This window comes from Meriones unguiculatus, chromosome 5, assembly GCF_030254825.1.
Source record: "Meriones unguiculatus strain TT.TT164.6M chromosome 5, Bangor_MerUng_6.1, whole genome shotgun sequence".
Taxonomy (NCBI): domain Eukaryota; kingdom Metazoa; phylum Chordata; class Mammalia; order Rodentia; family Muridae; genus Meriones; species Meriones unguiculatus.
In genome coordinates, this window is record NC_083353.1 from 108,595,910 (window position 1) to 108,840,504 (window position 244,595).

Sequence of the window (244,595 nt, forward strand, 5' to 3'; positions counted from 1 at the left end):
GGAAATCAGTGTGGAGGTCCCTCAAAAACTGAACTTGAAGCTACTCTGTGCCCTGGCTACATAATTCCAGAGTATAGTTGCTGAAACCCACTTGGGTCCTGGAACCCTGACTAGGGATATGGAGGTAAAGATGAAAGGACGGGCACGCAGACAGAAAAGCTGGAATCCAGGGAGAGTGTGGGTCTAATAGAGTGCTACCTACTACCTCTGTAACCAGAACCTCAGCCTGCTAATTACACCCAGCTCAGGTGGAGGCATTAGCTAGTGTCGGCACCAAGTCTCTGCAGGCCAGTATCCTACCAGATGAAGCTGCGCTGGCTAGTCTTCGTCAGTGGAAGTTGGACCCAGGAAGAAGAGTTTGCCATCCCTCTGAGCCTCACCCAAAGAAGAAGGCCTTTCCTCTTTCCCATGGGTTCCAGGCTTTGACCTTGTCATGGCTGTGCCCATGTCATGTCTATGATACATTCACTCAGAATGTCAGTCACTGAGGACTTCCTGCGCTCTCCCCATATAATAAACCCAAGGGAATGAAAGTCAGCACCCAACACATATTCCTGCACACTCAAGTTTATTGTAGCTCAATTCACAGTAGCCAAGTCATGGAAGAATCTTAGGTGCCGTCAAATAGATGGAAAAAAGGCGCTATTTCCACCCACCAGAGTTTTATTCATGTATAAAGAAGGACAGGTGCCTGGAGAGATCACTAAAGTGCCTGTCCTCAGGAGGATCTAAGTTTGGATCCCTCTGTGTAGCCCTGGCTGTCCTTGAACTCACTATGTACCCAAGGCTGGCCTCAAACTTACAGAGGTCTACCTGCCTCTGCCTCCCACATTAGTGGGAAGAGGAATGAAAGATGGAATGAGAGGAGAGGAAGAGAAAGGAGAAAAGAGAGGGGACACTAACATACTTGGTCCCATTTTAATCTTATTTTCAAGCTAAAAATGACTCTTAGTTGTGTATGTGTGTGCCCTTGCTTTGTAAATCAGTAGAAAACTAAAAATGAGTGGAAACTGTGCAAAATGATTTGTTTTGTCCTGTTTATTGTTTGTTTTGGTTTTGAGACAGTTTTTCGGTGTAGCCCTGGACTATCCTGGAACTTGCTCTGTAGACCATACTGATCTCAAACTGAGACATGAGCCCGCCTCTCTGCCTCTGAGTGCTGGGATTATGTGCACCACCATACCCAGCAAATGTAAATTTTCCATGGGCAATGTATTTACTATTTCTATTGCGGTGATAAAGTGACATAACTAAAAGCAGCTTGGGGAGGAAAGGGTTCATTTGGCTTTTGCATCCTGATTGTAGCTGATCACTGAGGGAAGTCAGGCAGGAACTGAAGCAAAGGCAGAGCTGGAATGCTGCTTTCTAGCTTGCTCCCCTAGGCTTGCTCAACTTGCTTTTTCACACAGCTACCAGCCCAGCAGGGGCAACTCCCACAGTGTCCTGGACCCTCCCATATCAATCATTAATCAAGACTATACCCTTACAGGCCAATCTGGTGAGGACATTTTTTCAGTTGAGAGTCCTTCTTCCCAAATGACTTGAGTTGGCAAAAAAAAAATAACCAGCACAGACAACTTCCAAATACATACTTTTATGTTCTTATTGGCAAAATTAAAACAAAGCAGTGGTTCTTAACTTTCCTGGTGCTGTGACCCTTTAATACAGTTTCTCACATTATGGTGACCCCCCAACCATAAATTTATTATTATTGTTATTATTTCTTTTCAAGACAGGGTTTCTCTGTGTAGCCTTGGCTGTTCTGGACTTGCTCTGTTGACCAGGCTAGCCTCAAACTCACAGGGATACCCCTGCCTCTGCCTCCCCAAGTGCTGGGATCACAGGAGTGCGCCACCACACCCGGCTCATAAAATTATTTTTGTTACTACTTCAAGACTATAATTTTGCTACTGTTATGAATCATAATGCAAATATTTTTGGAGCTTGAGGTATGCCAAGAGGGTAATAACCCATAGTTTGAGAACCGCTGGAATAGAGGGCCACAGGATAATTCACGTAAACAGGCCTCTTCACACTCTTCTTTCCTGAACCCTTTTAACACTGTGGGACACTGTGCATGTGTATACTGTCATCATCGTCATTGTCAGTATTTTCCCATGCGTCAAAATAAACATACTCCAGGAGCAAGTCACATATTTTAAATGATATTTATTGTTGCTCGTCGTTCAAGCTGGCACAGTTGCTGTGCTGGGGACAGGGAAGGCGTGCAAGGCCGGGGCTCTGCCACGGAGTGGCACCTATACCACCGCATGGCAACTTGCTTTTCATGTTTCTGCTACTCAGGCTTTGTTCCTTCTTGTTTTCTTTGTCGGCTTTTCTTTCTTTTTTTCCCCCCCTCAGATGACCTCTCAGTGTTTGCCAGGCTGTCCTCAGACTTGCAATCCTACTGTGTTCCTCAGACTTTCAGTCCTCCTAACTAGCTGGAGTAATTTTAGTTTTCTTTTCTTTTGGGTTTTTCCAGACAGGATTTCTTTGTGTGGCCCTGGCTGTCCTAGAACTCACATTGTTCACCAGGCTGTCCTTGAATTTACAGGTTCACCTGCCTCTGCCTCCCAAGTGCTGAGATTAAAGGCTGATGCCACCAAGCCCAGCTTGATTTTAGTTTTCTATACACTCATTGTTTTTATTTATTTATTTATTTATTGTTTCAAGGCAGGGTTTTCCTGTGCAGCCTTGGCTCTTGGCTGTCCTGGACATGCTTTGTAAACCAGGCTGGCCTTCTGAATCAGAGATCCTACTGCCTCTGCCTCGTGAGTGCTGGGATTACAGGCATTCACCAACCACCATGGCCCAGCTACCCTCATTGTTTTCTGAGAGTGCTCTTTCTATATAGAAGCACAGATACACTGATGAGTCACACGCACATAAGGATAGCAAAAGGCCATAGCTCACAGTCTTTAGTAACATTTTCCCCAGTTCTTCGGAAGGGAGTAAGAAGTTCTCTGGAGAATACACTGTTCCCCAGATTCTGCTGGTAGCCAGGGTCACTGAGTGTTTGTAAAGGCCACTGGAGACCTGTAAGAGTCAAGAGAGGCAATTTATCCCTGCAGGGTACACAAATGACCTGCAAATGAGTTTGCTGCAAGGACGCACCTGAGTTTAGGAAAAAAAAAAAAAAAAAAAAGAAGGAGAAAGAGCTGGAATAACAAGCCAGTTGTCTGATGATTCCAAACAGAGAAAGAGGGGAGGCAAAACCACTGTTAACATGTTTAGCTATAGCATGATAGAGCTTAAAGAAGGGGTTTATTTTATCTTGTGCATTTGAGTGTTTTGCAGCAAGTATATTTGTGTGCTATGTGTGCGTGCCTGGTGCCCACAGAGGCCAGAAAAGGCCATTGAATCCTTTGGAACTAGACTTACACACAGATGGTTGTGCTCTACTACATGGGTGTTGGGAACTGAACTCAGGTCCTCTGCAAGATGGCAAGTTCTCTTAACTCCTAGGCCATCTCTTTACTCGATAGTCCTAGCCCCTCTCTGGAACACAGACACATTAGACTATGATACAGCACTCTAGAAAAATATACAATTGATCACTCCTTTCAAAAGTCAGCAGAGTTACAGCCGGGCGCGGTAGCTCAGGCCTGTAATCTCAGCACTTGGGGAGGCAGAGGCAGGCAGATATCTGAGTTTGAGGCCAGCCTGTTCTACAAAGAGGGTCCAGGAGAGCCAAGGCTACACAAAGAAACCCTGTCTCAAAACGCCAAACTAAAACAAAAACAAAGCAAGCAAAACCGCTGTTAGCAGTGTGCAGTGGGACACTTCTGTAACCCCAGCATTTGAGAGTTAAGAGGCAGGAGGCTCAAGATGTTATGGTCATCCTCATACACCTAGTAAGTTGGAGGCCAGCCTGGACTACACGAAACTTGTCTCAAAGAAAGACAAACACACACCTTACCTGCTCAGAAGGCTTTCACGGGTCACGAAAGTCACAGAATTAGTACTTGTCAGCTGACCACATCTACCTCCTGGCAGCATGGCTGAAAGAACTCTGTGATGTGGGTGCTGCCGACCTGAAGTCCCCGTGCTCCTGCTGAGGAAGCGGAAGCAGGGGCATCGTGAGTTCGAGGCCAACTTGAGCTACATTCACTAGACCCTGTGGAAAAAAAGAAGGGAGGAAATGAAGTGGGGACACAGGATGAGGAGGAGGAGCCCCAACTTCTCAAGCATGGAGTATGCCAACTGCTTAACCCCCGGTACTGACGTTTCATTTACCTGTTAGGGTTTAAAGGGAGAAACAGCCACAGGAAATGTATGTAATGGGCTGTTACAGAGATTTGTCCTTACACAACAGAGGGACCAGAGGGAAGCAGGCGTGGATGTTGTTTTCTGAGTTTGGCGGAGGGGTGTGTAGAAGGCGGGCCTCCTACACCAAGTGACTCACTCCCCTGCCCTGCGTTTCCAAGGAGTGGGTGTGGAAGGGGGGGGTACCAGCAGCCAAAACCATACCGCTTCAGGCCGCAGGCAATAAGGAATTCAAGTGCCCATCCTCCAAATCTTGCCCAATCTCTGCAACCCCATCCCCAACAGGGGTTCTGGGTGCTGTGGTTCAGGAAGTGCTCTGTAGAAAGCAGCCTTGGTGGTGACTTTGCAACATCCAGGGTGCTTCCATGTAGGGATGGCCTGTGGGCAGCCGGCAAGTGGGAAGGCTACTGAGTCCTTAGTGCAGGCATTCTATGAGCTTCCAGGGAGAGTTAGTTGGTTTTGTCCACAGAAGGCAGCAGTTCATTTGGCTTGGTTGGTTTTTCCTCCCCTCGGTGTGTGTACGTGTGTGCCCCTATATGTATGTGTGTCACCCACTGACCATCTCTCCAGCCCCAGTTAAGTGCTCAGCAGTTAAGAGCACTGGCTCCTTTTCCTGGGGTCCAGGGTTTAATCCCCAACACCCATATGAGAGCTCACAACTGTCTGTAACTCCAGTTCCAGGGGATATGAACCCTCCCACCTACTCTAAGTAGAGATGCAATTCTTTTTTAAGTGCTTGGATTCAACTAATTTTCACTCTAAAAACTAACTTTGGGTGGGCATGATAGTAATCTCAGCACTTGGGAGGTAGAGGCAGGCTAATCTCTGTGAGTTCAAGGACAGGATGGCCTACAAAGTGAGTCCATGACAGCCAAAGCTACACAGAGAAACCCTGTCTCAAAAAACAAAAACAAAACAAACAAACAAACAAACAAAAAATTACCTTTGACTTTCTTCCTCTCTGTGGTTTTTCAGAAAACTCCAAGGTAAACATTATCAAAAGCAGCATTATAAAGATCTAAAACTAGGAGCTGGAGAGATGACTCAGTGGTTAAGAACACTGATTACTCTTCAAGAGCACTGGGGTTCAATTCCCAACACCCACTGTCTGTAACTTCAAGATCTGAAACCCTCACAAAGACATACATGCAGGCAAAACACCAATGCACATACAATAAGAACAATAAAATTTTAAAACAAACAAATAAGATTACAGGTGTGTACCTGTAATCCCAGTTCTCAGGGAGAAAGAGGCAGAGGCAGATGGATCCTTGTTGTGAGTTAGAGGTCACCCTGGTCTACAAAGCAAGACAAGGACAGCAAAAGATCTAAAATAGTCACCACTTTTCCAGAATTAAATATTGCCAGGTCTCAAACCCAGGACAAAAGGCTAACTGAGGTGATGCCTATTTAACATATCAAATCAGACCACTAGGTTCTCCTAGCATCCCTCAATCCCTTCCTGATACAGGGTGTGATGCCTATTTAACATATCAAATCAAAACAGGCCACCAGGTTCTCCCAGCATCTCTCAGTCTCTTCCTGTTACAGGGAATGGCTGGCATACTACTCTCTTTCCCCTAAACTTTAGCCCAGGCCTGGCTGTTCATCTCCAGCCATTTTGGTTACCTTTCATCTACCCTTTACTCTCCTGGCTTTTCCCTCTCCCCTCCCCCCACTCCTCACACTCAAAGGCCTAGGGTCATGTTCACTCTGGACCCTTCCAGATACCTCTGGTTAATGCTCTCCCTCATATATACAATAACCCTTCTCCACCATACCAAGAAGCAGTCATGCTCTTCTTTTTTTTTTTTTCTTTCCTTTTTTCAAATGTGACTTTTTTTTTTTCTTTCTTCAAGACAGGCCACTTTTAACTTGTATGAAACAGTTTAAAATATATATATGTATATATGTATATATATTTCATACATATATATTTCATATATATATATATGTATATATAACAAGCCAGGAGTGGTGGCGCATAGCTGTAATCCCAGCACTCAGGGAGGCAGAGGCAGGCAGATCTCTATGAGTTTGAGGTCAGCCTGGTCTACAAAGCTAGTCCAGGACAGCCATACAAGGCTACACAGTGAAACCCTGTTTCAAAAAACAAACAAACAAACAAACAAACAATATATATAATATATATTTATATTTATATAATGTATGTTATATATATTTACATTATATATATATATATATACACACACACACACACACACACACACACACACCAGGATATACTGCTATACTGCTGACTAAATGTTAAGTTCTAAAAAGGAGAAAGAATGTCTCCTGGCAAAAGCATCGAGTAAACAACCTTTGTGGTTCAAGCTTGTGATCATTAAGACTAGAGTTTGCAGGTGGTGGTTGTGATTGTGATGGGACAGGGGCAGGGCAGGGGAAGAGGTGCGGGGGTCGGACACTGGGGCAAGACTTGAATTAATCCCAGCAGTCTGGAGGCAGAGGCAAGCAGAGTTGAAGATCAACCTAGTCTACCTAAAAGAGTTCCAGGCCAAGCCTGGGCAATATTGCACTTTTAAAAACTGAAAAGTAAGCCATGCTTGGTGGCCTTTAATCCCAGCACTGGGGAGGCAGAGACAAGTTGATCTCTGAGAGTCAAGGCCAGCCTGGTCTATGAAGTGAGACCAGGACAGCCGGGGCTCTGTTACAGAGAAACCCTGTCTCCAAAAACCAAAAAAAAAAAAAAAAAAAAAGAGTTCCAGGCTAGCCAAGGCTACACAGAGAAACCCTGTCTGGAAAAACCAAAACAACAACAAAACTTAACACTATAGTCTAAGGGGCCAGAAGATCATGGGCTATTGATGTAGAGATAGACAGGATCTCAAAAGGTCAAGGACTAAGGGCTGAGCTCAGTGGTAAAGCATCTGTCTTTCATGGGTATAGTTCCTTGTTCCATTATCAGTACCAAAGGAATAGACTAAGTTATATCCAATGCTTAGCGCCCTGCCAGCTCTCACTCGGAGTCCTAGAGTGTACCTCCTGGCCTGCTTCTGTCCTGCGTCCCTCTTTCCTAGAGGAGTAAGGCTCAAGAACCATTAGCCAGCTGTGGCCTCTCAATCATCTGTCTCGTACCCCTGCCAGGGTCTAGTGCTTAGCCAGGAACGTCAGGCTAATCAAGGATTCCAAGGTCAGTGTCCTTTCCAGCTATCCAGCGCTGCTGCTGACTGTAACAGAAGCTGCAGGGGGGATGGGAAAGAGACATACAACAGTAATTCCACTCAGGAGGAGACAGGAGAATAGGAGGTACAGAGGAAGACCCAGATCCACACCAAACAAAAGCAGGGACCAAAGCTGGGTGTCAGTCCTAACTCTTTGCAGGCCCTGAAGGAGAAGCAGGACAAGGGCATCTTCTGCTGCTTAGTGAGTTTGAGGCCAACCTGGGGGCTGCTGAAGTCTTTAAAAGATAAACCCAAACAATAGAAGCTGCAGTAGGGCTGGTCACCCTGCTCTTGCAGAGGGCACAGAGTTTGAGCCCCAGAACCCACGTCAGATGGCTGACACTGCCTGTAGCTCCAGCTCCAAAGGATCGAACTCCTCTGGCCTCCTTGGGCACTGGTACATGCATATGCCAGACACATGTGCACATAATTTAAAAATAATGTTTTTAAAGGAAGCTGCAGTAAAATGGAACCAAGCTTTTGTTATATCATGGTTTTTGTTTTGTTTTGTTTATTTGTTGTTTTTTTTTTTGAGACGGGGGTTTCTCTGTGTAGCCTTAGGCTGTCCTGGAACTTCCTCTGTAGAGCAGGGTTGGCCTTGAACTCATAGATCCGCCTACTTTTGTTTCTCTAGAGCTGGAATACAGGCATGATCCACCATGCCAGGCTGTCCCATTCTTGAGGGTAGCTAGACTCACCATCTGTGCTATATCATCAGGCCTGACTATATGTTTGTTTTTTCTTAAACATACATAGCTATGAAAAACTTTATAAATCAGGCACAATGAAGATTAACAATTGGGCTTAGTGTGTAAGACCTGGAGTCTCACTGCTCAGGATCGCGCCCTTTCCAGGAACTCTCATAGACCACAACTGGATGCAAAAGCAACAGGTTTTATTCCAATTGCAATGGGGTTGCCCCTCCAAAAGCAGGAGACGTCCCCGAATATACAAAGCACAGGGTTTTTATCCCTGAAAATCAGACCACTTTTGCTCTATAGTTTACAGCTGGTTGTTTCTCAGAACAGTTCACCCCCACCCTTCGAGAGCTCTCTGCACCTGGCTTCAATTCAAATAATCACAGTTGTTTTTCTCATTCCCGGGTGGTCCCTCAGGTGATGGAGGCACACTCCTACCATTCTGGAAGCAGAAGCAGGCAGATCTCAAATCAGATCTCTGAGTTCAAGGCCAACCTGTCTTAGAGAGTGAGCTCCAGGACAGCCAGGGCTACACAGAGAAACCATGTCTTGTCTCAAAAAGCAAAAACAAGAGAAAAAGATCCTGTCTCAAAATAATGTATAGCAATATAAATTATATGAAGGTGGTCCCTCTCGAATATGGTACTATCTTTTTTGTTGTTACTTGAAACACAGAGATCCACCTGCCCTGGCCTCTGCAGTGCTGGGATTAAAGTCGTGTGCCTCCACGCCTGGCTATTTGTTACTATCTTGTGATCAAATACCTGTTAAGAAGGAGAGAAAGGGTTGGGGGCTGGAGAGGTTCAGAGGTTAAGAGGTTAAGAGCACTGACTGCTCTGCCAGAGAACCTGGGTTCAAATCTCAGCAACCACATGGTGACCCACCAAGGTCTGTTTAACGCCAGTTCCAAGGGACCTGACGCCTTCACACAGACACACGTGCAGGCAAGACAACAATGCACATAAAATAAAAATGAGTGAACCATTTAAAAGGAAAGGCTTATTTTGGCTCGGTTTCAGGCTGCAGCCTGTCATTCTGGGCATGCTGTGAGAGTGGCTGTCAGCCTTGGCAGCAGGTGTATGAGGCTGGTGGTTACACTAAGTCTGCGACCCAGAATCGCAGAGATGAATGCTGGTACTCGGCTCCTTTTCTCCTCCGTCACTTTCAAAAATTAAAAAACTCTTTCATGTGTATGGTGTTTTGCCTGTGTGTCTGTGTAGCCTCCGCCGTCATCATTTATCACACCTGGGGCCCCAGCCCATGGGATGGTCCTATTGACATTCATAGCGTGGTTTTCCTTCCTCTGCTAAGACTGTGGGAAACCGTGGGGAGCAGAAGATACTCTGGGCCCGGCTGTGTCAAGATCCAATACCGTAGACCCACGGGGAACTGGCAAAGCCTTTACCATGTGGGTCAGGCTGGGAATTGGAAAAGCCTTCCTTTAGTCCGAGTGGGAATGTTGGCAGTCTGTGCAAAATCTAGCAATGATAGTTCTCCTAAAACTGTTCCTACTGAGACTAGCTAACCCTGACCCTTGTGCTGTATATAATAACCTCCATGAGGTTTCAGGGTTGCTACAGAGCTAGGTACGGCTCCATCAGTATGCACAACCCACGAGAGCCCAGCTTTTCTGTGTCCACATGTGTCTGTCATTTCCGTAGAATCTGCCCTTTTCTTTTTCCATTGAGCACCCACTCAGGTCCAGGTGCCAAGCTTCGCAGGACATGGTAAGGAGACAATCTTAAGCATGCTCAGTGGTGGAATATATTGCCTTTAAATCTTTATTTGTGTGTGTGTGTGTGTGTGTGTGTGTGTGTGTGTGTGTGGTGTGTGTGTGTGGTGGTAGAGGCCAGAAGAGAGAGTTGCCCCTTACTCTGACCCTGCCTGCCAGCTGGCAGACAGTTTTGAGCCACTTGACCTGGGTGCTGGGAATCAAATGCAGGCAGGTTCTCTTGAAGAAGAGCAGGTTTTTTGTTTTTGTTTTTTTCCTCCGAGACTGTATTTCTCTGTGAGGCCTTGGCTGTCTTGGAGTAGCTTTGCAGACCAAGCTGGCCTTAAATTCACAAAGATCTGCCTGCCTCTGCCTCCCTGAGTGCTGGGCTCACAGGTATATGCTATCAAGCCCTGCTCAGAAGGTATTTTTAAGCATAAAGAAATCTCTCCAGCCCCGGCCCCTTGTTTGTTTTTGACTGGGTTTCTTTTTGTAGCCCAGGCTGGCCTAGAACTCAATATGTAGAACAACTAGCCTTGAACTTGCTGCAATCCTCTTTGTCTCAGCATCCTGAGTAATGGAATTACAAGTGTTCACACCATTATATCCAGCTTAAAATACCTGCCTTTACTGTACTTACTAATAGGGAGTTAGAATTCACAGCAAATATGCTGGACAAAGGGATGACTTAGGACATTTAGTGGAAAGGGGAAGGATGTAAGAGGTCACCATTACTAAGAACAAGGCAGAATATAAAACAGGTTACGTCTAGAACATTCCATCTTTGGACCATAGCTTGTCACAGGTGACTGAGACTACATAAAGCAAAAATCAGGGATTAAGTGAGGAGACCAATGTACTTAGTGACATGGGTGGACACAGCACCCTGTTGCAGGGCTACGTGGATAACTCAGGAGGCCCAGGGAAAGCCAGGGATGGCAGCACACAAGCGTCATCCCCACACTCAGAAGGCAGGGTGATTTCTAGGCCAAGGGCAACCTGGGTACACAGTCAGGACACTATCTCAAAAAAAAGAAGGCAGCACAGCGAAACTCTGTCTGGAAAAAACAAAAAACCAAACCAAACCTCAACCAAAACCAAAAAGCAAAAGGAACAAGGAGGGCTGTGGGCATGCCTTTTCATTGCTGCTACGGAGGAAAAATGGGGGTTAGGCAAGGCACAGCTTGAAGACTGGCTGATTGGAGTCCTTTCTGGAGGCTCTGGGGCTGTCTGACATGATTAGGGACAGGGAACATAATAGACCGTAGTATAGGAGCCCCGATAACGGAGGTGGCTGGGCTCTGTGGAATTAATCAGTGGCAACAAGAGGAACTGAGTGGCATCTAGCCAGGGCATAAAACTGGGTCAAGGCAGCATACAGCCACACACAAACTGTGTCATAGGAAGCAGTATTCTGGAGAAATTGATGTAAATGGAGAAGAATTTTATTAGTTTTCTGATCCTAAAACTTTAGTAACTTTTGTGACGTGTATGTTTGGTGTGTGTGTGTGTGTGTGTGTGTGTGTGTGTGTGTGTGTACGGGTGTGTATGTGCCTGCGTAGCAGTAGAAGGCAACTTTCAGGAGTTGGTTCTCTCCTTCCACATTTTTGGGGCAAGGTCTCTCATTTCTGACATGGTGCATTGCCCAGGCCATTCCGTCTTTGCTTCCCATCCTCATACAGGATACAGATGTGAATCACTACGCTTGGCCACCTGGCTCTTAAAATGTTGATTCTGGGGCTGAGACTCGTAACATCAGAGTCGTGTGGCAAGTGCTTTTACTCACCAAACCATCTGGATAAGCCAGCCTAAAACTGTGACCCCTTCACCCCCCATTTATTATGTTCAAACTTTGCTTTTTATTTTAAATTACATCTATTTGTTATGTACCTGTTTTTCTTTCTTTCTTTCTTTCTTTTTCTTTCTTTTTTAAAGACAGGGCCTCACTGTGTAGCCCTGGCTAACCACCTGGAACTCACAGAACTCCACCTAAGTAAAATAGTCACTAACCATTTTTTCTTTTCTTTTGAGACAGTGTTTTACCATGTAATTGTCTGTCCTGGAACTCAGATTGTATGTTGGACTATTTGTTTTTTTCTATGCCCACTCTAGCTCCCACATAATGAGACAGAGATTTGTTTTTTTTCTATGCCCACTCTACCCCCCACATAAAGAGACGGAGACCCTGTACGTTTATTAATAAGCTTCAAGCACCATAACTGGGCAGATATTGATCTATTCTAACTTGGGCTATCTAGCTAGCTAGCCTGGGCTATTTCCCAGCCATGTGCCCAGTTACCTGTCCTCTAGTCTAGCCCTGGCCTCCTCTTCTCCATCCTTGTCCCCATGGGAATTCCTCCACGGTGACATCTTCTTCAAGGTATATCGACCTTCTCCTTTCTCCCTTTCTCTCCCTCCTCCCACTTCTCTCTCCCTCTGTCTGGGACACCCTACCTCTATCCCCTTCTGTCTCCTCTGCCCAGTCATAGGCTCTTCAGCTTTTTATTAACCAATCAGACATAATAGAGTAATCCTTACACAACTTTACACAGGAGATTCCTCCATAGCAATGAGAACACCAGAAAAGGGGGTGGGGAGAAGCCAGGTGTGGTTGTGCACACCTTTAATCCCTGAGGTCTTGCCTCAAGAGGCAGAGGCAGGTAGATCTCTGTGAGTTGTAGCACTAGTAAGTTCCAGGACAGCCTAGAGAGTTCCTAATCCAAAACAAAAATAGACAACATAAGAGTTTTACTACGTAATTATTTTTTTTTTCCTGTTATTTTCTACTCTCTTGAGACAGGGCTTCTGACATGTAGACTAGATTGGCCTGGAATTCTGTGGTCCAGGCCTGCCTTGAACTGACAGTAATACTCCTACTACAGGCTGGATTATGGGCAGACACGGCTGAAATTTTTTCTTTGCTGGGGATTGAGCTCAAGGTGATGTGTCTCCTTAGCACTGAGTCAGGTGAGTCAAGAGGACTTGCTCTAAGTTCAAGGCTACCTTGGACTACTGAGTGAGTTTAGGCTCCATCTTAGAGAAATGTGACTTTGTTTTCAGTGGGGTTGGGTACTCTTAACCACCAAGTCATTTCTCCTTCATCCTGCCCAGGCCCCAACAGCTTGGGTTATCTTACTGCTCATCTGCCACCAGAGTTCCTGACTCAAAGGAGAAATGTGACATTTGGATAGAGCCTCTTATATTAATTGCTGGATTTTTCAAATGGCTTTCTTTTTCCTTCTCAAATGGGAGGGGGAGATAGGGAAGCAGAGGTTTGAGATCAGGCCAGAAGCAGTTTCACAATAGGTTGGAGAAGGCAGTGGTTAAAAACACAGACTCCTACCTCCATCCTAAAATAAACCAACACATAATATAGGTTCCTCCCACCAAAAACACAGACCCCAACTAGAGGTGATGAGTAATTGTGATTCCTGTCTTTTACAGGTGGCTGAGACAGGAGGATGGCCAAGTTTGAGGCTAGGTTGGGCTGCACCTTCCAAGCTAGTCTGGGCTACAGAATTAGAACCTGTTTCAAAAAGTTGAAAGTGGGTGTGTGGGGTGCTGGAGTTAAGAGTGCTTGCTGCTTGTGGAGAGGACCCAAGTTCAGTGCCTAGAACCGACATAGGCAACAGGCAACTGTCTTTTTAACTCCAGCTCCTGAGGATCCCACACCATTTTTTGGCCTTCACAGGTACCCACACTCACACTGACACACATACATTATAAAAATAAATCTTAGAAGAAAATGAAGGGGGTACAGTGGAGATGGCTCAGGGGGTAAAGGGCACTTGCTGCCAACTGCCAAGGCTGACCATGTAAGTTCAGTGTCAATGTCTGGGATCCACATTGTGGAGAGAGAGAATCCAGTCCTGAAATTTGTCCTCTGGTTCCCACACATACATAATGATGCAACAAACAGGCCAAATAACAAACACTGATAACAATACTAAATCAGAAGGATTGCTTAAGAGTTGGAGGGCAGTCTGGGATACAGTCAGACAGGTGAGAGAGCCTGAAAATGAAATCTCTTGCAGTGAAAGTCTGAAAACCTAAATTCATTCCCCTGGAACTCACATAAAGGCAAATTAAAAAAAAATAATAATCAGCTCGTGAAAAGTTGCTCTCTGGCCTCCACAAGGATGGACGGAACTTGCACTTTTCTCCACCAATAGTAATAAACTTTAAAAATAAAAACCACCCAAGGAGCAGGGTGAGATGCCTCAGCAGCACAGGCCTGCCAAGCCCAGTTTGATCGGACCCCACAGAGCGGAAGGAGAGGACAGACTACTCAGGAAAGTCCTCTATCTCCCTTATCAGTGGTGTGATACATTCCTAACTCCCCACAAACTTATTTTAACGCCCAATCACTCGGGGGGGGGGCACCAGAGGTAGGGGGGGGCATAGTTTGGCAAAACTCCTGCCAAGTACAAGATTCCGAGTTTAATGCTCAATATACAAACAAGAATATCTAACTTTTGTAGGATCCGTTTTTTTATCATTTGGCCTCTTTTTTTTTTTTTTTTTTTTTTTTTTTCTGGACAGTTTTTCTTCCGAGAGTGAGTAGTTTTCTTTTTTTTTTTTTTCTGGTGTCAGTCTGGTGTGTTGTTTTTATAAACTTTTCCTTCATCGTTACAGTTCACTTATAACCTGAGACTGTTCCGAACGGCCCTGTAACTTCTCCAGTGTTGATCTGGAGGCGGCGGCGCGCGACCACGCAGCCTCGGCCTCCTCCGCGGAGAGATTACCGGCGCGTGTCCCCACGCCCGCCTGGGCGGCTCAGGAGGTTTTAAAAATAATCTGCAGCTTAGCCCGGATCCTGACATCTCACAAGCGGTCCTCCCAAATTCTTACGCATCAAGAAGATCTGTCCCGGCACTTCAGGGAAGTGCTGACGGTCGGAAACCTAAAACCCTGACAACGGGGGCTCCGAGCAACTTCGGACGGGTCCCTCCGGGCGGCCTCTCCGAGACGCCCTTAGGCGGTCTTTCTTCTTACGTAAGACACGGCTCTAGCTCTGCGCTCGCACGCGGCTGCCGGACCCTTTGGGCTCCCGTTCCGGGGTGAGGAGACGCGCGTGCAGCGCTCGGCGCCCTCCCGGAGCCCACAGGTCCTGAGGCTCCCCAAGGACCCCCTCCACTCGGCCGACCTCTGCAACCCGACCCTTCCCCCCATTCCATCGCCTCCCCTCCCCCAGCTTGGCCAGCCCGAGTTGTGCGCCTGCGCCGTCCCTGTCCTCTCCCCCGAGTCGGAGGCGGGTCCAAACCCCCCTGGTCCCGCCCCTCGCCTGGCTGGCCAATCCTGGGTTCCGTTCTGGGCTCGTCAGAATGGCGCTCTGGCGGCCCGGTGCCCGGATGTCCGCTGCCTGAGGCTCCGCCCCGCCACCGTCTTGCATCCTTCCGGCTCCGTCGTGGAAGGAGGACTGCGCCTCGTCTTCCTGAAGGTGGGGTTCGGGGAAGGCCAGCCCGCGGTCACGCCGGCTGTGGGGAGGGAAAGTGGGCTCCCCGGGCTAGTGTTTCCGGGTGCTCGGGGCGTGGGTCGAGCGGGGATCGGACCGGGGGCCAGGAGGGCTTCCGGGAGCGCCGTGGGCGCTCGGCAGGCGGGAGTTGAGGACCAGGCCGGCCGCGCGGCTGAGTGGCCCCGCGGAGGCCTCCCCGCGAGCGCGGCTGTGGGGGTTTCCATGGTGACAGTAAACAAGCCTCAACTGCCTCAGCTACAACTGCCAAGTCCCCGGGGTTCCACCCTCCTCTAGGTGCTCTGAGGGCCAGCGAGGTTCCGGATGTGAGTGGGAGCGTGGAGACAAGGAGCCCGAGGTGAGGGCCGCCAACCGGGTGGGCTGCCGACCGGGCCCGTCGGGCGCTGGGCCGCGGGCGTGGGGCTCCGGGCCGAGAGGGGACGGGGCCCGCGTCGGGGCCGCACACCCGGGGCCGTGCGGAGGCCGCTCTCGGAGCCGGGGACCGCGTGGCTCCGGTTTGGGGGCCGGAGTCGGAGTGCGTTTCGGACGGGGGACGGGCCGCGTGGCCGCGGTTGGCGGGGCTGGGGGGGGCGGCGGCGGCGGGGGCCGTGGGGCCGGGGCCCACGCCGGGAGAGAAGGCGCGACTCCGGCGGAGGGCCGAGCCCGCCGGCCCGCTCGCACGCGGCCCCCCCACGCCGCGCCGCCGGGTATTGGGGTAGGGCTGGGGCCGGGCTGGAGCGTCTCGGCCGCGGCGGGCCCCGGGCAGGCCGGGCCGCACGGTGCAGTTTTTTTTTTTTCCTCTGAGCGGGTAGAGCGGCGGCTCACGTGGCTGGAGGCGCCGGGAGTTTCCCCCAGGCGGGGAGGGGCGACTCCGCCCTCCGCCCACGCCCGGCCCGAGCCGAGCGCCTCGCTTCCTCCTCGTGGCGGCCCGAGGGTCCCGAGCGCCCGTCTGCCTGTTTCCGGTCCCCCGGAGGGTCCCGCGTTTGCGTTTCGGGGCGTGAGGAATCCGTGCCTCGCGAGGTTGGTGGGCCGTCGTCTCCGGTTCCGTGCACTTTGGGGTGTGTTTGTGGATCTCGGCGGTTCCGGGGAGAAGTTGGGCCTGGGCCTGCTCGGCCTTGCCTCGCGCGCGCTCCTGAGCGCCCCCGAGATGGCCGGCCGCTGGCTCCGGCCTTCCTGCCCGCACCCGTGAGGCCGCCCCACGTGCCCCAAGGCAACCACGGAGTGCCGTTCGCGGCTTTCCCTGGCCCGGGCAGCGCGGGCACAGACCAAAGGGCCTCCTTCCTGCCCACCACACCTACGTGGGGGCTGTAGCTCGCCGCTGGCGCGGCTGATTGGGCGAGCTCTCGGCGCGGGAGGCCGCCATGTGGCTGTGCCAGATCAGTCTCCCGAGCCCGGGCAGAGTTTGCCTTTGACTACCGGAATTGATATACTGAGTTTGTTTTTTTTTTGTTTTTTGTTTTTTTGGTCGGTCTTACTCAAGTTTATTTATTGGCGTTGGTGTTGGAGGTAAGAGGAGAACTTGAAGATTCCCCCCCCCCAGCAGTGAGTCCCCGGGATTGAACTGAGATCATTATGCTTGGCGGTGCGAATCACTATCACGGAGCTCTTTCTCAAACCGGGGAGTTTTTCTTAAATAGTTGAAACTCTTACTGGTCAAGTCGTAGATTGAAATAGTTAACTAGGTCAGTCCGATTTAACTTTGCTTTGTGCTGCCCAGTGGAGGTCAAAGAAAAACGTGGTGTCAGTTCTTCCATCGCGCGCTCAGAGCTTGAGCGGTCGTCTCTCGGTCTGGCAACAAGAGTCTTAGCCGCTCAACAATCTCGAAGTGCTATTTTTGTTTTTTATTTGAGACGGGGTTTTTCTGTGTAACTTTGGTTGTCCCCCGCGCCCAGCTTCTAAGTATGTAAGAGCTGTGCTTATTATGCCTGTGGGTGGTGGTGTACTCCTTTAATCTCAGCACTCAGGCAGAAGAATCTTGATTTCTACAACAGCCTGGTCTACTGTCTCGAAAACCAAAACAACTCCCCCACAGAGTTTTGTGGTAAAAATAGAAATATCTTAGATTTTTCGGGTAGAAAAAAGTGTCGGTAATCCCAGCACTCAAAAAGTGCCTGTAATCCCAGCACTCAACTTTTGTGAGTTCAAGGCCAGCTTGGTCTACAAAATGAGTCCAGGACAGCCAAGGAAGGCAACACAGAGAAACAAAAAAAAAGAAATACAGAAAAGTGGTGTTCTTAGTACTAATTTCTAGACAATACTTGTTTAATTTTTCATCAGTTACACTTTATTCATTCTTAGGCAATACTCTTTTCATTTTGTTTTTACTTTGAATGTTGAGACATTTGTAGATTACTCTGTCTCTGGTTGTCCTGGAACTATGTAGATCAGGCTAGTCTAGGAACTTAATTGACTACTCTGCTGCTTAAGACAATTTTTTAAAAAGACTGCTGTCCTTCAGGTGTGCCTGAGATTTCATTTTCCTGCCTTTTTTCTATCTCCCCAATGTTGCTATTACAAGCAAATGCCACCATCTTACAAATTGAAAAATCCCATTTTACTAGTTTTTTTTGAGGCTTCAAAAATCAGGCAGCCACTGAAGATGACCTTGAATTCAGATCACAGAGCTCCAGTAGATTGCTTGGATTACAGGAACACCATGCCCCATTAATAGGTACTGGGCATGCTAGGCAGGCACTCTGCAGAGCCCTGTAGGTTTTGTTTTTGTTTTTGTTTCTTTTCAGTAGCTTTCAATTTTTTTTTCCTTGTGTTTGTGGGTATATCTCTGTAGGTAAAGGTCAAGGCAAGGCTGGGTTATATAGTGAATTGAAGGAAAGACTTGGTATCCTGACTAAAATTAAACAAATACAAAAATGATTACTTTTTGTTTCTTACTAATAAGCCTTGGCTGACTTGAAATTCACTGAATAGATCAGGCTGACCTCACACTCTTATCTACCTGGTTGTGCCTCCAGAGTGCTTGGATTGCTGGTATTAAAAGGTATGCACCCCAGGCACTGCTAATCATGAGATCTGCCTGCCTCTGCCTCCTAAGTGCTAAGAGTAAAGGCGTGGGCCACTATGCTCTGCTTATAAAATGTTATTCCCTCAGTCTTCAGACTCCTATTCTGCTGATCCTTTCCTCTTTCCACCTTTTGTTTTGCAGGTGTTCCTGTATATTTTTGACCCAATGAGTTAAGGTTGCTTGCAAAGTCCTGAGTGAGGGACCAAAACACCATTTTATTTCATATTTAGTCTCCATTAATGTATGTGTTGAGTTATAATGGTTAATTTTTTTTTTTTAAGACAGGGTGTTAGTATGTAGCTTTGGCTGTCCTGAAACTGGGAAATCACCTACGTTTGCCTTCTGAATGCTGGAATTTAGAGTAATGGTCAACTTCTTAAGGGATTTCTCCAGCTTGGTCAGGATGTTTGACTGCTTTGTATGTTCCTGGGTTTGAACTTTCTGAATTTTGCCTTGCCTCGCTAACTGAAATTGTCTTGTGAAAATAATTTTACTCTGAAAATGGAAAATCAGTTTTAATTGCTTAAAGATAAAGTATCAAAGACTTTATAGTAACTATACTGTATATATATCCTTGGGTTAGTGAGGTTGTGAGGGGCACAGGGACTGGAGTTTGGGGTTAGTCTAGGCTACGTGAGTGTCTCTTGAGTCAGTCTTTTAAGAAAGCCTGGTGTGGTGGTCCAAACCATTAATTCCTGTACTTGGGAGACAGAGGCCAGAGAATCTCTTGAGTTTGAAAGCAGGGGAAATGGAGAAGAAATGGCTTAACAGAAATTGTCTTCTGGTGGCTAGAAGTTTAAGATGAAGGTGAAACCAGGGTTGTTAAGTCCTAGACAAGACAAATGAAAATTGAGAACTCAGAAGGAAAAAGACAAATGGTGACGAGAAGAGAGAGGGGATGCAAGATTTTCCTAGTTTAACGTTATTTGAGCTGGGCAGACCTCCCAGTACTCAGGCAGAAGCAGGCAGCCTTGTTTACACAGGACAGCCAAAGCTACACAGAGAAACTGTCTCTCAAAAAAAAAAAATCCTCAATTTGATTCTGTGTTGTCAGGGTGCTAAAACAAAACTTAGGTTTAACATTAAGACTTTGGCACTTAAAATGGAGAAAACTGACTTGGAAAGAGCATGTCTTCCAAATCTGAGCAGTGATCCAGTCAGTATTGAGGCAGGGGCAAGAGGATAGCTGCAAGTTCTAGACTAGCCAGGCTCTACAGTAAAACCTTGTTTTATTTGCAGGTATGGTGGTGGGCAGTAATCTCAGCACTAGGGAGGCAGAAGAAGACAGATTCCTAAGTTCTAGCACAGCCAGGCTACAGAGAGAAAAAACCCTGTTTCATAAAAATAAAGCTCCCATCTTTTTTTTCCCCCAAAGCATATTTCCAGAAACTTTACCAGTTTCCCAGATTTCTGCTGTCCTTGGTATTAACTCATTAATTCAAAATTCAAGTGGAGATAGGAGTAGCTTGCCTATAAACCCAACACTCATAGCCTGATATAAGAAGGAAAATTAAGGGACTGGAAGGTGAATCCCCTTAAAGCATTTGTTCTCCAGAACCTGGTTTGGATTCTCAATACCTTTGTTGTGGTTTTGTTTGTTTGTTTTGAGACAGGGTTTCTCTGAGTAGCCTTGGCTATCCTGAACTCAATTTGTAGGCCTGGCTGGCCTTGAACCCACAGCAATCTGCTGCTGTTCTGAGCTCTGGGATTAAAGTTGTAAGCCATCACAAAAGTCTATCTACGTTGTATTTTACAACCACTTTTTTCAAGGAGATTGCATGCTCCTGACTTCCACATGTAACATGCAGTGCACATATCTGTAAGTAAAATACTCAGACTAAAGTCTGAAATAAAGGGGGCTGGAGAGATGGCGCATGTTTAAGACCCCCCCCACCCCCGCAAGACAGGGTTGTCCTGGATTCACTTTTGTAGACTAGGCTGGCCTTGAACTTCCAGAGATCTGTCTCCCTTAGTGATCACAGGTGTGTACCGCCCTGCCCAGCTAATACTTGTTTAAAACTTTGGAAAGAGGGAATTTAACAGGGCTGGTGATACAGAAGTCTACCTTCTTTTCAGTTTTCTTTACCAGTCTACACAACAGACATTTCCCCCCTACTATGGGGAGAGGTACCAGTTAATTAAAAAAAGAAAAAGCAATTTTCCACTCAGTTGACAAAATCAAATAGCAATACTTTTTCATAAATGTAATGAACTTCATAATTTTACATTTGTCTTGTTTTCATTGTTACTATAGAGACCTTAATTCTTGAGACATAGAATAACAATCAGTAGGCCAACTGTGGTATGCATACCCATAGTATCATCATTGGGGATGGAAACTGGAGGATGTTTCTCCAGGTAAGCATTAGCTACATAAAAAGTTTGATGCTGCATGAGCAATCAGTGATGTTAGTGTAATTAATGATTGTGTTTTACAATTTGGTTACTTTTAACATAAGCCTAATAGATAAGAATCACATACTAGTGAAAAATCACATATTTGCGAAATGAACATTAAAGAAGACGGATACAGTAAGTAAATACAGACTTCCATAGTTGAAAGATGGAAAGTGGCTTTCTCATTTTGTGTTTGCTGTGGCTTACCCTTTGGCAAATACAAACAGTGCTGGAGTAACACTATGTTTATGTTAGTAGGTTGGCCATTACCATTTCTAAGAGTAGTATATTGGACTAGCACACTAGTACACATTAGTATGAGATTTCTCGTTGTAAATCCATGCCTGAGAAATTAAGTATATAATTTGTATATGTTGGTGCAAGTCTTAACATCTTAAGATTAGTATTACAATTTTTAGATGAGTTCATGACAGGAAGAAATGATTTAAGAGTTGCTGAATTGAACTAAAAATAGCTAGTTTAGGAAGTGAGTTTTCTCAGTGATTGAACACTTGCCTAGAATGTGCAAGGCTTTGGATGTAATCGTACTGCATTGCCTAGCACCAGAAAATAAAGCTAAAAAGACGACTATTGTGGTTATATGCCTGTAGTCCCCAGCATTTGGGAGGCCGACCCAGGAGGACTGCTACAACGCTGAGGCAAGCCTAGACTACTCATGGGGAGAACCAGCCCCAAACAAAAGTTAGACACACTCTGCTACCTGGAAAGTTTGAGGACAATCTGGACTCTGTATTCCAGATTGGCCTCAAAAATTTTTTTCCTTTTAAAGAAAACTTGATTAAAAAATTTTTTGAGGCCATGAAATCTAGTTTCTTTTAAAACCAAAAGACATCCATAAGGTTGTGTTTACATACTATGGCATCCTGGGCTCATCCAGAGCTCCTGTAGATACGAACAGCAGAATCTGTATTCTAAATTCTTTATGCATTTAATAAATACTAACGATGATAAAAGAGGTAATCACAAACATTGGTGAAAAGTATATAAGTATATCCTGCCAAGAACAGAGAGGTCTGTTAAAATATATAAAAATCTGAAAAATTGTCTAGGGAAAAAGACCATGAAGAGTTTTAAGCCATATTGGAGAAATTATTTGTATGTGGAGTTGTACCACTTCTATCTTCCAATTTTTGGGTAAGCGTTACCTTTTTGACATGTCACCACTAGCCTTGATTTCAACAGTTGTGTCTGCCTTCCTAGTGCTGGGATTAATGGCCTTTGCCACCATGTCCCCCTCCTCAGTGTAACTCTTTAGGACTCTGAGCTAATTTATCACCACTCAACATTTATTTATGCATTTCTTAGGTGATTTTCTGTTTGACATCTGAGTCATCCCAGGAGGGCAGAACTATACCAGTGGTTCCCATTATGTAAACTGTTGGCAACATTGCCTGCATTTATTTTTGTTTATGAGACAGGGTCTCGCTAATACATAGTCCTGGCTGACTAGGAACTTGAAACGTAACCAAACTGGCCTCCAACTTGCTGGGATTAAAATACATGACGACACCATTTTTTCAAAAAAGTTTTAACCTGGTTTCGTGTAGCAGGCTGACCTCCACTCAGCTGTGTGATAGAGGATGACCCATAGCTCTTGATCTCAGTGCTTCTACTTTGCAAGTGTAAGCTAGAATTACTACTAGCTAGTGCCTACATTTTATACATATACAATAGTTCTTAGTGAATGGGACACTTAAACTTGTATTATATGTCACTATTTCCCATTCTTTAGTTCTCATAGCTGTTTTACTTCCCATCTTGTCTCCAGTGTGATTTCTTCCTTTTTGTTCATTGCATTGTGACATTCTCTAGCTCAGGCTGGTTTTGAACCTAGTGTGCTTTGACATTATACAGACAGGCATGGCACAATCACCACGCTGGGTTTTATTTGGTCTTGGGTGGGGTGGAACCTAGCATTTGAGTCTTCTTAGGCCTGCTTACTCTACCACTTGAACCAAGGTACACAAATTAAACTTGAGGATTTATAAGCAAAGATTTAGGGTTGGCAAGCATTCTTTTTTTGTTTGTTTGTTTTTGTTTTTGGAACAGAACTGGATTTGCTTTATAGACCAGGCTAGTCTTAAACTCAGCAATACTGTCTCTCAGCTCTGGATCTTAGGCATGCACTATCATACCCAGATGGTAGCATTCTCATAATAGACTTTCAAACATAGAAAGAAAAATTTAATAGAATGAAGAGTCATTTGCCTTTCATTTAGCTCTAACATTACCAGTGGTGAACACTGTAGATAATTTCCAAACTTCAGTGTCTTACCATATTGCCTAACATAATGGCACACCCCACTCTGTCCCATCACTCTGGGAGGCAGAGGCAGACGAGTATCTGAGTTCCAGGCCAGTTTGGTCTAAAGTCAGTCCAGAACAGCCAAGGCTGCGTAGAAACCCTGCCTGGGGTGGAGGTGGAGTGGTTACTTACTGGTGGCTGAGTTCAATTTCCAGCAGCCAAATGGTGGCTTTTAACCTTCAATAATGAGATCTGGTGCCCTCTTCTGGCATGCAGGTGAACACTATACATTATAAATAAGTAAGTCTTTAAAAACCAACTCCAAGCCCTGCCAGGGCAGCCCAAGGCTATTAGGAGAAACACAAAAGAAAAGAAAACCAATTCCTTATTAATCTTCTTTCTGATGTAGCAATGTATGAAATGTTTGTCAGTGCCCATAGAGGCCAAAGAGCTGCTGCCAGACTTGTGTTTAGGAAGCAGACTCCACCAGCCTACTGGAAGAACAGGAAGAAGGGTTTCTTTGTGCACTTTCTTTGGAGGGGTCTTGTCTGCTTTTTGAGACCGAGTCTCCTGACTGAGTCTGTATAAAAATCCATTTTCCCAAGCTTCCCAAATGTTGGGCTAATATGTTTATATATGCACCATCATCTATGGCTCCAGCTCCTTTATTTAGGATGAACATCCTACAGATACGTACAAATAAAAATTCGATCAGTGTGCATTTGTATTAAGAGTCAAAACTGGAGGGTGGCGGAATTAGCCGAAGTTGGTCTGTTGCTTGCTTGGAGTTAATGTACCAACCAGCATGTCCATAAAACTGGATATCTTGGGTTCAAATTGTAGTCCCAGCATTTGAGAGGCTGGGGTAGAAGGATTGCAAAAAGCTCAGCAAAATCAGGAATTTCAAGTTAAGCTTAAATTCCATGTTGAATTGGAGATCAGTCTCCTCTACATGGTACCCTGTCTCAAAAACATCCAATATGCCCCATACAACCTGTCTTTGATTAATTTTTAAGTCTTTTGATGGTTAAGTGCTCCCTTGTCTTTATTGGTTGTTACAAAAAGATTAGCTCATTGTATTCTGTGCCTTTTTTTTTTTGTCCTAAGTTATTTCTGTAAAACTTTTTAAGAAAAGTTAACTCAGGTTATCATGTGTGGTGGCTAATGCCTGTGATCCCAGTACTGTGAGAGGCAGAGGCAGCCAGATCACAGTTCGAGGCCACCCAGGTCTACAAAGTAGAGCACAGCCAAGGCTACACAGAGAAACTGTCTTGAAAAAATAAAAATAAAAAGCCTAATTTGCAGCGGTTGACAGCCAGCTTCAGTCAATAATGGCCCATCTTATTTCATGGTTCTCTCTTCAGTCTTCTCAAGAAATAACCTTAGTATTTGTGAAGGCGTTCCTGCCCTCAATTGGGGGGGGTGTCTCTCCAGGGGTACTTAAGTCAGAGGACAACTTAAATCCTTTCTCACTATGGGTCTTGTGGATGGAACTCATTGGAGGTGTCAGGCTGGATGGCTAGTGCCTCTTCCTACCTCACTGGGCCATCAAAACATAGGCCCTTGAAGTAATCCAGTCACTGCTCATTCTAATTGCTTTGAGTTAAAATACGTTTTGTGGTTGCCTGTTGGGTATAGATTTTAGGAATTGATATAAGACTTAACTTCGTTTTTTTTTGAGAGAGGCTTTCTTTGAATTACTGGCTGTCCTGGAATCACTGTAGATCAGGCTGGCCTGGACTGTCTCTGCTGGGATTAAAGGCGATCGCCACCAGCACCTGGCTCTAAGGTTTATTTTTATACTTTCAAAAGGTGGTGCACTAATTTAGATTCAGGAGTTAAGCACTCCTTCCATCATAGGTGGGCACTGGGGAACCAAACCTAGGTTGTTAGTCTCAGCCTCTAGTGGGCAAGGGCCGATTTTGAGTCATTTCCTTCAGCCTCGGAAATTATGTCGGGGACAGGGTTCTCTTTAGTCTTGTCTGGGGGAACTCACTCGGTGGCCAAGACAGTCTTAAGAGATACCACTTGCTTGCTGCCTCTGAATGCTGGGATTAAAGGTATGCGCCACCACACCCGGCAAGAATTTATTTGAAAAACGTTTCGAGACAAGGCTGGAAATCACTTTGTGCACTAGAGTAGCATTGATTTCAGACCCTCAGCCCCCTGAGTGCTGGGATTAAAGGCATGCGCCACCACGTCTGACAGAGTTGGCTTTTAAAGTTACGTTTCAGCATGGAAAATACCCATGAGGCCATAGTCACACCAAGAAAACCTTTTGTTTTGTTTCTGTAGTATCCCAGTAGGAGGCAACTTTGTTTTATTTGACTGAGCCTTTAACACTTCAGTTAAGTTCCCTCTTCCCTGTAGTGAGTAGTTTGGACTTTGCGCAGGTTGTTCCTTCGCTCTTTACGGAGAACTAAGCGAGAAGTCTCCCCCTCTCCTTCCCCCACTTCCGGCGCCGACCAATCGCACTGTTTGCGGGCCACACCTGCAAGCAGCCTTTTCCTATTGGTGACATATTGGCGGGCCCGGCAGGGCACTTCCTCCTCTGCACCCCGTGACCCGAGTCCGACTGCCGCTGTAGATCACGCGGTGGCTGCTTCCCGCACTCCGGACCCGAACGTCCATCTTCGGCGTGGTGAGGCCCGTTCGGTGCTTGAGTCCCAAGTTCTCGACCGCGTACTCGACCCAGACACCTAGAAGTTTCCCGATTCGAGCCTTTTCACTTTTTAGCCTGCGCGAATTCTTACTTCAGCCCTCTTCCCCACCCTCAGACTTCCCCTCCCCCACCCCGAGACTCCGGGGCCTCCCATCCCCCCGCCCCCGCCCGGAAGCTCCCGCCCGAGCCCGCGCAGGCCCCGGGGCGGATCTTCCTGCCCGGCCGGCGCTCTCTACGCGACGCGGTCGACTCCTGGGTGCAGGCCGCCGAGCAGCGTCACCTTGCCCTCGGCCTTGCTTCCCGCCAAAACGCTTGTTTTCAGGGGACCAGCTACGGCAGAAAGCGCTTGCTCCCTGGTCATTTGAACTTCCATTTCAGGTTGAGAACAAAAAGAAGATGCACCTGGACTTTCCCCGGAGCCCTCTGCGTTTTTAAGGCGTCGGGTGGAGTTGGTTCGTAAGCCGCGTTCCTTACTGAAAATAGAAGTCACTTCTGCCTTCCCGTGGTAAGTTTTAGAGCAGAAAAGGCAGCAGTTGCTACTTGAAGCCGCGCGGCCATCGTGGTCTTGATTGAGTAGAACTTTCTGAGTAAGAAAATCTGCCTGGACGCGCTCCCGGCGTTCCGGAGGTTAGAACTCATTTACAAAATGGAGGCAGGGCGAGGGCGGGCTCTCAGTGAAAACTCCGGCGACTTCCTGGAACACAAAGATGTGTAGAGGAGGGTGCAGCAAGGCTCCCACCAAGCGGGCCCTGAACAAAAGAACTGGGTGGGTGGTGTTTGAGCGGCCCTGTTTGTTTCGCAGATAAACTTAACCAGTTCAGGATTCAAAGGGCGCACCTCATTTATCTTACCTGGATCTACCTGAAGGCAGTGAAAATCCAGTCTAACCAGTATCACCGAATGGGTAGTTGCTAGAAAAGCAAGAGGCTCAACCTGGGTTATTTACTTATTTTAGAATTTAAGAGCGCATTTTCATTAGTTATCAAGTTGTGGGATTACATTTTAAAAGCGAATGTAGGGCTCATCGGGCTACAGTATTACAAGCCAGGCACCCGGGAATGGTGCAAATAATTCCGGTAGTGTGTGCTGCAATTTCAGCCAAATCTCTGGGTGCAGGAACAGTACTTTAAAAGAGACCAAGCTTTCCATCTGGTCTTTTTCCTGGGCATGTCTCCACAGTTCACATGTTCACAGGTCTTGTGCCAGTGGGTAAATGTAGGTCTAGCTGCCAGCTGCTTGCGCTATGGTGTCTCCAGGGAGGCCTCGGGTATTGTCTACCAAACTGGCAGTAGAAGACTGGAGTAAAAGGGTGGAAGAAGGTCCAGTGATTAGGATTTCATGGGTAGGAGTATGGATGAGACTTCTTGATCTGTTTTCAGGGTGTTGGAAACAGCCCCTTTTAAAAAGGATTCTAACGAAGTAATAACCCCTCATTATTACGTAAGTGCAGAAGGTACAGGACAAGCAAATGTAATTACCTCTATTAAAAACAACAGGCAAGATACATTTTCTAGATGAATGCAGCATAATTTATCAAATATTTTATGTCATAGAGATTTATTTAGCGAATGTCCTCATAGTTGGGCAAAACTTTGTCACATGGATATTGGTTATGGTTATATCAATGAAAAACAGTCTTATGGATGTCTCTGTACTATCTCCAGAGTAAATTCTCAAACTCTGTCCAATCCAAAAAGCTTTTCTGGTGCTTAATGCCTGTGAAAGGGTTGCGGTCAGAAAAAGTGCCACCCCAGCTCCCTCCCCTTTTCCTCTCATTTAAACGTCTACCACTACCTTTATATGGAAAGTTTATAATTAGTTCTCTGCTAGGCAAATTTTTTTTTTTGTTAATGTTCTTCCCATGAAAAGGTAAAGTGTAAATAATATGGAAACTTTTTAAGTATGTTGGTCCAGGGACCCTGTAATAAACATCTTTCTGGGCTTTTAGAGTAGCTTGCTCTGAGACGGGAGCTCCTGTCTGTTAAAATAATGCATGGATTCTGAGGCGATGAGATCAATCTTGAGTTTTGTGTTTTGTTTTTTAAAGGAAAACTTGTTATCTTCCATAAGTGTTTGCTACAGAAGGCATCTGTGGTGGTTCCTTAAGGTAAGCTATTAAGATAAGTCACTGTAAGTCATTGATTTGTTAGGGAAAGTTTTCTTTGGAGGCTAAAACTTTGTCATTAGTTTTAAGTGCCTAGTAAATTTATTAGAAAGTTTTAGTGTTAAGATTTATGGAGAAAAAGTTTTCTGAGTAAATAGTGAACAATTGGGTGCAGACAGACATGTTTTCTCTTTGTTGCCAAAACTACTTCTAAACTCAAAGTTATGTGCTTGCCTGTTTCTTTGTGTTTCTTGCATGTCTTTAGCTTTGGCTAAGCTGCCACACTCTGATTGAGGTGTTGACCCCAAGCAGCCAGTTAATCCCCTGCTAATCTTTGGCCTGCTGTGGTTTGTGCCCAGTCTGCTAAGGATGAGGAAACACTGGACAACAAAACTGTCCTAAGTAGGGTCCCGATGTGGTATTGAAGACACCTTTTAAAACTGCAATGAAGGGTGCTATGAAAGTGGAGGTTCAAGGTTGTGAAGGATAAGATGTTTTAGAAAGGAATTGGAGCTTAGACCTGGAGGATTATCACGATTTAGCTAGACAAGGTTGGACAGAGGATATTTGGAGGGAGAATTAATTACTGTGTCTGTCAAATCCTCTAGGGAAAGGTGGTGAAATTATAGGCACCAAGGAGAAAAAGCGTAGCTAAGTAAGAATGTAGCTCTCCAATGTCTGTAGGACCTGAGAATTCCAGTCTTTGTTAAGTCTTTGTTCTAATAACCAAAGGGAAATAGGGCTTAGAAGTAGGGCATAGACATAATTGGGTTGCAGTAGTGCTTACAAAACTTAAAAGATAAGTGATACAGGTTAGCAGGGAATAGGTTCTTAGAGTTAAGAGAAACTATAGGGGATATGGGCAACTGTCTGAGGAATGCTGTTAGAAAAGTTTGAACAAGGCCAAAGTATAGGCCTGTAACGACTAAGTTTATGGTCAGCCTTCGACCATATTTAGACAGTGTCTGGAGAATTTGTATAGTATGTATAGTGGTTATTTGCCTATCATGTGGAAGACATTTTATTATGGAAAGTTACCCATTTAGCTTTTTATATTTTACTATTCTAAAAAAAGACTGACTCCTTAACAGTAGCTAAGGGATGTTTTTGTAAGATTATCTGAGTACTTGATCTAATAATAGGTTTCAGGTATGATGAACCATACTGTAATGACCACTTGGGAGTCTTAGGAAGAGACAGGTCCAGGTTAGCGTGAGATGGATATAAAGATCCTAGAAAACCTGTCTTAATAAGAATAGGATTTTAGGATGAAGGCTGGGGTCCTGTGTGAAAATGGGGTACTCTAGTTGGTTCTGAGGATTTCTGAGAAATCTTTGTAAAGATCAGTCTCTTTGTAGAGCTTTGTAGGCTCAGGTAGAACAAAGGTATAGAAGTAGTGAATGTGCTATGTTCATGGTACAGAGCTTTGTGTATGGCAGTTGAAGCCTTGGAACTGTAGGTTGGAAGGTCTTTGAAGATTGAGCACAGCCATGTGTGACTATGGGGAGCTGATTGGAACACCTAACAAGGATTTCCAGGAAGGATTGGTTAAATTCTGAGCAGACAACAGATGAAGATAGGACATTTATTTGTTCTCTTGGAGAGATGCTCACCCTAATAAGAACATGTTATTTCAGTGTGGTGGTTAGTAGAAGAGACAATAGAGGGAGGGACCTAATTTCTACATAAAAGGGAAAATCAGTAAGTAGCTTGGGGCAAGGCTGTCCAGAGAAGGCCTTATGGTTGGTTAGTACTATTCAGATTTAGAGCAAAGAGACAGTGCTCAGTGGCCATAAGGACTTTTTTTTCTCTAAGTTGGTTTCTCAAGCAGATCTTAAGTAATTTGTTAAGAGAGACAGGTCCTTGTCAGGGCGTTTCTGATCCTTTGGAACTAGAGAAGAGCCTTAAGTGTTGCCTGGGTGCCTGGCATGGTGGCACACACCTGTAATGCTAGCACTGAGGGAGGCTGAGGCAGGCACATCTCTGAGTTTGAGGCCATCCTGGTCTACAAAGTGAGTCCAGGACAGGCAAGGTTACACAGAGAAACCCTGCCTCGACCTAAAAGAATTTCCTAGGCACCTGAAGGGCTATATACCAAGAGCAGACAGTTTGTAGATGGTGCTTGTCCGTACCTGCTTCCCTTTTTTATTTTGAAACAACAGGGCAGTATAGATAAGCAGAAGCTTGTCTTGTCTCTTTCCAATTTGTCATTACAGGTATTATTTCTAGACCTGAATCCTTTTAGGAGGCAGGTCATCTCACATGAACTTTCTAACCTTGAGTTTGGGGTCTTCCTGTGCTGGTCTCTAGAGTGTTATTTTAGACATTGCTACAGGTTCAGAATTCGTATTTAGTAGCATTGAGGCCTGCCCTCTAGTGGGTGAAGACTAGGTTTGCAAACAGGGTACTACTGGTCAGCCTTAAAAAAATAGACTTTCAAAATATTTGAACAAGTCTAGTCTAAAGGCACCTTTCTCCTCTGTTTGGGTATAGCTGAACTATTCAGCACAGCCAAGAGTCAGTTCAGTAGAATCAGTTGAGCTTTGCAGTAAAGAACTGTATGTAGATTATTCATTGGAAGAGGCTAAAAAGGTAGAGGGAGTTATGTGGAATGAAGACAAGGAAGCTGAGGCTGAAGAATCAGTCCAGGCTATTGGAGAAGGGGAGGATATAAGGTGAGATTTTCACAGTGAGATTTTTCACCAAGATATTTGTAAGGTTTTTGGGGGGCGGGGTCTTTGATGGGCCTTGGGAGTTACTGGAAAATCATTGTGAGGTGGAGTTGAAGAGAAAATAGATGGAGGGAGAGTGGACTAAATATGGGACCGGAACATAGTCTTCTATAAAATGTAATCAGACTTGAGTTCCTCTGTCCTGGCTTTGAAAATGGAGCTACACAAATCCCTACTTGACCCTGGGATCATAAACCCATTACTCCTAACAGGCACATATATACCCTGATTATTAGTGAGCAAAGAAGATTGCTAGAACTTCATTATAGCATCACTACACTGAGGTTAGTTATAGTGTTGGTGGAGAGACTAGGTAAGGCTTAGGGTGGTAACCAGTAGGTGTCTGCAACATTAATTCAATTCATGCTGGTGTTTGTTTATATATAATTATGCATAAGGACTAAACATGCTATTCCACACTCAGCTCTCCCTTAGAGTTTGCCCTATCTTTATTTTATCTTCAGGCCATAGGCAAGGTAACTTTTTAAAAGCTATTTAATAATATTTAAAGGGAGTTGGTGTATCCAGTAAATTTCACAATTTAAAGTTCCATTAGTACCATTATACTGTTGTGGGGACAGGATGGCATTTTTGTCACCTGATCTGGTGTGGATGGCAGGTAAGTGGAAATTTTTAATTTTAAAAAACTAAATTATTTTAAAGCTAATGATACAATAGGTAGAAATGATGTCATGGTTTCTTGACTCATACAGTTGATTATATGTGAGTATAAATTTTTTTTCTTTAAAAAGATTTTTTTGAGAGGTTGCTGTAGTCTAGGTTGGTTTTGACTAGGTAACCAGAGCCGACCATAAACTGTAGAGATTCTTTGTCTTCTAAATGTTGGTTTCAAGTGTTTGCTACGTTGAGTTGCCTGGCTCATTCATTGTCTAATCTACGCTATCTATATATCTATCATCTATCTAATCTATATGTTTTAAGACATGGTTATTATGTAACCCTGTCTGGCCTGGAAGTTGTTTTGTAGAGATCCACTTGGCTCTTGTTTCTTGAGTGCTAGCATTAAAGGTGTGTACTTCTATCCTGGGCCTCACTCTTCTGTCTTTAAAAAAATGTATTTACAAGTGAAATGTGTACATGGAGGGCAGGCAAAGAATCAAGGCTCTCTAATGTGTCAGGTATTAGTGGTTGAAAAGGTTTGGTGGGAACGTGTTTACACTCTAACTTGCTATGCCCTAGTTTAAGTTTTGAGAGCGCCTCATACAGGCCTCTAACTTGTTAATAATCAAAGAAGACCTGGAACTACTACTTACTGTTTGATATCTACCTGCCAAATATATTCATACTATTCTTAAATATCCCTTTGTGGGTCTTGTTTTAACTTTTTGTGGTAGGTCTTGGTTTTGATGTTGACTCAAAGCTGGCACACACTAGATAAGACTCTTCTTGCATAGCTAAGACCCACCCTGGCCCTTTGTTTGTTATATAGTGTTTCTTTTCTTTTTTCTTTTTGATAGCAAATTTTTTCTTAGACAGGAATTTCTCCATTGCACTGGCTGTCCTGGACTCACTCTTTAGACCAGCCTGGTCTTGAACTCAAAAAGATCTGCCTGCCTGTGCCTCCCTGAGTACTGAGATTAAAGGTGTGCACCATTATGCCAAGCTTTCTCTTAGATTTTTAAAAGTGAAGTATTGCTCAGGTTCAACTCACAGAACAGTACATGTTTGAATGGAGTATGCTTATCATGGCTGACAGCTAGCTGTTTCTAATGTTTTATTTTCATTCATCCTTAGCTTTCATTTGTGGAATGCGAAAAAGTTTCTAATGAATATCCTTACTATGCATATTAAATGAAAATTGTATAAAGTAGGTTTTATTTTTTCTTTTCTTTCAGCTACAAAAAATTGCCCAAGCTTGTGACATCAGCCCTGTCAAGTGTTCATGATGCTGGGCCCTGAGGGAGGTGAAGGCTATGTGGTCAAACTCCGAGGCCTACCCTGGTCCTGCTCAATTGAGGACGTACAAAACTTCCTCTCCGACTGCACAATTCATGATGGGGTCGCAGGTGTTCATTTCATTTATACTAGAGAAGGCAGGCAGAGTGGTGAGGCTTTTGTTGAACTTGAGTCAGAAGATGATGTAAAATTGGCTCTGAAAAAAGACAGGGAAAGCATGGGACACCGGTATATTGAGGTGTTCAAGTCACACAGAACCGAGATGGATTGGGTGTTGAAGCACAGTGGTCCAAACAGCGCCGACAGTGCCAATGATGGCTTTGTGAGGCTCCGGGGACTCCCATTTGGATGCACAAAGGAAGAAATCGTTCAGTTCTTCTCAGGGTTGGAAATTGTGCCAAACGGGATCACATTACCTGTGGACCCGGAGGGCAAGATTACAGGGGAGGCCTTCGTTCAGTTTGCCTCACAAGAGTTAGCTGAGAAAGCTCTAGGGAAGCACAAGGAGAGAATAGGGCACAGGTATATTGAAGTGTTCAAGAGCAGTCAGGAGGAAGTTAGGTCATACTCAGATCCACCTCTGAAGTTTATGTCTGTGCAGAGGCCTGGGCCCTATGACCGGCCTGGCACAGCCCGGAGGTACATTGGCATTGTGAAACAGGCAGGCCTGGATAGGATGAGGTCTGGTGCCTATAGTGCAGGCTATGGGGGCTATGAAGAATACAGTGGCCTCAGTGATGGCTATGGCTTCACCACTGACCTGTTTGGGAGAGACCTCAGCTACTGTCTCTCAGGAATGTATGACCACAGATACGGAGACAGCGAGTTCACAGTGCAGAGCACCACCGGCCACTGCGTCCACATGAGAGGGCTGCCCTACAAAGCAACAGAGAATGACATCTACAACTTCTTCTCTCCACTCAACCCTGTGAGAGTTCATATTGAGATTGGCCCTGATGGAAGAGTGACGGGAGAAGCTGATGTTGAGTTTGCCACCCATGAAGAAGCAGTGGCAGCTATGTCGAAGGACAGGGCCAACATGCAGCACAGATACATAGAACTCTTCCTGAATTCAACAACAGGGGCTAGCAACGGGGCTTATAGCAGCCAGGTGATGCAGGGCATGGGAGTGTCAGCTGCCCAGGCAACTTACAGTGGCCTGGAGAGTCAGTCAGTGAGTGGCTGTTATGGGGCCGGCTACAGCGGTCAGAACAGCATGGGTGGATATGATTAGTATTGTAGGAACATTTGAGTTGTTTCAATCAAAAATTTCACAGGCAGCCAATAAAGCAGTCAAGAGCAGTTTATAACTCTAGAGGAAGCTGGGGGACCCACTTTGCACCATGAGTTTGTGAAATCTGGATTAAAAAATTACCTCTTCAGTGTTTCTCATGCAAACTTTTCTTCTAGCATGTAATATTGAGTAAACTAAAACTATTTTCTTCCGCTTTTCTCAATTAACATTTTTGGTAGTATACTTAAGAGTGATGTTATCTGAGTTAAGTAGTTTTAAGTATGTTGAGTGGATCTTTAAGCACACCACAGTGGACACACTGGGGACATGTACTTTTCTGGAGAACTCAAAGGTGCTAGATCCCTGATGCAAAGAAGCATTCTCATGTTCTTCATTCTAGTTTATATTTTCATTTAAAATCTTTAGGTTAAGTTTAAGCTTTTTAAAAGTTAGTTTTGAGAATTGAGACACAATACTAATACTGTAGGAATTGGTGAGGCCTTGACTTAAAGCTTTCTTTGTACTGTGATTTCCTTTTGGGTGTATTTTGCTAAGTGAAACTTGTTAAATTTTTGTTAACTAAATTTTTTTCTTAAAATAAAGACTTTTTCACAATGACTGGCACAGCTTATCTACTCAGCGAAAGGCAGCAAATTTGGGTGGTTGAGAAGGAGTTGTAAACACTTATGTTCCAGAGGGGATTTGAAAACAGTGGTAGCTGGATGGGTTGTCTCAGGCCTGTAATCCTAGTGCTTGGGAAGCTGAAAATTAGCCATCTTGGACCATGTAGGGAGTTCCAGGCCAGGCAGCAAGACACTGTCTTAAAATAAGTGTTATGTGCTTATTTAGAGACAATAATTAGAAACAGTGCAGTGTGTATGAGGAAGCACATAGTCCCTGCCTCCTGTGATTACATAACATATATAATTGAAAAAAATTAAACCTTTCGTGGTTTCTTTCTTGACTGCATGTGTTTAAGTGCGCTATGTGAATTCTGGTGTATTGTGACTAGAAGAGATCATTGGCTTTTCCAGGAATTGGAGTGCTTTGTAGTTTACTTTGAAACCCCACCTAAGTCCTCTCAAAGAGTGATAAGGGGCTCTTAAAAATTGAGCTATCTCACTCTTGCTGGAGTCTCAACACTGTAAATACCTCCATATATTGGGGAGTAGATGATAAGAAGTGACAAAGGCTACTGGTTTGAGGGTTGATTTAGGTTCTATTGTCTCCCAACAAACCACCTACAGAGGAATAGACCTTTGGTATTTAGCAGGTTTGAAGCCACTGAACCATGTCTCCTGGTCATATTTTAGAAGTCCTACTCTGGTTTTGTTGATAGAAAAGAGATAGTTCTTCAACCTAGAAACCACGAATTGTGAGGAAACCTGGAAGTCTTAATGTTTCTGTATTGCCTGGCCACAGCAGGCAAAATAGCCTCAGTATCATAAAAGTATTGGAGTGGCCCTGGTCTAATTCCCAACAAGGCAAGAGTAAGGACGTTCACCAGTGGTCTCAGGTGTGACAGAAGTTCTTTAACCATGTATTAATGGGAGTGGGTCCCTAGGTTTCCAATTCTGTGTAGCTTAAGAGCTGCAGTGAAAAATCACTATCGTAGGAGCCCAATGTCTTCCACTCCAAGAAAAATCGGGAAACATTTGTTTATGAATGAACGAGGTTAAGAGGCAGAAATTTATATATTAAAAAAAAAAAAACACTCCAGCAAAACCTAGATTATGTTGGGTGTAGTAAGGCTTATACCTCCAGAGTCGGAGGTAAGCCAGCAGGTACCCAGGCTAGCCAAGACTCCATTTTGAAATCAGGTTTGTATTCCTGATCACTGGTATAAATGGTGTCTTATTAGGTTTGGGCGTCTCACCCCGCCAAAGATGGGGCTCTGTGTAGCCTTGGCTGGCCTGGAACTCATAAGATCCACCTGCCTCCCAAGGCTGGCATTAAAGGCATGCACCACTACTGCCTGGCAAAGTATTGTATTGAAGCTATGCACCTTGTAGACATTTGAAAGCGTGTGGATTCCCCTTTTAAATGTGTGTGTGTGTGGTGTGTGTGTTTTAAACTTGGTTTTGTCTGTATGTACACATATGCCATGTGCCTGTCTGGTCCCTGAGGAGGTGGTTGAAGCCTCCTGTGGATGCTTGGAATCAAACTGGTCCTTTTCAAGAAGTAGTTTTAAAACACTGAGCCAGCTCTAGTTCCTGAGTTTATATTTCTGTTTGTGGGCTCATGCATGTCAGGCTGTAAGAAGTTGCTTCTACTGAGCTGAACTTGGTTTGGCAACAAGTGCCTGTGCCTCAACAGTCTTGCCAAAACAAAGTGTTCAAAATGTGGACACAAAACACCTTTCTCCAAGGCTTTTAGTATTTCTTAAAAAGTCTTGGCCCATGTTTTTAGAATTTTCACTAAGATTTTTTTTTTTTTCCACCCCAGAGCTAGGAAGAATAAAATGGTTAGGGCTATGTGGCAGAAAGAAGAGGGTAGGAGGTAAGAAAAGGGTGCGACAAAGACAGTGCTGGTAAGATACAAACAGAAGTAATGTCTACAATTCCCAATTCTAATGTCCATTTGCTGAAGATTTTAGAGCTTTAAGATGGTGTAGCCAACTCATCAGGCATTCAGGATCACTTGAGATGCGTTCACATCTTTTACGCATGACACAAGGTTGATTTGCTGACTAGATTTTAGGGAGGAAGCCAGCCAGCACTATACCCATGACCTGCTTAGAAGCTATATCAGGAAAGTTAAGTCTATTCTGTGTTTTGGAGAGTACCCTTACAGACTCTTGTCTTTTTAGAGAATCTTGTAAAGCTGACATCTTGTTTGTAAATCTGTTCACACAGCCAAGGTGATTCATTGGCCACAGTTGTGTTAAAAAGAGCTCAGTAATTGCATCATTACAGGACCTGAACAACAAAACCTAAAATGTTCACTGTTTGATGCAATGTGTCAGGTCAGAGCACAATGGATGCTTTTTCCAAGGTATAGGTAAAATCATTGCAGGTTGTGCTGGGAATATATACCTGTTACAGGTTTGTTTAGCATGTATAAGGCCCTGTGATTAATCCTAGTACGGGGGGGGATGCTGATCTTAAAACTCAAGATTATGCTAGCATATTTTGAGTTTTGGAGAAAGATTTAAAAAATATTTTTAATTTTTCTACTTGAGAAAACATGACTGCCAATCAGGCACGGTGGCACATGCCTGTAATCCCAGCACTGTAATGCCCAGTAGAGGCAAATGGATCTCTGAGTCCAGGATAGCCAAGACTGTACAGAAACCTTGTCCCTGAAAAACAAAACAAACATGAATGCCTTCTAGTTACTACTAGGCTTAAGATGGTTTTCTTTTTTAAGTGTGATTTTTTTTTTTAAAGAGTTTATTATATATACAATGTTCTGCCTACATGTGACAGAGGGCACCAGATCTCACTATAGATGGTTGTGAACCACCATGTGGTTGCTGGGAATCAAACTATGAAGAGGAAGCAGTGCTCTTAACCTCTGAACCATTTCTCCAGGCCCCTACAATGGTTTTCTAAGTGTCAGCAATTCCCAATAGGTTCATAGTGGTTTGATGTTTTTAACTTTGTAGCCCATGCTAATCTCAAACTCTTTGGCTTGAATTTGAACTTCTGATCCTTGTGCTTCCATCTCCCAAGTGTTGCAGTTACAGGCCTGTCCCACCACAGCCAGTTTACATTACTTAGAAAATATTTTGTGTGCAGTTTGCATGTGAGTTTAGGTGTATGTGTGCCATGATGTATAAATGGAGATGAAAGGACAACTCATGTTGATTCTGGCTTTTGACCTTGTTGCTTCTTGTTCTGATAAAGCTATCTGGCTCTTGATCTTCCAGCCCTTCTTCTGTCTCCACCTTTCATCTCTGTAGATGGGTTCCTAAGATCAAACTCAGGTTTTTAGGCTTGTAGGCCAGGACTTTTTACCACTGACCCATTTCTCCAGATCTATTTAACAAAGCTTATGCCTTATCTGTGGTCAGTGTTTTTGTTGTTCGTTTAGTTGTAGTTTTTCAAGATAGGGTTTTATTATGTATCCCTGGTTCTGCTGGAACCTGGTCTGTAGACCAGGCTGGCATCAAACTCAGAACCACCTGCCTTTGCCTCCCAATTTCTGGGATTTGTGCTACATCTGGTTAAATGAGTTTTTCATTTGAAAAATTGGCTTGGCTCTTAGGAGCATCTTTCAATAATACCTTTTATTTTGGACCCATGTTACAGCTCTAGCCCAGGCAATCCTGGACCCCAGATCAGTTTTTTCTCAGCTATCATTCCTGTCCATTTGCTTTTTTAAAATTCTCTTTTAATTGGGAAAATCTTTAAAGATTTATTATTTATTCAGTATTCTGTGGGCATGTATTCCCTGCAAGCCAGAAGAGGGCACCAGATCTCATAGATGGTAGTGAGCCCCCATGTAGTTGCAGGGAGAACAGCCACTGTTCTTAACCTCTGAGCCATCTCTCCAACCCTGTAATTGGAAAAGTCTTGTTTCAGATTAGTTATTTTCCTTGGATTCAAAACCAGCTAAAGCTACATGAGACCCTGACTTAAGAAAACAAAACAAACAAGATGTATGAAAATCTTCCTCACACTATACAAAACATGAATGTTACAGAGACATCTCAGAATGTAAATTTCTGACCCATTATCTAGAAACTAAGTTAAAGGTTTGATAAGTCAGATGATCACCTCTTTGTACCTGAGAGAGTTGGCTTCTTAGCTTGGGACCAGAATTATGGCTAAGGAGAAGCTGCAACTAAGAACTCTCCTCTGACCGGATCAAAAATCTCAAGCGTTGGGCTGGAGCGATGGCTCAGAGATTAAGAGCACTGGCTGCTTTTGCCTTTGCAAGAGTTAATTCCCAGCAACCACATGGGCCTCATAGGCATCTGTAATGAGAACTGGTGCCCTCTTCTGGCCATTCAGGCAGACAGAATACTGCATAAACAATAAATCTTGAAAAATTTTTAAGAGTTGGGTCTGCCTCTACTAGGTTGTGTGAGAGATAACTGCTACATAAAATATCTACTCACCTCAGACAGGGAGCTTTAGCACAGACCAAGGTCTTTGCCAAAGTCCCTTGGTGAACCATGTTTTCTTCTCACATTTACAGGTGGGTTCTACTCAGGAATAAGGAGAACTCAAATGCAGGTCACCCCAACTTGGGTAATGACTCCATAAAAGCTGCCACTGGGAATCCCTGCATGACTTGCAGGCGGGTGGAGACCTTAGCCGGCCAGTCTCCATCAGCAGTTGTCTTAGCTGGTCTATGTCCTTGGGGAAGGCCTAATTTCAGCTTTTCCATACATGTACAGCTGAGCTTGTTTACTTCCTCTGGGCCTGCCGCCTCCTGGTAGGAGCATGTGTGGCCTCAAGATCAGAGAACAACACGAGGCCATCAATTTTCCTTACACCATTTGGTCCTGGGATCAAACTCGTGCGAGAGTTGGTGATGGTCTTAATCTGTGGAGCCCTTTCTCCTGTCACATCTTGTGTGTGTTCGTGTGTTCATGTATGTACAGAAGATTGTCAGGTTAGTGTCTTTGGATAACTCTTAACCTTATATTTTGGGACAGGATCTTTCACAATTTGGAGCTCAGCAGTTTAGTTATGCTGACCAGCCAGTGAGTTCTTAAGGATCCACCTACTCAATCCCACCTTCATCCCTAGAGTTACAGGTATGCATTGCTCTGCCTGCCTTTTAAGTAAGAGCTGGTGATCAGAACTCCGTTCTTTATCAAATGAGCCATTTCCCCCAGCCTCTTGAGTTTGAGAGTATCATACTTTGTAGGTTTTGCTAATCTGAAATTCACTAGGCCAGGCTAACCTCAAACTTCCTGTGATTCTCTTGCAATTACTGAAATGATAGATGCTTTCTGATCACACTTGTATTATTCATTTATTGTATATTAGGTATTATGCTTTTAAGTACCATGCTAGGGGAGCACCTGCATAGCATTATCAAAGGGTTGGACTGTATCTCAGTGTATCTCTAGCATGTACAAGGCCCTGGGTTTCAAACCCAGAACAGTAAAACCGGGTGTAGTGGTACTTGACTGAAATGTCAGTAGTCTCGGGATAGAGGATCAGGAATTCAAGGCCAAGCTAGGCTACATATATAGTTCAAAGCCAGTCTAGGTTACATGAGAACTTGGCTAAAGAAAACACAACAACAAAAAACAATCTTCAGCATCACAAGTAGGGATGCAGGGATAGCTGTTGGTCTGTCCCTGGAACAATCATAAATTTCAGAAGCAACATGGATTTTCAGAAACTGCTCAGGAACAGAACTTGCTGGGTTTTAGGTCCTGTGCTTGTGAACATGTGAGAGCTTTTGTATCTCGAGCTATCCAGTAGTTCTCAACTTTTTTAATGCTGCAGTTCTTTAGTACAATTTACCATGTTGTGGTATCATGTGGTGACCCCCAACCATAAAATTACTTTCTTTGCTGCTTCACAACTAATTTTGTTATGAATTCTAAATGTTTTCTGATGATCTTAGGTGGCTCCTGTGAAAGGGTCAGGTTGGGGGGTTGGGTGTTGAGACCCACAGGTTAAGCTATTGAGCTAGTAGAACCCCCATCTCCTAAGCTGTTCAGAAATTGAGTTAATGTGAAGAGGATGGAAAGGGGGTGGAGTTGTGAAGTTGCCTCCTGCCAGGGGCAATAGTCCAGTTAGAGCTTCCAGTGGCCTCACATTGGGAAGAGAGGCAGTTGTCAACCTGAACAGCTCAGAGGAGGAAAAGCTTTTCCATAGAGATTTTGCTGCCTGAGGCCCACTGGACCTTGTACATCTCCGGAGCTAACAAGCTCATTCTATGCCTTGTCCCTATTGCAAAGCGAGAGTCCCATATGTTTGCTCATATACTGCCAACTTCTGTGCTGCAGAACAGGCTTGTGATTTGGTACTGTGTACTGACTTACAGTGATGAGAGCCATATATGGTAAGACACTGAGGTCTTGCACCTCTGGTTACTAATGGGAGTGGGGGCCATGGAATCTAAATTTTAAGAAACATTTTAAGGTTGGGTATATTGCTCAGTTGGAAAAACATGTTCCTAGCATTCAAGACTCCTTGGGTTTGAGCCTCAGCACCACTTAAACCAATGTGATAGCTCACAGTTAAAATCCCTGTGCTTCTGGTTTGAAGGCAAGAGGAACAGAGCTTCAAGGTAGTCTTGCACTTCATAGAAAGTTGAAGGTTATCCTGGGCCACATGCAGTGTTTGGTAGCCTGAAAGCTACCAAATTCTCCCTGTGAGAATTCTCTGCTATCACAAAGTGATCCTGCATCTCAGGTCAAAGGTATACTAGGCAAGAGCACAGCTGAGCTTCATATGCCTTGACTTGTGAGACAAATCTCAGTTGAGGTCTGTTGGCTGGAGACTTGCTAGTCATCTTGCTTTGTCTGACCAGGCCTCCATCAGGGTGGAAGAGCACCACAGAGCGCCCGCCTCAAGGGGGCGCTGATGTGAAACCACTGTAGCGCTGGGATCTCAGCTGCATTGCAGTCACACTTCCTGCATTACAGCCCAGGTCATTTTGTCCCCTGGACATTTGTATGCTTGGTGCCCCTCTTATCCAGCACAATGGTGTAGCAAATTTTTCTTGCTTTTCACCTTTGGGGTGAAATTCGGTGCCTCATGGGTCTGTTTCTGGGCTTCTCCTGCTAGCTAGCTGCCCAATTTCTGCTCCAGACACCCAGCTGCCCAATTTCTGCTCCAGACACCCAGCATTCTGCCTTAGCCAAGAAGTGGGCTGGTACCTTCGCTATCAAGAGGTCCCCATCTTAGGGACCCCCTGAGTTCTGGCTTTTGCCACTCAACCCTTATTACTGTCTTGTGATTGGTGGATGCACTCACATTCCAGGACATTGGAGGTTTCCCATGTACTGGTATGAGGGCCTTACAAGATTTTACCAGGTCAGTGAAGTCTCAGTGTGATGGGGTTTCAGAGTGGCTAAGCTACTGAGGATCATTCTAGGTTACATCATGTAGAGGCGATTTGTGTCATCAGAACTTCTAGGGTCTCTAGGCACAAAGTGAAAATTCTAGTCTTTGGATAAAACATTTTGGTATCTTTTATAGTGGTTTCATTCCCGTGGGTCTTGTTGGACTGGGAGCCATGGGAAAACATTTGGGCACACAATTAAGAGGTTCTCAAAGCAGGATCTTCCTGAAAGTGGGCTTCCAGATAAAAAGCTATAGGGGGCAGATACTCCTGCATCCCTGCATTCTCACCACATCTATGGGGTTGGGGAGGGATAGTCACAAGATCATAGAAAGGAGCAGCAAGACCAGTTTAATATAAAATAAGCTTTGGACACCATTATCTCTGAAGACTTAACATTATGCTCTAGAGAGGCCATCCTGAAGAGGAAAGTCTCCAGAGGGGAAGAAGAGCAGGAGGCTGGCAAGAGCTGCCTCCAGCTTGGTCCTGTGTTCAGTTCAGCAGGTACTGGCAGAGGCTGTAGAGAGTTGGGTTGGTTCTTCAGTGACCTATTCCCTCTGTTATCCCATCCCTCTCCATTCCTGCATCCCACCAAATGCCCAGCTCACCTGGAGTGATGAGTGGAGTGGCTTTCCCAGGTAAGGAACTAGAGAAAGGAAGCACTCAGATGGACATCAAGCTCTTCTGTTGTCTCCTCAGTACTTCTATGTCCCTCCCCTACAAGGGTATACCTTACATTTATGTACTTGAGCTTTTGAGACAGGCTCTTATGTAGTAGCTCAGGCTAGTCTTGAATTAGGTATATAACCAAAGATGATGACCTGCAAATCTTCCTACCTCTACCAAGTGCTGGGATTACAGGGTGTGCACTGCCATGCCCATGCTTTCATTCTCCTCTTCCATAGTAACTTACATGAAAGGACAGGGTTTCCTATGATTTGGGGCCCTTGAGAGTTTATTATCTTCAAACATCCTACTTTGAGCCCAATGCATAGGCAGGCTGTAGTGGTTCTGTTGGTCCTAAAATGTCACCATATAGCTATGCTCAGCCAAAGGTATATACAACTGGGTCACTGTCTTACCTGGGCTTATGCCTGCGCCTACATTTGCACTTGCCACCTGGGAGAGGAAGAACATAGTCAGGTCCATCCTGAGACTGAGCCTTTCTCTCCCCACTTTGCCAGTCCCACTACTCACTCAGTGCTAGGGCAATTCCAGCGATGCACAGGAGCCCTCCAAAGATCATTCCACCCAGTTGCAGGCTCTCCCAGTCTGGGGCCAGGGTCAAAGAGGAGATAAACACAGTGCCTCAGAGTACCGTCATATATTCATTCAAAAAGTATTTATGGGTTTGGGGTGTGGCTTTGTGGGAGGCCTTTACAAGCACCCACTTGCGCTATAAATGAATGCTTGCCCACATGGCACTTACATCCCAGGCAGTGAAAAAGAGACCAAGTGGTTTAATAGGTACATCATATAATAGTATCTCATGGGGACACAAGCGCCATGAGAGAAAAAAGAACCTAGGGAAAGGACAAGGTTCACTGGGCTCAGCTCCATGCCCCAGGGCACCCTCTTTCATCATTGCATTGAGCTCTTACAAGGAACAGGTTTGGTGTCCCACCCCACTTGGTACTGGGTTAAGTAGACAAAGGTCTTAAGTAGGGGTGATGGTTGGCATGAGCACTTACCATAATAGAAGGGACTGTCTTTATCTGGAGTAAGTGAAAAATTAAGTAAGTAAATACCAGAACTAGGAGACAGGACATGGGGGGGGGGGGGGCTCTTAGAAGGGAAATGCAGCCAGGTGGCACTTGCAGGGTGCAGTGGTGGGTACTCACCAATTAGGTCATTGGCTTCTGAGACAGGCAGACCTGGGTGGGAGGAGAAGAAGTAGGTGTTTATCATATTGGTGTCTAAAAAGCTAGCTCTCTAGAGCAGTCTGGGAAGTGACTCTACCAGATCCCTTATTCATATTTTCACCAATCCCAAGCAGGCCTTGGCTTTTGCAATTCATTCTGAGACCCATTACTTCCCTTACTATTGTCTTGCTATTCTTTCTTGTGCTCGGAACAGGATGGTTGATTTATTTTTTAACCTTGCCAGAGAAGCTTTGGACAGAGCAAAACCCTTTGCCTCTAACCCTTTTTCTTTTAAAAACAAAAAACCCAAAAAACTTATTTCTGCCGATTCTAGTGCAGCATGCATGGGAAAAGCACGGGAAGTGGGGAGGAGCAACCCAGTGTCCTTGCATCCTGCCTTGCCTTGTCCCTAAGCATAGATAGACTGGCTGGAGCCAGTCTGTGTTGGGAGCCTGTGTTGGGAGCAGGCGTTGTTCCTGTGGGCAGTAGCAGGCAGGCAGGCATAGGTTAAGCAATTGTGAAAGGCAGAGCAGAGGAGAGAAAGATTTGTTGTGGACGGGCATGTGAGAGGGGTTCCGACATGTCTAAATGTTAGCAGAAGAGCCCTCCCCGAATGGGCCACCAAATGTTAGTATTTATATAAAAATAATGCCAGCATACAACCGATCTTATATGAAAGGTTTATTTAGGGGAAGGGAAGCAGAAGAGAGTTAGGTCCTGAGTGAGCCATGAGGGCAGAGAGACAGGCCCACACACACACACACACACACAAACAGAGAGAGAGAGAGAAAGAGGAAGCCAGAGATGGGGACACCCTGACAGAGAAAGAGGAAAGATACCAAAACAGCGAGGGTAAGAGCAAGAGAGCTGCTCTTTGTCTCTTAAACAGTCTACCTTGGTATGCCCTGTCCATTTTTCACAGTCTACTGACTCAATAGCCATTAAGCATTTTTTTCAGTGCCCTCATTCCACCTGTACTAGTGTTTCACGAAGCTGACAGTTTAAATGTAAACACATTTATTGGGCAGCACTCCTTCTCTGGGGAGAGGCTGTCTGGTCTCAGGAGAACTTACCTGCTAGCACCAGGAGAAAGGCACAGCTTATTCCCGCCATGTCAGGACACAGGGCAAGGCTGCAGGCTGCTGGATGAGATGCAGAGGAGAGGTGGGTGGGGTTGGGTCTGTGACCTGTGATCTGCCACAGCTCACCCCATTAGTAAGAGGCAGAACTGGGGTGAGAATTAGAGGTGGAATTCCATGTAGGGAAGTGCTTACCATAAGAAAATGACTACTTTCCACCTTCATATCTACAGATGGCACTAGTGCCTGGGTATGTGGATTGGTTAATTCTAGTTAAGTGTTTGGAACAGAGGGCTCTGTGAAGAGCTTTATAAAGACACTCTCTTTCATAGCAAAAGGGAATTGAAGATAAAAACCAATATTCAAAGCGAGGTGTCTATTCTAAGTCATGGTAGAAGCTAGGCTTTCCCAACCAGATCTTCAGGCCCTGGCTATTTTACTTGGAAACATGTGGGCCTAGGGTAGCCATGCCCACACAGGTAATCTCAGAACCCAGCCCCAGGGCTGGAGGGTGCAGTTCCAAGCCTCCTCTTTTGGAGCCAGGACTCTGCTCCAAAGAACTAAGATCCACTCAGAGCAGAGGGACCTCCTGGAGATGTCTGCTGGTGTGTGAGACATAGCCCCTTTCTCCTGTGAGTACATCCTACCCAGGGCCCCATTTACACATTGTATGTGACAACCCTTGTCCATCCTTTCTTGCTGCATAATGGTAGCTATGGGCAAATGGCAAGGGTTCAGTTCAGTTCTGAGGCTGTTGTTACTATCTACTGTACTTAGCTCTGGCTGGCCCTGAACTCAGAGATCTACCTGCCTCTGTCTTCCAAGTGTTGGAATGAAAGGTGTGTGCCACCACTGCCCGGATGAGCTATGATAGGTCAATCCTAAAAAATACGCCTAGCACTGAAAGCCTGCTATAATACAAACCACATGGGCCTTTTGCCCTAGGATGGAACACTGGATGAAAAACTCCTGGTCATGGGGGTTTATAGTCTAGCCAGTCTCTGAAGCTGTTTTTGTTTGTTTTGTTTTGGCCAGTCACCAGTTTCTCCTACTCCCTCCCTCAAACCCACAGCTCCTGGGTTATGCCTCACTCTCATTTCACATGTACTTCTGCTAAAGGTTGGCTTTTGCTTCCTCTAGTCCCAAACTCTGCACAGTCATAAAGTCAGAATCCTCCAGGCCCAGAGAGGTCATCTCTGTTCTCACAACCCCCAAATAGTTGCTCACTTCTTAGAGTCCTGGTGTCAGCACCCAGCACCCCTTCCTCAGATGGTCTCTCAGCCACCCCTTCCAAGTGGCACACTGACGCCCCAGCAAGTATCTACTCACCCTGGAGATCACTTGAGCAAGGTGAGTGGTGCAGTGTTCAGAGAGCAAGTCCGAGGACAGCCTGGGTGGGTTCCGCTCTTTAAACCCAGGGGCCCCGCCCCGGGCCACACATCAGCTGTCTGGAGGGAACTGGTCCTACCTCTTATGCTTCTTAACCAGCCCTCCCCAACTGCTCTTAAGGACACAGCTCACTTACCACACCCAGGGTAGAGCCAGTGCTGGGTCTCAGACTACTTAGAGCTAAGGAATGAGTGAAAGAAGGGAGAACTATGACCACTGGGTTTCAGTCCCTGTCCCAGAGGAAAGGGGCCTTCCTTAGTCTACCTAGGTCTTAAAAGAAAGCTGCCAGGGTTGGTAAGAAGGCTCAGCAGGTAGAGGTGCTTGCTACCAAGATTGAGCAACCCAGGCTTGAGCCTCAGAATCTACCGGGTAGAAAGAAAGCTGACTCTCACAGAGGCAACAGAGGCACACAACTAACAAATACAATAACTTGTGCCAACAGTGGGGGTTCAGGATATATGAGGTACCTTGGGGACAGTGAAGTAGATAATAGAGACGGACAGCATTATTATTTTTATTGGAACCCGGTGTTCATGCAGAGAAAGGGCTGGGTCTGATAGGGATCCTTTAGTTAGACCCTGGTACTTTGTGACTCAAGGACCCTACTTGAAACTATAATAAGAAACTTTGCTGGCCCAGGTGGATTCTGCCTGCCTTACAAAGAGGGAGGGATATGCCAGGCAGGGGACAGCCTGATCTGTTCACTGCTAGCCAGATTCATCCTACCATGTGCCTTTGGATGGTACTAGGCCTCTCTGCTCTTTTCCAAGGGAGGGAGACTTGTCCCTGTCCAGGAGGTCATTGCAGAAGAGTTGATGGTATCTGTCTTGGGTAGATGGAGGAGGGCTGTTAAAGGGCTTAACAGTTATTTTCCTTTAAATTTTGCAAATGTGTGCTGTCTGCATGGTTATATGTACCATATGTGTGCCTAGAGCACAACAGAAGGCAGAAGAGAGTGTTGTATCCCCTGGAACTTGAGTTGCAGACAGTTGCAAGCAGGCATATGGGTGCTGGGACTCTAACCCAGGTCCTCTGGAAGAGCAGCCAATGCTCTTAACTGCTGAGCCATCTCTCTAGTCACCCTTCCCCGAGTACCTTTTTTTTTTTTTTTTTTTAAATAGAACACTTCACAAATTTACATTTCAGCCTTGTTTAGGGCTGTGTTTTCAACTTTAGTATATGTGCTTGCTGATACAAACAAAAAAAAATTCATGTATGTGTGTATCCAGTATATGCGTTGTGTGCATGTACCTGGACAACAGATTGATGCCTGGTGTGTATCTCTATTACTTTTTACCTCTTTTTTTTTTTTTTTTTTTTTTTAAGACACTGTTTCTCTGTATAGTCCTGAACTCTCTATGTAGACCAGGCTGGCCTCGAACTTAGAAAGATCCATCTGCCTCTGCATTCCAAGTGCTGGGATTGAAGCTTTACACCATCATCTTTTGTTTATTCTTTGACAGTTTCTTAGGTATATACAATGTATCTTGATCATATCCATCCAAACTCTACCCTCATGCTTCTCTTCTTCCCTGTCCTCTTCCTCTTCTCTCTTGAGTTATTACTGTCTGCTGGATCGTTGACTGATTTTGTTGGCTTGATCTTGTGCAGGTAAGCATGCTGCAGTAAGTTCATGAATGCAGCAGCCATGTCAAGTCCAAAAGACCACATTTCACCAGCCTCTACCCGCCAGTTCTTATGTTCTTTCCACCCCTCCTCCTCAACAGTCTCTAAACCTGTGGTTGTTGATACAGAAGTCTCATTTAAGGCCAAGCTCTCAGCCAAGTATGGTGTCACATGCTCGTTATCCCAGCACTCGGGAGGGAGAGGCAGGAGGATCTCTATGAGTTCTAGGCCAACCTGGCTTACATAGAGAGCTCCAGGACACCCAGTAAGACCCTATCTCAACAATACAGCCTAACACAAAAACAAAACAACCAAATAAATTAAAAAAATAAAAAGATGAGCAGTCCAGCCTCGCTTATTCTCAGAACTTGACCAGTCACGAGCCTGCATTAACTGCTGACCACTGCAGAGAAGCTTTTCTGGCCAAGGCTGAGGAAAGTAGTGATCTAAGGGAATATACAGATAGTTAGAATGTGGTTCCAAAACCACAACCATCTAAGCAAAGCAACAGTAGTACGTTCCCGGAGCCTGTAACCTCTTGAGCCAGCACTTTTGACCAGGTTTACAGCACCAGGTCTGAATTCCCTCCTGTGGAGCAGGACTTCAATTCAACCCAAAGGCACTTGGTTACCCCAGGAACAAACGTCCTAACGCTATTGCATCAATGGGCACATCTTGCCAGGTTGGCTTATAGTGGAAGGGGTGGCTATAGGGATGCCACCATGGCTTTTCTCTCCCAGCAACCTGCGTAGGTACCTTCTGTCATTATGGAAGCTAGTTAGCAGAAGGAAGGCTTTTGTTTGTTTGCTTGCTTGGTTTTGAGTATCCCAGTGCCTCTCTTATTCAATGTCACCAGGGAAGAACTGATTTGCCAAAGAACTTTCCAGTAAGTGAGACTTGTTTCTAAAGACCATATAGTTTTATGGGGTTGGCACAGTTTTGTAAAATGTATTGTACATGCCTCCAGAGTCCTCACTTGAGTCCAAAAGCTCAAGAGGCTCTGAACTCCTTCATACCACAAACCAAACCTTCATCATCTCTTCATCACAGCATCCACCAGCGCCTGACCAGGACAGATACCTAGTCAAGGTGTGTAGATAGGAATGGATAATAACACATAGGTTGAGCAGAGGTCATAGCACAGTTAGTTGGATGGTGGCCTCATAGCTGTTTTCATACAGTTGTCAACTTGAAAATTGTGGGAATTCATGAAATCTAAATTTCCAGCTTCTCCTGACAGAAGCAGCTTCAGAAACTTTGGCTCACAGTTGCAAGTTATACAGTTTGTGGTGTGGGAAGCCATTCAGCTGAGCTGCCTCAGGCCGCCAGAGCAGGACTGTAGGAGACAACCTGTTCAGATAGTTTCAGAGGTTGGTCCATTCTCATCATGGTGAGGAGCATGACATCATGCAGGCAGACATGGTGCTGGCAATGTAGCTGAGAGTTCTACATCCTGATTTGCAGATAGCAGAGGGAAAGATTGCCTAGGCCTGGTGTGGGCTTTATTTTTCAAAGGAAGTCTTTAGGTCAGTTCCAGGTTGATTTCTCTTTGTCGTGCAGAGTGTGTGGTGTCTTCTGCACTGGGGTCCTACCGCTTGGTTCTGCTGGACCAAGAGCTAACAATAGCCTGTGTTGTTTGGGGGCCCTCGGGCTTCCCTGGTCTGTAACTCATTGGGAGGAAACCCGTGCCTGATACTGAGATTTTCATTTTATAACCCATGTTTTTAAAGGCAATCATCTTCCACCCATGTAGGATATCAGTTCAAATTCCTTCCGTTTTTCTTTTTGTTTGTTTCAAGACAGGGTTTATCTGCATAGCCTTGGCTCTCCTGGACTTGTTTTGTATACCAGGCTGGCCTCCAACTCACAGAGATCCGCCTGCCTCTGTCTCCCTCCCCCCCACCCCCATCCTCGGATTAAAGGCATGCACCACCACGCCCGACTTTATTCTGTTTTTTAAATTATGTTTTTAAAATGTATTAGAAGGTAGTGGGCTTTCATAGAGATGTTTATACACCTTTAGTTTTATTTTACCCACCCTTCCCCTTACCTCCCCACTTCCTGCCCCATTTTAGTGCAAACCTTTAACTGCCAATATTCTTGCCCATACCTTCATATCACATATGTTCTGTCTCCTTAAGAACCCTCACCTCACCCTCCCATGGACTCTTCCTAGCTTTCTGGCCTCCACAGACGCTCCCTATGAAGCATATAAGGCTAGAAACTATGATCCATAGCTATGAAAGCTATGATCCATATATGAAGGAGAACACACCTGACAATTTTTTTTTCTTGGTCTGCCACTTTGGTTTAGGTTTCTATTGCTATGATAAAGACCACGAAAAATGTCCAGGGGTGACATCACCACCAGCTAGGCCCTCCCACATTGACTATTAATCAAGAAAATTTCTTGATTTGTCTAGAAGTCAATATTATGGAGGCATTTTCTCCATTTCTTCTCAGATACGGAGATATTTTCTCAATTATTCCCTCTTCCTAGATATGTCTAGGTTTGTGCCAAAAAAAAAAAAAAAAACAACCAACAAGCATACTTGCATTAACTCAATTAGTATAATATTTTCCATCTGCATCCATTTCCCTGAAAATTTCATTTTTCCTTAAAGCTGAGTAAAATTCCATTTTGTGTATGTCCCCATTTTCATTATCTGTTCATCAGGTGATGACCTTCTAAGCTGCTTCTGTTTTCTAGCTTTTGTGAACAGAGCAACAATGAACATGTAGATGCAGGTTTCTCTGTAGATGCAGGGTCCTTTGGCTGTGATCTGAGGAATGGTGTAACAGAACATATGGTGGTTTTATTTTTAGCTTTTTGAGAAAGCTCCACACTGACTTCCATAGTGGCTGTGCTGACTTAGACCTCCCTCCCACCCTACGAATAGTGAATAACATTTTCTCTTTCCACATCATTGCCCGTATTTGCTGGCATTTGTTTTGAAGATCTATTTATTTGAAGATTTTTTTCTTTTTTATTACTTAAGCTTGATTTGTCTCTTGTATGTATGTGTACACATGGGTGACCATAGAGGTCAGAAGATTGTATTAGATCCTCTGGAACTAGAGGTATGGATGTTACAGATGTGAGCCACCATATGGGTGCTGGGAACTGAACCTGGGTCTTCTACAAGGGCAGCAAGCGCTCTTAACTGCTGAGACATCTCTCTAGCCAGTCATTCGTTTTCTTGGTGATAGCCATTCTGACTGGGGTAAAATGGAATCTTTAAGTAGTCTGTTAAAATAATTAATTAATTAGTCTCTGTTTGTTTTTTTTGTTTTGTTTGTTTTGTTTGTTTGTTTGTTTGTTTTGAGACAGGGTTTCTCTGTGTAGCCCTGGCTATCCTGGAACTCATTCTGTAGACTAGGCTGCCCTCGAACTCAGAGATCCACCTGCCTCTGCCTCTGCCTCCTAAGTGCTGGGATTACAGCAAGCCTTGACCCCCTTTATCAGTCCTTTGTTGCTGTGATGAGACATAGTGACAAGGCAGTTTGGACTTACAGTTTCAGAGAGACAAAGTCTGTCACTACCACCTCAGGGAAACAACGGCAGCAGGCAGGGACAGCTGAGCATTCCCATCTGTAACAGAAAGGGCCAGTGTGAAATGGCACAAGTCTTAATCTCTCAGCGCCAACCTCCAGGGACATCCTCTAAGGACGCTGCACCTCCTAAGCCGCCCCAATCAGTGCCACCAGCCAGGACAAGAATTCAAATATCTCTATCATTCAAACCACCACATCCACTTAGCCATCTCACCATTTCCTTAAAAAAGAGATTGTATTATTTTTATGTGTGAGTGTACGAGTTCATGTACACCATGAACTTCACCCGTGTGAAGGTGTCCAAGAAGGTCAGAGGACATTGGATTCCTAGAGCTGAAATTATAGGTGGTTGTAAGCTACCCGGTGTAGGTTCTGGACTAGATCCTATGGAAGAGCAATAACAACTCTTTACTACTGAGCTCCAGTCCCACTCTCAGTACTTCTTTTGTTTGTTTGTTTTTTTTTTTTCGAGACAGGTATTCTCTTTGTAGCCCTGGCTGTCTTGGAACTTACTTTGTAGACTAGCCTGGCCTTGAACTCAGAGATCTACCTTTCTCTTCCTCCTAAGTGCTGGGATCAAAGGTGTGTGCCACCAAGCCTGGCTAGCATTAGATTTAACCTAAAAGATACATTAACCTAGGAGCTGGCCATAGCATAGAACATAGAAGACAAGACTGCTGGCCACTGAAGTGTACGGCCTATCGTGGGCGCCTCTGAGTGGGGTCACACAGTGTTCAAGCATGATACATATCAAAGAGGAGGCGGCTTCTCACCTTTGTGCTTCTAATCCCTGCTTCTGTTCAGTTCCCACTAGTCCTCTGCCTTGAATGGGGGCAGGGTTCCTTTCTATTTATTAATGATCTTGGCAGTGGAAATGAGAATGGGTCCTTGAAGAGGGCAGAGGTTTTGCAGAAGTGCTAGGGCATAGATCCAAGGTCCTCTCCTGGACACCTTCTAACCAAAAGTGTTCCTACCTGCAGATAACTGTCTGCTTGGTTATTACCTGCCATAGCCTGGGGGACAGGACTCATCTGAGGAGAAGGAATTTGGGGCTGAGCCTCTACTTGGCTGCCACGGAACAATATAACCTTGAGAGGATCTTTTTCAGCTGTGAGCAACAGCACAAGTCTGGGAGGTGAAGGCAGGAGGTCTGGAGTTTGAGGTCCTTTTCTATATAGCAAACTTGAAACCAGTGTGGGCTACATGAAACAAAACAAAACAAAAAAAGAGCCGGGGGACCCTTCTTCTCTGAACAGTTTCTCTTTGGGGTTGCTTTCAGCTACTTCTCCCGGGCTGCAGATCTGCCGCATGTATTAGAGCTAGTAGCATGGTCACCTGCTGTTATCAGATGCTGTCTTGGTGAACATTCAGGTTGGGTTTCATGGTGGCTCCTGTTTTCTGGATGCACAAACAGGCAGAAAGAAGATCTGTCGGTTGCAGGTTGCACGGATGTGCCCAGTAGCTATCGTAGCCTGGGTGTGGTTCCAGAGTATGTGATGTTGGTGGTGTTTTTAATCCCAAGGTAAAGGAACTTTCTTCCTATCCTGGCTTAGGAGGTGTTCGTTCTGTAACTACCTCTTGAGGGCTGACCATGGATGGTCTGTGAGTGTTTGGTTATCAGTAGAAAGCGGGGAGCATGTATTTGAGGGATGTCACAGAGGAAAGACAATCCCTTTCTCCTAGGTGAACAGAGGGAGGACGGGAGGTGCCCACCTTCCAAAGACTCTTCAGGTTGTCTCAAAGGGATGAACCCCTCCTCGTGCCCTCCTGCTCACTTATATATGGCTGTCCATGCACACGCCATGCACACGCCTGAGAGCGAGGCCTCTGACTCTGCGCTCCTGCCTGCCTCTGTGAGGGGACGAGGTGATCAGAGCCTTATCAGGCTATACAGGGCCCATCTCTATGGGATCCAGGGAGAATTTCTTTCAAGGAGAGACATTGGTTTTCATTCTGTGTATATGTGTATACATGTGTTGAAGAGGATGCATGCATGTGTGTGTGTGTGTGTGTGTGTGTGTGTGTGTACACAAGAAGATAACCTTGGCTTTCAGTTCACAGGCCCTAGCCACCTTGTTTTTCAGACAGTCTCTCATTGACCTGGAACTTGCTGAGTACTCCTGGCTGGCTGGGCAGTGAGCCTCAGAGATCTTCACGGGCATCATAATGCCATTAGGCCACACCAAGATTTTTTTTTATTTTTATTTTTTTTTTATGTGGGTGCTGGGAATCAATCAGGTCCTTGTGCTTGCACAATCACCTTTCCAACAGAACCCTCGCCCCCGTCCCTGGATTGCATTTGAAGAATCTTTGGGCAATGTTAAAAGAGTGAGAATGAGGGCATTTGGGAGGAACCCCTGAAGGGATCGGCAGAACTGCTATAGAATGGAGTTCCATGACTTCCTTCTCTTCAAAAGAGACAACTCCGAAGTGTTTTCTTCCTACCCCAGGCCACCTCTCAGGGCAATGTCTGACTGTCACATGACTTCTCAGCTCTGGGCATATCTTTCATTTCCTACCAGCACTTCACAGTCTACACCCGCTAAAACAAACATTTCCCAAAATGAATGCTTGGCTTTCCCTTTGAGCCCACTCTCTGTCACGTACACAGTGGTAAAATGGGAAACCTGAGCGTCATCTTACATCTTCGCTGTCCCTGAATTCCTGAAAAAAAAAAAAAATTTTTTTTTTTTTTTTTGAGACAGGGTCTCACTATGTAACTCTGACTAGCCTGAAGCTCACTGTGTAGACCAGGCTTTGAGCTCACAAAGGTCCTTCTGCTGCTGCCTCACAAATGCTGGGGTTAAAGGCATGTGCCACCATATCCATCTCACTGAGCAGCAAGAGGGCCACTGCCTCTGTAAGCCATCCCCTTCTTGCTCTGCTAGTTGCACAGAGTACACTGTGTGGCTTCTGAGAGCCCGCAATGCTGGACTCACAGCTCTTTCCTGTGCTCCCAGAAGCCTTTGGGTACTCCATGCTTTCTAGTGTGAGCTTCATCTTTTTTTTTTTTAAGACTTATTTTATTCACATGGGTGTTGTACCTGCATGTATGTGTATTACATGCATGCAGTGCCTGTTGAGGCCAGAAGAGGGTGTCAGATCTCCTGGAACTGTAATGCCAGACAACTGTGATGCCTTGTGCAAGCTAGGTCTGGAACCCAGGTCTTCCAGAAGAGCAAACAGTGTTCCGAATTGTTGAGCCATCTCCCCAGGTGTCATGAGTGTCAGTGACCCTCCTTCTTCAGCTGTTTACAGGCCCATGTCACCTAACCCAGCCTTGAGAGCTTTCTTTATGTGCTGTGTGTGTGTGTGTGTTTGTGTGTATCTTTGTGTCCCTGCCTGTGTCCATGTCCTTCCATACACCCATACACTCACATTTGGAGGCCAGAGGAAATGGGGGTATCTGCACTCTTACTTTCTGGCTTACTTCCTTGACATAGGTTCTCTCACCACGTCTGGCGCACAAAGGTTTTGGCTAGGCTGGCTGGCTTGCAAACCCCAGCAGTCCTTTGCCCATCCCTCCCCCACTGAGATTGGCAAGCTTAAGGAACAGCACAAACCTCTCTGAATAATGCGCTTGGCAGTCTGAGGCCCTTACTTGCATGTATTGTGAACACACAGTCCCCTCTAAACAATGTCCCTCCCAACCTGCTAGTGACCTAGGACCTCCCATGTGCACCAAGCTGCACATACACTCCACTCTAACAATGGGTTAGGTTTCTACCCTTCACAGCAACCATCAAGCTTAGATGCTAATCGGTCATATTCTAGTTATGACTATACAAAGGTAGGACGGATGATTTGGCTTGAACTAGCTTGGGGTGCATGTGCAAACTGTTTTCTTGAGTAAACTTTTAGGGTAAAAAGAGCCTATTTACCATCTTCTGTCTGTTCACAGTTGGGCATGCATGTGATTAAAATCCAATGCCTTATGGAAAGGTGCAAGTGCAATGCAGAGTGGCTGCACAATTTAATCTGTCAATCAAAATGGAGAACCACCAAACTCCTCTTTTTCTTGAGCCCTGTAAAAAGAAGCCGCAAACAATAGCCACACCCCTTGACTTGTGTGGTCGTCCGTCACTCTTGACAGTATCTGACTGTTCTATTGCTTTGCTCTTGAATAAAGGATTCTTGCTACTTTGGAATTGGTGTGAGCCCTTATTTTAATACTTTGAATCAGAGGCCAAGAACCTGGAAACACCCGGATCCAGATCCCAACCACAGGTAACACCAGCCCCCAGGGTTTACAGGCATTCATCCGTGCCCAGGTGCTTCACATGGGCGCTAGGGATTCAAATTCAGGTCCTCAGTTGGCATATCTGGTGCTCTCACCGACTGAGCTGTCCTTCTGTGTGTATGCATTGATCTAGGGTGACTTCCAAAAATGTTTTCCCTTTTCAAGTAACAAGGTCTGAAGTGTCCCAAGTTGTCTATAACTCCATATGTATCTGGGGATGACCTGGAACCTTGCATACTCTTCTAGAATACTGGGATTACAGACTGAGTGTCACCATACTGGGTATATGTAATACAGGGAACTGGATTCTGGAATTCACTCATCTGTAGTAACTGAACTACATTTCCAGTTGAACAATTTTCCTAGCCCAGGCTTTTTAATCCCAGCTTTCAGGAGGCAGAGGCAGGTGGATCTCTGAGTTTGAGGCCAGCCTGATTGACATAGTGAGTGCCAGGACAACCAGGGTTATATGGAGAGATCCTGTCTCAAACTAAACCAAACCAAACCAAACCAAAAACCAAAGCCAAACCAAAACAAACAAACAAACAAACAAAAACCCTTCAAAGAAAAGAAAGGAAAACAAAGGAAAAGAAAAGAAAAGAAAAAAGAAAAGAAAAGAAAAGGTTGTAGAGATGGCTCAGTAGTTAAGAGCACTGGCTGCTCTTCCAGAGGTCCTGAGTTCAATTTCCAGCAACCACATGGTGGCTCACAACCATCTGCAATGGAATCTGATTTCCTCTTCTGGTGCATGAAAGCAGAGTGTTCACATACATAAAATAAATTAATAAATCTTAAAAAAAGGAAAGGAAAAAAGGGATTTTTTGGGGAGGGTGGGCAAGTGCTGTTTCCTGCAGGAACTTCCTGATACCCATATCCATTCAAAATTGTGTATTTGCTCTTTTTTGAAAAAACAAGACAAAAGAAAACAAGATACCATTCTGCCTGATTTTATGGTGCTATTTAAAGTTTTTGTTCTGCTTGTTTGAAACAGGGTCTCACATAGCTCGGGCTGGCTTAGCTGTTTAGCCTAGGATGGCCTATTTAACCTAAGATGACTCTGAACTTTTGATCTGCCTGTCTCCACCTCCAAAGTGCTGAGATTACAAGCTTGTACCATAACTTATGGGAGTGTGCTCTTTACTTCTACAGTGTGAGTCCTGGAAATTGAACTCAGGTTCAGTTAGGATTGGTGGCAAGTACTTTAACCTGCTGAACCATCTCTAATTTAATTTATCTTTTTGAGCCAGGATCTTGCTAATATCCCTGGGTGTCTTTGTCCCTTATGTATTTATTTATCTATTTATTTATTTATTAACTTTTTATTTATTTTTTGTGAGTTTCACACCATGCACCCTAGTTCCACTCACCTCTCCAATCCCTCATACCCACCCTCTACCATTGCAACCTCCCCCGCAAAGGAAAATGAAGAAACAAAGAAAAATTAAATACCACAAAACAAAGCACAGAAAACAGCCTCATCCAGCGCTCAGAGCAGGCAGATCTCTACGAGTTCGAGGCCAGCCTGATCTACAGAGCTAGTTCCAGGACATCCAGGGCTACGCAGAGAGACCCTGTCTTGAAAAACAACAACCAAGAGAAAAAAGCAAAATAAAATGTCTTGTCATGGAAGCTGTAGTGTGTCACAGCGTGTCCCGCGGTATGCTGCTCTGCCCACACGTACTCGCTTGCAAATGTCCATTCCAGCGAATCGTTGGTCTGGTTTGAGGACCTGGCTTTTGCCAGCCCTCCGACATCCACACCAGCAGGAGGCAGGGTCAGCTCTCCTGCTCTCCTGCCCTCCAGGCGGGCTCACTTGCACCCCTGTCACCAGGGCCAGCTCCACTGTGCTGCCAAGTCGAGGCACAGGGGGTAGGAGGGCCACTCTCCCAAGTGCTTGCTGCAGCTGCTGAGGGGCTGGGTCAGCTCTCCCACTCACGCTCTCGGGACTGGCTCACCGTGTCCCCTCCACCAGGGCCAACTCTACTGTGCTGCCCAGGCAAGGTGCAGGCAGGGTTCACTCTCCTGGGGCTTACGAGGGGCAGGACCAGCTCACCTGTTCTGAGGTGGTGGAGGGCATCACCCCCATGTTCAAGCCTCCCCATGTCAGAAGAGTGGTGGGGCCAGATCACTCCCTCTTGTGACCCTGGGGCCAGCTCTCCCGACTGCCTCAGGCGGTGAGGGGTGAGGGGGTGGAGGGCATCATCGCTACACCTGTGCCACCTCACAGCAGACCAGTGGCGTGGTGGGGTCAGCTCCCCCACACACATGCCCTCTGGCCGGCTCCCCTGCTCCCCCGCCACCAGGGCCAGCTCCCTCCACTGTGCTGCCTGGGCGGATGTGTAGGGTGAGCTCTCCAGAGCACTGGGGCCAGTGAGGGGCAGGGCCAGTTGTGTACAGCCCTTGGGCCTCTACATGGTCCCAGGTGGCTTCTCAGACCAGGGCTGTCCCCACGGTCTCTAGTGGTAATATGAGCTATGGACATTGACACCAACTGCTGCTGATTGGCCCTCAGAGGCAGCAGGGGCTGGGATTTCTCCACGGCCTCCGGTCACTCCTCTCCACCCTCGTGTCTCCAGTTCTGTCTCTCTTCATAATGCTCAAACTGTTGCACTTCTCGTTGTCTCCCATCTGTCCCCCACACATTTGCTCCCACTGCAGAGGGGCCATGTGGTGGATGGGCCTCTGGGTGACCTCCTCCGGTCATGTATTGTGGCCTGGTGGCAAGTGGGCCTCTAGGTGTCCACACCCAACCCGTGTGGCACGGCAGTGGGCAGATTTATGAATGTCTACCCCCTCCAGCGCCGCCTCGCACGGTGGTTGAAGGTCCTCTGTGTGTCTACGGCCCGCCCCTGCCCTGTGGCAGCAGGCAGGTCTCTGGGCTTCTTTCCCCGCCCCAGGTGTTCCCAATTTATTTTTAATGTGACATAAAAATGGTTTTATTGAGGTACGATTTTTAGCTGGGTGTGGTTGCACATGCCTGTAATGCCAGTACTGGGAAGGCTGAGGCAAGAGTGCAAGGTCAAGGCCTGATCTGTAGAGTAAGCACCAGACTAGTAGACAGGACATAGCAGGCACCAGGCTAGTACACAGGACATAGCAGGTGCCAGGCTAGTGCACAGGACATAGCAAACAACACCTTCCCAGAGAGGTCTGATTCTCTTACCATGACATTCACTCATGTAACGTGTACAGTCCAGCCTGGCGTGGTGCCATGTATCTATCCTTGGGTGACTGCAGCAGAGGGATTGCTACAGGTCTGAGGCCAGCCTGGACTCCACAGTGAGTTCTAGGTCAGCCCGGACAACCCAGTGAGACCCTGTTTCAGAAAAAAATAAGTCAGACTGGGGGGGGGGGGTGCAGCTTGGCTGGTAGAAGGCTCTTCCATGCAGGAAACTCTAAGGGATGGGAACTTTTCCAGGACTCTCATGCTGGGAAGGTGCCAGCCGCAGGGGAAGCTTCTCTTCCTGCAAAGATTTCACACAGTTCTGTTTGTCAGACCACCTTGCGGAATGAGACAAGCCCAGACAACCGTGAGTCAGTGGTGGGTGGACTGCTCAGGACTGCTTTGGTGTGAAAACATTCCAGGTCCAGGCCCTCTAAGCTGTAATCGCACTTTACAACTGCAGAGACAGACTAGAGCGGGTCACTGAATCTTTGTCCCTTTCCCCAGTGTATCCTTATTAATTGAAGCTCCCCTTGTCCATTCTTTTTTTTTTTTTTTTTTTATTGACAGTGTTTCTCTGTGTAGCCTTGGCTGTCCTAGAACAGCTCTGTAGACCATGCTGGCCTTGAACTAGAGACCTATCTGCCTCTGCCTCTGCCTCTAAAGGCCTGTGCCATTGCTGCCCAGTTGAATTTGGCTGTTTTAATTGGCTTTTTAAGGATGGGTGGCCAAACTTGGCTTTTTGGGGTACAAGCTGTGACCCAAATTTCTAAGAAGTGGTGCAGAGCTGTAATCCAATGCTCAAGAGACAGAGGCAGGTAGATCAGAAAGAAATTCAAGGCTATCTTGAAAACTGCACAGTGAGGTTGAGGCCAGCCTGGGCTACACATGACCTAGTCTCAAAAAATAAAAAGAGGAGAAAGAAAGAAAGTCATGGCTTTTTGAGTTAGAAAGGAAGCAGGCTGACTCAGCAAGGGAAGTCTCTGTGTGAGGGAGCAGGTATGGGGACAGAGGGTTGAGGGGGAGGATTTCTTTGTAATGAGAAAGGATGGGTTTAGGCAGATATTGGTCCAGGGTGGAAAGAGAAAAGAAAAAGCTGTTGCAGCTTTGCCAGGGAGGGTGTGTCAGCCACTGCCCTGAGGGAGGGCCTTCTTGGGGGTGCATAAGTACATTGCTCATTTAAAGGGGATAGCTGTTCCTCCTGACTCCTTAACAAGCCCTGCTTTTTTCGCTCAGCTTCAGACTATTCTTTTGAGGTTGTAATGATCTTGGGCCTTGCCTGGCCAAGGGAAACCCTGGCTGTTTTTATCAAAAGGAGTTATCAGTCACTGACCAAGCCATTTGCAAAAGGGGGTCACTGATGAATGACCATGGTATTTCAAGTTCTAAGAGAGGGCCATTATGATACTTCCTCCTTCCTCAAAATTAGTATGTTGCCAGGGATACCAGGACTGAACGTGAGGGAGGGAATCCATTTTCAACGGTCTCCAAGCCTGCTGATGTCTGACTAGCTAACAACTGCCCTGCTGGTGGTTAGATAAGGCACCGACCGACCGACTCGCCTGGAAAGCCGCTCAGGGCGGCAGGGGCATGTGAACCTCAGAAGCCAGGGCTGGGTGCAGATGGGTGGAGGGGAACAACTCGAGGCCACATCAGGTGGGAGCTGACGCTCCAGAGACAATGGTGAGTTTCTGCCTGTCACTCCCTTGACACATCAAGTGTCAGGTGACAGATCCATGGGTGTTAGGTAACCCTCTTCTTGGGGGTCCAAATGAGGAGGCTGCTCTCTTCACTGGCCTGGTGTGCTTGGCCTGTTTTTATCTGATAATGGGCCCGTATATTCCAAAGCACTCTGCTGCGTGTGGGTGGTACCTCTTGCAGATGTAAGATATTTTTCAGCCTGTGCCTCAAGGTTGGCACTAGGAAGGTTGAGGTTTCAGTCTGTACAACAAGATGCAGGATGGTTGGGCCTCCTCGTTTTGCACTCGGGAATGGGATCACACGTGGCTTGTAAAGCAGGCTGATGTGCATAAGCACTGTCCCCCCCTTCTCCCCCAGAAGGGACCAACAGGGCACAGCTGGTCTCCACTCTCCTTCTCTGCTTTCTTTTCTTCCTCTATTTTCTTTAGTTTTCTTCTGCTGCTGGGAATTAATCCCAGAGAGTCTTGAGCATGCCAAGTATGTACTTTATCAGTGAGCTAGTCCTGGTGGCTCATGCCTACAAGGCCAGGGCCAGCATGGACTGCATAATGAGTTCCGGGCCAGCTTGTGCTCCCATGTAAAATCCTGTCTCACACACACACACACACACACACACACACACACACACACACACACACACAGAGGGAGAGAGAGGTGGCAATGAATGAACGTCTATAGTTCTCTGTTCATTTTCTGTTGGTTACATTTTGTTTATTCATTTTGTGTGTGCAGTGTAATAGACACAAGGTCAGAGGGCATTTGTAGGAGCTGGTTCTCTCCTTCTACCATGTGTTTGTTTTGGGGATCGAATTCAGGTCATAAGACTTGGTGGTAGGTACCTTTACCCACTGAGTCACCTTGCCAGCTCTTCAGTTTCTTAGTTTCTGTTTTGGGTTTTTGTTTTGTTTTTGTAGTTTTTTTTTGTTTGTTTGTTTTTCGAGACAGGGTATCTTTGTGTGGCATTGGCTGTCCCGGACTCACTTTGTAGACCAGGCTGACCTCAAATTCAGAGATCCACCTGCCTCTGCTTCCGGAGTGCTGGGATTAAAGGTGTGAGCTGCCACCCTTGGCTCAGTTTCGGAGTTTCGGGAAGCTTGTCAGTTAAATTATTAATTACTCATTAACTTGTAGCCACCTGAAATCTGGACACAAGCACAATCAGAGCTTGACTTTAAGTTTTTGTTCCTTCCCCAATGGTAGCTCATTAAAAAATCAAAACCAAAACTCAACGATATTTTGGAGTCATTTGTTCTTGTGCCTTAAAATAAAAAATAAAGGGAGCAGTGTTAGGCTCCCTAATTAGACCATCAAAGTGAACCGCTGGCTGCCCAAAGCCATGCTTACCAAACTAAAAAGACCTACTGAAGATGTTGAAATTTAGCAAGCTGTGTGTGTGTGTGTGTGTGTGTGTGTGTGTGTGTATGTGAATCCAGTTTTGTAGCAGTGAGGCCCACTGGGCTCAGCTGTAATGTAGGAGCACTTGGGAGGTAGAGGCAGGAGGGTCAGACTGAAGGTCATCCTCCTGCATAATGGTGGAGATGGGTCATCCTTCTGCTGTGGCTCTTGAGTGCTGGGATTACAGGTACGTTCCTGGCTTAACTTTTTTTTTTTTTTTTTTTGTCTGTTTTTGTTTCTCTGAGACGGGATCACAGGGGGCTTCCAAGCCATCCTTGAACTTGCTGTGTAGCTGAAGTTGACCTTGAACTCCTGATCTTGCCACCTTTACTCCAAATGCTGGGATTACTTCCTGTGTGTACTACTATACCTGGCACCTTTCTTCCTCTTTCTCCTCCTCTTCTGTGTGTGTGTGCTCATGTGCATGCACGTGCAGAGGCATGCGCATGCACATTTGTGTCTGTGTTTGTGTGTCTGAGCACATGAGTGCAGGCGCGCTTGGAGGCCAGGGGCATTAGGTCCTTTGGAGCTGATCCTTACAAGCAGCTAGCTGAGAGGCACTACTGTGGGTGCTGGAAATTGAACTTGGGTCTCTACAAGAGTACTGTGTGCTTGTGACCCCAGAGCCATCTCTCTAGCCCCATCACCTTCTCATCTGAGACCATCTTTCCCTGGACCTGCAGCTTGCCATTCTGATTGACCAGTATGCATCAGGACCAACCTGCACTTCTCCCCAGTGCTCCAGTGCTGATGGTACAAGCTTTTACATGGGTGGTGGGATTAGAACTTAGGGCTTGGTGTTTCTACAGCAAACACTTTACCCACTGACCTATCTTTTTCTTTAGAAAAATAAAATCAAATAAAAAAGATTTTATAATTTTTCATATATGTGTTATTTTTTTTGAGAGATGGTCACTATGATTCTGGTTTTTTTTTAATTTAAAATTAAAAAAAATTTTTTTGAGACAGGGTTTCTGTGTGTAGCCTTGGCTGTCCTGGAACTCACTCTGTAGACCAGGCTGGCCTCAAACTCACAGAGACCTGCCTGACTCTGCCTCCAGAGTGCTGGGATTAAAGATGTGCACCACCACCGCCCAGATTCCTTTGCAAGTTTTATTGATGGATTAGGAAGCTTTCTTTTGGCCTATCATTTATTATTACTAATATAATGTAAAATGATTGAATGTTGTCAGCTAGGGAAAAACCTGCCAAATATGTTAGAAATAGAAGAAGCAAGATTCCAGGGTACTTCATGTATGTCTGTGCAGTAGCTGATCTAAATTAAATATACTTTGAGTAGGTGATGTTCATTAAGAATATTGTTTACATCAATCCCTTAATGGCCTTAGAAGAGTCCTGGGGTTTGAGGCTGGTCCAGCCTGCAGTGAGGACTAGGCTTGGGCTTAGGACCTATCCCTGCTTTGCTCTCTCTGGCTGCAATAAACTCTGTTTTAGGCATCCCCATCAGAATCCATCTCGGAAGTCAGAGGAGACAAAGCAGAGACCTGGAGGCAGAACTGAGGCAGGGGGATATGGAGGAACACTGCTTACTGGCTCTGGTTTGGTTAGCTTGCTTTCTTATAAAACCTAGGCCCATCTGCCATCGTGGGGCTGGATCACTAACAGTAGGCACATTTATTGTTAATCTAGAAAGTGCCACACAGACTTGCCTACAGGCCAGTCCAATGAAGGCAATTCACCAGTTGACATTCCTCTTTCTAACTGACTCTAACCTGTGTCACTTTGACCTAACAAACCAGCCACCCCAGTACCTGAGTTGGGGAAAGGACATCTGAGTGGTCGGGTCCATAGTTTGGGGAGTGGCCAGAGTGTGGGAAAGTCATATCTGCTGGGATGCCAGGGGAAATGGCCTGGATTGGAGGCCTTGGCATCTAGAATATGGGGAGGGGGGAGGTAAAACATGGGGGACTAGCAGTGAAGGCTCTGGGCATGGTGGGGGCAGGGATTGGGAAGGGAATTGGGTCATGAGGTTGGGAGGTGGCTTTGTGGAGAGACTCTTGGTGAGTGGTGAGCAAGTCTGGAGAGGGGCCGTAATGGGAGCTACTGCTTACTGGACTCTGACCCAGAAGCTCATGGCACAGAAAACCAAGGTCCTGGAGTTGAGTAGGGAGAAAGACTGACTTTATGTAGTGACTGAAGAACGGAGCGGAGGGGGCTTCGCACACAGGCCACCTCCTCCTTTCCAGGAGTTGAGGAGGCTCCAGATACGGGGCAGAAATAACGAAGGAGGGAAACGGGCTCAGAGAGGAGGAGAATATGAGTGTCTTTTCCGGGAGCAGGCCGGTATCTTCTAGGAGCTGGATGCCATCTCTTTGCCTTTCATGGGCTGGTGTTTTTAGTTATGGTGGCTGGTGGGTATCTTCAGCCTTAAAGCCTGGGGAGAGAGAAAGATTAGGCAAATGCATCGCAGTTCGTGACTAGCAGTTCTTACAGAGCCGAATGGAATCTGAAGAAAAGGTTAAGGCAGGGCTTAGCAGGTAAAGGCACTTGCCTTCAAGCCTGATGACCCGAGTTTGGTCCCTGGAGGAAAGGGACTCCCGTGAGTCCTCCAGGCTCCACATGTGCATCACGGTGGTGGATATGGGAACACACAGATATATTTTGCTTGTTTGTAGAGCTTCTATTTTACTATTTGATGTTTATGGGTGTTTGGCCTGCATGTATGTCTTCTATTGTGCTTGGTGCCCACAGGGCCCAGAAGAGGGGTGTCAGACCCCTAGGATCTGGAGTTAGGGGTGGTTGTAAGCTGCCAGGTGGGTGCTTGGATTTAGACCCAGGTCCTCGGGAATAGCAGCCAGTGTTCTTAACCTCTGAACCATCTCTCCAGCCTCTGGTATTTTTTTTTTTAAGATTATTTTATTATGTATACAATGTTCTGCCTGCATGTACACCTGAACGCCAGAAGAGGGCACCAGATCACATTATAGATGGTTGTGAGCCAACATATGGTTGCTGGGAATTGAACTCAGGACCTCTGGAAGAGCAAGCAGTACCCTTAACCTCTGAGTCATCTCTCCAGCCCCCTCTGGTATGTTTTACTTTATTTTATTTTTAAAGGAATGTTAAGAGCACTTGCTGTTCTTCTGGAGGTCCCGACTTCAGCTTCTAGCACCCACACCTGGCTACTTGTAACTACAACTCCAGGGGATCTGAACCCTCCTCTGGCCTCTGTTAGCAACTGAACCCATGTGCACATACCCCCACATGGACACACACGTAGTGTGAAAAAAAAAAAAAAAGATAAGAGCAGCAAAGAGACAGACTGCATAAACAAAGAGGTTGAGCCCTCTCATCTTGTCCCCACACTCACTGGACGTCTTCAGGCTCACTGAAGAGTAGGCGTTGGCCACACGTGATGGCATATGCCTTCGATCCCAGCACTCTGCTCTACATAGGAGTTCCAGGCCAGCCAGGGCAACCCTGTCTTTAAAAAGCAGAAAAACAGGGACTGGTTCAGTAGTTAAGAGCACTGGCTGTTCTTCCAGAAGATCCGGGTTCAATTCCCACCACCCACATGGCAGCTCACCACTGTCTATAACTCCAGTTCCAGGGCTTCTGACACCCTTACGCAGACATACTTGCAAGCAAAACATCAATGCAACAACAACAACAATAATAATAATAAATAAAATAAAATAATAATAATAATAATAAATTAACAAAACAAAACCAAACGGCCAACTTCCCAAACAATGAAAGAATCACTGTATTCCACAAAAGTGGCCTTCAAGACCTCGAGAAGTAATTTAGGTATCCATTATCATAACACACAGCAGAGGTACTCTATTCTGCCAAGCATGTGACTTACAAAATAACCGATCTTTAAGCCAGCTAGGAGCTAGTGAGCCTGGAGGGTGCATTTAAGTTTGTCTTTAATAGCAGGAAAGGAGAGAGATTGGCGTTAAAAGGCTGTGATTCTGCTCTGACCTGCCGCCTCACATCTGAGTCGATTCTGGGTCCTTACTAAAAGCAGTTCATGGAACGAGATTCCCCAACCCTTAGTAACGGAACTTGGGTGTTGTCTAGCTATGTAAAGTGGCCAAGGTCTGAACATCAGGGCTTGGGTGTGGAGGAGGGTCAGAGCATAGGTGTGTGTGGTGGTAGTGGTTGGGCAAACTCAGAGTTTAAACCACAGAAACTTGAGCAGTATAAAAATGTTCCTATTTAGGACTCTTTTCAAAAAAAAAAAAAAAAAGGACAAAGAAACAGACACAAAACAACTAAAACAATGTACAATGTAAATGTGCATTAAAAGAATTTCCCACTGACTAGAGGATAGTCATGACATTTCTCAGGCTAGGAACTTATTTAGCTATGAAGCAAATGGAGTGTCTCCCTGTGCACTTACGAACTGAATGGATTTGAACGCTGTGTATCTATGAGGGTTAATGTAGGTAGCAGAGCACGGCTGGAAAGCAGCATGCTAATGTACCATCTATATGGAGTTTAAGATTGTCTATAGTAAAACCAAATGAAGACACTTTTTTTTTTTTTTTTTTTTTTTTAAACAGGAGAAAAAAAAAACCACAATGCAATGCAGATGAGTGCAGACTGGAAACAATCCGTTTTGTTTGTTTGTTTGTTTGTTTTTAAGATAAGAGATTTTCATTCCATACTTCTCTGGCACAATTCACAAGGATGAACAGATTATATCATATGATAGTAACTGGGGATTTTTAAATTGACATTTAGCTCAAAACAAGCTATGTCTGGCCCATATTTTTTAATAATAAAAATAAGGAGATGCATGTACCATAAAAGACCTGGGTTTGGAGAGAAGGCTCAGCAGTTAAGGAAACTGGCTGCTTTTCCGGGGTGGTGGGGGTGGTGATGGTGGTGGTGTTTAATCCCACTAGCACATGGCAGCTCACAGCCATCTGTGACTCCAATTCTGGGGAAGCCGATGTTCCCTTATGGAGTCTATGGCCACATATATATTCAAATGGGCAACCCTACCCCTAACCCTACTCTGCAATCAGTATGCAGGGATGCTCAGGAGAACACACACACAATCAAATTAAGTGGCACAAAACCAAACTATCAATAACAGTGAAATGTGCAAAATGTTTTTTTTTTTTCTGTGCCTTGTTTGGTTTCCTAATATATCCAAATATGTACAAGCAATCAATTAAGGTATCATCCACAGTTTTTAAAGCGAGTGCACCGTTGAGACTGGGGTTGCCTCTAACTGTAAGAGCTGGAGCGGGTGATGATGGGAGTGGAGTGATAGGGATGTGATTCCTCCAGGTACCCGTGCCAGCGGTTCTGTCTGCTGCGCTGCGGCCTCTGCCTGACTGCAGGTTAGGATGGATGAGAAACAGTGCCAACGCACTGTTGGCACAGTTAGGATCCTTCTGACTCGCTGTACCCTTTGAAGAAGCAACAGCATGACTAATCTGAGCAAAGCAGGGGCGGTTGGTGGGGTGGCGCAGCTGCTTGGGAAGCGGGGGCACTGGTGTGTGGAGATTTGCTCTCCACACTGGCAGAACCCTTGGTCTGGGAGGCCTGCGTGTTAAGAGGAGTAGAGTGTTTGTTGGTGGGGGTGGAGGATGACTATTGGCTGTGGCAGGGCAGGTTGGATCCACGGAGAAGGGCCGAGGGGACCAGAGAGAGCTGGTCACGTGGGGAGGAGTGAGGAGGGCTCTGGGGAAGCCCCGGAGTCACCTCTCTGCTTCACATCTTCCAATGTCTCTTGATGCATTTAATTAGCTGCAGGTATCATAGGGCTCAGAAATCCTGTGCTCCTTCATGGGACAGAACTTGAAATGTGGACAGGCAGACTTCCAGAGGCTCATCTGGCTTCAGAGCCCCAACTCTGTGCAGCGGAGCAGGTGCTGTTAATCTTCTGTCTCATGCGTGGGAGCAGAGAGATGCAGAGAGGCAGCGTCCCCTGTCGCTGTGTGGTCAAGACAGAACTGTATGTGAGTAGTCAGTTCCAGAAGCTGGTAATAGCTTTTGTGGAGGAAGTCTGAATGAGGCCCAGGTGAACGAGGCAAGTGGGGTTCATAAAAATGCAGGAATTTCTCCCTGTGAGGGTCACACGGGGTTACACCTACTACGGCCCCCCTCCCCAGTCATTCCTGTTGCACCCCTACCATGCGTCAGCACCTGCTGAAAGTACTTATGCGGCGCCACCCCATGGGAACACTGTCCAGGGCTGTCCAGGAGGGCTGGAACAGGTCCTGCAGGCTGGCAGAAGCCTTCAGACAAGCCAAGGAAGGGCCTTTAGCTCTCCCTCCTCTTCGCCTTCCCAGACAAGGACTCCTGGAGCTCGGCTAGCCTTGAGCTCTTTTTACCTTAAACTGAACTTGAACTCCTGATTCATCTACTTCTGTCTCCCAAGTGTTGGAACTGTAGGTGTGTGCCACTAAGCCAGGCCCCTTTTCTTCTTTTGAGACAGGAGCTCTCTGTGTAGATTTGGCTGGCCTCGAAATCATAGAGATCCACTCGCTCCTGTCTCCCAAGTGCTAATCAAAGGTGTGAATTACCACACCTGGCAAGCCCAATTCTTAAAAAAAAAAAATAAAAAAAAATCTAGTTTTCTTTTTTAGTGCTGGAAACCAGTTGTGGGCCGGGGCACACAGGGTAGGCAAGTGCTTTACCAGGTCCACAGCTGTTTTCTTCTGAATACTATTAAAGTGATGCAAACTGTGTCTCCTGTAACAGAGAAGAGGTAAAGTGACGGACACCTGTGTCTCCTATAATGGAGGAGAAGCAAGAGCGATTGCAAGGAGAGAGTAGAGCCTGTAGAGCCTTGGCTCAGAGTCTGGGAAAATGTAAGCTGGACTCAGACGCAGGGGTCAGCCTTGTTCAGTCTGGGGAAGGTCCTACAAGCCCATCTGTACCAACCTGTCACCAGAGCCCTTTTCTTCCTGGAGCCACCTCTTCAGATAGGGGTGAGGATGGGCTGGAGACGCATGGGAAAAGCTGGTGCGGCTCTCCCTGCTGGAATCTCACTTCGGGCTTATAGTCCCAAAGTCCTGGGTCTCTTTCCGCCTTTGTGTCTGGGATGTCCGCTTCTCTTTGTGTGTCTCTGTTTCTGTCTCTGCCTTTCTCTCCTGCCTCTCCAGTTTCCATCTTCACCAACCTCTTTGTGTTACCCAGGTTTGTTGGCGCCTGCCTGCCTTTGTTTTTCTGAAATTGTTGACTCCACTTGCCCTCATCTCTAAGCTAGTTTTAGCATCACTTCATCTCTGGCCACACACAATTTTGCCATGTACCAAGCTGGAGATGAGTGCTGGACCACCCTATGTCAGCCGGGCCTGGACTCTGAAGACAGTGGTGCCACCTCTGGTGACCAGAAGGGGGCAGTTGAAGGACGGACTCAGCTTCATTCCCACCTCTGCTGGCACTCTGACCAGCTGAAACACTCAGCTCAGGGGGGAGTAAATTTAGTGCTTACAGATTTGTCCAAGCCCTCAGGAGGTACCCTCTTCTCATTTCCCCGCCCCTCTCCTAGCACTTGAACTATTTTAGTTGCTATTTTGTCTAATGTCAGGAGTAGCCTGTTGCTTTGAGAGACAGGGTCTGTGTAACTCTGGATGGGCTGAATCTCATTGTATAGTCCAGGTTGGCCTCAAAGACAGTCATGGCATTCCTCCTGCCTCAGCCTCCTGAGTACTGGGGTTGTAAGTATGTTTCCCTCACTCCCAGCCTTAGATGCACTCTGCTGTAAAGGTTTATTAGGTTAGTGGTACACCGACTAGGAAGGCTCTTAGGCTTTGTTTTCCTTTACTCTGAAGTGGAGCTGTCAGAATAATCATAGAAGACCTCCTTGTACAGGCTCTAGCCCAGCATTTTGTACACAGAGAGTTTGGCACACACTCCACACTGTCAATGCAGCATCCTTGCATTTCCCATGCATTTTTTCCCCCTCTCTCCCCGCCCACTGGCTGCTGCTGCCCCTTGCCTGAAGACTGGCATGGGCTCAGTTTTCCCAAAGGACTGGACAGGACCACTTACAGCATGATCTAACTGAAGTCTTTAGTGGGGAAGCCACGGTTTTTGCACTGCCCAGGTGCCTCAGCCATTAAACTTAACTGAATACAAGATATCTTGTTATCTATTAATTGAATCATGATATATATATATATATATATATATATATATATGTATGTATTAAGAAATGTGAGGGATGGAAAGATGGCTCAGCAGTTAGGAGCCCTTGTTGCTCTTTCAGAAGTCCCGAGTTCAATTTCCAGCACCCACACAGTGGCTCACAACTGTCTGTTAATCCAGTTTCAGGGGATTTGATGCCCTTTTCTGACTTCTACGGGTCATGCACACATGTGGTGCACATACATACACACATGCAGGCAAAACACTCATACACATAAAATAAGTCTTTTTAAAAAAAGAAACAAATAGTGGGCCCAGATGTAGCTCAAGGGTAGAGACTTTGTGTCTTAGGGTTTTTATTGCTGCAGCAAAGCACCACGACCATAAAGCAAGCTGGGAAGGAAAGGGTTTATTTGACTTACACTTCCATATTTCTGTTCATCATCAAAGGAAGTCAGAACAGGAACTCAAACAGGGCTGGAAACTGGAGGTAGGAACTGATGCAGAGGTCATGAAGGGGTGCTGCTTACTGGCTTGCTCCCCATGGCTTGCTCAGCCTGCTTTCTTTCTCTTTAAAAAAAGGCTTATATATTTTTGTGAATATGAGTGCTCTATCTGCATGGACAGCTGCATGCCAGAAGAGGGATGATCCCATTACAGATGTTTGTGAGCCATCATGTGGTTGCTGGGAATTGAACTCAGGACTTCTGGAAGAGCAGACAATGCCCTTAACCTCTGAGTCATCCCCAGCACCTGGCCTGCTTTCTTACAGACCCCTGGACCACCAGCCCAGGGGTAGCATCACCCACAGTGGGCTGGACCTTTTCCCCATTAATCACTAATTAGAAGATGCCCCACAGCTGGATCTTATGGAGGTATATTCTCAATTGAGGTTCCCTCTTTTCATATAACTCCATCTTGTGTCAACATAAGACTAGCCAGCACACCTTGCCTAGTGCATACTGTATCATAGGTTCCAACCCAAGTGGTGTTTAAAAAAAAATGAATATGTATATGTATAATCTTTATATTCCATTCCTGGAAAAGTACTGTATTTATTTAGTCACTGTATATGCACGTATATAACTTTGCTGATAGTTTAATATGTACATATTTGCATATCTAATTTTTCACTTATAATTAATTTAAGGACTAGTTTGTATTTTTCTTTGTTTTAAAAAATATTTTTGTAGGACTGGAGAGATGTCTCAGAGGTTAAGAGCACCGTCTGCTCTTCCAGATGGTCCCGAGTTCAATTCCCAACACCCACATGGTGGCTCACAACCATCTATAGTGAGATATGGTGCCCTCTTCTGGCGTGCAGGTGTACATGCAGGCAGAACACTGTATACATAATATATAAATCTTAAAAAATATTTTTGTAAACACTACATTTTTCTATGCATATATTTGAATATATATAGATATATAATATACACATACATACATATGTCTTAATTACTGTTGTGTTGTGAAAAGGCACCATGACCAAGGCATATAAAAGAAAGAACTTAACTGGGGGCTTGCTTATGGTTTCAGAGGGTGAGTCTGTGACCCTCATGGCAGGGAGCATGGCAGCAAGCAGGCAGGCATGGTGCTGGAGCAGTATCTGAAAGCTTGCATCTTATATGAAAGATGGAGGCAGAGAGAAAGGAAGAGACTGGGCCTGGGGTAGGCTTTTGAAACCTCAAAGCCCACCCCCTAGTGACATCTCCTCCAACAAGGCCCCACCTCCTAATCCTTTCTAAAACAGTCCACTAACTGGGAATCAAACATTCAGATATATGAGCCTTTGGCAGGGGGGCATTCTCATACAAACCACTAATGTTTGTGTGTGTATGTCTGTGTGTGTGTGTCTTTCTGTGTGTCTGTCTGTATAATGCTAGTGATTGAACCCAGAACTTTCTACACATTAGGCAAGTTTTTTTTTTAATCAAATGAGCTACCTTCATAAGCTTTTAAGTTTTTTAATTTATTCTTTGACAGTTTATTTACTTATTCTTTGATAGCCAGCATGATGGCTCTGTGGGTTAAAGCACTTAACTCTAAGCCTGAGGACATGAGTTCAATCCCCAGGACGGAGAACTGGTGGAAGGAGAGAACTGATTTTTGCAAGCTGTTCTCTGACCTCACTCACATGCCAACTACATATAAATAAAATGTAATAAGAAATTTAAAAAGAACATTTTGTAGATGTACAATGCATCTTAATCATCTCCATCCCCACTTCCTCCCGTCATGCCCAGTATATCTCCCTTTCAGCTTTCCAGCTTCTTTTTTATTTTCTAAGTAGTCTAATTAGGGTATGGTTCCTGGTGGGTCACCCATGCCCCAGTGAAAGGCCACACACCTAAGAGTGTATGTGCAACACGAACTCGATTTATCGGGTTAAACACACACACACACACACACACACCAAAACCCTAAAGCCCAAAGGAAGGGGGCAGGGGTGTACAGATCTGGGAGGAGTTTGGGGAAGGGAGTGAAAATGATCAAAATGCATGATACAAAATCCCAAGGAACGAGTAACAAATAATTTTAAAATGAAATGGTTCCTTGAAATACTACACTCAAAGGTCCTAACAGATGCAGGTTTCAGATTTCTGGGCAGCCCTGTGACGTGCAGAGAACTGGTCAGGGCCAGGCTTTGAGCCCAATAACTGGTGGGCAGTGTCCCATCTTGCCCAAGCCCTGCTCTCTAGGCCCGTCTATATGTCTTGATGCATGCTCTAGACTCTAGGTCCGTCCCTGGGACACAACATTTACCGTATTCTGTAATGGAAGTTTTGACGTCCTTAAAAAACTCAGCTATATTATGTAAACATGTTTTTTTTTGTTTGTTTGTTTGTTTTAATCCCAGGTGTGGGATGTGGTGCTGCTTTAGACTGTCTGCTGCAGCAGGGGGCTGAGAGGGCTGTGATAGTTGCCAGTTGCAGATAGTTTAATTGTGAGGACTGTGAAGAAGGAATAAATGTGAGAGCGGGGGTGGGGTGGGGTGTGGGGAAAGAGACAGGGGTAGGGGACGGGACGGGATGGGGTGGGGTGGGGTTGTGTAGGGTGGGGAGGGTGCAGTGCTCCGAGAAAGAAGGCGGCTACTGATGCTCCCCCCCCACTTGCTCCTGATTGCTGTTGATGCAGTTTGATGAGAATTTGGAGATATCCTGAAATGAAGATTGTACTTGCCCCAAGGAACCCAACGACTCTAACAAGCAGGAAGTAGCTAAAGAGAACTATGTCCCCTCTCCCCACTAACTTTTTCTTCTCCTACCTAGTGTTGGGGTGATGGAAGGGATTGGAATGGAAGAGGGAGAAGGATATTAGAAACCCCAATGAAATAAAACAGATTTTGAAAAATGCATGCCTGCAGTCTTCTGTCATTTTGAGGTGTTTATTTTTTTTTTTTAGTAGAAAATCTGTCTTTTTTTTTTTTTTTTTTTTTGGTCTCATTGGTGGTTTAGCTATTAACTGCCCCCAATAAGAATTCCCTAGAAGAAAATCTTCAGGCATGGTGGTGGTACACGCCTGTAATCTCAGCACTAGGGAGGCAGAGGCAGGTGGATCACTGTGAATTCAAGGTCAGCCTGGTCTACAAAGTGAGTCCAGGACGGCCAAGGTTACACAAAGAAACCCTGTCTCGAAAAACCAACCCAAAACAAAACTTCAGGCTCCTGAATACTTGGGATTACAGATATGTATTATATTTTTGTTGCTGTTGTTATTTTGTTTTTTCTTTTTCTTTTTTACATTTTGTAGAGACTGTGTCTTTGGGGATATAGACGCTCAGGAGTAGTCAGCAGAGGGTACATCCTGGGCTAACAATACATCATGGGCAGACAGGCAAGCAGCATGTTTGAAGTATTTGACTTTGGGGGGTACCAAATCTACTTTGTTTCCACACCAGAGGCCTCAGCCCCTCTCCTCCCTGGCTGGATCAGTCCTGCGCATGCCTAGTCGCCAAGAGCTTCACTCCGGCGCCTCCCAAAGGCACTGAGGGTCTTGTGGATGCCTTGTTCCTATGGTGTGGTGAACACAGCCACAGCTGTGCCACTTTGCCACAGGAAGCCGCCTTGCTCAGAGAGAGCCCCAAGGACTCCTTAGTGGCAGGTGAGGCGGGATTATGTAAAACAGAGCCGAGTCTCCGCTCACCACCTTGAGAGTCCTGGGCCGGGTCTGCGTGCGCAAAGGAATGATTCCTTAAGATCATATATTCAGGTCATGAGCCAGGTTCGCTGTTATTTTAACACACAGTATCCATAGATGAAAGCAGCGTTGGCTATGCCAGCGACCTTTGCGGCACATGCTGCTAATTGTGAAACTGTCTTGGGGAGAGGCTCTTCCATTAGACTCTGGGGGGAGGGATCCTTCCCCTTCCTGGGTCCCGCCTTTCGCCTGAACCCAGTGACATTACAACATTCTCAGGTCCTCATCCTCCCCCACGGGGCTCCCTGAGCCTCCCCTCCTGAACACGGCAGCCTGGGCTCATCCCTGAGCCTTTCTCCTTTTTTAATCTTTTCATCCTTCTAAAATGAAGTTACGGAGGCCAAGGATTTAAATTCTATCTGTGCAGACTCTCCAACCCTCGGCCGCCGGCCTGTTATTGGGGACACAGGGCTCAAGTAGCCAAGTTCTTCGTGGCTTGGTGGCTTACAGCCATTTTAGCCGAACAAGTTCAAAATAAGTGAAGATCGCGGCTCTAGGGCAGTGCTGGGAGCCAGCACTCACGTTTCACTCTCCCATAGGCCCACCATAGGCCCAGTCTAGACCGCTGTTTTTTTCCCTTCAATCTAGTGCCATACACGCACTGAGATGACCATCTGTTGGAGATACAGTTTTTGGCTCTGTAGCTTAGGGTGGCTCTTTAGCCCGAGGCAGAACTCGGTGGTTGAGCACTTGCCTGGCATGCTTTAAGCCTGGGTTCCATCTACAGAACCAGGAAAAAAAAAAATGATGAGAGGGTCTGTGGGCAAGTGTGCCACGTGACGGAGTGGCCTGGTTAAATGCATCCAGGAAGCAGCCACTGAAGAAGGAAAGCAAGCAGTGATGCCCTTCTGGGGTTTGCTGCAGAACTATTTCATAACGGTGTCCTCAGAGAGCAAAACCAGGAGGACACTGGCACAGCCTGGGGCCCTCCAGTCACCCTGCAGAGCGTAAGAATTCTAGGACACTCTTATTAATACCCCATCCTATTAATACTCCGTACTTATTGCATATACAAAGTTAACCTTTGGAATTCACTGTCACATTTTAGAGCGTTCTTCCAGCCTGTGGGCCAGATAAACGGGTCAGCGGGTCAGCTCTTTAATAGTAAGCATGTCAGAGATTGTGGAGCTAATTAAATGCAAACAGTACCCCTGTTGCCTGTTATTTCTGGGGCTTCGTTTGTGTGGGATTGCCAAATTACAGCAGTAAGACAAAGAACAAGTGTCTGGGGCTTTTGACTGTCCAGGGAGCAACAAAATGGCATAGAACGGTGGTCCTCAACCTTCTGAATACTACATCCCTTTCATACAGTTCCTTGTGTCTCGGTGACCTCTAACTACAAAATTAGCCTGCTGCTACGTCATAGCTGTAATTTTGCTACTGTTGTGAATCATGATAGCTGATATACAGGATTCTCTGATATGCAACCGGTGTGAAAAGGTCATTCGACCCCCCAAAAGGGTTGCCACCCACAGGTTGAGAACCCCCAGCTTAGAGCATGCTTTTCCCCTTCCCTCAACTTTAGTCTCCGGGTCATAAGGAAGGCATCAAAGTGCTAAATAGCTAGATCCTGCTAAGTTGCCCAGGCTGGCCTTGAACTTCCTCTGTAGCCTACAGGCCCTGAGGTTTCAATCCTCCTGCCCCCCCCACCCATCTCCTATATAGCTGAGATTACAGGTGTATGCCACTAGGCCTTGCTAATTCATTATGGATGTGGGGAAGGAAGACACAAAAGCTTTAATAAGTAAGTAATCAATATATGCACCAGGGCGCTGTCCCAAGAGTTCCTTGTTGGCATAGACGGGCCCCATGGCTGAATCATAAGCAGCGGAGCAGACAGACAGAGAGACTAGTAAAGGGCATGCGGAGCCAGCCAAGGTATTCAAGGATGTGACACGGATGCAGGAACACAGCAAAGGTAAGGAAGAATGATTATATAGAACGATAAGCACGGAGCTTAGGGATGGGCCAGAGGGCTGTGCTCATCCCTAACGTGGTGGGTAGCTTGCCGCATCGAATTGTAGGTTTGTGTACGAAGGTTACATCAGAAATGCGCCTGGCTGCATGTGTTAATTGAGTACTTATTTATTAAAGTGTTTGTGCCTTTCCTTCGTTAATAATTAACTTATTAGCCAGGCCCCGTAATCTCAGCTATCCAGGAAACTGAGGCAGGATGATTAAAACTTCAAGGCCTGTAGGCTACGGAGTAAGTTCAAGGCCAGCCTGGGCAATTTAGCAGAATTGTCTCAAAATAAAAAGAAAAGAAAAAAAAAATTACTGGGAGCAGCTGGACATGGCGGTGCCTGTCTTTAACCTCAGTGCTTCGGAGCTGGAATCAAGAGGAAGCCTTTTGAGTTCAAGGCCAGTCTGGTCTACATAGAGACTCCAGGACAGCCAGGAGTATATAGAGAGACCCTGTCTCAAACAACAACAAAAATAAAAATGCTGGTAGTGAAGGTCAGCAAAAAAGCCCTTTCTCACCATGTGCAAGGGCCCTGGGTTCCCTAGTCTCTCTCCTCCCCCTCCTACACACATCTTTTCTTGGGTAACTCTGAGGTAGCCCAGGGTGGCCTTGGGGTCACCATGTAGCCAAAAAAAAAAAAAAAAATGACCTTGAACTCCTGGTCCTCCCATCTACTCCTAGCAGGGATTGGGATCACAAGTGTGTGCTCCTGTGTCTGATTTATGTGGAGAGCAGACTCAAGGCTTTGTGCGTGCCGGGCGAACACTGTACCAGCTGGCCGACACCTTCAGCCGACAAAACCTACCTGAGCCAGCAACATGCCCCCATGTCACAGTGCCTCCAACAAAGGAGAGGTAAGTCAGAGCGCTTATTGTAGATGCCAGCAGGAGGACAATAAAAAAGCGAGGCCCGAGGAGCCGCCACTGTTGCAAATCAGGTGTGCACGTGGAGGGGAAATGGTGGCAGAGGAGTCCTGCCCGCCTCCTCAGAGATGGGAAATCTCAGCTGAGAAATAGTTTCCTCAGGGTGGACGGGGGAAGGAGTCAGTTTCCGTGACCAAGGCTTTGGAAAGCATTTAGCATCTCAAACCTTGTGACATGTACATCCGTGATATGGAATGTTTACCACAAGCCTGTTTCCTCACTGCCGGCCTGTGTCTGACCCCTCTGGAGTGATTCCCAGCGGGGGTGGGGGGTGGGGGGTGGGGGGTGGGGGGAGTTAAGATAGCGTTATAGAAGCCTGTATTGGATAGCCCTTCCTTAAGGGACTCCTTCTCCCTCCCAACAAATCCTCTCAGCTCTGTTTTCTGGGGTTCTGTAAGCCTCTTGGAGTCCTCTCATGGGTTTACAACTGTCACTATCCTAAGCTCTTTAAATCCCCAACCCATCATGTCACTGGGCGCTGGGGGCAATAGACGCATGAAAGCAACCCCCATTTGTTTGCATACTTTTTATACTATTTATTTGGGTTTCTTATACTTCTTCTCCCTTCTCCATCCCAATCCCTTCCAACTGAAATACCAGGTAGGAGAGAAAGGAGGTTAGTGGGGAGATGGGGCACCGTTCTCTTAGGTTACTTCTTGCTGGTTAGGGTGCCTGGGTTCCTTAGGGCAAGTCCAACCTTCATTTCAGGGCATCTCCAACATCTTCTCATCCAGCTGCATCAACAGCCAGGAGCAGCAGTGGGGAACAGCAGCAACCTCCTTCTTTCTCAGAACTCTCCTCTCTCTGGGCCCCGGCATTTGTTCTCTCTCCAGAGTCCTCAGATTTAAACGTACTGCAGGTGGCAAAGAGCCCCTCTCAGCGTCCGAATGAGGCAAATACTTTGCTGCTGTGGACAGCCTGAATCAGTCCCACATCCTACACCTGGGATCCAAACAAAAGCATGTTTACATCCACAACTACCATTATCAGTGCTCCCAGGTGTAAGAGAAGCCAGGCTCACAGCCGGCCCGGTTGTAACCTAAGCCCTGTTACGTGAGTGCTGAAGGTTCAGCTGTGAAATGCTAGATCCTCAGGAGCCCAAGCTGGTGCCGAGGGAGGGTTTCTGGAGAGTTGCCATCCTTCAGTTTACATGGGAAGGATGGCAGCAACACACAACAGGGTAGATGCACTCATAAGCAGGGACTGAAAGTGGGCAGGCAAAAGCAGCCTGTTTGTTTATTGAGACAAGGTCTCACACCGTTGCCCAGGATAGCCTGATGCTCACTGCTGTACCCTGGCTGCTATAACACTTGTGATGATGCTCCTGGGATTAGAGGCATGAGTCACTATGCCTGGTTCAAAATGATGTATTATTATTGTGTGTGCGCGTTCATATGTTTATGAGTGCACATGTGTGTGGGTGTGCACTTGTGTGATATGTGTCAGGCAGCCTTGAGCATGTAGCTGTGGTAAAAACAGCAAGAGAGACCCTGCCTCAAAAACAAGGTGGAAGGAAAGAACTGACTTTTAAAAGTTGTCCTCTGGACCCTGTGCCGTGCATGCTGTGGCCTGTTTGTGTCCAGATCAGCCATGTCCAACTCACACATATTTTCTTTTTCTCTCTCATTTATTCTAAAACCCCCACACACATACATGTGTGCATGCACATTCACACACACACACACACACACACACTCACACACAACAGCAACAAGATTTGCTTTAGAGCATGAGTAACCCTGATCCCGTGGCTCTTACCTAAGGGTGCACGAATCAATTACTGAAAAGGAACAGAAGCCTAGAAATAGGCCCTGCTTTGCACATTCAGTTGATCTGAACGTAAGTACAAGGCGGGCCAGGAAGGAATGGCTTTTCAGTGGGTGATGCTGGGACATCCTTGCAGGGTGTTATCTGTGCCTTGCTTCACACACCCAACATCCACAAGCCCGTCTCAGTGTGGAATGCTCAGTGTGGCGCTCCGCTCATACTCACCGGGAGCTGGGCAACAAGCGGGTGATGGTCTGGAGCCATTCCTTGTAGGGCACAGGCTGGGCATCTACTCCCAAGTCAGGTTTTGGGGCTGCAAGGGTCTGGAGAGGGAAGGGGACACATGAACACTACCTGGGTTTTAGGAGACCAGTGGCCTGGGTCACTAGAGGGAGCCTGTGCCCCTCTTAGGCTGAGCTGAAATTTTCAAGAGTATTTTTGATTATGCGTCTTTGTGTGTGTGTATGCATGTGACTGTGCTGCTTTTGGAGGCCAGAGACATCAGATGTCCTAGAGCTGATGTTACAGGCATGTGTGAGCCATGGCTGTGGGAAGCACCTTCCTCCCACCTTGAGGTATGGTAGGTGGGTGCCCTTCCTGTCCCGCTACCCCAATTGTACTTTTGTTTGTAAGTCTTCAATGAATTTCCTTCTGGCCAGGGTGGGCCCGACAACGGGAATGTACACAGGCTTGCTCAGGAACCATGTGTTCAAAGGCAGTTAAGAGACAACGTAGGCCTTTTCGGTGTCGTGGATGCTTCGTTGGTGATAGCTTTCTTTTAAAGCTTATTGGTTTATTGGTTTAAAGCTTATTGGTAAATGGGTTTATTCATTTGAGTTTATGTGGGTGTTTTGCCTACATGTGTGCATGTATGCTCTGTGCATGGTTGGTGTCCATGGAGGTCAGAGTTCGGGATGGGTGTGAGCCATTGTGTGGCTGAGCCATCTCTTCAGCCCCTGAGTCATCTGTCTTAAGGACTCAGTGTGTTCTACAGGGTTCAGAGCATGTGTGTCTGAGAGATGTTTTCACCAGGTAAAGGCACTTGCCACCAAGCCCAATGACTTAAGTTCAGTTCCCAGGACCTGCAAGATAAAAGGGGAGATCACACATTTGGTCTCTTATTTGCTGAATGAACCTGGACTCAATTCCTGATCTCAGAAGCCTCAGGGTGACACATATAGCTTTATCCTCAGATACCTGAGAGAATGAGGTGGGAGGATGACTCAGACCAAGATCTTTATGACCTGCGTGAGCAGTATATCAAGGCCACCCCTCTCATCCTTTAAAATTTATATTCCATTTATTTAATTCATGTGTTTGAGTGTCTGCGTGTGTGTGTGTGCACACGTGTGTGCCTGATGCCTGGAGAGATGAGAAGAGATGTTGGATCCCCTGGATCTGGAGTTAAGGATGGTTGTGAACCACAACGTGTATTCTGGGAACTGAACCTGAGTCCTCTGCAAGAGCAACAAGTACTCTTAATTGCGGACTCATCTCTTCAGTCCCAGGGGACAGCTTTTGAGAGTCAGATCTCCCCTTCCATCTTGTGGGTCCTGCCTGGGGGAGGGGGCACACTCAGGTCCTTAGCCTTGGGAGCAAGTGCCTTTACCTGATGAGCCATCTCACTAGCCTGAAACCTCTTTTTTTTTTCCAATTTATTTATTTATTTTTATTAATTATAATTTATTCACTTTGTATCTCAGCTGTAGCCCCCTCGTTCATCCCCTCCCAATCCCACCCTCTCTCCCTCTTCTTCTCCCATGCTCCTCCCCAGACCACTGATAGGGGAGGTCCTCCTCCCCTTCCATCTGACCCTAGTCTATCAAGGCTCATCAGGACTGGCTGCATTGTTCTCCTCTGTGGACTGGTAAGGCTACTCCCCCCTCAGGAGGAAGTGATCAAAGAGCCTGCCACTGAGTTCATGTCAGAGACATCCCCTGTTCCCCTTACTGGGGAACCCTCTTGGACACTGAGCTGCCATGGGCTACATCTGTGCAGGAGTTCTAGGTTATCTCCGTGCATGGTCCTTGTTTGGTGTATCAGTCTCAGAAAAGACCCCTGTGCCCAGATATTTTGGTTCTGTTGCTCTCCTTGTGGAGCTCCTGTCCCCTCCAGGTTTTCCTGTCTCCCCCTTCTTTCATAAGATTGCCTGCACTCTGTCCAAAGTTTGGCTATGAGTCTCAGCATCTGCTTTGATACCCTGCTGGGTAGAGTCAGAGGCTACATATGCTGGAGAGGATGTGGAGAAAGGGGAACCCTCCTCCATTGCTGGTGGGAATGTAAACTTGTACAACCACTTTGGAAATCAGTCTGGTGCTTTCTCAGACAATTAGGAATAGTGCTACCTCAAGATCCAGCTATACCACTCCTGGGCATATATCTAAAAGATGCTCAAGTATACAACAAGGACATTTGCTCAACCTCTAACTCTTAAAAAATAAAAACAATGTAAGCAATAGAGATACTCCTTTAAAAGTGACTTGCTGACTACCCGCTGTGTGTACCTACTGTGTGCCAGGCCTTGTTCCAGATGCCTGGCAGTGGCCATGAACCTCACATTCCAGATAGCTGTGCCACCCAATCACCTCTCGAGAGAATTCAGAGAAAACACGCCAATTCAGAGACAGTACACAAAATGTGCACACAGCCCAGCCTGGCTCCCGCTGGCTGCTGCTTCATCGTTATTCTCTTCTCCTCTACAGTGCATCTCCCATGACAACAAACATAAACACGTTCTCATAAAGGAGGGAACCTGTGGATCTTTGAACTTATTGGGAAGAGCTTGACCCTTCTGGAATAAAGTTAGAGCACTGCCTGGGGAAGGCAGGGCCTCTGAGTGCATAATCACAGGGGGTCAAATCAGCCGTGAAATTAACAAGGAATTAATCTGACTTCCTTCCATTCAGATCTCCGTGGCTGGGCTTTACACTGCCTGCGCTAAATGTCTCCCAGGAGATTACCCAGTGTCTTTTAAGGGAAGCGTCCCTTCTTGGAGTCACTGTTTTCAATGCTAAGCACAATGCAAGATTCTGCTGCTGACCCCGCCCTCATAGCCCTCTGTCATGGAGGGAGAGGTATACTCTCTCCTCCAGATCAAGAACACAGATCAGCTCTTCTACAAAGCACAGCCTGGCTCCCTCCACCTGTCCTATTGCCTGAACTCCTGTGGAAGGAGCCTGATGTTCTGCCCTGCCCCCACCCACCCTTGTGCCCAGCCTCAGCCTGGGACTGGATAGCAGGCATGACTCCTACTTCACGTCTAAACAGAACCCTCAGGCTTCCACCTTCCCAAGTAAGCGCCTGAACAACCTCACCCATATCTAACAGTACCAGAAGAGGAGGAAGCAACCCAACTTGTCCAAACAGCCATGAAGCTCACTTCCATCGGTTAGGTTAGTCTCTGTAAGTCTCCAGATGTACTGATTAACTTCCTCCTGCCAGAGGGTGATAGAGTTGGTAGGGTCTGAGCCTCCCAGCCTGATATCCCAGCACCTTTTCCAGGCCAAGCCTCTACTGCATCACCCCCAGATCATGGTCCTTCCCCTGAGACTCCCAAAGGTCTTATCCTCCTGCCTCTGCACCTTGGGGCTTTTTCTTTCTTTCTTTCTTTCTTTCTTTCTTTCTTTCTTTCTTTCTTTCTTTCTTTCTTTCTTTCTTTCTTTCTTTCCTTCCTTCCTTCCTTCCTTCCTTCCTTCCTTCCTTCCTCTCTCTCTTTCTCCCTTCCATCCTTTTTTTTTGAGAGAGGGTTTTTCTGTGTAGTCCTGGCTGTCCTGTAGACTACCCCCAGCTTGGGCTTGTGCTTTCTAATTGCTGTTATGGAAGCACAATATGCTTCTCATCCTTTAAGCAGAGGTGGAAAGAGCCTTGTACTCAATTCAGCCAAAGTGTGCTCATTCCTGCAGGCCACACCCAGGGCCCTTGGGGCTTGTGGGAAAAGGAGATCAATGGGTGACAACACCATGTCTCTTTACACTCTGCACGGAGGAGGGAGAGGCCATTTAGATCTAGTCATGTCTCTTTGGCCAAAGCAACATTATCATGGTCTTCCGTGTGGGTACAGTGTAGATTCTGGTCGGGGAGAGGCTGCTAGGGGAACGGCAGGAACCCGGAGCCTACTGTGTGGTTCACAGTGCGTCATTCTCAGATGGAACCACCCCATTATGCAGGCTTAGATGGGGACCAGGTGAGCATCCATCCATTCCACCGGGATAGAACCGCAGTGATCTGGGCGTGTTGAAGTTCCGAGGGCGGGCAGAGGGACACAGGCTGGAAGGCAGAGAGCTCAGCAGACAGTGAGACTAGTTGAGAGGGCGGGTACCCACAGGAGAGGTGACCAAAGGGGAGGGGTGACCAGAGAGGGAGTGAAGTACCCCCAGGAGGGAGGGTGAGACAGTGTCTCTGGTGGATCAGTCTCACCTTCTGGCCCCACAGCAGCCTCTCTGGAATGCCCACCTTTAGCCTCCCTGAGCTTAGGGTTAGAGAGAAATCGCTCTTGGTGGTAGGACCCATTCTCCATATTCTTGTTTCTCCTCCATGATCCAGGGCTCCCTGAAGGTAGCCCAGCTGACCACATGAGGGAGACAGAACCAGCTTCCCAAAGCCAGAGGCTTTCTTCACAGCGCTTCCTGGACCCACCTGCTTTACTGAATGAATGTCAGCCTTTCCCCAGGCTCCAAATCAGGATACCCAGGTAGGACCAGGCCCATCCTCAACCCAGACATGGTGCCTAGACCCTCAAGCTCATAGGCAGGGGAAGTAAGGTTCACACATGTGCTCCTTCTGGGGACATCACAGAGCTATAGCTCTGGGGCCTCTCTTGGGTCCATCAAGAAGGTGTGGTGCCAGAACAGCAGCAGGACAGGGCTGCAACAGTACCAAGCAGGTCCTTGTAGCACAGCTTGGGGTTCATCCCATGGCCCCAGTGACATCAGTTCCTGACACTAAGAAAAGGAAGAAGCATGCTGGGCCCTCAGGGCATCACAGGGGATGGCAAACACTTTGCACTGAGCAGTGGACTCAGAGCCGAAGGTCTGAAGTTCAAGCCCTGCCTCTGGTATTCGCGACTCTCTATTCCTATAGACCTGACTCATCTGAGCTTCTGTAAAATTGGGGTGGACCATCTTCATCACACAGCAAGAAGGCTCTTCCTGCCCCCCTGATTCCCTGCAAATGGGAAATTGGGTCCTGACTCATGTTCCACACTCATGTTTCAGGAAGGAGCATGTAGCGCTCCACAGATACCACAGGCAGCAGTCCTGAAGGGATGGACTTGTCCCTCTGTGGCCTGAGGACCCCAGCATTTTCCTACACAAACCCCCGGAGGACAGTGAAGGAGCAAGAGTGCTAAGGAGTCATGCTAAGAGTGCTAAGAAACATTCTGCTGACCCTTCCTGATCCTGGTGAGATCAGGAAAGCATACCCTCTGGACCTCCCTGTGGGGGAGGGTTGGGAAGCATCAAGAGACCACAGTGCGCCAAGCTTCTGCATACAGCATTGTGTGCAAAGATTTGGACTTCAATGTCTCAGAGTTAGGAAGTAAACATCAGGCTGGGTGTGGTAGCTGGGGCAAGAGAGTCATGAGTTTAAGACCAGGCTGAGCTGCACTGTGAGACTCTGCCTCAAAGCACCACAAAATCAGCGGCCCCTCCCCGCCAACATAGTAACAAGCAAAGGTATAAAATAGACACCCTCCCCCCATCTCTCACACACACATACATGAGCACATGCATGAACATGCACACACACACAAAGACACATACACACACACTACTGATGTTAAGGAAGTAAATCATGTCTTTGGGGAAAGACAAAGCAACCAGTTCTTAAGCCCTCGGACAAACTGGCCCCTGAGAGCAAGCAGGACACTTCCATTCACACGTTTTTATGCTTCCTGGAGATTTTATGATCTGGGAACATAGTCCAGGACTCCATGTCAAGTATCACGGAGGCCCAGGAGGTGCTTTGATGTTACAACCTGCACAGCTTTGACACGACTTAGGTGACAGGGAATGAAGAAATGACAGACACAGGTAAATTAAGCTGGGACCAGTCAGCTGTGTGCTCAGAGGGAAACACACCAGCAGCCTGCACTGGAAATTCAGCACATTGTTATTTACAGCCGGATGTAGAGGCAAGTGTGCCACGGTAGGGGAGCAGTCTCAGGCTGTGGCCATCTTGGAGAAGGGCCCTAGGATTGGTGCTTCCTGCACACATTGTCAACATCCGGCTTGGACCTGCGGAAGACCTTGCCGTGCCCACGGGTCTGAGCATTGGGAGTCCTTTGACATGGCTGCGTTCGTGTCAACAGCATCCACTCAGGACTTGGTCTGATCCCCAGACTTTAAAGTATACATCTATGCTTGGCTCCATACCACATCTAACCCTCTCTGCTTTCACCTGAATATGTGCAAACTGCATCGCTAGCACAGGAGCGTCTGTTCCTTAAAAGGAGGAACTTGAATAGGTGCAGAAGCCCCGCTGCCTAGCCACCTGCCCTTTGACCAGGCATGAGGCCCTCCCTGAAGGCGACAGGTGGGAATGTACCTCCTTCTTGAGGTTGTTTTTTTTTTTTTTTTGTTTAATTTGCTTTTGCCTACTCTGGGCTTCCTGTGTGAGTGAACACAAATGGTGCCCTACATATCCGCACTTCTGCAATATGTTCTCTGCTTAATATAATCTGGGAAGAACTTTCTATCTTAGTACATATAGGGCACCCTCATTCCCAGGGAGATGTACACTGATCACTTATTTGCACTTTTCCATGTTGACAGGCATGGGGGTTATTTTATCTTGGACATCTGTACTGTGATGACAGTCAGTGCTAAAAGGAGCGCGTGCATGCCTCTGTGTAGGAGGAGGGGACTTTTGGTCTAGGGTTCGCACATTTTGGCTTTAGTTGCTGCGCTCCATTGTTCTCCCAAAATACTGTACTGACTCTGCTCTCATCAGTGTTTACCAACTGACATGAGAAGATGGGCTTTGTATGTTGCTCCTGCCCGTGTTTTAATGGCTCTGGTGTTTGTAATTCGTCTCCGAGTCACCTGTTCTCCCCGCTGAGCTGCTGATCTTCCTCACCGATGTGTCAGGGTGCTTGTCTGTCCTGTGCCCATGTGGTCTCCGGACTAACATCTTTTTAAAAGTTAACTATTTGTTTTTATCGCATTGGTGTTTTGCCTGCACGTATGTCTGTGTAAGAGTGTCAGATTTTGGAGTTATAGACAGTTGTGAGCTGCCATATGGGTGCTGGGAGTTAAACCCAGGTCCTCTGGAAGGGCATTCAGTGCTCCTAACCACTGAGCCATCTCTCCAGCACCACTTTTTGTTGTTGTTGTTGTTGTTTGTTTGTTTTTCGAGACAGGGTTTCTCTGTGTAGCCTTGGCTGCCCTGGACTCACTTTGTAGACCAGGTTGGCCTTGAACTCACAGAAATCTGCCAGCCTCTGCCTCCCAGAGCGCTGGGATTACAGGCCTCACCCTGCCAACCCTGCTTATTTTAAAGTTAAATTTTGAAGTTAGCATGCAAAGCAATGAGTTTCAAAGTGATGCGGCACTTCCATCCATATATCACTATACTTAAATTTTTTTTTTTTTTACTTTTTAAATTTTATTTTTGTAGGTGTTTTGCCTGCGTGCATATCTATTCACCACATGTGTGCCTGGTGCCTACAGAGGTGGAAGAGGGCATGAGAGCCCCTGGGACTGGAGTTGCCATGTGAGTGCGGGGACTTGAGCCCAGGTCCTCTGGATTGCTGAACCGGCCCTCCAGCCCGCTCTACTCTTTCTGTCCCCAACCACCTGCTCCGCTTCTTGATTTTCCCCTTCCTTCTCCCACCAAATAGTGCCTTGCCCCGTGACGTCACACCACATTCTATTGCTCCCCTTTCCTCCCTCCCATTCCTCTCCTCTCTTTGCGTCTCCTTTTTAATTTCACCACACAGCTGGATGAAATCCCGTTGGGCTTGTGGATCACATTTCCCAATCTGTTCAGCGGCTGCTGGGTCTCTACCCAGCATGCCTTAGTTGCTGTGGCTAGCGCAGCAGGGAACCTGGCTGTATAACTGCTGTGTGTCCCTGTGGTATGTTGACTTGTGTTCTCCAGGTGCACACCCAGGAGAGGTGCAGCTCATGATGTGGCCTTGGTTCCAGTTTTCGAGTTTTCTGAGGCACATCCATCCACGTGATGGTTAGAGTTTCCCACTTGATAGATTCTAGACTCACCTCAAAGAGGGGGCTCTGGGCATATCTGTGGAGATTATCTTGATGCACTGATGTTGGAAGACCCATCTTAATTTAAAAACAATTATTCATTTTTAAGGGTGTGTGTGTGTGTGTGTGTGTGTGTGTAGGCAGTAACCACAGAGGACAGAAGAGGGCGTCAGATCCTCTCAAGCTGGAGTTACTGATGGTTATGGGCTGCCATATAGGTGCTGGGAATCAGACCTGAGTCCTCTGCAAGAGCAGCCAGTTTTCTTAACCACTGAGCCATTTCTCTAGCCCAACCCTATCTTAATTTTTTAATTACACCCGTGCCTGCGTGTGTGTGTGTGTGTGTGTGTGTGTGTGTGTGTGTTTGGGTGCCTTGGAGCTCATGTGGAAATCAGAAGACAACTTTCTGGAGTCAGTTCTCTCCCTGGATCCCAGGGGTCAGTCTCTGGTGATGAGCTGTGTGAATCAAGGGCAAGACCATTCCCTGGGCAGTGGAGAACGGGAACTTCTCCACTCCATGTCTCTTCTTCCGACCCCAGACATAATGTGACTGGCTGCTTCTAGCGTGACTATCTTGACTTCCTGTGACGGCTTTACTGTGCCATGAGCTAAGGCAAAGCCTCCCTCCCTGAAGCTGTTTTTGTTTTTTGAGTATTTTAATTGTGACAACAGGAAAAGAAACTGAGACATTTGCCTTTCTAGCAGTGGCGAGTGACTCTCCGAATCCCAGTCTTCCTTGGCCTTTGTTGCCATTTGTCTTCTTGATGATAGTCATTTTGAGTGGTGTGAGATGGAATATCAAAGCAGTTTTAATTTGTGTTTCCCGATGGCTAATCACGTTGAACCGATTTCCAAGTGTGTGCCGGTCATTTGTACTTCTTTAGAGAGTTGTGTATCCAATTTACTAGGCCATTTATTGATTGGATGATTTTTTTTCCGAGGATACTTAATTTTTGCAGTTCTTCATACATTCTAAATATAAATCCCGTCTCTGATGTGTGGCTGGCAATGAACGTTTTCTCATTCTATAATCATTTCAGTGATTTTTATTTTTTTCCTGTGGAGAAGACTTTTTCATTTCCTATAATGGCATTTGTCGGTTCCCGGGATTACTTCCTGCGTTATCGAGCCTTTCAGAAACTTCTTGCCTACTGCTCATACCTCGAGCTGCTATGTCTACATGTTGCTCAGGCAGCTTCCAGTCTTCAGACCTTACTTCAGCAGCCTGATACGTTTGGAACTGGTTTTTGTGCAGGCCGGCAGGAGCGGATGGAGTTTCACTCTTCTGCAGAGAAAATCCCTTCTCCCCACACCATTGTTCAAGAGACCGTCATCACTTCTCACAGTGTTGTCCTTTCTGCCTCAATATGTATTTTTATATTCCCTTCATGTACAGATACATTTAAAAACCTTTTCTTTAAACGTTACAGTTTATAGCTTACCTTAAATTTGCCATAGTTCTTGTTTTGTTTTGGTTTTAGACAGAATCTCTGCATAGCCCTTGATTTCCTGAAACTCACTATGCAGACCAGGCTGGCCTCAAACTCACAGAGATCTGCTTTCCAAGGGCTGGGATTAAAAGTGTGTGTTCCCATGCCTGGCTAGCCACAGTTTTGTAAAATGTTAATAGATTCTTTCTTTCTTCCTTTCTTCCTTTCTTCCTTTCTTCCTTTCTTCCTTTCTTCCTTCCTTTCTTCCTTCCTTCCTTCCTTCCTTCCTTCCTTTCTTTCTTTCTTTCTTTCTTTCTTTCTTTCTTCTCTCTCTCTCTCTCTCTCTCTCTCTCTCTCTCTCTCTCTCTCTTCTTTAAGACAGGGTTTCTCTGCGTAGCCTTGGCTGTCCTAGACTCACTTTGTAGACCAGGCTGGCTTCAAACTCACAGAGATCCTCCTGCCTCTGCCTCTTCAAGAGCTAGAATTACAGGCATGTGCTGATTATTTCTTTTTTAAAAAATATGCTTTTAATTGAAATAGAATTACCTTACTTTTACTCCTCCCTTCAGCCCTACTCATGTCCCATCCACTCTCACTGAGAGCTTCTTTTTCTTATTATGGTTACATATGCATATATATATATATATACACACACACACAGAAATATATAAATACAGCAAGCTGAGTGTGTTTTTGTTGTTACCGTGTATATAGTTTTAGGGCTGACCCCCATGCACTGGACATCCACTAAGGGGGCTTAGGGTTAGGGTAACTCTCCTCCCGGTACTTATTAGTTGTCGGTGGTTCTTTGTCTAGGAGTGGAACCCCGAGAAAAATTTCTCTTCCAGTCCTACTTATGCAACCATTTCTAGGAAAGATCATTTCATCGCAGACTACCTGGTATCCTGGCTTTTACAATCTTTCAGTTTCCTCTTCCACAATGTTCCTTGAGCCACAGGAGCTGTGATATGTAGTCACACCCGTGAGGACTGGATCTTTGCCAGATGTACACTGACAGAGGATTAATATCTAGACTATTAAGAACTGAAGAGAGGTGGGAAGGGGAGGGGAGAGGGAAAGGGGAGAAGGAGAGGAAAAGGGAGAAGGAGAGAGGCAAGGAAATAAACAACCCATTTAAAAAGATGGGCTAGAACTCTAAACAGAAAAAAATGAAAACAGTTAAGAAATGCCTCAGGAGTGTTCATCATTCTGCACAATTAGGAAAATGCAAATTGAAACAGTTTTGAGGCTTTATCTCACCCCAGTCAGAATGGCTAAGGTCAACAGAACAAGGGACAACCAGTGCTGGTGAGACTGTGAAGAAGGGGGCCTCACTCACTCTTGGTGGAAGTGCAAACTAGTGCAGCGCTGAGAGTCAATATGGAGAATCCTCAAAAATAAACCCACCATATGGCCCAGCCATGCCACTCCTTTGCACATGCCCAAAGGTCTTGACATCCTACTCCACAGACACTTGCTCGCAATGTTTGTAGCTCCCCTATTCACAATAATCAAGAAATGGAAACGACCTAACTATCCTTCGGCAGATGAGCGGATAAGGAAAATGTGGTACACACAGCACACTATGCGATGCTATTCGGCTACAAAGAAAAACGAAGTTATGAAACTCGCAGGTAAATGGATGGAACCGGAAAAGGTTGGACTGAATGGGGTGACACAGACTCGGAAAGACAAAGGCGGCAGGTTTGCTCACCTGCAGTTCCTAGCTCCAAGTCGTCAGATGTGTGTATACAGTAGGGAGTAACCACAGAAACCACACACACACACACACACACACACACACACATTATATAAAGGGTTCATAAGTGGGGGTGGGGCAGAGGAGTTGGGGAAGAGTTAGGCCTGAGAGAAGAACAGACGATGTGACGTGGGAAATGGAAAATTGGGGAGGGAGGTCCATACAGAAGGAGAAAGAGAGATGAGGAACGAGAAACACCAAGGATGTCTGATAAAGCCACAAAGAATCATACTACTTTATATATCTACCTAAAATAATACATCATACATATAAGTATAGGTACACACACACACACACACACACACACACACACACACGAGTGTGCACACATGCACAAAGTTAAGCTAACAATGTTGGGCTCACCTGTGCCCCTTACAGGAACCATAGACTAATGTATGTTTGATGTGTGTAGGTGTCTTGCCTGCACGTATGTCTTTGTGCCACTTACATACCTGAAATCTATAGAGGTCTGCAGAGGTTGCCACGTCTCCTGGACCTAGTTACAGATGGTTGTGAGTGGCTGTGTAGGTGCTAGGAACGGAACCAGGTTCCTCTGCAATAGCAGCCGGTGCTCTTAGCCGCAGAGCTGCCTCTCCAGCCCCTGTGTGCCATAGTTTTGACGGACCCCTTGAATTTGTTTAGCGCTGTGAGCTAGCTGTTCACTTATGATATTATGAATGTAGTCAGTCAATGCAGTATCCTTTCCAGGGCTGAGGACTGAATGCAGGCCCCACACATGCAAAGCAAACACGCTTTCAACTGACCTGTGGCTCTCCGTTTTCAAAAGAGCCATTCGTCTGTTTGCTTGTGAAACAGAGTCTCGCTATGCGGGCCTGACTAGCTTACAATTTACTTTGTATATCAGGCTGGCTCCAAACACTCACAGCGATCCCCCTGCCTTTGCCTCTAGAGTGCTGTGCTGGGAGTAAAAGGGTGTGCCACCACCCCTGGGCACTTTTAGTTCTTAAGAAGCTCCTAAATGTACAAGCCATTTTCAGGACGCTGTCCTCTTCCGAAGGGAGTATATGTTTCACACAGTCTTACCCATTGCTATTATAATTATAACAGTTTATTATGTGTATTATTAATTAAACTTCTTCTTTAGCGATTTGATACATGTATAGAATGCACTCTGATCACTCTGGCATGCGGCAGGCTCCTCCACTGTCTTCTGGCTCTTAGGTTTCTTCTGTGGTGTGCTTTATTACATATTTTTGTGTGCCACGAAATTCCTACCTCACTTTCGAGGTCTGCCTTTATACTATTCTTGTGTGTTTTCACCTTCAAGTATTCTTGTTACACGGGGAGATTTCCATTTGATGGTAGTTGATGCTGAATTTGATGAGACTGGAAAGGTTGACATTTGTATCATATTTAATCCTTCAGTCAAGGAACACATCTTTTTATTTATTCATAGTTTCCATTAACATGAATATATATATATGTGGTTTATAATCTTATCTGGGTAGGCCCAACCCCATTTTGCTGGGTTTATCCCAGTTGTTTTGTAGAGTTGCAGTCATGATGGACACCTGTCTTTGTATATCATGACTACCATAGCCGATAGCTGGGAGGTTTGGTGCAGGCAGGCAGCCACTTAATGGATTGGATTTGTTTTGTTTTGTGACCTAGTTTTTCTTTAGGGGTTGTTAGTTCAATTTTCTAGCTAGAGAGTCTATTGTTTGACAGCGTTTCAGGGTAAATCCTGACTCTTTTTCATTCCTACCCTGTCATTTCTGTCTGCTATGGCTTTCTTACTTGCTTGGATTATTTTGTATAATTAAAAATAGATTTTACTTTAAATCACCATTTTTTTTTTAAATAAATGAACAGAAACATATGTCAAAATTACCCACAGAGGTTTTAAACCTTACTCTTAGAAAAAGTTAAAGTTGGAGTCAGGGTTTTTTTTTTTTTTTTTTCTGGTCCTGGGGATCAAATAGAGAATTTTGAGCAGACTAGGCAAGCGCCCTACTGAGCTACAACCCAGGCCTGAACCCAAGGTTTTCTTTTTATTTTGAGATGGGATCTTGCTATGTGGTCCAGGCTGCCCCCAACTCAGTCTCCATCATCTTCCCGAGGGCTGGGATTACAGGTGTGCAGCTCCAAGGTGGTTTTGTTGTTGTTTTCAGGACTGGTATTTTAAACTCCGTTTAGCACTCTACCATAGAGCTACACCCTAGGCCCAGGCCAGATAGTCTTTTAAAGTTCCTCAGGCCGCTTCAGATAGTCTTTTAAAGTTCCTCAGGCCGCTTTTGCTGTTGTCTCCGTGGCTGGACTGAAAGTCACTGTGTAGCTCAGGCTACCTCTCCTCAGCCTGAGTCCAGCTCAGCCTCATGAATGTTAGGATTACAAGTGTGAGCCTTTCTTTGTGCCCGGCATATTGCGTCCTCTCAGTTGAGGCCATGGCTTGAGGCTGACAGGGAACTGTAAGGTGGTGTGTTTTTCTGCTTTTGTTGGGAATCCTGGCAACTTCTCTAGCAGATTTCCTGATATTAATGGAGAACCTGGCTTCAGGTTTCCTTGGAGTTTCTATTGGGTGTTTGTTTTTTTTTTCTCCCCCAGGGAAAGTTTTTTTTTCTTCCTTTAATCTTATTTCTGGCTTGCCTTCTGGGCCTTCACCTGTGGTCCAGACTCTGACGGTTCTGGGGTCTCGGCATTTGGCAGAGTCGTTCTCTTCTTGTCGAAAGGAGCCAGGACTCTTGTTTGGAGACCCTCTTCTGGTGGTATACTTTTTCATCTTGCCGCTTTCTTTGGCTGCAGTATTAGCTGTAATTTCATTTGCGGATTCATCTTCCACTTTAGGTTGGGCTCTTTCAATGGTTTTTTCCTTCTGGGACCCCGGGTCCCTCATCACTGATTTTACATGCCATGTCACTTTGTGTTAGTGCCAATGAAACTTTACTCTTTTATGTCAACTTTCAATTTTTCTTCAACTACCTTTTCATGGTATTTTAACTTTTACTTTTTTCTCTCTGTGACTTCAGACCAATTCTTACCCCATCTCTCTTTGATAGAAACGCTTCTCATGTAGCCCAGGCTAGCCTTGGGACTCCTCTTGTAGCCAAGGATGACCTTAGATTTCTGATCCCCTCCCCCAGTGCTGAGATTACAGGCGTGTCCCGCCATGCCTGGTTTTACATGGGGATTGAGTCCAGGCCTTCATGCATGTGAACCAAGCCCTCTACTAATGGAGCCACATGCCAGACCCTTCTGGCTTTCTAGTCTCTTCCAGTGTAGTGAGGGGCTGCTAGAGTCAAGGGGGAGGTGGCAGTGACTTCAGAACCAAAGACGGGGGAGGCTGAGCTCTTGGTGGCTCCTTCACCAATGCAAACCACATGTGGAACCAGGAGCCAGAGGCTTCTGTGTGGGGTTCTTCATGTTTTCCTATAACTCCCTCCACAATTTCTATGGTTTCAAGCCTTTGCATCGTATGTACACAGTGACCTACTGGGATTTACTAAATTTCTCTCATTGTCTCTCCTCTTTCCTGCTATTTCCCATCTCTGTTTTCTCTCTTGGGTCCAACCAGACTGAACCAAAACAAGGAAAAAGCGGGCTGCCTCAGCATGGAACCCGCATATCTAACCTAACTTTCAGTGCTCAGCTGTGTTTGGACAGTTGGTCTTGGGTTTGCATATTTGATATCTGTTTCATCTTTCTTCCTTATCAGTTACTTTATTCAACTTTCCTGGGCTTATTTTTAAATGTGGCAGTCTGTTTTTTGAGCTATAAAAGCAGTCTGTTCATTTGTAATCTTCATTTTCTCTAATAAATGTATCCTGGGCTCTGGATACTGCTTTTAAAAAAAAGTTCACAAGTTTAAAAAGTAGGGCGTTCTGTGCTCTATTTCTAAGTGGCTGATAATTTCCACCTTGGTGTTGGAGAGTCCAGGCCTCCAATCCTTCTGCTTGGGAGGCTGACATGGGGTTGTGGTGGTGAGATTTTTGTGGGTTTCAGGCCAACCTGGGATTATAGACCCAGTTTAATAAAAGGAGTCAGGCCTGATGGTGTTGATCAAAACACTAGGGATGCAGAGGCAGTTGGATCTCTGTGAGTTCAAGGCCAGCCTGGTCTACAGAGTGAGTTCTACGACAGCCAGGGCTAGAGAAACCCTGTCTCAAAGAAAGAAAGAAAGAAAGAAAGAAAGAAAGAAAGAAACATTAAAAAAAAAGATTTATTTATTTCCTGTATGAGTGCTTTATCTGGATGTACACCTGCACGCCAGAAGAGGGCATCAGATCTCAGTGTAGATGGTTGTGAGCCACCGTGTGGTTGCTGGGAATTGAACTCAGGACCTCTCCAATAGCAGACAGTGTTTGCTATCTCTGTTTTCAATATCATGAAGCAGGTTGCATTAAGAAGAAACCATTCTGCCTTCATTATTCTTTTCCCAGGGCAAGACCTCTAATGATAGATTTCTGTCCTGCTGTCTACACTGTGTAAAAAGAATGTCGAATAAAGGAACCTCTCTCCAAAACCATCCAGTCCCCTCTTTCCTTCCAGATATGTTATTCTTAAGTTCTGCCAATGTATTCCATTATAAAATCTCTAGATATACATGACCATTACCTGGATTGGGCCATCAGGTGGGAAAGCCGAGGACAGAAACAATTACATATCACCTGGTCATTACACTTGCATAGATTCATTGTCAGAAAGTCTATTCCTGATGTAATTGGATATGACTCAACTACCAGCAGCTGATGAATGCTCAATACTTGCTCTTAACTGCTGAGCCATTTCTCCAGTCCTCTCATTAATTTTTTTTAATGTGTGATATGAGATTGAGTTCCATTCTCATGCTTTCTTTTATATTCTATCTTTTATAATAATATAACATGACTCTGTCTAAAAAGAAACCTAATTTTGTTGTTGTTGTTTTTGAGACAGGGTTTCTCAGGCTGTCCTAGATTGATTTTGTAGACCAGGCTGGCCTCAAACTCACAGAGATGCGCCTGCCTCTCCCACCCTGAGTGCTGGGATTACAGGATTGCACCATCGAGCCCAGCTCTGAGTTTTAAATTTGGCCTTGTATCCTTGTGCTTTGCTGAATGTTCCCATTAGCTGTAGTGATTGTGTGCTCATGTCATTCCCTATGACTTTCTGGTATGGGGTCTGTGTCTGTTTTTATTTTCTTCCTTTCCAATCTGGATGTAGTCATCATTTGTAGCTGAAAGCCTTTCTGTCTTCTACGCACACACGTTTCTCTAGAGTGCTAATTATGTTTATTCAGAAGTCTTGTTCTGTTTGCTCAGTTACCTGTGGGTCCTTGAACATCCCCAGTGAAGCGCTGGCTTCATCTTTTGTGGTGCCTCTTTCCGTGGGTGTGTGTTCCGTGGCTCAGGGCTGTGAGCTCATCCATGGCTTTCATTTCCTGTTTACCCAGTGAGGATGCTGAGGTTTTTTTTTCTGCCGCACCCCTCTAGGTGACAGGGAGGGGCAGCTAGCCTTGCATCTGTGAGCCCTGGTGATGTATGCCCGAGTCAGACTACCTGGTCTAGTGGGGTTGTTTAGACTCTCCCTGGCTTCTAAAGCCCTGGGGTCTTGTCATTTTGCAAGTTGAGGAGAGCACAGGTTATACCACCCAGGGCCCCAAACCTCAGCTCTCAGAAGCCTGACACTCTGTGCATTGTTCTTTGCAGACTTGAGCACAATCTTGCAGGAATTTTGGAATATATTTTATTATTTTGCCAATTGTGGTGGCAAGGATCTAGAAGGCTGACCTCATTGGCTTTATCCTGTTCTCTGTAAAAACAAACAAACAAACAAAACCATACCATTCCTCTTTCCAAATGTTACCATGGGGATGGCCACATATCATGTTGAGACAGTTCCTTGTACACTCAGCCCCTCAGGTGTCTGAGACCAGTCAGATTACCAATTAGCAAGGAAGCTAGAAGGTGCTCATGGGAACTCATAAACCACAACATCCAAGGGCCTTCCCACACTGCGCCCCAGCCCTGAGAAGTTTCCAGAGATTCCAGCCAGCCCTAGGGACATCACTAGCAATGTCCACGTAGCCCCTGCTAACTGCTGTGGCACAGTCATGGTCTACAGTGCTAGTGCTGGTGTGGACATTTGCACAGACAGAGGATCCACACGTAGCCCACACCCATGCAGCGTGGACTTGCATGGGTGAGAGCTTGCAGCACTCCGGAGTATTGTTTCCTTTCCATGGCCGTCTCCGCTATTTCTTTCCATCCCACCCTTTTCCATCCTCTCTCGAGGAATTTGTTGCCATTCCTTGTTTTGGTTGTGCTTCCTGTGGTGTAACCGGCTGTGCTGTGGGAAGACCAGGAAGGCTGGTTCAAGTCCAGACCCTTCCGCTGGCTCAGCCCAAGACCTGAGAGCTGAGGTTCATCTTTCCCACTGCCTCAGCTGGGGAGGTGTGGGTACACAGTGGGAAAAAATGATGGCAGAGGTTCAGTTGCAGAGGGGCTTACCTGGTAATCGCTCTCTATCTGGGGTGAGGCACGAGGCTTGCTCTGCCATGTCTCAGTCTGCCCTGTACAGGGCCAGTTAAGATTCCACTCCTGGGGACATCACAGTCAACTGGTTGGCGGAGACCATCTCTTGTCTCCGACCACGCTTCTGTCCCATCCTCCCTTCAAGGATGGAGTAGGCAAACATTGGGGAACGTTCGGATAAAATGAGCTTCATTACTAGCTCAGGATAACAACCTGAAATGTATCAGATAACTAAAAGGTTGCCACATAGGATTTGACTATTCAAATAGAACGGGTTTGAGCTCTGAGAGGGGATGCTAGACAAGAACCCTTACTGCTCTGAGAAGTATTGCAGCCCTGGGTTGCTGGGGGGCGGAGGGGGGCGGCGTGGTGCTGAGGGCAGTCCCTGTCAAGGGCAAATCTGCATGAAGCAGCTCACTCGTGGGAGTGGAGCGGCAAGAGTCTGGGATGCTGAGAGCTGCTGCAGGAAGCAAGTCCCCTCTCTGCCGTCTCACCCAGGGCTCAAGCTTTAAGGGTGGAGGCAGAAATGAGTCCTACTGCTTGCAACTAAGTCTTGAACGCTGGCCTGAGTGAGCTCCCTATGCAGACGGGAAGAGAGGTTGGGCCAAAGCCGCAAGTGCGGGGAGCCTCTGCTGAGTCATCTCTGGTGAGTCTCCAAGGCTGTCTTCCTTCTCATTCTTTTCTGTTACGAGCCTTGGCATTTTTTGTTTGCTTGTGTGTGTATGTATGTATGTATGTATGTATGTATGTATGTATGTTTTTTTTGTTTTGTTTTGTTTTGTCTCAGGACAAACACATTAGTTGAAAATCAGTTCGGTTCTGATTGGCTAAATGCGGGTATGCAAATAAGGTGAGAGGGCGACCCATCAGGGAAAGCCAAGTTGTCAAAGATTTCTGTTCCAGTTGCCTCGGCAGTCTTCAAGGGCTGCTGCCCGCTCCTCCTCTTGCTCGGGGCTCTGTCAGTTTTACTCAGCTGGTTTACATTCAGCCAGGGGCTTATGTTTCTTTTGCCCTTGGGGCTTGAGTGACTTGCAGGGAGCCTCATATCAGCCAGGAAGCTCTGCATGGGGATGAGGGTGGGGGTGACTCCCATCCCAATCAACTGGGAGAATGGCTGAGCTCTGGGGACAGCCAGCTCAGACCAGGGACAAGAGGCCTTAGGCTGGCCAGCCCTGCAGCTGGGATCAGGCCCAGTCCCTGCTATTGGAGCAACTTGCCTACATCACCCCTCTGTCTCCCTCTGCAAAATAGTGTTACGGTGTTTGTGTGATGTGGCCATCCTAACCAGCTGAGCAAACAAAGTTCTTCCTTGCATTCGCTAATTCTGTTCCTGATTGCTCTGTCTACTCATTCATTCACCCACTCATTCATTAATTCATTCAGTGTGTGTTGTTTTTAACAAAAATTTTAATCCTTTGAGTTTACCAATGAAGACCCAGGAGCCAGATGCTGGGGTGAAAGCCTGCTATCTCAGAGAGGCAGAGAAAGCACCCAGCTGATCTTCCTACTCAGCCAATGTCACAGAAGGAATGTCTCCTTCTCCTAAGCCACCTCAAACAAGACTCCTTCAAACTGAATGCCCCTCCCTTCTACCTCCTGTGCATCTCTCTATCCATCCTCCTGACTTTCTCTTACTCTGTGTGTGTTTCTTAATAATCCTATGTTCACTTTCTGCCAACTGGTGGTTGGCTCCACCTTTTGACCTATGGTTGACTTTATTTAATCCTGTTTACAATATTCAAGCAGAAAGCTCTTAGATTAAAGGTGTATGCTAAGGCTGAGCCACACCACAATTAGAAATAGGTTTTTACAGTAAATAACACAATCACAGGGTTCACAGTGTGATTGAATATCCTGCAACAAATGAGCACGGTTGAAAGCCTGCTCTGAGCAGCACCATCCAAACCTAGTCCTTTGGAGACTCTTACGTCAGTATTCCTGGCCCACCCCATCTTCTTTCCCAACTCAGAGCCCGTTGGTTGCTTTCTGGAAGCTGGCGTGTTAGAGCTGAGAAGTTAGAAGGGTGGACAGAGATTTCTATCCAGTTGTGACCTGCCGAGACAGAACAAAGCAAAACCCACATGTTACCATCAGCACCCACACCGGAGTTAGTCAGATGAGGAGGGCCTGCTCGCCACTGACCAAGGATAAAGCTCTGTTAAAATGAGTAAAATCTGCCAAAGTCAGCGTTGGTATTAATAATAAGTTCTTAAAGATGACATGTCGTACCTGCCAGTAAACAAGCAGAGACTTGGAGATGAGGCAGTTAAGCCCCCAATGAGCAGCTTTTGGACCCTCTCTGGCTGGCTAGGCTGCTGAGAGGAGCAGGACTCTCCTAGTTTGCTTCTCTGCTGTTGTGACACAGTGCTGATCGACAGCAGCTTGGGGACAGTTATGTCCACTGAGGGAGGCTGGGGCAGGAAGCTGGATGCAGAAAGCAAAGGAACAACCGAGGAGGAGTGCTGCGCATTGGCTTGTTCTCTAAAAGTCATGCGGGCTTTTAGAAAATTCAGAATCTTTAAAAACCCAAGGTCTCTTTTAAAATTCATAATCTCTTAACTGTGGGCTCCATGCAAAATTAAACAAAAAAAAGTTAAATATTTTATTACTCCAAGAGAAAAGAATCGTAGCAGAGCTGCCATCAGATTACAGCAAAAACGACATTCAGCGATGCAGATCAGTGCATATAGCATCTTGGAGTTACTCGTTAGCTTCTGGGCTCCAAAGACCTTGGTAAGTCCCACTTCTCTGGCTCTGCCGTCACAACACATGTAGCTTGTCCAGCAGGCTCAGGCCAGCTTTTGCTACTAGCCCTTGCTGGTCACCCCACAGTCCTGCCACCTACAATATACTGGGATTTCCACTGCAACCAGGTTTGCATCATCACCAATGGTCTCATGGCCTCTCGTCAGGGACTCTGAACCTGCCACATGGTGGGAACCCCCCCATCCCACAACCCCTACAATGCTTGGGTTTCTGCTGTAGTGGAAGCTGCACATCATCCATGGCCTCTCCAAGGAGACTGTGACCCTGCCACACAGTGCCGAGCCTCAGGTGCTCTCCATGACCCCCCTGTGCCATCAAAACTAGTGCCAAGAGGGAGCCTGTAATACATTATCAAGTTTGTCTACCAGCTTGAGGTGCAGCCTTGGCTCCCGGGGGCCACAGTTCTGTGTGTTGATCCTGAGGATATTCACCCCAGAAGATTTCTCCTTAATGATGCTGCTCTGTTATTAATCACAGCAGATTTTATAGCCTCAGGTAACCGGTGTCCATTCTCAGCAAAGCATAGGTTTCATTTCCAGATTAATGAAACTCAACGTCCTTGTCTTCAGAGCCCCCACAGCAATAGCCCATTAAGCTTGAGCACTTTCAGCCCAAAGTACTAAATGCTTCCACAGTCCTCCCCACATGCTAACATGGTCATGTCCAGCACAGCCATACCCCACATTCCTGGTACCAATTTCTGGCCTAGTTTGCTTCTCTGTGGCTGTAATAACACACTGACAAAAACTAACTTACAGATGGAAAGGGTTTGTCTTTGCAGGTTAAGATCCACTGTCCAGCGAAGCCAGGGCAGGACTCAGAGACACTACCCCACAGTATCCTTCATCAGTGTCAGAGGACTCTCACATTCCACACATGGCTTTCCCCATCCCTCAGGGACATTTGGATTGGGGTCCAGACTTTTGTAATCACAGGTCTGCAAGGAAACATTTCTACTTCAGCCACAAGGGGGCGATTCCTGGGTGGAGAAACTGCTGTCACAGGGACTAAGAGGCAAAGTGTGTGTTGGGGGGCAGGGAGCCGCTCTTCTGTGCTTCCTCCCTAGTGTTTCAAGGCCAAGCCCAGCCAAGGCTTGTCTCTGGCCTTTCCTTGGCCAGTTTCAATTCCAGTCATGGCTTTCTTTATACCTGAGTATGTCAGGGTTCCTCTGTGATGTGGCCTGGCCTGGCCTGGCCTGGCACCACCCTAGGGCCCACTGCCACCCATGGCTGACCCCGGACAGTGCTTGACTTGAGATCCCTGAGGCTGTACTCCCAACCGCCCAGCTGGCATTTCCAACTATTCCTTTACAGTTGTAAGGGTCCCTGCAGGCCTGGAAGGGGTCCCAGAAGTTGGCACCTGGATTTCTATGCCCTGGGCTCCTAAACAGCCCTCCAGGGGAATGATACTGGTTTCCGCTTAGCTGCTGAAGAGCTACCACTGTGGACTCGCCCACCAGCAGTGTGTAGTGGCAGGAATCTGCTCTGTGGTGGGGACAAACCCGGTGATCCCACCCACCCATCGACGATCAGTCTCTGGTGGCCACAGATGTCTGCTCCAGAGTGGCCCAGGCTGTGTGTCCAGCTCTTGAGTGGCTCCCAGGCTGTGGCAGCTGTCCCAGCTGCACCCCAGCTCTCGAGCGCTGTCCTGACGAAGGCAGAATCCAGCAGTGACCCCTGACAAATGAAGTAACTGCTCAACAGCACCAAAGCAGCCGTAGCAGGAGGAAGGGAAGCAGAGGAGTGGAGGCAGAGGAGTAGAGAGCTGATAAGGGCTGGAAGGGTTCAGAGAGGAGAGCCTGCAGATCCTGTGAGTGCTGAGAGTTTAAAGTGTCCCAGCTCTCAGACCACAGCCCGAGAACTGCAAACCTGTGACTGTAGCCCACGAAGGGCTAGGGGTCCTGGTCCTTTAGGCCCGCATGGAGACTAAATCAAAGGGCACCAATTGTCACAACTGCCCATTTACTGCCACTGTCCCTGCTGTCAGACCCTGAGGGAAACAGGAGCCCTGGAGGCAAGCTTTTAGGACCCCTTCTTCGGCTGATTTGTGACAGAATCCTTTTATCTACATGTAAGCTTTTTATCCCAATTATAAACGAGTCCGTTCACCCGTGAGAAGGCTCAGAAGCTGGGTTTGGGTAAGTGTCTCAACCTCCAGTAAAACAAGAGCGCCTGACAGTTTCCCCCTCAGCAGAAAGAAAGGGGGAACTATCTCTGTGAGCGGCTCTCCTCTTTGCAGTAGAGAAAAGAGGGGAGAGAAGGGATACATACAGGAGCCCCCCACTCTTAAAATCTTTGCCAGTCCACAAGGTTCTGTGTCTTTGCTTCTGGAAGGACCACGCATCCTGATGGTGGTAGTGAGAATGACAGTGGTTTTGAGGTACCCGGCATAGGTGGACTTCCTAATAAAAGTTTACTTAACTTACTGTGTTGGAGGCGAAGGGCACGGCTCTGTTCTGGCGAGGGTCTCTGCTGTGTCCCATCACTGCAGAGGACAATGGTGGGAGGGTGGACAGGGACAAGTCACTATGTGGGAAGCGAAAGAGAACTTTGGGGTGGCGGCTCAACCCTCTTCCGAGAGCTGCCTTCATCTTTTCCAATGACAGGGTCTCTGTGACTGAGGGACCTCCTGCCAGGTCCTGCCCCTTATAGGACCCACAGTCTCTCCTAATAGTGTTCCTTGGGGACCAAGCTCCCAAGTCACAGATCTTTGGGAGGCAATCAAATAATGTCTAAACAATGGCATCCCTCTAACAGGCGAGGCACCAGATGACTTCCAGGTAACCCTGTGAGCGTCTGGGAGTTTCTTATTCTTTAAAAAGAATGTTTTATTCGAAACCCAGTTTCTGAGTACCTGCCCCGTCACACGGGGCGAGGGTGTCTGGGAGACCGTGTATGTTTGCACTGCTGATGGGCACTCCCCTCATATTTTATATGTGTCACCTCTTAACTCATCTAGAGGTAGTCTCGGTTGACACCATCTTAATGACATTGAGACAGGTGTTTGGAGAGCCCGAGGGATGTGCCCACATCTCCACAGCCAGAGAGTGGCATGGCTGGCACTAAGGCTGGCTGTGGATGGTGCTGTCAGGGACAAGCCACAAGCTCCTAACTGAAACCGTGCTCTGTGTGGTCTCCAAGCAGTCCCTTCATCCAGCGGGATCTTGAGCTTCCAAACAAGAGAACCATTGACCATGGAAGTCCTAAAGATTAACTTTCACAGGCTGGGGACTTGCTCGCTGTTTTGAGGATGCACACTGTATCTTTCCTTCGGGGGGGGGGTTGTCCCCTAACCTTTGTGCACACCAATGTTTGGCCTCCTAGTCCTTAAGGAGTGGCAACAGAGTTCTAGCTATGCTGAAAGGGTTGTTGTCTGGCTGCAGCATCCACAAGGCTCCTGCCACATCCCCACCTTCGGCGGGACCTGTCCTGGTGTTGGTAAGAAGGTCCTTCCGGCTGGACCTCTGACCTCCAACAATCTTCAGAAGGGCCGGGTTGGCTGCTGTCCTTGGTGCTGATCAGCCGCAGGTTGCCTCCTTGTGCTGGCCTTCCGAGGTCTCTAGCCCCAAACCCAGCTCAGAAAGGCAGAAGATGGGTTAATGCCTCTCTCCACCAAGCTGGATTAGACTGGCTCTGGTGGTACGTGCCTGTCATTCCTGCACTTGGAAAGCTGAGAAAGGAGAATGGAGAATTCAAGATCAGCCAAGGTTACATCGTGAGACCCTGTCTGAAGAAGATGAAGAAGAAAGGGAAGGATGAGGAGGATGAGAAGGAGGGAAGCAGCTATGGAGTTACAAGGCCATAGACCTTAGTGACAGATGATGCCTGGCACCATTTTAGCCTTTCCTTAACTCCAGGAGAGGGTGCTGAGCCCTTGTGTGGACCCAGTTCTTGTGGGGTAGTTGCAAGAGTGCCCATTGGAGATGGAGGCTCCCTAGGGTAGAAGGACATAAGTGTTGCCCTGATAGCTCACTTCTGTTTTTACATTCTGAGGAGGATGTGGCAGGAGGATCATGAGTTCAAAGCCTGCCTGGATCACTGAGTTAGTGCAAAACAAGACGGGGTGATTTAGAAAGGTTTGGCCTCAAAACAGAAAGTAAAAGGGGCTGAGGGTCAGGGGTAGAGTGCACACCTAGAAGATGCAAAGCCCTGGATTTGACCCCTTCCCAAAAAAACAAGCACCAAAGCAGAATAATGCCTGAGCCCCAGCTCAGTGGCCTGCCTGGGTCTTCTGCCTCTGTTTCACTTTCTGGCTCGAGATGATGGCTGAACCTCAGGACCACATTCGCCCTTCCCCCAGGCTGCCTCTGGTGTCTGTAGACATGTGCCCAGGATCTGGACTGTTTCTAGTGCAGAGCCTCTCCTAGAGCAGTGAGGGGTGAAGACCTGGGCTCTCACGTCCAGACTCCCCGTTATCTAGACAGCTTGCATCCAAGTGCACAGCCCCAGAAAAAGCCTCGTAAAAAGCTGCTTTTGTCAGGGGTCCAGGAGGGGGAACGGAAAGTTCATCCCAGGACATACAAAACCTCATCTTCCTACAGGAGGGAGGGGCTGCTCTGAGAAAGGGTGACTAGAAGCCAATGAAAGCTTCTAGAGTTCTCGTTCTTGTCGCTCAGACACGTAAGTTTGTTGAACAATAACATATTTGATTATGCGTGTCTGCGTGCGCGTTTTTGTGCATTCCTTTATGGGTAGGTGAAGGCAGTGATGACAGTCCTACAAAGAACAGGAGAGGGCCTGGCGTGGTGGGTACACCTGTCATCCTAACACCCAGCAGGCATATAGAAGGTTTTAGAATACTTCTCGAGTCTGGCCATGCTATGTCTAGATGTAACTTTCATGCTTTGCATGTATCTACTTTTCCGTCTATTGGACTTTTTGGGTATGTCGTTTGCTGTCTGACATTAATTTAGGGGAGTTAAAATGTCCTTGTGATAAACGTTGTGTCTGTGTCCTTCTCATTCTGGTGTTCCCATTTAAAGTACTTACATAGAGCCGTTCCACAGTTCTTAGACACTGTGGTCCAGGTTTTCATTCCCCTTCCTTTTTTGGGAGGTTTTTCTGTTGTCTTATTCTTAAGTTTAGAGGCGCTTTCTTCACACAAGCCTGCTAATGAGCCCATCAAAGTCATCCTTCGGGTTTGTTCAGCTTTTCACTCATTGTTAGGTCAGAATAACTTCCCAGCTGCTTACATGCCAGGATAGAAAGACAGCGTGCCTGGTGCGGAGCAGGAGAATGACCCTGAGAGTCCTCTCTGCCAGGAGAGGCTTGCTGTCACCACCCAGCAAATTCTCCCGAGGAGTTATTGAAATTCATGGTGCTACTCCCTTTTCTTTGACAGAGGACAAGTGCTCCCAATTGCTGACATTAATGGAACTTTTTTCTCCCCATCCTAAATGTGGTGGAAAATGTCACTTTTCAAAGAAGGGAGAGATACCATCAAATTTAAGTGTATTGTAATCCCTGTTGAGCCGTTGGCAAGCTCAGTGACTCAGTGAGAATGGTCTGAATTCTCCCATCGCCAGTACTGAGAAAAAGAAAAAGAAAAAAAAATAGTTTTAGTGTCAACACTTTTAAAGACTGTTGGGATTTTTGAACTTGAACTGAATGCATTTTGTGTTATGAGATGGTCCTGGGCCAGGACTGGAACGTTGTGGTTTAGATGGAGCATGTCCTCTTTAGCTCATGTGCTTGAACACTTGGTTACTAGCCAGTGGTCCCGTTTTGGGAGCTTATGCACCCTTTGGGAGGTAGGGAGGTAGCTGGAGGAGGTGGATCTCTGGGAGGGACGATGGAGGGCCTTGAGCTTCATAGCCCATCCCCACTTCCTGACTCATCTGTACTTTCCGATTTACTCAGGTGCGAGGGAGGGACTGGGAACTTGTTTTCCCATATTCATGGAGCTAGCGTGCCAGCATGATGGATGTATCCCCTCAAACCGTGAACCAAAATAAACGTTTCACCACCCTTTAGAAGAACAGTTCTAATCCAACACCTGGGTGTAGGCAAACTGGAAGAAAATTTAATGTATGTGTGTATACACGTTATGTGTATGTTCTGGGGGCTAAACCCTAAACCCAGGGCTTTACACATGCGGATCAAGCCTCTTCCTGTTAATGTGCACCTCCAGCCCAGAAAAGGAGTTTTCTGCAGAGAGCCCTAGCTGTGAACGAGAATACACAGATTGTGTGGAAACAGGGAGGCATACACAGAGGGGCCCACGGTACCTTTTAAAAAGAAAGGTTAGGTGTTCAGATAGAGGAACTCAAATAGAGACACAAAGGTATGTGTCTGACGCCGAATATGCCACTCAGAACAGAGCTGCAGGAGACCAGGCTATCACCCCCCAGAATGTGCCTGGGAGAGACACAATAAGGCACCGAACGCGTATCTTTGACTGGAGGACTATTCTGAGACCTAGCAGACACGGAAAGGATGTGTCTCTTGGTGTTAAGGCACGAGAGTCCTCTCGGGTGCGGTCCAGAAGTATAGAGCCCAGGGCAAAAGAAAGGTCCGTGTTCTACTGTCTTGGGAAATGTCCAGTGTCCTCCAAAACAGGCAGGTCAGCATCCGCTCCTGTCGGCTGTGCGTGGAGGCCCCCGTGTGCTTCTCTGCTGTCAGTAGCATGTCTCCACTAAGTTGTTTGCACCGGATTCTCAGTCAAATCCCTCCCCCCCAATGGCAGCAAACTTCATTTATTTCTTTTTAAAATGAAGCCATTTGTTTATTTGTTTGTTTGTTTATACTTCATTCTGCCTGCACGTGTGCCTCTGCACCAGAGGACGGAGCCAGATCCCACTATATAGATAATAACGAGCCACCATGTGTTTGCTGGGAATTGAACTCAGGACCTTTGGAAGAGCAGCCAGTGTTCTCTCCAGCCCCACTGCGAACTTCAAAAACAGGGACTATTGATTTCGGCTCATTGCTCCAGAGGTTGCTGTTATTGTCTCCTATTCTGTTCTCCTGCCCTTGACTCACCAGAAAAACAACTTAGAAACGAGCATTCCTTTTCTGTAGTTAAGGCATGGCTCTCCTGCACAGCCTGCCTGAGCACTGGTCCTGATTTATGGAATGGGTGTCATAAATAAAAGCTGCCAAGGGCTGTGACTGCATTTGCTGGACCTCTGTCCTCTGGCAACAGTGTCGTACCCAAATGTAGCAGAAAGGAGCCTCAGCTTGACTCCCTGGAGTTGTTACCCCGACTTCCAGGGAACGACCTGGGTCCTGGTCCCGCCCACGGAATGACACCCTGGATACACAAAGTAAGTCTGGGCACAGAAGTCTGTGAGCTTTGCATGTGCCTCTCTTTGCTGACTCTCCCTTTTTGTTACAGGAAGGCTGTAGTTTGGGCTATATAGCTCACCTGTGTTTGGTGACTTGTTACAGCAAAATCCTATGTTTGCTGTCTACATTTGCTGTCAGTTGGCTAGAAGTTAGGGTAGCCTGGGGACCCTTGAGTTTGTAGCTGGTGTTGGAGATGAGGACAGTGTCACCACGTCTGGGCACTCTGCCCTGTGACATCTGGGGCCACTGCCACTCTTGTGTTGTACAGACCCTCCTCCTCTTGCCTCGGTACAGCCTCAGATCCCTCGCCTGCCTTGGGCCCTCCAGGCCAGCTCACCCTCTGCTGGAATGTCATGGGTTCCTGTGTGGCCGTTAGCCCAGCGGTTCACCTCCCCTGGGTTTGGTTGCCAGGGGGCAGTTGCCATCTTCTGATTCATAACGCTAATGCCCCACTTCTTTGGCATCTTGTAGCCATCCACCTCTGCAGGGCCCATGCAGGAAGGGACTTTTAACTGTTTTGACCAATACGTGGCCCAGAGCAGATGTTCAAGGGATGCAGTCTAGCATACGGACACTCACCCAGCCATTGCTCAAAATAGCAAAACCGTAACAGCCTCTAAATACCTGATACAGATAAATAGAAAAAAATATATATATTTTCCACTTCTGTGCAAAGGCCCCATGACCGAAAGCAACTTGGGGAGGAAAGGGTTTATTTCATCTCACAACTCTCATGTAACAGTCCATCAGTGACAGTAAATCAGGGCAGGATCTCAAGGCAGGAACTGAAGCAGAAGCCACGGAGGGACACTGCTTATTGGCTTGCTCCTCATGGCTTGCTCAGCCTGCTTTCTTAGGCAATGTGGGACCACCCGCCCAGGGATGGCACCACCCACAGTGAGTGGGGCCCTCCCACTTCAACCATTAATCAAGATAGTGCCCTACAGACCTCCCGACAGCCCATCTGATGGAGGTATTTTCTCAAATGAGGTTCCTTCTTCCCAGACATGTGTAGGTTTGTCTCAAGCGACAAAAATTAACTAGCCCAAGTATTTGTCTTAAAATTAATAAATAAAATTGTATATATTTATGCCGTGTTGCTCTTTTGAAATATATATTGTTGTGAAATGGTTAAATTGAGCTAATTAGCTTTTTTTCTTTTGACCTCACCTGCTTATCATTTCTAATTGTTTTGATCTTTTTGAGACAGAGTCTGCTGTGGTTAGGCTGGCTTCCAACATAGCTGAGGATGACTTTGGACGTCTGATGTCCCCTGCATTCAACTCCCAAGAGCTAGAATTACAGGCGTGTGTCACCATTCCCAGTTCATGTGGTGCTGGGGATCAAACCTCAGGCTTCAGGAATGCCAGGCCAGCACTTACTACCTGAGGTATATTACTAACCCTACTGCCCATTTTTTGGTGATGACATATTAGGACCTACTTACATATCAAAGCACCAAACAATTGTGACCATGAATTAACTATGCTCTTAAATTTGATTTCCATAGTACAGCTTGAATGCCTGGGGCCAGAAATGCTTTGGATTCTGCAATGATTGCATATATACAATGAAATATCCAGGGGAAGGGGACCCAAGTTCAGACAGAAAAACTCACTTCTGTTCCATATATGTTTAACATGTATAACCTGAAACATCTACCGTATTTAGAGTGCCTGCTTTTTGTCTGACTGCACCCTATCCCAGAAAGGTAGGTGTGGAATTTTCCACTTGTGATATTAAAAAAAATCATATTTTGATGCTTTTTTAATGTCAGAATTTTTGGATTAGGGACACTCAAACCTGTTCAGAAATGTCATACAGGGTACGTATGGCCCTATTTACGAGTTGGAAAAAAAAATACTGGAATGGAAGGTCCATACAGTGGCAGGAGAATGCTTATCAAGAGTAGGGTCACTTCAGGGAGGAGGTTTGGGGAGGGGCGAGCCATTGCCAGGGGACCCAGGAGGACTCTCCACAGCAGCCTGTCCTACTTCTCAGGTGGTGGCTTCTGTGGGTGCTCTCATTCTGCTCATCCTCCAGCCTGTAAACAGACATTCACACATTCCTCTGAATGTAGGACATGGTTCACAACGTAGAAAGAAGGGGAGAAGGGGGTGCGGGAGGATGACTGAGGGTGGGGCTGGTGAATTTCCTGTGTGTTTCGTGTGACCGACCACAGAGCCACAAGATCTCTTCAGCAATCCTCAGACAGCTGAGGGGGGAGTGGACTTCCTCTGTCACTGGAGAATGCCAGGTGACAGATGCAAAGGCAGAGGGAGGAAGGAACTGCGGGCTGACAGGTAACACGCAGCTGAATAGGAGGCAGGAGAAATCAGGAGAAAGAGAGAGAGAGAGAGAGCTCAACTGGAAATGGGGAGACTCTGGGCAGGGGACCAGAGACCCTGAGAACCACAGATGCCTGTGCGAGCACAGGGCTGGCAGCTGTCCAGAGTGATGTAGTCACGTCTACATTAGAGATTTTCGGGGGTGGACAGGTGGGGTGGGGAAGGGGGCGGGAACGCCTCTGGGACAAGACATGGCTGTCCCACTGGGTAGAGGAAAGAGGAGGCAGCTGCCCGGGAATCCACAGTGAGCGAGGACTCACACAGAGCAGAAGAAGAGGGGAACCCCACAGCACATGAAGTGAGACAGGAAGCCTGCGAGTTGGGGGCAGGTAGGGACAGGGTTAGTATGGATAGAGGTGGGCTGTGTCTGGGCCTGCTCAAAAGCTACCTGAGTAGCATGCTGTGCTTGGCCAGCGTTTTAGGGAGTTTGTCTTGTGAAGTTTGTGATTTATGCTGTGTCACCTGGCACAATGACAGATGTGACCAAGATGGCTAGAGTTATGCCAAGGAGGCTTCTTAGAGACGAGTTCTCGTCTCCACAGCCTGTACTGTCTGTCCACTCAAAACTACCTCCCCTGAACTAGCTTGTGTGGGTGGAGCTCAGAACTACTCTCCAGTCCCTTGCCCTGGATCTCAGCTGTGGACAAGAGACACATGTTCAGGAAATTATCATCAGGCAGCTCTATGAGGGGAGGCTTAGAGGGGACACTGGGGAAAGTGCCTGGACACCCCATGCCCCTGTGTAGGAGCTTCAGCGTCAGAATTTTACCATAGACCTGGGCTTGCTCTGCCTGAGCAAAAAGACTAATGTGCAATTTAAATTTGATATGAAATTACATAGACACTCCACACATCCATCCTTGGGCCCTTCTTTTCTGTGGCCCAAATATTTATGACTATGTTTGTAGCACAAGGCCAGTGGTAAACACGTTCTGTCTCTACAGTCATAACTGGTCTAAGCCGCCTTCATCCTTGATCTGTTTATTCTAACAGGTTTTGTTTTTGTCGTTTATTTTTACTTTTTAGTATTGATATTACAAAATACCTGAAGCTAGGTAGTGCATGCAGGACAGAGGGTTTTAGCTCACACTTTGGAGACTGGCCTTATTGGTCTGGCCTACAGTTAGCCTCTTTTTGGTTATGCAGACCATTCAGCATAGAGAGAGCATCAGTGAGAGAGAGAAATCATAGAGCCAGACAGGATGTTGGAGACTGGGGAAGGTCCAATAATTTATTAACAACCGTTTCCTGAGAATTAAGAATTCTCAGAGTCCCATAAGAATACATCAGTATTTAGAGAGAATCACCCCAAATAATATAATCCCTTTTACTAGGTTCTGGAGCTTCAGTTCCAGGGGATCTGATGCTCTGGCCTGGCTTCACTGGGCATGGCATCCACTTGTTTCACAAACAATATTCCAAGAAACACTCCTCAGACAAACAAAATAAAAATAAGCAAACCCTTTAAAATGTATTTAAAGCCTACAGACAGTGTCAGAAATATACGGCCAGATGTTCACATTGGAAAGAATGATTAGTAATTTAAATTATTTTATAATCCTTAAAAATAGTGTTTAATAGGCCAGACGTGGTGGCAACATGGCTTTAATGCCAGTGCTCAGGAAGCAGAGACAGGTGGATCTCTGTGAGTTGGAGGCCTGGTTGGTTTACAGACTACACAGTGTTACACAGAGAAACCCTGTCTCAAAAACAAACAAAAAATAGCTTTTAACAATTGGACACACAGCAAACTGTGGTCTTTTTGGTGTATGGCCTCTGTGATCAGCACCACCAGTGAGGAGGCTGCTACAGTTTCTCACCCCTCAAGGTTTCTGCCACACTAGTCAAGCTTTTCCTTAACACCGATCCGTTTCCATCTCTACAGCTCTCTCTTTTCTAGGCCATCGCACAAGGAGGGTCGGGGAGATGAATCTGAACGTGGCGTCTTCTGTGGGTAACGCAGCCAAGAATCAGTCGAGTTGTGTTCAGTACCAGCTCATCTCCTTCACCGCCGAGAGAAGTGTTCTGTTGTCGGCGGTGCGGCATTTATTTACCCATCCGTCTTCTGTAGAATTCTGGGGTTGTTTCTGGTCTGTGGCCACAGTAAAGATTAAAAAAACAAAAATCCAAACCCTTTCATGAACCAACTGAATATGAGATCCAGTCCGCTAACGATTTAGAAGGTTTGGACTTCTTTAACCTGCCCCACCCAGTTGATGTGTATGGATTAGTCATGCTTTGCAAGGGCATGGAGGCCATTTCCTAAAATAGAATACATCCTAAGCTGTAAATAACATAAGAACAAGCCAGGCACGGAGGAGCATGCCTGTTAATCTCAGGGCCTGGGAGCTGAGGCAGTTAGGATGAAAGTGCCCATCACCCTGCGCTACACAGAGCCTGTGCCCACAGTGCCAACGACTCTGAGGGTTAGGTGAAGGTCCACTTGAGCTCGGGAGTTCTAGACCAGCCAGGGCAGGATAGCAAGAGCCCTCATCTCAGAAAAAAAATAAAATGTAGGCAGACCGGTGATGTAGCTCAGAGATGCAATGCTTGCTTACCATGTGGGTGTCACACACACACACACACAGACACATACCCTCACACACATGCACACATTACATACGTGTACACACATCAGTTGATCTGTCATCGAAAGCCTACCCACAGTTAACACAGAAAACCACAGCTAGGCAAGTGCAGAGAGTGAAAGACTCTGGAGCACTCGGTTCTAAATGAGGCATCTTCATCACACCCCACCCACCAAGGATCAGGGATCTACTTGGAGGAGGAGACAGAAGTGGTGGAGATTTCAAGAAAACACATGGATGGATGCACACATGAACTCAAGACTGGAGCAGCACCAAGACAGGCACCAGTTCCCGCCACTGAAAAGTTGAGGTGGGTGCAAAGTCCCGCCCTAACCAAGATTCTGTTAGCAACTGGTACTTGCTAAGAGCAGGAAAATCAGTCTTCTTCAAAGGAATGCCGTATCACCCACACTCCAGGACAGGTCTTTGCCCAGGAGTAGTTGGCCAACACAAAAAATTGACTCCATGTTTTTTTTTGTTTGTTTCATTTTTGGCTTTTTGTTTGTTTGTTTGTTTTCTTGCTTTCCTGTCCCCATTTTTTAAAGAAAGAGAATGTCCATGAAGTGGGTAGGGAGGTGGGGAGAATCTGGATAGGTTGGGGGAAGGGAACAGGATAAAAATATACTGTATGAAAAAATTTAAATAAAAAACAAAAGCAAATTGAACAGTCATTAAAGATGGGGAAAAAAGAGAAAGAACAAAAGGAAAAAAAAATCTTTCACAATGAAAATCCAGGTGCAAATGCCGATTGACTTAGTCCCTGAATGCTGTATTCTTTTAAAGAGTCTTTTGCGCACACATTTACTTTTGCTTACATGTTATACTTACAGAATGTTTTAAAGTTTATGTCAAATGAACCAACAGATAGTAAAGGAATGGCTGAAGGAGATATAAATAAAATAAATTTAATTTAAATTAAATAAAAATGAAAGGTGGGTTGTTTGGCCGATTATGCTTTTCTTGGACCTCTGTTCTTCATCATCATCGTCAATGGGGAGCCAACCCAGGGTCTAATGTATATGAGGCAAACTCTCTCCCACTGGGCTATATCTTCGGCCTTGAACTTCATCATAGTAAATGTCTGACATTTTCCATAACATTTTTTTTTTAAAGCGAGATCATAGCATCACTGCACAAAGTCCTCCAGCTGCAAAACACAATGGGTTAGTGGTGACTAGGCCAGGTGCTCTGGCAAGCCCTGGGGTCTCTTGCCACACCCAAAGGACCTCAGGGCCTTTGCACTCGCTCGGTCTTCTGTGGGCCTCGGACGCCCAGTCTTTGGAGTCAGCACGGCTTGACTCCGACAGGTCCTTGTTCAAATCCCCTTTCACTGAAGACCCCCTGGACCACCCCAAATAAATCCTTCACCTGCTACAACCGCATTTCACGTCCCTGGATTTCCATTCAAGCCAACACCTGGATGGTTTTCTGGCGTATTTCTTTTCGGACTACTTGCTATGGCGATGCCAGCTCCCACCAGATCATCACAGCTGTACCCGGTGCCCAGATCAACGATGACAATCTAGCACATAGTAGGGGTCCCAGAAACTCGCCGAGGGGGTCAGAAGGGTCTAAGAGGCGCCACGGGGCCCCTCGCGAGCTTCCGTACAGACCCCGCCACCTGTGGCTTTGCTGTGCTGTACTTGTTTGAGTCTGGGTGCCTGCCCTGGTCATTCTGGACCCTGGGGCTGTCTTCTCCGAGACAGACGGTTCCTCTGCAAGCCAGAAGGCACGGATCTTCTACGTGGTTCTGGGGGGGAAAAATGGGAGCCATAGAATCTCTCAAGGTGACTTTGGAGCCTTGACCTGTCACTCACCAGCCCTGAGATCCTGCAGGTTCCCTTCCCTTCCCCGGCATCAATTTACTCTTCTGCCCGCGGGGAATCCAAAGCCTACCAACCCCGCAGGGCGCCGGGGTGAAGGGAGCGCTTTGGCCGCCGGGTAGCGCTGATCCACATTTCCCGCAGCTCCCCAGGAGTCGCCCAGTGGGTTCTAATGAGGAGGCCAAATCATCTTGGGGAGGCGGGGTGGGGGGCGCTGGCTGCCAGATCCATTTTCAGAGAAAGCCCGGCCCGCCCTCTCCCGCGGCACCTTCGCCCCGCACCCTCCTCCGCTCGCCCCGCGCCCTCCCGCCCCCCCCCCCCCCCCCCCCCGCGCTCTCGCGCCGCCCGCTCGCCGCGCTCGTGCTCCCGGGCGCCGCCGGCTGCGGAGGGAGCCGCTCTGCCCGCAGTTGGCGCAGCGCGGGGGCGGCCGCGGGTGGGCGGGAGCCGCGGGCCCGGGGCGCCGAGTATGAGCCGCCGGCGCCGGCCGCGCGCTGCTGCTCGGGGCCGGGCTGCGGCGGCGCGAGGGCGGCGAGGGAGCGGCGCTGGCGCGGACCGAGGTAGGCAGGCGGGCGGCCGGGCGGGCAGGCGGGCAGGCAGCGGCGGCCCCGTCCCCTCGGGGTCACCGTCGGCGGGTCCGGGGACGGGGCTCTTGGGAGGGCGACGCGGAGCCCCCCGCGTGGAGTTCCTGGAAGTCCGCCCCGGGCTGGACGGTGGGGACCCCCTGCGCCTCCCGCCCCTGGCGCGCACCGGGGCGGCCGGGACGAGCGTGGCGGGAGCGCACCGGGTGGCAGGCGTGGGCACCGCTGGCAAGTCCATTGCCCGGGGCCTGCCCCGGCGTGGGGGGAGGGGGCCGGGGATCCGAGGAGCTCGGGGCTGCGCAGTTGGAAGTTTCCATTGGCTCTTGTGCATCCTGGGTCCGGGGTAGCATCTCACGCACTTGCTGTTTGGCAGGGAATTGGGGGCGTAAGCACTGCAATTTGAGGGTAGGCAGCCAGGGGCGCGGGGGGGGGGCATGGTGAGGTGCGTCCCTCTGTCCCGTGGGCTGGGGGTCATTTGAAGGACCGTTTGGGAGCGCACACTTGGACAGGTACAGCTGGCTGGTGTGTGTGTGTGTGTGTGTGTGTGTGTGTGTGTGTGTGTCCATCCTGCAGCCTGCTGATTGGGGGAGGCACTGTGCTGGTGGGGTCCCTGCTCTCTCCATCTCTAGCAGCCTCAGAGAGATGCAGCCTCCTGGGAGCTGCCTGGGGATTGAGACTTGGAGGTGACCAGGCTCTCTGGCTGTCCCTCCTCAGGACAGCAACCCCCCTCCCATTTTCGTTTACTTTCCCTGCTTTTATTAGCCTTATCCCACCGCGGGACAAGGGGAAGATCCAGCGGGCCTCCTGCCCCAGGTTTAGGTTGGCTCACAGGGGGTCTTCCTCTCCTATGGCTCTCCTTCTCCCTTGATTCCGTCTTGTCCACCCCAGTCTCTTGTGGGCAAGACCCTTGCCTGCTGGGGCCTGGGTTCTCCAGAGTGAAGCGGCACCTCAGCCTGGTAGGGAGTTGGGAGACTCCATATTTTGACTTGTGAGCAGTGAGCAGGCTGCAGGCTGCTCTGAGGCATGGTTTCAACAGATTCGCACCATGGTTCTGATGACTCCTGGGGGCATTTCCGTGTTGATCTTCAGTGACACCACTTCACTCACACAGTACCCCAGCTCAGGATGGAGATCCAGAACGGGAGGACACGGGGGGGGGGACTCAGTTGAGTGGTCTGGGGACAGGAGAGGGGGTTCCCTGGCTGTCCAGCTGGGTTTTTTTCTTTTTCCTTTTTTTGCCGCTAGGGCTGTGGATTGTAGTGGTGGCTCCGCAGCCCTTTGGGTGGTGGTGAGCTTGAAGTGTGTGTGTGCGCCCTGTGCGTGTGTGTGTCTTCCTGGGCCTGCAGGCTCTGCTTCTGAGAGAAGAGCCACCAGGCTCCATGATAACGTGTGTGTTCTCTTACACATGTCTTCTGGAGTCTGGAAGCCCAAGCAGATGTGCCCAGCCAGGGGTGCCAGTGGCCTGGCCCCCAAACCATCCAGGAGTTTGTTTGTTTTTCTGAGCTGCATCTTCCTGCTGCATCCTGCCAGCGGATGGATGCCTTTTACCTGGCAAATCGTGGCGATGGAACCGTTCACACAGAACAGAGCGGGTTTTGGTGTAACTTAGCAACTGCAGACAGAGGAGGAAGGAGAGGAGGGGAGGGAGGAAGAGAGAAGGGGGAGATAAATGTTGGGCCCTACAGAAGCCTTGATGGGGAGGAGGGAAACAGTACCTGTATAGAGTCGTGCCCCTCCCACCCCCCAGGACACAGGTGAGGAGCAGGCTGCTTGCCTGCTTGCTGAGTCTTGGAGAGGCAATCAAATGGAAGTTGGAATATGCTGGAGTGCTCTGTCCCCCCCCACCCCCCAGAACTACAGCAAAGGGGCCTGCATAGAACAGCTAAGGTTGGTGGAATTTATGTACAGTCACCTTCCCTACTGAGAGGACCACTGTGGCCTGGGACTAGGTGCTGGCCAGTGTTGTCCAGGGCAGCTGACAGGGCCTTGGAACTGTCTTAGAACTGTTGTCTCCCAGGAGCCACATTGCAAAATAGGTCGAGAGAGAAATACCATGCTAGGGCAGGGGGCATTGAACTCCTCCCCGCTGTGGGGAGGGCCTCAGTGGATGGTGATGCCCATGTCTGCATGGCCCCATGCCACAGGAGAGGGCCTGCTGTGGAGAGAGCCCTGGTCAGGGCATCTCTGAACTCAGCCAGGTCCCTACCTTCTGCTCTCTGACGGGACTCCTCCCTCCTTCCCGCTTTTCCTCCTGAGGCCATCTGCTCCAGCCAAGGTCTGCTCTGCCTGTTTTTCTCTCAGAGCTTCCAGAATCTGCCTTGTGTGATTTCCGCCCACTCCAGGCTGCCTCCCAGGTTCCTTCGCTCTAGCTTGCCCACCTCCCTCCTGCCTGTGAGTGTGCACTTAGCAAGGAAGTGATGTGCCGAGGGAGGGAGGAGGCGGGGTACTGTGTGGCATCTTGGAGGTGGTTTCTGTGGGGGAAGTGCCCTGGTACCCTCTGCTCACTTGCAGGGTCCCTGGCCCTTTGGGGATCTGTGGTAGACACGTGCCTCTTTCTCTTTCTCTCTCTGTCTCTCTCTCTAGTCATATGCCTTTCTCACATCTTTCTGGGACTAGAGATTGAGGCTGTTGATATGTGTGAGAGTTAGACACTAGGGATGTCCTGGCCCAATTCAGAGTGGGCAAGCCGTTATGAGCCCATCAGTACAACGTTGTTGGGTCGAGGTCACCGGGAGGCTTCCACACAGCTGTCCTGGGTATCATTTGGGAAAGCCGGCTGGCATCGGCAGGGCCATGATGTGATTAGAACATGGTGGGCAGAGTCCAAAGGACCAGCAGGTTCCAGCTCAGAGCTGGGAAGGGCCTTGTGTTCTGGGAGAGCTGGCAAGTGGCTGCCTGAGGCTCCGTACAGACGATACCTGTCAGGTGAGGGTGTAAATGTTATCCATGACTGACCCTGCCTCATGGTGACAAGGAGGGATGCTGCACGGAGAGACACAGATGACCACGAGTATCTCTGAAAAAAAAAAAAAAAAAAAACCAAAAAAAAAAAAAAAAAAAAAAAAACCAAAACACTTTCCATCACACAGGTGCCATTAAGCACGATTTAGGATTATCCTTCCTGTGACCCTGCCCAGAGGAGCCTCTCCCGCATCATTTCATTGACACAGAACATCCTCAGGGGTCCCTGGTTGATGATGGGATGTGAAACAGGTGACTGAGCATGCAGTCATCCTCCCCTCCTTTATGGGGACCCCCGGGGGCTAGGCTTTGGCTAGTGTTGGCCAGGGCAGCTGACAGGGCCTTGGAAGATGGTCTGTCCCTCTTGAGCTGGCTGTGGGTTCTCTGTGAAGTCAGAGAGCAGAGTACTAGCTAACTCCTGGAAGGGAGGCTTGGAATTAGGCCTCTGGGACTCCCGCTGACTCAAGGTAGAATAGCGTGGGGCAGGTGCTACACACACACACACACACACACACACACACACACACCCTGGGTAGGAGCTCTGCCTGACACCAGGGCACAACATTGGAAACATGGGCTGATCTCAGTTCCCTAGTTGTAAGCGATGGTCCTCAGAGGTGAGGGGATTGCCCAGGGCTGCTCTCGTCTTAAGCTCACCGGCTCCTGCCCACCCTCATCCCCATTCAGGGGGATGTGGTCTCTGCTTGCTTACTCCGCATTCTCACTTCCCACTCACTCCCAGCCCACTCCCATCTGGCACTCACCCCTTCCATCCTGGAGCCCCATTGCAGCAGCTGCGGGCTTCACTATCCCAGCTTCCAGATTCTGGGTATCTAGGTCTGGCTGCCTGGTTCCTGATCCTCCTTTCCCCCTGACCTCCTTGTAGGCCCCTCCGTGGCTTTACCTCCTGTCTCAGGACGCTCAGTGTTCCTGTCTCTCAGGACTCTCTGCATCTTCGGCATCCACCCTTCACGCTGAGCTGATCCCAACTCCCATCAGCCCCAGCTTGAACCTGGGGCTCTGTTATCATCTGTACTGTGTTTGCTGGCCTTCTTCTGGGTGACCATGGGTGGCCTATCCACTTGCCATCCTGCCCCTGATCCTCGCCTGCCTCAATATTACCATTGAGCAGACAGCCACAATCCCCTCTTGCTTTGAAACAACATCCAGCCTGGCCTAGCCTACCCTAGACTTTCCTTGAACCCCTCTGCTCTCCAGCCGGAACAATTTCAATGGCTTCCATCCCATAATACCCTTTCCTTACGCAGACTAGGTCTCCTTTTGCCCTTAGTATTTTTTTTTTTTACTCTTCCTGTTCAGACATTGATGTACAGGTGTCCAAGTCCTCTACAGTGAGTGTCCATGAGTGTCTTATCTGTCAGTGACCCCCTAGACCTCAGTCTGCCTCAGTCCTTTTCGACCCCATCTCTAGGACACTGGCCATTTTGATGAGATGTGGGTTGAATTTTCTGAACTGCTGGGCATGGCGGGACAGAGGTGAAGTCCTGTATCTGAGAACCTTGTGTGCAGAGGTCTGAGACACGTTGCTCTCCACCTGCAAGGAGAGGAGAGAGGACTAGACTTAAGAACTCTGGGATGGGGAGAGGGCCTGTCCAGGAAGGATCGGTGGGGACAGAGCCAGGGGTCCTTGCCTGCTTGTCACCACCACTTCAGTGTCTCCAAGTATCACCATCAGACTCTACCTTAAAGAGAGAGTTCTCCCTGGATGCAGTTGCCATGACAACACTGTTAACAAAGACTAGCTTCTGTGGAGGAGGCTGGCTCACCCAGAAGCTGAGGGTGTTGGGAAAGGGTGTGCATTCTGATGAGTGTGTTTGCAGAGCCTTGTCTCCCCTCCCTGACTGAGGGCAGCCAGATCTTGAGGACCCTCCTTGACCCTTTCTGCTCCATAGGTCTCTGGCACGCAGACCCACCCAATGTGAATGTAGAGTGAGTCCAGCCATAGCTAGGACATGGGGCCGGTTCCACACCTCCTACCTGGGGTGTGGAACATGTCCAGTCCTCCTACCAGACGCTTTCTATGAGTTGCTGTAGTTTGTTGCAGAAGGTCAGGCTCATAGGTCATACTTTCCCTGCAGAGATTCTGTGGCCCAGCCCCTCTGGGCTTTGATCTCTGAACAAACATCCACTGGGCTCTGTTCCTCCTGTCAGAGCATGGTTTGGATTAAATGAGGTGATACAGCTGTGGCCCCAAGCGTGTCATAGGGTAGGATCCCTGAGCTTGTGAGGGGAGCCTTGACGGAATGATCCAGTTCTCTGTCCTGAGAGCTGAGAGAGTTGGCTAAGGGTGGTTGAGCACTTTAGCTAGGACATGAGGGATAAACCAGGCTTACAAAGGAACTTGGGGAGTCCCTAGGGTGTTGAGATGCATAGCAGGCAAGAGGAATAGGTCAGTTATTCATTTTGTTAGCAGTAGTATGTAACCCCCAACCCCACCCCCACCAGGCTGGATATAGAGTCTCTGGGAGATGTGAGCACTTGGGCTGTTCTAGGAGAGCCTAGGTCCTACCTACCCTGTCCAGGAAATACAGGGTTCTTCCAGATGGCTGCGCTTTGGGGAAGGGACATCGCATGCTCTTTGCCCACCCTTTCTCTCCTCTTGGCATTCCTGGGAGCCTGCTAACCCAACTAAAGTGGAATTTTGTGATCTGCTGTAAGGACACCTCTGTTTTGAGGTGCCTGAGCCAAATCATTTGTGCTGCCATTCATAAGGGTGTGAGGATCCCCAAAGACTTCCAGGAGGTGTCGGCAGTGGTCCAGCATGATGGGGTTGGCCAGGGCTGAGAGTGGACAGGGCAGCATGGGGTGGGGAAGGGCTTGTGCATAGATGTGGTCTAAAAGGAAGATGCTAAAACCCCATGTCACCGCCTGGGCCACACCCTGAGTGACGGCGCGCTCGCAGGTGTGGAGGCCTTCATAAGCAGCAGCCACATCCGTGAAAGCTGCCACAAACTGGCCGTGAACACACCTCAGCAGAGAGCAGACAGACTGTTCTTCAGTCCGCGCCTTCAGTGCCAGAGCAGTTACGAGAGCCAGAAAACCCAGATCAGGCGAGTCAAAAACAGGTGACTGTTTTTAAGATTCTGAGGTCATATAGGCAGTGGGCCTAGGAACAACCATGAGAACTATAATGAGATTTGGGATAACTGAGAAAAATACAGTGAAGGGCATCTTGGGAATATGGCCATCATGACACTACAGACAGGTCACCCACTGACCCTGAGAATCCGTGTTCTCTGAGGAGAAATCCATACTCAGGTACCCACTCGCAGCCCCTGTGATGGAGAGAGCAGGAATGCATGAGGACAGGTGTGCTCTGGCCTCTTCCTGGCATCAGGCTTAGAACTGTGTCTGGAGAGCTTCCTGCCCAATGGCATTTAGGACCCAGAGACTTGAAAGCCGCCCTGTGGTCTGCAGCAGCCATCGTAGCTCCAGGTTCCGGATGTGTCTTGAGATGAAGCTGAGAAAAAAAGCTGTGTGGACCATTGTGGCAGAAGAGTCATGAGACACTTCCTACAGTGCATGAATGGACCAGTCCTAGTCAGGCTGGAGAGTGAAGACAGGAAGAGTTGCAGGTGTGTGGCCGGCCAGAGTAGGCCTACCCTGTTCCTGCGGAGGCTTTGGTGTGATGGCACGGGCGAGGGACTGTATGTGGATGTATGGCCTGTGACCGTGTCCGGTTCACAGTCTGTGTGCTTACCGGCCCATGGCGAGCCCATCACTTTTGTGCAAACCTTCCTGCCACATGTGCCATGAACCCCACCTAGACCATCATGACCAAGGGACAGACTGTATGGCATATGCCATCTCTGGAGCATGCATTGCACTCCCTCCAGGGTCTGGTAATGGCGTGGCTGGTGTCCTTGAGGGAGATGGCGTCTTAGGTTGGTCATGAAAGACCAACCTAGTGCAGGGAGGTTGGTCCTGAAAGATGAAGGAGTTCAGGGGTGTCTTTAGTTGGCCTGCTGTTTATCTCAGGTCCTGCTTTCAGGACAGGGTCTTCTTGGCAGGGCTAGGAATGGGTGTCCCAGCTCAGGATTAGATATCCCTGTCATCACCTGCTCAGAGGATAGGAGCTGCTAGGTTGAATTTAACAGTCACACCTCAGTTTTCTCATCTTCAGTGAACGCTAAGTGTGACTGTGTCCAGAGTAGACCCCTAGGAGACACAATCCCATCCCCGTAGCACCGAGATCATCTAGTACAGATATGGGACACTATGGGGCACGAGGACACAGTGTGTCCCATCTGCCTGTGAAATCTCCAGCCTGGCTAGCGGCTTCATTAGGCACCAGCCCTGTGCTTGTCCACAGGTGATGACCGCCTGGTCTACCAGGCTATGGACAGTGGGTAGAGAGGTGGGCTGAGGCCCTTGAGTCTGTCGGTTCCAGGATCCACACTCTTCCCAGGCTGGCTGGGGAAGTTGTAACGAGGCCCACCAATCCCTGCGAAAACCTAGGCAGAATAACCCTCAAGCACACACAGACACTATTCTATAGTATAAACGTCATAAACACAGTCAGACGTAGCACTGGGCTGGCACCAGGAAGGGCGAGTGTGTGTGTCCTAGGCCTGCCTGGGAACAGACAGGGGACACCAGACTGTCCTGCCCATCTCAGTGCAGCACTGTGCTGGGGTAGAGAATGGCCTCCACCCTGCTGGAAGGAGCCTCAGATGAGAGAGAACTGAGCGGTGCTGGAGGGGGCGTTTCCTCATTCTCATCCGTCCACTGACTTCTGAGCTCTTCTTTTCCAGCTCCTTCTATCTATCTATCTGTCTGTCTGTCTGTCTATCTATCTGACTGTCCATCTGTTCATACATCCATCATCTACATATCTATTTATCTATCTACTTATGTATCTATGTATCTATCTATCTGAATGTCCGTCTGTCCATCCATCCTTCATCTATGTATCTATGTAGGTATCTATGTATCATCTCTCTCTCTCTCCATCTCTCTCTCTCTCTCTCTCTCCCTACCTACCTATCTCCTCCTCCCTCCCTCTCTTCTCCCTTTCTTCTTTTTCACAACTTGGCCACCTTGGAGGCTCTGTCCCCCTGTTCTTCCTACCTGAACCATGGTCCTCTTAGCTCCCGCCATTTTCTCTAGCCACAGTTGGCTTCATGATTTCAGGAGCCAGGTCCAGACCAAGAGCCAAGTTCCATATGCCTGGCCTGCAGCTATGTTGTTACATGTTCTTGGGGGACGTCAAACCCAAACAGCTCTGTCCCTCTTGCCCACCGTGTCCCATGCCACCCTCACCTTCCCTGGCCATCTGGTCTCATGACCATCGAACAGGCTGCAGTCAGCTTCCAAGGAACCTTGTCCTTCACCTGCTTCTCTGCTCACTCGTGGTGGCCCCTCCCCTCAGACTTCCTCCTCACTGAGTCCAGGGTGGCCTGGCCACCCTTTATGGGAGTTCTTCTCGCAAGACCCCTTATTTTTTCTGCTGATGTCCTAAGTGGGTGTTTGGGTTCTCCTCGGGGTAGGACCACCTCGCCTTTCTCGGTATACACCACCACTCCCCACATCACCTGTCACCTACTCTGCTCAGCTGTCTTCATGGTCCCCGCCTGAGGACTTCAAGGCTGGTCATTCTGGCGGGGGTTGGGGAGGGGCTGAGCGCTTTCCCTGGCCTGCAGGAAGCCGGATTGTCGGTGGCTCCCATCATGCCTCCCCAGCCTACAGATGTCTGGTCTTGCCAGTCTGTGACCTTGCCACAGGCTGGCCTCTTAGTCGTGTCTTTTGGCTTCTGCCCTCTCAACTTGAGCTACTGGCGACATTCTTTTGTCACACGCCAACTGGCTTCCACCTTCCCACAGCGTGGAGGCAGACTGGGGAAGCAGGAACAGAGAGAAGCTTTCTTGTGGCGGGGTCCTGACAGCCCAGGACCTGTCCTCTCCTGTGTAGTTTAAGGTAATGTGGCCTGGCGGTGCCACGGGCGCTAAGCTTGGAGTACAAAAGCCCGGAGTAGGCTCAGCTACCCAGGAGCTGCAGGGCTGCTGCACCACACGGGTGGCCTCCAGGAAGTCCCTTGATGACTCTGAGCCCCTGAAAAACAGCGGTGGGAAGAGCTATGTTCCCTGGGCTGAATATGGACTGTGACAGTTCAGTCAGAGCCCTGGGCATGTTTCTAGGATGTGGCAAGCAAGCATGGTAAACGTGAAGTTGTGATTTTGGCAGAGGAGGGGGTGATGGAGGTGTTGGTGGCGGTGGTATCGACGATGGAGGCAGTGATAACAGAGACAGTGGTTGGTTATGTCATGGTGGTGACGGCAGGGGCGGGGCGGAAGAGGGCCGTAGCAGGGATGGTATTGGTGATAGAGGTGGTGGTGGACGTGGAGGAGGAGGCGACTGGTGATTGCCTTGGTGACGTTTTTAAAGATGGTGCTGCCGGTGATGATGGCAGGGATGATGGCAGAGGTGTTGGCGATGGTAGTTGTGGTAACGGAGGGCACAGTGGTGGTAAAGGTGAAAGTGGTGGTGATGATGGTGGTGGCGGTGGACGTGTTGGTGGGTGAGGGTGATGTTAGAATAGAGTGGTGGTGATGGTGTGGTGGAGACAGTGGTGTGATAGTGGGAGTGTGAGAGGGGAGCGTGTTATTTAGACTCTGGCAACAGAGCCATAAAAGCCTTCTAATACCTCTGAGGAGGGCCTTGCTAAGGAACAGTCAGACCTGCATTTGTGGTGTGTGGGTGTGTCTGTGGGTGGCTGCACACTTGGCTAGCTCTGTTCCCCCTGTCTTTTATCCTCTCTGCCCTGGACATCTGCCCCCACATATCTGTGGGAGCTGCCTGTCTTTGGGGTATAGGGAACAGAGCAGCTGCAGAGCCACATCCCTGGAAAACAGTGGGGAGCAGGCTGGCATCCCGCATCTCCTGGGAGCCGAGTTAGGATGGAGAAGCAGGAACAGGACGCTTAGCCACGCCTGGAGAGTGAATCACTTAGGTCCAGCCCCAAACCTGCCGCCCAAGATGTGTAAGGAGTTTCTATGTGCTTCTCAACCTCAGTTTTCACACCTGTGAAACGAGCTCAGACCTTCTTGGGATAATTGTGGGGGTGAACTAACATCTTGGGATAAACGCCCTGGTGCATCTGAGTGTCCAGTGAGTTAGTGGTGCTGGGGTGGAGAATGCCTTCCAGTGTAGACTCAGCTGAGCCAAGTACCAGGAGGGGCTCTGACAGGAACCTTCTTGGGACTTGAGATGGCTGGGCCCAGGGTGCGAGGCTGGTCTTGGGTTCTGGACTCCAGGTTTGGGTTGACTCCCTGTTAGTCTGCAGTAGGGCAACCAGGCTGGTCTAGACAGGAGCCTTCACAGTCTGTCCATGCGGGGAGGAGCTGGAGGGTTGGTGAAGCCCTGAATCCTCTTGCACTCCAGTTCCAAAGGGGAAATAGCTCAGCATTCAGGGAGGATGTAGCAGAGCTGGCTTGGCCCGAGTTTCTTGCTTCTTGTTCCTTCTGTTGCCATGGAAACAGACCAGTGAAGCTTCCTTTCCTACGCCTCACCCCTTGAAGCTGATGGAAGAGGCAGTCTGGAAGGAAGAGCAAAGCAGAGGGAGAGAGGCCACAGACCAGCTGATCCTTGACCCTCAAATGGGAGGATGGGGAGGGACAACTTTCCCAGGGTCTAAGTACAGACCAGTGCAAAGCCAGCATGTCCCTAGGGCCTCAGGGTACAAATCCTAGGGCTGCACTGATTTTAATGGTATCCCCAAGTAACGTGGGTCCCCGCAGAAGCAGGTTCTCCCCATCTCCAGGCTGCCGTTGTATTTCAGAAGTCCCCTCTGGACATTCCTGGTCTGTGCAGACAGTGACACAGCACTCCACTGTATGTGGCATTTTATTTTATGAGGCTCTGTTAGGGATTAGGTACCTTGATTTCCCCTGGATGCATCTGGGAGCGTCCTCTCTGTGTATGTCTCTCTGTCCTCTGAGTGTGGAGTAGCCTTTTTGTTTGTAAGAGGGTGGCATGGAGGTGCATTTGTCATGTTGCTAGATTTTGGCCAGCCATCCACCATAGCAGTACTAAGTTAGAGCCCTTTTTCAGTGTGCACAGGGCCCGCCCGTTTCTCTACTCCTTAACCTTGCCAGTCTGATTAATGAGATACACCTCATTCCAATTTTAGTTATCATCATGTAATGAATTGGATTGGGTGTCTTTTCCTACATATATAATATCCCTGGGACCAGGGATATAGCTGAGTGGTAAAACGCTTGTTTAGCATATGGGAACTCCTGGGTTCAACTGCCATGCCAGCACTGGAAATAAAAATCTATCTGTGTTCTTCAGTGTTCTTATCATGCACAAAGATTTCGGCTGATTTATTTAGGCAGCATCCGTTTGCTCTGTGACGCAGGCCGGGATGTGGAATCCTCCTCCCTCAGCCTCCTGCGTGCTGAGATTACAGGTGTGTACTGCTATGGATGGCTGGTAGTTGTGGGTTGTTTTTTTGTTTTTTGTTTTGTTTTTTTTTCCTTCTGTTTTTCAAGACATGTTTTTTTTTTTTTTTTGTTTTTTTTTTTTTTTTTTTTTTTCTGTGTAGCCCTTGACTGACCTGGAACTCTACACATAGACCAGCTCCACCTGCCTCATCCTCCCAAGTGCTGGGATTAAAGGTGTGTGCCACCTCTGCCCAGCCCACCTCTGCCCAGCTATAAGCTCTTTTAATACTGGGAACCAAGTACCTTTAAGGATGGGTTACAAATACTTTCCCCAATTTATTGTTTTCACTTTCTTGTGTGTGTGTTTGGATTTCTGTGGACATTTAAAATACAGCCGGTTAGCAAAATCGACTACTTCAAAGTGACTTGGAGTTTTAAAAGCATCCATATTGGGTATAAACCTGCTGATATTGGCGGGTCATGGATGGGCGCCTGCCTGTCATTTCGGAGCTTTTAAACCAAGAAAGCCTTCTCTGCAGCTGTGAAGAAATCCCATGTGCTTATGAGTTTCTTTCTCAAACTGTCCATTTGGCCCATCCGGTAGGGCTTCCGTTTATGTTTTGCGTGTGGCTGCCCATTTGCCCAGTGCCACTTGCTAACCCCCTTCTCCTCACTGGTCCAGAGCATCACCTTCACCCCGCACCAAGCTGCACGTGTCTGCGGTTACTTCTAGACTTTCCTGTTTGCTTGCTGGCTTTGGCTGTGTGTTAATGCACGGATGCCACGTTTTAAATGGAAACTTATTTTGAGATAGGGGTCTTACTGTATAGCCCGGTCTAATCGTGAGCATTCAACTCTCCTGCCTCAGCCTCTTAAATTTTATGAGTCACAAAGCCCAGCCCAACATAGGTAAAATCTTAGCTGGTGAATATGGATGTGTTAGACAGGGTTCCTATAGAGGAACAGAACCAATATAAGGCCTATATATGTATGTATGTGTATATATATATATGGCATATTCATACGTGTGTGTGTGTGTGTGTCTGTGTGTGTGTGTCTGTGTGTCTGTGTGTGTCTGTGTGATTTGTAGCATAGTAGAAGTTGGATAGTCCAGTATGCACTCTGGAGAGGCAGAGAACCTAGTACTTGCTCAGCCACAAAGCTAGGTGTCTCATCAGCCTCAATATGGTGTAAAGGCCCGGAAGCTCCTGCAGGTTGCTGTTATTTGGTTATGGTAGAAGTCTGAAGATGCCAAGAGAGTGATAGAGGCGCCTCCTGAGGGAGAAGAAGTGGAGGAGGGCAGGCGACCCGATCCACCTGTTGGGAAGTCACACCCACTTTGAGGGTCATTCTTAGTCTCTCAGGTAACCCTTTCCGGAAATTCCTTCATAGACTTCCAGAGGTGTGCCTCTCAGGCCTATGTAAATCCCGTCAAGATGGCAGACCAACTGTCATGGATTTACCTGCCCCTGTCCATTTGATTCCCAACCACATTGCCTTATGTTACATTTAAACCTCCAAATTAAGACAATAACAACATCATAATTTCACTCGATATAATCTACCTATCTCGCATAGGGTGGAAAATGCATTAATTATCTCTGCAGAAGAGTTGGCAGTCTCTTGAGGAATGCTTACTCTTTTAATATTCGACAGCCTACAAACTATATAGATTCAGTAATACTAACGTGTGGATCTCAACTCAATTGATGCGATGTACCTGGTACTGCAGCAGAAGGGGAAGAAAATACAGACATCTATCTGCTTAATGTATGTGAGTATGTGCACACACACAGACTTTTTTAGCCTTTAAATTCCTAAAGCGGTATCTTGTTGACCTTTTCATATGAAATCCATGATGTCTTAAAAATGAATTTATTTCTTCATCTTATGTGTGTGAGTGTTTTGCCTACGTAACGTCTGTGTATCATGTCCATACTTGGTACCCAGGAAGGCCAGAAGAGGATGTGAAATCCCTTGGAGTAATAGGCAGTTGCTAGGCACGGTGTGGGTGCTGAGAACTGAACCCCAGACCCCTTGGAAGGGAGCAGTGCATGCTCCTAACCACTGAGCCATCTCTCTAGTCCCTATGAACACGTCTTAAGTAAAACAGGATGGAAATAGTCATGGCAACTGCAGTTCTCCTTTTTGTAACCGGAGCCCAATCTAGGCAAGTAGAGGAGACAGGTGTGGAAACTGGAAGCAAGAGCCTCCCTCCACTTACAGAGTGGGTGCAGCCCCGCCTCCACCCCCAGCTACTGGGGCAGCAGTAGTGGATGCTGGCTGAGAAGCTAGCTGCAGCCCTCCACGCTGTTGCCACCCACTTGGCACAGTGGCCGCATCTTTAAAAGGCCACCCCGCTGATCATGCCAGCTGCCTCAGGTTGGTGGAGACCGCGACAAGACTGGCGCGTTCCGCAAGCACGGGCCCGCTCTTGCGTTTATTTGGCTGTGAAATGAGTTAGCCTTGATCGGAAGGCATGTGGAAAAGGCATTCTGTGGCTACAAATACGATGTCATTTTGGCAGAAGCATTACCACCAGAAGCCCACACCTAGGGTGAGTGTCTGTCCCAGTAAGGACGAAGCACCCTCTTCCAGGGATGGAGGTGGTACGAGGCAGTCACCCTGCCACCAGATCCCTGGCTGCTCACCAGGAACAGCACCACACCAGGAACTCAGTGTTGGTGTCTGTTGCTGGCAGAGCCGACACTCAGTAGCAGCTGTAACCTTGTGTGAGTGGAAGCCCATGCTGTTGGGCCTGTGTGTGTGTATGTGTGTGTGTGTGTGTGTTTTCTTGTTCTGACAAAATACCTGACTGAAAACACTTAAAGAAGGGAGGGCTTCCTTTGGCTCCCAGTTTGAGGGTGCAGCCATCATCCAAGGGAAGGCATGGCAGCAGGAGCCTGAGGCTGATAGTTACCTGTGTCTGTAGTCACGAGGCAAAGAGACGTGACCTCGGCACTCAGTTCAGCCTCTCCTTTTATTCAGTCCGGGACTCCAGCCCATGGCCAACCTGACAGAGTCCACGGCCTTGAACAACCCCGTCTGTCCCTTTGTAGCAGCATCAACTGTCAATAGCTCTTCAGCTAGGAGTAGAGGCTCCCGTGAGCCTCCCCCTGCCCCCCATACACACTAGAATGTTGGTTCCACTGGTCTGGTGCAGGCCGCATAAGCAGCCACCCATGGTCGCCATGAGCTCATGAGTGCAGTGATCCTGTCAGAAGACACTGTTTCACCCAGGTTCTCCCTCACCTCTCTGGTCCTTAAGGTCTTGCCTCTCTCTCTTCCACGACGTCCTCTGAGTTCTGTGGGAAGGGTTCAGGACGTGGATGTTCCCTTTATTTAAATTAAAATGAAAACATAGTCACATTACTTCCTCTTTTTCCTGTCCTCCTTCCAACCCCTTCCATGTCTCTCTCTCTCTCAACCTTAAGTCCCTCTGAAATGGATGGCCTTTTTTTTTTAAGTTTTTATCTATCTATCTATCTATCTATCTATCTATCTATCTATCTATCTGTCTGTCTGTCTGTCTGTCTGTCTGTCTGTCTATCTATCTAATCTTTTTGTGTGTATTTCACGTCATGCACCCCAATCCCACTCATCTCCCTGTCCCTTATTATCCACCCTCCACCTTTGCAACCTCCCCACCCCAAAATAAAATAAAATAAAATCTTGTCTTGGAAGCTGTAGTGTGTCGCAGTTTGTCCACACATGATGCAGATGTTCATTGCAATGAGTCATTGGTCTGTTTCAAGGCCCCTGGATTCTGCTGCACTCTCTATACTGGATCCTTACCAGGATTCCTCTTGGATATCCTATTGTTGTCCTGTGTCATGGAGATCCTGAAGCTTTGGATCTGCAGGACCACCCCTTTCTTGTGCTCCAGCAGGTCATAGATGGGGTAGATTTTGCGATGGGCCAACTCAAAGCCCTGGATCTGGGGCTGGGAGGTAGTTGAGTTGGACAGCCCACGGCATCACCTGTACCCACACCACCAGGGCGAGCTCTCTAGCACTGCCCCAGCTAGCTCACCCAGTGCCACAGCCAGCAAGGGGCAGAGTCAGCTCTCCCACTCTCATGACCTCAGGGCCAGCTCTCCTGCCTGCCATAGGTGGCGAGGGAAGCGGTGGCATCTCCTCCTTGGCCACAACCACCATCGGCAAAGGAGACAAGTGGTGGGGCCAGCTCTCCTACACTCACACCTCCAGGGAAGGCCCACCTGACACCCCCTCCCCCAGGACCAGCTCTACTGTGCCGCCCAGGTGAGGTACAGGGCCAGCCTCTTTGTGATGAGTGCTGTTACTTACTGTATTAGTTTTCTAGTGCTGCAATAAAAACACCACAACCAAGGCAATGTATAAAAGAAAGCATTTAAATGGACTTGACAGTCCTAGGGGATTAGAGTTTATGATGGAGGAACTCTCGGGAACAGCTGGGAGTTCCCACCTCAAACGGCAAGCAGGGAGCACACTGGGGACGGAGGGAGGCTTTGAAACCCCCTTCTCTGAGCCTTAGGGGCAGGAGTGGTGTTATAGGTGTGTCTGTTGGGGCTGGGATCCCCTTGAGCCACTAATCACTCAGTTATGACCGGTTGTGGGTGTTTGTAACAGTCTCCGTTTGCTGTCAAGAGAAGCTCCTTTGATGAGGGGTAGAAGGAGCACTCCTCTGTACGTACAGGGATGAGTTACAGCAGCAGTTAGGAATCACACTCTTCCGGTAGTTTCTCTTCCGAGGGCCCACGATCATACCATCCCAGCAGAGTTGGCTAGGTGTTTAGGATCAGGTGTTTAGGGTCAGGCGTGACTTTCCTCCCGTTGAGCGGGCCTGACGTCCAGTTAGACAGCGGTCGGTTACCACCCAAGACGAAAGTGCCGCTATCACACCTTTAGGGATATCTTGCCATTGCTGCTCATTGTTATAGTTTGTCGGCAAACAGCTGGACAGGGCTATTGATTGCTTCCCTCTGTTGGAAGTTTACAGAGTACCTTCTGGTGCTTGGAAGCTGGACCACAGGAAGGAGGCTTTCAGGTGAGATCCAGCTAGAATCATCTAAGTCCTGTGTCCGAAGGGTGAATTAAGTGCCTTCAGCACAGAGGCCTTACTTTCAGCTTCTGGAAAGCAACCAAGGAAGGGCAGCAATATCCCATATTGCTGTGTCTCTTAGACTATACTAACAGCTTGAATGGAGATTTATTTATTTTTTATGTCTGGTACTGGGGCTCTTATTTGATAGTCCATGGCTTCTGTGGGGAGCATCGAGAGCTAAGAACAAATCTGTCGTATGACCCAGCTATGCCACCTCAGGGCACATTCCCAGAGGACAGAGCGTCCCACTGCGCAGCAGGATTACTACTCCACGTTACTCAGCGCTGTTCATTTCTCCTCTCTCTGCGATATCTGAGGGATGGAAGCAACCCATCCTTCAGCAGATGGAGGGACTATGAAAACGTGGCTCATATACAAGGGAATACTATTTAGCTGTGAAGGAAAAATGAAATCGTGAAATTTGCAGCTAAATGGATGGAACCAGAAGAGATTACATTGAGTGAGGTAACCCAGACCCAGAAAGACAAAGGCTGCATATTCTCTCTCACCTGCAGTTCTTAGTTCCATATCTTCAGATGTCAGTATACAACATGAGTAACTGCAGAAATCATGGAAAAGGGAGTATGAAAGTGTAAAAAAGAAAAGAGTATAGAGTGGTAAGAATAGCAGGAATCAGGTAATATGAAGGGGAGATGGGGAAAATTTTAGGAATGGGGAGAAAGGTCAGTACAGAAAGAAGTAGAGGGATACCAAGAAGCCCCAAAGGACTGTATTATTTTATGTAAAAATATATGGTTATATATATTTCACATACGCACACGGACGCTTATTACAATATAGTAGGTTTCCGTGTGGAGTGTTCAGACATCCTTAGTTATCCTCCCACCCCTCCTCCGCTCTGGCCTCCATCCTCTTCTTTCTTCACTTAACTCTCCCGGGCACTGTTCTTCTTCCCCACTTCATGCCACCCGTGCTCGGCTGTCTCCATTCCCCTGTGGGCTCTGTTTCCCCATCCAGTGGCCCTTTTCGGGAGGAAACACTTTTTTAAAATTTGAAACAGGTTCTCAGTAGGTAGACCCTGGCTGGCCTGGAACTCATAGAGATCCTCCTGCCTCTGCTTCCCGAGCGCTGGGATTAAAAGGGTTCACCACCACACCTGCATAAAACACTCTTGTAGATACACCCAGAGGTATGTTTTCTGGATGATTCTGAGTCCAATCAGGTTGACTATTTGGATCAATCGTTGCACCACGCATCGCCTCCATCTCTGCCAGCCTGGCCACTGTGTTCATGACGCTGTTGGGCAGTGACAGGGATGGCTGTGGGAAAGAGGTTGACTGTCATCCCCAGAAAGGGTCATCTTATTTACTTAATGTTTGAAGTCTCCCTCTGTGGAGGTCACCCCTCGGCAAGCAGTTAGTTACATGGGAAACAAGTATTTGCGCACCTTTGGCTGTTTGAAGAGATCTGCTCATCTGCATCTCCTCCAAATTCTAGCCATGTATATTCCAACCCCTCAACCATTCAACCAAACCACACATCAGTGTATCGTTTTCACACCCAGATATTTTCCCCCCCAAGCAAAATGTCTGACAGCATATGCTGCCTGAAGGTTCTATCCACGATGAAGATTTCCATTTGTAAACCAAACCTTAATTCTCTCCTTTCTAATCAGTCATAGGGCATACCTTAATGACGCTGCCGGACCTTGCTTTGGGATAGAATGTGTCATGGCATGAGTAGTGACCTACCCATTTGGGCCACTTCTCTGTATAACTCATCTGTGCCCCTGGGGCCTGCTAGAGCCTGACCACCTGCATACTGTGTCCATCTGTTGACAGATTGCTATTGTGTATGTCCAGCTTTATGGGTGATAGATGAAACCCAGCTTATGGCGGGTACCTTGATTCTCACGGTAATTTGGTGGCCCGTTATCAAGCGTTCAGTTTCTACTCTAAGGCCCAGTAGGAAGCTGATTTTCAAAGAGCGAGTAGTTTGAAGATAATGGCTGGGCCTTGGTACAAGATCCATAGGACCTCTGCTGTGACTCACCTATGGCAGCCCGTTAAAGGCTCCAGATAGCATTCCTAGGTGCTGCTGACACTGTGAAAATCATTGGGTCCGCTGGATCAGATGGCCGAAAAGTGGCCAAAACTGCCAACACAGCAGCCTAGATCTGTTGAAGTGACTTTTTTTTTTTGTTCTAGGGTTCCTTCAAAAACTAGCAGCTTTTGGAGTCACTTGATGTATAGGACAGAGTAACACATCCAAATTAAGAAATGTGCGGCTTACCAAATCCAACGTGCTGAGCATGGTGCTTCTTTCTTGGTGGAAGGTCCTCTGTCCAACAGCTTAACCTGATCCCTACACCACTGGACTCTTAGAAGTTTTTTCATTTCTTCTCTTTTCTTTTCTTCATATCAGCTTTTGAATTTTGGTTGGATTTATTTTCTGACATCTGATGTGCAGCTCCAGAGTGGTTGCTGCCTTCTGCTCAGTTAGCTCAGTATACATAATGTCGTCAGTTTACCGGCCCGGTCAAGATCTCGTATACTAAGTTATGACCCAAGGCTGGAAAATTGACATGTTTGAGATAGAACAATGGAAGGGTACTGACGGCACTGCGAGTTGAAAGGCGATCATTTCCCGTGGCCCTTGTGGCTAGGCATAGAAACAAGAGCATTAGCAAGATCAGTAGCTGCTTACCATATACCAGGAAATCTGCTAGTCAGCCCAAGTGAGGACATCACATCCGGTGCACTTGGCTAACCTTATGATAACCAACTGTGATTTCCGAGTCCCATCCATCTTCTGTTCAGAGTACACAGGATAAGTAGAGATGAGGTAGAGACCACTGACCTTGCATCTTTCAAGTCCTCGATAGTGACACAGATAAGGAGAATTTTACTTTTTCCTTCTTTTTTAAATTATAAATTTTAAAGTCTTACCTTTTGCTTTACGTGCATGTGCGTTTTGCCTGCCCGCATGTCTGTGCGCCATGTGCCCAAGGAGGCCATGAAAGGGTGTCAGATCTGCTGGGATTGGAGCTACAGATGGCCGTGAGCTGCCATGTGGGTGCTGGGAATCACACCAGGGTCCTCTGGAAGAGCAGCCAGTGCTCTTAACTCTCTCCCCAGCCCCTCCTTTCTCGTGTCTTTCTGCTCCAGCTAAGACTTCGGGCACTGTATCGAATACGAGTGGAAAGAGTGACGCTCGTACTGTGGTTCTGATCTTAGTGGAAATCATGAAGAGATGTTTGGTTAGTCGTGTTGAGATGATCATGTGATGTCTGAGTCTGTGTGGTGGGGTTTGGTTATCAACTTACATATGTTGAATCAATCCTGCCTCTCTGAAATGAAGCCATTTTGATCATGGTGAATAATCTTTTTGATATGTTATTTTTTGTCTTAATTTTATTTATTCTCTCTCATAAATTTATCTTCTCTATGAATGTGTGTGTGTGTGTGTGTGTGTGTGTGTGTATGTAAGCAGTCATATACCACAGCACATGAATGAATATCAGAGGAAAAATTTTGGGAGTTGATTTTGTCCTTCCACTGTGGGTTTTGGGGATCGAATCCTGGTCATTAGCCTTGTGTGGCAAGCCATCTGCTGAGTCACCTCATAATGTTCTTGAATTCAGTTTGCAAGAATCTTTACATTTATGTTTATCAGGGAGATTGGTCCATTACTTTATTTATTTCTTTTTGTTGCGTCTTAGTCTGGTTTTGGTGTAAAGGTGATGCTGTCTTTGTAAAGAGGTTTTGAAGTATTCCCTTTGTATTTTATGTCTTCTAGAGTAACTTGAGAAAGGTCCTAGTTCTGTAGTTCTGTAGGGGTCTGCAGGGCTTTGTGCTGAACTGTTTGGACAGCGCTGTTTTTAGCAGGGAGGCTATTTTTTTATTGCTTCAGTTTTGTGCATGTCACAGTCTGTTTACAATACTTCTCTCATCTCAGTTTAACTTCCATGGGTCTTTTGCATCTCAAAGTTTGCCATTTCTTTCAGTTTTTCTAATTCAGTGGACTAGACATTTTAAAAGAATGTCTTTACAATTTTCTGAATTTTATTGGTTCCTGTTGTAGTCTTGCTTTTCATCTCTAATTTGATTAACTTGGATCTTCTCTCTCTCTTTTTTCCATATTATTTTTGAGACAGTATTCTTTTCTCCTCCATCCTCTCCATCCTTTACTCCCTCTCCCCATTTTCCCTCCTCCCCTCCCTCCCTTTCTTTCTTTTTGCCAGAGTTTCTCTTTTTAGCCCTGGCTGTCCTGGAACTCACTCTGTAGACCAGGCTGGCCTTCAACTCAGAGATCCACCTGCCTCTGCCTCTTGGCAGATCTAAAGATGTGAGCCACCATGCCCAGTTGAGACAGTGTTTCTTACTGACCTTGGAGTTAACTGATTGGCCAGACTGTCTGGCCAGCAAGCCCTAGGGATCCTCCTATCTCTTCTTTTTTTCCAGTACAGGTGTGTGCCACAATTTCCAGCTTTTACATCAGTGCTGGGGATCTGGAATCACCTCCTCCTACTGGCATAGCAGGTAGGCCAAATGAGCCGCGGATTTTGGATTTAGTGTTAGTGATGGGCACATTCTAACTCTCCACTGTAAAAGAGCAGATCTTACACCGGATACTCCCAACCGTCCGGTTTCACGGAGCCTTCTGATCCCCTTGACTTCTGGCAAGGGGTCTCAGCCACCTCCAGCTTATTTGTAGTAGGCCATCTTTTGACTCACACTCTAAGCAACCAATAAAATAAGTTTCTAATGCTGGAGGTTTTGGCTCATGCCCGCAATCCCAGCATTTGGGAAACCGACGCAGAAGGATAATCTTGAGTTTGAGGCCACAGTGGGCTACATAGTAAGTTTCAAGCTAGTGTACGCTGCAGACATAGTCCTAAAACAAGACAACGCATAAACATTTGGTAGCGCATTTTAAAACTGTGTGTGCCGCAGCATTAATTCCGGAATCCCTGATCAGTGGATGTATAATAAATATAAATTTAGCCCAAGTGAGTTTTTAAATTCCTTCCTCCATTTATGGCATAGCCTTAAAACTCACTCCCATCTATATAGTTGCCAGACTTCTGCTCGTCGAAATTAGAAAACCCAAGGCGTTCTTGGGGAAGTAATGATCTCCTCATGAGTCCCCTCTAGAGATCTGCTGAGATGCGAGTCTGGTTTTAGGCCTACAGGTAAAAATGGTGGTGAGAATGGGCCTTGGGGTCATCAGCATTTCCTACTTAGCATCTTGTTCACGGAAGGTAATTGCCAGGTTTATAGACAGTGAAACATTGATTTCCTTAGGCAACAGTGAGAGGCCAATATTGCAGGTACCAATCACCGATATCTTTATATCTATATAGATCCATTTTCTCTCTTTCTCTCTATCTTCTATCTAGATATCTAGAATCAGCAAATATAATGCATCTGCCAGTAAGGGTTGGTGTGTCCTTCTCTATTCCTTCCTGGACCTCCTTCTCTCTCTTTCTTCTCCTTGCCTTCCCTCCCCCTCCCCCTCCCACCGTTCCTCCTCCTCCTCCTCCTCCTCCTTCTTCTTTTTTCTTTTGAGGCATGTTTTCCTGTGTATACCTGGCTGTCCTGGAACTTGCTCTGAAGACCAGGCTGGTCTCAAACTCAGAGATCTGCCTGCCTCTACCTCTGCCTCTGCTTCTCAAGTGCTGGGATTAAAGGCGTGCACCACATTCCTCCCAGGATCTTTCTCCCTTTCTTTATGACACTCCCACACTGAAGCTCCGGCTTACCTGGAGCTCGTTTGCAGCCCATGCTGACCTCTTTCAGTGAGATTCCTGTCTCAGCCTCCTGAGTGCCACGGCTATTAGGTCTGTCATAAGCTGCAGTTCTCACTGTGTGATAATCACACGTTACTTGATCCAGGGACTCTGTCATGCTACCCAGTTGTTCACATTGTGTTTCAGCAGGGTCTAGTGTGTCTGACCTGGTGCTGGTGGGCACGAGGATGAGGGGAATGGATCCTTGCTCCCTGTCTTCAGTCTGTTCTGATAGTTTAAACCATTGACAAACACTGTCTGAGTTAAGAGTCACGTGAAGGACAAATGGTGACTTTCTATTCTAGAACCCTCCCCACAGGTGTTAAGGATCCAACCCAGAGCTTTGCACTGTCTACGCAAGCACCCTCCCAAATATATCCACAGCAAGATGCTACCCTTCTAATTCTGTCATTCTTCATTCCTTCCAAATGCAGTTGAAAAATTCCCCTTTGAATGATGTATCTTCTTCAACAGGCCTGTTTGGTTACCATGAGACCGTTTAAGTAGAAAGAATAGGAAAAGCACCGAATGCTTTGCAAGGCGTGGTCCCCTGACCCCACAATCTTCCCAGTTTCTGATTTATCCATAACTCAGCACGTTTCTTCCCGTTGAGTCACTTTTGTCGCCTTCCCAGGCACACCTCATCTTTCCTGCCGATCTTCTTGTATGGGGAGACTCAGCATGCTTGTTTGCCGTGTTCTGCTACTTACGGAGGTTGGTGCTGTGGCTGGCCATCTACTGGCACTAACATGGAGTTGGAAACAGCAACGTGGCTACCTTTCTTATTTAATCTTAAATTACTGTGAGAAAACACCATAATCAAGGCAACTTCAAAAGAATTTGGAGCTCACTGTTCTGTGCGTTAGAGTTCATGACCATCATAGCAGGGAGCAGGGCAGCAGGCATGGAGCATGGTGCTGGAGCAGTAGCTGAAAGCCCTCATCTTGAGGGCGAGGTGACTACAGCAGAGGCAGAGAGCTAACTGGAAGTGGAGTGGAACTTCAAAGCTTGTCCCCAGTGACACACCTCCCCCAGCAAGGCCACACCTCCTAATCCTTCCCAAACTGTTCCACCAATTGGAGACAGAGTGCTCTACCAAATGAGCCTGTGCTGCCACTCATACTCAAACCATCAGACCACCTAGCCTGTTTGCCCAACAGTCCTGGTTCCCTGAAGAGTAATGTAACACTGGGGAAGGATGCCCCCAGAAAGTTAGGTATCACTGTGGCACATGTCAGAAGGTAGAGAAAGGAATGTGTGGTTGGTGCCCTACTTGGGATGTGGGGTTACATTCTGGCCATCCTGTGTCTCCTGTCTGCCGGTGGGTATGAGCTCTCTGGGTTCTAGGAGAGATATTGATGGCTCCTATCAAAGGGTTGATGAAAGCCCAAGATGGACACCAGAGGTGCCTTGTATTACTGAGGATGCGAGGAACAATTCCGAGTCTGCAGATGTTTGCTTTCCTTGGAGTTCCAGACACAGGAGACACCAGATGCAGAACATCGAGAGGCAGGGCTTTCATGGAGAGGAGAGGCATAACATCTATGAGGCTCAGGCCAGAGCTGAGGTTCAGACAGGAAATGCATGTCTAGTCTGGAGCCTAACTGGTCCAGGCCGAAGCATGGGGCGTGAAGGGTGAGCTGGTAGCACTGGGACTCCAAACCCTGGCACAGCATTGCCCATGTGGGCTTGAGGATCCGGGCTGTGCCGTATTCTGCGTCTCTGATGAGGCAGGTTGATGCTTGGGTGGGTTGTGGGCAATGAGTACGTTTCTCTGGCATCTAAGGTCTGGGAGGTTCAGATTTAGACAAGAAGAAGATTCTTCTAGAACCTTCCCTGGCCACAGGCAGCAGTTCTATGCCTGTCTATCCTACAGAGCCTCAGGCCTGTTGAGTGGGCTGAGGACAGGGGCATGCCTCTGATGATCAGCAGCTTAGGATCTCATAGTGAGCACTGCATCACCACTGCCCAGGACAAAGCCTGATTGGCTCTAAGGGATCCCCCGCACCAGGCTCAGCACCACGCTTACCTTCCCAGGCCTGGCACCCTGGTCTCATGAGTGCCTGTTTGGCTGGCTCTCAGCATCTGCTGCAGAATTTAGGGGCTCAGGAGATAGTCCACTGAGTATAGTGCTGGCTGAGCAAGTGCAAGGATCTGAGTTCAGATCCCAAGTACTTACATAAGGCCAGGTAGAGGACACCTGTGCTCCTGCAGCGAGATGGAAGGTGGAGGGAGGCCAAGAGCCCTGCCTTCCAGTCCCATTCTAAGCAGCAACAGAGCTCACCTGGCTTGTTCTCCTGGCCTGGCTTGACCTTTGAGAATCTGGCCCTGGCAGCCTTTTCCGTGCTCCGGCCCTTCAGATGTCAGGGTTTAGGTTTAGTCCCATCAAGTCCCCATGACTCTGGGCTTTGGCCTGCCTAAGGCACGTATGTCCTTTGTCCTTGGGTCATCTGCCCCGCCTCCTGCAGTCCTGCTCCGTTCTGTCCACCCACACCAGCGACTATGCCCTCAACTGCACCCCTCCGCCAGTATTTTGGGGGAATAGGCACAGCTCCCCACTGCTACCATCACAAGCTTCAAGAGTCCCCCTCGAGTTTTAGGGAGCTCAACTCAGGACAAATCAGGATTCTTGGCTTCAGCGCTGCAAAGAATTTGATGACTAGCCAGTTTATGAGGCACGATTGGAAATTTTATTAAAGATCTTTTAATGCAGGCTTAAGCATAAGGCATAGAAGGGAAAGAAGTGCTCAGAGACAGGAAGGCAAGCCCAAGCGTGGGTACGGGCCCTCGAGGGAGAGGCACAGCTCATCGTTTTTGCAATAGTCATATACAGGATTCGGGTGGAGTTTAGAACCGCTGTCTCCTCACTGGGTGGTTCCTGAGAGCTTACATTGGGTACACAGGGCACAGGAAGGCAGGGTGCCTTTACTATGATGCTGTTTGGGATTCCCACCGTTATTTGGAGAAGGAATGAAGTCCCATACAAGATCGTATACATGCAGGCTGAAGCCTGGTCGTCGATATTTTAACACACACACACACACACACACACACACACACACACACAGGATATTAAGTTGGTGTCAGCAGCATTTGTAGCACATTTTAATTGTGCTAGAATTCTTTGCTTCTCAGCTGGTGAGAGACTTCAATCAGATTCTGCCATGACAGGCTCCTATCTTCCCTGTCATTCTACCTGGCCTCACTTCCTGACACCCCCTCCCTTGTAGCTGAACCCCCAACTCACTCCCTTCCTGCGGGGAACCCAACACCACAGAGCCAAGAAAGTTGAATTCAGGCCGGTGGTGGTGGTGACCTTTGGGGCTTTTTCCTGGAGCCAGAGAAAGGAGGAAGCGACAGGGTGGGGTTTTCCCCGCAGCCACTTCTTACAGTACTTATGTCCTCTCTGTGGCCCTGGCATCTGAGGAACCCAAGAGGCAAGTTGGCAGGCTGTCTTCTCACTCCAAAGTGGCAGATAGAGTTGAGTACCCAGGGCCAGTGGAAGCTCTTCCTCTCTGCCCACTGTGGCACATTATAAGGTGGATCTCATCCTCTAACCCCAGGCCAGTGGCAAAGAATGGGGACTAGGCTTCAGTGAGGATGTTTATACACTGATGCCAGTTCTGGGAGATAAGGCTGCTCTGTGCCCATTTTGCACCGGAAACAGGCCAGGGTTTTTTGAGGAAGTCCACTCTGATTCCATGCCATGTTCTCAGTAGCAGAACATCTTGCTAGGGCATATGGGTCCCATTCTCTCTTCCTCTGGTAACTCTGAGCCCTTTCCCTGTTGTAATGGCAATGCTGGTGGTTGGCTAGGGGATTGCTGCGTTTGCTTCCTGGAATGCTCAAAGCATTGAAAGACCAGGAAGGACAGAAGACCCAGCCATGGAGAAAGGGAAAGTAATAGCTTTATCCCTTGGGATGGGAGAAGCCTAAGGCTGAAGCCCACTAAATACTCTCTGGGTTGGATATTTTATAGGACCTCTGCGTCCTCCCCTTTTCACTATTGGTCCTGTTTATAACTCAACTCTGTGCATTCCCACAGTCACTTCCTCACAGTTTCTTCCAGGAACAAGGAGGCACCATCTCAGGGCACCCACTCTTGCTTGCCTTGTCTTCCCATGTCCCTCTGGCTCTCCCCCATCACCCCCACTCAGAGCTTGCCCCTGACCGCTGTGACTGCTGTCAAGGGCAATGGCTGCTCTAGCCGCTTCACGCTGAGAGGAGGGTGGAGTCTTGCGGGAGGAGGAAGGAGTGCTTTCGTGAGACAGGCTTTCGGAGGAGCTCGGGGGATTTCAGTAAAATTCTGGCAGGCAGGCAGTCCATCTAGTGTTCCATATGTAGGACCATATGTAGGAGCGCAGGGGCTGAAGGAGTGGAGAGGAGAAGACCAGGAGATGCCACAGTAGCTCAGAGTAGGATGACCGTTCCCAGAAGAGCCCAGCCCAAGGCAGGTCTTCAGAGTGATGAACCCGGGGTCTGCTTTTAAGCACTTTGATAGCTGTTAGATGACTGAGGTCCCTCCCTGGTGGCTTCTAGAGAGGAGGAAGAACTTTAGAAGAACAAACTTAACCATCCTTTTTTTTTTTAAGGTTGAAATAAAAATAGTAGTGGACCCGTCTCTCTGGGCTGCAGGTCGGTGCTGTGGTGTTGAGTTGAGTGAAGGTCATGATGTCCTATATCTGGGTAGTATTGTTTTTACCAAGAAGAACATCCTTAGTGAGAATCGGTTGTCTGGGGAGTACTGGGCTGTCCGTTTGGGTCTTAGCATCTCCTGGAGAATGCACTGGGAACAGGGACTAACGAGCTTTCCCGTAAGAGCATTTAAGCGTTATAGAGCCGTAGGTGAATGGCAGTGAGCACCCGTGATCAAAGCGGATCAAGCTGATGGGCGTATCTGCATTTACCAGTGTCTAATCGGAGACCCTGGCTAGGATTGGGGCGAGCAGCTGCGTAGAAGCCTGTAATACCGTCTACTGTCTTTTGAATAAATGAGAAGGCTCCATGAGCACAGGGGGGCTCATTCTGCACCCTCTCCTACAAGGAAAACGTCCCAAGGGATGCTGGGGCCGTGCCTCTCAACAAAAGACAGTAAGGCGATTTTTGCGTAAACAGCCGAGGATCTAATTCTTATTTTTTAAATACGTTTTATTTTAGTTTTATAATTATTGATTTTTTTTGTTTAAATTTAATTTTTATCCTGTTTTTTTTTTTTTTTCTCTGAAGAACTTTGACTTTAAAACTCATGTAATCAAGCTATGATGCCATTCATACACTGATTCCCTTGCAGAATGACCTGGGAACTCCGAGTTGCTTCTCTTAATTCTCTAGAAACTTAAATAATGGACTGTGATAACTGCTTTCAAATTTTTCTATCCACAGTTGCTGGTGGTCTCAACAGGCCTACCAGAAGATCTTTTTATTCAGTTTTTTTTTTTAATTGAAAACAGTTTTCCCCCACATAATATAGTCCAGGTTCAATTTCCCCTCCCTGTTCTTCTTCCAGTTCTTCCCCACCTCTCCTCCCATCTGGATCCCTCTCCTTTCTGTCCCTCATTAGAAAACAGAGAGGCTTTTAAGGGGTGATAATTAAATAAAACATAGCAATATATAAAAAAAAACAAATACAACACGATAGGACAAAACAAACCAATAAAAGTAAAGACCCCAAGAAAAGGCACAAGAGAGAGATGCAGACTCAGAGACCCATTCATTCGCACATTCAGGAATCCCATAAAAACACAAATCCAGAAGCCGTAATACATACACAAAAGACATATAGGGTTAAAGGAGAGAGAAAATGAAAAGATAAAAATATTTAAAAAAAAAGTCTTGACATAAAAGTCATGACATTATGAGATGAGGAACCTCCAAAGATGCCACTGAGGTTGTTTCTGTTGGTCCACTGCTGGGTACACAGTCCACCTTCAAGGGCAGTTTGTTTTCCCAGTGAGATTTTCTCGGAGAAAACTAAATTTTCACTTCAAAGTGGTTATCAATTGGAGATTGCTTCTGGGTTAGGAATGGGGGCGTGTGTCCATTTCTTTCAGCTCTGGTGCAGAGCTATGCAGGCCCTGTACATGCTACCCGAGTCCCCACGAGTTCATAAGGCTGTTTGTCCTGCTGTGTTTAGAAGGCCATGTTTTCTTGGTGTCCTCCATCCCTTCTGTCTCTTACATGCTTTCTGCCCCCTCTTCTGCAGGGTTCCCTGAGCCCCGAGGAGACAGTTTTGATGGAGACATCCCTTTTAGGGTCCAGTGTTCCAAGATCTCTCATTCTCTGCATGTTGTCTGGCTGTGGGTGCCTGTACCTGTTCCCATTTGCTGCAGGAGGGAGCTTCTCTGATGCTGGCCGAACAAGGCAGGCCCTGATCGATGGGTGCCGCAGAACGTCATTAGGAGTCATTTTACTGCTCATTCCTTTAGTAGAAGGGAAGTATTTGGCCTTTCCCAGGTCCCTGGGCTGTCTAGTCTCAGGTTCTTGGTCACCCAAGCAGTGTTGGGTATAGGTTTCATCTTGTGGAGTGAGCCTTAAGTCAAACCAAAGCCCACAATCTTTGTGCCACCATTGCACTAGCAGATCTTGCAGGCAGGACACCCCTGTAGACGGAAGGGTTTGTAGCTGGGTTACTGTTTACGTTTACAGCATGCAGAGTGCTTTCCAGTACCAAGGACGCTAGCCTGGAGGAGTGAAGGCTCTAGGTGCCGGCTTGACTTCTCTGTGTTCAGGGAGTTGTGTAGGAGTCGTCTCCAGCAATAGAGCCTTGCCCTCGGTTTGTGAAGAACAAAAAAACAACTCAATTTGGTTTAACCCATTTCCAGTACGGGAAGCTTCATTTGGTGACAAGAGATGTCCAGATGGGGCTCTGTCGCCCATGTTATTTGGCAATTTCATTTATATCACCTTCACATATGGACATTTTTTGGGAAGCTTCTACTGTATTAGCTTTCCATACTACCCCGTAATCCTCCCTCCCATTTCCTTCTTCCCTCCCTACTTGATCCTTCCATTCCAGCCCCACCCGTGTCTCTCCGTGACTATTCTATTTCCGTCTGTACCCCCTAGTACCTACCTTACTCTGTATCTAACCTTCTTTGGTTCTATGGATTGCAGGTTGGTTTTAATTGACTTAACAGTTAACATTCATACATAAGCAAATATATACCATATTTGTCTTTCTGTGTGGTTTGGGTCACCACACTAATGATGATTTTTCTCTTGTTCCATCCAGTTACCTGTGAAATTCATGATTTCATTTTTTAAAAAATGGCTGAGTAATATTCCATTGTGTAAATGTAGCACATTTTCCTTATCCATTCATCTGTTGAGGGGCATCTAGGTTGTTCCCAATTTGATCCATTTGGAGCTGAGTGGTAAGTATGGCTCTATTTGGATTCTTCTACATACAGCCATCCAATTTGCACAGCACCATTTGTTGAAGATGCTGCCTTTTTTCCATTTAGTATTTTGACTTCTTTATTAAAAATTGGATGCCCAGAGGTGTGTGGGCTTATGTCTGGGTCTTCAGTTTGGTTCCATTGATCAGCATGTCTGTTTTTATGCCAATACCAGGCTGTTTTTATTACTATAGCTCTGCAGTACAATTTGAGGTCAGGGATGATGACACTTCCTGTAGTTCTTTTATTATTCTGGATTGTTTTAGTTATCCTGATTTTTTTATGTTTCCATATGAACCTGAAAATTGTTCTTTCAAGGTCTGTGAAGAATTGTGTTGGAATTTTGTTGGGGACTGCCACTGAATCTGTAGAGCGCTTTTGGTTACGATCATTGGTTTTACTATATTAATCCTACCAAGGATCTGATTCTGGAGAAGGCAGCTGAGTAGCAACTTTGGGAGAATCTTGGAACCCATTTGTCCCATTTGCAATGAGATAGAGGAGGAGGTGAGAGAGAAGCCTTGGGTCAGGGTTGCCCATTCCCTAGGGTTGCCTGCATTCCCTAGTCCACACATATGGGCATGTCCAGTCTGTCAATGGGAAGCAGCTAGTGTGGTCCAGTCTGGAGAGGTTGGACAAGTGGTGGGATTTCCATACTCACCATGGCACAGTCTGCTGCCATCTCCGGTTTTCCTCCTTTAGTCTTCCCTAAGGCCATGTTGCCCTCTGTTCCTGGCCACAGGGGCTCAGGCCCAGGTCTCCTATAGTTCTGTTTGTATTCTAAGATATTTAATGCCACCAGTCCTCAAAACAACTGATTGGCCGTAAGAGCCACTTTCCATGTGATGCTTCGGGAGGCTGCAGGAGCCTCATTTACTGATCTTAAAGAGCAGCACCCCCAGCCTCTCGAGCCCTATGACCCGAGGCCAAGACATGTCTGAGTGTTCAGTAACTCCTTCAGGTTCGCAGAGCTGGAGACAGAGCCAGACTGGAAAAGAGGCATTCAGGCTTTTCATTCCCTCAGTCCACTGTGGAGTCCAACAGCCAAGAATTATTTGTTCCATTCTAGGACCCATCCACCTAACAATTCAGGAATTTCCCAAGTGTTAGTCATTTGCAGAAATCCAAGAGCCAGGCCTGTGAGCACATTGTTAGCTACAGCTGACAGGCGCGTTGGTCCTCTCTGAAACGTTTGCTCTGGTGCTCATCCCATTCCCATCTGGCACCCTGGTGACCAGACTGGAGATTTTTAGGCAGGCAGTTCCTGATTAGTGAAGATTCACACCTGTGACTTGGCCCAAGCCTGTTATCAGCCACCTGAAACAGGTCCACATGCAGCTCTCGGGCACCTTTCGATGTGACCACCAGGTGTCTGACACTTGCTGGGCCTGCCTTCAGGCTGCTGCTACTTGCCAACGACTTGCGTGTTTTTCGATAGAAACTGGCTGTTCAGTTTCATCCCTATTACACTTCACTACACAGCCATGAAGCCAAGGGTTCAGGGTTGCAATAAGCAGTACTTGTAACCTGGAAAGCAGTCACTTAGAGCTCAGAGAGAAACCTTAATTCATCCCTGATGGGGCAGAGGTTGCCTTATTGGGAGGGAAAGTAGTTGTAGTTCTGAAGAGCATCAGGATCAAAGGACAACCAGTGGCCATCTGCAAGGACACTCTTGGCCACTAGGATACTGCATCTTCTGTCCTCCCAGAGGTCCCCTGGCCATGGTGACCGGGCCAAGGGGGTGGGAGCAGTGATCGCTTCTTGTTCTGGTCCTACAGTAGCAAGTTGTTTCTACCATTCTATGCTTCTCTCTTGTTTCCGGGGGCTTTCCTGAAGGTGATTCCTTTATTGACAACACCGGGCAGAAATTGCGAGGTACATGGGAGACACAAGGACCTGGCACAGCCTCCCAAGCTCCAGCCAGCCAGAAACCATGCCATCTAAACCTTCAGCCAAGCCAGGATCTGCTCACAGCTGTGGAGACTCCCTGCTTTATCAGTTTTCACATACTCTGATTGACTAAAGGCCACTTAAAAAAAAATCCTGCAGTCCGTGTTTAGGCAAGGCAAGCATGCAGATAAATATTAGGTCTTCCTTTCAAATGGAAGAGATTCCACTGGGCTGGATCACAATTTAGAGCATCCTAGAGATTTAAGTGACACGGTTATAGGCACCTGCATCCTCTCCCATGGTCCCACCAGTGACCATGGGAAGAGGGGAAGCCTCTTCAGAATATCTGCCCTATGTTACTCTTCAATACCCTGTGACCTTAACTGCCAATCTTATCCTGCCTGGGCAGGAGCCACCATTGAACAAATCTGGAGTGAAGGTTCCTGTTGACCTTTGACTCAAATTTATAATCTGTAAACGAGCATGATAAGCACTCAGAGCAAATAATTTTTTCATAATCTAGAGACAATGGGATGTTCTTTTCCCCCAGCTTGTTTATGTCACAGCAACTAGAATGTGAAAACAAAAGTGGGGGATGCCCAGGGAACAATGGGGGCAGAAACAAAGGCAGGAAGCAGGGAGGAAGAATAAAGACAAATGGGCTTGGTGAAAGGATGGCGACAGCTCCCTTCACCCCCACCCCAGTGAGCCCACCCTCCTTCGCCTTTCACTGTGGCACCTGGAAAGCTCTGTGATGCTGAGGTAGAGGGTCTTCTCTACTTTCCTCAGGGACTGATTGTTATGGTACTGAGGCTGGAGCCCAGCGCCTCATGTGTAGGCCAAACCCTGACCACAGAGCTCCACCTGCAACCCCACAGCTAGCTTTCCAGCCACAGAGGGACCATGGGTGTGAAGGGGGCATCCTTAAGGTCAGAGCCGTCATCCAGCTAAGGGAGGCTGTTCCCGCCACCTCAGCCCCTGCCTCAGAGAGTTCACATATGGGGACAAATATCTGGGGCAGAACATTCACACTTTTCCCGAGAGCTCCAAGGACGGCAAGGACAAGCCTCCTGTAGCTAGGTGGGTTCCAGACAGGCAGCTGAATCCCCTCACGGTGCCGGCACCCGGGGATGCTTTCCTGCCAGCCTACGCCTTAGCCACCTCCATTTGAATTTCAGGCACTTCCCACCTCGAGCCCAAAGCGAGCTGGGTGTCACTTGCTTTCCTCTGCACCGGGACATTTGAAGACTGCTCTAGGTTTTACATGCATGCTAGAACAGCTTAAGAAACAAGAGGGTTGGGAAATTCTCCCCCTCCCCCCGACAACCTACACTCGTGCCTACTCTTAGCTATTCATAGCTCAAGGGCCCAAGAGTGCAGCATGGGGTGAGGGAAGCTGTGAGGCAGAGGAGTGATCTCCCCCCCCCCATCCCCCCGTGGACCTTTCCCAGGTATGCCAAGGGGGGAATCCGCCCTCTCCCCACCCTCCCTCGGAAGGAAGATGAGCCGTTCCTTGGGGGTCTGGTCTTCCCTGTTTCTTGGCTTAGGCATGGTGTCAGGTTTGTTGGCATGCCAGGAAGAAGGGCCTTTTCTCTCCATCTCCATCTTCCCCCGCTCCAAGGCCCTGGGCAGGTTGGTGTTTTTATAGGTGTTATATGTGCTATATATGTATATGTGTGTAAGAATGTAAGTATGTATGTATGTATGTATGATGTATGTACGTATGTATGTTATAGGTGAGTTTGCCAGTAGCGCTAGAATTAAGCTTTCAGGCTGCCTTGCTTGGCAGGGGCAGCCTAGAGCTAAAGCTCACAGACTGTCTCACCTAGCAAAAGTAGTGAAGTAGCCCCATTCCTTTTCCCCCGCCTCGGCTTTTCCAGCTGCGTCATGTTTCCTTTGCAAGGGTTAGGCATGCCTTAGGAGCTCTCCCTAGGGTGCAGGAGGCTCGCCCTGTGTACGCTGCTGATTAGGAGGCAGCAAGTGGTCACGTGAGGCCTGGCCAGTGTCCCCCTGAGGAGGCCTCAGTCACCAGGGCTGGGGTCCCACCCAGGGGCTGCCCGTACCTGAGTACCCCTCTAGCACTCATGCACTCGTGCACCTGCCCTTCTTTCTGCTCTTCTGGAAAATGTGGTGACCCCAACTCCTTCTCATTTGTCAAAGGCCAGAGAACCACCTGCCCGCGTGGTCACCCCCGGTGGTCAAGCAGGAAGCGCACTGGTGATGAGGCACAGCCCAGCGCTGCCGCTCCCTGTCCTCTGCAAGGGCTGCCTCCTCTGCGTCTTAGGAATGGCTCTGTAAGACTAGCTGTGCTCTAGGGCAAAGCCAGGCTGCCCATGGCTGTGGGTGTGTCGGTACTCTGCTTGGTGACTAGCGTGGTGCTTCCTGGCCGACAGGCACTCTCTCGGCTCTGTTCCCCGGATTCCAGGTCCAGATATTCCACACAGACATCCCACTCCACAGAGTTGTTGCTGTGCGTGTGGTCCGGGCTCTTCTCTGACCCACTCCTGCTTCCTCTTGTTGCCAAGCAACATGGAAAGCTGCAGTGGCATTCGGGTGGCTTTCCTCCTCTCCCTCTCTTCCTCCCTCTGTTAGATTGGCTAAAGGAGGCTGTTCCTTGACCAGGCAACACTGAAGGAGAAGGCTCCTGCGAGATAAATGGCAAGTGCTGACTGTCCTGGCCGCACAGAGTTATGCCTGGTGTGTGATGCTGGCGTGTAGTGTGTGTGTGTGATGTTGGTCCGGATTCGTTTGGGTGTGGACTGAGCCTTGCTTTCCCTCCAGAGTCTCTTCCCAGGACAGCAGTGTGCCTGAGCTCTCAGGAATGGCCTTGTGCCCACCAGCTTCTGTCCTCAGTCGAAGGCTGAGCCTTCCCTCACACCTTGCATCAGGCTCTGGGTGGGTTTTGGTTCCCGTCCTGTCTCCGTGGGCAGCTCCGTTCACATTCCCAGCCTCAGTTTGTGTTTCTGTAAGGTGGGCCAGCGGCCCTACTCATAGGACTCACTGTGTGGGGTTGATTGTCTTGTGTGGTTTTGCTCTTGGGGTCACTCAGATAACTTCCTTGGGGCCAAAGCGAGAGCTGCGAGATGTGGGGTTCTGAGCATTCTCCTGCCCCATGCTTGTAGTCTAAGAGACAGCCTTTCCATAAAGGTGCAGCTCTGAACTCAGCAAAGCCTGGGACCAGCTCTCCTACTTCAGCCTTTTTAGCTGTCTGGGACATCCCCAAAGGGCATCAGGTGTAGGGTAGGAAGTCATACGAGAGAAGTGGCTGGGGGTCGGCCAGGCAGGAAGGAGCTCTGATGGGCAGGCTGGTGAGAGGACAGGAGGGTGCTGGCTCCTGGCAGGTGGCCATGGAGGGCAGCGACTTTGGAGAGTTTCCCGGATCCGGTGTCACTCCCTCCAGGCATTTCATTTCCACTTCAGTTAAGCTCCAGTCTAGCTGGCCAGAGTTCCTGGATGGGGTGGGGCTCACTCTGCCAGGCAGTGACCAGGCAGCGGCCTTTGGGGCTTTCCAAGAGCTCCCTGAAAATCACAGATGCTGACCTGTTTCCTTCGAGATGCCTGGACATCCGTCTCCTTGGCTGGCAGGAAAGTGTCTTGGTTTCCCAGCTAGACCGTGTAAGTAGCTACTGAGATACAGGCGTCTGCACCCAACCCTGGGGTAGCTGGCTCCAGGTGCCCTTTTCCCTTTCCAACACTCCAGTGTAGTGGTGCCAGCCACACAACGGGTCCCAGGTGATCAGACCCAATGGATACATGCCTACATGACCCTCACGTGATTGCTCCTGTGCCCTGAATGGGCTGCCTCTTTTGTTTTCCCGATTTAACCGAGGATTTCAGAGGCCCCAGGAGAGCCCCTGCCTGGAACATGGCATAACAGTGGTTCCATGTCTCTGAGCTAACAGCCATGTCCTCCGGACTTACCTGTCCCATAGACGCTTAGCGAACACAGCTTTGTCCTGTGGTGTGGCCGGAGTGACCCGCTTGGATCAGCACCTCCTGTGTGTGGCAGGGGCAGAAGAGGCCCAGGTATCACAGTGATGGATTCGGGTGTGGAGGGTCGGCTGCAGGTCTCATTGGCAGCAGGCTGTGCTTTGCACGAGGGACTACAGATGAGTGAGTGAGGAAGCAGGGCGACTGGAGGGCCCCGAGCACGGAGTACAGTGGAGAAGGGGCAGGAAGAGCCTCCAGAGAAAGTCTGGTTCAAGCCAACAGTCTTCTAGACAGATGCTTGCAACCCTTGCCACCAGGAGTGTGCCGGAGTCATTGCCAGCTCCTCTGCTGTGCCCAGCTCCTGTGAAGCCGGGCTGAGCAAACCAAGTAGCCCATAGATCCAAAGGGGCAATAGCTGGGAGCCATCAGTGGGGGAGGCAGGTGCCATGGTTCTTCTGTGGTATGTCCATGGCCTCTCATGGATAGCTGCTCAGTGGTCTCGGAGCCATGGTGATGGTATAGGTACCTGGTAGGACCCTGTGCCTCGTCCTCTGCAATCCTGCACTTCCCAAGTCCTGACTGTGGGAGTTTTGTCTAGGTAGTTTCTTCCTCGGGCAGTTGGGATCATACGAAGCCTAGCCTCATGGTAGGAGTGTTGGAGCTGCTTTTCTGGAAAGGTTTCTTTTCCTTGAGCAAAGCCTGGCTCTGGAGTCTTGATTGGTCCTCTGTGGGGTCTCTTGGGGGTAGAGAGGCTGACCCCGTCCTGGGCTCAGCTCCCACATTCAGCACTGCAGCCAGCAGGGTGAGTGTGTGTGTTCATGAAGCCTGGGGCTGTGTGTGTGTGTGTGTGGTGGGGAAGCCCAGACGCTTCCTCCCTGTCACTGTAGCCATCCCCGCTGTGCTCACAAGTGCAGCCGGGGTGGTGACAAGGGCAGTGAGGTGCCAGGAGAGAATCACAGCTATCTATCCGTCTGTCACCGTCTTTAAGATGAGGTCTCTATTACATGTGGGCTGCCACCTGGGGGCCCCTCGGCCTAGAAAGGCCTCGGACCTCTCCAGTGACTCCTCACGCCTCAGAGCTGGCAGCACAGGGTGGAGTCTCTCACGCTGCTGGCCTCCCGACCCTCGCCTGTCATCACATGTACCTGGGCGGTTAGGGGGCACCTCAGTGTTAGACCTGGTAACCAAAGCCAACCAGTTAATCGAGTGAGGGTCATCTCCACCCCAAGAGCCTTCCCTACCCGCGTTTGCAAAGCTCCATATCCATGTAACAAGGCCCCGAAGGCTTTGGAAATCAGGGTGAAAGCATCTTTTGGCGGGGCATACCCACTGGCAGGGTGTGCCTCCTGGGGAACAAACTGGCCAGGCCCCAAATCCTCAGGAAGCATGACCTGCAAGCCACAGTAAAGAATGAGACGGCGGTGGGAATGCGCCAGTGGGTATGCGCCAGTGGGTGTCAGTGAGGCCTTCGTACGGGGTCTTGAATGGCTGGAACCTGATTGGGTCCCTTGTGTAGTCCACCCTCGTCATATACAGGAGAGATCCCTCCAACCGGGCCTTTTCTGGGGCTGGTGTGCACTGTCCCCTTGTTTAGGCATGAGCACATAGTCTGGGCCTATATAGACCTGATACTTCAGGAACTCAGAGGGACCTACAGGAAGAGGGTTGAGAAGGGCTTTGCCTCTCGGTTGAGTTCTGCCATGGGTGGTCAGGGTGCAGGGGAGTAGCAAGTCAGAACTTGCCTGGCCACAGGGACTGCTTCTAGCTCCTGGCAGCCAGAGGGTGCCCCAGCCTGGACAGTGGAGAAGACTTATGGGCTTGTGAGTGTCCATGAACTCATGCAGCCTGACCTCTTTTGCTGCTGGCCAGGTGAGGGGGGAGTGGCTTTTCAGAAGACATTATGGCTAATGGGCCTGCCTCCCAGACAGGTTTTCTGCCTTGCCTGGGTACAGGGTCTTGTGGGGGAGTCACAGATGGGCCATGTCTTAGTCATTGTTCTATTGCTGTGAAGAGACATATGGCCATGGCAACTCTTATAAAGGAAAGCATTTAACTGAGGCTTGCTTACAGTTCAGAGGTTTAGTCCATTGTTGTCATGGCGGGAAGCATGGTGACCACACAGTCGGACATGGTGCTGGAGAAGGAGCTGAGCATTCTACAGCCAGACTGGCAGGCATCAGGAAGAGAGAAAAGACAATGGGCCTGGCTTTAGTATTTGAAAATCGCAAAGCCCATCTCCCAATGACATACTTCCTCCAACTAGGCCACACCTCCTAACCCTGTCAAGTAGCACCACTCCATAATGACCAAATATTTAAATCTATGAGCCGTTGGGAACCACTCTTTTTCAAATCCTTACCGGCCCTATCACCCATTCAGTGACCAGCTGAAGCCACTAGGGCTGAACCCTGCATGGTGGCTAATCAAGGCCTCCCTCTTCAATGGACACAGTTGTCCCAAGGACACACGGAGGTTTATCCTGCTTAGCTCTGAGGCCCCTTGCCTCTCTGTCCCCCTCCAGGCAGCCTTGCTAGAAATGGGGTGAGATGTTGATTCCCATAAGTCTTGCAGCCCAGGCTCCCCCTGTCAGTGTTCATCAAGATCAAGGCCTCTGTTCCCCAGGTCTGGTTCCTCTGCCTTCCCAGCTCTGGCCTACAGAGTTGGGTCTGCCATTCATCCTCGATGTCTTAAGCACTGTATTAGTTACTTTTCTGCTGCTGTGATAAAACATGATTGCTATGGCCAAGACAAGTTATAGCAGGGTTTATTGGAGGCTCACAGTTCCAGAGGGCTGCGATTCCACCGCCATCATCATGGTGAGGAGCATAGCAATGAGCAGGCAACATGGCACCGGAGAAGCAGCTGGGGGCTCACATCCTGATCCACAAGCGGGAGGCAGAGTGCCCTGGGACAACAGGAGGATTTTGAAACTTCAAACCTCACCCTTGGGACATGCCAGTTCCAACAAGGCGACACATCCTAACCTTCCCCAAACAGTTTTACCACCTAGAGATCAAGTATTCAAACAAATGAGCCCATGGGGGCCATTCTTGTTCAAACCACGACAGGTACCTTTTTCTGTGTTGTGTGTCACAACACCATTGAGCCTGGAGGTGTGGTCCGCTGTCTGGGGGAGGTGTTGGTTCCATGATCACACACAAGAGGGGTGCCTGGATTAGCTGCTGAGCTCCAAGATCCTGCTTCTGTTTGATCTGGACTACTCTGACCTTAGTCTACCCAGCATGGTGCAGTCAGGTGTCCTGAGTACCTATCTGTGGCCTGGGCCAGTTTGGGGCTCATTTTATGTTTTGGTCATACCCAGGTATGTTTTTGCTATGACCAGCATCCAGAAGGACCTCCCCTTCTGTCTGTTGCTAATCATTTTGTCAGTATTGTGAGGGATCCCAGCTCTGGACCCAACAAGAATGAGGAGGAAATTGGAGGCTGGCCCATGGCCACTTCTGGGTAAGATAGGCTGGAGTCCTTGTCCATCACTCTGTCCATGTCAGCTAACAACAAGGGTGCGTAGGTTCTGGGTAGGCCAGAGAGCACTGAGTCAGTGACCTAGATTCTTGGTAGCCACTTCCTGGCTACCACACCGAGCACCCTCACTGTCTTCACAGGGCTCCCACAACTACAGGATAGTATGGTCTCCTGACCACTGTAGATGTGAGGTAGGTTGCTGCAGGTTTTAGAAGACATCTGTCTTCACAGTTGTCTGCCTCCCTCACACCACTCTCTGTCTCAGCTACAATAAAGACCACTGAGTCAATCTATGTGGTGCCTTTTGTTTTCGTGTGTGTAGGTGTGTTCTGGAAACATCCTAGCTGCTGCTGAAATGGCACTTCCTGAAGCGCTCCTGGTAGCACCCCAACTTGCAGAATAGCGAGGGGGGCCTCTCAAGATGTCGGGATGGTTTTGACAGGCCCAGGCAGGCTGCACACACACCCCTTACTGCAGGAAGAATGACAAGGGACAGCAGAGACCTATTGCCAGATGCAAAGAAACACTTCTCTGTAGTGCATCGGCCAATTGGACTGGAATGGGAAAGGAAACAGCCTCAGAACTTGGGGTGCAGAGGAGTGAGCCCAGGCCCCAATCTGCAGAGCTGGCCTCTCCCTAGGCCCCCTCCTGTGCACTTCTGGATTCCTGGTGCCTTCACAGTCATATCCTCCTGGCCTGGTACTTACCAAGGGATCATCAGCTCATCACCCCTTCCAACTGGGAACCAGGAAATCCTTAACTGCTCAGACCAGCCTGGGTTGAGGACTGACTTCCTCCCTCCAGGACACATCCTTGTCAGTGGGGAAGAGGGACCCGCATGGGCCTTTGTGCTTGGTGTCTTGGGTACATTCCCAACCTACATTTTCCAAAAGAGGCGAAACACCAGTGCCTTCACCCTGTGAGACCCTGTTACAGGTCTAGGGTTGTCTCCCTCGCAGGCTGCACCTGCAGAGGGCAGTGCATAAACTTGCTTTAAAAATGTACATTGACTCTACACAGTAGCATTTTCCCAGGAGCTTCATCACCTGGCTAAGGAGTGCCGAGGCCTTGGCGTCTGCATCAGTTCTCAGGGCGGAGGCTGGGAAAGCTGCAGGAGTATCCTTTGTCTTGGACTCGTACATGGCACCTGCCATGGGCCCCTCAGCAAGCGCTTTCTGAGGGACATAGAGCTAGCTGGCGCGCTGGACAATTCCAGGCCATCCCTGCCTACCTGTGCTCTGTATAGACACTGACATTCTTATTCTGCGTTGGCTGTGAAGTTGGAAGACTTGGCCAGGGTCCTACCTTGCTGTGCTTGAGGACCACATGTGTTTTTGGGACCAGATGCTGCAGGCCTCAAAAACCTAGAATAGAACAGGATGCTACTTTGGGCATTTTCAGCTCTAATGGAACTGTCTGGGCCTGCCAGGTATCACCCATGCAAGGCCACAGGTTCTGAGACTTCTTTAGGAGAGGCAGAAAGGCCATTAGTCCCAAAGGAGAGATTCCCTCAGCTGCTCTGGACAGATGACATTTGCACCGTGTAGGGGAGGGGAGGGGAGGGTGCCTTCCCAACAGGGTAGACCTAGACCCTGACCCTGGCAAGGCCGTGCCTGGGGTCTGCCCATCTCGGGACATTTCCTAGCCCTTCTGATCAGAGACACCCCCCCCCCAGACCTGTGACCTAATCCCTTTGTGGTTCACCACTAGTTGGTCCTTTCCTGGGATGGTTCACTGGTTAGTTTCTGTCACCGTGACATGAGCGAGGATCATACGGGAAGAGAGAGACCTCAACCGAGAAAGAAATGCCCCTCAGACCCACCTGTGAGTATGTCTGTGGGACATTTTCTTGATTAATGAGTGACGTGAGAGGGTCCAGCCCACTGTGGTGATGACGTCGTTGGGCATATAGTCGTGGTTTGGATGCAAAAGCTATGGAAGCAAGCTGGTAAGCAGCAGCCTCCATGGCCTCTGCTGTAGTTTCTGCCTCAGGTTCCTACCTTGTGTTCCTGCCTGGTTTCTCCTGATGGTGTGTCCTGATAGGGACATGTAAGACAAAAAAAAATGCCTTTTCTTTCCAGAATTGCTTATCGTCATTGCTCATCACAGCTGTGGAAAGCAAACTTGGATTGTATGTGTGAACGAAAGGCTATTTTTGGCACAAGTGTGCAGCAGTCTGATGGGGTCAAATCCACAGGGGGAGGTCTAATGGGGAGCCCTGTCCCCCGGTGTGACCTGTCCCACAGGTCTGTGTGTTTCCTTTAAGAAGAGGTACTCTTGGTCCTTCCTCACATGCAACTATCAGGTGATTTGGGCCAGAGTCTAAAGGGGGGGATGAACTTGGGGGCCAGTGGCCATGACCCCTTTCTCCCAGTGCCTTCCATTGAGGAAATGTGGCTCGTACATTGCAGATATTTCCAAGCTTTCTTTGGCAGTAAAGGCCACCACATGAAAGAAAATCCAAGAAAGTTAAATGATAACAAAGGCGGAGGGGTAAGATGGAGGTTGCCTGGCAGAGGCAGCCAGTCCTGGGAGGACGATGGGGCTTTCGTCTGGTAAGTCCTGTAAAAGAAGGCTTCCAATGTGTAGGTTCATTTGGGGCAGGGTCACCCCAGAGCAGTGGAAGGAGGCCCCGGGGGTGTCTGGGCAACACCCTGCGTGTCAGGAGCTATGTCCTCCTCTTTGAGCAAAACGAAGCCATCAAGTGTTTTAAGAAGCTGAGGCATGGGCAGAACTTGCCCATGTGTATGCAAGGACCTATACCTAGCAGTAGAGAAGTGAACAAACCCCACTAAGGAGGTTAAAAAAAAGTGCAGTAGTTCGAACCTGGCCTGTGTGGGGCACATGGATGGGACCTCTGCAGATGTACATGTTACCTTGAAGCCAAGCTGGGTCGAGGCGGGTCCTGAGTCTCTCTGAGGGAGAGACAGGGGAGATGGCCATGCTGCCGGGTGGAGGTTGAAAACAAGAGGCGGCAGAAGGCAGGTAGTGTCCCATGTGAGAGGCTAGGCAGAGAAATGGGCATGGGGGAGCTTTCCCCAGAGCCCCAGAAGAGCCCGCCCCGTGCCCACACTTGGTTTCAGACATCCGTCTTCCAAAACCGAGAAAGGACACGTTCCTGTCAGAAGCAAACAGATTGTGGCCCGGGGAGGCTCCGTCAGCTTGGTTTGTCTAAACACCGTGTTCCACCTCGTCACCTGCGTCCCAGAATAAGCATTAAGGGAAGAGTTCCCTAAATACACAATTCCACTTTTAAACTGCCTGACACCCTCTGAAGGGTGATGAAACCCGGTGCCACCCTCCCCTCCTGCCTGGGAGGTGGGTTCTGTCCATGTCCAGTGTGTCTGCCCCGTACATACTCTCTGCCCTCCAGGAGCCATCCCGGTTGCCGGACTCTCTCACATCCAGTGTGTTCAGACCACTTTCCTTTTGCCTAATGCCCTACATCCCATGGACGGTGACCTCCAACTCAGATATGGCAAGGAAAAGCCGACAACTGTGATTTGCATAGAGTTTGGCCCTGGCTGTGGTTTCATGTGTTCACTGTGAGTTTGGGAAGCGCGTGTTGGGGGGGTTCCTGTAATTTAGGAAATGGATACAAACCTCCATCCTGCCCCCGAAGTCCCACCAGCAGCTGCTCTCACCCCTTAGCCCCCTCTGGATCCCGGACCCCGCTGTTCCTTTATAGACCAAAGTGCCCCTGCCTGAGGCCTTTGTTTCCTAGGTTGCTTCACACAGAAAGGCCTTCTCACCCCATCTGTATAAACAGAGCTCCTGACCTGCCCTGCCTGCTCCTGTTTTCTCCACGCACTTCCTGCCTACTGCAGAACGTATCACTTAGTGTTTGTGTCTTCTTTTCACCAGGACTAGGACTCGGGTGTTTATGTTTACAGCTTCTCACCGCCACCTGAAACAGTCCAAGCCCATGCTAACCAGGTAGATAAGGAGAAACACCACCATCGCCAACAACACCCACGCAAACCAGTTGAATAAACGGAGAAGCCCCCAGAGAAGCACGTTAAGAAAAAAAAGTGATTGGCTCTCACTCATCACCGAATAAATGCAAATTAAGCCTGCAGCAGGCCCTTGCCAACTGTTAGATTATGGAGAAGAAGGTGAGGGGTCTTGGGTTCCATCCTGGAAGCGCACTCTTAGCCATTGTCTTATCTGCTTACTTTAGTACCGACTTGTATAGCATAAATCTTTTAAGTAACTACTCTTGTAGTGTACCTACAAGCTGTGGAACTATCGCCACACTCCAGAATGTGTTTGTTACAAAAAAGAAAGGCTGCATCCATTAGCAGCCACCACCCCTTCTCACAGCAACAGCCCCGAACCATGTGTACACAAGTTTTTGTGTGGGCATGTGTTCAAATGTCTTGGATATATATATGCAGACATGGACTTGCCAAGTCCTGCAATCACCGCTTAATGGTGCAGAGAACTCGCAGCCTGTTCTGCAAAGCAACAGCACAACCTCCCGTCTTCACCGGCAGAGTATGTGTGTCAGCGTCATCAATAACACTCGTTATTATCTGTCTCCCGACGATACCTGTCTCGGCGGTTGTGAGCTACTGCCTCGTTGTGGTTTGGGTTTGCATTTTCCTGACAGTTAATGCTGTCCCTTCTTTGGAGAAATAGACTGTCAGCTCTGTTTCCCATTTTTAATTGTGATGTCTATCATTAAATTATTTTTCAATATCATTAAAAGTTTCCATTGTGCATACTTATTGTGTCACATAAGGGCGTTCCACACGGGTATTGATTGTTCATATAGCATGTTTTCTCCACCCCTCCTGTCTCCCTTTGTTCTCTAGGTGTTTTTTGCTTCCACTTCAGTGCCATATGTACACACATGATTTTGTGTTGCTACATAAAATCTAGAAACAACAAACAACAGACTATGTGTTTGTTTCTCTGAGATTGGCTTAATGAGCTTAATATGATTTCTTCAGTTTCGTTCATTTTCCTGCAAACCAGTGACTCCATTCTTCCTTATGTCTGAAAACAATCCGTTGTGTACATATGTGTAGTAAAAAAAAAAAAAAATCTGTTCTTCTGTTGTTTGATACATAGGTTCTGTTCCTGAATTCTAAAAGTTCTTTTTCTATTCTGGATATTAGAGCTTTATGGCATATGTGGTATGCAAATATTTTCTCCCACCCTTTCTTCCATACCTCTATCCCTCTCTTCTTTCCTTCTCTCCCTCTTTCTCCTGTCCCCCATCTTCTGCCTCCCCTTCCTGTCTGTCTGTCTTTTCTTTCTTTCTTTCTTTCTTTCTTTCTTTCTTTCTTTCTTTCTTTCTTTCTTTCTTTCTTTCTCTCTCTCTCTCTCTCTCTGTCTTTCTTTCTCTTTCTTTCTTTCTTTCTTTCTTTCTTTCTTTCTTCTTTCTTTCTTTCTTCTTTCTTTCTTTCCTTCCTTCCTTCCTTCCTTCCTTCCTTCCTTCCTTCCTTCCTTCCTTCCTTCCTTCCTTCCTTCCTTCCTTTCTTTCTTTCTTTCTTTCTTTCTTTCTTTCTTTCTTTCTTTCTTTCTTTCTTTCTTTCTTTCTTTCTTCTTTTTCCCCAAGACAGGACTTTACTGTGCATCTAAGGATGGCCTCAAACCCATAATTCTCTTGCCTCAGTCACAGAGTGCTAGAATTATAGACATGTGCCATCATGCTTCAATTTCTAAACAGCCTTCTTTGAAATAAGGTCCAATTTAGCTGTGATTGTTTGTTTTTGTTGCTCATGTTTGGGTATCATATCTAGGAAAACACTGCCTAACCTAAAGCCATAAAGATCTACATCTGGGATGTGCCATTCTGGCCAGCTTTCTCCTTATTTATTTGTTTTTGGATAGTTTTAGTGTGTAAGGAATTGTTAGAACTAGGCTCAGTAGCACATACTGTAATCTCTGAACTCAAGAGGCTGAGGCAGGAGGAGCAATCGTGACAGGCTGCCCCGAGATGTATAATGAGTCACTGTCTCAAACAAGAAGGAATGGAGGTCCTCACTGATTGTGCTGGCCCTGCAGCCTGTGCCCCTGCCCAGCCAGATAAGCATAGGTCTCAGCCCTCATCAAAGAAGCTTCCATCTTGCAGATGAAGACTGTTGCAGAGATCCACAGCTGGTCAAAATGTAGAGGATAAGTGACTGTGGTGGTGCCCCAGCTGGCACATTTACACAGCAACCCCTACACCTGAGGCTCAGGAACATCACAGATGAGAGGGTAGAAAGGCCGGGAGTGCCAGAGGACCAGGACACCAGCTTAATGTCTCATCTTCTAGATGAGGCAGGATGCTGGACCCATGAATTTTATTTATTTATTTTTTTTAAAAGAGAGCCTTGGGTGATATCTTAGTGAAGTGCTTGCCATGAAAGTGTGATGGCCTGAGTTTGGTTCCAAAAACCTGTGTAGAAAAGCTGGGCATGGCAATACATGCTTGTAGCACAGCAGTAAGGAAGTAGAAACAGGCAGATCCGTGGGGTTCACTGGCTGGCCAGCTTAGTCTAATCTGTGAGTTTGGGGCCAAATGAGAGACTCTGACTCAAAAAAAAAAACAAAAACAAAAACAAAAAAACATCCTCAGTCAAGAAATGATGCTGACATTGAACAACAATCTTCACACGTGTACACCCTCACATGAACACACACTCATACACTCACAACACACTCATACACACTCACACACACCCTCACACACACAGACACATACTATGCACACACATACACTCAAATGAACACGTAAACACACACAGACTCATAACTTTTACATGAACATATGCACACACAGAGACACATACACACCCACACACACATTCACATGAACTCACATACACACTCACCCTCATACAGAGACACAAACACAAAAACACACAAACACACACATCCTTACATGGACACATATGCACACAGACATACATAATCACACACATACACACACACAGACATAAACACACACACATACACACACAATCACACACAAACTTCACACACACATTCTTTTTGTTTGGGGCTCCACATATGAGGGAAAACATGAATGTTTTCATGAATCTGGCTTATTTTACTTGGCGTAATGATATACGGTTCTATCCACTTTCTTCAAACTTCCTTTTTCTTTTCTTTTTTTTTTTAAAAAAAAGATTTATTTATTATTTATATAACATTCAGCCTGCACACCAGATCTTCCTATAGATGGTTATGACTGGCTATGACCCACGATGAGATTGCTGGGAATTGAACTCAGGACCTTTGGAAGAACAGCAAGTGTTCTTAACCTCTGAGCCATCTCTCCAGCCTCCTTTTTCTTTACATCTAAACAAAATTGTATTCTGTAACGAGTGTCACCTTTTCTTTATCATCGATTGACAGATATCTAAGTTGGCTCCATTTCTTGGCTACTGTGAACAAAGCGGCAATAAACATGGATGTGTGAATGCCTCTGTGGTATGCTGACATAGGATAGTTCAAATATTTATCCCTGAAGTGGTAGAGCTGGCTCCTTTGGTAGTTCTGCATTTTCTGAGAAGCCTCCATGTTGATTTCCATAGTGACTGTGCCCGTTTACAACACTAGAGACTTCTTAAGCTGCCTCTTTCCCCACATCCTCACCAGTGTTTGTTGTTGTTGGACTTCTTTATAGAACTTATTTTACGTGTCTGAGTGTTTTTGCCTGCATGGATGTGCTTGGTCCATCGAGGTCAGAAGAGGATGTCGGATCCCTGGAACTGTTCGTAAACTACCATGTGGGGGCTGAACCTGGATCCTCCGGAAGAGCAGCCCGTGCTCTTAACCGCTGCGACATCTGTCCAGCCCCTTGTTTGCTATCTTGGTGCTTGCTAGGCTGTCTGCATTTCCCCTTATGGTTTGTTGTTCTTCTAGCTCTATTTCATTTTTTTCTCCGTGTGTGGTACGTTGTGTGTGATGTGATGTATGTGTGGTACATGCACAGTTAGTGTGGCCTTGTGCACATGTGTATGCACGTGAACATGCCTGTGGGGGCAGAGGTCAACGTCGGGTGTCTTCCTCAAGTGCTGCCCACCTTATTCTCTGAGGTAGGGTCTCTCACGGAACCTGAGGCTCACTGATTTGTCTAGACTGGCTGGCCGATGCCCTCGGGGGATCTGCTTGTCTCTGCCTCCACAGTATTGAGGTGACAGGTGCCGGTCCTGTAAGCCGGCTCTTACGTGGGTGCTGGGGACCCAAACTCAGGGTCTCAAGCTTGCAGGTAGGCAGGTCACCAGCTGAACCATCTCCCCAGGCCCTGTGTGTGTGTTTTTTTTTTTTTGAGGGGTGTGTATTCAGTTCAATAGCCCATTTATTGATTGGAAAATTTGGGATTTTGTCTGGAGTTTAGTTTTTTCAGTTTTGTATGTATTCTGTACAGTAACCATAGTATTCTCTTTCTATATATGTATGCATATATGTATATGTATATACATACACACATTTGAGAAATATTTTCATATATATATTATATTCTATTCTGGTCATTGTTCCCTTTCCTTGAAAAAACTTTTTAATTTCATTTGTTGGCTCTTGGCATTATTTCCCATATTATTAGAGTCTTTATTTCAAAAACTCTTCAGCTACATGTTGAAATGTCACATCTCTAATTTTCTTTTACAGGTTCAGAGCCTGAGTTAAGGTTAGGATCCACCTTTGACCTGATTTTTGAGTGGGCTGAGAGGTGCAGGCTGAGGTTTCACTCTTCTGCATGTGAGGATCCCGTTCTCCAAGCAGCCTCTGTCAAAGAGGCGGTCTTCTCTCCAGTGTGTGACACCTTTGTAAAGCATAGGGTAGCCGTTGCTACATGTGTATTCCTGGCTCTGACATTCTATTCAGTTGGTTGTTTTTGTTACTGTGGCTCTGTGGTGTAGTTTGAGGTCAGGCACTGTGGTCTTTCTGCTGAGGATTGCTTTGGCTATCTGAGGTCTTTTATACGGAAATATGAAATTTTGGATTTTTGAACGCATACAATTGGGGTTTTTATGGGGATGTATTGGATGCGTAGATTGCTTTTTGGTGATATGGCCATTTTCATATTATTAATTTTTCAATCGAAGAGTATGGGAGGTCTTTTCTCTTCAGTCTCTCTCTTTAGTGCCTTACAGGTTTCATTGTAGATGTTTTACACCTCCTTAGTTAGATTTATTCCCAGTTGTTTTTTCGTTTGTTTCTGTCTTCCCTCTGAAACTATTGTGAATGGGGCTTTCCTCTAGTTTCTTTTTCAGCAGGTTTGTGGTTGGCATGCAGGAAGGCCAGTGGTGTTTGTGTGCTGCTTTGTGTCCCGCCGTTTCGCTGCTTACAGTTCCAGGAGTTTTCTGCTGGAGACTTTCGAGTCCTTTAGATGCAGGATCAAGGTGTCCACAAATAGGGATAATTTGAATTCTTCCTTTCCTACTTCTACTTCTTGTCTTATTGTGTTAGCTAAGATTTTGAGCAATATGTTGAATAAATGTGAAGAGAGCGGGCACCCTTAACTCACTTCAGATTTTACAAGAAACACTTCCATTTCCCCTATTTATCATGTCACCTATAGCCTTTATTATGTTCATGTGTGTTCCTTCTATCCACATTTTTCAGGGTTTTCTTTTTAATCATAAGGGATGTTGAGCTTTACTGAAGGCCTTTTCTTCATATATATATATATATATGAAGAAATATATATATTATATATACATATATAATATGTATATATGTATATATATGTTAACAATTGTTACATTCTCTTGATAAGTTATTCCATTTATTAGCAGGTAGTTAATCTCTATCTCTTCTGACCAATTTTGATTTGAAGTCTACTTTACCAGCTGTCAATTACTGCACAATGATTTGTTTTCAGCTTCTAATAACTTGATAAATAAATAAAAACACATATGTATATAGGTTTTGGTCTTTTGAAACAGGGTTTTTCTTTGTAGCATTGGCGGTTCTGGACTCTATTTGTAGACCAGGCTGGCTTTGAACTCCCAGAGATCCACCTGCCTCTGCCTCCCTGAGCTCTGACATTAAAGGCGTGTGCCACCACAGCTGGCTAAAGAGTATTTGCATAAGTTTTTTTCTTTTTTCCTTTTTTTCAAGACAGGATTTCTCTGTGTAGCTTTGGCTGTCTGGACTCACTTTGTAGACCAGGCTAGTCTTGAACTCACAGAGATCCTCCTGTCTCTTCCTCCCCAAGTTCTGGGATTATGGATTATTTTTAATTTAATTTAATTTTATGTATATAGATATTTTGCCTGCGTGTATGTATGTTTACTGCATGTATGCAGAGGTCAGAAAAAGGCATTAGATGCCCTGGAACTAGGAATCGAACCTTGGTCCTCTGGAAGAGCAGCAAGTGTTCTTAACCACTGAGCCATCTCTCCAGCCCCTGAGAGATCATTTTAATCCTGTGACTCTTGATCGGTTGTGTCTTTGCCAGTGAGACGTTTTTAGGAAACAAAAAATATTTGGGTTCTCCCACCCCAATCTTTAATCTGGTCACCTACTCTAAATCTCTGTAGTATTGGTGAGTTAAGATTATTTATATCTGAGGGTATTATTATTATTATTATTATATGTCCACTAATCCCTATAGATTTGTGTGTGTGTGTGTGTGTGTATGGATGTGCTGGTTTGTATGTGCATATACAGAGGTCAGATGTCAGTCTTGGTGTCTTCATCCACAAGGGCTGCTACCTCAACTTTTATGTGGGGGCTAGGGATTTGAACTCAGGCTCTCATGCTTTCACACAGAAGGCACTTTATTCACCAAGCCATCCACTCCCAGCCTGAATCCCTGTAACCTCGTTGGTTACTTAATGAATTGATTGGATACTTGTTTATTATTCTCTTTCTCCCCTGTTGTTTGCTGGTTTACCCTGTTGGATATGATAGCTCTCTGTCTAGTGTTTCTTTGTTCATTCCTCTTGTGAGGTTTTGTTTTTATTCTCCCTTCCTGTGCCCCTATGGCTGAAACTGGCCTTCTTCCTTCCTGTATAGTTTTCCCTTAGGAATCTTCTGAGGCAATGACTAGATGCTAATGAACTGCCTTGGTCTGTGCCTGCCTTGAAACGTCCTTATTTTCCGTTAGCTTTAAATGATAGCTTCCTTGGTTGACAAGTGTTTATATTTAGGCCTTGAAATGTATAATTTCACCATTTCCTAGTTTTTAGGGCTGCTGCTGAAAGATCTGATGTTATTGTTCTTCACTCTCCTTTCTAAGTAGGTTGACATTTCTACCTTATACAATTCATGTGTATGTATGTAGTTTTATGCAGGGTCTCACTGTGTAGACCAGGCTAGCCTCAAGGGGATTTAAGGCCTGCACCACCACAGCAGGCCTTCCTGACAGTTCTCAGTCTATTTTTTTTTTTTTTTTTTTTTGCTTTGAATTTTGGTTTGTATTTTGGATATCTTGACTGTGACATGTCATGGGGAGGTTTCTGGTCATGTGTTTAGGTATGAATTTTGTCCTCTAGATTTGGGGGATTTTCTGCTATAGCCATTGCACAATTTTCCCTTAACGTCTGACTCAGTTTCTCCTTTGACCCTGCAGGTTCTTAGGTTTGGCCTTTTGGTCATAGCTCAGATTTGTCTGATATCAGGGTTACCCTTGTCTCACAGCCTCCTGATGTTCGAATGTAGTGTTCCTCAGCTTTTCCTCTCATCCCTGATATTATTTCCCCTCTTTGGTCACATTTTCTGCTGGCCTTGTGTGTTTGATTCAGGGAGCCTTTACTCTTCAGCATTCATACGTCCCCTCTCTACTTCAATTTCCTTGCTGACCTTTTCTGCCCACGTCACTGACTTTTTCACCCATGGGGCTAATTTCCTCATCCACTTTGCTGAAATTTTCCTCAGCGCTTCTGCCTTTCTTCTCCAGGGCCTGGATTGAATTAATTCACTTGTTTTCATCGTCCCACAGGTCGTTTGTACTGCTAAGCTTTGAAGCCTCCGTCTGGCATTTTACATGCTTGAGTTCGGTCACCGAGTTGTGATCATCTGGAGAAGCCTCGTTGCCTTGCTTATCTGTATTTCTGTGTTTCTGTCTTGCAACTGCACATGTTGGGTACCACTTCTTGTTTTATCTGATGCTCTTCCTGTCGGAGAAGACCGTTCTGAAGGATCAAGCCCCAGTATAACTCAGAGAGGAGAAAACAGATGTCTGTCCCGGTACAGTTAAACCGTGCATGAAATACACTTCAAACTAATTGCTGCCACTAATACATCACCAATGAGTGTAAAACTGACAATGGTGGAACCTTCTGCTGTGAAGCTGGAAAATGTTTAGGGAAAGTGTGTAAATAGTGAATTTGATAAAGGAAAGGGGCGTGGAAAGGGGAGAAATGCAGAGAAGAAAGGTCTTCATCCCATTATTACCTTAATTTGTGTGTGGGGGGGGGCAAAGAGAGAGGCAGCTAGCATTCCAGTGCCCCATGTGATCCTGCCTTCCAGTCACCCTCTTGACTGAGATGTGGTCATGAGGCGACCTGGGAGGGTCTTGGAGCTCAGGCAGTTCTGCCTGCCCCGCTCTGACGTCCTTTCTCAGCTCTTCCCCTCCAGCCTTCTTGCCGCAGCTTACAAGGTGAAATGGACCATGCACGTGGCGCCTGGTCAGAAGACGATGTGTTGACTCCCTGTGAGGGAAACCCTTCCCAGCTCCCGCCCCTCCGGGGACCTCTGCCAGGCTTATGCTGGACATGCGTGGGATCCTAGCTCAGAATGTGCGTGCTTGATTTTCTTTGCTCCGTAGCGTGGGACTGAGACCCACGCAACTGTGGTTGTCATTCTCTATCTGAGTTCTGCTGGGAGGCGGGTGCAAATCCAACCCTCTACGGAGGATGCCGGGGCTGTTTTCCGTTGGAAGCCACTGCTGACAGGGCTCACATGCCTTGAGGTGTGGGACCTTGAGCATTTCTGCCAAGTCTGTATGCTCAGGGTGGAGCTTTAAGACCGGCCCAGACTCAGCTCCCAGAAGCCAGTTGGAGCTCACCCTCACATGGCTGCCCCAGCCATGTTACCACCAGCAGCTGAGAGCCGTGGTTTTGACACCTCCTTGGCAGCACTTGGCATTTTCTGCCTTTTCGTTTTTACCGGCCTGGTGGGTGTGTGGAACTCTCACCGTGTGGTTTTAGTTTCTCTCTGGCCGATGACTAAGATACTCCAGTGACTTAAACTTGCTGTTCTCTCGTGAAGTACCTCTGTATAATTTTGTTCATTATACAAGCAGGGTCTTCTGACTCCTTTAGCTTCTTCAATACTTACATTTTATGGAATTGAGCCCTGTGTCGGCTGTCTACACCTGAAACCACATCTATATCCCATATCTGTATTTATATCTCTATCCGTGTCTATTTCTTGCTCATACCCCTATCTATATACAGGCTGATCTACATCTTTCTCCATATTCCATATCCATCGTACTATCTATATCTCTACTTCTGTGTTCAAATCCATTTCTGTTCATAGCCATATATCAGGATCAGCATATCTACATAACTGCCCACATCCAGTGCCAACGCCGTATCTGTATCTGCATACACACAAGTGTGTATCTACATACACACATGTATATATACACGTATATACATGTTCCGCATGGATTCTGCATGGATCCCCCCATGCTCCTATGTGCAGACGTGTTACAGCTACTGGTTGAGCAGTGAACAGAAAAAGATCTTACTCTCATGGTGCTCGTGCTATGTGTCTAAAGCAAACTAATAAGTAAGCGGAAGATAATGTTGGGTTGAGTAACTCAAGGAGGCCATTTAGTGGTGCGGGGAAAGTGCCAGGGTGGAAGGTGACCTTTTAAATATGTCAGCGAGAAGATGACATACAGACAGACTCCTAAGGGGGACTGGCCCCACACCTGGGGAAGCATTCCATGCCAGGTTAGAGGGGCTGAGGTCCTAGGGGGACAGAACATCAGAATCCCGAGGCCCCAGGACCCTGGCTCTTACTGTGGTCATCACCAAGATGCTGCAAGTTGTGGACAGAGTGCCAAGACCTTAGTTGGGCCCTAATGGGGTCCATCCACCCTCAAGAGCAGACTAAATGCTATGGCCTAGCATCTTGTCCTGTGCTTAGGAGGCTGCTCAGGTCACTGTCTCCATAGAGCCAGCCTCCTTGCCTTTTGCTCCATCACGCTCAGGGTGGTCACTTATAGACAAGGATCGCTATGTTCCCTTTTATGTACAGCCTCCGTTGTCTGAAGTAAGGAGGGAGTATCTCCTCCTGTGTGTCTCGGCTTTCCGGTAATCCCAGCAGAGAGTTACAGACCACATCACGTCTCTGCTTTCCAGAGCTAAACCTAGTAAGGGCAGCGCTGTCTCGGGTCCGGCTCCACAAGCCCTTGCTGCAGGACAGCCTCACCTACAGCTTTATGCAGGACATCTAAGAGGAGTCAGCCACTGGCCTGCCAGCTTCCCTGGCTGCGTGGATACTGGGAATGATGTCAATTGGTGCATCATGCTGAGGTCAGACTTGTGACAAAGACAACTTCGTCCACGTCTGCAGAGATGGGGCTAGATGGACTCTCTTTCCTCTCGGCGGTGAGGGGGGAATTTACTTCACTGACGGTCTTGGACAATGCTGATGACATTTGTGAGTGAGCGCCACATGACTCTGAGACAGTACCGGAACAGCTACGGGCGCCCTCCTCCAGCCTGAGGACTGGCTTGTTGAGAGGGGCAGAGGGGAGAGTTTGGTTTGGAGCAGGTGGCAACCGGATTGTCAACTGTGCATGTGGACTTCTTGAGAAATGCCATCACCTTCGGACCCCAGTGTCCTGTAGGGCAAGGAACAAGGCTAAAGAAGGCAGGGACAGGTAACTTCCTAGAGGGAGGACTCCAGTTTCGCCCCTCTTGGTATTAGAACAGTCTGAAGGGATGGCCCAAGCCTAGCAAGGGCCCAGCACCCTAGGGTCTGGGTGGGCCCAGGAATCGCCAGCAGAGGCCACTGTGAGCTCCGCACCCTCTGGAACTAGATGCAGAGTCGGAAGAGGGGGCGGTGTGAGAACCGGTGCACCCCCTTACTCACCGTCCACCTGCAGGGCTGTTCCAGGAGGTTCTAAACACCCCTGTGGGCTCTGCGGCCCCCGGAGAGAAAGGTGAGGTCCAGCCCCGGTGCAAGCTGGTAGAGAAGCAGGGGAGGCAGAGCCGGAGAGGACATCTGTGTCCTTTGTGTCCTCTTAAGAGAAAAATGAAGTGGGCCCAGCAGTCAGAATTCCTCCAAACAGAACTCACTACCCCAGTGGCAGCCTGCTGACTGATCTTTGTGGGGGTAAGAGAGCTGATGGAGAATGAGGGAAGGGAGATGGCAGGAGATAAGGGTGATCTCCAGGCTGCTGGGCGGAGAGCAGGCAGGGTGGGATGGCGGCAGTGGGCATCTTGACCAGGCTGGAGATAGTCTGGGTCATCAGTGTCCACCAGGCACGGTGGCTTGCCCTTGTGGGGTTGCCTCAGGCCCCTGTGCAGCCTCTGCTCCTATCTACAGCTCTAGCTGAGAGCTCCCCTCAGCTCCCCAGTATGGCATGAGCGACCAGCTTTGACTCATAGAACCTGGCCCACTTCTCTGCCCTCCCAGCCCCTGCCTCCCCAGTACCTGATCCCCAGAGAGGGCATTCTCTGCCACCTAAACTCAGAGGTAGGGCAGCAGCGGGAGACCACCGCAAGGTGAAGGTGAGAGCGACCCACCTGGCAGGATTCCTTCCCAGTGCTGTGGCTAGAGCGGGATCCCCTGCGCCACGCGCCAGGCGCGCCCCTCCACTCTCAACTCAGATTAGCCCTTCCTCGACAGCACCTGCTTATCCCTCGTGTTCGCTGGGGGAGATGGACAGAAAGAATTTAAGAAGCTTCAGACCAGAGCTGTGCAGAGTGAGCGCCAGCCTGGGGAGGCGTTTGAACTAAGCGCTGCCGGGCACCTGCTGTGCCAGAAATGGGAGAGGCCAGAGGGAGGAGACCGGGGCCTCGGCTGGACGTCACCAGGACCCCACCCCCCACCCCCGACCCGGCACTGAGCCTCGACCCTTCCCTTCCGCCACTCCCAAACCCAACACGGTGCGCCCAGCCGGCGGGCACGCCTCGCCACGCCTCGCCCAGTCCTTTGCTAGTGCCCCTCCCAGGGTCTGGTTCTCACATCGCGCCAGCTCCGCCCAGGTGGCTGGGCCCACGGGAGGGAAGTCCCCGCGTAAAGGCGGCACTGGCTCAGCCCCTAGGGTAGTCCGGTTTCCACACCGCCTGCGGGTCGGGTAGCGGGAGCCGAAGCCAGGATGTTTCTGGAGCCCCAGGTAGGGCTGTGACAGCGCGGGACTGGGGTCGGGAGCGCTCCAGGGCAGTGCCTTGACCACAGCAGGACTGCAAGGCTAAGGTTTCTGCGCCCCGGAGCTGGGGAAACGGGTCCAAACCTGGAGGGGAGCTGGCCTAGGACAGCAGGGCAACAATCTCCCGTCTCTAACCGGACACCTGCCGCCACTTGGGTCTGACCCAAGGTACAGCTGCTGCCCTCCTAGCCTTTGCTGACACCAGAGACTTGGTGCTAAGTGCCACTTGGAAAACCTGCAGGGGGGGGGCAGGGGGAGGTTTGGCTTTGCCTGCGGCGGGGAGGGGGTTGGGAGGGCCGAAGAAAGCAAAGGCTGCCCAGGACAGAGCAGACTTGTAAAGAGCGGTGGCGACCCTGGAATTTTCCCTATCCTTGGGCTCAAAACCACTGTTTACTCCGTGAGCGCTTGGAGAGGGGGCGGTCTGTGACGGAGTGGCTGGTCATGGGGGAGGTGTGCGCGATGTGTGGGCGGGAGAGAGGCGGTGTTTATGTATGGGAGGCTTAAGTGCGAGCCGTTAAGAGGCAGGTGTGGGGGCAAGGCCGTGCCTTCTCAAATGTCACGTGTTTAAAGAGCGCCCAGCGAGAGGAAGGCTGAGCACGTCCTTAAAATTAATCCTGCGACAGAGCCGCCACCGCATCTTCCCGGCTGTTTTGTAGAAAGCCCCTTCTGAACCACAATGGGCAGTGGGGCTCAGGCGCAGTGAGCTGCGTGGTGTCCCAGGGACCCTTAGCTTGGAGCAGACTTGCCTAGACCCACGCCCAGCACAGACCAGTGCTGTAGAGGAGTGGAGCTAGGGAGCCAGGGCTCATGAGCTGAAGATGCAGGGCTTCCAGCGCACATTCATTAAGCACCTGCTGTGTGCTGGCACTGTGGTTTGCTGGGGACTAGGCAGGCCACAGTCCTTCATTCACCTCATGGAGCCCATCTATGGTTCAGCAAGTCATGGTTCTCAACCTGTGGGTCACAGCCCCCTGCCGTTGACTGCCCCTTTAAGAGGAGTTGATATCAGATACCCTGCATATCAGGCATTCACATTACAATTCTTTTATTTTATTTTATTATTTTATTTTATTTTATTTTTATGTTTATTGGTGTGAGGATGTCAGACCCTCTGGAATGGAAGTAACACATAGTTTCGAGCTGCCATGCGAATTGTGGGAATTGAACCTGGGTCCTCTGGAAGACAAATGCTTGGTCGTCTCTCCAGCCCCCACCTTACAATTCTTAACAGTAGCAAAATTACAGTTACGAAGTAGCACCGAAATCATTTTGTGGTGGTGGTGGTGGTGGTGGGGTCACCACAACATGAGGAACTGTGTGAAAGGATCACGGTGTCGGGAAGGCTGAGAACCGCTGCGGTGAGTGAGGTCCGAAGAATGTAGCGGGATAGCACGCACCAGGCGCACATTGGGGGGAGCGTCCGGTTATTTGGTGGGGGCCAGGCAACGCTCAACTTCAGTGACTCATGGCACAGGCGCTGTTTCCTGCCGGGCCATCTCCGCTCTGCCCCACACTCCCTGCTAAGGAACAGATTTGACCGGGTCCCGTGACGGGGAGAGGCCCTCAGTCCGCATCTCAGCGCCACACTGGCACACGCCGTTCTACTAACTACTAGGGGACTACGCAGGGGCCCTAGGGGCCGTACTCAGTCTCGCCAGGAGTGGTGACGGTAGCCTGCTTACCCAGGGAAGAGTGGGTGTGCACACTCATGCCCGGAGAGCTGACTACAGTGTGGGGTGGTGTCTGTGCTTCTGGCAGGGTAGACAGGGGAGGCCACAAAGACGTTCTGTGCTTACAAGGACCCCACTGGGGAAGAGCAGGAAAGAGCTAAGTGGAAGGGACAGGGAGGTACAAGAGAGGCAGGACAGGCCTGGGTGGGGGAAGCCGGCGGTGTGTGAGGTTGGGCTTTTGGGAGCACCATGGACCAGCATGATGGGCTATGCCTCTAGGGTCTTAGGGGGGATACCTAATCCTTCGGCCTGTTAGGCCATCATTGGGTGCGTCACTGGGGTGGGGAGGGGAGTCATGGACAGTGCTGGTCATGACAGGGTCAGTCAGGGAACATATGGAGAGCTTAGACCCTAGTAACAGAGACAACAGAAGACGAGGGGTGAATTGGTGTGTTTTGATGGTACAGCAAAGAGCCCTTGCAGCTGAAGGGCTGTGGAGTTGGGGGCCGGGCTGGGGTGTAGGCATCCTTAGCCCCAGAAGAGACCATAAAGTCTGTAGTCGTGCAAGGATGGTGTGATATAGTTGGAGAGTGTGCAGTCCAGAGCTCAAGGAAGTCTGATGGGCCTGCTCCGCCTTGGTGCCCTCCAGCTAGCTGTGCTGCCTGCCCCTATTCTGCTGCTGGCCCAAGGCATCGTAGGGCTACCTAAGCCTCTTGATTTTATTTAATTTTTTTAACCTGTGCTTCTCAGCAGAGGCAGCTGAGGATTCCGGCCTCTGGGAGTGGTGGCCCCGGGGTGTCCAGGGCTGGAAGAAAGTGGGAGCCGCGCTCCTGTCAGTTGTCCCTGTGAGTGAGCGCTGAGGTCCATGATTGGCAGGTCCGGGAGCAGCACCTCTGTTGGGTCACAAACCCAAGGTCCATGTGGGCACCATGTGGGCATGGGAGCGACAGCCGGAGAGATGTTTAGGAGAGAGTCCTTTCCGAGGGCAAGGGGAGCTGGCCTGCCCGTGGAAGCTGTCTATACTCTGAGCTTCCCGCTTTTTAGGAGCTGCTGAGAGCGACCAGGGCAGCCTGGGTCTGTCTGGACTGCAGGGTTGATAAGCAGGTTCAACTGTTATATCTCCTTGCCTTTCCTCCCCTTTACTCACTGGAAATGCCTGCTCACCACTGGAAACTCACGTCCATCTTCAGGAACCCCGGACTTTCCCCTGTAGTCCTGGCCCCCAGCACTGACCCTTAATTTATTTTTTATTTTTTATTTATTTTTTATCAGTTACATTTTATTAACTCTGTATCCCAGCCGTGTCCCGATCCCTCATTCCCTCCCAGTCCCTCCCTCCCTCCCTCATCTTCGCTGTGCCCCTTTCCAAGTCCACTGATAGGGGGGTACCTCCTCCCCATTCATCTGATCCTGTTTTATCAGGTATCTTCAGGACTGGCTGCAAAGCCCTCCTCTGTGGCCTAACAGGACTGCTCCTCCCTTCGGGGGTGGGGAGACCAAAGAGCCAGTCATTGAGTTCCTGTTAGAAATAGTCCCTGTTCCCCTCACTTTGGGAAACCAATTGGTTACTGAGCTACCACAGGCTACATCTGAGTGGAGGTTCTAGGTTATATCCATACATGGTCCTTGGTTGAATGTCAGTCTCAGAAAAGACCCTGTGCCCAGATATATTTGGTCCTTGTGGAGCTCCTATCCTTTCCCCATCAGACTAACTCCCCTTCTTTCTTATGATTCCCCGTACTCTGCCAAAGGTTTGGTCATGAGTCTTTGCTTTGAAAACGCTGCTAGTTAGAGTCTTTCAGATGCGCTCAGTAGACTCCTGTCATACGTTCAATGCACATCCCATCTGTCTTTCTAAACGAGGATTGATCATCTTACCCCATGTCCGCTCAATTGATTATCTTTTTTAGGTGTATAGATTTCATTATGTTTATCATATCTTATAGGTCTATATAAGTGAGTATATCCCATGTTTGTCTTTCTCCTTCTGGGATATTTCACTCAGAATGATCTTTTCTAGATCCCACCATTTGCCTGCAAATTTCATGATTTCCTCCTTTTTGATTGCTGAGTAGTATTCCATTGTATAAAAATACCACAATTTCTGTACCCATTCCACCGTTGATGGACATCTGGGTTGTTTCCAGGTTCTGGCTATTACAAATAGAGCTGCTATAAACATGGTTGAGCAAGTGTCCTTTTTGTGTACTTGAACAAACTTTGGGTATATACCTAGCAGTGGTATAGCTGGGTCTGGAGGAAGCACTATTCCTATTTGTCTTAGAAAGCGCCAGATAGCTTTCCAGAGTGGTTGTACCAGTTTACATTCCCACCAGCAGTGGAGGAGGGTTCCCCTTTCTCCACAACCTCTCCAGCATGTGTTATCGCTTGAGTTTTTCATCTTGGCCATTCTGATGGGTGTAAGGTGATATCTCAGGGTCGTTTTGATTTGCATTTCCCTGATGGCTAATGAGGATGAGCATTTCTTTAAGTGTTTTTCTGCCATTCGATATTCCTCTGTCGAGAATTCTCTGTTTAGCTCTGTTCCCCATTTTTTAATTGGATTACTTGGATTGCTGCTTTTCAGCTTCTTTAGTTCTTTGTATATACTGGATATTAGTCCTCTGTCAGATAAAGGGTTAGTGAAGATTCTTTCCCAATCTGTAGGCAGTCGTTTTGTTTTGATGACGGTGTCCTTTGCTTTACAGAAACTTTTCAGTTTCATGAGGTCCCATTTATTGATTGTTGCTCTTAGAGCCTGTGCTGTTGGTGTTCTGTTCAGGAAGTTGTCTCCTGTGCCAATGAGTTCTAGGCTGTTCCCCACTTTTTTTTCCAATTGATTTAGGGTATCTGGTTTTATGTTGAGGTCCTTGATCCACTTTGACTTTAGTTTTGTGCAGGGTGATAAATATGGATCTGTTTTCATTTTTCTGCATGTAGACATCCAGTTGGTCCAGCACCATTTGTTGAAGATGCTGTTTTTTTTCCATTGAATGGAATTTGACCCTTAATTTAAAGGAGATTTTGTCACATGTTGTATAAATTCTACTTCTGTGGCAGGCACTGAGGTGTCTCCCCTTCTGTCACCTGCAGCATAGACTTAGAAGCAGGGGGTGCTTGTTGGCAGAGTTGGGGAAGGGAGAAGTAATACAAGGACTAGAAGTGGTCTGGTCTCTGCCTTCTGCTTTTGTATACAGGGAAACTGAGGCCCAGAGGACTCAAAGCTCGCCTAAGGTTAATCAGAAGGTCAAGAGTCAGGGCTGGCTCCTATTCCAGGATTCTTCTATGTCAGATTCTAGGCTGTCTGCATCCCTAAGACCTGTCTGAGGACCCAAGACAAGGAGAGCCCAGAGGCAGACATGGTTAATGACCCTAGAAGACCCCAAGTGATCTTGGAGTGAGTGATGGAGGAAGCATGGGGATGCAGGGTTCAGGAGGAGAACAAAAGTTCCGTAGGCTCTTGGCCCTGTGGCCTCTCGGGTGCTGGTAGTTAATGGGCTTCGGCAAGACAGCCCCGCCCCCAGTGCAGTGTGCCTTCTTGCTGAGACTGTATTCTGGCATTTCCCAAATGTCAGCGTGGCTGCCCAGTGGATTGCCCCTGCCTGTACAGGGCCTACAAGAGTGAGTCAGGGGAATCCTGCGGTTGAGCTGCCCCAAGCAGTAGGGCTGCCAGTGAGGGATCGAGGCTTCTCTCTTCAAGGACAGTTCTTGACTGATGAAATAAGGCTGCTGAGACACAGCCAGCAGCCTTGGCAGCAAGAGGGCCCTGAGCCTTCTCTGGCTCCCTACTATTTTCCAGAGAGGAGAAACCGGCCTCATTCAGAGGAGGGTGGAACTCAGCCAGGTGGGCTAGGATGGTCATCTGTGTGTGTGTGGGGGGGGGCAGGGACAGGGCTTCAGGGGGTAGCTGAGTTAGTTGGCAGTGCTGTGGACACAGTGGGTCTCCGAGCCATGACCGTGGAGCCTGCAGAACTGGGACATCTGGGGAAAGATTCGCACAGTTAAAGAGACACACACAGTGATGCATACGCAGATGCACGGAAACACAAGAAAAAACACAGATACACAGACACACAAACACGGGAATGCAAGGATGCATGGCTACACATGGAAAGACACACAGGCACAGAGATACACAGAGAAATGCAGACACATAAAGAGAAAAACGGACATATAGATAAACAATGAGATAGACACACATAGATACACAAAGATACAGATACCAAAAAGAGAGACACAGGCACAGGTAGACACACACAGGCACACAGATAGATAAAAAAAAAATGCGCGTGGGTACAGAGAGAGAGACATACACAGAAGTACGCAGACAGCTAACAGATAGACATAGACACACACATAGTCAGGGCTGCACAGACAGAGATAGACAGAGAGATAAACACAAAGACACAGGAATACACAGATGGGTACATACAGACATGGAGATATAGAAACAGATACACAGAGATACACACACACACACACACACACACATACACAGAGACAAGGACACAGACACATAGACACGTATATGTGGAGACAAAGAGATATACCAGACCTATGTAGACAGATACAGAGAGACACACAGCCACAGAAACAGCTATGCAGAAATACAGGTACACACAGACATAAACACACAGGTGCACATAAAAACGAACAGTCATGCTAAGATCAAGCCCAACACGGAATTGTGCAAATACACATACCACACTCTTCTCACTGCCACTGGAGGGGCATCCAGTGCCTGCCTGTCTTCCATGCTGCTGTGTGGGCACTACCCTCAGGGGCACTGGTAAGCCCTTGATTTTAAACAAACGTGTGCTAGATAACCGATTGCCGAACCCTTGTTATTTGGAACAATTTTTTTAAACTCGGTTTTCCAAAACGAGGAAACTAGAATTATCCACGGATAGGAAAGAACCACTTCTCCGCTTCTAATGCACAATGCACATTCTAATATTTTTTTTTTATCGTGTTTCTCAAAAGCCACAAAGCAGCATTTCCTTGCGGCACCTGGCCATCCTTGGCTTGCCCTCCCAGTAGGGAGGACGGCAGCGGTTCCCTAAGTCTGCCATGGGCCCTGGAGATGGTGCAGCTGTCTCGTCACCCCAGTCCTGCGCTCACTGCTGATGTTCTCACCGAGAACAGATACACACAGCTTCGGCCTGCCCTTCCTGTATCTAGCAGAATCATCTTCCTCATGCGCGTATTAATGTACTGACTCATACACTTTCCACCCTTATTTGTCCCACGTGCCTGGAATAAATCCTGCCGGGCCAGGCTCTGTTGTGGTTTGAAATGTTACTCGGTTCATTTTCCTGGTTTGTGCTGTTGCTTAGTGTATTTTTCCACCTATATTTACAGGTGTCCCACACTTCCACTCTACAGATGTTGGACACATCTGGAGTTCTTGGCTATGTTAGGTCATAGGATGAACAGGAAAGCTTTTCTGTATGATTGAATAGATGAAGTAGTTAGCTAGTTAGTTAGTTTGTTTGTTAGTTAGTTAGTTTGTGGGGAGGCAGGGCCTCTCCGTTTAATCCTGGCTGTTCCGGGTTTCCAGGATAGCCTTGAACTCAGAGAGATCTATCCTGCCTGTGCCTCCAGAATGCTAGGATCAAACGTGTGTGCCACTACATCTGGCTCTGGGTAGTTTAAATATCATACAAAACTTTCTTATTCTCCAAGGCTTGAACTAACTCATTTTAGGAACTCTCAGCCAGGGCCTGAGGTTCAGTTGGCTATCAATTTACTTATCGTGCATTGGGCTTACTGGTCTATTCCAGTTCCAAACATGGCTAGTCTGTTCCGGTTATATGTATTTTCTAGAAAGATTCCAGTTCAAAGGGCTTTCAGATCATTTAAAGTTACAAAGTGGAGTTTGCAAAAACCTCCCCTCCCCCCCATCTACCTTTCCTTTTCTTGCTTAGAGTTGTCAGGGGTGGATGATCTCTCTCTCTCTCCCTGTCTCTCTCAGTGGAATCCAGGGTCTTGTTCATGCTAGGCAAGGACTAGCCACTGACATACTTCCACCCCAGTCCCAGGAAAGTTGGTTTGTTTGTTATTTCTGTGACTTGAGTCTTACGGTGTGACCCAGGCCGACCTGGAAATCATGACCCTCCTGCTTCTATTTCCCAAGTGTTGGAGTTACAGATACGGACCACTGTGCCCCATAGCAAGATTTATCCTTTTAGTGGTACTTCAGAGAGTTAACTCTTGAATTTAAGAACTTCTCCTCCTTACAATTAAATCTATTTATTTACCTCCTGGCAAGTCCTTCCCTCTGTTTCCTTTGCCATAATCCTGTTCTATTTAGAACGTCTGCGAGGACTACCAGCCCTGGTTTGGTCTCCTGCTTTTACCTCAGGCTGCCCCGCCCTTCCCAAGAGTCCCTTCCTGTTGGCCAAGTGAGGGGTCCCTGACGATGGGTTCCACTCACAGGTCTTAAACACCCTGTGCATCACCTATGAGCTTCAGCCCTTTGGACATTTGTAGTTTTTCCTGGGAAATGGGATGTAGTAATGTGAGGTGCCCTAGGGAAGGACAGAGGCGGCTGTGCCATTTGCCCGGGGCAAACGTCCAGTGCCTGGATACACAGGAATGTTGCTGTGTTTGCAACACGGGGAGACTTAGGCATGTGTTCTGGTGTGTTTCGGAGCCCGTAGCCACTGGACAAGGGCCCAGCAGAGAGGTGGGTGCCCCTCTGCCACCCTTCCCACTCACGGATGCACAGAACACTCTCTATTCCAAGACAGATGGATCTTAGGGATGCGTCTCTGGACATCTGTCAAGATGAAAACCGAAGCAAGTGGAATGATTTGTCTTTAAACACAAAGGGGAAAAAAAAAACAACTTTGCTCAGTCATTTAAAAGTAAAAGGACCCCTTGTTCCTTTTCTATATTCAGCATTCACAGGCAGCCGTGGTGGGTGGCTGACAGCTCCGAAAAGTGCCTGCCCTACCCATCCCCCATGCAGTCCATCCTTCTGGCCTCCTTAGGGCCCTCACCTCTGACCCAGCAGGCTTGTTGCTTCTCTCTTTTGCCTTGATCCTGTGTAGGGCGGTGGCCTGGACCAAGTTGTCTGTCCTGTGCCCAGGCGTCTTCCTGTTGGATCCAGGCAAGAGTCCTGGCCACCACACCAGGCTCTGACCAGCAGCCAGGCATGTACCCTATGAGGGTGGCTTCCCACACAATTTCTCCTCCCTTTTTCATAACCCCTGGGAAAGAGTATATCCAGTTGCTAAGATGCCCTGTTTGCCTGTTGTCCATATCTGTGGCTAGTTTGGTTCCAGGAATCCAAGATCTGGAAACCAAGCTACATACAAGGGAGGCACTTAGTTCCTACAGAGTCAGCCTAAGAGCAGATGAGGTCATAGGCCAAGAGCTGCCACTGCCCAAGCCCCGGGTCGGTGGGAGGCAAGCTTGTAGCCACCCCGCCTGCCCTCTGGGAGAGGCCAGGGATTCTCTGAAATCCCACCTGCTCCCTCCCCACGCCTCTCAGACCTCGATAATGGGAGTAGTTATCGTTGGACAATGACCTTCTGTGCCCCCGCCTCCCCGGGGCAGCCACCAGAAGCTGATGGACAAAAAGAACAAGTGAAGGAGTGAAAAGGGAGGAGAAATCTCAAGACGTAGCAGAATCTGTAGTTAGGAACGTGGAGACGGCAAGATTCCTCCAGCTGACTCATAGCAAATACGGCAACAGAAAGGATTTCAGAATCAGGAAGCGAACCGTGCGCCTCTAACAAAGCTTTAATTATCAGTGTTGGGCACAGGCCCTGCCTTTGCGGAGAAGCCACCAGCGGAGGTGCTGCAGCTGGCACTCTGGTTCCCATGGCAGCCACCTCCTTGTGGGAACCCAGCCTACCACCTTATGCCAGGCCCGGGCCTGTTCTAAGAACACACGAAGGCAAGTGTGACCCTTCTTAAAAAAACAAAAACAACTCCCCCCCCCATCTAATGACATTTCTTTTTGCATGCGTGTGTGGGGCACACCTGTCATGGCATGTATGTGGAGGTCAGATACCAGCAAGAGTCGGTTCTCTATTTCCACTGTGTGGGTCCTGGGCATCAAATTCAAGTTCCTGGGCTTGCCACAAGTGCCGTTACGTGCGGAGCCATCTTACTAGCCCCAAGCACGACCTTCCTTTATGGCATTGTGAATATGACTTCTTGAAGCTTGACTTGTGTGGAAAGCAATGTCTGGCCCATTACCGTCCAGCTTTCTCATGCCCACTGGGCTTGGAGCTCTCACAGCCCAGTCACTGGGTTAGGGGCCAGCTTCGTTCTCTCGTTCTTCGTTCTTCCTTGCTGTAGAGGCCTCAGCTGGTCGAAGGGAGGAGAGAGTGACAGTTTGAGGGGCCTATGAGCCGAGAATGAGGCATGCTATTTCCTGGTGTCACGGGCAACAAGAAACTGAGTCACGCGTTGGTCACTCAGGACTTGAGCCAGGCTCCCCAACTACCTCCTGCCTCGAGCGGAGACGGGAACTTCCGCCCATGGGAAATGAGGACCTGCGTATCGAAGGGCAGGGGAATTGATGATAGAGTTGTTAGCATAGGGTGGGTGGAGGCAGCCTGTGCCCTGCATGGATGTCTTGTTCTCCCTCAGCAGATTCCCCAGGTCCTATCCTGCACACGTGGGGGCAGGGCTCCCTCTGCCATCGGATTCCCACTGCCCCTCAATGAAAACAGTACCCCAGACGAAGGTGGAGTGTCCTATGGGTGGCGGTGCCTCCTTTCCCTAATTTTTCCGGTCTGTGAACCCAGTCAGGGCAGAGTAGATGAGAAAGAGGGGCCAGTGAGGCGATGGGGAAGTCCCCGCCTCTGCCCTGACCTGAGGGAACTCTGGCTGCTAGAGGAGGTGTGACGCTCACTAGTGCTCTCTGTTGGCAGGTGCAGACCTTAAAGGTAGGCAGAAGGAATGCCCCAGTGAGCGCCCAGTAGTTTCCAAGCCAGGAGATGTTTGGCTGTTGAACCTCTTCCTGAGCCTGTAGGGAAGGCTGCACCCAGCACACCAAGCTTTTACTCTTTGCGCTTCCTGAGCGCCCACTCACATTCCCGGGTACGTTTTAGAACTGCTGTAGTCTAGGCGGTTGGTTGTGTGCCCGCCAGCAACCTGATGACAGCCTTCTGGGAGATGTGACAGAGGCCCAAAGCCTCTGATGTCAATTCTGAGGCCCATTGAAGGCTTACAGAAAGGTTGGTACTGGCACCAGGAAGCTGGTTGTGTATGCAGTGAGGTTCATTAATGAACAAGGAGTAAATGCTCTGGCTTCTCACTCCCTGCCCCAGTGGTTTCTGGGAAGAGAGATTGGGAACCATTTTGTAGGGTTCCTGGCAAGGTTGGGCTCATGTGCCCTCTACCTGAGTCCAAGCAGCCAGCATAGCCCTGACTGTGGCCTCTGATCTGCCCTTTGGGTTTTGTGCCCTTGAGGGTAGGGGCCCAGGGCTGGGCCCAGCTCCATCCTGGAGCACCCCCGCCCAGCCAGCGGAGGAGAGACATGCAGGATGTGTAATTTTCAGTTGCTAATTGTGATGTCCTGCAGCTCGCTGAGCTAAAAATAGGTCCCCGTTTTTGTTGAGTAGGTTAAAAAATAGAAGCCTGGTGCTGCCTCAGAAAGCAGACCCCTCCCCAAACTGGCAGAGGCAGGGAGCCGGCTGTTGCCTCCCCTCCACCTTCTGGCACAACCCTGAGTATTTATGCAAAATGCACCCTCAGGGCCATTTTTGTCCTAGTTTTCCCGTAAGTCCTTAGTTGCTTTGCCTGGGGCCCACAGACAGCAGTCTGGGAGCCCCTGAAACCGTGTGCAGAATGCTGTGGGAATGTACCTTTGCCCGCTCATCCCCCTGGACGGAGGGTCAGCCTTCCTCCAGCCTTCCTTCATGCTCCTGAGGGTCTTGTTCCTGCTAGGACACTTGGAGGAGATGTGGCAGAAGGCAGGCTTGGGCTCACCTGTACATCACTGCCAGCCTGAACAGCTGAGTGTGGCTCCTGGGGGCCAGGACTTGTCCTCACCTGAGAAACAAGCATTCTTCTGTTACAGGAGAGCCACGCTTGCGTGAGTTACGCTGGTGCCCAGCTCATGGCTTCCGCTCATGGCTTCCTCTGATTTCTAGTAACAGACACACAAAGTTCAACAAGGTCAGTTGAAGGCTACTTTTACATTTCTTAGAAATTTCTAGAACCACAGTCTGGGAAGGGCCCTGGAATTCTGAATGTGCCTGGCAGTTTTGCCCCTGGACAGTTCTTCTTTTCCGAGTGGTAAAGAGGATGTGTGCCTCTTGCTTCCCAGCTGTGCACAGGACTGCCCCTCCTTAGGCTGTCATCCTGGTCTCTGTTGGGATGGGGTTGGCTGTGTCTGGGGCCAGCCTTCTAGCCAGTTGCCCCTCTGGGGCTGCCGTCCAAAGTTCTTCCTTTAGTCTCTCTGGGATGAAGAGTTGAGCTTTATAAAGTCACTTTGGATCAGATGTACTGGAAGGACAAATCCTGCTCACCCCTGCCTCTTGGGAAGAGGGCTGGTGTTATGAGCCGGTAGCTGGGCCTCAGAACCGTCAGCTGGAACAGGCTGCACTGCTCCCATTGTCTCCACCCCACTCCTCACTCCCAAAGGATAATGCTCCAGTCCCAGCTGATCATTTAGAGCCCTGCCCTGCTCTCCCCACTCCCTGCCTTGCTGTCTAGAGCCACTGAGGCATCAAGTTAGAGGTTGACAGAAAAAAAATGTGAGTGTGTTTCCTGAGAGTGTGCCCAAAGCGTGAGTACAGTCGCAGGGTGGGGTACAGGCTCTAGGACAGGGATGAGGGGAGCAGCTTGCTCGTCGGTAGTGCAGTGACTCGGCACTGCTCTGCAGCCGGCGTCTACGCCTTACCTGGCTCCAGCTAGGCTGATTGCTGCTGGCAGCGAGGGGCTGGGTCTTTAATGAGACCACTGGAGCACAAGCCACACACCCCGACCTCCCGCTCCCCCTAGTTCTTGTCCTCCCTGGGCGTCTTCAGTACAGGAAGCAGGAAAAGCACACACGAGCAGGAGAGGACAGAAGGATGGCCCAGGCCTGGACAAGTACAGGAGTGGATGTGAGGAGGCCACACCTGGTCCAGATCTTGCAGTCTCTGTTGCAGCGGCTGCCCTCGGTTCCAGGACTCCTGGGTGGGGCAGCATCTCTTAGCCCAGCTAGAGTCTGTAGACGGAGGGCGGTATCCTCAAGCACGGCCTCCCCGCTTCGGAGGCAGTGTGACCTGTTGCCAAACGACCGACTGCCAAGTCTTGCTGACCCTCTTTTCCTTTCCCGGCGTATCTCGCTGCAACCTGCTAAATATCTTTATGCTCTTGACTCTGCCAGATCCCAAAAGTCTCTCGGCCCTGGCTGCCGGCCACTGCTGTCGTCCTGCTCACGCACCTGCTGGAGGCATCTCCAGGACCGTTACCGTTTTCGGTACTGTGGCCTGCCTGGCTCACGTCTCAGTGTGCTGGTTCTGAGCTTGAAGCCATCCCCCCCCCCCCGTGCGTTTCTCCCACTCTGTGTCCCGCGGTCAGGTGTCCACCTTGCAGTGTGTGGCGGTGGTTCCGAGGCTTACAAAGATTGTTCCTATCGACAGCGGGAGGTGTGGGGCTCCCGGCCCCTTCCTCCTGACACTTTGGAGTACGCTCTGGATGTTAGGGGTGCAGAGAAGTAAAACGATGACTCCTATCCTCCGGGCCCCGATTCCCCAGAGGTCAAAGCTGAAGCTGAGGCCTAGGTGTGAATACGTCCCCGGGGAGTGTGGCCCCTGAGGAGCAGGCAGAGTGCGCAGATACGGGAATGCGTCCGCACATCACACCGTGTCTTTGCAGAGCGCTGTGGAGGACTTGACTCACCAGAGTGAGGGGTGGAATTTCCCAGTGGTCTCTGTGCCTTTGCTATGTGCCCAGACAGACTGGGTCTGCTTGTCTCAAGCTTCGGTAAGAGCTTTGGCGTGTGCTGGTGGTGCTGCCGTCTTAGGTCAGAGGCCATGATCAGAATCAGGGACAACCATTGAACCATCTGGCAGGGTCCATCATGGGTCACGTGGCCGTATCTGGTACCGCTCCAGGATTTCATCTTACTTAACCCTTACCTGGCTCTCCAGGGAGGAGGGACGAGAACCGTACCCGGAGGAGGGACTGGGGTAGAGATCCGGGAGGCTCTACCACAAATGCCGAGACAGAGAGCACATTCTTGAATCCACATCCAAGCTCTCTCCCAGGTCCACCTGCAGTCACGGGGGAACGCTTAGAGAAATGGGGAGCCAGAGAGTCAGAGACTGGGTGTGGATGTGACCTCGGGAGCGTCCCCAAGGCAGTGCTGTTGGTGCTAGGCCCAGGAGGGGCAGCAAGGCTCCAGGAGCCACTTGGTGCTCAGGAAGGAACAGGAGAGTGCTGGGTGGGCAGAGTGGCTGAGCCTCCAGGGGAGGATAAGGCTGTGCTGAGGTACAGTGACGGGGGAACTGTCAAGAGGCAACAGGGTACTGACCGGAAGCTCCTTGACATGCCTGCAGCTCATCCATTTCAGTAGCCAGCAAAGGGCTTTCTCGGGCTCACCTCTGCTGGGCAGCCCTCCATGCCGACCCCTACCCTGAAGCTCTCTGCGGCTCTGAAGGCAGTGGGTATGGTCAGCTCACCCAACTTCAATTCCTTTCAGGCCAGGAGAACTCGGTCCGCTCAGGGAGGTTACCTTCCTCAGTGGTGGCCCCACAAAGCAAGGTAAAGCCAGGTGTGGAGGCGGTCTCTCTCTCCCCTCTGGGAGAGAGACTTGCAGCCTGGCTCCCTGGACCTGCCCTCACCACCACCTGTCTTGACGTGGAAATGGAGAAGCTTTCAAGGGCTGTCTGCAAAGGAGACAGTGAGTCACCCGCTCTGTCTGGCTGCAAGGTGCTTCATAGAGTCGAGCTGATTAGGTCTGTAATTAGAAGGCGCTTGTCTTCTTGCTTGAATGGAGAAGGGGTGAGGAGTGGTGGAGACGGCTAGGTACAGCCTATTCCCCGAGCGAGCATGTAAGGACGGCAGCGTGGCCCCGGCTAACTTCAGACTAGGGGCAGAGGCAAAGCTGGACCTCAGAAGCCAGCCCACTGGAGATCTATCCTAGGGTCCCCCTGGAGGTCTGTAGAGCTTCCTGGGTCCTCTGCAATGGTTTCAACATCACGGGCGTGGGGGCTAGGTACAGCCAGGTGCCGTGGGTGCATGAGGACCTCCTGACAGTCCTTTGGACCCGGAAATCCGCAGAAAATGCCAGGGCCAAGCTTACCCCCAGATGGTGTGAGAGCTGGGCAGGATGGCTTTGAAAAGTCCCTGGGCTGATCCAGTGTACAGCCACAGGGGCGGAAACCTTGTTTAGCTGGCACAAGGCCCTGGAGGCTGGAACGTGTGGGGGGAGGATTTCCCGGCCTCCAGTTTGCCTGCCCAATGGTCACTCTCGTGTCTTGGTCAGGGACAGATTTGACCTGCGGGCCAGGCCTGGAAAACAAGGTCTTGCGTTTTCACAAGATCAGGTGCTCTTGCTGCTGTGGGAGATCACACCTGGCATAGAGACTTGTGGTGTCATTGGTGCCTATGTGGCATGCAGGTGGCACCAATCAACGGCACCCATGGTACAGGTGATGGGTGCCTGGTGCAGGAATCTCGTAAGACATCTCCTAAGGGGCACCTTGGCTTCCTAGTAGACTCAGAAGCGCACTTCCCTCCACCCTGAGGCTCCTAACTCAAGCCTGTCTTCTCCTGCCTTTGCTGCTAGCTGTCTCCACATCCTGGCCCCCTTCACTCGTCTGTGGGACTTGTGCCTGTGACTTGACCTCAGTGCGAGCATTCAGGGGAGAGTGAAGTGACAGTACAGAGTAAATGAGATGACTTGGTGCCAGCACTTCCTGCCATTTACAAAGATGAGTGAGAGCTTTTGCCATGTGTTCCCTCCAAGTGATTCCTGCAGGCTTCAGATTCCTAGGGTAGGGCGTCTGGGGAACCATGCCTGCCCCTAGGACGGGTTCCTCAGAAGGCTGGTTCCTCAGACTTCTCTCCCAGAGGCAGCAAGTCTCACTGTCCCCTCTGTAACAGCAGTATCAGAGTATATTGAGACCCAGACAGCCTCCCCCTGGCTCTGGTTCTCTCAGCAGGCCAAATATAGCAGCCTTGCCCGAGGGTCTGTCTCCACAGGGGCCATGTGAGTCAGTGGGAAGTTAGAGTATGTCTTACCCTCACCCTTACCCTCAGTAATACCTGTTGCCTCTGTAGGGACAAAACTCCAGGGGTATTGGATATGGAGGTGCCACATTCAGAACTGTGGGAAGTTGAGGTTCACCGGAGCCTCTGTGAGACTCTGAGGCCAGCAGTGTTGTTTGACTGTATAGATGGTCACTGACCTGTGGGAGGACACAAGAGCCAGTGCACAGCCTCTTCTGACCTTGTGGGTCGGCAGGAGAAGAGGGTAGGGCAGCTTCCTGGGGCTGGAGCAATATGGTGTATGCTAAGCTAATGGTTTCACGGATGTCAAATGGTCACAGTTATTATCTGTTTTGCATAGTGGAGAAACTGAGGGAAGTGTGGCTCTGTACTGTTGACACGGAGCCCTGAGCAGGGGTCATGGGACCAGAGAAAATATGGGGTGTTTTTCACTGCTTTCTGAACAGGAGCCCTCTCACCTTGGGGATCTTTTAATCAAGGCAGGGCCGTGGGCCTGTGAGATGGATGCTGTGCTGGAGTGGAGCCACACCTCCAAACTCCAAACATGCTGCCTGGAGCTTCCATGGCAGGAAAGTCTGACTCCTCCCTCTGCCAATACCCTATGTCCATCTGCCCCCAGGGATGAGAGGAAAAGCTAGCTCAATGGATAGCCCCATGTAGCAGTCAATGGGGAGGCTATCCTCTCAGGATCATCAACTCACGGGCAAATACGTCACTGCTCTGATCCCTACTTGGCTGATGTATTAATTACTCTTGTATTGCTTGATAAGACGCCATGACCAAGGCAACTTGTAGAAGAACCAGTTTATTTGGGGCTTGCAGTGTCTGTGGCCATCGTGCGGGGAGCATGGAAGCAGGCAGGCAGGCATGGTGGTAGGGCTGTAGCTGAGAGCTCACATTTTGAGGCTGAGAATGGGGTGGGCCGCTGAAACCTCAAAGCCCCACCTCCAGTGACGCACCTAATCCTCTCCAAACAGCTTCACCAACCGGGGTTCAAGTATTCAAACCCATGAGCCTCTGGGGGCCATTTTCATTCAAACTGCCATAGCTGGGCGGCGGAGCTTTTGATTTGCCCCTGTCTGAGCAGAGACTCAGCTGCATGTGGAGTGGCGACCCCCTAAGGCAGTCCCAGGATGCAGCAGTCCCGCCGGGATGCTGGCCTGTCTGCTTCAGCACCCGATTCCACGTGTCCAAAAGCCAATTACAGATGTTTCCTCCCAGACCCTGACTGCCTCTCTGTGATGTGCTGCTAAGTGGCTCCGGCCTGTCAGTTCTTGGCAGTATCCAAGGTCAGTTCCACTACCCTCCTCTTCTGCTGTTACTTGACCAGACAAGCCCTCCCAGTGTTCCCGCAAAACCAGATAATCATCTTCCAAATGCCTCTCCCTCAGCTCCTCTACGCGGAGCTGACTCTCCACAGTGGCGACGGCGGCAGCAGCACATTATGCCCCGGTCCTATAGCATGCACTAATTAGCCCAGTCCTCCGACCATGTCCCTGCTAATCCATTAGCCTCCATATGCATCAGCCTCAGGAAGCTGGCAGATGATGCCCTGAAGGGTGTTCCTTGGCTGCGCTCAGGAGTTGCACAGCTAATGACCAACAGCCAAACCCTATCCATCATGCCCACTTCATCACTCAGGCTGTCTTGACCACAGGCTCCCTGTACTTGCTGGAGAGTTTATTCTTCTCCTGGATATAATCCCAGGGGGTCCATGATTAGGACACAGAGAACCTACACTGGGTCAGGGTCCCTGGACTGAGATCTAGGGTGCAAGGAGCAGTGCTAAAGACAACTTTCATCAGAGCTGCAGCGTCTGGGGGAACCAAGCTACCCAAGCACCTCTCCTCGAGGCTTCTAGGCAGCCCTGCGTGTGCATAGACCAGATAGATGTGCAGAGATTGTAGGCCGCCTACGATGTATCTGTTGTTTTTAAACAAAATCCCAAATGTTCAATTTTACCAGTAGAGACTCAGGAGCCAGATGCTGGAGTGAAAGCCGACCAGCTCAGAGAAAGCACCCAGCTGACCTTCCTACTCAGCCAGTCACAGAAGGGAGAAAAACACCCCCTGACCCACGCCGTCTCCAGAAAACCTCTCAAACTCAGTATTCTTCCTTTCTACTTCCTGTGTCTCTCCTTATTTATCCTCCTGACTTCCTGTTCTTCTCTAAGGTTTTTTTCCTATGTTTACTTCTGCTCAACTGGTTACTTGCGCTGCCTCTTGACCTAGAGTTAACTTTATTTAATGCCGTTTGCAACACTCAAACAGAAAGCTCTTGGATTAAAGGTGCGTGCTAGGGCTGAGCCACACCACAACTAGAAACAAGTTACAAGTGCTTCCAGGAAACAGCACAGTCTTTGGGTTCACAGCATAGTCAAATACCGTGCGGCACGTGTCTCATAGCCTTGCTCTTCTTTCCCAGGAAGCTATGCCCCAGACATCTGTGGTCTTCTCCAGCATCCTTGGGCCCAACTGTAACAGACAGGTGCCGCCCGGCATGGGGGAAAGAGGAGGTGGGGCCAGCAGCGGCTCCAGGGACCTCATCTTCCAAGATGGCCGCCTCACTTCTGGGTCCTTGGAGGCCTTGATGGAGCACCTGGTCCCAACGGTGGACTACTATCCTGATGTGAGTGGCTGGGACCTGGGGGAACTGGAGAGGCAAGTAACAGGGAGAGGTACCTGGGCTTCAAGGAAGGCTGCTTCTGGGAGGGGAAGGAGGGGCAGAGGGGGCTGTTGGGCAGAGCGTCAGAGGATGGATGGGCAGGGCCAACACTGCCTCCTGGGCCTTCATCACCTTCTGCTCTGCACATGAATGCCGTGTCTAGAGGAGGCTGAAGTGACTGCCCTGCTGCCCTCAGGTAGATGAAACTAAGGGGGGGGGGGGGACACATAGGAAGTAGAGATATAAAAATGGCCCACCTCTGGAGGAAGAAGAGTTTGAAGGGTAAGGCCAGCATGGAGGGTCCTGTGACCTGGTAGCCCAGACTACTTCCTAGAGCTCATCCCTGAGCTGAGAAGCACAGATTCCAAAGGAAGAAAATCCACCCCTTCTCTGAGGCATGTGGACACAGAGCCCTCTCCCTGACCATCAACAGTCCAAAGCTGCCTTCCTCACCTCAGGATGGTGTCAGGCATGCTGGGAACAGAGAAGACAGTATCTTGTCATGCCCATTGCCGTGCCTGTGAAAAATCAAGTCATTCCCTAAAGGACTGTGAGCGAACGGTTCCTAAGGGTACATTCTTCTATCATAGTAATAATTCAGGGAAAAGATTTCCTATGAAATGTAGGTGTGGAAGGAATGGGCTCATGAATGTTGGTCATTCAAGATATGTAAGACAATTCCTTAATTTCAGAAAAAGCTGACTAAGGGGCTTCGCTCAAGGCCCAAGAGAAAACAACACCAGCCATTCATTTCCTGTCTACCAAAAAAGGATTATTCTAAAAGGCAACTAGAAAATTCAAGGCTTGATAGGACAAACAGGCCTACCAAAAACTTAGAAAAACCATTTAATGGAGATAAAAATGCTTCTAGGGATAAATCAAGAGATGCTAAAGATTAAAAAAAATGGTATTTTTGCAAACTACTATAAATGATAAGGGGCCAAAGTTAAAATTCCAGTTAGATGGCATTGAGATTGAAGGATTGCTGGATACAGGGGCAGCTGTCACAATAATTTCCCAAGATTCTTGGCATCCAGTTTGGCCACTTGGAAAGGTATCTAAATAGCTCTTAGGGATTGGGACATTGTCTCAGGTAAAACAAAGTCTAAGTTGGATTAAATGTATAGGACCAGAAGGTTAGACTGGAAGGTTAAGGCCAATCTGTGGCAGATATAGCCATAAATTTATGGGGAAGAGACCTTTTGCAACAATGGGAAACATTAACATGCCTTCAACTTTAGAGACAGGCTGTAAGGGAGGAGATGGCTAATAAAGAAATTAAAGGAGATTATCAGAGGCAGCTACTGACTGTCCATAGGCAGGTCACCATGGGGTAACCAGGAGCACGTGGCCATGAGCAGCTTGCTCTCAGGACTGGCCTGATGGAGCAGGAGCAGCTCAATTGGAACATGTACAAGTATCTTTGGGGCCCATGCTGTGACTCTAACGTGCTTCTCCTCACATGTCTGAATCATTGGATTGTAAGGTGGACTCTGAGAGTCTCACCTGCTGGTTGGGATGCCAGAGCACCCATCCTGTACAGCTTGGGACAGGCCACAGGCAGCTTACAGGGTCAGAGGGCCATCCAGTGTGCCAGGGAGAGCCATGTCTAATAGCCTGGCATACCACGATGGCGAGAACATGCCCTTCTTCAGGCTGCGCGCACTCCCTGCTGACTTTGCCCAGCTGGCTCCAGGCTGAAGCAAGGAAATTCCTACAGGCTTGGAGTTGGGGGCCCGGGACCTAGATAACCCAGCTTACAAGAGCCAAATGGGGATAGGCCAAGGTCCAAGGGGGGTAGAGTCCCCCAGAGGACCCCACCTGCAGTACCACCTGTCCACAGGAAGGAGCCTCTCATGATCCTGTAGAAACTGACCCCTGGGAGACACAACACATGAGAACCATTGGCGCCTGTGTCACCTGAGGCTTTCAAGATGGCTTGGACCGGTTATCACGAACCTGGCCACAGGCCGGGAGGACTCTCCCCACCCCCTATTCATCCTGGGGTAGGACAGAGGGCCCTGGAGAATTCTAGGAGGGCTGTGCCTCCTAGGTGTGCAGGCATAGCAACAGAAACAAGGCCACACAAAATAAAACCACATGAGGAAAGGCACAGGGTGATGGCCCGGGATAAACCAGGCCAAGTGGAAGGCTGTGGAAGCCTTCTGACCATCACTTACCCCCTCTCCTTCCTCCAGAGGACATACATCTTCACATTTCTCCTGAGTTCCCGGGTCTTCATGCCCCCTCATGACCTTCTGGCTCGAGTAGGGCAGATCTGCTTGGAGCAGAGGCAACAGCTAGAGGCTGGGCCTGAGAAGGTAAGCCACTGAAGGGATGACAGCCCTTTGTCCCTTGGTTGGAGAGGGGCAGTGAATAGAGAGAGTGGGCAGGGTGTGGTATGGGTCGCTCTGTCCTGCTGCAGCCCCGAGGAGGGGCCCCTCCAGCGTAGAGGTGAAACACACACTAGAGCTGAATTGCTGGGCAGTGCTTGTACCCTCCTGGGGCAGGGTCCCACAGACAGCTGGCCTTCTGGCCTGTGCAGATCCCCTGAAGTCAGGTCATAGGGCAAAAGCACCAGACGGATCTTAGCCACTGTCACTTCTGTGGGAGTCAGGTGGCTGTGCCCTCAGGATAGCAGCTGATCACACAGGAGCGCTCAGTGGTCTCAGTAGGGCTGTGTGGCCTTCTCCGGCTGGAGGTTTGTGGAGGGAGCCCACGAACACCCTATACATCCTCGTCAGAGTTGTGAGCCAGGTGGTGGAGCCTAGAGCATCTGTCAGTCCCAGCATCCATGATGGGTGCCGGGCTGAGCTGAACTGGGCAAGGCCTCGTGAGCCTGAAGGTTGGATCTGAGGAGAGTGAGCCCTCTTTGCAGGAGGGGTCTGGAAGCCAAGATTATGGCTCGCTTTGGGCAGCGTTGAGGATGGTAAACTGATTAGGACCTGGAAGTAGTCATGGTGGTGCCCCGCGCCTTTGGCCCGTGTGGGCACAGCTGCGTGTCTTGAGTTTCTCTGCTCTCCTCCCTGGGGCAGAGGCTACACAGGCATTTTGAGCAGAATAAACAGCCTCGTGCAGCACACCAGCCCCGCTCCCCCCAGCCCTGTGCTGAATGCAAGGTCCTACTTGGCTTCCTCCTCAGGGATGCACCTCCTCCCAGTCCTTCCCAAACTTGCCTTTGGCAGAGAGGCGAGGAGCAGTTTTGCATTTGTTATTATTCTTGGTTGTGTGTTCTTATGTGTAATGTTTAACTATGGCAAGTAAAACCATTTCTGTCAGGGTAGTGGTGCATTTTTTGTTTTTTTGTTTTTTTAAGTGAATTTAAGTGAAAAAGTCCACCTCAGGGAAAGAAGAGTCAAATGAGAGCCACTTACTGTAGTGGAGCCATGGCAAAACCTTGCGTATACACAGGGGCTGTGTGCCCAGCACAAACCCTGGGGAGGGTCATGGCCCTAAGATACAGGGCAACTTATACCATTGCCACCTTGTGGTTCCCTCTGACTTGGGGGTCTTGCCTATTCCCTCACTGCCCCAGGCCAAGCTGAAGTCCTTCTCTACCAAGATTGTGCAGCTGTTGAAGGAGTGGACGGAGGCCTTCCCTTATGACTTCCAGGACGAGAAGGCCATGGCAGAGCTGAAGGCCATCGCGCACCGTGTCACTCAGTGTGATGAGGTGAGACCTTGACCAGGCTGCTTGGGTGTTTTGGGTGGGGTGGGGTGGGGGCAGTTTCTGCAGGAATATCCTCACATCTGGCCCCTTTCCTTGTGACCTCCAAGAGGGTAGCACGCACAGGCAATAGCGGAGCAGGCCAGCAATGGCCTAGGTGGACCCGTGTCCTTGCAACAATTGCCATGACTCCCATCCTCGACATCACAGCCCTCATGCCTGGGTAGGATCCATCTGCTGCTCTTCCCGGCTCCCAGACGTGTCTTGGCCTTGGCCGAGACAGAAGCTGAGGAGCTGCATGGCCCCTCCCCAGGAGAGAGAAACCTGTGCTTAGCAGCTCCTGTTTGCTGGGTAGGGAAGCCTGGGGAGAGACCGCTGAGAGGCCAGTGAGCCTAAGAGACCCAGGGAGACAACCCTTTCCGGTGCCTTCTGGGTTCCTACTGCTGCAGGAGGCAGAGAGCCGTAGCTATGCTGATAGCCTCCGGGGAAAGCTGCTTTTCAGACCCGCTAACCAAGCCCCAGCCCTACCCACTGCCCTTCCCCTAGGAGGGCAGCGCACTAAACCCATCCTTCCCTGCAGTCCCAAGGAGCCACTCTGTGGCCCGTATTGTCATCCAGGGCCCAAAGGTATATTCAGGTTTGGAGAGGAGGGTGGGAGCCGGCGGTCAGATACAGGCCTAGACGTGGGGTGGGGCTCTCCGTGGTGTCGGCGACCATGCTGCCAATCCATTCCAACACCGTGATGCAGCCCCGACCTCCGCAGGAGAATGGCACAGTGAAGAAAGCCATTGCCCAGATGATACAAAGCTTGCTGCTGTCCCTGGCTGCCCGGAGTCAGCTCCAGGAGCTTCGGGAGAAGCTCCGGTCACCGGTTGTGGACAAAGGGCCTGTCCTCAAGGCCAAGCCACCAGCCGCCCAGAAAGACATCCTGGGTGTGTGCAGTGACCCCCTGGTGTTGGCCCAGCAGCTGACGCACGTCGAACTGGTCAGTGCTGCTGCATGCCCTGCGTGGTCCGGGGATGGGGTCAGTCGGGCCACCCTTGACATTGCTTAGCCACTGGGTGCTGCAAGGATACCTCCCTGCTGGCCAGTCTGGGCCTCGATAGGGAAGCTGGCTTGCTGGCTCTTGCCGTGAATGCCGCAGGCTAGTGGCGAGTCCACCAGAGCAACGGGTATCTCTGTGTCCACTGTTGCGTCTCTTAAGAGTGCGGCATCCCTGTATGAGCCGAAGGGGGAGGGGGAGGGACACTGGCCTGTGGTGGCCCAGGATACAGGAAAGGCCCGAGAGCAGATAGTTTCTGCTCTGGACAGGCTCTGTCTGCTCTTCCTGTAATCTCTGCCACACCCCTTGAAGCTCTGACCCCTCTCCTTGTCCCCCGCTGAAGGAGAGGGTCAACAGCATTCGCCCTGAGGACCTGATGCAGATCATTAGCCACATGGACTCCTTGGACAATCACAGGGTGAGTGGGCACCCTGGGAGCCCTGGCTGGGCCTGCCACTTGCATCCTCACACAGGTTGGGTGCAGGGCTCCCTCAGTTATGGGGTATGCACTTTGGGCCATGCCACCTGGTGGCTGTGACTGTGGCCTTCCTGGGATTTATCATGGGGGTTAGTGACAACTAGACAGAGTGGTGCATCATGGGAGAAGCCAGTCTGGACTGATGGGTCAGCTAAGGAGCAGGCGGGCATGGTCCAGGGTCAAGCTCTGGCCTTGAGACCTGGCCAGCCACGGAGACTGGCTTGTCCAATCAGGGTCCCCAGGGCTCCCTGTGACGTGCTCTGTCCCTCTAGTGCCGAGGAGACATGACTAAGACGTACAGTCTCGAAGCCTATGACAACTGGTTCAACTGCTTGAGCATGCTCGTGGCTACAGAGGTGTGCCGGGTAAGTTTCGGACATAGCAGACCCGAGTAAGATGGCCTCCCCTACCGTCTCTGCAAGGCTGAGTCGGCCTCAAGTAAATGCACATGGTGCCCGCTGCCAGGGCCTCAGCTTGGCCCTGGCAGCGGAATCTCGCATGAAACAATGATCCTTTCACACGGTAACAAAGACCTCATTCCCGGAGTGCCTGCCTCGTGCCCAGAGCCCATTACAGCGCACTCCATTGCCGTCAGTCTGTGAGGCAGATGGCTTCATTCCTGTTGTGGATGAGGACGGAACAGTGTTAGGACATGGATGGAGCTTGTTGCCACAGGGCCCCAAGGACACAGCCTCGGATTTCTGGCAGCGAAGCCCGATGCCCTCCCCGCAGTCCATGCCCTGGGGTCCCATGGTGGCTCCATGCCGAGGCAGACCCACTGTTTCCAGGTGGTAAAGAAGAAACACCGGACCCGCATGCTGGAGTTCTTCATTGACGTGGCCCGGGAGTGCTTTAACATCGGGAACTTCAACTCCATGATGGCCATCATATGTGAGTGTCCAGGTACAGGCGGGGCTGCTTGTGCTTCTCCATGCTCTGACTTCTGCCCATTGTCTCCCCAGCTGGCATGAACCTCAGTCCAGTGGCACGGCTGAAGAAAACATGGTCCAAAGTCAAGACAGCCAAGTTTGATGTCTTGGAGGTACTGGTGTCTGACCCCCCCCATCTCATGTTGTACAGAGGGTCCTCAGCAGGGTGTGTGTGTGTGTGTGTGTGTGTGTGTGTGTGTGTGATCTTTCGTGTCACTCTTACACACACGGGACTGGCCTTGTTGGTGCTGGGCGCTTGAGCTCTTCTTGGCCATGTTGCTTTGGGTGGAATCAAAGAGGGATAGTGAGAGCTTGAACCAGCTAACGCTGTTTCAACCAAGTGACATCACCGTGTTCTGATCCTGGGCTACCTGTGTCCCCAGAGGCTGGCAGACATGTCACCTGAAGCTCCACGTAGATGCACTTGGTCACAGGCTACTCTGTGTTTAGTGCCTTGTGGTGTGGTTGAGGTCTGAGCGGTGTCAGTCTGTGTCCTGGAGCAGAGGAAGGCTCTAAAGCAGTGGTTCTCAACCTCCCTAACTCTGCGACCCTTTAATTCAGTTCCTCATGTTGTGGTGACCCCCCCTGCCATAAAATTATTTTCATTGCTACTTCAGAACTGTAATTTTGCTGCTCTTATGAACCGTAATGTAAATTCCTTCGTTTTCTGATGGTCTTAGGCCACCCCCGTGAAAAGATCATTTGGTCCCAAAGGGGGTCGTGACCCATAGGTTGAGAATCATTGCTTTGAAGGCAGGCACACAGACCCGGCAGGGCACACGGAGCTGTGACACTCCTGTGTCTCTCCAAGGTCTAGGGCCTCAGGGGCTGTGTTGGCCACCTGGTCCCCGGGACTGTGCCTTTTCCACCTGCCGCCTCATAGTCTACAGAGGGGCACCCGTGTGGGTCTGAGGGCCTTATTCTATCTTCCCCGTGCCTCCAGCATCACATGGACCCCTCCAGCAACTTCTGCAACTACCGCACAGCCCTGCAGGGGGCAACACAGAGGTCCCAGACGGCCAACAGCAGTCGCGAGAAGATAGTCATCCCTGTGTTCAACCTCTTCGTTAAGGACATCTACTTCCTGCACAAAATCCACACCAACCACCTGCCCAATGGGCACATTAACTTCAAAGTGAGCCCAGCCCCTCGTGGTCCCAGCATGGGCGGGGCAGGCGGAGCCTTCTGGTACTAGCAGGCAGTAGCTTTGTAGCAGGGGTCGGGGTGAGGGTGGCTTCCAAGCCCTGCCTGAGGCCCAGAAGGTCCTTCGGGGCTGGAGCACCAGGTGGGCCAGGGCTGCTTGTTCAGCCTTAAGGTTTGAGGTGCAGCTCCTGTCTTTCTTGGGGGAACAGCCGGTCTCGGAGCTTGTTGCCACAGGGCCTGTATTTATCCAGGATCCCTGTACTAGTCCTGACTCCACTGAGGAGGCAGTGGAGGTGCCATCCCTAGGGACTTGGGGGTGTGGAGGGAGCTGGGTAAGAAGGGACTTGAGCAGGATCCCAGATAGGCCTGGGGGCTGAGGGTACCTGGCCAAGGGTGGGAGCAGGACAAAGGCAGCCCGGGGTAGAGTAGTGTACGTCAAGTAAGGGGTAGCTGGGCGCCGTGCACTCATACTGACGCCCTGGTACGGAAGAGGGTGACTTGTTCTGCCGGTGCCCCTCCCCATGCTGGGTATGGCTGGGAGGGATTGCCTCAGGCTGGAGACACAGATGGGACCTTCTGGGCCCCTGTTTGAGAGACACCCAGGCCCTGTTGTAGCCTGATTGCCTCTGCAGAGGGCAAGGCAGAGTGTCCTCGGGGCTTTCTGTGGTCTCAGATGCTGTATAAGCTGCCATAGTGTCAGCCAGACCGGCGCTGTCACCTTCCTCCTGCTGAGACTAACAACAGAAGCAGCAGACAGATATGGCAGGGAGCCATATCCCTGGCTCTGATAATTGGCTTTAAGTTCATTCAGGTGATGTCCTGTTGGTATTTTTGTCCCTTCAGAAATTTTGGGAAATTTCCAGACAGATCCACGAGTTCATGACATGGACACAGGTAGAGTGTCCCTTCGAGAAGGACAAGAAGATTCAGAGTTACCTGCTCACAGCTCCCATCTACAGCGAGGAAGGTAAGGGCATCTCTTCGACAGCATCTCCCCAAGCGCATAACTGTTCTCACACCCGCCTAGGCCCCTTGACCTCTCGAGGTGGCTCTGGAAGACCGTCAGGGCCCAGCTAGAGTTCCTAGTCCTCTTGTCCTGGGCCTCGCTGTGACCCTGGAAGGGGTAACCCACCTGCAGGGATGCGGGCTCTGAGGCTCTCTCCATCCCTCAGCTCTCTTCATCGCCTCCTTTGAAAGCGAAGGTCCCGAGAACCACATGGAGAAGGACAGCTGGAAGGCGCTCAGGTACACCGAAGCCTGGGGAGGGAGGAGGTGGGCACAGGCGAGGTGGGCATGGTAAAACAGATCTGGCCTTCCTGGTGGATGGTTTGGGAAGATGCTGAAGACTGGGCTGGACCGGGGTCTCTTCTCCCAGAGCTCTGGGCCGGCCCTCTGCCTGCTCAGAGGAGCCTGACGCAGCCCCTTCTGCCCACTGCAGGACCACTCTTCTTAACAGAGCCTGAGGATGCAGCCTCAGATGCCGGAGGGAGCGCACAATACGCATCGCGTTTCAACTGTGGCAGATGCGGGATGAGAGAGGAGGAGGCCTCACTGGTTGGGGTCCATTTTGTATATAACTTTTATGAAAAAGAAAATGGTAATTATTTCATGCATCAGCCTTTGGCACTTACAAAGTTTTTTTCCTTTCTTTCTTTCCTTCTTTCTTTCTGTTGTCGTTGTTATTTATTTTAAACAGGGCAGGGCCCTGTTTTGGGGAGGGGCGGGAAAGAGTATCATGGGAGATGGTAACCATGGTAACATCTTATTCTAATGAAATGTAGATTTTTATTTTCTACTTTTGATGATTAACATCCTATGAAAAAAAATTTAAAATAACCCAACCAAAACCAATATGAGCCCTGCCTGCTCGGACGCCTCTCCAGCCAGTGTCTCTGATGTTGGGGTTAGTGCCTTAGAGGGTACTGGGGGTCCAGTCTTCCTGTTCCATTGTTGGAGCTGAAGCCAACTCTGTCCTGTGCCGCAAGGAGCCCACCCTCAGCAGCCTGGGCCACCAGGTTCCCACAGGAAGGGCTGGAGTGGCCAGGAGGTCTCGAGTGCACACTTCCGGAAGGGAACCTTTACATACGGGCTTTCCAAAGTTTACATTTTCATTTTCCTTTATCAGGGATTTATGGGGTTGGGAGGGGCAGGGGGATGCCTGACAGCATATTTTCCGTGAGAATATGTTTGGGAAAATTGTTCTTCAACTGTGTTTTAGAAGAGAGAGAGAGAGAGAGAAAAAAAAAATCTAAGACAATATAGCGAGGGCATTGTAACATCATCAGCCTCACCTGAGCTGAGGTGCTTTGGGGAAGGCCATGCAGAGCAGACCTGAGGATGGAAAGGCTGTATCTGAAGTTGGCCCACAAAGGGAAGGAAAAGCAAAATGGGGCGTGTGGTAGACAGCCTCCCCTCCCTCTGGTAGGAGGGCCCCCCCCATGGGTAATCTGGAGCTCAGACAATTCGCCAGGCAGCCCCCACCTCTGGAGCACTTCCAGATGACAAAGTCCAACACAGAGCAGGCTGTTTCTGATCCAAACGGGGGAGCGTGGTTCATCTGTCATGTCCGACTCCCTGGCGTGAACCCCGCATCTTCCTGACTGTGGGTGGGATGGCTCTGTCCCTCAGACAGCTGGAGGTATCTACACTGATTTGCTTGGCTTGGGTGGGAGCTGCCTGTCAAGAGGCCCGGTATGGACTGGTCGGTCCCGTTCCCAGAGCCCCTGTGGACAGCCGGGAGATGGCCGGCCAAGCCAAAGGGAGGTAGGCTCGGTGTCCACCCTCAGCCTTGGGCTGTAGTTACACTGTATTGTCACAGTGTGTTTGCACTTTTCAGACCGTCTAGCTACTACAGATTGTATATTGATAGTACATATCGATTTGTTTATGTCTTTGAGATAAAGGCGGGAAACTTGAGAATATATATTTGGAATATAATGTTAGAACATTTTCTGTACATGTGTTAAGAGCCTTCAAGTCCATGTGTGCTTCAGGGGTCACCGGTTCTAGTATCTTCTTGAGAAAGTGTCTACATTGCAATTTTACTGCCCCACTTTGATACACCCTACATTTGCTGTTTTGGTATTTGGAGTTGATCTCTGAGTATAAAGCTGTACCATATGCAGGATGTCAGTTGTGGTGTGACTGGATGTACTTGCATCAATAAAAGAACATGTTGCTCTTCCCTCTTGCCTGTGTGTGTGTGCTAAGGAGCCTGGAGTCAGGGAGGACTGAAGTGGGGGGGAGGTGGTTGGCTTTCCAGGGACCCACTGTAGGCTTCCGTGTGTGTGTGACCCAGCAAGGAGCTTTTGTTCGCAGCTGAACTGCAATCTGACAAATGGCTTTTCAGGCGATTAATGGGAGACCAGAAAAGGATGCACAGGATGGCTGTTGGAGTCCTGCTTTTCTGAAAGAACACACGTGTGGTGGCACGCCTGTAATCCCAGCACTCAGGGAGGCAGAGGCAGAGGCAGGTGGATCGATGTGAGTTCGAGGCCAGCCTGGTCTACAGTGTGAGTCCAAGACAGCCAAGGCTACGCAGAGAAACGCTGCCTCCAAAACCATAAACAAACAAACAACAACAAGAGCACACCCAAGGATGTGGTGTATGGCCATATAAGTCAGGGACACCTTGCTAAGGATGTCATGGTCATGATGTTAATGGTCGTAATCTTCCTTCCGTGGGGCTGCTATGTCCCGCAGGTACCCGCTGTAGCCTCCTATAGAGCCAGGCACGATTCAGACGGGGCCTTTTGTTGTAGTGACTACGCTGTGGGGCAGTTGACAGAGAACCCCGGGCCCTCGTTTCTCCAGCCTGCCTCCTCCCACTGAGAACACAGCCCAGGCCAGGTAAAAAAGCCTCACCCTGCACCTTCAGCCCCAACTCTGCTCATTCCCACAGGACCAGTGCTGAAGGAGCCACACCATTGTCGGTCCAGCCAATATATCTCCCATGTGGGAGAATTTAAAACACATTCTCTACTGCATCTACAGGTCGGTTTAGATCGTGTTAACATGATTTCTATCGTTGTTCCTAAAAAGGAAGTCATGATAATATAAGCAAGGTGGGGAAGTCCCTCCCTCTCTGGCTCCAAGAAAAAAAAAATTTCCAGAAGTCTCAACCCCACTATAACTAGCACAGTTAGTTTGGGTAAAACAATGCTATAGAGGGTACAGGAAGGCAAGTTATGTCCTTATCCATTTCTGGCACCATGGAAGGTGAAGCCCTTGCCTGCTGAAGATGAATAATGAAGTTATATAAAAGTCATAAATCCAAGTGGATGCAGGGGAAGACAGGACAATGTGGAAGTCAGATTTTACCTTGCAGCTAGGAACCACAAACTCCATTTCCAGGTATGAGGGAGGAGCAGAAATCCCAAGGCACATGTGACCGTAGCCCATATGACTGGCATGCCAAAACACACCAACAGACAGGCAGACAGATGGACAGACAAGACAGACACAAACAGAAACTCCCTCTGGTCTAACAGTGGCCTTGAAAACAATGCTCTGCTTTGACCAAGGGAGTCAAGGAAAACGGCTAATTTGAAGCTTGTCCCTGAATGGAGACAGGGAAAACTTACTGCTGATAATTTATAACCACATGTTAGCAAACTTTCCAAAGTTTTGCAACAACAACAAAAAAAATCACACTAGTCCAACAAACTTTCAAATAATATAATTGTTATATAGCCCTCATATGTTGCCATCCCAAAGAACCAAATGGTATGACTTTGAAGGAATTAGTAAAATTCATCTCAGAGAGGACAAGGTTGGAAAATAAGGTTATGAGACATAGTGGTTATTTTAGCATAAGCTACCGGAATCAAAGAAGGAAAGAATGGGGCAAAGATCCTGTTTAGATTTTTCACAACTGATACAAAATAAAAATCCAAGGAGTCAAAAGAAGCTCAGACGAGGTCAGGAAAAGCATATTTATGCACAGAAGATGAGAATGATGAGGAACAGAAAGGGACTGCAGACCCGGAGACTGCTGGGGTAAGCTAGTGAGTGTCAAAGTGGGACCGTTGTTAACCCGACAGAGGAACTGAAACCAACACACAGGAACAGTCTTCATGCGGTTGACGAAAAAGTGCAAGCCTAGAATTGTCTACCCTTCAAAACTGTACTTTTTTTTTTAAACCAGGGAAAATAAGATACAAACTAAAATGGAGTTTTCTATAAGCAGATCTCCATCAAAAGAAACTCCAAAGAAGGACTCTTAACCTTTAACATAATCCACATGTAAAAGTCATTTCCAAACAGACTACAAATATAAGTCTGAAAAGCATTATAATAGTCTAAAAGAAAACATAAAAAAAAATCCTTTATATTCTGGAATGGAAAAAATGTTTCTTAAATTAGACATTCAGATTAGTAACTGTATATGCAAAACACTGAATACAATATTCTGAAATATGCAAAGACTCAAAAACAAGGAATCAAGTAAAGAAATGGTCCAATTAAAAAGGAGGGGCCGCTATGAACAGAGAGTACTGAAAAGAAGAAATAAAAATGGTCAAGAAATACTTTAAAAAGCATTGTCCTTAGCAATCAGGAAAACACAAATTATTAAGAAAATGCCTGAACCACAAATGTTGGTGAGGATGTAGGGAAAGGGGAGTCTTCATCACCACTGGTGGGATTGAAAACTGGTGTGGGCACTGTGGAAATCAGTGTGGAGAATTATCAAAATACTGAACATAAATAGAGTTTAACATAGGACTCAGATATACCACTTCTTGGCAAATGTCCAAAGGAAAAGAATTGCTTCCACAGTTACTTGTTCAGCTGTGTTCATTGCTGCTCTGTTCACATTAGCTAGGGAAATGGAAACAACCTAAATGCCCTCGATTGACAAATGATGCATGAAAATGCGGGACATATACCCAATGGAATTCTATTCAGTGGTAAAGAAAAGCAAAATCGTGAAATTTGCAGGTAAGCTGACGGAACTGGAAAATTCTATTGAGCAAAGTAACCCAGATGCAAAGAGACAAGTGTTGAATCTTACCTCTTACTTGTGGGCCCTAGCTCTGAAGTTTCAGATTTAAATACATAACTGGAAGCAAACAGGGAAGCCAGGAAAGTCGAAAGTGCTGGGAGGCAGCAGTTCCAGAGAGGGGAACAGCAGGGCGTAGGTGAAAGGGCAGATGGGAGAGGAGCTTACCTGGGGAGAAGGGAGAGTAACGTCGAGGGATGGAGAGAGGAGAGAGAGAGAGAGAGACAAATAGCACTAAGGATGTTTGAAAGAGCCACGGGAAACATTATTTCATAATCTTTAAAACATACATAATGTGCGTGTGTGCGTGACTGCACCCCCATTTCGGTGGAGTTACACCACACGGGGACAATGCTTCAAGAGTTACAGACTAGGGCTGGAGAGCTGGCTCAGCAGTCAGAAGCACTGGCTGCTCTTTTGGAGGAGTAGGGTTTGGTTTCCAGCACCCACACGGTGACTCCTGCTTCAGGAGATTCGGCATGCTTCTCTGGTCTGTGCAGGTGCTGTGTGTACGCGGTGCACAGACATACATGTAGACAAAACACTCGCACACACAAAATAATAAAGTCAAGAATTTAAAGTCATAGATGAACAAGAACCCCAGTGACAGGCAAAGAAGACCTCCCTTCCAGTTGTTGGGCAGGAGACCCGAGAAACTCCCCAAACAATAGACGCTCCTGCCATTGCTTTTGGTTGCTTCCGGGAACCTGGATGTAAGACTCTACTGTTGAAGACACCACGTGCTTCGGATACAGGACCTAGAGGAATTGAGCTGCAGCTCAATTGGAAACCTCCTCCTCCTCCAGCACTATCTCTCATAAAATCTGAAGGTCCTATGCAGTGCTGAGGGAGAAAAGCAATTAATACGTTTATCCACCTGTGAACCATGACAACGACTGTCCCGGCAAGATCCCCCATGGTTCAGTAGGGGCACTTCTATCTTGGAATAACCAACAGTTATCTAATTGGACATAAGGCCTTCTCAACAGAGAATGCATTATTGTCATTTCTCTACAACAATATCATTTCTAACTGTATTCTACAAACTCTGCTTTCTATCCACAGATGAGTGTAGCCCTGGCCCCTCACCAAAGACGCTGCTTTTGTAGCAGACAGAGGCAATTATAGAGACCTAAAAGTGGACAAAATGCAGAGAATAAATGGCCACGAGGAACCAGCCTTGATTGACACGTTGCCAGTACAACCCCTAATTCTACGACTCGGGGTATCATGAAAGAAGTGGTGGAAAGACCGTAAGAGCCAGGGAATTGGGACACCAGCTGCCTAGATAGGTTCTTGTACATGGCAGGGATGCAATACCCACGAAATCTCAACAAGATGGCTGGCTAAAGGAGTCCAGCGTAATGACCACACCAGTTGACACACCAACATGGATGGAGGTTAGTTCACAGGGCCCCAACTCTAGATGAAGAAATACATGAAATCAGGGAATCAATGACTGATGAGGAGGGGGAATAACTTTCTTCCAGGGAAGAATGCCTAGACTGTTACTGAACTTTGAGCGGTCAGCTCTAAATATGCACATAGGAGCAATACTATATAGTTTTACACACACATTCATGAATTCAAGAGTGAAATTTGAGGTGGCAGAGGGAGAAGTGATGTAACTACAGCACTCGTGTTTGAGTACCACATGAAACTCTAAGAAAGTAGAAAATTTTAATTAAAAGAAAAGTGATGAATTGGACTTTACTATAATTAAAAACTTCCACTTATTAACATATACCATTAAGAGAGTGAAGAAATGGGCTTGTAACCAGAAGAGATTATTTGTAATAGAGACATCCTACAAAAGCCTCAAATCCAGACTATAGGAGTGATTTAAATAATCAGCATAGAAACTAAGGTTCAGTGGGAGGCCAGGGCTGCACATCAAACTGTCAACAGAACCTTGTAAATAAGGTGTTAACAGTCTCCCGCGTGCTACTGGTTTTGAAGGATTGAAGGTGTCACTGAGAGCAGCCGAGGCTTTGGCATCATGTGGCAAGGTGAGAGTCCCTGCAGAAAAGCCAGGAGGGTATTGGCAAAGGTAGAGCCTCAGTTGCAGTGGTGATTCCAGCATATTGGATATGCCATGACTGTAGGAGTGGCCACCAAGGATATCAGCAGGAGTGCAGGGCAGCGAGCTGGAGCCTATGAGACAAGCTGCGTACGCAAGCGGGTGGCAGAGCTGGAGAAAAAGGACAGCCTAAGCTTGTTGGAAATGCTTCCCGGAATTTGCCTTGATGATGCTGAAATCTTCTTAATCAGAGGTGATTGCTCAGCTCCAGTTGGTCAGTATATATTGTCCTAGAAAGGCCCAAGTTTTATTTCCAGTGTTTCCGAATTCAGATATATCACACAAAAGGTCCAGACAGAGTCTCCTGGGAACTCTCTGACTTCCCAAGCCAGGTTTCATGATCTGCATGATTATCAGCAATATTTTCAAGTTCCCACAGCAGCTCATTAAACTTTGAGCACTCAATGACTCTCTGTCCCAAAGCTCCAAAATCTTCCACCTTTCTCCCCCACCAAACAGTCCAAGGAACAAGAGCCACGTGGCCAGGTCCATCACAGAACCCCACTTTTTGTACCAGTTTCAGTGCTGGTTTGCTGTTTGTTGCTGTGATAAGCATAGGAACCAAAAGCAACTTTGGCCTAAGTCACACAGCAGCCTGCATAGCAGCTTGGACACATTGAAGAGTCCTATATTGTTTTGTCCAATTTGTATTAGTCAGGGTTGTCTAGAAGAGCAGAACCTATATGTACATATTATATATAATTATGTGTATGTAATTATATAGAGTATATTACTAAATCTGCTTATGTTACAATAGTAACAATAGTTTTCTCACACCTGAGAGGCTGCGAACCCAGTAACTGTTTAACTGTCAGCAGTCAGAGTAATTCCACAGTAGCGGTCACACACAGGGTAAGCCAAAAGCCTGGCAGTTAATTGCTCAATCCATGAGGCTGGGTGTCTCAGCAGTCCCAATCTGGCACGCAGAACCTGGAAGCTTCCTGGAGGGTTTTAGTCGATGATCGGAGCTTAAAAATGTTGGAACTAGTATCAGTTGAGGAATCATCACGAGCAATGATGGAGTAAATCAACTCAGCAGCAAGAGGGAAGGCCAGCAAGCAAAACGCAAACCATCTTTCCTCTGGGCTGCTCCCAGACTTGGGTCAGGTAACATGTAGCCAGTTCTCCTTGGCGTAGGAGAAAGGGTCTTGCTAGGTAGCCCCGCTGACAATGAACCTGGGTCTTCTTTCAAAAGCATTTAACATGTATTTTTATTTTATGTGTGTGGGTGTTTTGCCTGCATGCATGTCTGTGCAGTGTGGTGTGCGCTTGGTACCCACTGAGGCCAGAAGAAGACATCAGGTCCCCTGGAGCAGGAGTTACAGTGGGTGTGAACTGCCAAGTGGGTGTTTTCGCAGGAGAAGCCAGTGCTCTTAATTAACCCCGGCCCTAACCTGAGATATTGCTTTAGCTCCCACATGCTGGCCTTATGCCTGTTGCTAGCGGCATTCCCAGCATTGCTTCCTGCTAAGTTGCTTTGGCCGTTTTGCAGATTTTTGTTTTCATTGGAGTTTTAGGACTTAAAAAAAATCATTCTTTGAAGAATTCCATTGCCATTCTGTTGAGGCTCTGTTAAATCTGTACTCACTTTTGGTAACATAGCCATTTTTAATTGTATTAATTCTGCCAGTCCATGAGTGTGGAGGCCTTGCTGTCTGTCGAGTCCTTTCGAGTTCCTTTCTTCAGTATGTACCAGTTTTCATTTAGAAGACTTTGACCCATTTATTAGGGTTATTCCTAGGTTTTCCTTTTAAGTTATTTGAATAGGATTTCTTGACCCCTTGAGGGGTTGAATGACTCATAGGGTCACCGAAGACACCAGAAAACACAGGTATTTACATTATGATTCATGACACTAGCAACGTTACAGTTACAACGTAGCAAAGAAATCATTTTATGATCAGGGGTCTGAGGAACTATTAAAGGGTTGCAACATTAGGAAGGTTGAGAACCATCGCCCAAATGATGTCTCCGAATATTTCTTATTGTCATATAGAAAAGCTATGGGTCTTTGTAGGAAAGTTTTATATTTTACTACTTTGCTGAAAATGGCGATCATTTTGGTTTTATGGATTTTTCTTTTCATTAAAAATTCTGTTTCTCTTTTGTTCTTGTTGTTCATTTGCCTGCTTTCTAAAGAGAGAAAGAGAAGGCATGGAGTTGGGTAGGTGGGAAGGTGGGGAGGATCTTCAAGAAGCTGAGGAAGGAAAAACTGATCAGAATATATTGTATACTTTTTTTAATAAAAAGATCAGTTCTAAGAGTTTTCTGGTAGAGTCTTTAGGGTCTTTGGTTGAGTATATATATTGTTCTTTTAGTCTCCATTTCATTAATTTCTTCCTTCATCTTCCCTCTGTCCTTTTTCATCTAGTGCTTTGGGTTAGATTTGCTCTTATTTTTCTAAGACTTCAAAATGTTTCATTGGGTGAATTGAGGAATTTCTGATTTCTTGTTCATTTATTTTAGTACAAGGTCTTCTATATTCCTGACCTCCAATTTGCATATGAAGATGCCTTGAGATCCTGGTCCACACCATTGCCCAGTGACTGGACAAGCATTGCCATCTGTGGGAGCTGTCTTTCCCTTCCTTCCTTTCTTTGCCTACCAGAGGCCTCTGCTGGCCACACTTAAGTTTGCAGTCTATGGACGGAGCAAGTTTTCTCACCCTCCTCCGATGGCACCAGGTGACAGTAATGTTTTAGCTTTGGGCTGTGTGTCTCCCAAGGTCTCTGGGAGTATAGAAAGCAACCGGAAGACTGGATCATTTCAGGCTGAGGACCGCTCGTGAGGATTAGCCACCTGGCTAAAGGAATGCAGCTGAGGTGTAACAAGTACATTCCTGGATTCTTGAGCAGTGGCAGGTGGCTCCAGAGGCTGCTCCACCGGTTGGCCTCAGGCTCAGCACCACCAGACTCTAGGGTGATTCTCAGCTGATGAAATCAGGTCCTAGCCATGGAGAGGGCCAACTTTCCTGCGTATCTGCCTGGCCGAGCTCAGTCTCCTGCTCCCTGTGCCCTTTAGCATGTCAGTGTCTGGACCTTCTGTTCTCCACATCTCTCTCTCTGACTTGTGGTTGTTCCTGAATCTCAGGTTCCAGAGTAGCTCAGTTAAAAAACAAATTTTTTTTGTTAATTTCATACAATGTATTTTGATCATATTCACATGCAGCTCTTCCCCTTAATTTCTCCAAGATCTCCCCCTACCTCCTTGTTCCACTTTAAATTTGTATCTTCTATTTTATTTTAAGTTTAATAACACATTGATTCTAACTGTCCTGTCCATATACTTCTGGACACTGGGTCATCCCCTGGAGCATGGCCTTAAAGAACACTGACTCTGCCTTCCTTAGATGCTATCCACTGTTCATAGATCCTTAGCTAGGGTTGGGGGCTCATGCATACCTTCCCATCCCATGCTAGAACATGGACTGTGCGGGCAACTAAAGCTTTCTCAGTTCACAAGAGTAGAGGCCCTGTCACGTCCAGAAGACAGTTTTTGCTCCACTCATCCCTAACATCTGCCTCTTAAAATCTTTCTACTCCCTCCTCCACGAGGGTCTCTAGGAGCTTTAGGGAGAGGGTGTTATAAAGATGTCCCACTTTTAGCTGAGTACTTAGTCACTTCTCTGCCTTTTGACCAGTTTGTAAGTTTCTGCATTCATCACCGTTAACCTCACAGAGGTTTCTCTGATGGGATCTGCACGAATCTCTACGTGTGGAGAGGCAAGTTTGGAGGGCAGTTTGAGACTCCATCTGTTTAGCAGAGTAACAGTATTAGTTTCATCCCTGAGGTCTGTGAGCTTCCCAACAAAGGGTTCTTGGTCAATTTCCAGTACCAGGCATGTGATTCCTCCTGTGGAGCTGGCCTTAAACCCAACTGGAGAGTGGTTTGTTACCCCACAACATTTATGCCACCATTGTGCCTGTGTCAGTCAGTTCTCTAGTGGAACATAACTGATAGAATAAACATGTATATAATAAAAGGGGATTTCTTTCTGAATTACAGTATGTGGTCTGGGTAGGACAGCAATGGCTGTCTTACATTGTAGAGGGCAAGAATATGGCCTTTGTTTAGTCCATGAGGCCAGGTGTTTGAGCAGTTATGATCTGATGCTGAAAGCTTGGGGGGTTCCTGGGAAGCTGCTGGTCTTCAGTCTACACTGGAATCCCACAGAAGTTGGTTTTAATAGGAAGGAACGTCATAACAACAGATAGATGGACTTGCTAGCAAGTGAGGGCTAGCAGGCAAAAAGCAAGGTTTCCTTCTTCGGTGTGCTTTTACACAGGCTGCCACCAGAAGGTGTGACCCAGACTTATGGTAGACCTTCTTGTTTCAAACAATTCGAATAAGAAAATTCCTCATAGGAGTGAGCAGCTCAAGTTTTAGTTGATTCCAGATGCAATAAAATTGACAACCACGATGGTGTACATGGGCATATCTTGCCATGCTGGTAGCCATTTAGAACTTAAAATAGGTCTCCACGTGGCTTTTTAAACAACCTTAGTAGTAACTTATCCTTTCCTCAACCTCTTCCTCTGCCCTTCCCTTTCATTCCCCTCCCCATTTAAAACTCTCTCTCCATCAGTTCCATTTTCTCATTCATACTACCTATGTTATATTCTTTCTCAGTGAAGATCTTTCTCTCCTCTCTCCACAAATAGTTCCTTTATAGTTTCATGAATTTTACAGGTACTCAAAATTTTACTCTCTCTCTCTCAAGCTTCATCATTAAGATCCACATATTGGTGAGAACATGTGTTTGTCTTTCTGTGTTGGCTCACTCGTTATGTTTTTCAGCTTCATCCACTTACCTGCAATTTTCTCAATTTCATTTTTCTTTATGGCTGAATAAAATTCTGTTGTATACAGGTGCCACATTCCACTGCCATTCATCAATTCACGATCATCTATGTTGTTTCTACGTCTTAGTTATTGTGACTAGAGCAGCTATAAACATGGATGGGCATGTGTTTCTATAGCAGCAAATAGTCTTTTGGGTATATGTTCAGGAGTGGGTATTAAGGTAGATCTATGTCGAGTTTTCTGAGAAATTGCTATGCTGATTCCCACAGCAGTTAATCAAAATGGTCACTTCCCCTAACAACTCATGAAGAGTCCCCTTTTGCCAGCATTTGTTCTTGTTTTCTTAACCTTAGCTATTTGACTGCGATAAAAATATTTTAAAGTATTTTAATTTGGATTTCTCTGACAGCTAAGGATGGGTAACACTTTAAAGAACATTTCTTAGACATCTGTTCCTCCAAGAACTTAGTTCCACAGTCCACTTTAAAAAAATGAGGTTGTTATTAATGGTGTTTATTTTTTGAGTTCCTTGTATATAATAAACATTAATACTCTGTCATATATATATGTATATATGTATATCTATGTATATGTATATATATCTGGAAAAGGATTTTTCCCATTCTGTAGAGTGCCTTGTCAGTCAACTAACAGTTCACTTTGCAGTAGAGGCGTTTGAAATTCATGAGCTCCCACTTGATGTTCTTATTTCTTCTGCTGAACGACCTCTGCATCTCTCGGACAAGGTTGGACTGATCACTTTGAATGGTCTTTTTGAATTAGTTTGCAAGTCTTTTATTGAGAAAATTTACATCTATGTTCATCTGAGAGATTGGCCTACAACTAATTTTTTGGAGCGATGGTGGTAGGATCTTTGTCTGGCTTGGGTATCAAGGTAATATGGCTTTGTGAAAAAAAAATTTGAGGAGATTCTTCCTTTTCTACTTTATAGAACAATCTGAGGAGTATTGTTTTCAGATATGGTACAATTAAGTACTGCCAGGACACAAAGTAAACTCCACCTCGGGCTGTAAGGTGGTCTCCTTTGGAAAGCAAGTTCAATACAGATGCAACTAATGATACAGAAATTTTACTCCTACCTACAGAAATTCTGGCACCCTTACAAGAGTGTACAGTAATGTTCATGATGCCACTGCTTGTAATAGCAAGAGAAAACAGTAAAAATCATAAACAACCAAAAGCTAAGCAACAATGTAATGAAAAAAACCCTGGAAGCACCACAAATAATCAATATCATGATACATTCATGAAAACTGCTTAATAATAAAAATGAATAAGTGGATATTAAAAATGGGTGAACTTTAAGACCATAATACCTTATGAAAGTTAAAAATCATATAATGAAATAAGAACATGATTCAAAACCAGACAAAATTAATCAGTAGAGATATAGAGAGTTGAAAAACTATGAAGAAAAACGTGACAAATTGTCACAAAAATCAGAGTTACTGTGTCAAAAAGAGTGAGGATGTGTGTACTAGAAAGGGCACAACAGGGGCTAGACTGGTCCAGACCCCCACGCTGTGCACTGGGGTTTGCTTCATTCTTCTGCAATGTCACGATTGCGCACTGTGCACCTTTTTGAACTTACACTGCTTTAAATTAGAAAGAAATTAATTTACCACATTTTCATTTAACTTTTGGTAACAAAATACTTTATTGGTACCGCTTAGTGTAAAAAATATAGTAATGCTTTCATTACTTAGCTTCCATCTTCAAATAAAAGCTAGTATTTAAAAAATAGGAGTTAAAGTAAAAATCATTTGATTATCTCAAAACCAAGCTGTAACCATCTTTGTAAACCATTTAGTACCCTAATTTTAAATGCCACGTTCACTGGTCTTCACAATAAATAACTGTGTACAAAGGAGACGCTGGCTTTGCTTATTCTGAAGGAAGCAATTTATACATCTTCAAAAACACCTCAACACTACCCCCACCAGAACCCTCAGCAATTATTATTAAATTGGACTCACTCTAGCACCTAGAAATTTGGCATTTGTAACATTTGAGACAGTATGATTTATTGAAAAAAAAAAAAAGACTTTCTCTGCGTTTTCATGGGTTATATACAAATAGTAGGTCCCTTTTAAAAGTCAAGGGTTAAAAAAATTATGCATGCCTTTTACTTCCTCTCCATTCTGGATCTAGTAAACGGCCCAATGATAAAATATCCACATGTGATAAATATTATAGTACAGTTCTATCGAAACATAATTTCTTACTCACCTTGCCTCATTAATATAATTTACACTTCAATTAAAATAACATTTAATCTGTATGTAATTTTTTAAATACTCCATAATTCATATTTTTATCAGATTACTTTTCCTTCCTTTTTCTCAAATCAAGAGTGATCTTATTATATATAACACATTAAATTTTTTCAATGAAACTCTTTCAACTGAAAGTATAATACAAATGCAAACACAGTTATGGCAAATATTAACATACAAGAAAATAAATATATATGTACCCATGCTAAACAAGACAGTGCAAAACAAAGCCATACAAAACCATGCTGTAATGTTCATGTTTTCTATGTCTCTTTAGGAAGCATCTGGCTTATATAAAAAGATGTTCCCAGTTATTTTCCTGCGTTCCAATTTAATAAAATGTTCAAAACAATCTACTGCAACTTTGACTATGCATCTTGAACATGATTACATAATAATATATTTTATTTATAATCAAACCATAAATTCTAAACTATATATATTGCATCCATTTGCTTAAAAACAGATATTCAGAGGTAAAGCATCAAGAAGTTAAGGGGCTTTGATTTATGCCTTTGTGATGGACTGTAGATTTCAGATATGTCATTTAATTATTCTCTGTAAGAAAAATATTCTACATGTGATCAGAGAAAGCTCTCATTTAAAGGCTGAAGCTGGATGATTGACTTAGCAGTCAGCAGGTGACATCTGTTTGAACATCATGACCAACCAATGTTCTGCCCCCATAGGAATGTGCTGACCAACCCAACATCAGCCTCGCACACACCCAGGACCAATCAGAACACAGGCAGAACCTAATTCAAACTATTTTAGGAACAAATACCAAATTTCATTTTGCCAACCGTTTCATACTACAGCACTCTCACAGTGCAGGCTTTGCATCAAAAAACTTTTTTCTTTTTACATCAAGTTGAACTACAAAAAAAAAAATTCAGAAAGAACATGAAAAATAAGTTTTTCTCTGGAAGAGGCACAGAATCTGGAATTGGAATTAAGGCTGAGTAAACAGTGCTGGTCTGCGGTCCTGACTCTCACGTGCTGATGACCGTCACCCAGCAGCCTCGCTGTTTGTTCTGTATGCCTGTTTGCGAAGATGCATCTCTATCTCCTCCCTGAAGACCATCATTCCCAGGTGGGAGTGAGAGGCCTCGTTCATGGCCTTGGACTGGATGCACATTCGGTACTGCTCAGGAGTCAGCTCATCTGCACAGTGTTTCTCATGCCAGAGGTGGAAAAGACCAGGAACTGGAGTCCGAATCACAATAAGATCACCATGTAAGTATTTTCGGTAAAGATGAACATCTTCTCCACCCCAGCCTTTTACTTCCATGTCGAATCCACCTGCAGGTACAAAACTGACACTGTAAGCGTCTGCCAGCCAGGGCATAAACAAGTATCTTAATAGTAAATGTTCTGCTTTGAATGAGATGGCATGGTACAGAACAAAGACAACAACGCATTGGGTAACTTCATGGCTTGGAAATCCATTAACAGCTGAGATTTAGACTGTGAGAGCTCAACATCAGTTGCTGAGAATATCGCTGCCACAATAAATATTTAAGAACATGAAGTTCTACAGAGAGTCAAAGGAGAAGGAAATACAAATCATGACCCCACCATTAACATATTTTTCTATCCTTCAAGAAACAAGATTTTCTGGGATACAGAAAACTTTCCATAGGGGAAAACACAAGAAATGGACAATCTGGAGATGGATTTTTAAGACTGGGTGCATAGGCGATGTTATACAGGCCAGCTCTCTGGGCCACACTGCCATCATCTACATGAATCCAGCTGTGCCTGTTGGTAAAAGATCACTGCAGCTGGACTTGCTGGCTACTGACCTTCCCTTAGAGGAGGAGCAGGGCCCCTCGCTGCAGTATTCACCTATGTGAATATGCAAGTCTGTCCTAATTGCAGATGGCTTCTGGGAGGGCTGAGAAGTACATAGTGCAGGAAGGACTAGGGAGGGAGCACCATCCCCTTGGTCATGGGAATCTTTATCCATGCTGTGTGCAGACCTTCCCATGTGGCTGTTTTAAGATCACCTATGTTCTTGCCTGTAACCCCCATGGTCCGAAAGCCTTATAAATTCACTGGAGTGAACTGGTAGATCATACCTTGATTTATCCTTGGGATCTTTGGAGGAAGGGGAGACATTATTTACATCTTCCTTAGAGAAGGAATTTTAGCAACATATGGTTTGAAGCCATAGGAATGAACTGGAATTGCTGAAGGGGTTCAGAAGAAAAAGAAGGCCTAGGTTTAAATACTAACACATACCAAGCTTTAGAGGTTAAACACAGGCAGAGAGTAAAGAAGCTGAGACATGAACTCAGGCAAGGAAGAAAACTCTGGAAGTATGCCAAGATAGTAGCCAATTCAAGAAGGCACTCAAGGAAGAAATTGTGTGTTACTCAATTAGGAATTTACAAAAAGGAAAAACAAAAAAGCAAAACACAAACGGAAGAACACTGGGCATGGTAGTACACACCTACAGCACAGCACTCATGAGGTAGAGGTAGGGGATCTTAGGTCTGAGGCCAGTCTGAGTTATAAGAGCCTGTCTCAAAACAACAACAGCAAACAAACAAACAAACAAACAAGAAAAAGCAAACAGGCTGTGCATGGCTGTGCAGCCAGGTCCAGTCCCCAGCACTGAATAATTTAAAGAGAGAGAGCATGCCAGTGGGCACATCAGAATTATAGTCCAATTATAGTCTTATTAGCACATCTCTGATGAGGTAGTAAGAGCAGAGGCTAACTGCAGTGGGTGACAATGAAATGGACATAATTCTTAAATTGGGTTCAAGTTAAAGAACTGACTTTAAAACACAAAGAGAACAAAAAGTATTTGAAGTTTTTCAACAGTTAGAAAATAGTCTTAAAAACAAAAATTATTTAAGATCTAGGCCTCCAAGTTATGTCTACTTTTAAATTATGCTATGTGATTTAATTTCATATTCACACCTAGCATCTCTATAAAGTTTAAACAGTCATATCTGTACTAAATGCTGAATGTGATACAGCTCTGCTTTTTTTCTATACAAACACGAATGTGCTACTCAAATATTAAAGAGTACAGATGCTTAAACTAAATGCAGAGGGAACTCCATAAGGGTGACATTTAAGAAGCTTAGAAATCATCACTCACTCCCAACAGCTAAGAAGCTGAACAAACTGAAAAATCAACCATTTCTCTTACATCCTTCTGAGAAGTAAGGTCACAGGGTGAAACGAGGAGAGACAGGCAGACACACAGAATCACTAGTTCCTACAGAAGAAATGTCTCCAGAAACCAGTACTTGGACAAGAAGACCTACAGTTCCTGAGCTGCTGGACAAGTGTGAGTCAGGGACTCCATGGGTCCAGCCACAAGGGGCTTCACAGCAGGGAATTTTACTTCTAATGGCATGGCCCAAATTTAGTGTGGGTCTTCCCACCTAAATATATTCAATCGAGATAATCTCTCACAGACACACCCAGAGGTTTGTTTCCCTGGTGATTCTAAATCCCTTCAAGTTGATATTTCAGATGAAGCATGGCACCAATAACTCAGCAATTCTACCATAAGAAGAATGAAAAATTTACGTCCACACAAAAGTGTATACACAAATATTCAAATTCAAATGTTCACAGCAGAAATTCTCATAGTAGCCTAAAAACAGAACCCAAATATCTATCCGCTGACAGAAAACATGTTTTATAACCATACGGTGGAACATTATTAGGCTATATAAACAATGAAGTGCCTAATCCATGGCACACAGCTAAACCTTGAAAACATGACCATGATGAGTGAAAGAAATCAGTGATAAAAGGCCACAGGGTGTCCAACTGTAATTATCTTAAGTGCTCAGAAGAGGAAAATCAATAGGAATAGATTAATGAGTTTGGGAGTGAGGAAGATGATGGGAAATGAAGAGTAATTGCTAATGGGCATGAGGTTTAAGGGTGATAACAGTCTAAATTTATTGGTGATAACTATACAACTTAGGTAACTGTATATTTCAAGTTGGTAAATTTCACAGGTGAGCTATAAACATTCATAATATACTACTCAAAATCTTCACAATATTGTTATAGTGTACAAAATCTGTTTTTGAAAGATAGTAAGTGCTCACAATTTAATATGTGAAAAATCATGAAAATGGCATTAGTTTTATCATTACTTCTTGATTTTCCATTATTCAAATATTATAATGATAAATAGACAAGGTAGATAATGACTAATTATAGAAGTGAATTTAATATGGGCTAAGAACATCATGAGATAAATCCTGTGGCTTCTACTACGTTTTTTTTTTTTTTATTAAATTTTTATTTTTTATATTAATCACAGTCTTTGTATCCCAGCAGTAGCCCCCTCCCTTATTCCCTCCTAAACCACCTTCCCTCCCTCATCTCCTTCCATGGCCCTCTCCAAGTCCACAGATAGGGGAGGTCCTCCTCCCCTTTCATCTGACCCTAGCTTATCCGGACTGGCTGTACTGTCCTCCTCTGTGGCCTGGCAAGAGTGCTCCCCCATTGGGGGAGGGGGGCTTCTACTCCGTTATGGAAATGGAGACACTAAATAATCTGGAGCTATAGGATTCTCTTTACCAAACCATCCTTTATTTTTATTTTTATTTTTCCAGACAGGGTTTCTATGTGTGGCCCTGGCTTTTCTGGAACTAGCTCTGTAGACTAGGCTGGCCTCTGCCTCCTGTGTTCTGGGATTAAAGGCATGTACCACCATCACCCGGCTACACCTTACTTTTTGTGAAACTGAGGCGGATTAAGCCAGACCTTTACTGATTCTTTGGGTTTAGTGATTCTCAGTTTCTATCTCCCACTTGAGAGAACCCCCTCCCTTTTGTCTTAATACTGGGATTCTGCATAGTACTTAACAGAAAACTAAAAAGGGCTTCATCTCTAAATGAAAAAGAAAAAGCCTTCAACTAGATGCTCCAAGATTATTTGTGGCTATAACACCTAGTGACACAACAGCGAAGCTCTAGTAACTTGGCAGTTAAGAGCTTTCTTTGGCTTGTTTGTTTTTAAAGAAACAAGTAGAATTAGTTTCTACCTTTATAACCTCATTTTTATAATCTAAGACATTAATTATCAACTTTGCTTTACTTTTCATATTTCAGATATAAATACAATTTAACTCAAAGTAGTCAAATCTAATAACTTTTGGGAAAATGCCATAAAGCCTAGAATAAAGGCATCAAGTTCTATCCTTTGATGTAATGGATACCTACCAACAGCCAGGAAATCTGATTGATATTGACAAGTCATCCCAAAGCCAAAATCTCTCCAAAAACCAGAATCCTTTTTATGAACCTTGTGATAAAGAAGAAAAAATTCAATTTAATCTTTAATAACTAGAAGTTCTAGGCTATAATTAAACAATATTTAATCAATATTAAATAAATAATTAATCAATAATTAACCATTTTACAAAAAATTTTTCCTGTCATTTATGTGGCTGATAAAAGACCATATGTACTTATGCTGTTAAATCCTTACAAAAAAACGAATATCCTAATCTGCATGAGCACAGGGTTTTTATCCCTTGCAATTTAACTGAACCCAAGCCCTGTGCAGAGTTCAAGCTGAGGTTACGAATAATGGAAGAGCACAGTCCTGACCTCACTGGACTTAGGAGGGCAAGAGCTCACTGTATGTACACCACGGTGTACCACGGTCTACACACACCTTATTTGAGGGGGTCAGCACCCATTTCCCGGGCCTCCTCTGTACAGCTTTGTTTTAGTAATTATCTGGTTCCATAGAGATTGCAAGTTTTTAGGAAACTGTCACTGTGGCTTCTCAGCAGGCCATGGGTACTCTGTAGCTGTGAGATAGTTTCACCCCACTCAGTGTAAGCTGTTTGTGAAGGCCCGAGGGTGATTTTGAAGAGGCAAAATGTTAGCGTTAGAGTGATGAAAAATGGCTAAAAGAGTCCTTGTAAAGATGGATGGAACAGCTCTAGTTACCACAAAAGGTCAGGGTGGTCCCAGGAAGTTGTTCCTATGGTCACTCCTATGGGGCAGTTCTTCCCCTGGGAATGGATGGAGGCTGGGGCAGGAAGGATGACAAAGATCTTGGGAGGAGAATGAAAAACTGGATGTTTATCTTTTCCAAATGAAACAGAAAACAAAGTAAACTGGAGGTGAATGCTTCTAGGAGGGACAGTAGTGATCAGCATGATCCCAAAGACAAAGAGTGGTAAGAAGGTAGCATGCAAGGCTCCAAGGCAGTTCAGGAGCCAAGGCCTGGCATCATACATCTAAGGCAGAACATATGTGGCTCGGGACTGCAGTCTACCTCTCCCTGGAGCCTTGGTGACAGTCATCCTTAACTAGGTTGGGATTCTATAAGACAACAATACAAAGAAGAGCAAAGGAAGTGAGTAGCCTGCAAAGTACCTATAGCTACTTATGGTCCACTGAGTCTCTGACTTGGGTAAGGACATAAAGGTGAGGAGAGCTAAACAAGGTACCTCATCCAAACTGCAGAGTACTGAGACAGCATCCTGCAGAAATGAGGCTAGAGTTCAGAATCTGACTGATAAGGGAACCAAGTTAAAGACACTTCACAAAGGCCTGCGGGTAAGAAGATCAGTAGGGATTAGGGATGGTAAGACTCAAGGAGAGGTACTGCAGCCAACATTCCACAAAGCTGTCTTGTAGAAAGCTGCGGAATCAGTATCTAGGGTCTAAGGAACACACAGTCTGTCACAGTTCTTGTACTGTGGAAAGTCATTGACGATAAACAATCAAACAAGCAGGCCATGCTCCAGTAAATTTTATTATGGACACTACAATTTCAACCTCGGATAGTTTTCATGTGTGACAAAATATTAATTTTTTGGGGGGGGGTTGGGGTTTCGAGACAGGGTTTCTCTGTGTGGTCTTGGCTGTCCTGGACTCACTTTGTAGACCAGGCTGGCCTTGAACTCAGAGAGATCCACCTGCCCCACACCTCCATGAGTGCTGGGATTATAAGTGTGTGCCACCACGCCCAGAGAAATATTAATTTTTTAAACCACTAACATTATAAATATAGTCCTCAACTTGTGGGCTATATAAAGTAAGGAAGATACCAGACATGGTGGCGCACACCTTTAGTCCCAGCACTCGGGACACAGAGGCGTCTCTGAGTTTAAGGCGGCCTGGTCTACACAGTGAGTTCCAGAGCCTGATGTGCACAGTGATACCCTGTTGTAGAAAAGAAAAAAATCAGTTCACGTGAAGTAGGGAAGGATAACTTTAACCACAAACCATAGCTGCTGACCTCTGGCCTGAAAGGATATGCAGGGCCATGTTGAGACCACCCTGCGTGCCTGTTCATATGGTTTGTGTTTTATCCCAACAGCAGTAGAGTTTCTCTGAAGAGCTGGGGTGGGGGGAAGCTTAATGCACATTTTTGAAATTGCTTCCTAGAGTAAAGAGAGTAGGTTAGAAAAGGTGAGAAGGGAGGTAGTTATGAAGCAACAATTATAAGGATGTAAAGCACCAGTGTTGACAGAGCATAAGAAGTGGATGGAAGTGAAAAAGACGAGAATGGACCTAAGTCCAAGTAACTGAATGGTGGGAGTGAGAACTGACACCCGTGAAATCAGGCTGTAGTCTTAAATAAGGGGTCAATGATGTGTCACCCCCCAGATGGAACCCGGGGAAGGGCTGACCCAGAGAAGCATAATGTGGAGCTGAGCTCAAGCCACATGAGTAGGAGTCACTTAGATAACAGTGAACATAAGACGGAGGTTTGCAGAGAATACTGACTGTAACCAGAGTGCAGACAGTCCGAAATGCTGCTGTACAAAATAGGAGAAAAGACCAGAAAACAATGAACCATGCAGCTCACTGGAGGCTCTGCTTGGATGGGAACTGACAGATGAAGACAAACCTCCTATTTCTATTTTCCTGAAATGGGCATATTTTCTCCTTCTAAATTATAAAGCTCCCTTAAAGCAGGACTTTCCCAGATTCTGATCATTCCTACAGTATAATCAGCACCCAGATCAATGCCAGGCATATGGCTAGCATTCAATTCATATGCTGAGTGAACAAATTAGTGAATTTATATAAGCATAATTTCACTGACAGATTTCAACATTCCTTTTATTTTGAAAGGGTGCAGAGACTCAGGGTCTCACTATAATAGCTGAGGCTAGTATATAATTTCTTATGGAGCCCAGGCTGGCCTAGAACTTGAGATCCTCTTGTTTTAGCCTATCAAGTGCTTAAATTACAGGCATGCATTACCATGACTGGCTAAAAGTCAATATTCCTATCTCTTTAGTCAAAATACAGCAATATATAAATGTATTATATATTAAATACTGTAAATGTTTTTATTTCCACAGATGAAAAGAGGAGATGAGAGCTGTACCCAAGCTTTACAATACATGGCTTGGGCAGAGGCCAGAGCATTTCTATCTAACTATTCCTTTCGTAGGCCTAGAATGTTGTCAGCCTCTGAGATTTACTGCTAAATAAGCTCACTCTTTCTAGTTCTTTCTGAATTCTGGCTGGCTGGTTCAATTCAGCTGTTCTGGCTCAAAACTCCTCTCCAACTGACTGATTCAAACTGGTTTCTCTTTGCTTCATTGAACTGCTCTGCTTAGAAAAACTGCTTCTGACCTCCACAAACTGCACTGCACCGAACTGTACTGTACTCCCAAACTGTATTGTACTGTCTCCATGAACTTTCTTGCTTTCTCTCTGCCCTGCTCTTAAGTAGCTTCTCTTTTCTGTCCTCAGTTGACAGTCAGGCGTATCCTATCTCTGAATCATTCTGTCAAACCTTTCTCTGATTCGTCACTTTGTCTGTTCCTCAATTTGACATCACTGTTGGGATTAAAGGTGTGTATTAAAGTTGTGTCTGTATTCCAGCCAGAGGGATTAAAGGTGTATACTAAGGGTATATCTGTATTCCAGTTGGCTCATACAGACCTAGCTCTTTGGATATGAGCCCTTGCCAGAGTAGCCATGCTGCTGGACTAAAATTTCTCTACAGCAGAGTATTAAAGAAAGAAAACTACCCATCTTCACATCTCTATCCCACCCTAACTGATTCTACATATACTATGATAATTATTGAAATACAATCCTATATTCTTAAAATTTAGTTTCTAAACCCAGTCATTAATACTTACTGCGTTGCTTTATTGTTACATGAACCAATAGCCTAACCATAACCTACATATCTAGTCCCCAAGTCCCATGTTCACAAAGGTAACAGGCAACATGGAATACTGTTTTGACTATATATAGTAACACATATTCACCATGGTAAATATAGGTAAGCACTGACCTTTCCTATTTCCACGTTTCTTTTCCTCAGTCTCTATATCTGCTCCAACAAGCTATCAGTTCTGTGTCCAAATATATCTAAACATTCTGTGCAATTAACACCTTTTGCCCAGCTACAACCACACCCCCACTTCCATCTGTTGCTAAAGTCCTCCTGGCTGCTCTCTACCATAGTTACAGTTTGTCTTCTCTTAAATGCTAGCATAGGCAGCAGACAATGCAGACTCCGTCTAGGGGTCCCACACATTCAATGTGGCCTGGCCCAGAACTGTGCCCCCACCACCTGAGGAGACTCAGTCCCTGCTTGACTGCTTCCTTCCAGCCATCCCACAGCTGACAACAGCCTCATCTCTGAAATGCCCTTCTGAATGAACACAGCACAGAAAATCACTTACTGAGTTTTTACAGCTTGGTTTGTTTTAATTGTGTTTATTATATGACTTTATTTTTTGTCTTTTTCCACAGTAAAGATCCTTGTGAGCAAGGTAGGGTTATGGGTGCTCATGTTCCCAGTGAATTATAGCACTTGGCATAGAACAGGCCCTCAACACTGAGGGAATCAGTGTAACAGAGGCAGTCTGTGCGGTGCCTTAGAGTAGCCATGGAGCACACTGCCTGGGACCCAATCTGGTCAGTTCACCAGATACAACAGGAGCACAGCTGTGTTCTCACCTGTCAGAAAGGTCATGAAAGCACCTATCACCAAGCTTGCCAGGAGGATTAAATGAGCTAACACCCAGAGCACACAGGACAAATGCAACAGTACCATTCACACAGTAGAGAATATATAAACATTAGCTGTTAATATAATGGCATCTCTCTGGGCACGGTGGTAGTGATGCCCAGTACTTGGAAGACTGAAGCTTAAGTCTGAGGCCAGCTTGGGGTAGACATGAGTTCAGGGCCAGCCCTGGGCTATATAGTAAGACCTTGTCTCAAAAAGAAAGAAAGGGAAGGAGGGAGGAAAGGAAAAAGGAAAAAAAATTCCAATACAACAACAATAACAAGTTATCTGGAACATACCCACATGTCCATTTTCCTCTATACTCACACTTTGGTACTTACTTTATTTACATTTCATGCCTTCCTCTTGATAGATAATACTCACTATAGTAAGTACTAGTAAATGTCTTATTAAGAGTTTTGCTTGTGCTTAATGTTGTCAATTTATAATAGCATAGTGCTATTCCAGGCTTGATTATCTGCTCAGCAGAGATCCCAGGAGTAGGTATTACTGAGAGCAGAGATGAGTATGTTTAAACCTGAACCCAAAAAGCTGGCCTACATTCCCACTAGCCTCATTTGCATGGCTGTAATTTTTTAAAAAAGTAATTTCACAAAGCTCCTTTACTCCTAGTAAAGTTGACTAATTAATTGGTAAATTGTTGTCTACTTTTAACTCATTTTTCCATTATATGTGGTTACTGCTTATTTTTATAGCACTTTAAATACTCAATAGATCAAGTGATTTGTGGTATCAGATTAAGGTAGACGTGAGTGATCATTTTGCCACTTTGGTCCTATTTGTACATATATACCTAAACAACACTGGCCTACACGTAGAGGAAAGGGAACATACAGTACTAACTCTGAGAAGCCTGGCGAATGAATGCAGGAACACTATGTGCCAGCTTTGTAACATCTCTGTGAACCATATTATTTCAAACAATAGGCTTACTTAAGTATAGCTTAGGTAATAACTGTAGCCCTTAGTCATGCAATTTGCCTTTTATGACTTCCTATATCATTTCCTATAGCATACTATTTCCTGATAGTTATTCTTTAATTTCTAGTTAGTGGAGTTTAAACATTGATATTAGTTTTAGTATTACTAAAATAAGTTGGCAGAAATGTGACTGTATAGTCATACATTCAGGAACAGGAGGGTCTTCCTTGAAGTTAAGTGTTTTCTGCTGCCACCGTCACTTATAGAAATGAAAGCCTTTTGCTGGGGGTAAAAATGCAAAAGAACTTATAGAACTGTTTGAAACAGCTAATTTTTTTTTAACTGAAACTTTATTTCTACTTGTACAACAAATATAAAGGAAGCTAGAAAAAAAATCATTGAGCTTTTCATAACCAAAGATAAAAAAAATCTCACCAGCTGCTGCTCCACAGGGGGCGGCACATCCTGGTTGGCATATACAATGGCAGGATTGTAAAGACTGAACACCACAGGATAAAACACCTTTTTACCTGTAAATAAAAATATATGCTTATCTCCCACTCAAACGAAGGACTAGTTTTTATTACTACACACACACACACACACACACACACACACACACACACACACACAGACTTTATCTTTTTATCATTGTGACAATTTTTTATCAATATTCAAGTTACAGAATGCCATTGTTCATTTGATAACACATTACAGGTCAAACAGAAACTAGAGGAACCCAAAGGTGTTTCCTTGGTTACTAAGTAGGTGTGCCATTTCATCACTCTTTGTTTTCATCCAGGCAGCAGTAACAGATATAAATTAGCCACTGACAAGAAACTCAGACATTTCTGTTATTCTTCTTCAAACAGTCATTAAAAACAGTAAGTACACAGAAAATTGTGTAATGCATAGATATATAAAAAATAATAAGACAAAACTGCAGACAGATTTAAATCAAGATCTGGGAAAGTTGAGAGGAAGACTTTGTCATTCAAACTCATGGCACTCAAGGACCTTACCAGCTAATTAGGTCATTTCCCCTCAGTAGAGGAACCCTTGCTGTGTAATGGTCAAGTAATGGCAGCCTCTTCTTTTTTTTTTTTTTTTCACATTTATAAATTTACAAATTTGTTTTGTAGCTACAATGTAAAGCAATGTACCATAAATCACTTTAAATGCATAATCTGGAGACCAAATACCACATGCCTGTATGCATGAGTTCGTGTGTGCAGACACACTATCCTCCTGAGACTAAGAACTTCTAAGTCTCCTCTCTACAGCATCTGTGTAACTCTTCTGATCTGAGCTGCATCAATTCCCAGACCTGCCTTCTTTTGTATATCCTTCCTCCACACACACTTTACGGTTTTACATAAGATAGGTAAGCATTCCACCACTGAGATCACCCTAACCTCTGCATTTCTTTACCCTTCTTCAGAAAGCACTACTGGAATTTGACTCCAAGAAAACAAAGGATTTAAAATCAGAGGGTCTAAGTTTCAATTTACTACTCATTGTTTCAATTAACTTATGCCTAATATAACTTAAAAACAGGCTGAGGTTTAATAAAAACTTGTTTTTCCTCAAATTAATGTGACTCAATATTGGACCACGATCAGCTCGTGTAACAGTGCTTTACTCACCTGGCTCAGCATTTAACCGGCAGCTGTTAAGGAATTCAGCTGAGAAATATATATCAACATCACAGAAAAACATCAAGACCTCTCCCTTGTCCCAGGCACGGGCACCCACATTTAGTCCTCGTCCACGATTAAATTCTTCATTTAGTGAGACCAAGGTGTAATTGTGAAAATTAGACTCACTGTGAGGAAAGCAAATACAAGAGCTGGTGAGTCCCATTTGAAGTCTGACAATGTCCTTTCTACAACAGAACTTACAACATATATTTTATATTCAGATAACTTATTATGTTGGTTATATATTCACACAGGGAAAGGAAATACTCAACTCCATGTGTTTGTGTTAGGATATATTTTAAAATGCCAACATTCAACAGATCTAAATACGAAGAGATTTATTTGGGGGAGGGAAAGGGGAGAGGAGTTAGAGGAAAGAAGAAAGAGGAGCATGGTGGAGGAGGGAGACAAAAAAGTCAGAGAGGAGGGAAGGGGAAAGAAACAGAAGGGAGGAGGAGTGGGAGGGTTATAGCTGACACACCTGGCCCAGGTGATGACATAGGAAGCAGGTGGTGATGCAGGTGGTAACACAGGACTTTATCAGGACCCTAAAGGCCCCTGAGGGCAGGCCAGTTGAATTGCTGGCACAACACTCCTGGTGAGTGTTCATCAGGAGCACTCACCAAATGCCCACATTTGAAGCAACATGCTAATGGCCTGAATTTAAAAAGCGGCACTGCTGTTTGAGATCTTAAAAAAGCACATTGGAAGAAACCTAGATACATGAAAAAATAGCCACACTTTCTCGTACTAGTAATGCATTCTATGCAAATGATATACAAAGTGCTCTTCTAGCCTCTTTCAGGGCCTCACACCGATGTTCCTCTGTCACAGGGCTCCTCCCTGATACCACATGGGAAGTAGGCTCTCTAATCTCTATCCACTCTTCTTCAGCTGTCTTCCTTAGTATCGTGGGACATGTGTATTTGGGCATCTCTCCACTCCATCAACATAGATTTTGTGTTCATCACTATGACTGACACATTGGCCCTCACAGAGTAGTAGTTCAGTAAATATTTGCTGAATAAATGAACAAACAGTGGTTCTGGGAAGAAACTGCCTGTGCCTATAGAAGCTGAATTTCAGATGGGGAACTTTAATTACAAAGTCTTTTAACAGAATCCCAAAGCCAGTGGCAAGTAGAAAATTCATTTCAAATAATTCTCAGAAGCAAAGAGGTAAGTAAGAAAGTATTGCCACACTATCCAGATACTCCAGACTTTGGCCTTTTAACAGCAGAGCCCACAACATTATTAAGGAATTACTAGTTCATTTATTCAAATATTTTAACATTTTCTATGTGCCAGGTACTGGATTGGCTATTTAGTTACAGAACTACTTTTCTCTTAAGTTTGGCTGTAGAAGAACAGAAACAAATAGTGTCTATTGGGAACTGCAAAACTGGGTGGCAAGTTGTAAAGATAAAGAAAATACAAGCATCATTTTCAGGAGAGACCGGAAGCATGGTATACAGGAGGAAAGAAAGGTGAGCGAAGTTCAGATGGTATCAAAGCAGATGTGAGATTCAGGAAAGTGAACAGAACCTGCAAGAATACAGGAAGTGGGCAAATCGATGGCTCACAGAATGCCTGATCACCCAGGCTGTCTGCTAAGCGATTAAGGGAAGGGTCCACATATACATGCTCAGACAACTTTGTGTGCATGTGATGTGTGTGTATGTGTGATGTGTATGCATGTATATGTAAGTGCACACTGTGTGCGTAGGTACACCCGTGCATGTAAATGCCAGAGAACGATCCTGGGTGTTACTCTTTCCTTCTATACGGAGACAGGGTCTCTGTGTTGTCACTGAACACTTCAGCTGTTCTGTGAACTTCCGGAGAGTTTTCCTGTCTCTGCCTCCCATCTTGCCATAAGAACACTGGGATTACACACACATGCCACCATGCCCGGCTTTCCATGGGCTCTGAGGACTCAAGCTCACTCTTCAGCACTATGCAGAGCACTTTATCAACTGGGTTCTCTCCCCAGCCCCTCCGCCAGATCTTAAGACAGCAGTTATTTAAAATTACTAACACTAACTATCCGAAAGTCTCACTTTTCTTATACACGTTAACACTTAGCATTAAGGACTTCAGTGTGTTTTGGCTCACCAACCTTGCGACAGATTCTAGGATAGACTTGACTTTAGATAGTCCTTCCTTCCCAAAATACACAACTGTGAGATGAATCCTCTTGTCTTGATGAATACAAACATCTCTAGAAGAATTGAAAAATAAAGTTTGTTAAGGAAAACATACAAGGCATCACTCACTCAGAAGTCAATCACATGAAGTTTTGGCAAGAAAATGAGTAAAACTCTATCAATACAATGAAATCATGTGCAATATAAGCAAAATATTAAAGAGATGATACCATTCAATTGTGGGAGGTATTACAGCAAAGGCACAAAGTCTGTATGTCAGTGAAAACAAGCCCCCTAAGAGCCATGCTACTTTACTGCCATGTTTCAAAACATTTTTGAAATAATTGCAGTAGGACTGCTTTTAGTAGCAAATTAAAAACTATTCAAAGAAGTAAGTCTAATCAGTTCAGAACTAACGAACTAAATGAATAAATAAATGTCTCAGATCAAGAGACTGTTCTCAAATGGAACAACTCAAAAAATTTGTCAGTGCTGCTGATACAGTGGTGATTACCTGTCATCAAGAAGTAGATACCATGATGCATGCTACTTACTAAAGAGGAAAATGTAGCCTTTTAGAGTAAAGCCAAGAAAGGCAATTTTAAAAAGCTGTAGGAAATCATATCTCATGGGAGCTATTTCAAACAGACAAAATTCATTTGGAATTATGACTTCTGGATATTCTACCACAGAAGAGAGTTAACTAACTTTAAAATACGAAAGAAAAGATTAGGCTCATAAACAACTAAAACTAGTATACCAAAACAATTAAAACATGGCAATTGTTAAATTGAAACAAAGAGCAGCATTTTCCTTAAATGGTTCTTCTAACACATGTTAACACTTAGCATTTTAAAATATAACTTTATGCCATAAAGAAAGACATAAGTATTCTGCTTCCCAAAATGGGATGTTTTACTTTTAGTTGAATGTTTGCATTTTAAAGTTTATTTCAATCTTGAAATTCAAGTTGCTCTCAAGAAATTTTATTGGAAGAGGGCAATATTCTGGATTTTTGTTGAGGCAGTGGTTTGTGAGTGTACACATTTGTCAAAAGTCATTAAAAAGACTAACCTTAAATATCCTTTACATTATCTTTATAGACTATATGGATTTTTTACTGTACATAAACTAGGCTTCAGAGGCTGACTCTGACAGGGACTTTCTTGCCTGCTTTTCAAACACTTTCCTCTGGCGAGGTGGATGTGCTCAGTCCTGATGTGACTTTAGAGCTGGGGTGGGGAGGTGCTCCCCTTCTCTGTGGAGTAGGAGAGGGGGGATAAGGGAAACAGGAAGGGAGGGAGGGTGAGACTGGGAGGAGAGGAGGGAAGGGGATATGACAGGGATGTAAAATAAATTTAAAAAGAAAAGAAAAGAAAAAGGCAGCCAGGCTCAGTGGCACATGCCTGTAATCCCAGCACTAGGAAGGCAGAGGCAGGTGAATCTCTCTGAGTCTGAGGCCAGCCTGGTCTAGAGAGTGAGTTCCAGGATAGCCAGGGTTGCACAGGGAAACTCTGCTGGAAATAACAAAGCAAAACTAAAAGAGTCAGCTTTTAGAAATTCAACTTATTGGAGTTGGAGTAATGCTCAGTGGTTAAGATTGCCGCTTGCTTTAGCATAGGGCCTAGATTTGGTTCCCAGTGCCTACGTGGAGGCTCACAACCACTTATAACTCCAGTTCTTGGGGACCTAGTACCTTCTCTGGCCTCAATGGGCACTGTACACATGTGGTGTACATATATATGAAGGTATACACACACACACGAATCTTTTTTAAAAGTTCAGCCTATTTTAAATTACAGTCATCAAATTGAGTTTCCAAGTAGTTGCCACCCTCAATTTTATATCATAGCTCAAACTGTTAAGAAACATAAGACAGCTGGGCACAGTGGTGCATGCTTGTAATCCAAGCACTCCGGGAGGCAGAGGCAGGTGGATTTAAGTGAGTTTAAGGCCAGCCTGGTCTACAAAGTGAGTCGAGGACAGCCAGGGCTATACAGAAAAACCCTGTCTTGAAAAACCAAAAAAAAAAAAAAAAAAGAGAGAAACGTAATATGCTTTAAGAAAAAGAAAAATCTAAAACATATCCCTTAAAGCCTATAAAACTATTCTATAATTTTAAGCCTTCATACTTGGTGAAGATAAATTAAGTAAATTTGCACAAAATATACTTAAAGAACTCAAGTATACTTAAGGTACTTAAAGAACTCAGCCAATTCTGCAAGTTCTGAGTTACCTGAAGTTCTGCATAAACTGTGAAAACGCTTCAGTCCTCTCAGCAAGTGGCACAATGATATTAATAACTGATCTCGTAATGTCAATCACCTCATTCTTCACTTTCATGAGTGGTCCAAAAGGGCGGAAGAGAGTCACATGTCTATATTCCATAAGGTCTGCTTTCTTAAAAAAGAGTTCATACTGTGTGCCTTTATCTCTCTCAGTACGATAATAGCCTAAAGGAAAGAATGTGAAACAAAAACAAGTTCATGTCAAAATCTAAATTCAAGAGGAATACAGACTTTACTGAGGCAATGATCAAAAGTACGAAACCAGACAATTGGGATTTTATCTGTTTGTGAAAATACCTACTCCTACATACAGCCAGAAAATGCTACTTTTCAGAAGAAAAGGTTTATAAAAGAAGCTTACTGCTCTGCAACATTATTCAATCTACAAAAATAACATCCAATAGTAATGACTCCTTTTTACATATAACTTTTCCATCTTAATACCAGACCCTATTGCCACAGTGCCAAAAAAAAAAAATAACTTCAGTAATATTAAATTCTGAGCCCAAGAGTTGAAACTTTTATTACTTAGTTCAACTCAATAAAAATGAATCAAGTACCTTCATGTTAGTAATTGATGAAACATAAACCATGTGGTCTCAGTTATGAGGAAGGGCCAGTCTACTGAGGAAGACAGAAAAATAACAGTAGCAATATAATGTGTAATATGTGTATGTATATATACACATGAGTATACCTACCTATCTATCCATTGAAAAGTCAGACAAAGAAATATTAGCATAGATTTCAATTTGAGATGTGTTTAGGAAAAGAGTGTAAAGACTGACTGGACAATATGACTTTTAAGTATAACACTCAGGAGAGAAAAGGACAGACTTACCCCAACCCTCCTGAGGCTTACAGTCTAGAAAGAACAATCAACCAGAAGATGGGCAACACCATATAATGCAACAAGTTCTATGACAAAGGAGGCTTTATAGAGGTGACAAGGGCACACAGAAAGCACTGCTATTTTAGGCTTGAGGTTAGAGGCCACTTCCTGGAAGGAATGACATTTACACTAAGGCCTGGAAGAGGAAGAGAAGTTGCTCAGTGGTTGCTAGTAATTTAGGAGAGAAGACAGTCGTAGCACGGTGGAGGAAAAGTAAAAGACAGAATCTATTTCAGGCAGAGAAAAATCCTGAAAGCGACAGGCGCTAGGGGGAATTATACGCAGAACTGCAAAGCACACAACTGTCATAGTTTACCTGCTTTTAAGGCAGAGTGGGTATGAGGACTTGGCACATGCTATTTAACAATCCTATTCCCTCTGCAGCTTTCAATTTTGCTGCAAAATACAAAAACTAAGCTTTCCAGGAAGTTGGAAGAATTTTGAGAGAAACAACTAATAAAAGTTAAAATGACTTAAAAGCAGAAAAAGAGGCCATTAGGAAGAAGGCTAAAATGCCCCAGCAAAACACAATGATAGCCTTCAGAAGCCATACCAGTGACACTCATGACGATTTGGAGTCAAACAAAATGCTGTATGTGGTAGGCTGTTTATAGAATAAATCAAAAAGAACTTAAAAAAATACATTTACATCCAGAATGGGTTTGTTTTCAGTTTAATGTCTAGCAGTGGACATTAATATGAAAACAGGTAAGAATATACAATTATTTCTTTTTAGAACAATCAACAAATAATCTAAAATTTACATGACCTTTAAGGTATACAGCATATTACAAAACATAATGTCCTAGGGCTGGAGAGGTAGCTCGGTGGCTAAGAGTAATGGCTGCTCTTCCAGAGGACCTGAGTATTATTCCTAGCACCCAAATGGCAGGAATGGGACATATTTCCCTGGTCTCTGCAAACACTGCACACATGAGGTATACTATACATGCAGACAAAACACCCCTACACATAAAAATAAAGACACTATCCATTTTGCAATTTGCATTACAAAAATGTGCTATTTTATTGTTTCCAAATGCAAAACTATGTGTTTCCTTTGATGCAGTGACCCTCTGCTTCTCTCAAAATGCAAAATACCACTAACCTACCACATCAGATTTTTTTCTTTCCTTATCAAATGGTTTTCAAGTTTTGAACCTTAGTTCATACATTTTTAAAAAACATAAGAGGAACATCAACACCAGATAAGAGAAGAATGCAAATCACATGGCCCACAAGAGCCCTTCATCTTGGTATTCTTGTACTGAGGCCTAGATTTAGTTTGTTTTCCTAATTCTTGTTTTTATGATGATCTCATTTTAACATTTTTCAAAAGTCATTTCAAATTTTTGGTGAAATTAAACGAATAAAAATGCAAATGCTTTAATATTGTGGTAGTAAGGACATACTAGCATATGCTACTAGCATTCTGTCATACTAGCATAAGAAGTTAGCAAGAGATTAAAAGTTGTTTGTGTGTGTGTGTGTGTGTGTGTGCACATGCCACAGCATGTGGATGGAGGTTAGATGACAATTTGCATGGATCTTACCAACACATTTTTCATATTACCTTCTATGAAGTCATTTTCATTATATATCAGTTTCTCTCCAAGGGGGCCCTCCTCATCTTCCTGTTCATCATCTTCATCAGGATTATTAATGACCTCCAAGCCAGCTTCAATAACTTCTACCAATTCATCTCGTTTGTCCTTTCTAACTGGCTTTTCTTCAGGATGGCGAGTGAGCCCCATTTCCAACTGAAATACCTTCATTAAAGTGAAACTTTCAAAGGGAACGACTCCATACTCACTGGGGAGTTTGGCGCCTATGCTAACTTCAGCTCTGTCGATCTGGGAATGCAGAAATTCTAAGAGATCACTAGGTGTTTGCTCTCTGTTGCTTTGGTAGCCTATGCCATTAGCCCCTATATTCTTTTTCTCTTGCAAAGATCTCATCTTCTCACTCATTTCTTGTAATTCTTGCTTTAGCTGGGCAATCTGGCGTTTCAGACTGGTTGCCCTGGTTTGGTAATGTTCTTCTTGCTCCTGCAGGAGGGCCTGGTAATACTCTTTACCATAATTTTCTCTAACAACACCAGGAAGAGACGCATTTCCATCAGTCTGGGGAGCACATTCCAGGAGGTACATAAACAATACTAAACTGAAGAGCAAAGCAAGGCCCAACAGCAGCCACTGGGTCCGGCTGTGAAGAACTGGTCCTCTTCTAGACATGCTTACTATTGTGTGTTTGCCTGACAAGACAAGCCTTTTGCTTGTTCATAACTTTACAAAAAAATACCAAAAGTTAAAAACAAAATTAAGATTTCCATAAAAGGTACCCAAATGAACTCTGCTGTAGTTTAAAACGATCCTCTCTTCAGTAGCCATGACTACTTGCAGAAGTGAGAAATTAAGTACATTTCCTGTATTGTTACCATGATATCCACACTAAGCAATCTGATCTATAAAATCCATTATATGGGTGGTGACTTTTCTGAAAGAAACAGATCAGAGTCAATCAGAATTTTGTTTCTTTAAGTATATCAAATCGTTGGCAGCTTCAATAAACTTGACTATGTTACTACTATATATAGAGTTCCATGGAGAAGCTAATAGAGATTAGAGTAATTGGTAAGCACTGGGAGAAAATATTCACAAAAATAACATACAAAACACTAAAATACTGTGTATAAAGCTTTAAACCAGTTTTTTAATATACCTCTTACCTCCTGAATCAAAGAAACATCAAAATTATGTACAGTAAAATTATGTTCAACTATTTATGTAGATTCTAAGAACTTATTTTAGAATTATGTGCTTATAACACACCACTTCCTAATCTAGGGAGCCTAAAATATCAGAGGGGTGGGGTAAAATTTCAAAAGGTCACGGACATCTGGAAAACACATTAAAAACATTCAACATCTTCTGGTAGATTACTTGAGCATTAGATCACTTTCCACTGTGTGACACAGCACGATTCCTTACAATTCTGGAAGATTTGGAGTCAATATAGAGAAAAAAAAAAAAAAAAACACAAATGATTTAGTTGTTTGTCTGCCTAGAGAAACATGGTAAACTTACAAAGCTACATGCTACCCTTCATGCCCCAATCAGTCTTGTGAGCTAATTCTGAACTAAAGATTATTAACTCTAGAAATAGAAGAGATTAAACTTAGAGGAGGCAAGAAGTCCTTTGCTGCAAATAGAACTCCATTCCACACCAAGTGCTTCTGAGCAGCTAATGTGAGGACAGGAGACATCTCACAGGAATGCTTTCTCTAGTGCAGCACAACCCTGGAAGCTGATCAGTAGGGACTTGAGTCCGAGTTTCATGTTTGCTTAGTCACTAGGAAAATCTGGGTGTCTTCTACAGAAAATTCTGCATATATATTTGTTTTGTGGCACATTTGCATTAAAATGTAGGCCATTTGTTACCTTAGTAAACCCAACAAAAACCAAGTATCCTAAAAATTTTAATTCACTAAGTGTCTTTTACTGAGAAAATTGAAAATCTTACTTAAATTCCAGGAGGTTGGAGAAAAATATGGGAAATTTCAAGTTTTAACAAATTAATTAAAAGACAATGCAATGCTAATACTTGTTCTAAGGATTTACCATTCCTCAAAAACAGAATATTTAACAAAAGAACCACTTGAATGGCATTACCAAAAAAGTAAAAGATATTTCTTAGCTACTTAAGTTATAACTAGCCTACTTATTAGTGAAAAAAGGCTACATTTGAAAAAGTAGAAACATAATCTTTCATAAACTGTTAGTAAGGCAGGTACCGTGGCACACTCCTTTAATTCTAGCACTCAGGAGGCAGGTGGATCCCTGTGAGTTCAAACCCTGTGTAGCCTACATAGAGAGTTCTGGAATATCCAGGGCTACACAGTGAGATCTGCCTTGAAAAAATAACATGAGCAACAAAAACTGTTACATATTGACATACCTAACTATGCAATATACTCAAATGGTTTTGAGGTATAAATTTATCAAAAAGCAACATCTAACTAAGTCCCTCATCCTTTTATTAACAGATCACCTCATAGTCTTTTACTTTATGTAGACAATATATTTTATACAGTGACCTATAATTCATTATGGTTACTTTACTTTTCAATGAAAGAGAAATACTATGTGTTACAATAGGTTTTACATTGTGCTTAAATGTGTGCATGAGACTCGCATGTAGAATATAGTAATAATTGGTTTGTGATTTTAAAAAACCCTAAAAGACACTGGTTGAAAACTTACCTTTCACATATTTCATACAATCCTTTCAGGATAATGCTAGTATTAGCCTCATTTTACAGAAGAAAATTTGTTCAGAAATGAACAGATTTAAATAAGGTAATATAACCACTAAAAGTGTTAAAACTAAGGTGCTCTATCTCTCTTTAACAAAAATACAGATTTTATAATAAGTATGTGATTTAATGTTACAGTTAACTGTTTTCCATTGAAGTGAAAAAAGGTTGCTGTAATTAACTTACAGTGTACTTGTATAGCTGTATGGTAGTTGCTAAATCTTTACTTGCCTAGTTCCTAAAAGGAACTCTTTGGTCACATACTACAAGACTAAATTGTAGCAGTTCTAAGGTAATAAGAGTCTCAGAGGGGCTAGAGCTACAGTTCAGTGGTGGAGTATCCGCAAGCATGCCTGACATCCTAGGTTCAACACATATGCACACACGTGTGCATGCACACACATACCCACCCCTTTCTGCTGTTACATCTCGATTCCATCTTCTGTGCACTGTGCATGTATTATACATATGATGTTCACTCGTAGCTCAAAGTTAATTCAACCAACCTTCTAAATACAGTGAAGTGTCTAAAGAGCTAAAGGAATATTGTGACGACAGGAAAATGAGATATTAAAGGTACGTAAGACAAAAATATAATATTTTTAGAGTTGGTTCAATTTTTAAGAGTAATCAATTTCAACTCAAAAAGAGACTACGAGACTTCATCCCAAGATGGAATAATAGGGAACAGATTTACTTTTGTTGGAAACCACCAAAATCATAAAGACTACCCCCTACAAACACTGCAAAATATGAAAAAACAGTTTTCCAGATGTTGAATAGTTAATGAAGAATAGTGATTCCTGGAGAAATGAGAAACAAGTGATTAACCATCTTATTCAAACTGTTTCTGATACTAAATATGTATGTATGTATGTATGTATGTATGTATGTATAATTCAGGAAGGCAAGCCTAAGCAGAGTCCAGCAGATTTCTTGAGTTGACAGGATGGATCCAATAGTTTCAAAAGACCAAGGCAGTAAGGGTTCAAAGGATACAACTCCAGAGACCTAAAGAGGATATCCTTTGGGTATCCAGCAGAGTGCTTGTCATTAGTGTAGACTTATGAAGAAATAAGCTAAGGAAATGACTATAAAAACCTAGAGGACACAAACCCAGCATTTATATAGGACCAGGAATAGTATATGCTCCTGGCAGACAGACTGGAAAACTTTAACTTCATGGGGCATTGGGTATTCAAAAAAATCTTGCCTCAGTAGTGGGAAATACTTAACTATAAACATTCATATAAATCTCGCCAACAATTTATTAAAAACAAACCCTGAAAGATTTTAAATTGTTTCCATACAATACTATAACTTTTAAGAATTTTATAGGTTATGAAATATTTAACATCCAACAAAATAGAATTCACAATATCTGACACGTAAATAAAAATTATTCTATGTGTGGTGGTGCACACTTGCAAGCCTAACACTTGAGCTGTAGAGACAGGAGAGCAGAAGAAGTTCAAGGCCAACCTCAGCTACATAGGAAGTTTCAGGCCAGCCTCAGCTATCTGAGACCTGTCTCTAAAAAAGGAAAAAAAACAAAATAAAACAAAAATTACCAGCAATACTGAAAAATATCAAAATATCACTGATTAAACTGATCTAGTGCTGCTGACAGAGATGAAAATTTCAAAGTCTGAGTTAAAAAAAGCACATTGCCAGCAACTTTTCTGATCATGTGCCAAATACTGTAAGGAAACAAGTTACAGGAAAAAAAGTTTACTTTGGCTCACAGTTTCAGTCCGTCTTGGTGGTGGGAGATATGGCACCATTTGTGGTTGTATAGTCCTGACAGGGGGTGTGTGAGGGAGGGGGAGGGATGTGGGGGATGGACAGACACTGGATGTGGACAGGATGGGACTCTGCCCAGGGGATGGGGTGGGATTTTATACTCAAACCACAACATAGCAGCTTAGGTATTTTAGAAGAAAAATTTTAGTGAATTAAAAATAAAGCAGTAGAAATAGGAGGAAAAAAGAAGAAAAATATGAACAGAATCAATAAACTATGTGATAACCTAAGCAGCTAAATAGACCTGTGGACTCTAGTCCACAGCAGGGGAATAAACTAAAAGACATATAAAGAAGGCTGAAAAATATCCTAAGTTTATGAAAACAACAAAAAGCTCTAAGTAGGTCAATCAATCCCAAATATATGAGCAATAAAGAAAACAAGAGATCTCATGACAAACCAGTTCAAACTAGTTTTAGACAACCTAAAAAGTGGCTGTACAAAAAAAAAAGTATCAGAAATAAGGAACAATAGTGACAGTCTTTGTGGGTGCTGGAGAGAAGGGTCAGGGGCTGAGACACTGGCTGCTCCTCTAGAAGAGCTCAGTTCACAGCACCTGCACAGAAGCTGCTAGCATCTGGAACTACCATCCTGGAGGACTGGCCTCCCTCTCAGACACAACACCCAAACACAACAGTAAAAAGAAAATCTCAAAAGATAATGAAACAAAATGAACCCCTGGAAACAATACAAGTGAGAAAAAGTGGAATGATCTTTTAAATACTCAAAGGAGGAGCTACAGAGATGACTCAGCAGTTCAGAGCACTTGCTGCTGCTACAGAGAACCCAGGTTTGGCTCCTAGCACCTACATTGTGGCTCCCAAACACCCATAACCCCAGTTCCAGGAGATCCATGCCTTTTTCTGACCTCTGAGGGCACCAGGCACACACATGGCACACATGCCTACATGCAGGCAAAATACTCATATATATAAAATAAAACAAGTAAGTCGAAAAAACTTAAATCCTGAAAAAAAACAGGCCAAGCTAGAGTTCTATGCCCAGCAAAATAACCTTTGAGAGTGCTCACTACAGCTCTCCACTCTACCAACTGAGCTATCATAGGATTCATCGACACAAAGGTAAAATACTTTTATTCAGATATAAAAATAAGCTCAAAGAATTCATCACCATCACACCTGTACTATAAGTCCTTAGAAAAAAATAGATCAAGAAAAAGCAATGTAAAGCACCAGTAATGCTAACTACATTTATAACTAGTTTCTTACTGTAAGTTAAAAAAAAAAAAAAAACCTAAATTTTAAGTCCTCCTCCTCCTTCCTCCTCTTCCTCATTTTTGATCTCTTTATATAGCTTAACTTGTCCTGGAACTCATTATATAGACCAGGCTGGCCTCAAAACTCAGACATCCGCCTGCCTCTGCCTCCTGAGTGCTGGGTTATAGGGATGTGTTGCCACGCTTAGCTGGGTTAATTTTGTTTTGTTTTTGGTTTTTGGTCTTTAAGGCAAGGTCTCATTTTGTAGCCCAGGGCTAGCTTCAAACTCATGGCAATCCTCCTGCCTCAGCCTTCCAAGTGCTGGGATCATATGCGTGAGCTACCGCAGCTTATTTTGTAATCTTTTTTACACAGCGAAACAAAGCCACAGAGTTACCTGAAAGACATAACCACTATCAGGAATACTATCAGGAAGTGTAAGTATCTGGAACGGAGGAGATTAGACCCATTTACTTCTTGTTTTGTTTGTTTGTTTTTCCGAGACCGGGTTTCTGTGTGTAGCCCTAGCTGTCCTGGACCAAGCTAGCCTCGAACTCACAGAGAGATCTGCCTGCTTCTGCCTCCCCAAGTGCTGGTATTACTAGAGTGTGCCACCACGCCCAGCCAGAACCATTTACTTAAGCATTTACAAATTTTAAGTATTTAGAAACAAGAGACAGATCACCAGAAATCAGCACATATTCCAGAAATACTTGTGTACCTACTGTGTGCCAAGTACTGTGCTGAGTACAAGAACAACAGCAAATAGGGAAAACTATACTCACAGTACTTAAATGTTGGCCAGACAATGGCACAAAATGGGCCAGCCTGTGGTGGAAAACGAATTTGAGAATCAAGTCAGCTACTTCACAGTTATGTAATCTTGGACATAATAATATTTAACCTCTCTGGACTTCTTTTATAAAATGAGGCAGCGTCCCTGGATAACCATTTTTTTTTTTTTTACTTTTAATTGTGTGTATGTGTGTGTGAGAGAGAGACAGAGAGACAGAGAGAGAGAGAGAGAGAAGGTGCCCCTGAGGTAGCAGGTGTCAGACTCTCTAGAACTGGAGTTCGAAGCAGCTATGAACTGCTCAATGTGGTGCTGAGAACCAAACTCAGGTCCTCTGCTAGAGCAAGCTACAGTTTTAACAGCCCCTGGACAGCCAAATTTTCTTCAAAGACGATATTTTCTTCCTTTAGTTAAGGACAAGCTAGATGCACATATGCATACGATGCACCCCCTTTTGTGGAACAGATTTAATTAAAATGCATACACTCAGTAATTCTACCTTTAAGGTGGTTTTTAAACTATGCAATTATCAATATTATTATTATGTCACATGCATAAAATAAGTTTATGGAATAGTAGAATAAAAATAAAAAAGCAATTTAGGACTACAGAGATGGCTCAGCAGTTAAAAGTACTTGCTGCTCTTCCAGAAGACTTGGGTTCGATTCCTAGCACCCATATAGCAGCTCACAGCTACTTTCTAACACAGATAATATCTATAAAATGGCATTAATATGTTACAAATTATTTTTTTTCAGTTCTTCTTGTCTATATAAAAGGTTTCAGAGCTGCACAGCCAAAACTGCACTATCTGCTCTACATTACAAGAGCTGCACAGCCAAAACTGCACTATCTGCTCTACATTACAAGGTCCTCCATCTCTGTGGGGAACTTGGAGTACTACTGTAACAGTTGAGCAAAACCGGACAATCATTAAGTGCTCAATAACCGTCAGGTAATATTTTCTGGTATGCAGTTTTTTGTTGTTGTTATCAGTCAAATCTATCAAGTTTTTCCTGCATGACAATTCAATTTTAGCTTCTCCAGTGGTAATCTTAATATATAACTAGCACCTTATTTCTCACGCAGATAAGCAAGTTTCACTATTCTTTTTACAATCCCTTTGAAATGTCAGATTCATCATACACAAAATACTGTTATGTAGAGGTCTGTAACTGGCCTCTAAACCAAAGGTAAGCAAACATTTTAGTTTGGAGTTGGGTCCTTCTTCACACTCTTGTTGTTTGGCCCCAACGTAAGCCACACGCTCCTGCCACCATGTTGACTATGCTGCCACAGAACCAAAGCAGCAGGGCCAAGTGAATACAAGCTGAAACTTCAAGAAAACGTAACCCTTTCCCTAGCTCAGGTATTTTATCACAATAATAGGAAGCTGACTAATACATTAACATTTTCTCCATTTTATTAAAGACTTAAAAATTCAGGCTAGGCATGGTGGTGCACACCTTTAATTTCATGACTTGGGAGGCAGGAGCAGCTAGCTCTCTGAGTTTGAGGCCTGCCTGGTCTCAAGTTCCAGAATAGCCAGGGCTGCATCAGGAGCTGCTAGCACGGGTATCTTTCCACAAGCTCTCTGAAAGGTCATACTTTCAGATCATCTCCGCACAGAGGGAAAATCCAGAAATTAGAGCGGGAACAGTTGATCTATGTTTGCCAGTATTCTGTCCCATGATCTCTCTCTCTCCCTGTCTCTATGTGTGTCCATCTGTCTCTGTTTCTCTCTCTGTCTCTGTGTGTGTCTGTCTCTCTGTATCTGTTTCTCTGTCTCTGTCTCTCTTTCTATTCAGTAGGCAAAGCACCTTTCCAAACATGAGGATACTAATACTTAAAACTCAATTGTTAATTGTATTTGTGCAAATTACATGTTCTGACTTCCTACTGATATTTAGTGATTTTTGTTCTGTTATGTAAATAACTATATTCCTGTAATAAGTTCACATCTGGAATTAACCCTACAATCCAGTTTTACACTTACAGCTAGTACTGGTGTGGCATGACAGTAACTATGTAAGTTTTTTTGTCTTGAAATCTTGTGATTTTCCAATCCATTTTTAGTTATATCTTTTGGTGCTTCATTTCCCCTTACAGCTACCCCATTTCCCCTAACAACCACTACCTTGAGTAACACAGTTCTTACCTAACTGCTATCAAACTGTACAATCATATCATGGCCTATTCTAACTGACTTGTGGGTAAAAAAAGATAGTTAAGCATAATGAGTCTGCAAGAAGACTGTCACTGGTGTAAATACAAAGAATAAATAGTAACTTAATAAATAAATAAGTGTTTGTTTGAGACGGGGTATGAGGGTGTATCCATGGCTGACCTGGAACTCACAGAGATATACCTTCCTCTGCCTCCTGAGTACTGGAATTAAGTACACCATTATGACTTAACTCATACTACCTATACTTTTTAAACCAAACTTTACTGTTTTGTTAGTTAAAAGGTTCTTTAAGACGTATTTTTTGTCCCTATTGTATGTCTCAGTTATTCTGCGTCTGGCAGAAATGTCTTCACATATTTACTAACACATTCACAAGAATGTTGCAACACCCTTAACATCTAAAGCTAATAATACACAAAACTGGAAGCACCCATGTCCATGAGCAGAACAGTCACATCACACAATGGCACGTTGTACATTAAAAAGAACTGTCCATACCATGCCATCAGATGAACAAGATACCAAAAACCAAGAAGGGTAACTTCCCCAAGCAATATTCTGATAATACCACATATTAACTCCATTAGTACAGAGCTCAAAACGGACTAAGCTCAAAGCTGACGGGAGAAGTCTGGACACAGACGTGGAAGCAGGGGTGCAACCCCCTTGGAAGCAGCAGAGCACTATGGGAATGCTCCACAGTTACAATCTGAGGTGTGTGGCAGGGCAGGGTAACAAGGATGCAAAGAATCACTGGCCTATAGAGTTACTTTTTACCCCTTTGTTGACTTCATCAGCATTTTATACCTCCACAAAAAGAAGTGAAGAAGAGAAAAAGCTAATTTCTAAATTATTTGAAACTAAAGCTGGTTGGTTCATATCACACCCTCTAAGCCACATATACTGGAAATCCAACATCTTTTTTTGCATTCTTTTACCCACATAATTTAAGTAAGTAGAATCAAACAATAACACAAAATGTTCCTGAACATTATGCCATAAAACACTTTTTTATTACTTCAGGAATTAAGGGTGCTATTTTAATACTTTAAAAGACAGCATTAATCCCCAAGGCATTAAAGGCCCAGGGGCCTTCAGTGACACGAACTGTCAAGACCCTGCACAAACATTTCAAAAGCAGGCTCACGGCACCTCTAGATTAAACAAGGGCTTAAGAAAAAGCTTTAGGTTCGTAACTAAACTGTCACGCTGCCAGTACCATCACTGCAGACACAAGCACCGCCGTGGTGGCTCACAGATTACCCAGCCACCTGCCCTGGTACGCAGGAATTTCCTAAACGATCTGGTCACTCTGACAACTCCCCGTTTGTACAGTCTCCGGGGTCACCAATTCCTACCCCAAGAGCATCTTAAAGGAGGCCGGGAGGACTGCTGCCAGAGGACGCTTCAACCCCGCAGTAAAAGAGTCTAGCCACTCAGCGGAGATGATGGCGAGTGGGTTAAAAAAAAAAAAAACATAATAAATAAAAATAAGAAAACAAAACTGACACGCAAACCGACGGTCTCTGGCAGCAGCCGTCTCCTGAAACCCGACCAGAATCGGGAAGGCGCGTCAGCAAAGCGCCGCGCCTAGCGGCGTCCCGGAGGGCTCGTCGGAGGGGACCGGCCGCCCGCCAGAGGCGCGGCAGGCGAGGGCGGTACTCACCGAGCCCGGAGCTCAGCGCTGCCGCCTCTGGGGAGCCGCACACCTGGCCAGCGCAGGGCCGGCCCGCTCGGCGCGCCGCCGCGGAGCACCGCCACTTCCGGCGCGCGTGAGGAAATGAGAGAAACGAGGGTGTGGCGCCTTCGCCCGCCTGCCCTCCGCAGCCGGGCTCCACCCTCCGCAGCCGGGCCCCGCCCTCCGCAGCCGGGCTCCGCCCTCCGCAGCCAGGCTACACGGCCAAGCCCAGCCCCTCACAGCCAGGTTCCGCCCTCCACGGCCAGGCCCCGCCCTTCGCGGCCAGGCCTTTTTCTATATAGCCAGGACACACCCATTCCCCCCCCACTCTTCTTTCCTACGCTCTGCAAGGAAGGCATAGGATTCATCTAAAAACAAACAAGCAAAAACTGAGTTGGGTGCTCAGACTTGTGGGATAACTTGCATGGCAACGTCATGCACTCGAGACTCTAACTAGACTCACACGTGGCTAATCTTCACAGAAGTGCTTAATGGGACAAACTCGCAGAGAGCTGACTAGTGGGAGGCTACCGATACAGCCAGCATGCCTTCTGCTCAAAGAAGGTCGGCACTAAACACTGCAGAGAGTCTTGGCTGTTTTTATTTTAAACAGTTCCGTTTGCTGCATGTAAAATACTGGGAAAGGAAAAGACTGGCCTCTTCAGGAAAGCACAGACTAGCAGGGTCTGTCTGGATGAGCTCTTTATCAGAACTACCTACGTCTACAGTCGCTCAGAAATGACAAGAGTGAGATCTAAGAGTTGGCAAGACTGGCTATTCAGTAGGCAAGACTGTCTTCGAAGCACGTGGCCCAGACTCTTAAAGTTTTCAGGGTTTCCATTAGGGTAGTAGAGGAGAATATGTGGGTAAAAGAGATTTCAACAACTGGTCGCTGATAAAGTCGGTTGTGATCAGGGACAAACCTTCTCCTCTGGGATGCTGCTTCTGTAGGATGCACCTCATAATCACCTCAGCCATCCATCTACTCTAATGCATCCACAAATGACAACAAAACATGAGTTAGCTGCCTACTGCCGGCCAGCCATAGTCCTAAAAATATGAGCGTAAAGATGCAACAGAATTCTCTCCTAGGAGACCTGGAGCATGGGAACCTCTAGCAAATGGTAAAAGTGCACAGTACTGCTAAATTTCCAAAATAAAACAAAAGTTCTCCCAGGTACTAACAAATATAAATGGCATCTCTCTGAAATGTTAGAGGACCACGATGCCAGATTAGCAGCTTTGGAACTCCTAGTTCAAGCCCGCATCTACTGTATGCCCCCACTATACCGGACATTTCATTAACGGTCACTGAGAAGTACCCAGGAGCCAGGTGTGGTGTCTTCCCGTAGTCCTAGCACATAGGAGACTGAGGCAGAAGAATCATAATTTTTGAGGCCTGCATCTATATAGTAAGTTCCAGGATACATGCTGAGACCTCATCACAAACAAAATATAGTTCAGAGGTAGGGGCCTTTGGAATGTGCCCTCTAGGCTCATGCCCAGCCATGAAAATGCTTAGGCTTAGATTTTTCTTATGGAGACTTTTTAAATTGGATGAAAACTCTGCTAGAATGAGACCTCCTCTGCAGTTCCTGGCGCATCAGTATCAAGCACAGGGTCAAACTGAACTTGTGAATGGATGGATTCTGGTAAAGTCTCTAAAAAGAGAAAGAAGTGTCCCCATTAACCAAATTCAAAACCACCTCACTTTTTAGCACACTGAGATCCAGGATCGATCCATCCCCACCCACTGCAGGCATTTTCTTTTTTCCTTCTTTGCCAGCCCCACAGGTGCCCGGCTTCTGTCTCCCTTGTGTTTGCTGTCCTCCCTTTATCTTCCTTTCTACCTGATCACACTTCGGGCAGAACCACATACCCACTTTCTGTGTGGTGCACAAACTGGGAGGGGGCGTGTCCCCCAGCCCTTCATCTGAACCTTTGAATCCTTCCCAAATTTATAGTTAGGTTCTTCAGTTTCCAGAGAGAAAAATGAAAGCGCAGAGAGAAAAGGCTGAAGCTATTCCAGGTTGTGATGCTTACCTTTAATCAACTTGACACAAACAGAACCTCAGTTGAAGAATTGCATCACCACTGGCCTGTGGGCAAAGCTGTGGGGGCATTTTATTGAATGATCACTGATGTGGGAATGCCCAGTCCGCTGTGGGTAGGCACCACCCCTGGACAAATACTTTTGAAGTGTATAAGAAAGTTAAGTTGAGGAAGAATGGAAAAATGAGCAAATAAGCAGCTTTCAGTTTGGCCTCAGTTTCAGTTCCTGAGTCCAGGTTCCTATATGAGTTACATCTCTGACTTCCCGTTAGTGATGGTCTTTGATGTGGAAGTGAGAGTCAAACCGACGCTTTCTTCTCCATCTGGATTTTGGTCAGTCAGCGTTTTATCACAGCAAGAGAAAGGAACCACTATTCAGGTGTTACGTAACAATTTTCGTCAAGATAAAACTTTCCATCTTGGAGCCAGGCTCCTTAAGACACAGGATGTTTTAAACATTCTGCAAGGCATCTAGTTAAACTTAGGAAACAACGAAAGAACATCAGGAAGTCCCTGAAACTGACCAGATACACTGCCTACTACTCTAAGCAAATGTAATCAGCCAGGATTGTTGAAAGACACTGTCAGGCGATCTAAGATGCCTGGAAGAGGCCACCTGAGCTATCTAAAAGAGATCATCTCCAATATTCTGATCTGCCTTCAGGTTGTGCAGTGAGCTCCTGTTTTCACAAGCTGTCACCCATGTTGGGATAGGCTTCTGATGATGCAGTTAACATTGAGTCAGTTTTGATCCTCTAAGTAACTCCAATAAAATTTGTTGGTTTTCCAAATTGGACTTTGGTGGTATCTTTACTACTTTCATCTGTTGTTAGTTCCCTATCTGGAGTGAGTAGACATTTGCTCAGGTCTCCCCAGGAGGAATGCTACACAATACCATGATAGGATTGGCTCCTTCCCTTAGGATAATTTCCTCCCAATCACAATTTCTTCTAAGACTTACACACACACATAGATACACATACGCATGCACTCACTGGCTTACTGCTTGGAGGTTTAGTCCATTATCATCATGGCGGGAAGCATGGTGCATCGCAGGCAGGCATGACGCTGGAGAGGTAGCTGAGAGGTCTACATTTGGATCAGTAGGCAGCAGGAAGAGACTGACACACTGGGCCTGGCTTGAGCATTTGAGACCTCAAACCCACCCCCGGTAACACTCTTCTTCCAACAAGGCCACACCTACTCTGATAAGGCCACCCCTCCAATAATGCCACTCCCAAAAGGCCTACTGACATGTCAAAGTCATTTTCATTCAAACCACCACATTCCACTCCCTGCCAATCATAGGCTTGTAGTCGTATCATAATGCAAAATGCATTAGTCCAACTTTAAAAGTCCCCATAGTCTATTGCAGTCTCAAACTTGTTTAAAAGTCCCAAGTCTCTTCAGAGACTCATGGCAATCTCTTAACTATAGTCCCTATAAAATCAAAATAAAAAATAGAGCACATACTCCCAACATACAATAGCACAATATACATTACCTTTTCAAAAGGGAGGAAAAAGAGCTTAGTGAGGAAATACTGGACCAAAGCAAGACTGAAAACCAGCTGGACAAACTCCCACCTCTGCATCTCCATGTCTCAGTATCCATCTCTATGATGGCAAAGCACTCTTCGGATCTCCAGCTCCTTTCGGCTTAGCTGACTACAACATATTTCTTTCTCTTGAGCTAGTTCCACTCCTTGTTAGCAGTCCTCATTGGCAGGTATCCTCTGCTCTGACATTTCCAACATCTTGGGATCTTCAAAGCAATCCTGACTTCACTGTCCCAGCTTAACACAATGGCCTCTCTGGGCTTCCATGCAGGGACACCTGTGACAGATTCCTGGCCTCAGTGTCTTTCCTTAATTGGGGAGGGAGATTTTATAACCCCTTTCTTGTATCCTTGACTCTAAATCCAGAACCATGCGGCTGAAGCTGCCAAGTTCTATTGTTTGCTAAGGCAGGAACATAGCCTCCCTGTTCAAACATATTTTCACTGGCTTTCTGTTTCCTGTGGTTTCCTTCACTGCCTAAGGAAATGGTTTTCCTGAAACTTGCTCTAGAGACCAGGCTGGCCTTGAACTCAAAGATCCAAGAGCCTCTGCCTTCCAAGTGCTAGAATTAAAGGTGTTCACCCAGGCCCTAAGCTTTTCTTTAATTCGTTTTCATTTCTCTTTAATTTCTTTTCACAAGTTGGAAGTTTACTGGGTGGAGTCTTGCTCTGAGGTCACCACTCCCTTTATTCCACTTAGCGTCACACTTTTCTTTCATCTGTCTACACTTTCTGGTGCCCCCTTTCTCCTCACACTGTACATTTCAGATTTTTTTCCTTGCTCAACTTGCTCTTATTTGGTATAAATCTGCATAAGGCTGGCCACGAATAACCGCAGGACACAGTCAACACGAGGCTGTTTTGAAGTCTCCTCTGAAAATTGCAGTTAATCCAAAACTCTTCAATTTAGCCTCGGCAGTCTTTTTTGAGATGGAAAAAAAGTAGCCACATTCTTCACCAAAATATCACAAGAACAATCTCTAGGCCACATACTAATATTCTTCTCCTCTGGAACCTCGTGAGGAAGGCCTCCACAGTTCAAATTACCCTAGGCACCACTGT

General features: G+C 46.9%; 4 protein-coding genes and 1 long non-coding RNA gene across 17 annotated transcripts; 2 read left to right on the plus strand and 3 right to left on the minus strand.

Moving 5' to 3' along the window:
- Nucleotides 1-2,183: 2,183 nt before the first annotated feature.
- Nucleotides 2,184-4,349, minus strand: LOC132654096 (uncharacterized). The gene is made up of 3 exons (XR_009591779.1): nucleotides 4,237-4,349; nucleotides 3,920-4,117; nucleotides 2,184-3,036 (listed from the first exon to the last, which is right to left on the minus strand). It is a non-coding gene; the product is annotated as an uncharacterized LOC132654096 (long non-coding RNA).
- Nucleotides 4,350-15,153: 10,804 nt separating this feature from the next.
- Nucleotides 15,154-34,264, plus strand: Hnrnpf (heterogeneous nuclear ribonucleoprotein F). Of its 5 annotated transcripts, none has more exons than XM_021647947.2 (4): nucleotides 15,154-15,300; nucleotides 26,038-26,164; nucleotides 27,707-27,766; nucleotides 32,352-34,264. In XM_021647947.2, the coding sequence occupies exon 4, from the start codon at nucleotides 32,399-32,401 to the stop codon at nucleotides 33,644-33,646; it is 1,248 nt and encodes a 415-aa protein (XP_021503622.1). In that variant the 5' UTR covers nucleotides 15,154-15,300; nucleotides 26,038-26,164; nucleotides 27,707-27,766; nucleotides 32,352-32,398; the 3' UTR covers nucleotides 33,647-34,264. The 5 variants fall into 5 exon arrangements, with proteins under 5 accessions (XP_021503622.1, XP_021503623.1, XP_021503624.1 ...); XM_021647948.2 differs by having other exon boundaries at nucleotides 15,242-15,670; XM_021647949.2 differs by lacking the exon at nucleotides 15,154-15,300 and adding an exon at nucleotides 16,197-16,332.
- A 7,692-nt stretch (nucleotides 34,265-41,956) lies between these two features.
- Fxyd4 (FXYD domain containing ion transport regulator 4) lies at nucleotides 41,957-46,026 on the minus strand. Of its 2 annotated transcripts, none has more exons than XM_021647958.2 (8): nucleotides 45,897-46,026; nucleotides 44,562-44,627; nucleotides 43,468-43,500; nucleotides 43,318-43,341; nucleotides 42,824-42,898; nucleotides 42,709-42,745; nucleotides 42,235-42,272; nucleotides 41,957-42,143 (listed from the first exon to the last, which is right to left on the minus strand). In XM_021647958.2, the coding sequence occupies exons 2-8, from the start codon at nucleotides 44,599-44,601 to the stop codon at nucleotides 42,124-42,126; spliced, it is 267 nt and encodes an 88-aa protein (XP_021503633.1). In that variant the 5' UTR covers nucleotides 44,602-44,627; nucleotides 45,897-46,026; the 3' UTR covers nucleotides 41,957-42,123. The 2 variants fall into 2 exon arrangements, with proteins under 2 accessions (XP_021503633.1, XP_021503632.1); XM_021647957.2 differs by having other exon boundaries at nucleotides 44,562-44,630; nucleotides 45,897-46,016.
- A 50,814-nt stretch (nucleotides 46,027-96,840) lies between these two features.
- On the plus strand, nucleotides 96,841-197,972 carry Rasgef1a (RasGEF domain family member 1A). Of its 4 annotated transcripts, none has more exons than XM_060384026.1 (13): nucleotides 96,841-97,077; nucleotides 187,290-187,493; nucleotides 189,728-189,850; nucleotides 191,065-191,202; nucleotides 191,960-192,181; nucleotides 192,582-192,656; nucleotides 192,989-193,081; nucleotides 193,505-193,607; nucleotides 193,679-193,758; nucleotides 194,589-194,780; nucleotides 195,632-195,755; nucleotides 195,961-196,033; nucleotides 196,227-197,972. In XM_060384026.1, the coding sequence occupies exons 1-13, from the start codon at nucleotides 97,012-97,014 to the stop codon at nucleotides 196,249-196,251; spliced, it is 1,518 nt and encodes a 505-aa protein (XP_060240009.1). In that variant the 5' UTR covers nucleotides 96,841-97,011; the 3' UTR covers nucleotides 196,252-197,972. The 4 variants fall into 4 exon arrangements, with proteins under 4 accessions (XP_060240009.1, XP_060240012.1, XP_060240010.1 ...); XM_060384029.1 differs by lacking the exon at nucleotides 96,841-97,077 and adding an exon at nucleotides 113,661-113,799 and having other exon boundaries at nucleotides 191,945-192,181; XM_060384027.1 differs by lacking the exon at nucleotides 96,841-97,077 and adding an exon at nucleotides 168,867-168,975 and having other exon boundaries at nucleotides 191,945-192,181.
- Nucleotides 197,973-209,319: 11,347 nt separating this feature from the next.
- On the minus strand, nucleotides 209,320-240,035 carry Csgalnact2 (chondroitin sulfate N-acetylgalactosaminyltransferase 2). Of its 5 annotated transcripts, XM_060384010.1 has the most exons (9): nucleotides 239,913-240,022; nucleotides 232,656-232,780; nucleotides 229,504-230,426; nucleotides 226,987-227,203; nucleotides 224,723-224,824; nucleotides 222,551-222,729; nucleotides 221,340-221,434; nucleotides 215,177-215,258; nucleotides 209,320-211,271 (listed from the first exon to the last, which is right to left on the minus strand). In XM_060384010.1, exons 3-9 carry the CDS (start codon nucleotides 230,162-230,164, stop codon nucleotides 210,979-210,981), a joined length of 1,629 nt encoding a protein of 542 aa, XP_060239993.1. In that variant the 5' UTR covers nucleotides 230,165-230,426; nucleotides 232,656-232,780; nucleotides 239,913-240,022; the 3' UTR covers nucleotides 209,320-210,978. The 5 variants fall into 5 exon arrangements, with proteins under 5 accessions (XP_060239993.1, XP_021508394.1, XP_060239996.1 ...); XM_021652719.2 differs by lacking the exon at nucleotides 232,656-232,780 and having other exon boundaries at nucleotides 239,913-240,035; XM_060384011.1 differs by lacking the exons at nucleotides 209,320-211,271; nucleotides 232,656-232,780 and adding an exon at nucleotides 211,306-212,161 and having other exon boundaries at nucleotides 239,913-240,035.
- Between the last annotated feature and the right edge of the window lie 4,560 nt (nucleotides 240,036-244,595).

Bases quoted from the DNA above. Each gene is read 5' to 3' on its own strand.
- Hnrnpf (XM_021647947.2), top strand. From the start codon at position 32,399: ATGATGCTGGGCCCTGAGGGAGGTGAAGGCTATGTGGTCAAACTCCGA.
- Fxyd4 (XM_021647958.2), bottom strand. From the start codon at position 44,601: ATGGCGGGAATAAGCTGTGCCTTTCTCCTGGTGCTAGCAG. The intron at 43,501-44,561 runs GTAAGTTCTCCT...CCTCCCACCCAG, and splicing joins CTTTCTCCTGGTGCTAGCAG to GTCTGCCTGTCTCAGAAGCC. The intron at 42,899-43,317 runs GTAAGTGCTCAT...CCCTGGCCCCAG, and splicing joins AGACAGTCCCTTCTATTATG to ACTGGGAGAGCCTGCAACTG.
- Rasgef1a (XM_060384026.1), top strand. From the start codon at position 97,012: ATGCAGACGGGAAGAGAGGTTGGGCCAAAGCCGCAAGTGCGGGGAGCC. The intron at 193,759-194,588 runs GTACTGGTGTCT...CCGTGCCTCCAG, and splicing joins CCAAGTTTGATGTCTTGGAG to CATCACATGGACCCCTCCAG. The intron at 196,034-196,226 runs GTACACCGAAGC...TGCCCACTGCAG, and splicing joins GACAGCTGGAAGGCGCTCAG to GACCACTCTTCTTAACAGAG.
- Csgalnact2 (XM_021652719.2), bottom strand. From the start codon at position 230,164: ATGTCTAGAAGAGGACCAGTTCTTCACAGCCGGACCCAGTGGCTGCTG. The intron at 221,435-222,550 runs GTGAGTAAAGCA...TTTTATTTACAG, and splicing joins CCGGTTAAATGCTGAGCCAG to GTAAAAAGGTGTTTTATCCT. The intron at 211,272-215,176 runs GTAGGTATCCAT...TTGTACCTGCAG, and splicing joins ATCAGATTTCCTGGCTGTTG to GTGGATTCGACATGGAAGTA.